At 36.7% G+C, this 288,358-nt stretch overlaps 1 protein-coding gene and 1 non-coding gene across 2 annotated transcripts; one reads left to right on the forward strand and one right to left on the reverse strand.

Moving 5' to 3' along the window:
- Positions 1 to 106,270: 106,270 nt before the first annotated feature.
- CPS1 (carbamoyl-phosphate synthase 1) lies at positions 106,271 to 233,802 on the reverse strand. Its single transcript, XM_058300192.2, has 38 exons — positions 233,534 to 233,802; positions 215,953 to 216,062; positions 213,043 to 213,187; positions 211,721 to 211,810; positions 209,619 to 209,675; positions 207,055 to 207,147; positions 201,169 to 201,258; positions 199,348 to 199,476; positions 198,705 to 198,811; positions 197,702 to 197,840; positions 196,258 to 196,335; positions 194,371 to 194,469; positions 193,425 to 193,520; positions 181,816 to 182,005; positions 180,723 to 180,880; positions 179,068 to 179,196; positions 176,390 to 176,534; positions 174,673 to 174,883; positions 173,116 to 173,314; positions 169,530 to 169,706; positions 165,736 to 165,854; positions 142,741 to 142,882; positions 141,371 to 141,436; positions 140,850 to 140,913; positions 138,945 to 139,126; positions 134,312 to 134,506; positions 133,828 to 133,895; positions 132,066 to 132,141; positions 127,505 to 127,582; positions 124,935 to 125,042; positions 124,527 to 124,616; positions 122,956 to 123,126; positions 119,834 to 119,908; positions 117,076 to 117,174; positions 109,861 to 109,920; positions 109,048 to 109,160; positions 107,553 to 107,682; positions 106,271 to 106,836 (listed from the first exon to the last, which is right to left on the reverse strand). Exons 1-38 carry the CDS (start codon positions 233,657 to 233,659, stop codon positions 106,738 to 106,740), a joined length of 4,503 nt encoding a protein of 1,500 aa, XP_058156175.1. The 5' UTR covers positions 233,660 to 233,802; the 3' UTR covers positions 106,271 to 106,737.
- A 50,704-nt stretch (positions 233,803 to 284,506) lies between these two features.
- Positions 284,507 to 284,610, forward strand: LOC111766990 (small nucleolar RNA U13). Its single transcript, XR_002798901.1, has one exon. It is a non-coding gene; the product is annotated as a small nucleolar RNA U13 (small nucleolar RNA).
- The last annotated feature ends 3,748 nt before the right edge of the window (positions 284,611 to 288,358 follow it).

The following is a 288,358-nucleotide window of genomic DNA, read 5'->3' on the forward strand; positions in this document are numbered from 1 at the left end:
CTATTCAGAATATCCAACCACACTCCTACACACACATACCATAATATACTAATGTATGTGTCTGTGTGCATTGTTCTGAGAATTTTAAAGTCTGTCAGATTCTCAAAGGAGTCTATGACCCCGAAAGGGTTAATGACCACCATATCAATGTCTTTAAGGCAAGTGAGAAGTAGTACAGAACTGAAAAGAAAAAAAAAAATGAACAGTGGCCATCTATTTAGCTAGGTAAACCAAAAAGAGAACTCATTTCATGGAAACTTAGTATTATGTGTATAATGAGAGAGAGAGAAAAAAAAGCCTGAGGCAGAAGCTAAAATTCCTGGTATATATTAGTATTAATAATCATACAATTTTTAAAAATCTATTTTATAGGAGGGTGAGGATTTTTAGCAAGTAACGGAGAATCTTAAAGACATCTAGGGAGAATAAGTTGGATAGGATTGTTTCTGACTAATCAAAATGTCTTCAAATCAAAATTTGAAGAAAAGAAAGAAAAACTGTTTTACAACTCTATAAGCAGATACTAGGCATGGAAATATATGAGACATAGAAATATTGCACTGTGGTGATACCATGGCTATAAGTTGAATTATGTCCCCATAAAAACATATTTTGAAGTTCTAAGTGCCAGAGCCTCAGAATGTTACTTCATTTGGAAATAGTGTCAGTGCAGATACAGTTAGATAAATTAAGATAAGGTAAAGCTTGAATAGGATGAGCCCTTAACCCAATAAGACTGGTATTCTTATAAGAAGAAAAGAAGAGACACGGAGACAGATACACAGATGAGAAAGCCATGAGAAGAGGCAGGGATTGGAGTTATGTAGAAACAAATCATGTGTGATGTTTAAATTCAAGTGTCAAATTGGTCAGGTTATAGTGTCCAGTTGTCTGCCCAAGCAAGCACTGGCCTGATTGTTACTGTGAGGCTATTCATGGATTTAAATAATCAGTAAGTTGATTGCATCTATGGCTGATTGCATCTACAGCCAACTGCAGTGGTTGCTTTCAACAGTCAGAGACAGCTCATCCAATCAATTGAAGACTTTAAAAGGAGAATTGATTATTTCAGCAGTCAGAAAAGAGAATTTCCATCTCTACTTCAACTAGTCAGCTTCTCTTGGGGAATCCATCAAAAATCTTCATTAGAGTTCTCAGCTTGACCCCTGCCCTATGGAATTTTGGACTTGCCCATCCCCACAGTAGTTTTCAATGTACAAATCCTTAACACCACTGGTTAATTTTTTAAAAAAATTTTTTTTTCTTTATTAGAGACGTTGTGGGTTTACAGAACAATCATGCATAAAATACAGGATTCCCATAAACTACCCTGCCTCAAACCCCTTGCATTGATATGGAACATTTGCTACAAACAATGATAGCACATTTTTTATAATTGTATTATTAATTAAAGCCCATGTTTTAACTTAGGGTTTGCTCTTTGTGGAATGTAGCTCCATGGATTTTTTTTTAAAAGTTTTAATATGTTACCATATACAAATCTAACACTACTTTATATGTTCTTTTTTTTTTTTCTGAAACCAAAGCTGAATTTATTAATTTTTTAATTTAAGCAGTTTTATTGAGATATATTCATGTAACATATGATCTATCCAAAGTATATAATCAATGGCCTTTAGTTTAATCACAATGTTGTGCATTCATCAGCACAAAAATGTTTAAAACAATTTCATTACTCCAGAAAGAAAAACTCTGCACCCTTTCACAGTCCTTTCCCAGCCATACATAACCACTAATCTAATTTCATCTTTATAAATTGGTTTATATTAACATGTTATATAACTGGAATCATACAATATGTAGTACTTTATGCTTGATTTCTTACCCTTAGCATAATGGGATTTTTTGTTTGATATTATCTTGTATTAATAGTATTAACATACATTTGGTCTGTTTCAAAGATAAATGGTTTTATACATGCAATTTTATAATTTTACCCATATTCATATTTCACATGCAATTTTACTATACCTTACAGTCCCATGTTATATTTTTTAGCTTTCCTTTAAATAAAATACATGACCTTAGGCTTTGCTTTTAAACCACTGTCATACCCACATAATAGTACTGCTAGTTACAAACATTATGTTGAGCTTTTATCTTTTCTATTCATTTCCAAAGATTAACACATGTCCTTTTTACCAATTCTGCACAAGTTAACGCGCTGCTTTCCTTGGTTAAATTTATTCCTAGATATTCGATTCTTTTAGGTACTACTGTAAATGGAATTTTTTTTTCTTGATTTCCTCCTCAGCTTGCTCATGAATATGTATATATAGAAACAGTACTGATTTTTGTATGTTGATCTTGAACCCTGCCACTGTGCTGAACATATTTATTAGCTCTAATAGCTTTGTCATAGATTTTTTAAGACTTTCTGTAAACTGGATCATGTTATCTGAAAATAGTGAAAATTTTACCTATTCCTTTCAGATCTGGACGCTTTTTATTTCTTTTTCTTACCTTATTGCTCTGGCTAGAACTTCTAGCACAATGTTGAATAATAGTGGTGATAGTGAGCTTCCTTGTCTTGTTCCAAATCTTAGAAGGAAAGCTTTCAGTCTTTCACCATTGAGTATGTTAGCTGTGGGTTTTTCATATATGCCCTTTATCAAGTAGAGGAAGTTTCCTTTTATTCCCAGTTCTCTGTTTTCATGAAGAAAGGTGGCTAGATTTTGTCAAATGCCTTTTCTGCATCAATGGAGATGATCATATGTTTTTTTCCCTTCATTTTGTTAATACAGTGTATTACATTACTTGATTTTCTTAGATTGAACCACCCTTGCATACATTGGATAAATCCACTGGATTATGGTGCATAACTCTTTTAATGTGCTATTTGGATATGATTTGCAACTATTTTGTTGATGATTTTTGCATCTATATTCTTAAATGACACTGAAAATTTCTTATCTTATAGCATCTTTTTTTCTTTTTTTAATTTATTTTTATTGAAGTATATCATTCATACATGAACATGCATGAACAATGAGTATATAACAAATCTTACAGTATCTTTAGCTGACTTTGGTATTAGTATGATGTTGGTCTCATAGAATGAGTTAGGTTGTGCTACCTCCTCTCCAATTTTGGAAGAGTTTGAGAAGAATTGGTATTAATTCTTCTTGGAATTATTGGTTGAATTCATCTTTGAAGCCATCTGGTCCTGGGCTTTTCTTTGTGAGGAGGTTTTTTAGTTTTTGTTTTTAATATATTTTTTATTTTTTAAAAAAAGATATTTAGATTACATCAATGTTACATAAAAATACAAGGGATTCCCATATGCCCCACTCCCTATGCCTCTCACATTTTCCCACATTAACAAAATCCTTCATAGTGTGGTACATTCATTACAAGTGATAAAAACATTTTGGTGCATTACCACTAAGTATGGATTATAATTTACATTGTAGTTTATACTCTCTCACACACAATTTTTTAGATTATGGCAAGAAATGTAATGGTCTGTATCTGTCATTGTAATGTCATTCAGGACAATTCCCAAGTCCCAAAAATGCCCTGATATTTCACCTGTTTTTCCCTCTCCCTGCCCTCAGATCCTCCAGTGGCCACTGCCTCCACATCAATGATATAATTTCTTCCAATTATATAATCACAATAAGTCTACAGTAGAATACCAGTAAGTCTACTTTAGTCCATAGTTCATTCCCCAATCCTGAGGATTCTGGGATGGTGATGCCCACTCCACCTCTAATTGAGAGGGGGCTTTGATCACCTGGACCAGATGGATGGGACTCTCTTGCTTGCAGTTGAAGACTCTCTTTGTTCCTTGGGATGCTCATTGTCCATTGTTGTCTCCTCATTAGTTGTCCTGGGTGAGTTCAATGAACTGGAGAATAGGTGCTGCAACTCCATTGAGATTCAGGGCCCAGCTGGCACATAGACAGCCCAAAGACTTTAGTCTTTTGGACATACACCTATCAATCCTAGTAAAAATTGTAGGTCCAAATAAAAGGGTCAGAAGAGCCATGTTTCAGACATCATATGGGGGAGCATAAATTTCAAACTCTGACACTTAAGAAGCATAAGTTCCAAAGTAGGGCCCACTGGCAAGGCATCAAATTCCTGACCTATCTGCCCTGACAATGGTGTCTGGATATTTCCAGAGCCCTCACAAACCCCACTATTTGAGGTAGTATTTACTTTGGCAGTCAATGAGATCCTGCTGAAACAAGCATAAGCATAACCTCTCAAATGACCTCCCAACTCCCTTTAAAGTCTCTTAGCCTTGTAAACTCATTTGTCTTTACCCTTTAACCCTTTTGGTCAAGGTCTTTTTCTCGTTGCATTGCTAGTAGGTGCTTTGTAGGAATCCCTCAGTGCCAGGGAGGCTTGTCCACAATAGTTATGTCCCATGCTGGAGGGAAGGTAATGCATTTATATGCTGAGTTCAGCTTACAGAGAAGCTATGTTTGAGCAACAAGGAGGCTCTCAGGAGGCAATTCTTAGGCACTCTATAATACTAGGCTAAGTTTCAATTTCAAGAGCAAAGGTTCATAAGTACAGTCATCAATATTAAGGGCCTATCAATGAACCATCCTCCTTCACTAGTCATTGCCCCTGTACTCAGGGCATTCTTGTTGTTCCATTAGAAAATGTGGCAGAGCTCACCAAGATGGTAATTCAATATTCTTTTGGTTATTGTGTGAATCTCCACCCACTGTGACAATGTCCCATGAATATCTGAACACATTTATATGCCTTACATGTATGCCCAGGTGACCCTCCTCCCATGTGTCCCCTATCACTGACAACCTAAACAATGATCCTCCTCTGTCACAGTTGTAACATTTCTGTGATCCAAAATTTCTTCAAAAATGAAGCCAACAGAATAGCCAAAATAATTAATAAGAAAATGAAATAATGATAGTTTTAAAAATACAAAACAATTAAAAATTAAAAGTTGGAATAATAAATAATGAAAACAATATTTTTAAAAATTTTGACATTTCTTTCATAACTGTAAAATCTGTTGTCTTGTGTATATAGTGACATTTTCTTCTGTTAATTCCCCCAATGTCTTACTTTTCTCATTTTTGTCTTTAAAGAAATTTTGGGTTACAGAAAAGTCACATACAGAATTATACAGAGTTTCCCATATACCTAACATCCCCCCCTTTTCCCCTCTCCCCTATTAATAAGATTTTATATGTGGATGGTACATTTGTTACAGTTGATGTACAAATATTGAAACATAGCTACTAACCATAATCAATGATTTACATTATGGTTTACATTTTGGACCATACTGTATTACAAATTTTGATGAAATTTAACATTGGCCTCTATCATTGCAAAAGAATGTATAACACTTCCATTGTCCAAAAATAAACCATGTTTCATCTATTCTATTCCTCCCTCCCCTTCCCCTAGGAACCCACAGCAACCACCAGGTTTCACTCTTTGAAGAACAAGATTCACAGTTACTTGCAACAACATTAAGGGCTTGACATATTGCTCTGTCCTCCCCTATTAGACACTGCATATGCTCTTGAGAGACTCCCACCCTTCTATTTGAGAACATAGCAGGACTCCCCATGATGAGAGTCCAACATCTTCCAGCTCATAATGTGGGTCTCCACTCACTGATGCAACCCATTATGATAAGGTGAACACTCACATACTCCCTAGAAAACTGCCTCAGGTGTGTCCATCCCAAATGCCCCCCACATCCAACACCCTAAACCATAACTCTCCTCTGCCATGCTCCCAAAAGAACACTCCCAAAGTTTTAATCACATACCCATTAAACCTCCAGTGTTCACCTGCTCCCCTCCCAACCTTCCCCCCAGTTGCATGAACAATCCAACCCACCCTCCCACCCTTCCACCCTGACAAACCAGCACCGCCTCACCCCAAAGTATCATTGCACCACTGTCATGTTCCCCCACTGCACAACTACACATTTCCACTTTATCATAGATTTTGTCCATATGGGGATTGGCTCACAACCTTCTTCTCCTTTTCTAACTCTTTTTAACCTATCTTCCAGGCTCTAGCTCTGTGAATCTGCTCAATTTACCTAATTCATATCAGTGAGGTCATGTAATATTTGTCCTTCGGTGCCTGGCTTGCTTCAATCAACATAAGGTCTTCAAGATTCAATCATGTTTTCCCATGTGTTAATACTGCATTCCTTCTTAAATCTGAGTAATGTTCCCTTGTTTATATACCACAATTTGTTTCTCTATTCATCTGCTGATGGGCATTTGGGTTGATTCCAACTTTCGGCAATAGTGAATAATGCTGCTATGAATGCTGTTAGTGTGCATATATCTCTTTGTGTCCTGGCTTTCAATTCTTCTGGGTATATATGCAGCAATGGAATTCCTGGATCATATGGAAGTTCTATAGTTAGCTTTTTGAGGAACCACCAAACTGTGCTCCACAATGGCTGTACCATTCTACATTCCCAGCAGTAGTGGATAAGGGTTCCCTTTCATCCACAACCTCTCCGACACTTGTAATGACTACAAGTATTTTTAATAACTGCCAGTCTAATGGGTGTAAAATATTTCATTGTAGTTTTGATTTGCATTTCCCTAATAGCTAATGATGTCAAGCATCTTTTTATGTGCTTTTTAGCCATTTGTATTTCTTCTTTGGAGAAGTGTCTATTGAAATCACTTGCCCATTTTCTAAATGGGTTGTTTGTCTTTTCATTTTTAAGGTGCAGGATTTCTTTATATACGCTGGATATTAGGCCCCTGTCAGATATATGGTTACCAAATATTTTCTCCCATTAAAAAGGCTGCCTTTTTACTTTCTTCACAAACTCCTTTGAGGTGCGAAAGTTTTTAAATTTGAGAAGGTCACATTTATCTATTTTTCTCTCATTGCTTTTGCTTTGGATATATAGTTCATGAAATCATTTCCTAATACAAGATCTTGTAGATGCTTCCCTACATTGCCTTCCCAAGATATTTATGGTCTTGGCTCTTATAATAATATTTAGATCTTTGATCCATCTTGAGTTAGTTTTTGTATAATATGTGAGATGGTGTTCCTTTCTCATTCTTTTGGATATAGATATTCAGTTCTCCAAGCACCATTTGTTGAAGTGGCCATTCTCTCCCAGGTGAAGGGGCTTGGTGGCCTTGGCAAATATTAGTTGACTGTATATGCAGGGATCTATATCAGAACTTTCAATTCAGTTCAATTGGTCAGTATCTCTATCCTTGTGTCAATACCATACAGTTTTGACCACTATAGCTTTGTAGTATGTTTTTAAGTCAGGTAGTGTGATTCCTCCAATTTCATTTTTCACTTTTAGTAAGTCTTTGGCTATTCAGGGCCTCTTTCCCTTCCAAATAAATTTCTTAATTAGCTTTTCCAATTCAGTAAAAATGCTGTGGTGAATTTTATTAGGATTGCATTAAATCTGTAGATCAGTTTGGGTAGGATGGACATCTTAATGATGTTTAGTCTTCCTCTCCATTAACAGGGAATATTCCTCCAATTATTTGGATCTTCTTTGATTTCCTTTAACAATGTTGTGTAGTTTTCTGCATACAAGTCATTTACATCTTTAGTTAAATTCATTCCTAGGAATTTGATTCTTTTAGTTGCTATTGTAAATGGAATTTTTTTTTCTTGATTTCCTCCTCAGATTGCTCATTATTGGTGTACAGAAATGCTGCTGATTTTTGGACCTTAATCTTATAACCTGCCACTTTACTGAACTTTTTGATAAACTCTTGAAGCTTTGATGCAGATTTCTCAGGGTTTTCAAGGTATAGGATCATTATCATCTGCAAATAGTGAAATTTTTACCTCTTTCTTTCCAATTTGAATGCATTTTATATCTTTTTCTTGCCTAAGTGCTTGAGCAAGTACTTCTAACACAATGTTAAATAAGAGTGGTGACAGTGGGCATCTTTGTCTTGTTCCAGATCTTGGAGGGAAGGTTTTTAGGGTTTCACCATTGAATATGATGTTAGCTGTGGAATTTTCATATATACACTTTAACATGTTGAAGAAGTTTCCATCTATTCCTATCTTTTGAAGTGTTTTTATCAGAAAAGGGTGCTCTATTTTGTCTAATGCTTTTTCTGCATCTATGGAGATGACCAGGTGATTTTTTCTTTCAATCTGTTTATGTGGTTTTGATTGATTTTCTTATGTTGAACCATCCTTGCATACCAAGGATGAAACTCACTTTGTCATGGTGTATAATTCATTTGGTGTGTTGTTGAATATGATTAGCAAGCATTTTATTGAGGATTTTAGCATCTAGGTTCATTAGAGAGATTGGTCTATAGTTTCCCTTTCTCATGGCATCCTTGTTTGGCTTTGGTATTAGGGTGATGTTGGCATCATAGAATGATTTAGGCAATGTTTCCTCCACCTCTATTTTTTGGAAGAGTTTACACAGGATTGGAGTTAGTTCTTTCTGGAATATTTGGCACAATTTACCTGTAAAATCAATCTGGTCCTGGACTCTTATTAGTTCTTCAAGTATCTCATTACTTGTGATTGGTCTGTTCAGTTCATCAATTTCTTCTTTTGTCAATGTAGGCTGCTTGTGTGTTTCTAGGAATTTGTCGATTTCTCCTAAATGTTCCATTTTGTTGGCATACAATTTTTCAAAATATCTTCTTATGGTACTCTTTATTTCTGTGGGGGTCAGTGGTAATATCCCCTTCCTTGATTCTTAATTTATGCATTTGCATCATTTCTCTTTTTTTCTTTTTTAGTCTAGCTAAGGGCTTGTCAATTTTATTAATCTTTTTTGAAAAACCAGGTTTTGGTTTTATTTATTTTTCCTAGTGCTTTCTTATTTTAAATTTCATTTAGCTCTGATCTAGTCTTTGTTCTTTCTTTCTTTCTACATCTTTTGGGGTTAGTTTGTGGTTATTTTTCTAATTCCTCCAGGTGTGCAGTAGGTCTTTCATTTGAGCTCTTTCTTCCTTTTTTATGTAAGTATTTATGGCTATGAATGTCCCTCTCTGTCTTACTTTTGCTGCATCCCATAGATTTTGATAAATTTTGTTGTCACTTTCATTCATTTCAAGGTAGTTGCTGATTTCTTTTGTCATTTTCTCCTTGACCCACTGTTTGTCTAAGAGTGTGTTGTTTAATTTCCATATCTTTGTGCCTAATCTGGTTCTCTGCCCCTTACTGATTTCCAGCTTCATTCCATTGTGGCCAGAGAAATTACTATGTATAATTTCAATCTTTCTGAGTTCATTGAGAGTTGTTCTGTGACCTATCATGTGGTCTATCCTGGAGAATGATCCCTGTACACTAGAGAAGAATGTATACCCTATTATATTTGAGTGTAAAGTTCTGTATATTTCTATTAGGTCCAGATCCTCTAATGTATTATTCAAAGTCTTTGTTTACTGATTGTCTGTCAACATGTTCTGTCTAATGGTGATGGTGATGTATTACAGTTCCCCACTGTAATTGTAGCAGCATCTATTTTTCCACTTAGTTTTGCCAGTGTTTGCCTCATGTATTTTGAGGTGACCTGGTTAGGTGCATAAACATTTATGATTGTTCTTTCTTCTTGATAGATTATCCCTTTTATTAATATATAATGGACTTCTTTGTCTCTTACAATAGTTTTGCATTGAAAGTCTATCTTGTCTAATATTATTACAGCTACCCCAGCCCTTTTTTGGTTATAGTTTGCTTTTAAAATTGTTTTCCAACCATTCACTTTCAGCCTCTTTGCATCCCTGGGTCAAAGTCTTGTAGACTGCATATAAATAGGTCATATGTCCTTATTCATTTTGCCAATCCGTGTCTCTTGACTGGGGAGTTTAATCTATTAACATTCAATGTTATTACTGTCAAGGAATTACTTGACAGTATAACCCAGTGGATCACTTCTATAAGAAAAGCCAGTAATCAAACCAGGGGCCATGTATATGCAAGGCAGGAATTATTCCACTGAGCTAACCTGTCTCTCTAGGCTAATTAGCCTTTCAGAAGATTATCTGCCCCCTTTCCCTCAGGCAGGTTAGATTCCTTGCAGTTTGCTAGAGCCCTGCTGATTAGGTGCCTGTCTGTCCCTGCCTCCTCTCTGATCTACTTCCTTTCTTTACCTGGGCATCTGGGTATGACAGCCTACCTGAGAAGATCCCCCTTTCCTCTCCATGTCAATTTGGGGTCCTTTCCAATATCTAAGGGGGCTCAGCTGGCCAAATTCACTACAAAGAAACCACTCCCTACCCTCCCAGACACTTCTTCCTCCCAAGGAATCTGTCCACACACTATTCCAAGCTGGGAGCCAGCAGCTCAGCTTATGCTATTTGTCCTGAGCATGGGGGATATGTGCCCCTTTCAGCCACAGGGGCAAGCAACTGACAATTTTCTCTTGGTTTCTTTACCTTTTCAGCACCCTCTTAGATGACTCAGAACACATTCTCATTCTATATATATCCAAAGCAGTTGGCAGGAAGACATCTGCTCTCCTCTCAGATGTAATTCTCCAAGAGTTGTAGCCTTGCTTAATATCACAGGAGTGGGGGAGGGGAGACCTTCCCTGCAACCAGGAGCCAGGAGGTTTAATAACTCATGCTTAATTGGTTTGGCTTTTTTGTCTCTCTGTTCCTTACTCTCCAGGATGTTGTGAAGTAGTGTCCTGGTCTGCTGTACTCCAAAGCAGGTCCCCAAGACAGCCTTTGGCTCTTTCTCCATTTTTTCAGTGAGAGCTGCACATTATCTGCCTGACCCAATGGCCATGTTCCCACAATTCCATGTTGGGAGATTTTTGATGGCTGACTCAATCTCTTTACTTGTAATTGGTCTGTTAAGGTCTTCTATTTCTTCTAGATTTCATGGGTTTCTAGGAATTTTCCCATTTAATCTAGGCTGTTAAATTTGTCATACAGTTGTTCATGGTATTCTCTTATGAACTCTTTTATTTCTGTTGGGTCAGTAGTAATGTGTCCCATCCGTCCCCTCCCCCACCCCCCGAGTTTTGATTTTATTCATTTGTGAATTCTCTCTCTTTTTTTCTGTCTGGCTAAGGGCTTGTCAATTTTATTGATCTTTTCATAGAAAAAACTTTTGACTCTGTTAATTCTATTTTTTAATTCTCAATTTCATTTATTTCTGCTCTAATCTTTTTTATTTCTTTCCTCCTGCTTGCTTTGGGATTAGTTTGCTGGTCTTTTTCTAGTTTCTCCAACTGTACAGTTAGGTCTTTGATTTTAGGACTTTCTTCTTTTTTAAGTAAGCACTTAAAGCTCTAAAATTTCACCTCAGGACTGCCTTATCTGCATCCCACGTGTTTTGATACCTTGTGTTCTCAAGAAATTTGTGCAATTTTCCAGTCCTCTGCCTGTTGTTGATTTCCAGCTTTATTCCATTATGATCAAAGAAGATGCTTTGTATAATTTCAATCTTTTTAAATTCATTGAGACTTGTTTTGTGACCCAACATGTGATAAATCCTAGTGAATGATTCACTTGCACTTGAGAAGGATGTATATCCTGCTGTTTGGAGGTGCAGTGTTCTTTATGTGTCTGTTATGTCTAGCTCATTTATCACATTATTCACGTTCTCTGTTTCCTTACTGATCTTCAGCATAGGAGTTCCATTTATGGATAAGAGTGGTGTATTGAAGTCTCCAACTATTATTGTAAAAGTATCTATTTCTCCCTTCAGTTTTGTCAGTGTTTGACTCATGTATTTTGGGGACCATGATTAGGTTCATAAATATTTATGATTTTTATTTCTTCTTAATGGATTGCCTCATACCAGTGCTAATTTGATTTTGAGCTTTAAATTTTCTGGTTTTGTTTTGTTTTTTTAGACAATGCCTGGCTTGCCCTCCAACTCCCTTAACCTGAGTCACTGCCTTGGATTTCTGCATAATCTTAGATCCTGTGCCACTGGCCTGTCTTATCTCTTCTTTCTGCCTCAAGTACTTCCAGGGACTGTGGAACTTCTCTGAACCAAAAATTTTGTGACTTTTCTCCATCACATCTCCTTCTATTGCCCACAGCTGGAAACTACTTTTGCTTCTAGCCTGGCACAACTGCATATTTCCACTGAAAAATTGTCCACTCTCATAGTTATCTTTCTGATGCTTGATGCATGGACTAGGGCCAGTTTATATCACCAGACAAGTTGTGCAAGATAGGACATTCATGTCACAGTCTTCATAGATTTGTAATTTATTACAAAAATTTTATGGCAGAAGGTAGTAAACTGTCTAGAGGTGAGAGAGTCTTTTTCTAATTCATGCAAACTCATCATTTGGGCTGAATGTGAGTCTCTCTACTATTATAGACGCTTTCCAATAGATTTAACTGAATACAAAGAATAGTAACTAACTCTAGTTGTTTAGCAAAATTAAAAAATAAATATAATATTAGGAGGTTGGGGGATGACAGGATGGAATGCAGAATTTGACAAATGTATGGTACAATCTCATAGAGCAGAATGAGAGAAAATGTTGTTGACCTGAGTAAGTGTGGAAATTAGTGGAGTCTAAGAATAAAGGCAAAATAAACTATACATAAGAGCTGTATTCTAGTTCATAAAGTTTTTTCTCCAAGGGGTATGGATTAACAATGTTATATACATGTTCACCAGAATAAAGATATTAAGTGGATGGCAGTTGGTGCATATCAAGTTTTTTACTGTACAAGTAGAAGGTTACAAAAAAGCTGAAGGAAGAGGTTGGAATGATACATGTGGCAATGGATTACAGTTGGAGATAGCAGTAAGAATTCATGTATAGTTTAATATAGATAGAAATGCCACAAATAGAAATATTTATAGATATACATGTATTGTATATACACAGGTTAATGTACACACAATACTTCCTTGCTGTATCCAGGGAGACAGCCTAGAAGCAAAGCCATCCCAGCAGTAATCAGCACAAGTAGCACCCAGATCTTGGATTTTACTACTATTCTCTGGTAAAAGGAACCTTGGAGAGATAACTAATTCTAAGGCTGGGGCAGGAAATGTACAAGATGAGCCTTAAGCATCTTTGGTGTGCTAAATGCCCCCCAAAAAAGAAAGAAAAAATAAATCCAAGTCAAAAGGACACAGGAGCCAACTGAAAGTGCTCCCGTTAGCCAATGCTAGAACTATTTGACAATTTGGATTATAACTCCAAGTCTAAAATAAATATCTGAACCCAAACTGATATAAAGGAATGATTAAATAAGCAATATGTAATTAATAAATTAAACATAAACAGATAAATAATTGAGGGAAAAGAGACAAATCTTCCACTCATAAGAATTCTAAATAATGTATATAGATAATCCTCCCTTGAGGAGGTAGAGAAAAACTCCCCCTCTAAGTGTAGTCTGTGTATAGTGACTTCCTTCTGAAAAGTACTGTAAAGAAAGGCAGGGGGAAAAGAGTACATTTACAATGGAGATATCTGACAAACACTACCTCAGCTAGGTGATCAAGGTCAAAATCAATAGTGATAAATCATGTTGATAGCATATATTCTAGATATGATGTGATGAAAATGGTATTCTACTCTGTAGTCTTCCTCCCAAATACCCATAACCCCAGTCTAAAGATGGGACAAACATCAGACAAATTCCAGTTGAGAGACATTAAACAAAAACCTGACATGTGCTTCCAAAAACTGTTGAGGTCATCAAAAACAAGGAAGTCTGCAAATAACACAGCTAAGAGCCAACTAAGATGACATGACAACTAAATGGAATGTGGTATCCTGGATGGGACCCTGGAACAGAAAAAGGACATTATGTAAAACCTAAGGAAATGTGAAAAACTATGGACTTAATTAATATTAACGTATCATTGTTGATTGGCTTAACAAATGCTAAAATGAGATGCAAAGAATAGGGGAAACTGGGCACAGGATATTTAGGAACTCTGTGCTATGCATTTCAATTTTTCTATAAACCTAAAAGTGTTCTAAAATAAAATTTATTTTAAAAAATTAACACATTCCTGTGGATACAGGGATATTCCATTAAGGACAAAGAAAGTAATTGAGCAAGCATAAAATATAGCTCGAGAGAGCTTAGAAGAGGAGTTCTTCTTAAGCCTTCACCTAGTTTACTGCCAGTAACATGATTCAACTATCAATAATTCCCAGCTCTCTTTCTTTCTCTTGTCAAAATTACTAACTCCCAAGAGGGAAAATTTGATCAGCTTGGTGTATGTCAGATGTCAATTGTTAATAGACACAAGTAGCTATAGATCAGAGTTTAGTGGTGAAATGGTACTCCTATGTTCTGTGTGTTGTAAACTGATTGCAAAAATGGGGAATATGTGGTTCCAGCTGCCCAACAGTACCTTAAAGGAGGCCTAAAAGGAGAATATACAAAAAGAACTGGACTGATACCAGGCACTCAGACTGAGGATAAATGAATTCAGTGACCATTTCAATTCAGTCTTACCTTTCTGGTTAAAGTATCACCTAGAGTTCAGGTTAAGCAGCTGTAACAAAGGCCAAAAATCAAATGACTTGTTAAAATGAAAGTTTATCATTATACAGCATTGTCTTACTTTACCAGGCTGCTATCACAAATACTACACAGAGGATTGGTTTAAACAAAAGGAATTTATTGACTCATGGTTTTGAGGCTAGAAGTCCAAAATATTGATATTGGCAAGGCTAGCGTCCCTCCAGTCAACTGGCATTCTTGAGCTGACTTGCTGGCAATCCTTGGAATTCCTTGATTTTCCTGTTACGTGGCAATGTTTTCTCTTTTCTCTTCTGGGTTCACACTGATTCCCTATTTCTAGTTTCTCCTTGTGGCTTCTTATTTATAAAACTAGCAGTTACCTAGATTAAGGTCATCTTTATTCAGTTAGGTCACACCTTAACTAAAAATAGCATCTTTAAGGTGTTCTATTTACAATGGGTTCACATACACAGGAATTCAGATTAAGATTAAGAACATGTCTAAATTGGGGTACATTAACAATCAAAGACAAGTCTTGTGCCTGCCTCTCCCCTTCTTGACCTGATATTTAGCTCTAAATTCATGGTAATTCATTTTGTCATCACCATTTTCCATCTAATGGGGACGTCTTAGAGACAGGAGAGGACAAAATGCTTTCTTATTAAAAAATAAAATGGCAAAAATAATAGCAAAGAGTAAGCTGTACACATCTCTTCCATTCACTCCCTATCCCATCACACTTCTGCCAAAACATTCATTCTACTTGTCTTTGCCTAAATGCAAAGAAGGCAAGGAAGTGTAGCTTCTAGCCAATGGTCACGTACCAGATAAAATTTGCAGAATTCTTCGGGGGCTTGTTAGTTAGCTTTGCCATGACTAATAATCCTTACCCTTTTGATCCCCACAAAATGTTTTCTATGTTGTTTAATATACCTTGCTAATATCTCATAATCCTCTGCCACCTGTGTTTAAATGTATCTGGTAACTGGAAATCTTACAGTTCCCTTTTATCCTATAATTTTATATTGGCTTTGTGATTATTCTATTGCTATATAATTAGAGTTACAATAATTTAATGTAACCCTGATTTAAGCTACGTGCCACAGCTTTGGAGTTCCTCCAGAGCCTTCATATTATATTCCACAGTTATGGAATAGCTGTGTTGTTTGGGTGGGATTTGTGACACCATCCACCTTGCTATAGTTATTAGTTCAGAGGTATGCACATATAATAAATTGATCTAATTGTAGTGAATCTTGGGAATTAATTTAATGGTTTGGCATAAAGGAGTTCTCTTTCGGCACCTGGATATGAGCCAGGAGCTGCATTGCCCTAGGAGTTGATGACAAAACCATCACTCTAGCATGGGTTAAACTAATCTGAAAATAAAACTGACACTCAGAGGATGGCACAGCTGGGAGAAAACCCTGATGACAACAGAAACATCTGCATGAAACCTATGCTAGTTATGTAACTTCTGGATATAGGAGCCAATGCATTACATTATCATTTAAACCAGTCTAAGCTGGATTTCTATTACTAATAAAATAATTTAGACTAGATTAATAATTTTTGCATTTATATTATCAATTGTTTCTTGATATTAGAAAGGATATATTTCCCTGAGCAGCATTCTGGCAGAGACATATTGATCAAGATGGGCTGTCAAGTCCTGGTGGGCTGGGCTTCCCCTGAAGGGACTACAAGGGAGAAATAAGAGCCTGGAAAAGACTCCCAAAGACAAACAACTCTAAATTGAAGATAAGGTGTTCATTTGCTGACTTGCTTTTTTGACTTCTTGCATCTACTGTGTCAAAAATCTTATAGCTTATAATGGGATTGCTGCTGTAGGGTGATGAGAGATAGCTAAACCAGGAAAATATTATTATGAATAATTTATATAGAATGGGGAGACATGTGGGCTATATACATATGTGAACATTTATTCCTTTGATTTATGCTTAAAACATGCTTCTACCTACTACCATGGTGCCAACCTATATCCCAAAGTCAGTAGATCCTTCTAACATTTTGCAAGCCAAACAACCCTGGAAGTTCCAGGGAGGGTATGCTCGCTGTTGAAAGTATGGAGAGAGGGTAAAATTAATCGACTTGCAAGTTAATCAGTGTTAGTCAACTCAGAGGTTAAAAAACAAAACAAAAATACAAACAAAAGTACTAAAGCTCAGGTCAGAGAATCAAAAAAAGAAGAAAAAGAAAAAACAAGTCAATATTTCTGGCCAAACTTCACTAAATCACATCTTATTTCAGGGAAGATGGGAGTAAGGTTAACACCCAGGAACGCTTAATTCTTACTCTCTTTAATAAGACTGCTTGCCTCCAAGATGATAGAGACCAGTTTTATGTTTTCCTTTACCACCCCTCTCAACTTTAATGGCAGTGCTGGACTTACACATTCCTCATACAAAAATCACCTGTTGACGAATGGGTTTTAGATTAGAAAATCCAAAATTGAAAATGTCTTATGTATTAATGAACACTGAATGGCTTATTTTACCTTTGTTTTTCCCCACTATTCAATCATTTGTGGGCTATAGTAGAGATGCATCAATAGAAAAGCAGTGCTTGTAATTATAAAAGGGACGTGAATGAGAAAAATTAAAAACAAAAGCACTAATTCAGTTAATTAGGTTAGGTAGAGTAGACTCAATATCTTGCTTCATTTACTGAGTCACTTGAGTCTGAGGAAATGGTAACTCATTAAAAACTTCTCATTACATATCTATCATGCTAAAAAATATTATTCTCTCTATATCATGATTAAAGCAGAAAGGAATAAAAAAGTCTGAGCTAGAACTGATAGTGAAATGCCATACAAAAGTTTATGGAAATTAAGACACCAAGTATCACTTACAAACCAGTATAAAAAATTTGGCATGATTCATTCTCTCTTTCTTTAGCATGTGGAAAATTTATATTTGGCCTTAGAAAAGAAGTATGGTAAAAAGAGATTAAAATATGGCTTTCTCAGGCTAGATTTATAAGTTCACCACACAGGTTCTCCTCCAGAGTTTGGTCAAGGTCAAACATAGCTCTACAGTCCAAACATTTCCATAACGATTGTTTGGGTACAAGACACAAAACCCACTCTGGCTAATTTAAGAAAAAGGTGGAAATTATTAAAAGGATATCAGAAAGCTCCCAAAATCAAAGGAAAAGCTAGAAAACCAGACTAAAAAACACGCCATGATACTGAAGTGTCTATGTAGCAGGAAGTTCATAGACTCTTCTCAAAGAATAAGCTGCAAATTATTTTGGCTTTATGTCACTCAATTCAACATTCAAATTCCAGGGCGACAATTATGAATCTAGTTAGAGGAGTGGGGACACCTTTAGTAACAATCATGCAACATTGTATATAATGAGAAGAAAAGTAAATCGCCCCTCCAAAAAAACTGGGGGTTCTATTACTAAAAACTACGTGCCAGGCAGTAAAAAAATAGCAAACATCCCCTGAAACCACCAGAAGTGAATCAAGTTTTAGGTGATAAGAACAAAGTTAACTTAACCACCACTTTTAAGTTTCAAGTCTCTTTTTTGCTCTCCTTGTTGAATATAAAGGCAGTTGAACTATTTATCAGAGCAAAGAAAGAAAGATCTTTGTAACTTTATTTGTAGATAAGTAATGATTGTACTAGAACTTAACATTAATAAGAGGGTTAGCAATAGTTGAAACTACTTTGGAAAGATAGTGACTAATTTAAGAACTGGGAAGATCTTAAAATACCATTTTAACTCTAAATTTCTTATCATTAATGGACCCAAGTTTCATTTTCAGACCTTTCCTGTATAGATGAATACAGGTTATATGGTCAATGTTTAGATTTTGTAATATAGAGACGACAAGATCCAATGTGGGAATGTAAAAAGAAAACCTATTAATGCTACAATATAAATCATTGGGGAGGGGAAAGGCTTTCTAGCTTTCTTCAGGCCTTAACTGGAACCTTTTTTTTCTTTATTTTTAAAGGAGTTTTAGATTACATAAATGTTATATTGAAAACATAGGGGATTCCCATATACCTCCATCCTCTCCCCCTCCCCCACTTTCCCCCACTAATATCTTTCCTAAGTGTGGTACATTTGTGACAATTGATGAACACACATTGCAGCATTATTAATAAACATGGTCTTTTGTTTATATTATGGTTTATACTTTGCAGTGCACAATTTTATAGGTTTTGACAAAATGTATAATGGCCTGTATCCATCATTGCAATATCACGCAGAACAATTCCAGTGTCCCAAGAATGCCCCATGTTACACTTATTCTTCCCTCTCCCTTCCCTCAGAAACTATGGTAACCACTGTCTTCACAACACTGTTACAAGTTCTCCTATTACAAGAATAATAAGTCTACTTTAATCCATAGTTGCAGTCCTCCCTTACGTTTGTTCATTACTCAATCTTGAGAATTTGGATATGATGATGCCCAATTTTCTTCTGAATGAGAAGGGGTTTAGAGCCTATGGGACAGACGGATGGCACTTTCTTGCTTGAAGTTTTAGATGCTCTGTTTTTTGGGATGAGTGCTGGAGTCTCTGTTACTCACAGAAAAACCTAATTCTAACTATACAACTACTGTACAACTACTCAGTCCACTATAGCCCCTGGCCACATGACCCAGACTTGGATCATTATTACTAGTCCCTTCCCTACAGTGGTGGTTGACCTGTAATGAGAACATTCTCTCAGTTGGACAAGTAAGAGGCTTTCTCTGGGATTTTATTTATATAAGCCTTGAGAGAGAAATTTTTTACTTCTTCTGGTTTGCTAATCTGTGATATACATATAGCATTGCTTGCAGCCTCTTAACTTGTCCTACCACATGAAGATAATTTCTGCAGTAAGAGATAAAGAGGAAAAGACATGCATAGAAACAAAGGAAGAAAAATGGGTAGAAGATATAGAAAAATAACTCATATTATGTGAGTCTGGTACCAATTCTACACATAGGCCTAGCAGTTCTTTGAGGCACCCATTGGGGGATAGGTTGGAGTGCATTAAGATATTTTGAATTGAGTTTCTGTCCCTTAACCACTTAAGAGATATCACTAACAAATCTTTCACATAAAATGGTTATTCTCAACAACCAGTCATTTCAAGCTCCCTACATACTTCTAATCCTCCTAGTCTAGGTAGCAGCCCTTACTAAGTTATTGTGGGAAAAATAAAGAAGACATCATATAGGACCTCCTTCAATTTTTTGGACCATCTAATATCATGTGGTAAAGTCTATCTCTATCCAAAATTATCCTTTCCTGTTCAGTACAATCACAGGGGGGAAGTTACCCAATTTTATATTCACCCTCTTCATATATTCATTCATTCATCTCTTTAATAAATATACATTAAGCACCTATGACTCTGTACCAGACCCTGGGTTTGACTCTAGAGAGATAAGAAGGATTAAAAAGCAAGGCCTAATAGAGAATATTGGCATAGAAATGAACAATTAATAAATATTCTGTTAAGTGAAATGATAAAAATATGCACAGGGCCTTTGGGGGAGTGAAGAAGACAGCTTTCTAACTAAGCGTGCAAAGGAGGGGAGAAAGAATGAGAGAGGAGTAGTGTCTGGGAAGACCTAAAGGAATATAGATATTTTGAAGGTAGACATTAGTAGAAGTCAGGCAAATAGGGAAAAGAAATGTTCCAAGCAGAAAAATCCACTATGATAGAGGTCACAGAGGCAAAGAACAGCACCCATGCACAGTGAACTATACAGTCCTGAGTTGACAAGAAAGTAAACTCAAAGACAATCATGAGATGAAGTCATTTATAGTTGTTATAATGAGTACAACTGAAGGTCTACCATGTAAAAATGGAATCAGAGGGTGAGATGATTTTGAGCAAAAAAGTACATAATCAAATTGTATTTAAAAGATCTCTGTGGCTGGTCTGTGAAGGAAGGCTAGATTGGGATAAGGTCTAAAACAAGGTGTGATGGTTAAATTCATGTGTCAACTTGACCAGGTTACAGTGTCCAGTTGTTTAGTCAAGCAAGCACTGGCCTGATTGTTACTGTGAGGATATTTCTGGACAAATCATCAGTAAGTTGATTGCATGTATGGCTGGTTACATCCACAATCACCTGAGGAAATAGCCTTCAACAATGAGAGAAGTCTCATATAATCAGTTGATGACTTTTAAAGGAGTAGTGATGACTTCAGTAGTCAGAAAAAAGAATTTCCATCTTTACTTCGGACAGCCAGCTTCTGCTGGCAAATTCATTAAAACTTTCATCAGAGTTCCCAGCTTGCAGCCTGCCTATGGAATTTGGATTTGCCTTTCCCTACAGTAGTATGAGACAATTCTTACAAAATTCTCATTAGATAGATAGATGATAGATAAATTAATAGAAAGACACATAGATACCCTGTTAGTTTCCCTATCCAACTCTGACTAATACACAGGGAAATCAGTTAGGAAACTGTTTCAGGAATCCAGGGGGAAGACAATGTGGCTTAGACAAGAATGGAAGTGGTGAGAAATATTTTGAAGGTAGAACTGACAGGATTTGTTAATGGATTAGAGGTATGAAGGAGAGAAAATTACAATGGCTGTACATTTTTGGCTGGAGCAACTGGGAAACTAGAAAGATAATTTATTCGGATGGAAAACACTAGAAGAGAAACAGTTTCTAGGGTAAAACAAAGACATTGGTTATGAACATGTTATGCTAGAGAAAATAATTAGGCATTTAAAAATAGTTACACTATAGGCAGTTTAATATGGAAGTTTGAAAGTATGCAGAATAGTCAGGACTAAAAATGTAAATTTAACAAGTAAATAGTATTTCAACATTTAAGACTGAGACAATTCACCCAGGGATTGAGTATAGATGGAAAAGTGGTCTGAGGACAGAGTGGTAAAAAATTCCAATATTCAGCTGTTGGAAAGGATGTGCCACCAAAGGAGACAGAGAGGAAAGAGAACTTATTTCCAGGAATAGAGAGTAATCAACTCCTGCTGAGCATTTTATTTGCAAATTTAGGGTTGAATATTTTCCCCAACAATTCGCTTCCATCATTATTCTGTATCACCCTGGCCTTAGCCAGGGTGTTCTCTTCTCCTATGCAGTTCTGACACCCAATAACAGGCTCTCTCCTATCAGCCAGGAAAGTAGCCCTTTTACTCTTAGTATTTCTTTGCAAAGATATGCTTTCTTTGCAAAGATATGCTTTGCAAAGATATGCTTACCATATCTTTGCAAAGATCTGCATTTAATGTGTATCGGGGGCAACAGTTTAATAGTACAAGAGATAGCAGATGCAAAGAAAAACAGACTTGAGAAGCAATTACCTTGGACATGAAATTAGAACTTGTTTAAATCAGATGAAAACTTTGCAATCCTTTATGTTTTTGTAATTTTCTTGCCTGTAAAACTTAATGTGGCAGCATCACATACAGCTTAGGGATTACCCCAATTTGGGAGCTTCAGTTCTTTCAATTGAAAGTAATTCTGATTAATGGTATTAATATTATAATATTGCATAAAGAAAGCTATCAAATATTCATTTTACAATTTTATAACTCTGATTTTCATTACATGAAATGACAATAAAATTTGTCTAGTACAGAACTGGCAGTTTTGCAAACAAATTCTAAGATTGACCTAAAGTGTTGGTGGTTATATTTTGGAAGTAGAGGCCAGATCTTTATGTCAGTTAAAGAAGTGGTTCTCAAAGCATACTTCCCAGATCAGCAGCAGCAGGATCACCTGGGAAATTGTTAGAACTACAAATTCTTTGGCCCCAACCCAGACCTACTGAATCAGACACTCTAAGTGGGGAGAGAGCAGAAATTGGCATTCTAACAAAGTTTCTAGGTGGTTCTGATATACAATTAAGTTTGAGCAGCACAGGCTTAAAGGATGTGAAAGGGGAGGAGCAAGGGGAAAAAAAGAGGAAGATAAGTAAGAACAGGGTAGGAAGAGAGAGAGAAGGAAAAGAAGAGATAGTGGGAGCAAGAGAATGGTTAATGAGGGGACAAGGGAGAGGGTAAATGAGGAAGCGATAGAAGAAGGAAGAGAAGGATGGCAAAGAGTAGAAGAAAGAGATTCACAGGTGTCTTTTGATGGTAACAAGCAATTAGAAGTCTACCAATTAGAAGTAGGCAATAAATACATCACAGTATTGTTATAAGAATTAATTGAGAAAATTAAACACTTATCCAAGTGCCTTGGCACCTAATATGATAAGATTTGTGTAAAATTATTGACCAGAAAATAGCTTAATATTAAATTAGCTCAACACAGTCATTTTAATAATCCTCATTTTCCTCCTTATTAATTATTCAAATTTATTTCCTTCAAGGCAAACACCTTCTCTGAGTTCCAGTCTCTAATTTAATTCACCTCTTGGATTACTTTAATTCTACTTTCATTTTATACCTCTCACTATAATTGCTTGAAACCTCCTTCACTGTCTATATTTTATCTCCTATAGTTGACTTACAAATAATAGAAAAGGTGAAAAGGGCACCAGTTGAAGAATGCTGAGGCTTACAGTATAATGTTTCAGATCTGCCAGTGTAACATGATCTTAGAAAGAATAATAGATTAGATTGATATTTGTTCAAACCAAGGCAGGGACACTTCAAGTTGAAAAGAGATAGCCTTAGAGAAGCCTAAAGTTCTTTAGTATCAGTTGACTTCCTTGTGGAGACTTGAAGATTTCCTGGAGTTTTATTACTAACAGAAGACAATCAACAGGTCAACTAATTCCAAAGACTCAATCCTTCTTAGTTGTTTAATAAAAAACCATAAAATCCACCTGAGTAGGAAATTTAGATATTAAAAAAACAACTAATTAAACTTAATTGAGTCACTCTGGACAGACTGATTACCCTCTTTGATTGGTCTCCAGAGAATATGATCTTAGATTTACCAAGAGAAACTTGTCAAAAGAAAGCCTGAAGGCAGGACAGGTGCTATATTTCTATCTGAATGGAGATGTAATTTTTAGCAAGAAATAAGAAACAGAGGTTAAAAAAGGAAAGACCATACTGCAGTATACCACAATCAACCACAAACACTTCATTCCAGATTCATCTACTTTCTCACAGAGTAGAACAAAGGGAATTATTTTGATCATTCAGTTAATAGGTTTTTTTAATAGAAGGCCCTGGATTTCTTTCAGTTGAATTAGCCAAATACATTTTATCTGTTTTCTTTGCAAGTTCTTTCTCGCTTGTGATCCAAAAGATAACCTGAGGAAAACTATGTGGAAAAATCAAACACATGGGAGAGAGTCAAGTTTGGCTGAGGGATTTGAATCACAATTTGCCAAGAATAATAACATTGATTACTAGTATTTGAGGGCAATCAGCTTCTCCCACCAAAATTCATAATTATGGTTATCATTTACTCTGGAACTATTTATTTTGAATATGGTTGGAGTTCATCTCATTACTTAATACTGGTTTTAATTGCATCAAGATAAAAAAGGTTTTGCACATTGTAGGGAGAGCTATAGCCTAATAGTAAAACAGCCTAAGCATCCTGGCTACTTCTTGGCCAGGATAACTGTGTTCAGCTTCCGGGGAATGGGCCTGTTCCTGACCAGCACACATGCCAGCCAATCAGTATCTGTAACATGACAGGTATGCCACTGGAAGAACCAATCATGTATTCTGACAGTGAAGACAAAAAACCAGCTCCCATGTAAACAAAAGAGTAGAGAGAGAACAAAGGAAAGGGGAAGGGGCATGGAATAAACTCAATTTGCATAAACTTCCCTCTGCTCCGTGTATCTTCCTCTTTGCCAATGGCCCTGACTCCTCACCTCCCCCACTCTGGCTGAGAAGTTCAGACCTGACATTTGGTGTAGTCTGCAGGATCCTCCGAGTGCGGGGAAGTGGATCTTCACCCCCGGTGGACCCGGTACTGCATGATGGGGGCAGGTTGTGCCTCCCTTCAGGTCTTTGGTATCTGACAGTGGCGATTTTCTGGCAATGGGCCCCTCTGGAGAGCTGGGATTTGGTTCATCCCACTCCGGAGTCTACTGCAAAGGTGCTGGAATCTTTGGGAGCCGCATTAACCCTTTCCCAGAAGGAATGAGCTGGGTAAGTGTCCTGGTTGTTCCTGACTATGTGGCAGCAACAGCACAAAGAAATTTTGGTGGCGAAAGTCCACGTTTGGAAACTTAAAGGCGGCAGGAGGAACTGGAGGCCTGCCTGAGTGCACAGGAGAAGGAGACAGCTCTCGGGGAGGCTGATGGTACTGTGAATACGCTTGATAAGCCCTGGGCAGGGTCCCCACACCACCCCCAGGACTCTGTCAGATGATAAGGCACAATGCTGGGGAGCTCCCTGAGACTGTTAGTAAATGGGCCACTTACATGGACCTGGTTCAGATTGTGCCTGAGAGGGGAATGTACCAGATGATGTTCCAGGCAAATTATATGGGCCCAGACTGTGAACTCTTTTCCACTCGTATGGAGGACATGATTCTGGCTATAGCTCCACCACATACTTTTGATTCCTTAGCAGCTCTTTTAACCTCATATGTGGATTGTAACATCCACAGCCTTAACACAATTAGACAATGTGGAGATGTGAAAGCAAGACTGCAGAATGAGGCTGATACATCCAAAGGTCCCTTCCCCTTCCAGAGCAGCATGAGGCGGGGGCTGTATGAGGGAGCAAAGGACCAGCCCAACGCCAGCCCCGGGGGAGCAAGTCCCTGAAGCCACTGTAAGTGTCTCAACAGCAAATGTGGATAGACCTCATTGCTGCCAATGTGAATCCAGATAAGATAAATCAGGAACCTAATGAAGTGCTACTAGCTCTCTGGAAGGAGCTGATGCTAGAACAGTAGTACACAAAGTTGGGGGTGGGGAACCCCACTAATGGGGCATTTTCAGGACGTTTTATGGGCAGAACCAGAGGACAATGTCTATGAAAATTGACAAATGGGTCAAGGAACCCGATCAGGGAGGTCAGAGGATCGAATGCTGCACTTCCTCATTCCCTCTGATAAAGGAAATAAGTTTTTATTCACAGCAGTGGGTACCAATACAGGTTTAGTTTTTGCCCTTCCATTCCAAATAGCCAACCAAGAGAGTATCATTGTGGCACTGAATATTTTAAGTACCTGTATGGGCATCCCCTTGAAGTGTGGAGTGACAGAGGCACACATTTCACAGGTTTCAAAGTGCAAACTTGGGCAAAAAATGAAGACATTGATTGGCATTTGCATATTTCATAAGAACCACAGGCTGGAGGCCTGATTGAACAATATAATTGTTTATTAAAGAAAAAATTTCTCATGACTTCTCCAAGGAGCCGACCTTGCAGGGGTGGGCTACCCGCCTGCCACAAGCAATACGCATGGGTGCACATGTGTTCTCATACATGTTCAGTGTTGTGTACATATACCTAATAATCAAAAATTTGTGAATTCAGCCTTGCAAGAAACAGACTGTGAGGTCCTAAATTTTTAAAACATGGCAGATGACCCTGTAAAAGTACGATGGGAACATCTAGGATCCACTTGGAAATGGGTTGTGTTAACCAGTATTGGTTTTGTAACTTCCTTAGTTATTTTTTTGTTGTTGTGCCTTATATTGTTGCTGTGGCCTTTGGGCCCAGGGTGCAGCCCTGTGGCAGGGAGCCCTTAAGATGCCGGCCATTTAAGGGGTGGAATGTAGAGCGAGCTAGAGCCTGATAGTAAAATGGCCGAAGCATCCCCGCTGCTTCTTGGCCATGTCTAGGAAATAATGTTACAGCATAACTGCAACCAGCTTCTGGGGGATGGGCCAGCACACATGCCAGCTAATCAGTATTCGTAATATAATAGTTATGCCACTGTAAGAACCAACCATGTATTCCAATAGTAGTGACCTAAAAGCAACTGCCATGTAAGCAGACGTGCAGAAAGAGAACAAAGGAAAGGGAAAAGAGCATGGAATAAACTCAATATACATAAACTTCCATGGTACCACATATCATTTTCTTCACCAACCACCCTGGCTCCCAACTCTGGCTGAGGAGCTTGGACCTGTCACATATACAAATAAATTTAGTGAATTCATTCATATGTATATGTGAAATATATATTACATTTCATAAGTATATTCATATGTATATTTATAATACATATACACATAAGAATTTAGAAAAACTTTAAGAATTAATTGAATTTACTTTAAATATATATCTATGTTCCTCAAAGTGGTCTTTGGAACACCTGCATTAGATTCTTGAGTTTAAAACACAAATTTCTAAGCCCCAACCCAAGCTACTAAATCAGAATCTCCAGTCTGTCTGGGCAAACTGCATTTTAAAAAATGCTTTCCAGGTGACTCTTAATCAACATAAAACCTGGGAAATTAACTTCTGATATTTTGCTAAGTACAAAGGAGTTACAAGTTTAAATACAAGCTTCACTATCCCATGTGACATTGGACATGGGATGACATTGGTCATTATATTTTTGTACCTTATTTTCTTGTTTCTAAAGTGAGGATATTATGAGTCTCTACCCCAAAACATTGCTGCAGAAATTAATACTTGGAAAGTGTTTAGTACAATATCTGGCTAAATAAATTTTGGCCCCAGGTGTTGTGTTTATTAATAGTAATATTACCTAGATAAAAATACTAAGGCAGTAAAAAAAAGTGTTGTCTCAATGAAATCCATGTGGTGACCCTTTTGTATTACATGTTTTCTATTACTGAAACATGCTGAACAATCTTCATTAAAAGTTAATTCGTATTTATGTTTCCATTTATATAAGATGTAAATATAAATAATTATATAGATGGAATTAGATTAATGGTTAGGTAGGGCTGGAGAAAGAGGGATTAACAGGTGACTGCTAAGAGATTTGGGTTTTTTCTTTTGGGAGCAATAAAAATGTTCTCAAAGTGATTGTGGTGATAAATGCACAATTCTGTGATTATACTAAAACTCATTGATTGTCTAGGTTGGATGGATTGTATAGTGTGTGAAAATATCTCAATAAAACTGCTTTTATAAAACCATAAATTAAAAAGTAATTGGTATAGTTCCTTGCACCCTTTTTACCTTATTGTCTTTTAAATTGTAATACTAATACAAAGTTAGCAGTCATTCTCTTGAATGAGTGAATGAATGAATACATAAATAAATAGGCAAGGAAATCTTCCTTGGCCTAGGGACAACACAAGAGACTCTGTGACCAGGATGCCCACACACATGACTATATGGTAGAAGGAAGTAGGCTGTAGATCCTATGATCACCTAATTAGCCAATAATACAGGCTGATAGTCCAGAAAGAAAAAGAAACTCTCAGATCCTAGGCAAAACTGTGAAAAATATATTAAATTAGCTATATATATGTGTGTGTGTATAAATAACATAAATTATGTTTCTCAGTATTCTGACACATTTCATCAAGACAAGAAATTTAACAAAAAGGAAGATGATGCAAAGATCACATTCAAATTATTTCTGTCAACCACAATTGTTATGCTGTTCCTATAAATCCACATGCATTCTCTCCATTAATTTAATTTAAAAAAAACTGTGAAAGGAATATATAATGTTCTAGGGACATTTAATCTGAGACATGAACAATAAGCAGGATCAATAAAGTAAAGGGAAAGGGAGCGTATTAGTGGTGTAGAGAGCAGCATGTATGAAAAACTTGAAGCAAGAATGAATGAGATATTTGAAGGAGAGTATTGATTGATGTCCAGGAAGGTCGAAGCATCTAAATCAAGGACTGGAAAGGTGATTAGGGGCTCATCCTAAAAGCAACAGAAATCCAACAAAGGGATTAAGCAAATGAGTCATGTGAGCAGATTTTCCATTTGCAAGGACCTCACAAATTAGTGGCAGGGACAGATATATTAGAAGGTTGACTAGAATTAGGGGATAGCAGGCTCTGCTCAACATATTCTTCTGAGCATTAGACCTGGTTTTCTTATTTTACCCTTGACAAACCAATAAACCACAAATACAATAAGTACAATAAATGCTTTGCAACTACTACTAACCTATAGCTCCAAGCACAAGCTCTTATCTTGGTCTCAAGATGTACATCACTTGTTCCTTTCTTGGTTTATTGTCTGCACCTGTGTAATAACAACACCCCAAGCACCCATTAGAGACAATTTTATTGGTAATTTCTGCTTACGTAGGAAGACCACCATCAATCAGCGAAATCAAAGCCAACCCAGCCTCTGTTCTGACATACACTTGCAATGCACTCAGTACCAGAACCATGTAGAAAGACAGATAAAACATTTTTTTAAAAATCAGTTCAGAACCTCTGTGGTGCATTGACAAGTCAGGGGCTGCCTTACTTTTTAGTTGGAGTCACTGCTGACTGTGGAATGAAATTCATTGTGATCTTAAGAAATGTCTTAGCCTAACCCGTAAACAACAACAAAAACCACTTTTCATTAAGTGAATAGCTGGGAATTTGAAAGTAGGTATGTGAGTAAGCTACTAAACAAGTTTTGTTCCCCTTGATCTGCTAATGAAGTTCTTAAAAAGTTGCAAATTCTACCCTTTTGTTTCCTTGCTGCTCCTGTTCTCCACTGTGTCATGAATGCATATGTCTCCTGAAGTTTCCCCTTTGCTAACCAAGCCCTATTTCTTCACATCTCCCCTGTTTCCAAGTTCCTCTTCTACTTTTTAAAGGTTGAGTTTAGAGCACAAAGATTTCAAGGATATACCTGACTGCTTGGATGAAGAAGCCACAGAATGTAAAGTAGAAATAGAAAATAAATAATTTATATTGCAATTTGATGTTGTGGTTTCATCAGAGCCTACAGAACAAATACATAAGGACTGGGCACTTCTCTGATAAAAGAGATTCTTCATCATGTAGTTTTGGCTAAGATGTTCAGCAGGCTCTTGTCCTTGAGCTGAGTTTTCAACAAGTAACCCAGCACTGACAATTTTGAAATTAAATAAGAACTTTGAATATTGACGTATATTAAAGAGCCTTGTAAAATTTTCATAGTATAGAAAGGTATGGTGGACACACCGTAAAGTTACCCCCCCCACCCCCAGTGAGTATGATCTCTTCCTCTTGAGTGTGGATGGAATCTGTGAGTACTTCTAAGCAATAGAATATGGCAAAGGTGATGAGATGTTCTTCCCTTGATTATGTTACATCATACAAGACTCTGACTCAGAAATCTGGAAAGACACATTCTCCTGATGGCCTTAAAGCAGAGGTTCTTAACCTTTTTTGTTCCACACACCCCTTTGCCGGTCCAGTGAAAACCACAGACCCTTTACTAATTCTGCACTATACTGTATATCATTTAATAAATATATCACACCCACACCAACATGGCCCCACAAGAATAATGATTTTTAAATTTTCCCTCAACTTCACGGATCCCTTGTGAAGAACCCCAGCCTTAAAGTAAGGTGTCATATCGTGAGAGGATCTATGAGGAAACTCTCCTAGCAAGGACATACGGGAGGCTTCCAATAGCTAAGAACCACCACCACAGACAGCTGCAATAAAACAGGAACAGGGGGACCATGGTTCTACAGCTTGCAGGAGGCGAATTCTGACAACCTGAAGCATCTTGGAAGGTGGGCCTTCCCAATTCAAGCTTCTAATGAGAAGGCAGCTTGCCTGGCACCTAGAGTGCAGCCTTGTGAGACTCTGATCAGAGATCTCAGCTAAGCTGTGAACAACTTTTTCAGTTTGCTAAAAACTACCAAAAGCAACATACCTGAAATGGGCTGACTTTTACAGTGGAGATTTATTAGGTTGTAAACTTACAGTTCTGGGGCCGGCAAACATGTCTAAATCAAGGCATCATCAGGTGGTGCTTTTCTCCCCGAAGACCAGTGATCCTGGACTCATATGGCAAAGTACATGGTGGCATTTGCTAGTCTCCCTTCTCTTCCGGGTTTTGTTGCTTCCAGCTTCTGGCTTCCTTATTCCTGGGTGCCATTGATTTCAGTGCCTAGCTCCCATGGTTTCTCTCTCTGCTCCTGCGGCTTTCTCTCTATGCTCTGTGTGTTTCTGTGTCGCTTTCCATATTTATCCTGTTCATAAAGGACTCCACTAAAAAGGTTTAAGATCCGTGGTGGATCACATCCTACTGAAGCAAACTTATCAAAAGAAGGTCCCACCAAGATAGGTTTACACCCACAGGAATGGATTAGCCATAAGGACATGATTTTCTGAGGTCCATAAAAGCCTCAAACTATCATAACTCCTGATCCATAGAAATATTGACATAAATATTTGGATTTTTTTTTCCTTTTCTTTCAATACTTTAATATCTTCTTGCAAACAGATTGCTGTTATAGTGTGACCTAGAACTGATTTGGAGCCTTTTAAAGGTGAACTGATCTTGGTCTTTTATAATTTTTAGAATGTTCTTAACAAAATCAACATATATAATGAATATATTTTTTTTCAAGAGGGCATGTACAGACACTTTTGGAATAGCAACTAGAGGAGATTTGACAATGCTCTCACTAGTGAGGAAACCATAACTGGTGAAAATGTTTTTTTTTTTCACATCCAACCTGTAACAGTTTGGCATTATTTATGAATTCCAAAAATAGTTATTGAATTATGTTTGTAAACTGGTCTGTCAGAGGTATCACTTTTATTTGATTAAATTGTGATTAAGACTTTGACTGGGCCACATGAGTAGAGAAAAGACATGGCAAAGGACAGAGTTGGGAGTTTTAAGCTATAGCCTGAGAAGTGAACACATTGAGAAGAACACAGAGGAATCGAGACAGCTCTTTAGACATGATAGAAATCATGGGAGAGAGACAGAGCCATTCGCCTGATAATCTATAGCTGGCCTTGTGGAGAGAGCACAGCATCTGAGCCCCAGGAAGAGAGGAACCCAAGAAGCCTGAACCCTCACAGACATCTTGCTCCAACACATGCCAATAGACTTTGGTGAGGGAAGTAATTTATGCTTGATGGCCTGGTAACTATAAGCTTCTATCCCAAATAAATGCCCTTTATAAATAACCAACCAATTTCTGGTATTTTGCAACAGCACCCTTTTGATTGACTAATACACAACCATTTAAAGCCTTTAGATATTTTCCTAAGGGCATGCCACTAGAAAAACATTTTTGCAAGAAAATCTACTAAATTTTGATAAAAACAGTGAGAGTCTATGGCATTTTGAGTCATTACCTAATCTCCACCCCCAGTTAAGTGTGACTGAATCTCAATCCCAAGAAGGTGCAGCTGAGAACACAGGTATTCCTGTCTCCATCTCCCAGTCTAGGGTACAGTATCGCCCTTGTAGGGCAGGCTGTTACCATTTCTCATATCTCCAGCTTTGTGTTGCAGAAGTTCTACTTCAGGCAAGAGCAGCAAAGAGGTCTGGAACTCCCTACTTTCACCTAACTGTCAATCAAAGGGTAAGTCTCTCCCCAGGTACAATAGGTCAAAAATACTGGACCCTTATGCCCTCTCCCCAGTTCACTTGTAGGCTGAGGTTTCATCTGGGAAAAGCAAGCCAAGAAGACATGCTACTGTCTCATACCATAACTGCTCATAAAGAGGGAGTGTCACTTCTAGAGAAGCAGGTCACTGTTCTTAACCCAAGAGCAGCAGAACAGAGGTTTTGATGATAAGCAATTAAGAGTAGGCTAGTAATTCCATGAGAAAAACAAGTTAAATCATAGACCAGATATGAGTTTAACAGAGAGAGAAGGGAAAGAGACAGCTAAGAGCCTCCTAGGGTCAGAAGGGACCTCAAAGTCTGTCTTCAAAGACTATCCCTGCAAAGAGATCAAATTTAATTGTATAAAGTGTGGCAAAATTTATGTACCAGGACTTTGTTGAAAACAATAGGGCAATTGGCCAGAAATTAGTGGAGGACTCACAGCTGGTGTGATATCATCAGAGGCAGACAGTTAACACAGATATCAGGAAAAAAGACAGTTAAGAAAGACTTGATCAAACCACTATCATCCCAGGGTGACTATGTGTCTGTACAAGGCTGTGTCCTCTGAAAAGTAACATCAGAGGCTGCTTTCTGTGGGGAAAATACATGTCACTGAAATAGTCTAACCAAATCACTAAATAAATAATCAAGCAATTATCAACACCAGAAATCACAAAGAGTGGAGATAAATGAAATCAAGAACCAAAACAAAAGAGAGTCAACAAAGCTGAAAAATGGTTCTTCGAAAAGACAAAATTAAATCAACAAACTCTGAACATGACTAACAAAAAAAAGACAGAACTCAAATAACCAAAATCATAAATGAAAGGGGGACACTACTATGTATACCAAAGAAATAAAATGGATTATAAAAAGATACTGTGAACAACTATGTGCCAACAAATTAGATAACCTACCTAAATGGACAAATTCCTAGAAACACAAGCTACCTACACTGACTCAAGAAGTAACATACCAATAAAAAGTAAAGAATTGAGTCAGTAATGGAAAACTTCCCCAAAAAGAAAAGCCCAGGAACAGATGGATTAACTGCTGAATTTTACTAAACATTCCAAGAAAAATTAATATCAGTCTTACTCAAACTCTACCAAAAAAATGCATTGCAGGCAGTGTTACTCAGACTCTTCCAAAAAAATGGATTCTAATGCATTCTTTCAGGCCAGCTTCGTCCTAATACCAATGCCAGATAAAGATAGCACAGGAAAATAAAATTAGAGGCCAATATCCCTTGTGAGTACAAATGAAACATTTCTCAATGAAATACTAGAAAACTAAATTCAACAGCACATTGAAAGAACTATATACCATGATCAAATGTGATGGTTCAATGTAAGAAAATCAACTAATGTAATACAACATATTAATAGAAAGTAGGGAAAAAATCAAATGTCTTCTCAATTGATGCAGAAAATGCATTTTTAAAAATCCAGCACTCCTTTTTGAAAATTACACTTACAAAACTAAGAACAGAAGGGAACTTCCTCAACATGATAAAAGATACATATGAAAAACCCACAGCTACATCATACTGAATGGTGAAATACTGAAACTTTCCCTCTAAGACCATGCTACAGTTGGAAATTATTTTTTATGAATCCCAAGAAGAGAAAGATTATGTTTTTAAACTAATCTATTCCTGTGGTCTGATACCCTTCGATGGCATTAAATTTGGTTGGGGATTCTTTGATTAGATAACTTGATAAGATCTTTTAGGACTTTTGATTGGCGTACATCAGTAAGGCATGACTCAGGTTGAGTTTCTGCCCTTTTGCTGGATCTGATAAAAACATAGACACAGAGACAGACACACAAAGACACAGAAAAAGTAAGTCACAGTTTTTTCCCTGCCATCTGAGAGATGACTAGAGGATCGCTTAAGCACAAAGCCCACAAGAGGCTGGCCCATGGGGCAACTCAAGGAGAGAGAAGTCCCTGAGAGGCTCAAGGAGCTGAGGCCCAGGCAGAGATGAGCTATATTCCTAATAGCTTGCAGCAGTTGATAGTGGAGGACCAGAAAGAGATAAGCCCTATACCTCGTTGCCCTTGACTGAGCTCAAACCGTGGCAGAGATTGGCAGCCATCTTGCTTCAACACATGGCAGCTGACTTTGGTGAGAAAGCACCTCTTACAGTGCTTTGATTTGGTCTTTTCATGGCCTTGGAACTGTAAGCTTTTACCCCAAATAAATTCCCTTTGTAAAAGCTAATCCATTTCTGGCAGCCTTTTGGCAAACTAAAACAGACCAGGAATAAGACAAGGATGCCTACTGCCACTTCTGTTTTACAAAATTGTACAGGAAGTTCTAGCCAGAGCAATTAGGTAAGAACAAGAAATAAAAAGCATCCAAACTGGAAAGGAAAAAAATAAAACTTTCCTTCTTGTAGCTGACATGATTCTAGATATAAAAAATCCTGAAAATTTCACAACAAAGTTGTTAGATCTAATAAACAAATTCAGCAAATTGACATGGTACAAGAATCAACACACAAATTTCAGTAGTGTTATTATACACTGGTATTGAACATTCTGAAGAAGAAATCAAGAAAAAAATTCAGTTTATAATAACAAATAAAAGTATAAAATACATAAAAAAATTTAACCATGGAAGCAAAGTATTCATACATGGCAAACCTACAAAGCATTGTCAAAGAAATAAAAGAAGACTTAAAAGTATGGAAGGAGGAGAGGGGGCAAGATGGCGGCTGAGTGAACATCCCTGTTAGGGTCTTCTGCAGGGAATCGGCTGGGCGGCGTTGGAGACTCTTTGGGACCGGATTGTTTCGGGATTTTTGCTGGTCCGGAGGTGTCTGGACATCGATTTGGAGGGAAGTTTTTTTTTTTTTTTTTCGGTTTTCTCTTTCCCTCTTGTCCCTCATCTTCCACTTATTTTATTTTAATTCAAGTATACAATAGGTGCTACAGGGAACACCTCACATTTGCTGGGTTTTCCCATCCTCCACTGCCTCATTTCTGTGTGAACTGATTTAGGCTACCTACACTATCCCCCTTCCCCTGCATCTTGATATCCACTATCATCTACTGTCTCTCCTATATTCCACCCCCCACCTCCTGTTCTTTGATCCACAAAGTGTCTAACTCTTAATTTCTAATACCTTTGTTCTGTTTTCTGTCTGTTATCCATTCTTGAAACTCCTACCTTTCTTTTCTTTTTCCCTCTCTCATGAAAACAATAGCTTTGTAGTTCATACCATATTCCTCCCATATTCAGTCATCTACTTCATAAAAGGTACTCTACCTACAGCTATAACTCTATACAATCTACATGAATCTAACCTCCATCCTCCCAGATCTCATATTCTTGCTTTGTTAACATACATCACCAATACTACTTTACACTTTTCCCTTGCTTACACAATTGCCTTTCCCCAACACTAATACTTTCCTCTAAAGTGAACTTAACCAACAACAAGTAACTAGAATAAGAAGAAAAAAGTGACAAAGAGAAGATATAACACCTATGCAAAAATAACAATTAATTAACTTCCAAGAGCAGACAAAGAAGCTAAGGAACTGATTAAATTCGTCAAAATAAAGAGATGACCAGAAAGCAACAAAAATCTACAAACCAAACCAATAATCAGGAAAACATGGCTGAATCCAATCAACAAACCAATAATCACGAAGGGGAGCAAAACTTGGCACAAGCAATGAAAGATCTCAGAACATTTATCACCGACAAATTTGATGCAGTAATGAAAGAGGTTAACAACATGAAGACATCACTTGGAGGGGAAATTGCAGACATACGCAAAAACATAACAGATATGATGGGAATGAACACCACAGTTCAAGAAATCAAAAATACACTTGCAGCAAATATCAGCAGACTAGAAGAGACAGAGCAGAGAATTAGTGATGTGGAAGACAGTACATCAGAAATCAAACAGATAGTAGAAGGGGTCAATAAGAAGATAGAAAAAATCCAATTAGGATTTAGGGACCTGAATGACAATGCAAAACGCTCAAACATACGTATTATAGGCATTCCAGAAGGTGAAGAGAAGGGAAAGGGGTCAGAAGGAGTGTTGCAGGAAATAATGGCTGAAAACTTCCCAAATCTACTGAAAGAGACAGATGTACATATCCAAGAAGCACAGCGCACTCCACAAGTCATAAACCCCAACAGGCCCACCCCAAGACATATACTTGTCAAATTATCCAATGCTCAAGACAAAGAGAAAATTCTAAAAGCAGCAAGAGAAAAGAAAACCATCACATACAAGGGAAGCTCAATTAGATTAAGTGCTGATTTCTCTTCTGAAACCATGGAGGCAAGAAGACAGTGGTATGATATAGTCAAGGTACTAAAGGAAAAAAATTTCCAACCAAGAATACTCTATCCAGCTAAACTAGCATTCAAACATGATGGAGAGTTCAAAATATTCGCAGACAAACAGAAACTGAAAGAGTATACCAACAAGAAACCTCCCCTTCAAGAAATTCTAAAGGGAGTTCTGCAGGAAGAAAGGAAAAAACAGGAAAGGCAAAGTTGGAGGAGAGTATAAGACCAACAACAACAACAAAAAAGACAAAAAAAATATACAAACAAAATATGACAAACACAAATCCAATCAAAATATGGCTAACACAAATAATTCCTTGATAGTAATAACACTGAATGTCAATGGATTAAACTCACCTATCAAAAGATTCAGACTGGGACATTGGATAAGGAAATATGACCCATCCATATGCTGTCTACAAGAGACACATCTTAGACCCAGAGATGCATGGAGATTGAAAGTGAATGGCTGGAAAACAATCATACAAGCTAACAATAACCAAAAAAAGGCAGGAGTAGCTATATTAATATCAGACAAAATAGACTTTAAATGTGAAACAATTGTGAGAGACAAAGAAGGATACTACATTTTAGTCAAAGGGAAAATCTGTCAAGAAGATCGAACAATCATAAATATCTATGCCCCTAACAAGGGTGCCTCTAAATACGTCAGGCAAACGCTGGAAAAACTAAGTGAAAGAATAGATGCATCGACAATTATAGTGGGGGATTTTAATACACCACTATCAACTCTGGACAGAACATCTCAAAAGAGAATCACCAAAGAAAAAAACATCTGAATAGTATATTAGAGGAGCTCGACCTAATAGACATATATAGATCGCTACACCCAAACACAGCAGGATATACATTTTTCTCAAGCGCACATGGATCATTCTCCAAGATAGATCATATGCTAGGCCACAAAGAAAGGCTGAACGAATTCAGAAAGATTGAAATCATACAAAACATTATCTCTGACCACAGTGGAGTCAAGCTGGAGATTTGCAAGGGACAGAAGCCCAGATTTCACACCACGATTTGGAAATTAAACAGCACACTCTTAGAAAAACAGTGGGTCAAAGAGGAAATCTCAAAAGAAATCAATGACTACCTTGAAACAAATGATAATGATAACACAACATACCAAAATTTATGGGATGCAGCAAAAGCAGTACTGAGAGGGAAGTTTATAGCCATAAATTCATATATCAAAAAAGAAGAAAGAGCAAAAATTGAAGAACTAACTGCACATTTGAAGGAATTAGAAAAACAACAACAAAGTGACCCAACAGGAAGAAGAAGGAAGGAAATAACAAAGATAAGAGCAGAACTAAATGAAATAGAAAATAAGAAAGCACTTGAACAGATAAACAAGACCAAGAGCTGGTTTTTTGAGAAGATTAACAAAATTGACAAACCTTTAGCAACACTAACAAAGAAAAAAAGAGAGAAGGTGCAAATACACAAAATAAGAAATGAGAAAGGCGATATCACCACTGACCCCACAGAAATAAAGACTATCATAAGAGGATATTTTGAAAAACTATATTCCAACAAAAATGACAATCTAGAGGAAATGGACAAATTCCTAGAAACACATAAGCAGCTCATATTGACAAAAGAAGAAATTGATGATCTTAACAAACCAATCACAAGCAGAGAGATAGAATCAGTTATTAAAAATCTCCCAACTAAGAAGAGCCCAGGGCCAGATGGCTTCACAGGTGAATTCTACAAAACATTCCGGAAAGAACTGACACCAATCCTGCTGAAACTATTCCAAAACATCGAAACAGAAAGAACATTACCCAACTCCTTCTATGATGCCAACATTACCCTAGTACCAAAGCCAAACAAAGACATCACAAGAAAGGAAAATTACAGACCAATTTCTCTAATGAACCTAGACGCAAAAATACTTAACAAAATACTTGCTAATCGTATTCAACAACACATTAAACGTATTATACACCACGACCAAGTGGGATTCATCCCAGGTATGCAAGGATGGTTGAACATAAGAAAATCAATCAACGTAATACACCATATAAACAGATTGAAGGAAAAAAATCACATGATTATATCTATTGATGCAGAAAAAGCATTTGACAAAATACAGCACCCTTTCCTGATAAAAACACTCCAAAAGATTGGAATACAAGGGAATTTTTTGAACATGATAAAGAGTATATATGAAAAACCTAAAGCCAATATTGTTTACAATGGAGAAATCCTAGACTCCTTCCCTCTAAACTCAGGAACAAGACAAGGATGCCCACTGTCTCCGCTCCTATTTAACATTGTCTTAGAAGTACTTGCTCAAGCACGGAGGCAAGAACCAGAAATAAAAGGCATTCAAATTGGAAAGGAAGAAGTCAAAATTTCATTATTTGCAGATGACATGATCCTATACATAGAAAACCCTGAGAGATCTACAACGAAGATTCTAGAACTCATAAATGAGTTTAGTAAAGTCACAGGTTATAAGATCAATGCGCAAAAAACAGTAGCATTTCTGTACACCAATAATGAGCAAGATCAGGAGGAAATCAAGAAACAAATACCATTCACAATAGTAAATAAAAAAATCAAATACTTAGGAATAAATTTAACTAAAGAGGTAAAGAACTTATACACCGAGAACTATATAAGATTGTTCAAGGAAATCAAAGAAGACCTAAATAAATGGAAGACTATTCCTTGTTCATGGATAGGAAGACTGAACATTATTAAGATGTCTATCCTACCAAAACTGATCTACACATTCAATGCAATCCCAATAAAAATCAACGCAGCCTTCTTTAAGGAACTAGAAAAACTAACTATGAAATTTATTTGGAAAGTAAAGAGACCCCGAATAGCCAAAGACATACTGAAAAAGAAAAACGAAATTGGAGGAATCACACTACCTGACTTCAAAACATACTATAAAGCTGCGGTGGTGAAAACAGCATGGTATTGGCATAAGGAGAGACACATAGACCAATGGAATCGAATTGAAAACTCTGATATAGAAGCTCACATATACAACCACATAATATTCGATAAAGCCACCAAACCCTCTCAACTGGGAGAGAGTGGCCTATTCAACAAATGGTGTCTGGAGAACTGGATAGCCATATGTAGAAGAATGAAAGAGGATTACCATCTCACACCTTATACAAAGATCAACTCAAGATGGATCAAAGACCTAAATATAAGAGCCAAGACCATAAAAACCTTAGAAAGCAGTGTAGGGAAACATCTACAGGACCTTGTAATAGGAAATGGATTTATGAATATCTCACCAAAAGCACGAGCAGCAAAAGAACTAATAGATAAATGGGACTTCCTCAAAATTAAAGCCTTCTGCACCTCAAAGGAGTTTGTCAAGAAAGTAAAAAGGGAGCCCACACAGTGGGAGAAAATATTTGGCAATCATATATCTGATAAGAAACTTATAACTTGCATATATAAAGAACTCCTATATCTTGAAAATAAAAAGATAAACAACCCATTTAAAAAATGGGAAAAAGACTTAAACAGACACTTCTCCGAAGAAGAAATACAAATGGCAAGAAAGCACATGAAAAAATGTTGCAAATCTCTAGCTATCAGGGAAATGCAAATCAAAACTACAATGAGATACCATCTTACACCCATAAGATTGGCAGCTATGAAAAAAACAGAAGAATACAAGTGCTGGAGAGGATGTGAAGGAAGGGGAACACTCATCCACTGCTGGTGGGAATGCAGAAGGATCCAACCATTCTGGAGGACAGTATGGCGGTTTCTCAAAAAACTAGCCATAGATTTGCCATATGACCCAGCAATACCACTGCTGGGTATATACCCAGCAGAACTGAAAACAAGGACACAAACCGATATATGTACACCAATGTTCATAGCAGCATTGCTCACTATTGCCAAAAGTTGGAATCAACCCAAATGCCCATCAACAGATGAGTGGATCAATAAAATGTGGTATATACACACAATGGAATACTACTCGGCTGTAAGAACAAACACACTACAAACACATGTGATAACATGGATGAATCTTGAGAACCTTATGTTGAGTGAAGCAACCCAGACATTGAAGGACAAATACTACATGACCTCAATGATATGAAATAAACAAGCTGCCCTAGATAGCAAGAGACTGAACAATAGGCTTACAGGAAATCGGAGGATGGAGGAAGGATATGAGCCGATGTCTGCAAGGTTGGAATTTAAGACGAGATGGTGGTAAGTATGAACACAAAGAAGAGATAAAAGGGGGGGCAAGGGGTTGCCTTTGGTTGGGGCTTTGCGGGTTTGAGGGTGGCTGGGGAGGGACGGATGGGTAACGTTGCCCAAAAGTGGGGGGAGGGAGGGGTAGCATACGAACACAGGAGAGGGTCAGGTGTTGGTGGAGAGTAAAATGCCGAGAAAATCATATCAAAATATAATAAAGAGGGTTACCTGTTTAGAATGCTCGGAGGGGAGGGTCTGATGCAGGACGAGCTCCTGGGGAATGTCTAAATGCTCATTCTGCCAGAGTGGGTGACACCATGGGGTAGAAACCCAAGTAGTGAGAGTGGGGGTGGACCCACATCCTGGGGAGGACTAATGCCATCAAATAGAGGGAACTGTATCCCTCGAGAGAAAGGGTGGCTCCCAGGGCATTGGGGCAGTTGAGCAAGTTAGGCACTGAACACTATTCCATCTATCTCTGGAAGTGGCTCCTCAGGAAACGGAGGTTGGCTGTCACTGTGGGCACCAAGGTGGAAGGGAAAATGGACGTTAAATGTGTGGAACCAAAGTAAATGGGGGGTAAGAGAGGAGTTTCTTGAGAGTACACAAGGATGGATATAAAACATGTAATATTACACCATAACATATAGGAGATGACAGACTGATAATGTAAACCATAATGTAAAACATAGGATAACTAAAAATGTAAAGAACTGTGTATCCTAAAGTATGCACCATAATGTAAGCACAGATGTTACCTTGTTAGAAAGCTAATGTCTCAGACTCTGTACATCACTTTAAGTAAATATGATATGAATAGGGCGTAAGAGTATCACTGTGGAAGGGAAAAGGTTTTCTGGTGGATGTGTGGGAGTGCTGTATATTATATATATACATTGCTGTGGTCTAGGACTCCTGTGAAGAAAAGCTGAATAATTAGGGGGGAAAAAAAAAAAAAAGATAGGATGTGGAATTTTTTCAAGTCAACATTCTTTATCTAAGTTCTTTATCTAACTTTATCCAAGTTCTTTATCTATCCTTTAAACCCATCACTATATGCCATTCCCTAGTAAGGGACCATGACATTATATTGGGCTTCAAATTTCGGGGAGTTCTGGATCACAGAGTGTTTCAACAATGGCAATGGAGGGATACTGGTATGGGATACCAATGACAGGTGATATATGGCTGACAGGGAGCTGTACAGAACATATGTCCAGGGTGCATGGTAATGTTTGGATATACTCATAGTGGCAACAATTAAAAACCACAGCAGGGGGGTACTGGGTTCCTGGCCAGTGGTGCTCTGTTGTGGTCCCTAGGGGAGCAGCAACAGTATCCCAGGTACAGTGGCGGGGACCGGGAGGGAGTGGGGGTTCAACAGTGAGCCCCTGATGCTAATGACTATGCTTGTGAGCTGATAAACCTAAAATAAGAACAAGGCCTAGAGCAACATTGTGCCTGGGAATTTCCTCCTGTCAGCCTTCATGTTACTCAAATGTGGCCAGTCTCGAAGCCAAACTCAGCATGTAAATGCAATGCCTTCCCCCCAGTGTGGGACATGACACCCGGGGATGAGCCTCCCTGGCAACGAGGGACCACTATCAACTACCAACTGATGATGCAACTGGAAAATGACCTTATACGGAAGGTTCAATGCGGATCAGCAGAATATCCATGTCTACATAAAATACCATGACTTTAAAATGCTGTTTGACCTAAAGTAAGGGGGAAATGTAAAGGAGAAATGAGTTTATATGGCTACGAGTTCCTAAAAAAGAGTCTGGAGGCTGGCAGAAGGATTGCCCTCATGCACAACTGAGCAGAGTCAGAGAGACAGATAAAGCAGATACAACCCCCAGATATTGGTTCCTTTGAGGGCTAAAGAGACCCATGGGAGTTATGGTCATGGCCGATGGGGTTAACTACCAGGGCAGATGGCCCCTCTTTGGAAATGGTGTTTATGTGTGATGAATCTGGACTCAGATGGGATCTCCCTTCATAAGACTTTCATGCTAATGTGCTGGAGGTGCAGTTAATGTTGGGGTTTAAGATATATTTAGGGGATTTGAATCTCTGGACTGACAATGTGATAGCCAGGTCCTGAGCCTCAACAGACTCCAGCACCTACAATCTGATCTATTGGACTTACCACACTCAGCTAAGATGGAGTTGAAGAAGGACAACCACCACACCATGGAGCCTAGAGTGATTACAACTGAAAATGGGAGGATTGCATCCAGCATCCATGTGGAATCTGAGCCTCCTCTTGACATAGAGGTGCAATGGACACAACCAATCCAATGTCCACATAGAAGAGGTGGCATTGGATTGGGAAAAGTGGACATGGTGGACGATGGGTATGGGGAAAGGCAGGAAGAGATGAGAGGTGGAGGCGTCTTTGGGACATGGAGCTGCCCTGGATGGTGCTTCAGAGGTAATCACCGGACATTGTAAATCCTCACAGGGCCCACTGGATGGAATGGAGGAGAGTATGGGCCATGATGTGAACCATTGTCTATGAGGTGCAGAGGTGCCCAAAGATGTACTTACCAAATCCAATGGATATGTCATGATGATGGGAACGAGTGTTGTTGGGGAGGGGAGAGGGGGGATGGGGGGGTGGGGTTGAATGGGACCTCACATATATATTTTTAATGTAATATTATTACAAAGTCAATTAAAAAAAAAGTATGGAAGGACATTTGTGTACATGAATTGGAAGAGTAAATATTGTTAAGATGTCAATTCTACCCAAAACAATTTACAGATTCAACACAGTCTGAACCAAAATTCCAACAGCCTCCTTTGCAGAACTAGAAAAGCCAGACATGAAATTTACATGAAAGGATAAAGGGCCTAGAATAACCCAAACCATCTTGAAAAAGAAGAATCAAATCAGCATGGTATTATCACAAGAAGAGATGGACAGAACAATGGAATTGAATTGAGAACTGAGAAATACATCCTCACATCTATGGCCAATTTATTCTTTACAAGGTTCTTGAGTCCACTCATTGGGGGAAAGACTAAGCTCTTCAACAAATGGGTGCTGAGAAAACTGGATATACATATTCCAAAGAATAATGGTAAAACCCTACCTCTCATCATATGCAAAATCTATCTCAAAACGGATCAAGGACCTTAAAATAAGTACAAAAACTATAACACTCCTTGAAAAAAAAACATAGTAAAGCATCTTCAGGACCTTGTGGGCAACAAAAGCATGAGCAAGAAAAGAAAGGAAAAAAAAATAGATAAGTGGGACTTCATCAAAATGTAAAACTTTTCTCAATCAACGACTTAATTCATCATGAAAGTAAAAAGACAACCAATTCGATGGCAGAAAATATTTGGAAAATACTTATCCAACAAGGATTTACTCTCTAGAATATATAAAGAAACCTTGCAACTTAACATCAAAATGAAATACAACAAAATTTTTAAATGGACAAAAGACTTAATTATTAATTTCTTCAAAGAAGATATGAAAATAATCAATAAGCACATATGAAAATATCCTCAACATCATTTCTATTAGAGAAATGCAAATTAAAACCATAATGAGATCTTTCACACCCACTAAAATGACTACTATTTAGAAAATAGAAAATTAAATTTGTTGGAGAGAATGGGAATAAATAGGAATACTTTATCATTGTTAGTGGGAATGAAAAATTGTGCAGCTGCTGTGGAAAACAATTTTACAGTTCCTCAGAAAGTAAAGAATTACAATGTGACCAAGCAATCTCACTTATACATATATACCCAAAATAATTGAAAATAGGGACTCAAACAAATATTTGGACACCAGTGTTCATAGTGGCATTATGTACAATTGCCAAAAATGGAAACAACCCAACTGTTCATGAACCAATGAATTAATAAAGAAAATGTGGTACACACATACAATGGAATACTATTCAGCCATAAAAAAGATTTAAAATTCTGATATATGTGACAGCATGGCTGAACCCTAAAGAAAATATGTTGAATCAATTATGCTATATGCAAAAGAACTGGTATGAAATAATTATAATGAGTAAATTCGTAGTCATAAACTAGAATACAAGTTGCCAGGGGCCAGTGTGGGAGTACGAAATGGGGAGTTAAGGCTTAAATGGTACAGAGTTTCTGCTTAGGGTGATGGAAAAGTTGTGAAGGATGTTGGTGATGGTTGTACAACATGTAATGTAATTTACATGACTGAATTATATATTTGATTATATATTGGTTAAAAGGGGAGATTTTAGGTTACTAGAATACAACTTTTTTAAAAAAGCAAAATATAGAATTGCATAAAAATTAAAAGAATTTGTTTGTAAGGAAAAATAATAGGCAGTGGCCCAGATTCTGCAAATGCATCCCTAACTGGAATAAATAGTGCATTTCATCTATTAGGGTATTATATAAAATTTTTGTTTTCTGCAGAATTTTTAGAGCCTCCCTTACTTGTAAGGTGGAGAGAGAGGTGAGTTTTTAATTACTTGGCCTCTTCATAAATATTTCAATAATACAGTATATGTTATTATAAATGAGCACATAGCCAGCAACTAAGAGGTTGAATATTGCTCAGTAATATGGAGTTTAACCCAAAAGATTCTGAGGAAATTAGTAAATAAGACCCATATTGTCCTATTCTGTCCCAAATCAATGATTTGCTTAATTCATCACTACTGGTTCTATTCAGCCATACAAAATTTCTTTACACTGTGATTCTAGTTTAGGAAAGTCAGTTTTGCCTTTAAAGTTAGCCTTATTCACCATTCAAGCACACTGGACAAGCAATTATAGACTCAGGTACAATATCTGTGCTTTGTAACTAGGGAGGGTTTGATCATTTACATTTTTAAAAAAGATCAGAATATTTATTTTGGTATTGAAACAAATTTTTATTAAAGTAAGAAAACATAAATAATATTAATCAATAAAACAATTATTTCATAAAAGATTTATTTATGAAATAAAGAGCTAGGTATATTTTTTAATAATTATTTTAAAGGTAAAAAAGAGCTAAGAATGTTTTCCTTTAAAACACATTATGGGGGTTCTGTGAAGATGGCATCAGAGTAGGCAGGCAGGACTCAACTCTATCACAAAAAATGGCCAAAAGCTGTCTGAGGGACCTGCTTTGGGGGTCAGCAGACCAGGATGGTGCTATGCAATTCCCAGGAAGATGAGGGACAGAGAGACAAAGAACCCAAAACAACGAATGTGAGTTACTAAACCGCCACAGCAGCCAAGAAACGCTCCCATCCCCCACTCTTAAGACATTAAGCAAGGATAAAACCCCTGGCTCACAGCAGCTGACCGAGAAAGGAACAGACATCTTTCTCCCTATTGGCTGTTATGAGGGAAGAAGGAGGGTGAGTTGGAAACTTCAGTGAATTCAGTCATCAGAGCCTACTTGGAATCTTGACTCAGGCCAGACCAGAAACACTGGCAAGTGGAGAGTGAAAGAAACACCTCTATGGGAAAGTTCACCAATGAATGTCATCTGCTGGCTAGCCAGGAAATTCCAAGGAGAAAAATGGCTTTTAAGTCTCTTTACCCCATGCCTGGGGAAAAAAATCTGTGTCCCGTTAGTGAATCCCTGGCCTGATTTTGATAACTTAAACTGGGCAATTTTAAAGACCTAGAATAAGTTGAACCAAAAATCAAATAAGAGCTGTGAAAAAAAAAAAACAAAAAACCCTAGGTAAGAGAGAGAAATTGACTGCCAGAGTAACATCACCAGCATATTCAGATGCCTAGATACGAAAAAAAAATTACAAGTCATACTAGGAAACTGGAAAAGATTTAAGGATTTAAGACAGCTATCAATGATAATCACACAAATCTCTTAAATCAATTTAAAGAACTGAAGGAAAATATGACAGAAGACATAAAGGATATTAAGGGGACACTGGGTGAGAATAAAAAACAATTAGAAAGCCTACAAAGAAAAGTAACCGAGCTTATGGGAATGAAAGACATGAGGGATGAGACTAAAAATACGTTCAATGCACATAACAATGGATTTGATTTGCTTGAAGACAGAATTAGTGATTTTAAAAACAGAACATCCAAACTGGAAAAGAAAGGAGAACGGAAAGAGAAAAGAATGGAAAAAATGAAACAGGGTCTCAGGGAATTGAATGACAACATGAAATGTGCAAACATAAGCATTATTGGTTTCCCAGAAGGATAAGAGAATGGAAAGGGGGCAAAAAGAATACTTCAGGAAATAAGGACCAAAAACTTCCCAACCCTTCTGAAAGACATAAAAGTCAATATTCAAGAAGGCTAACACACCCCAAACAGCAAAAATCTGAATAGACCTACTCTGAAACACTTACTATTCAGAATGATAAATATCAGAATAAAGAGACGATACTGAAATCAGCAAGAGAAAGGCAAAGCATCACATACAAAGGAACCTCAATAAGATTAAGTGCCAGCCTTTCATCAGAAATCATGGAAGCCAAAATAATGTAATTTGATATATTTAAAGAAAAAAAGAAAAAAGAGAAAAAAAAAAAAAACAAGAAATCTGTGTCTGACAAAACTGTCCTTCCAAATGAAGGTGAGTTTAAAATCTTCACAGACAAACCAAAACTGGGAGAGTATGCTACCAAACACAAGAATTACTAGAGTTACTAAAAGAGTATTGCAGCCTGAAGAGTGTAGAAAAGAACTAAAATTACTAGAAAGAGTAAATTAAAGGGTAAACAGACAAGATAATGGTAAGATATGACAATGAAAAGCCAAAGGACATAATGGGTGAAATAAGTAATGCCATAGCAGTAATAACATTGAATGTTAATGGCTTGAACTCGGCAATCAAAAGACATAGACTGATAAAAGGCATAAAAAAGTACAAGCCATCTGTATGCTATTTATGAGAGACTCACTTCAGATGTAAGGACACAATCAGTTTGAAAGTAAAATGTTGGAAAAAGATATTCCATGCAAATAGTAACCAAAAAAGGGCTGGTGTAATGATACTAATATCGGACAAATTAGATTTTAAATGCCAAACTCTTAAAGGGATGAAGAAGGTCATTATATATTAATAAAAGGGACAATTTATCAAGAAGAAATAACTGTAATAAATATTTATTCACCTAAACTGGGTGCCCCAAGGTAAATGAGGCACACACTGGCAAAACTAAAAGGAGAAATAGATTTCTCTACAATAATAGTTGGAAACTTCAGTACACCACTGTCAGTATTGTGTAGAGCATCTGGACAGACTATAAATAAAGAAATGCAAAGCTTGAATAATATGATTAATGAACTAGACCAAACAGACATTTATAGAGCATTACTCCCCAAAACAGCAGGATATACATTCTTTACAAGCACTCATGGATCCTTCTCCACGATAGACCATATGTTGTGTTACCAGACAGGATTCAATAAATTAAAAAGATTGAAATTATACACAACACTTTCTCTGATGATAATGGAATGAATCTGGAAATCAATAGTAGATGGGAAAAAAAAGGAAAATTCACAAATATATGAAGATTAAACAACACACTCTTAAATAATCTGGAGGTCAAAGAAGAAATTGCAAGAGAATTCAGTAAATACCTTGAGACTAATGAAAATGAGAACACAACATATCAAAACCTATGGGAAGGGAAGTGAATGTGGCTCAAGCAATTAAGCTCTTGCCTACCCTATGGGAGGTCCTAGATTCAGTTCCCTATGCCTCCCAGAGAAGATGAACAGGACAGCAAGCTGGTACAACAGACATGTGCAGCAAGCTGATGCAACAAGATGATACAACAAGGATACACAAAAAAGAAAGACAACGAGAGATGCAACAAAGCAGGGAGCTGAGATGGCTGAAGGGATTAAGTACCTCTCTCCTACATAGAAGGTCCCAGATTTGGTTCCCAGTGCCTCCTAAAGAAAATATGAGCAAACACAGAGAACACACAGCAAACAGACACAGAAAGCAGACAGCGAGTACAAAAACAATGGGGGGGGTAATAAAATAAATCTTAAAAAGAAAATACCTATGGGAAACCACAATGATATTACTGAGAGGGAAATTTATAGCCCTCAATGCTTATATTAAAAAAGAAGAGCTAAAACTGAAGCTCTAACTGCACAACTAGAGGAACTAGAAAAAGAACAGCAAACAAATCCCAAACCAGTTGGAAGGAAAAAATAGTAAAGGTCATAGCAGAAAAAATGAAACTAAGAAAAAAAAAAAAAAACAATAGGGAGAATCAACATAACCAACAGTAGTTTCTTTGAGAAGATAAACATAACGAACAAACCTTTAGCTAGACTGACAAAGGAAAAAAACAGATAAATACAATCATAAATGGGAGAGGGACTATTACTGATGACTTTGAAGAAATAAGCAGGATTATAAGAGGATACTATGAACAACTGTAAGCCAAAGAACTAGACCATGTAAATGAGAAGGACAAATTCCTAGAAATACACAAACTACACTGGCCCTACAAGAAATAGAAGACCTCAACAAACCAATTACAAATAGAGATTGAAACAGCCATCACAAACCTCCCAAAGATGAAAAACCCAGGGACAAGATGGCTTCACAAGTGAATTCTACCAGTCCTTCAAAAACGATCTAATATCAATCTTGCTCAGGCTCTTCCAAAAGTTTGAACACTACCAAACTCATTCTATGAAGCAAACATCATCCTAATACCAAAAGCAGATGAAGATACTACAAAAAAGAAAATTACAGACCAATATCTCTAATGAATATAGATGCAAAAATACTCAACAAAATATTTGCAAATAGAATCCAGAAATACATTAAAAGAATTATACTCCACAATCAAGTTGGTTTTATGCCAGGTATGCAAGGGTGAGTCAACACAAGAACATCAATTAGTATATTAAACCACAGTAATAAATTGAAGGGGAAAAATCACATGATCCTCTTGATTGATGCAGAAAAGGCATGTGACAAAATAAGCATCATTTCATGATAAAACACTCCAAAAGATAGGAGTAGAAGAAAGTTTTTGCAATACAGTAAAGCGTGTATATGAAAAACCTGCAGCTAGTACTGTACTCGATGAAAGACTGAAAAGCTTTCCCTCTGAGATCAGGAAAAAGACAAGTATGCCCACTGTCATCACTTTGATTCATTAAGGTGCTAGAAATTCTAGCTAGAGCAATTAGGTTAGATAGAGAAATAAAAGGCACCCAAATACAAAAGGAAGAAGTAAAACTTTCACCATTCTCTGATGATACAATCTTATATCTAGAAAATCCTATAAAATCCACAATCAAGCTACTAGAACTAATAGACAGTTCAGCAATGTGGCAGAATACAAGATTAATAAGTGAAAATCAATAGCATTTCTATACACTACTGATGAGTAATCTGAGAAGGGAATCTGAAAAAAATTCCACTTATAATAGCATCTAAAAGAATCAAATATTTAGGAATAAACTTAACCAGGGACATAAAGGAACTGTATTCAGAAAACTACAAAACATTACTAAAAGAAAACAAAGAAGACTTAAATAAATGGGCAGACATTTGTGTTCATGGACTGGAAGATTAAATATCATTAGAAGTCAATTCTACCCAAACTGATTTACAGATTCAATATAATCCCAATAAAAATCCGAACAGCCTTTTTTGCAGAAAAGGAAAAGCCAATAATCAAATTTATTTGAAAGGGTAAGGGGCTCCAAATAGCCAAAAATGTCTTTAAAAAGAAGTTGGAAGACTCTCACTTCCTGACCTTAAAACATATTTCTCAGCTACAGTGGCAAAAAAAAAAAAAAAACTAAACAGTAAGGTACTGGCAAAAAAGACAGATTGACTGACGAATGGAACTGAATCAAGAACTCAGAGATAGACCCTTGCATCTACAGTCAAGTGATTTTTGACAAGACTGTCTACCCTCCCAGCTCAGCCAGTCTATTCAGCAAATGATGCTGGGAGAAGACCCTATTTCACACCTTATACAAAAATTAACTAAAAATGTGTCAAGGACCTAAATATAAAAGTGACAACCATAAAACTCCTAGAAGAAAATGTGGGAAAACATCTTCAAGATGTTGTGGCGGGTAGTAGTTTCTTAAAACTTACACCCAAAGCCTGAAAAACAAAGAAAAAATAGATAAACGGGAGCTCCCCAAAATTCAACACTTTTGCATTTCAAAAGACCTTGTCAAAGGCTAAAAAGGCAGCTAACTCAATGGGACAAAATATATGGAAATCACATATTCTATAAGGCTTTAATATCCTTATATAAAGAGATCTTACAACTCAACAATAAAAAGACAAATTACCCAATTAAAAAATATGCAAAAGACTTGAATAGACAATTGTCCAAAGATGAAACACATATGGTGGGGGATAAAAACACACAAAAAAAGTTCAACATCACTAATGATTAGGGAAATGAAATCAAAACTACAATGAGCTATCATTTCGCACTTATTAGAATGGCCACTATTAAAAAAATCAGAAAACTACAAATGTTGGAGAGGATGTGGAGAGATGGAACACTTATTCACTGTTGGTGGGAATGTAGAATCTTACGGCCACTGTGGAGGTTTGTTTCGCAATTCCTAAGGAAGTTGACTATAGTCTTGCCTTGTGATCTGGCAATACCACTACTAGGTATATACCCAGAAGAACTGAGAGCAGTGACAAGAATAGATGTCTGCATGCCAATTTTCATAGTGGTATTATTCACAATGCCAAAAGATGGAAACAACTCAGGTGAACATCAGCTGATGAATGGATAAATTGTGGTGCATACACACAATAGAATATTATGCACTTGTAAGAAGAAATGAAGTCGTGAAGCATAAGACAACATGGATGAACCTGGAGGACATTATGTTGAGTGAAGCAAGCCAAATAAATACTGTATCATTGCACTATTATGAATTAAATATATTGTGTAAACTCATGAAGTTATTAATTAGAATATAGATCACCAGAAAATAGAATGAGTTTAGAGAAAGGAAAATTGAGGGTTAATCTGTACAGAACTGGTAAAAAGGTTGTAAGTCTTTGGAAATGAATGGAAGCAGTGAGAGCACATAATGGTGTTTGTGACTAGCAGAGCTCTTATATGAGTATGACAGTGGTTGAAAGGGAAATCTAAGGCCATGTATATTACCAGAAAGGAAGCTAAAAAAAAATAACATGCAACTGTATAACTGTGAAACCTTATATGGTAATATTACATATGTAAAACTGTCTTTACAAAATATAAATAGAAATAAACTAGAGAGCTGGGAACAGTATGGCAGGGGAAGCATAGAAAGATTGAGAAATGTTGAGGTTTTTTGTTTGTTTGTTTTTTGTTTTTAATTATTTTCATTATTGAAATAAAGAAAATTCTCTAGTAATGATTGAAGTGATGAATGCACAACCATATGATTATACCAAATACCACTGAATGTACACTTTGGATGAATTTATGCTTTATTAATATGTATCAATAAAATTGATTTATTAAAAAAACACATTATAAATCTCAATTTAGGGAAACGGACTTGGCCCAGTGGTTAGGGCGTCCGTCTACCACACGGGAGGTCCACGGTTCAAACCCCGGGCCTCCTTGACGCATGTGGAGCTGGCCCATGCGCAGTGCTGATGCGCGCAAGGAGTGCCGTGCCACGCAGGGGTGTCCCCCGCGTAGGGGAGCCCCTCACGCAAGGAGTGTGCCCCCTAAGGAGAGCTGCCCAGCGCGAAAGAAAGTGCAGCCTGCGCAGGAATGGCGCAGCCCACACTTCCCGTGCCGCTGATGACAACAGAAGTGGACAAAGAAATAAGACGCAGCAAATAGACACTGAGAACAGACAACCGGGGGGGGGGGGGGGAATTAAATAAATACATAAATCTTAAAAAAAAAAAAATCTCAATTTGTGGTTAAAGAACCTCTTTTCCAGAAGTATACTCTCATTCATCTGTAAATCCTTAGCATCGGAGGGTCCAAGAATCTGTTAATTTCTGTCTGTCACAGCCACAAACTGTCTTTCAGAGGGCCCACATGAATTAAGAAAAATAAAATAGCTTGCTTTTGTAATCCACTTCTGTTTAGAACATCTATATTCTTTCCTGCCTGTAGTAGTAGGGTAAGAGAACCTATGTCTTACCTCACATCTTATGGTTAGTCAATTACCCAGTGAGCCTGCTTTCACAGGTAGCTATGCTGAATTTGCTTTTTCCTTTACTTTTTTTACATCTTTTTCCCAGCAGTTATTTGGCTCTTTAGCCGGAGCAATATATAACAGAATTGATGTATATCTGCTTACATTTTGAAAATAACATAAAGTAGCCCCCATAAAAGTTGTAGAAATTTTTCTGAACCACTAATATTTCCTAAATAGATCATATATTGTGAGAACAATTCAAACAAGACTTTTAAAAAGAAATAGTGCTTGTCAGATATAGCAAACTGATCCTAACTGAGCATTAGTAAGATATCTGTATTGAGCCAACCACATTGAAATCAGGGATCAGGCCCTCTTTTAACTGGTGGCAACAGCAATAAATTTATAGCAAGAATGGATCATTAAATTCTGCTAATTAGTGGGGCATTTTACTCTTTTATCAAATTTGAAGTAAAATTGATAAATCCCTTAACTTTGAGATAAGTGACATCAATTTACTTTCCATGTCTCAATAGCAATCTTTCTATGTTCTTTATATAGTTATTCCAAGATTATAGATAAAGCAACCACTATATATTTACTTGGTTCCAAAGTTGTGTTAAGTTACTATGCTGGACTTTATGGAGGACACAGGGATAGATAAAATCTCTTTTGTGTGACCAAGTTACTTAAATATGAGTTAGATAATTGGGAACTAAGTAAAAAAAATATTTTTAAAAGGATATAAAATAGAATGAGTGCATCAAATGAATGGTTTACATCTCTTTTAAGCAATAGTCATTATATTTTTCTTGAGACTATCACACACTGGGTTTATTACTCACAGGGATCTCATTAGCTGCCCAAAATCTTCAGTATACTTAGTGGTAGAAATAAGAATATTCCTATTTCCTTCTAAAATGAAAACTACAAAACAGCCTTACTTGTAGTAACAAACGGTTTTCTCATTTTGATTTGGCATTTTGAAAGACTGATTATAACATTTACCCTATGCATATATAGTTTCGGGAACGCTTCATGCTCTTGAACTCCTCACATTTTTGCATGTGTTGCTTCCTCTTCCCAAAATGTTCTGTTTTCTCCCTTTTTTCCTATCCAATTTATAGTGTGCCTTCAAGACTCAGGTCAAGTATACTTTTTTAGGCCCACTCTATCTGATTTAGATGCCCCCCTCTGATCTCCAGAGCACCTGGTTCATTCTCCTTAGCACTGTTTTTCACAGAAGGGATAGGTGCTCTCTTATTTACTGTTGTACCCTCACCAATTGGTTCACTGTCTAATACATAGAAGATATAGCTAATTGATGAGCAAAAGGGGATATTAAGGTTCATGGAGAAGAAATCATTGAACCAAAATTTAATTGAGAAAATTGGACCATCAGTTATAGCAGCTGCCTGTCTGGAAAATTAGGAAGAAGAAATAAACTTGTCTTGTTGGAGTGTCCTAAGTGCAGAGAAATGAACTGGATGACCTCCTGGGTTTTCTACTCACTTTTGGAGTCTGTAAAGTTCTTGAAGAATAATACATATCTCTATGAGTTTGAGGAAGCCCTTTCAAATGGATTTATTATTCTTTGTTTAAATAATGCATGACTTACTCTTCCAGCTGAATATCAATAGGAAAAACAAATCTGATCTCAGGTTTCCTAACATCTTCAATTTAGACTTGCATTCAAATAAACTGAGATTAAAAGACCTTAGATAAAATATTACTCGCACTCTGTTAACTGTCACCTGTATGGTCTGTCTTTATCAAGTTTATTTGGACTTTCTAAATCCCCTTATAGAGATTCTAAATTACCCTTGGCATGTTTAGTGAAAACATTAGAATCTACAGAGAAAATTTGTTGCATATATAACCATTTTTTTCCCTTTCAGATATTTTTTCTTCATTTTATGACTTCTTTTTTTCACAAATCAACCTGCCAGGAATTTGTTCAGCTGAAATTTTTTATTAGTGCCATTTTATATTTCAATGTGTGGATTATAATTTAGTTACAGTGACTCATCCACTGCTGGTGGGAATGCAGAAGGATCCAACCATTCTGGAGAACAGTATGGCGGTTTCTCAAAAAACTAGCCATAGATTTGCCATATGACCCAGCAATACCACTGCTGGGAATATACCCAGCAGAACTGAAAACAAGAACACAAACCAATATATGTACACCAATGTTCATAGCAGCATTGTTCACTATTGCCAAAAGTTGGAATCAACCCAAATGCCCATCAACAGACGAGTGGATCAATAAAATGTGGTATATACACACAATGGAATACTACTCGGCTGTAAGAACAAACACACTACAAACACATGTGATAACATGGATGAATCTTGAGAACCTTATGTTGAGTGAAGCAACCCAGACATTGAAGGACAAATACTACATGACCTCAATGATATGAAATAAACAAGCTGCCCTAGATAGCAAGAGACTGAACGATAGGCTTGCAGGAAATCGGAGGGTGGAGGAAGGATATGAGCCGATGTCTGCAGGGGTGGAATTTAAGACGAGATGGTGGTAAGTATGAACACAAAGAAGAGATAAAAGGGGGGCAAGGGGTTGCCTTTGCTTGGGGCTTTGCGGGTTTGAGGGTGGCTGGGGAGGGACGGATGGGTAACGTTGCCCAAAAGTGGGGGGAGGGAGGGGTAGCATACGAACCAGGAGAGGGTCAGGTGTTGGTGGAGAGTAAAATGCCGAGAAAATCATATCAAAATATAATAAAGAGGGTTACCTGTTTAGAATGCTCGGAGGGGAGGGTCTGATGCAGGACGGGCTCCTGGGGAATGTCTAAATGCTCATTCTGCCAGAGTGGGTGACACCATGGGGTAGAAACCCAAGTAGTGAGAGTGGGGGTGGACCCACATCCTGGGGAGGACTAATGCCATCCAATAGAGGGAACTATATCCCTCGAGAGAAAGGGTGGCTCCCAGGGCATTGGGGCAGTTGAGCAAGTTAGGCACTGAACACTATTCCATCTATCTCTGGAAGTGGCTCCTCAGGAAACGGAGGTTGGCTATCACTGAGGGCACCAAGGTGGAAGGGAAAATGGACGTTAAATGTGTGGAACCAAAGTAAATGGGGGGTAAGAGAGGAGTTTCTTGAGAGTACACAAAGATGGATATAAAACATGTAATATTACACCATAACATATAGGAGATGACAGACTGATAATGTAAACCATAATGTAAAACATAGGATAACTAAAAATGTAAAGAACTGTGTATCCTAAAGTATGCACCATAATGTAAGCACAGATGTCACCTTGTTAGAAAGCTAATGTCTCAGACTCTGTACATCACTTTAAGTAAATATGATATGAATAGGGTGTAAGAGTATCACTGTGGAAGGGAAAAAGTTTTCTGGTGGATGTGTGGGAGTGCTGTATATTATATATATACATTGCTGTGGTCTAGGACTCCTGTGAAGAAAAGCTGAATAATTGGGGGGGGGGGGGGGAAAAGAAAAAAATAGGATGTGGAATTTTTTCAAGTCAACATTCTTTATCTAAGTTCTTTATCTAACTTTATCCAAGTTCTTTATCTATCCTTTAAACTCATCGTTATATGCCATTCCCTAGTAAGGGACCATGACATTATATTGGGCTTCAAATTTCGGGGAGTTCTGGATCACAGAGTGTTTCAACAATGGCAATAGAGGGATACTGGTATGGGATACCAATGACAGGTGATATATGACTGACAGGGAGCTGTACAGAACATATGTCCAGGGTGCATGGTAATGTTTGGATATACTCATAGTGGCAACAATTAAAAACCACAGTAGGGGGGGTACTGGGTTCCTGGCCAGTGGTGCTCTGTCGTGGTCCCTAGGGGAGCAGCGACAGTCTCCCAGGTACAGTGGTGGGGACCGGGAGGGAGTGAGGGTTCAACAGTGAGCCCCAGATGCTAATGACTATGCTTGTGAGCTGATAAACCCAAAATAAGAACAAGGCCTAGAGCAACTTTGTGCCTGGGAATTTCCTTCTGTCAGCCTTCATGTTACTCAAATGTGGCCAGTCTCGAAGCCAAACTCAGCATGTAAATGCAATGCCTTCCCCCCAGTGCGGGACATGACACCCGGGGATGAGCCTCCCTGGCAAAGAGGGACCACTATCAACTACCAACTGATGATGCAACTGGAAAATGACCTTATACGGAAGGTTCAATGCGGATCAGCAGAATATCCATATCTACATAAAATACCATGACTTTAAAATGCTGTTTGACCTAAAGTAAGGGGGAAATGGAAAGGAGAAATGAGTTTATATGGCTACGAGTTTCTAAAAAAGAGTCTGGAGGCTGGCAGAAGGTTTGCCCTCATGCACAACTGAGCAGAGTCAGAGAGACAGATAAAGCAGATACAACCCCCAGATATTGGTTCCTTTGAGGGCTAAAGAGACCCATGGGAGTTATGGTCATGGCCGATGGGGTTAACTACCAGGGCAGATGGCCCCTCTTTGGAAATGGTGTTTATGTGTGATGAATCTGGACTCAGATGGGATCTCCCTTCATAAGACTTTCATGCTAATGTGCTGGAGGTGCAGTTAATGTTGGGGTTTAAGATATATTTAGGGGATTTGAATCTCTGGACTGACAATGTGATAGCCAGATCCTGAGCCTCAACAGACTCCAGCACCTACAATCTGATTTATTGGACTTACCACACTCAGCTAAGATGGAGTTGAAGAAGGACAACCACCACACCATGGAGCCTAGAGTGATTACAACTGAAAATGGGAGGATTGCATCCAGCATCCAGGTGGAATCTGAGCCTCCTCTTGACATAGACGTGCAATGGACACAACCAATCCAATGTCCACATAGAAGAGGTGGCATTGGATTGGGAAAAGTGGACATAATGGACAAAGGGTGTGGGGAAAGGCAGGAAGAGATGAGAGGTGGAGGCGTCTTCGGGACGTGGAGCCGCCCTGGATGGTGCTTCAGAGGTAATCACCGGACGTTGTAAATCCTCACAGGGCCCACTTGATGGAATAGAGGAGAGTATGGGCCATGATGTGAACCAATGTATATGAGGTGCAGAGGTGCCCAGAGATGTACTTACCGAGTCCAGTGGATGTGTCATGATGATGGGAACGAGTGTTGTTGGGGGGGGGGGGAGAGGGGGGGTGGGGGGGTGGGGTTGAATGGGACCTCACGTATATATTTTTAATGTAATATTATTACAAAGTCAATAAAAAATAAAAAAATTATAAAAAAAAAAAAATTTAGTTACAGTGGTTCTAGTAAAAATGTTGATTTGTCAAAATATTTTAGTCTTAGGTGAAAGTGACCCACACATGTCTTTCACAGAAAGAATTCTTTCACAAAAACTTCTACAATATCTTTCTTTCTTAGTAATTACTAATTTTTTTTCCAACTGAAAAAAACTTATCTACATACTAACCGTTTTACTTGTTTTACAATTTTTCTTGGCCCAGAGCACACAAAGGTAGACTTTTCTTCTTTCTATAGCAAATAATTATCAGAAACCAGTAAAGCCAGAAATTTATGTCTAATTTGTTAGTTGTTCTGAGTGCATCCATTGAACTGCAGAGTAGGTGTTACAACTCTGCTGAAGCTAGCTTTCAATAAAATTGATATCTTCAGAGACAAGAAAACTTCTTACTGAACAATTAATTGAATTTTCCCCATTGAAAAATGTATGTCTCTACTGGTGATGGGTATGTGTAGGAAGGTTCCAACAAATTGATCATACTCAGGAAGCAAAATATACAAAGTTGCAACACAACTCACTGTAAAGGTTATAATCTTCTTGACGTAACTATCTATTGCTTTATGTTTCAAAGTGTTAATATTACTTTATAGAAAATACTTTCTATTTCCTTAAATATGAGGAGCCCAGTTGTTAGAGTTTGCTAAAGGCTGCTGGAACAATGTACTAGAAGTATGTTGCCTTATATAATGGGAATTTATAGGTTAAAAGTTTACAGTTCTGAGGCCATGAAAATGTCCAAATCAAAGCATCATCAAAAGATACTGTCTCACCAACTTGCAGCTGTGGGCCATCAGGTACATGTCAGGGCACAATGTCATTCTGTTCAGCTCTCCCCTCTTTTCTGGGCCCGTGACTTTTCTCTCACCCAGGCTCCTCAACTTCTGGAAGCCTCTCTGTCTCTGCTGCTTTTTTTTTTTTTTTTTTCCTGTGTTTGTTGCTTTTGGTCCTCAGTGTCTAAAGGCTACAATAAGAGGATTATAGAACTGTTATGACTCTAATAATTGAAGTGATTGTTTCATTGATGGGGAGACGGTGGCCATGGGAGTTGCTGAGGGCAGGGAGAGGGAAGAAGAGGTATGAAATGAGGCATTTGCAGGACTCGGAGTTGTCCTGAATGATACTGCAGGGACAGATGCAGGACATTGTATATCCTGCCATAACCCAGTGGATGAACTGGGGGAGAGTATAAACTGCAATGTAGATTATGGTCCATGCGGTGTGGCAGTGCTCCAGGGTGTGTTCATCAAATGCAATGAATGTAATGAATGTGCCTTACTGATGAAAGGGGATGCTGATATGGGAGAAGTAGGGTGTGGGGGGTGGGGGGGGTGAGGTATATGGAAACCTCTTATGTTTTTTAATGTAACTTTTTATGTGATCGATTTATCTCTTTAAAAAAACAATATTAAAATATAAATAAATTTTTTAAAAAAGAAAAAAAAAATAGACCCTTGGTTCCCATAATCCAATTAAAGGCTCTTAACCGAAGCGATCTAATCAAAAATAATCCAATCAAAAACCCCTTAATAGAATCTAATCAAAAGATCCCATCTACAATGGGTTTACAGGCACAAGAATGGATTCACTTAATTTTTTTTAAAGGTTTATTTTTTATTTATTTCTCTCCCCTTCTCCCCCCACTGCCCCCCCCGGCCCAATTTTCTGCTCTGTGTCCATTTGCTGTGTGTTCTTCTGTGACTGCTTCTATCCTTATCAGCAGCACCGGGAATCTGTGTTTCTTTTTGTTGCATCATCTTGTTGTGCCAGCTCTCTGCGTGTGCAGCACCATTCCTGGGCAGGCTGCACTTTCTTTTGTGCTGGGCGGCTCTCCTCACAGGACGCACTCCTTGCACATGGGGCTCCCCAGCGCGAGGACACCCCTGCATGGCACGGCACTCCTTGTGGGCATCAGCACTGCTCTTTGGGCCAACTCCACATGGGTCAAAGAGGTCAGGGGTTTGAACCACAGACCTCCCATGTGGTAGGCAGATGCCCTCTCCATTGGGCCAAGTCTGCTTCCCAGAATGGATTCACTTTAAAAAGAAGATTTTCTGGGGCCCACAAAAGACTCAAACCAGCACAACAATGCTCAAGCATGAAGGGTAGCAAAAATAAGCTGATTGTTGTAGAACTTCCTTGGTAAATGGTCTCACCTTCATATAATTGCTCATGCCAGAAATTTGGGAGGGAATTATGTACATCTTCCTACTTCACTCACCATGTCCAATCAATCAAGTCCTTTTAAACTGCTAAATATTTAGGGGATTCATGTATTTTCCTCCATTTTTACAACTACCACCTAAATCCAAGCCATCATCATCTATCACCTAGAATACTGCAATAGCCTCTCAACAGGCATTTTCATGTTCAGTCCTGTGTTACTCCAAACTATTGTCATACTACAGCCTCAGTGAAAACAGTACTAATACAATAAGAAACAAAAACTCAAGGTCTACCTTTAATGACATAATAGACATCTATAAACCAAAACATGAGGAAAGCTGCCAAATACAGTGAGGTATGATTAGGATAAACAAGAATACAAGAATGCAGCAAGAATAAGTCTGTGGTTATTTTTCTCAAAGTATAATGTGATTTGCTAAAATACCTCACTATTCTAAAATAGATGGAAAACCTGAAATTTAAACCAGCATTCCTTGAGAGCTAGATATTTTGTTTCCTCCTGCAGTTCTACATTGCACACATTCCAATTTGTTCTCTGCCATAGTTAGTGGGGTAACTGAATTATTGGCACCATTTTATGAAAACTCAATGGTTTCTATTGAGGTAGGTTGGAGGAATAATGGCTATCAAAAGTTCAAGTGCAAATAAATCTCTGCCAGTCACAACATTGACCTGTACTTCCTAACATAGACATTTTGCAAAGAGCTGGTTTAAATGTGATTACTCACCTCAATCAATAATATACTATAATAAAAAAAGGATATATCCCAGAATCATTTAAAAATACATTAAGAAGAAAAGAACAGAAAAAAAAAAATGGCAGACACCAGAAAACAATAACTAGAAAAAATGATTTCACCAAGCAGATGAAAATATTAGTGAAACATATTGCCATGAATTCAAAATAGCTAAGTAAATTAAATAGGTCAAAGAAGGACTATGAGAACCCAGAAAAAAATATAGAATGAATCAGTGGTAGGGGATGAAATACAGAGCTCAGAAAAGAAGAAAGAAAAACTCACAAAAATGAAATCCATCAAAGAAATAACAAAAATGAGATGACTGCTAAAAATTCCAAAATGGGTTTTAAAGAAGAAATTTGGAGAAAGCAATTAAAATGAAGTGGAAATGATAGATAAAAAGGAATAATAGAAATAAGAGTTGGGAAGAGAAGGAGAGAGAAGCATTTAATATAAATTTACTCGAATTTCATATCAAAAGTATAATATATATTATTTAAACTTAATAAATCAAATAAGGCATATATGTTTATTTAAAGGAGATGAACAATCAAGTATCAAAGAAAAGTATGTAATCAACAGAAATAATTTGGTAGAGAGAAGGTGTAAAGTTAGGAAATATATATTAACTTCATTAGTGTTCATTCTGAAGAGTCAATGGATAAAAACTAAAGAAGTAGAGAACAAAGTATCTATGCCTATATTTGCTACACATATATCTCTATCTCTGTATAGATAAATGTACATATATAGATTAAATAGATATATTAATAACAAAACTAGAAAATGAGAAAAAAGAAAACCAACCAACTAGAAATTTAAAACTTTCTGATAACTCTTGGGTTAAAAATGAAATCAAAGCCCAAATGGGAGAACACTTATTAGATAACTAATGCAATGGAATAAGATATATCATGTATGAAGGTATATAACAGAATATTATAAAACAGAATTGTACCTTCCAAATTTGAATAAGAAACCCAATTTAAAATAAACAAAGCAAAAATAAGAACAAGTCATATAGTAATATAACAAATGAAAAACACAATAAAGCTGAAAGTGTAACATACAATAAAAGACAAAACCAAGACCAAAAACATTTATCATATCGATACATTTAAATGGGCAACATCCACATATTAAAATAACAGATTCCAGTTTTCAGTCCCAATATGCAAACCACCACTCCAAAAATCTGGTGAGAAAGGCAAATCCAGAAAGTCATGGGCAAGATATATAATAACCTGGAGTAGAATCCACTGGAGTAAAACTGGTAAGAATACTTAAATGGTAAAATTCACAAATTACTGGAGAGTGAAAGGGAGTTTGAGAAAGAAACTCCTGGGACTGCAATCTTAAGGTTGGACCCAAGCTTTCATCAGTTTTCTCTCAGAAATCCCACTAGGTTCTCTAAGTGAAGAACCAAGAAAAAATAGCCCTCCTTTCTCTGGGGGCAGGGGAGGGGTGGGCAAGAGGAAAATAACCATTTAAAAATTCTTCATAACAAAGGCCTACTCTCCATGGGAAAAGAATTTATCAGAGCCTTATCTTACATGGGGGGAGGGGAAGGGGAGAAAGGCATTTAGCCAATTCCAGTCTCCTTAAGCCTTCTAATTTAACCTAAGTGGGAGGTAAAAATCTAACAAATAACCTAGCCCAGGAAAACAGTCCCTCTAAAAGAATGAGATTTAATCAAAATATTGTAGAACTTTCCCCAACCCCATACCTTATGAGCATATCAACATATTCCCAGTGTAATAATGATTTAGAATTGAAAGAACAGCAAGGACAGATTCTATTTAAGTAGAAGTCCAAAGAAAACTCCCTGTTAGGAGCCTTGTAGGTGGCTACTAAGGCAAAACAAGTGGCAAAGACCTCTATGTGCTGCTTAGAAGAAGAGTTAAAGTTAGAAAGGGATATGCACCTATCACAGGTGTAAATGAAAGATTCCTTAACCAATAGCCTGCACCAAGTTGATGATCAGTCAAAAACCCTGGCTTCAAAAACACTGCCTGAACTCCAGGTCCAAAAGATATTAACCACCCCTGGGTGGGACCCTAAGGCATGGGGGCCTATGGACTCCTCAGATGAGAAGAAAGGGGAATGGGAAGTGGGAGAATTTGAGGAGCCCCAAAGTGTGCACCCTATAATAAAACAGAAGTGGAAGGCATTACAAGACCAACCCCTGGGTTCTAACACTTCCAACCCCTTAAGCAAAAGTTACATTATAATGATGAAGACTATATCGCTGCTGAGTTGGGCTGATTTGGGGCAAAGCTACAGGTAAGGGTCGAGAGAGTCCCTGCCCAATTGGCTCCTAAGATTATGGGACACTGGAGCAGAAGGAATTGTACTATCTGGGGTGCAAATGAATAAATTGGTATCCATTACCATTCACCCTTCTCTATGCCACCATTTTTTACTGCCTCTAGCAAAAAAAAAAAAATTGCTATTGGTATGGCTGGTTAACGGGTACAAGGCTGGATGGCCCAATGAAGGGGATATACCCCATGCCACCCCTCACTGGCAATTCATGGAAGAATCACAGAATGTTTTACCGAGATTGGGAATGAAACATGCCAGTGTTGGCTATAGATGGCTTTGGTTGAACATCAATTTATGCTAAGCAGCAAAATTTAGTTTTACAAATTGGATGATTACCTCCCCAAAGGTATACAGTGTATGCTTCTCCTATACACGAATATATTTTAGGAATTGACAGTCTCCAGAATGTCATATTACAGACTACTATAGGAGAATTGTACCTCTGCTTAGTAATAAAGGTGGTGCTAAGGGGGCAAGCTAAATTGTTCCTACTGAAGATGCTCTCACCCCAATGAACTGTGGTGACCAAGAAGCACAAATTCCCGAGGGGAGCACCAGGAAGTTACTGCTACAATTAAGGAATTAGAAAGGGTAGGGATAATGATAAATACCCATAGGCCCTTCAATAGTTCTGTATGGCCAGTATGAAAGCCTGATGGTACTTGGCACATGACAGTAGACAATACTACACCACCACTCTATGCTGTGGTCCCAAGCATTGCTGGTTTATTACAAGAAATTTGTACTCAATTATGTCATTATCACTTTGTTTTAGCTCTTGCTAATGCTTTCTTTAGTATCCCCTTAGACAAGTCAAGCCAGCTTGCATTTGCCTTCACTTGGGAAGGGCAACAATGGACTTTTACAGTGTTTCCCCAAGGCTATATGCCTAGCCCCACCATCTGTCATGGTGGGGTTTTTGGCAAAGGCAACAGTCTAAGAGAGTAAACCTTGGGTTTTGGTCACAATTATGGAAAGGGGCTGAATTACAACAAAGCCCCTTAGAGAAGCAGCTATGTGCAGCACACAATGCCTTGCTGCAAGTTGAAGGTTTTATTTGGTCATTCCGAAGACTGCCATCCTTATCCAGGGGTGGATCACAGATACTGAGAAAAATCCTTGCTCTGGCAGTGTGCAATTAATTAAGTACCTTAACAAAGTGGAAAGTTTACCTGCTGCCATGCAGGGTCTTCAACATTAGCCCTTTAAGTACTGAAATGCATGAGATACTAGGCCCAGGGTCTTACCTGGAAGATTCTTCAACCCAAATTACAACCCTAAAATGGCCATTGAAGTGCCCATGAGAAGACATAGGAAAAGTTCCAGAGAATGCATGGTACACAGACAGTTCAGTTGGTGGAGATTCCTACATGGTTTGTTGTGGCTGTGCTACCCAGCATTTCTGACACTAGTTGGTGGGAAATGGATACCATGCAAAGCAGTCAATGGGCTAAATAACCATGTGGACTTATAGTACATGAGCCCAAGAATGCATTCACAATCTGTATTGATAGTTGGGCAATATACAAAGGCCTGACCACCTGTATGGCAACTTGGAAAGAAGAGCAATGGACTGTCATGGGCTGCCCTCTATGGGGGAGACTTCTCTGGAAGGATATCTGGCATGCCTGCCAGCAGCATCAAGTAACTGTCTATCACATCCCTGCCCAATCCTCTAACATCCTTCTCAGGAATGTTGAGGCAGATAGCCTTGTAAAGGTCCAGAGCTATACCACTGAGACCCAAGAAAAGTCAGAATGGCTCCACACAAAAAAAGCAGATATTGTGGTTACCAGACCCTATGGCACTTAGCCCAGCAGTTCCAACTGCCTGTCATTCACCAGCAGCTCATGGTCATCCACCCATGAGTGTCCATTTTACTTACTCTGGCAACAGTGGCAATTACCTCACCAGATGGGACATATTGGCTGAGCATAGACTGCAGTAACATGATGGCAAGTGAATTACATCAGTCCCTTCCTGCTCTCTGAAGGGACAAGTTACACTTTCACTGCTGCAGAGACTGCCACAGGATTCCTGTTGGTCTTCTCAGTAGGAAATGTCAATAAGTGGGCCACTATTTGCTGCTTAGAAAAAGTAAGTGCCCTATACGAGGTTCCAGCCCAAATCGACAGTGATAGAGGAACTCCATTTACTAACTACCTCAAGCAGTCTTGGGTGATGGAATAAGATATTGCTTGGACTTTCCATTTACCCCGTAACTTCACCTGTGTAGGCCTTATAGAGAGGATTAATGACCATTTAAAGGAACAAATAAAAGGCAATAAGTGATCTTTACAACAATGGACTAAGAAGTTGTATCCAGCCTTGACCCATTTAAATTCAGTACCTGAGCTGCAAACTCTGCTCCAGTTGAAATGCTAACAGCAGTACCATTGCAGGCTTTGAGAATACAAGTCAAAAGGCCAGCCTTTTAACTACAGCCCAAAAGGAGAAGTAATAATAATCTGTTGTTGCCTATGCCTCAAACTAAACAAACTGGGGAAAATGAGGTCTTTTGGCCATGGTACTGGCCTATGCAGACTTGCTGGTTGAGAATCTTAGGCCCATGGGAAATAGAAGTCACTCAAAACTTTGTGATAAGACCATAGTTTATGCAAAAAATGACAGTAAAAAATCTTTATTAATAATTTAAAGTCTCCTATTCTCTCTGGGGCCCTATGTGTGTCTATGTAACTCTCCTTATGCCAAAACTAGGGAAGCCAGGGAAGTGTTGAATTCCTCTAGGTTCTTGGCTATGTTGCATAAAAGAATTTAAGAACATGCCAGTTTAGTTAGATCAGTAAAAAGAATTTATGGAGAGAAGGGGGGAAAAGAGCTTGCTGGGAAATGGGAGAGAAGGATGGAAATACGCACCAATATTTGATGTGGGCTCCTCTAGGCAGAGAGAGCATTTTGGCTTGTACAGTTACCTTTATTAAGCTATTAGTTACTCCTCCCCTTGCTAATGCTAAGGGGAGGGCCCAAGCTGTTATTGGTTACCCCACCAATGGTGGGAGCCACTTATGAAGCCTTTTGTGTGGGGTTATTTGGGATCAATGGGGAGGCCTGTTTGGAATTATCTGGGGCCTCCCTTGGCCCCAGATAATTGGGACCTCAAGGTCAAGGTCTTGGCAGGGTTCTGTGTCCATGTTGTCTGTTGGTCATTTTGCCTGTTGGCCACATTGTGGTTCATCTTCTCATTTCCCTGTGCTAACCTGCCTTGCTAGTTTTTGATGTCACCATAGAAAACTGAGAATTTGGAAGGAGAAAATGCATGGTATTGGAAGCATCCTCATAAGACTCTCCTACCTGGTACTTTGTCATCTACTAATGGAAATGTTGCTTGTATACTATTAATCCAACATGATCTGCCCTTTATTATTCTCCATAAACATCTTTCTGTTTGCTCATAGTGCCATAGCCAATACCTTTCTACAAAGGGCTTTTGTCAGTAACCCATGCCCACAATCAAACCCAATGTTGGATTTGCACAGATTTACCATAGGTGCTACTGGCCTCCTTTGACCATAATTCTTGCAAATTGGACAGTGTGGAATATCTTGCTGGCATTGCAGACTATAACTGAACAAGTTTGGAAAAAGACCTTCTCATTTGAAGACTGAAATCCAACTCCTATCTTTCAATGAGACTTGTAGTTATATTTTTTTCTTTTATAAGGGAAGAGGTGAATAGGCCCAAGTCTTTGTTAGGATATGCTATATATAATGGTTTAGGATGATTAATAGCTAAGACTGTCACCCTAGATTGCCTTGCCTTTGTGTACACAGAATGACAAGAGAGAATCTGTGATGTGGGATAGCATCCCCTGAGTTTTTTAATTTTACTATCAAACTAGAAAATAATAGTCTCTTCCAATGGAAGACCTCTTACCACTCATTTGCTGGGGCCTAATCATTCCCTAAAGGATGGCTATGGACTTGCAAGTGGAGCAGGTGACCATGTCTGCCCTATAATTGGAGCTGGCATGTGGTGACAGCTATAAGTCCTTGCCACCCTATATGACTCATTACCCCATACTTCCAGTCATTGGGAAATGGTCAAGGCTAGATATAGAGTAAAGTGCACCCCCTGGTGGTTCTACCCATTGGCCATTTTGTACCAGGTAGTCCTGCAATCATCACTGAAAAACACCTAACTACTTTAGCCAATCACATTGCTCAAGCCCTCAATGACTCAAAAGGAGTAATTTTCTCACTAAACAAAGGAAACTATAAAACTATAAAAGATAGTTTTACAAAATAGGATGGCTTTAGATATTCTTATTGTAACACAAGGTAGGAACTGTGCCCTCATTAAGGTTCAATGTTGTGTATATATTCCTGATCAGTCCTAAAATATTTCACAAGCTCTAAATCATATGCAAGAGCACATACAGCACATTGATAAATTAGCTCTTCAACCCCTATCTGATTGGTTTAGTTCCTTTTCTTGGCCCTTGCAGCATGTTTTTATAGGTCTACTAGCTTTTGGTGGGAGACTCCTATTATTCTGTTGTCTTTTATACTGTTGCTGTGGAATGTGGATGCAATGGTTGTCCTATGGTCAATAAAGATTGCTGCATGGGGGTGGATTGTGAGGACCCAGGGCTCAGGCTCCCCCTAAGCCCACAGCATGTAGCTGCCTATATGACCTGGACCTAAGTTAAAGGTTAACAACCCTCCCTGGAGGGGAAAGGCTGTATAGATGATATTGTAAATCATAATCTTCTCAGAGTGGTAAGACTTCATTCCTGCATTTATAGTAATAATATCACCAGACTTCATATGCACATCACAGGACTCTAGAAAAAAGTCTGTTCTCAAATTCTATGGAATGGTTTTTTTCTGAAACTCTTATACCACCCCTCATTTTCCCATCTCTTTGTGGAGCTATCTTCATTCTCCACTGTCTCAACTACAGACTCTCTCCTGTCCGTAAGTCCAAGTAAAGCATATGTCTGACTCAGTGCCAAGTGCATTCTTTGCCCTCAAGGCCGTCCCAATCTGTCCCTTCAGGAGTTGGGTTGGAACACCTCCAAAAATTCAGACCTAGACATAGCATAGTCAAACTATAGAAAATAAAAGACAGAGACAAGATTTTGAAGGATGCCAGACAAAAAAACAAAACAACAACCCCTTAACAATATAGGAACGAGGATAAGAATTAGAACAAACATCTCATCAAAAATGATGCAAGCAATGATTAAATATTTAAGGGTTAAAAAAATCCACCAAACTAGAATCAATACCAGCAAAATTATCCTTCAAAGGTGAAGTAGAAATAAAGACTTTCTCAGAAAAACAAAAAAAAAACTGTGCTATACATTGCAAGTAGAGTTTCCCTTTAAGAAATGTTAAAAGAAGTTGGTCACTGAGAAGGAAAATGATGTGGTCATACAGGTCAAAAATGTGGAATTGCACATATGCATGCACACACGCAAACCCAAAGGAAGAGCTTCAGAAAAAGAATAAATGTAAGTAAAATAAAATATTATATTTATTTTATTCTTGAACTAAAAGATAACTTTCTGTTTAAAGTAGTAATAGTAATAACGTATTAGGTAATTATAAATTTACTAATGACAGCAATGTCATAAGGAATGTGAAGGAAGAATTGAGAATACACTGTTGTGAGATATCTGAACTATATGTGAAGTAGTATATTATTATTTGAAGTTGGATATAGAATAGTTAAAAATGTATATTTCAAACTCTAGAGCAACAACTAAAAATGTACAAAATGAGTATAATCAATTTGCTAAGAGAGGAGAAAAAAATTCAATCATATAAAATTATCATTTAAAACCAGGCCAGGAAGACAAAGAGAGGAAAAAAATAAATGAAGTACAAATTCAACAAATAGAAATCAGTTACAACCTGGAGCAGTTAATTCTGTTGCTAAGATTTCCACTACAGATGCAAGAAAAAAAGGTTCTCATGCTTTCAGTATGTCTGATTGTGACCGTCAATATTGAATGAGGGAATACAGGACAAAAGAAAAAGAAAACAGTTAAACAGAAATATAAACATGGCATAGTTAAATAACTAATATATAATTATTCTAAATTTTCATAAATAATCTAAATACATCAATTTAAAGAGAGATTGACAGAGTGGATATAAAAACAAGATTCTACTATATATTATCTAGAAGAAACCCACTTTACATATAAAGAATCAGATTGGTTAAAAATAAAGTGATAGAGGAAAACATACCGTGCTAACACTAATTAAAAGAAGCTGGAGTCACTATATTAATTTCAGACAGAATGGATTTAAGAAAAAGAAAAATTATCAGGGATAAAAGGAGCACTATATAATGAAAAGAGATTAATTTCCCCCAAAAGACAAAACCTAAAACATGTGCATACCTAACAACAGAACATCAAAATATATAAATGGTTCTTTTGTCTTTTGTTGCACTTATATGAAGAATTACATTGATTGATTTTCAAATATTAAACCTTGTATTCATAAAAAATATATATATTTAAGGCAAATACTGATAGACTTGAAAGGAAAAATGACAAAATCCACTATTATAGTTGGGGAATTCAACACCTCTCAATCAGTAATTGAAAAATCAAGCAGGCAGAAATTCAGTAAGGATATAGTTGAACTGAGCAGCACTAATAAGCAACTTGATTTAATTTACATTTATACAATATTCAACAACAGCATAAAACACATTCTCAGGATCACAAGGAGCATTCACCAAGACAAACCACATCATGGACCATAAAACTCAGCTTAATAAGCTTAAAAAAATAAAAATTGTACAAAGTTTGTAGTCAGACCACAAGGTAATTAAACTAGAAATCAGTAACAGAGAGCTGGTAAATCCCAAAAGATTTTGAAATTAACAACACACTTCTAAATCACACATGAGTCAAAAATTCTCAAGAGAAATTTAAAAGTATGTTGAATGAAAATGAAAATGAAAATTATCAAAATTTTGGACTGCAGTGAAAGTAATGCATAGAGGGATATTTGTATCATTAAATGCATATGTCAGATAAGAAGAAAAATGTAAAATCAATAACCTAAGCTTCCATTTTAGGAAACTAAAGGAAGAAGAGCAATTTAAGCCTAATGAAGAAGAAGAAAAATAATAAAAATTAAAACAGAAATCAATGAAATTGAAAACAGAAAATTAATGGAGAAAGTTAATTAAACAATTTTATTGAAAAGTTCAGCAAAATTGGAACTGGGGATAGGGTAAGGGAAAGGAGCAGTGAACTCTGGAGATTTGCAGGTCTGTGGTTACAACTACAATGTTGGGAATGTTCTTTTGGAAATATGGCAAGGGAGGGTTACTGGTTTCGGTTATTAGATGTGTGGGGGTTGGGTACATGGGATGGGGTGCACTTGGGGCAGGCTTCAATGGAATATATAAGTGTTCATTTAGTCATAGCGTGTTATATCAGTGGGTGGAGACCCACACGATAATCAAGAAAATATCAAACTCTCATCCTGGGGCGTCCTGCTATGCTCTCAATTAGAGGGACAAGAATACCTCAAGAACATAGGCCTAATAAAAGAAAAAAGACCAAAATGTGAAGCCTTCAATATTATTGCAAGTAACTATGAATCTTATTCTTCAAAAATTGAAACTTAGTGGTTATCAAAGGTTCCGAGGGGAGAGGGAGGGAAAAATAGAATAGATGGAATATAGGGCATTTTTAGGGCATTAGAATTGTTCAGCATGATCTTGCAGTAAAGGACACAGGCCAATTCAAATTTTGTTAAACCTATAAAAGTGTATGGTGCAAAATGTAAACCATAATGTAAACCATTGACCATGGTTAGTAGTAATGCTCCACTATTTGCACATCAATTGTAACAAATGTACCATCCACATGTAAAATGTTTTTAATAAGGGGGAGGGGGAAAGGGAGAGGATATTGGGTGGATGGTAATCACCTATATTCTGTATGTAACTTTTCTGTATCCTAAAGCTTCTTTGAAGATAAGATGAAAAAATAAGACACTGGGAGAATATATGGAAGAAAAATGCTACTGTACATACAAGACAACAGCTTTTATAGTAATGAAAGACACAATGGCTAAAAAACTTTTTTATTTTAATTTTTAAAAATTTTGTATTAGTGGTTATTTTTTAAATTATTATTACATTTTCTTATAATTTTATTTAGTTATTTTATTGTTTTCATTTTTGGAGAGGTTTTGGACCACAGAAGGGTCACAGCATTAGCAGAATAGAAACACTGGTGCGGGGTGTAAGTGATGGGGGGATGCATGGGAAGTGGTTCACCTGAGGCATGCCTCTAAGGCATATAAACATGCTCAAATGTTCATGGTATACTGTCTCGGTGGGTGGAAATCCACACAATAACCAAAAGAATATTGAGCTCCCATCTGGGAGTTCTACTATACTCTCTAATAGGACAACAAGTATCTACTGAGTGCAAGGGCAGGGGGAGGTGTGTGGAGCAGGCAAATGGGAATCCCCTATATTTTTTATGTGACATTTGTATAATCTAAGTATCTTTTAAAAAATAAAAATGAAAAAATATTTTAAAAATGAAAAATGAACTAATCTCTAAGGAAATCCAAAGACAATGGGAAACCAAAACAATGTCACCAGTGGATATTTTAGTCTCTGATACCTACAGCTACAGCAAACATTAAATACAGCCTATACTCCTACCTAGATAAAGATATAATTTCACATTTAAGACCTATTTACCTCAGTTCATTTATTCAATACATCATGTCTGGTGTTCCACAAAAAAAAAAAAAAAAAAAAATTACAAGTCATGCTAAAAGGCAAAAGACAGTCTGAAGAGATAAGGCAAGCCTGGGAACGAGATTCAGATATGGCAGGAGTTTTCTAATTATCAGACCAGGTATTTAAAATAACTATGATTAACATGCAAGGGGCTCTAATAGAAAAAAAAAATGGACAACGGGCACATTTAGATGGGGAAAACAAGCAGAAAGATGGAAACTCTAAGAAAGAATCAAAGGGATATGCTGGAAATCAAAAGCACTGTAAAAAATGAATAATTCTGATGGTCTCTTCAGTCAAATGGACACTGCTGAGGAAAGAATCAATGAGTTTGAAGACATGTAAAGGCACTCTTAAAACCTGGAATGCAAAAGGAAAATTAATTAAAAAGAGCACAGAATATCCAAGAACTGTGGGACAATTACAAAACTTTCAACATACGTGCAATGAAAGTTGCAGAAGGATAAGAACGTGAGAAACAGATGAAATATTTGAAATAATAATAGTTGAGAGTTTTCTAAAATTAATGACACACATCAAACTACAGATTCAAGAAATTCAGGGAACAGCAAGCAGGATAAATACAAAAAAAAAAAAAAAATTACCTAGGCATATCACATTCAAAATTCAGAAAAACCAAAGCCACATGGAAAACCTTGAAAGAAGCTAGAGGGAAAAAAGCCAACTTATTTGTAGAAGAACAAAAATAAAGATTATATCTGACTTCTCTTAAAAAATCATGCAAACAGAGAGAATGGAATGAAATATGTTAACTGTGGAGGGAAAAAAACTACCCAGAATTCTGTCTCCATCAAAACTATCCTTCAAAAACAGAAGAAAAGAACTAAGAATAAGAACAAAATTCAAAGAAATTGAAAATAAGAAACCAATAAGAGAAAATCCATGAAACCAAAAGCTGGTTCTTTGAAAGATCAGTAAAGTTAACAAACCTCTAGTCAGGCTAACCAAGAAAAAAAGAGATAAGTCACAAATTACTAATATGTAATCTCGATACTAATAAACATAAGAGAGAGTGCTGAGACCAGCTCAGCAATAGGTTTGCACAAAGGGAAGGTGATGCAGAACTGAAGAAATAAAAGGACAGAAAAAAATACACAAGAGAGAAAATAAAGATGGGACCAGGGGACTCACAACTTCTGAAACTGAGAGCCTCAGCCCTAGTTTCCACATCGTATTTATTTAGGAACTGACAAGTAGCTGTTTGCTATTTACTATAATAAGGGAAAGGTGCAATATTTACAATAATAAGGTCATACAAAATTCAAATGCCTCCTCATGGAAACATTTTTTCATGCTGACCAGACAGTGTTCCATCTAGTCAAGGTCTGGTGTTTCTAAGCCCGCACTTTTTGTCTGCATTATGGAAACATTTCAGCTTCAAACCATGTTCCTTACTGTTTTCCCACAACAAAAGGGGTCACCATCACTGTCTTTTGGACATTAAAAGGATAATAATAGAATATTACAAGCAACTCTAAATCTGCAAATATCTTAACTATGGTGAAATGGACCAATTCCTTAAAGACAATAAGTACTAAAACTCACAGAAGAAGAAATGTATAACCTAAATAGACCTATATTTGTTTTTAAAAATGAATCAATTACTATCCTTCCCAAAATGGAGAGCATTAGACCCAAATGGCTTCACCAGTGAATTCTACCAAACATTTAAAAAAGAAATTATGCCAATTCTCTACAGTCTGTTCCAGACAATAGAAGCAGAGGGAACAATTTCTAACTCATTCTATAAGAACAGCATTACCCTAAGGCCAAAAGCATACAAAGACATTACTAGGAAGGAAAGTTACAGACCAATATCTTTCGTGAACATAGATACAAAAATCCTCAACAAAATATTAGCAAATCATATTCATCATTGAATAAAAAGTGGTATTAGTTCCAGGTATGAAAGGTTTATTCAAAATTAGAACCTAAAAATGCTTTAAAACCTGAAGTCTACTAAAAAGAAACATGAAACTATTAAATAATACTATAAAACATGGTCTTGTGTAAGTAATAATCTCACATAGATAAAATCTTAAAGTGTACACAAAACCCTTATCCTGTGTGAATTTGACAACTTGAAAATAGAGTGCACCTTCTTGATAGATAAATAAATAAAATAAGAAACCTACTATAGAAAAACTTTAAAGTAAAAAAAGAACAACAACAACAAAAAACCAACATAGGAAAAATAGAGACACACATAATGGACAAAGGTCTAATTTCTTCCATGTAGTAAAAGCTCCTACAAGTTGATTTTATAAAGTGAACAGAGCATGCATAAGGGTCACAACTGTGGCAGGGGAGGATCCCTGGTGTAGGGTACCAGTTATGGGGGATGTGTGGAGTGGGGTGCACCTGAGGCATGCTTCTATGGTGTCTGAATATGCTCAAGTGGTCATTGGGCATTCTCTCGGTGGGTAGAGACTCACAAAATAACCAAAGGAATATTGAATTCCCATCCTAGGAAGTCCTGCTACATTCTCTAATAGAGCAACAAGAATCTCCAGAGTACATGGGCAGTACCTAGGAAGTAGAACAGACCAATCCACCAGGTGCTTGATATTGATGGTTGTATTTATGAAAATTTTCTTGTTTAATTGAAACTTAGCCTAGTATTATATATTGCCTAAAATTACCTCCTGAAAGCCTCCTTGTTGCTCACACGTGGCCTCTCTCTAAGCCAAACTCAGCATATAAACACAGTCCCTTTCCAGTGTGGGACATGACTCCCAGGGATGAGCCTCCCTGGAAGAGGAATTATTACCAAGCACCAACTAGCAATGCATTTGGAAAAAGATCTTGACCAAAAGGGGGAAATATTAAATACAAAGGAGCTTTTTTGGCTAAGAGATTTCAAAGTGAGTCAGGAGGTCATTCCAGAGGTTACACTTATGCACATCTCAGCAGGATCTCATTGACTGCTTCAAATATCAGGGCTCCTAAGGGCTCCAGAGATATTTAGACACTATATGCAGACAGACAATTTCCAGAATTCAGTACCCTGTCAATGGGTCTTACTTTGGAGTATATGCTCCTAAGTGTAATAGAGTTAAACTCATTTACAATTTCCCTTTACATGGCTCTTGTGCCCCTTTTATTTCAACTTATAGTATAGCACTACACTCATTAAATCTTTGGTCTCTTCATATGCTAGTTGAGCCCTAAATCTCAACAGCGTTGCAACACCTGCTCTCCAATTCATTGGACTCACCCAAGACAAATAACAAAAGGATGATGATGGACAATTCCCACCCCAAAAAACAGAGAGTAATACAACTGCAATCAGGACAGTTCCATCCATCTGCCCCATGGGATCTAAGCCTCTTCTCAATCAGAAACAAGTGGGCATCACTATCCCAAAATCCTCAAGATTGAGGAATGAACAAACATAGGGGGGAATGCAACTATGGACTAAAATAGATTTATTATTATTCTAGCAATGGAAGAACTTGTTATCATTTATATAAAGGCAGTGGCCGCCAGAGATTCTGAGAGAAGGAGAGGGAAGAATAGATGTAATATGGGGCATTTGGGAACATTGGAATTGTCCTGCATGACATTGCAATGATGCATATAGGAGATTATACATCTTGTCAAAATCTTTAAAAGTGTGTAGTGTAAAGTGTAAACTGTAATGTAGACTATACACCATGCTTAGTAGCAAGCTTCAATTTGTGTTCATCAATTGTAACAAATGTACCATATTAATGAAAGATGTTAATGGAAGAAAGTGTGGGAGGGAGAGGGAGGTATATGGAATCCCCTGTAATTTTTATGTAATATTTATAAAATCTAAAGCTTCTTTTATATATATAACCTACCATAGAAAAACTCTAAAGTGAAACAATAACAAAAAAAATAGGAACAAGAGAGACACACTTAATGCACAAAGATCTAGTTTCTTCCATGTAGTAAAAGCTCCTACAAGCTGATTTTATAAAGTGAACAAAGTATGCAAAAATGTTTATCAAAAAGGAAAATATTCATATAACTTTCTATTAAGAGGTGAAGTCTTTTTACTTACCCCACATATCTGAGCTTGGCCATTTGTCTTACTTTGGTCAACGGAATGCTAGAAACATGATGTATGCAAGGGCTTTAAACACACTTACAAAGTGGGACCCTTGTTCTATTGTTACTTTGGAACCCAGCCACCAACCATCTCAAAAAACATGGGCTAGCCTGTAAACTGTTAGGAATTCAAAGCTCTGTCACTTCCATTTTCCCATCAATCTCCAGACATGTGAGTGAGCCATCCAAAAATAAACAGCCACCAACCAACTGCAGCCAAGTGAAGAAGCTAGGCAAGGACGGCAGAACCACCCAGAGGAGTTCATCTCAGTTGTCAACCCACAGAACTGTGAGCTAGTAAAGTATTATTGTTTTAAGTCACTAATTTGGGGGGTGGTTTGTTACATAGCAAAAGCTAATTGATATAAATGAAAAATCATTATAGCAGGAAATATGTTAATAACCATCAAAAATACAAATGCACATTCCCTTTGACCCAGTAATAGTTTTTTATGAGAGTATTTTATTGATACACTCACACATATGAAAAAAATGTATACACAAGAATAAAAAAAAAAAAGAATACTCATTGCCACAATATTTGTAATAGCAAAATATTGACAATAATCTATAAGTCCATCAATATTGGAATAAACAACTCTGCTGAGGCTCAGGGCCCAGCTGGCACATGAACAGCCCAGAGATTCAAGTCCCCTGAGTATGCACCATCCTTAGCACTAACCACAGGTTTAGTAAAAATGACATAAGAGGCATATATAGGAAGGTCACATCTGAGTCCAGCTCCATTACACTCAGGAGCACAAATTCCAAAGTAGGGCCCTCTGACATGGCACAGAACTCCAAATCCATCTGCCATGACCATATAATCTGTGGTTCTCCATAGCCTTGAGAAGTACCAGCACCTAGGGTTGTATCTACTTTGGCTCTCTCTAGGGTCCTGCTGAGGTGTGTATAAGCGTGATCCCTCTGATGACCTCCCAACTCTTTTTGGAAGACTCTTAGCCATATAAACTCATTTGTCTTTGCCATTTCCCCCTTTTATTCAAGGTCAAAAAGCAGTTTTTAACACTTGATCCAACATGTAGGCTGAGATATTCTACTGGTCTGAGTTGACCCTTTTATTCAAGGTTTCTTTCTAGTTGCATCACCAATTAGTGATTGGTAGTAATCCCTCAGTGCCAGGGAGGCTCATCCCCAGGAGTCATGTCCCACACTGGGGGGAAGGTAATGCATTTACATGCTGAGCCTCAGCAGAGTTGTGACACCTATTCTCTGGTTCATTGGACTTACCCAGGTCAGCTAACAGGGAGGTGAAGATGGTCAACCACCACACCAGGGAATTAAGAGTGGCAACAAATGTGAGCAGAGGAATTGCATCCATCATCCATGTGAAATCTAAACCCCCTCTTGATCTAGAGGTGGAAGTGGACATCACCATCCCAGTACCCACAGAATGGAGTAATAAAATATGGATTAGAGTGGACTTACTGATATTTTACTATAAAACTATTGTGACTAGTAACGGAAGAAATTGTAGCACTGAGATGGAGAAAGTGGCCATAGTAGTTGCTGAGGGCAGGGAGAGGGACTAAGAGATGTGATGTGGGGGCATTTTTGGGACCTTGAGTTTTCTTAAATGATATTGCAGGGTCAGATGCTGGACTTTATATATATCCTGCCATAACCCACTAAATGTACTGGGGAAGAGTGTGAACTACATGGTAAACTATTATCTATGTGGTGCAACAGTACTCCTAAATGTGTTCACCAAGTACAATGAGTGTGCCACAATGAAGTAGGTTATTCGTGTGGGAGAAGTGGGGTGGGGGGTGGGGGTATATGGGAACCTCTTATATTTTTTAATGTAACTTTGTGTGTGTGTAATGTATGTATCTTCAAAAAAAATACAATTTACAAAAATGATGGGGTGGGGGGTTAGGTGTGGGATATATGGAAACTCATGTTTTTTAGTGTAATGTTCTTTGTGATCTATCAACTTAAATTTAAAAAGTGTAAAAAATTTGAATAAACATAATTATTTTATGTTTAATGATATTTTATGAAGTTATTAAAAAATGGGGCAACTCATGATGCACAGATATAAAACACTCCTTAACTTATTCTTAAATGAAAAAAACAAGGAACAAGCCAGGATGTTATAATTGGTGTTTAAAAAGTATGTTGTGGAAAGCGGATATGGCTCAACTGATAGAGCATCCACCTACCATATGGAAGGGTCCAGGGTTTGATACCCAGAGCCTCCTGACCTGTGTGGTGAGCTGGCCCACACACAGAGCTGCTGAGCACAAGGAGTGCCGTGACACTCAGGGGCGCCCCCGCATGGGGGTACCCCATGAGCAAGGAGTGTGCCCCACGTGAAAAAAGTGCAGCCTGCCCAGGAGTGGCACCACACACACACACAGAGCTGATGCAGCAAGATGACACAATGACAAAGAGACGCAATCTCTCAGTGCCAACGAGGGTGCAAGCAGACACAGAAGCACACACAGCCAGTGGACACAGAGAGCAGACAACAGCAGGGGGAGGGAAGGGGACGGTGGTGGAAGGGGAGAGAAATAAAATAAAATAAATCTTAAAAAATATTAAAAGTATGTTTTATATGTGTAAGTATGTATGTATCTCTGGATATTTTTATATGAATGACTGCTCTGGAAAGGAGACGTGGCTAGCTGGGAGACAGTACTGAGAAACGGGAGAGTGATTTACCTTTTTATCAAATGCTCTTTTACATTTTGGATTTTTGAACCACAATTACTTAATCAAAAAGTGAATTAATTTTAAAATCATTCTTCGCTTGAAGCAACTTAATATCTTCCATTATGCTTGAGGTATAATCTAAAATTCTATGGTTGCCCTGTCTCATCTGTCCTTTGCCAGGCTTTCCAGTCTCAAAACAAGTCACATTCCCTCTTGTTCCCTCCACTTCAGTCACACTGGCCTTCACTAATATCTCTGAACATGCACTGCTCCTAACTGCCTCAGGACTTTTACATACGACTTTTTGTTCTGCTTGTTTTCTTCTTCTTCCCCTCCTAAACCCCATCAAACACCACCCCTTTTCCCTTTCTTAATCAATTCTACTCATCCTTTGGGGAGCAGCATCGATAACATGTTCCTTAACTCCTTAGAACAGGCTTTGCCTAGCCTCCTTAATGTGCATTTCTTCATATGTTTAAGCTTTTATAGTCCTTTTCACCATCATTAATTGGGTAATAATTTATTTAATATATGTTGGCCCAGGTGTACTGTAAGCTCCATAAGGACAGAAAAATATGTACCTACCTTTTCCATCATGGAAGCCCTAGCATACAAACCAATATTTGAAAGTAGTAGGTATTCAGATAAGAATATCTTGAACCATTAAATTAATGACTGCATAAACCTCTATAAGCCAGCCACTAATAAACCTGCTCTTGGGAAATCTACATAATTCTTCTGAGTCTGTTTTCCCTTCTCTAAAGCATAACTGTAATAGGCATCTTTTAGGCACCTTTTTGCCTGCTTTAAAATTATGTTACAATATGTCACTTCTTCAAGTCAGGCACAGACCAGAGCCTGAATTAGATCGTGGATATGTATCAATCTCTCAGAAACAAGGCTGAGACTTTACAGAACAAGCATAAAAGGCAGGCCAGGGATCATCCTAGATTATATCTTTGGGCCTACACAGTTAACACTTTTTGTACTGTCAATGGACCTGCTGGGGCTGTCAGCTTGAGCCCTCTGATTTGCTGAAAACCCTTAGCTAGACTGGAATAATTATCTAAACTTCCTCCCATGGCAGCCCTATCAAGAAGATCCAAGGACCTTTCTAAATCCAAATCTGGTTTTAGAAATCAGACTTCACCAGCTCAGCTAAATGGGAGCAGGAGTAGCCAGTATTCCCACTAACCCAGAGAAAAGACCAAAGGCGAGGGGCAGGGGAGATGAATGGCTCTACATGCTGATCATGTCTTACCGTCATCAACTAAGAGTGCCTCAATGGATAACTGATACTGTCACCTAATTACCGTCAGAAAGTATGACTTAATAACACCTATTTCAAAGCTTTAATAATCATTTTGGCAGAGCTCCAAAGCTTAATTGGCTTATAGTTAACAGCTTTATATCATAGGTCAATGCACTCAGTTACCTAGGGGTATTTTATAACCAGTTTATCTTGAAGGTGCACCAGGAGATGTCTTTGATTAATATTAGGCACTCTGTTGTTACCTTATTGATATTTTTATGGTTACCACAAACAATCAAGAACATATGCTCTGCCTTTTTTTTTTCCAGAACAAAATTAGTATGACCATGTTATATATTTCCCTAGCACAGAATTTTGGGAATTTAAATGCCCATTTTCCCTTGTGTTGGAATAAAACTGACACTACAATAATTTTTTGGACTCACATGACCTGTCAAATATTACACCTAAATTCAGATGGTAATCAGAGGTGAGAAACTGTCCTCACTTTAACTGACTTTCTGATTTTCAGGTTTTTTCCAGAAAAGATGTTTTCAAATTATCTCATGCCTTGTTATTTTTAAAGTTTTTGACAAGAAACAAAACTCCAAGAGGAGTGTAGTTAACAATTTTTCCAGATATTCCAAATGCTCTATGTGTTACCCATTGCCAGTAGAATAAAATCCACACATCTTCTATATTAGTCAGCCAAAGGGATGTTGATGCAAAATACCAGAAATTTGTTGGCATTTATAAAGGGTATTTATTTGGGTAGAAGCTTACAGTTACCAGGCCATAAAACATAGTTACTTTCCTCACCAAATTCTGTTGCCGCATGTTGGAATGAGATGGTGCCCATATCTGCAAGGGTCCTGCCTTCCTTTTCCTCGTAAGGCTCTGTGGTCCCAGCTTCTTCCAATATCAGCTGTAGGCTGGGATAAGTCTTGTCTCTCTCTCCTGGGGCTCGTTTCTCTCTGGGCTCAGTTATTGTGTTCTCTCCACAAGGTCACCTGTAGACTTATCAGGCTATCTTGCTTTTCAGGGGTCTTTGCTGTGTCTATGGAGTCATCTCTATTCATCTGTGTTCTCCTGCATGTTTATTTCTCAGGGCTCCAGCTCAAAATTCCAACCTCAGTTCTCTATGGTGTGATTTCTTTGTGAGTTCCTGCCCCTGTGGTCCAATCAAAGCCTTAACCATGATTTAAGCAAGAGTGAAACCTCTGAATTGAATGCAATCTAATGTATCACTAGCCCAGAGGAACAGACCAATTTACAATTATAATCAGTATTTCTTTTTGAAATTCATTAATAATAGCAAACCGCACCTTCCTAAAATTACCCAGCCCACTTCTAATCTTATTTCAACTTCTCTTTCTCTCATTCTCTAAACTGAACCAGCTTTTTTGTCCTCTCTCAAACTCACCAAGATTATTTCCTCCTTGGGAACTCTGCAGTTGCTGTTCTTTATGTCTGTAATGCCTTTCTTCCTAATATTGTCATGGTTGGTTCCTTCTCATCATTTAAATGCACCTCAAATGTCATCTTCTCAGAGGGCCCTTCCTCATTCTCCTGGTTACTCTCCACCACATAACCCAGTGGGATCATCTTCATGATGCTTTCACTGTTTGAAATGACTTCATAATTGTTAACTTGTGTATCACCTATTATCCAAGCAGCTTGTTAGCTCTGAGAATAGCATGTTCTCTGTCACTAGTCTATGTTTATTGCCTGGAACAGTGTCTGACAATAGCAAGTGTTTGATAAATGTTTTAAATACTTTAGCTGAATAAATAAATAAGCTAGATTATTGAAGTAGTGATCTACATTGAAGGAAAAACCACCATAAAATCTGGCTTCTGTGTTATGGAGGATTAAGTCCATTAAATCCCACAGCATTCATCTAAAGTATTTACAGAAGATATTGGGGGAGGCAGGTATTCAAATACAAGAACAATTTGTGCTTCTGACCCATAATCATGTGTCTCCTGTACCTAATCTTGTTTCTATCTCTGACTTCCAAGAAGGTTAAGGCCAAAGTTGAGTCTCACCTACAAAAGCCAAACAGAAATTTATGTTGCACATTTGGAGTCCTGAATTCATCCCTAGAGTCATTGCAGGGTATTTTTTTAATCTGTTTTCTCATTTATTTTATTTTATTCTTATCATATTGTACCATATGCATCTCGGGTCCTATCTGAGTTGCAGGAGGAAAAGAATAGCAAATACGTAAAATATGTATAACACTCAATAACTCTAGCCAACTGTTGGGGATTGAATCACCCCTCAAAAGACATGTTCAGCAATTAATCCATGTTCCTGCAGGTGTGAACCCATTTGTAAATAGAGTAGTTGAAGATGCTATTATTAGTGAAGGCATGGATTAATTTTTGAATAGGATTTTCAAAGATTATATTTAGACGGGACCAAAATGAATCAGGATGGGCCTTAATCCATATGACTGGAGTCCTCATAATAAAGGAAATTTGAATGCAGTCAGTAGAACATAGCAGAAGCCAGAAGTCAAAAGAATCCAGAAAATGAAGAAGACCTCCACATGACAGAGGCAAAGATGCAAGCCAAGAAACCCCAAGGATTGTGGCAAGCCAGCACCAGAATGCTACAGACTCCAGGGGAAAGCGTGGCCTGTCAATATCTTGATTTTGGACTTCCAGTCTCCAATACCAAACAATAAACTCCTTCACTTAAGCCAACCAGGGTGTGGCATTTGTCATGGAAGCCCTGGAAAACTGAGCAGCCTAACTCAGCATTCCTTCCTCTGCAAACCTTTTAAGTGCCCTTGCTCCTCAAAACTGAGGTGACACTTAAAGTCCATTGCTTATAATTCAGTTTAAGTTTCTCTCTCACAGTATATTCTAGTTATTTCATAATATACATCTCATAACAGTTTGAGTCCTTTGAAGACTTGAGCTGATTTATTTATATATGTTCAACACAACACCTAAAATACCTGTCACATAATATGTGTTCAATAGCCCTTTATTAAATTAGTGAATGAACAAATGATTTAATATGTCATGCAGTTCAATGGAACATAAACTGTTTTTAAAACCTATAGAAAAGGACAAAATCAGTTTGATCCTCCAAATATTCTGAAATTAGGAAATTTTTTAACAGTTTTCTTGCAAGAACAAAGAAAGCATTACAGATGTGCAATTATATAAATATTAAGAGGCAGTCTATTCCATGCTTTCAGGAAGCGGAATTTTATTTCCAGATTTGTCAACTATGCAATGGTTTTGTATTGATTCTAAAGTGCTTTTTGGATGAACTTTGAAAGCCATTTGCTGAGTGTGGGATTTTGCAGGCTTGGGGTTGTCAATAAATGTGTTTTGCTGTAATTAATAACTATATGTTCTTGCACCTGTGGGGAAGATGAAGCATCTTTCTAATTTCATGTTCAGCAATAAACATGAGCAACTGTCTGCATGATTCTTTTTTTGATTCTAGCTGCCAACAACCTGGAATGCTTTGAGTCCAGCTAACTCTACATTCCTTCATTAGCTGTTGTCCCCATTTATTTTTCTGCCTAAATGGGTAGAGAAGTCATTTGGTTTAGCTCATTCAGATCTGTTGAGAAAGATACCAGCAAATTAACACCTGTCACTTTTTAGTAAATCCTAAGAGGAACTGGCCTTTGTGGTGGATTTGCCTTGGCAGGAAAAATTATGCTCAAGGATTGTTGTAAATGCCTAGGTTCTGTGAAATTGACATCTCCTCCCTTAAAGTGAGGAATGAAACCAGTCTATTGTGGAAGTAATTAATCCGAATCACTTATAAGACAATAAAATTTAATTATGGGTTGTTAGAAACTAAAAGCCCACTAATTATTGCTTATAGGCTTTTTCTTGACTGTAGCTAGTGAGTCAAATTTGTTGAGGCAATTTTTCCAACAGTTATTTTTAAAAATCACTATATTTTTAGTTAAGTAGTTTTGGTAGAACTTTGCCTTATAGCATAGATTAAGTATCATAAATATCCGTTGACCTAAGTTTAGCTCCTTTTTTGGGAAAACAAAGAACTAAATTCTTGGATATGTCTTCATAAATTGGAATTCTTTGTGTCTGAGAGAACTTCTATCTTTATTATCTGTTCATAAAAAAATTTCCATCTTATCTCTGAGCATCTTATCTCTATGTTGATTTTAGGTAACTTTGTACTTGAGAGTGAAAACATGGTAAAATATTTTTAAAATCATTTTGAGGTCAACTGTTGTTTGAGAGTAAAGTATTCATTCTTTGAAAGTTACTAACAAGAACATCATGGAGCCAATGAATTAAGCTGCCCCCAGAAATGAATGGTTTATCCTTTTAAAAAGTAATTATAAGAATAAACATGCATTGAGTTTTTGCTATGTGCTGGGCAATTTTCTATAGCATTTTACATAGATGATCTTATTTACCTGAAGAAACTGAGGTGCAAGGCAGTTTAGATAACTTGCCCAAAGTCTTACAGCAAGTAAGTAATGGAGCTAGATTTTGAACCCAAGAAGTCTGCCTTTTTAATCATTAATTCCAGTATTCCAATCAACTAGAGGGTAAAATGAATGTGTTCACATACATATGAATTCATTTCTTTGAAGCCTATCCACTACTTAGCAATGCAAACACTGTTATCAATACAAAAAATCCCATGTGTATATGAATAATTTGTGCAAGTGTCTCTTCAGAAAAGCATATAAAATAATGGTTAGAACCAAGCAGATATAGTCTGTTACATGTTCTAGCTATGCAACTGCTTCATAACTTCCTGTCTATCTCTCTTCTAAATCTCATCAAAAGAGATCTCTCCAGCAATGATCCTTGTTTCACTTCTGACCCAGTCAAAATTACTATCACTATAGACCTTAACCCCCACTGACTTTAAAGTACCACTAGACTTCAACAGCAAAATATTATGTTGTGTTATGAGGAGCTAGTATACTGCCTTCAAATAAGAAGACAATGCTATTCACACATTACTGACGAGATTTGCCCTGTGAGGGGTGTTTATAGACGTGATGGTGCCTCTGAACAGGGAACTGCAGACTCTTGGAATGATGGAAGGTATTTTCAAGTTGTCTAGTGGGGGTTAGGGGAATGTGGTTAATTATATATGGCTGTAAATTTTTGCTACCCCCACCCTTGAATCTGAACCGAACTTAGTGATTTATTTGACCAATAGAATATAGTACAAGTAGTAATCTGGGACTTCCAAAGCTAGGTCATAAGAAGACTTGCAGTTTCCACTTAGGTATCTTGAAATGCTTACTCTGAAGGAAGCCAACTTCCAGGTAAGAAGTTCAAGTACCTGAGACTTCCATGTTGGAGACCCAAATGTGGGCACTCTGGTCAACTGTCTCAGCTGGTTTAAGGCTTCCAGTCATCCTTGCCAAGTCGCTATGAATGTGAATAAAATAGTCTTGGGCCTTCTAGACCAACCTAAATGCCACCTGAGTAACACAAAATGACCTCAACTAATTCAGCAAGAGTAGATGCATCATGTATTGAAGTTTGGTCTGAAGTTCTGACCCATATAACTGTGATATATAATAAAATGGTTATTTTGTAGCAATGTATAACCACAACAGAGTATGACTTAATACAAGAGAATCAAACTTGACATTCTGATCCTATCATCCCATAACTCAAACCAGACACTAAGAAGCCACTTCATATTTATAACCAGCTTTCAATGTCCAAATTGAGGCATCAGCAGAGATGCTTTCTCACCAAAGTCAACTACTGTTGATCCTAGCCTGTAGCTACATGGTGAAGCAAGATGGCTAATGATCTCCACCAAGGTTTCTGCCTTCCCCTCCAGAATCTACAGTCCCTTGGAGCTCAGTTGCAAGCAACCAGGCACAGAACTTGTCTCTTAGGGATTCTCTTCTTTTTTAAAAAAAATTTATTTATATATTTATTTCTCTCCCCTTCCCCCCACCCCAGTTGTCTGTTCTCTGTGTCTATTTGCTGCATCTTCTTTTTTGTCCGCTTCTGTTGTTGTCAGCGGCATGGGAATCTGTGTTTCTTTTTGTTGCATCATCTTGTTATGTCACCTCTCCGTGTGTGCCATTCTTGGGCCATTCTTGGGCAGGCTGCACTTTCTTTCGCACTGGGCTGCTCTCCCCATGGGACGTACTCCTTGCGCGTGGGGCTCTCCTACGCGGGGGACACCCCTGCGTGGCAGGGCACTCCTTGTGCACATCAGCACTGCACATGGGCCAGCTCCACACGCGTCAAGGAGGCCTGGGGTTTGAACCGTGGACCTCTTATGTGGTAGACGGGTGCCCTAACCACTGGGCCAAGTCCGCTTCCCAGGGCTTCTCTTCTTGCAGCACAACTGTGGCAAAAATTTTTCTCTCAAATGGCTAAACCAAACATTCCCTTTGTTTACCATGTCTGTCTGTATAAATCCATTTATATTAGACCCAGCAAGGGAACAGGGACTCAACCTGAGACATGCCTCACTGATGTAGCCCAATCCAAATCCCTAAAGCAATCTTATCAAGAAATCTAATCAAAGGCTCCTCAACTAAATTTAATGCAGCCAAAAGGCATCACACCCAGAGGAACAGATTCGTTTATAGCAAAAATGTTAGAGGAAAGATATAAGATGAGAACTGAATTGTTGGTCACAGAGAAACCAGAAATGGATTCCAGAAAATCCACGCCTCTGGAAATCAAGTCCCTGGATAATAATGCCCCATTTGAGCTCACTAACCTTGTTACTTGTAAGTCAGGATTGAAAATGCAGTTATCCAGGAAAGAGTTGTGGAAAGTCTTTCTCTCTGATGGCTTAGACCCTGCTTTCTGTGTTCTAAACCAACAAGGTTTTTGTGAGATCTGTATGAACAAAAGCACTGTTAACCTGAACTAAAAGGGACATGGAAGGGAGAGATGGAAGGGAAAATGGCTGTAAGAGGAAAACTACCAAAGCTGAGGTCTGGAATTAAGACATTTCCATGGGCCAAGAGAGGGACTACACTCAGATGTTTGGAGAGTATGAGTTTGCCCCAGCGTTTACAATGTTACTGTTAATGTAGATCATATTTTGCATTAGTTGTATTTTTCCCATATAACATCCTATTATAAATACCTTATAATAGTGACATACATTTGTTCTAGTTTATGGAAGTATATTCTTATATTTGTACAATTAACCACAGACATCATCCACAAAAGGGCTTCTTATGTCATGAAGTTCCACGTTTTATCCTTTAGCTTTCCTTTTAATGACACATACAACCCAAAACCCTAAACTTCCCCTTTCGAGCACAATCACATCTGTAATTCAGTGCTGTTAGTTACACTCACAATAATGTACTACTATCACTTCTATCCATTTCCAAACATTTACAATCAATGTTATTAAAAATTCTGCACAGGGAATTGAATGTGGCTCAAGCAATTGGGCTCCTGTCCACCACATGGGAGGTCCCAGGTCCAGTTCCTGTTGCCTCCTGGAGAAGAAAAGCAAGACTCTGAGCTGGCATGATGGGCTGGCACAACAGGGTGGTGTGGTGAGCTGGTGTAGCAGGATGATGCAGCAAGATGATTCAACAAAATGAAGCAACAAGATGATGCATCAAGATGATGCACAAAGAGGAAAGTCAAAGAGACAGAACAAAGCAGGGAATGGAGATGGCTCAAACAATTGAGAGCCTCTCTCTTCTACATGGGAGGTCCTGGGTTAGATTCCCAGTGCTTCCTAAAGAGAAGATGAGCAGGCACAGAGAACACACAGAAAGAGAGTGAGCATAAGCAATGGAGGAGGGGGCAGGATAAATAAATAAAATAAATCTTAAAGAAAATTCTGCACAAATTCAGCATCAGGTGAAGCCATATAATATTTATAATATTTGTCTTTTGTGTCTGGCTTATTTCACTCCATATACGAGATCCTGCATTTTTTGAGTGAGCCTGTTACTTGCAATCCATAATGTATTTTCTGGAACTTTGAAAAAGATGATTCTTCCAGGTCTTTTTTAATTGTTCAAATCTTCTTTCAGAGCCCTGAAATATCTCAGTTCATCATCTTGATTGGGGCAGGGTATCAAAGTTATTTTAAATTGGGCTAATTTGACATTGCAGAATATTAAATCTTTCCATCTTAATCTAAACAGTAATACAGTTCAAATATGCATTTTCTTATATTAGAACCAAGAGTAATAACAATTTGTGATTGTGTCTTCCAAGAAATCTTTTTTATTTATGGAGCTGTAAGAATTTAACATTGCAACCATTTCTTTTTTTTTTCTTAGGTACCTGGAGACAGGTACCTTGTATGTGGGAAGCTGGCACTTAACTACTGAGTCATATCAGCTTCCCTGACTTGGTTTTATTATTTGCTTTCCTTGTTCATTTTTGGTTTTCTTGGAGGCGCCAGAAACCAAACCAAGGACCTCCCATGTGGGAGGCAAGTGCTCAACTACTTGAGCCACATCTGCTCCCACAACTACTCCATTTCTACATTGTTAAGGTTTTACATTGCTACTACCCCACTATTAGCACTTCCCTTTATAAGGTTCATTTTATCCCAGAATATAATGGATATTCAACAAGATGTATTCTTTTTTTTTAAACATTGGTTTTTTTTTTCTTCCCTTTCCCTCCCCACCCTGCTCTTTTTGCTCTCTCTGTCCATTTGCTGTGTGATCTTCTGTATCTATTTCTCTTTTTTGCCTTCTCTTCTTGTCTTTCTCCTCTAGGATTCATTGGGATTCTATCTTGGAGACCTCTGATGTGGAGAGAGGTTCCCTGTCAATTGTGCTACCTCAGTTCCTGATCTCTGCTGTGCTTCACTTTGACTTTCTCCTTCGTCTCTCTTTTGTTGCATCATCATTTTGTTGCATGACTTACTTGCACGGGCACTGGCTCACCACGTGGGCCCTCAGCTTGCTGCATGGACATTTGGTTCGCCATGTGGGCACTGGCTTACCACATGGACACTGGCTCACCACATGGGCACTGGCTCACCATATGGGCACTCATGTGGGCACTTAACTCACCCCATGGACACTCAGCTTGCTGTTCAGGCCCTCAGCTCACCATGTGGGCCCTTAGCTTACCTTGTAGGCACTGGCTTGCTGTGCAGGCACACATTCTCTTTTTTCACCAGGAGGCCCCAGGGATCCAACCTGGACCCTCCTATGTGGTAGGTGGAGGCTTTATCACTTGAGCCACATCCACTTCCCAAGACATGTTCTTACTGATAATCTTTAAAACTAGCCATCTCCATTTGAATGTTCCATAACAATAACAACAACAGTAACAATGGCAATCACTTACCATAGATAGTATTTACACTGTACACTGCTTGAAATGTCTGTTTCCTCAATCTAACCTTTATAACAATTCTATAAGAGAAGTATTACTATAATTATTCCCACTTTACACAGAAAATTGAGGTATAGAAAATTTAGATTATTACTATTATTATTCTCACATTACATAGAAAATTGAGGTATAGAAAATTTAGATAACCTCCTTGAATTAGTTTACCAAAGGGTTGCTGAGGCCAAGTACCAGAAATCTATTGTGTTTTATAAGGGTTTTTACTTGGTGTAAAAGCTTACAGTTACAAGGCCATTGAAAGTTGAACTCAAGGTACCATAAGAGGTACCTTCTTACCAAAAGTTAGTGACTACATTTTGAAGCAAAATAGCAGATGATCTCTGCTGGGTTTTAGCCTTCCTTACTAGGCTTCCTCTTCCTCTTGAGACTCCATGGACCTAGTTTCTTAATGACCTCAGCTGTAGGATATCAGGCAAATGGCTCATCTCTCCCCAGAGCCCCAGGATCAAAAATGACAGAGCTCGCTCTCTCCCTGTGTGCATCTTCTTGAGTGAGTGTCCATTTATATTGGCCCACCAAGGGGGCAGGGACTCAACTGAAGTCATACCTTATTCATGTGGCCCAATTAGAAGCCCTAAATTGATTTATCAAGTAAACTTAATCAGAAGTGTCTCATTGTATTTAATGCAATCAAAGTGTATCACACCCAGAGGAATAAATTAGTTTACAAACATAATCTTTCTATTTTTGGGATTCACAAAAATAATCTCAAACTGTCACACTCCATCCTCTGAATCACAAAAAGACATTATAATATATTTTTTAAAAATCCTTTCAGGAGCAACATTAAGTACAAAATCATATCATAATCAATTTGTCTTTGGGCAAAGTCCCCTCTGGCTGTAGACCTGTGAAACTTAGAAAACAAATTATCCCTTCCAATACACAAATGAGGCTCAGACATAAGTTAAACAGTTGCATTACCACAAGGAGGATTTGGGATGGAAATATGCGTCATGGGTTCCCAACAGTTCAGAAAACCTACAGGGCATACTCCATTAGATTGAGTCTGAGAGTCATTCTAAAGATGATGGTTTATTCTTCTCAGGTCCTCATGGGGCTTGCCCAATGGCCATTTTCTTGGTTTCACCCACATCAATCATCTGGATGGTGACTGAGCTCCAGACCTCACCTTCCAAGAACACTGGGGTGATGGCCACACTTTCCCCAATCTCTGGGGTACAGCCTCAACCCTTAGTAGAGTGAGATGGTATAACATTCTCCTTAATCACTGGCATACAGGCCCAACCTATTCATAACAGTGAGGAAGTGACCTGGCCTTCCCTAATCTATGGGGAACAGGCCTAACCCCATCAGAATGGTGGGGTGGCAACCTCACTCTCCCCAACCTATGTGGAACAGGCCTACCCCCTTCAGAGAAGTGGTGTGGCAACCTAGCTCTCCCTAAACATGGGAGAAAGAATTCTACCTTTACTGTAGCCTGGGGCAGCCAAATTCTTCCTGAACAGTGGGCTGGAACATCTACCCTCTTCAAATGTTAGGACAAACTCACCCTGTCCATACACGTGGGCATGGTCCTTCTCTTGGCCCACAGAGATGTCTTAATTCCAGATCTCAACTTTGATGGTTTTCCTCTTACGACCTCTTTGATGGTTTTTCCTCTTTCCTCCTGTCTCTCCCTTCCATTGTCCCTTTTAGTTCAGGCTGTCTGTAGTTTCATTTATACAGATCTCTCAAAATGCTTGCTGGTTTAGCACGCAGGAAGCAGGATCCAGAACCATCAGACAATAAGACTTTCCACAAGTCTTTCCTGGATAACTACATTTTCGGTCCTGACTTACAGATAACAAGTTTAGTTAATTTCTCAAATGTTGCACTTTCATCTGGGGGGGAGTGAGGGCTTCATTTCCAGAGGCTTGGAATTTCCTGAATCAATCTCTGATTTCTTTGTGTCCAACAATTCAGTTCTCAGCTTATATCCTCTCACATTTTGCTATAAACCACAAGGAGAACCCAGACTGCATTCTCTAAGTTTACTTTGGAAAACTCTTAATCTAAATGTCCAACCTAGCCTTTTTCAAATTCTGCCTTCCATATAACATCAGGAGTCAGTCTTGCTATGTTCTCTGCAACTTTAAAACACAAATCAGCTTTCCTTCAGTTTCCAATAATAGTTTCATCATTTCCTTCTAAGGCATTATCAGAAATAACTTTAGGCTCCATGTCCTACCAATAGTCTCTACAAAGCAATATTGGCTTTTCTATCATGCATCTCAGAATTCCTCCAAAAAATACCCCTTACCCATCCTTACTCATTTATAAAACTGTTCCAGCATTTTTGGTAATTGCAACAGACTGTACCCTACTTCCCAGTACCAAATTCTGTATTAGTCTGGGGTGCTGATGTGAAGTACCAGAAATCTGTTGGCTTTTATGAAGGCTATTTATCTGGGGTAAAAGCTTACAGTTACAAGGCTATAGAAAGTCCAACTCAAGGTACCATAAGAGGTACTTTCTCACCAAAAGTCAGCTTCCACATTTTGAAGCAAAATAGCTGGTGATCTCTGTCAGATGTCAGTCTTCCCCACTGGGTTTTCTCTTCATCTTGAGGCTCCATGGTCCCAGCTTCTTCCTGATCTCAGCTGTAGGCTATCAGGCAAATGGTTCATCTCTCCCTGGGGCCCCAGGATCAAAAATGACCAAGCTCACTCTTCCTGTGTGCATCTTCTTGAGTGAATGTCCATTTATATTGGCCCACTAAGGGGATGGGGACTCAACCTGAATCATGCCTTACTGATGTGACCCAATCAGAAGCCCTAAGTTGATTTTATCAAGTAAATTTAATCAGATGTATCTCATTGAATTTAATACAATCAAAGTGTATCACACCCAGAGGAATAGATTCATTTATAAACATATTCTTTCTATTTTGGGGATTCACAAAAATAATCTCAAACTCTCACATTCCCCAAGATCTGACAGCTACTATGTCAGAGCATGGATTTAAACCCAGAACACTGGCTCCAGCATATGACTTTTAACCAATAACTATACTATTCTAATGTGGCTATCAAGGGCACCTGAAACTCATGGACCTATATTAGAATTTATCAGCTTAGGGAAGCGGACTTGGCCCAGTGGTTAGGGCGTCTGTCTACCACATGGGAGGATCACAGTTCAAACCCCCGGCCTCCTTGACCTGCCCATGCACAGTGCTGATGAACGCAAGGAGTGCGGCGCCACACAGGTGTGTCCCCCGCATAGGGAAGCCCGACGCGCAAGGAGTGCGCCCCATAAGCAGAGCAGCCCAGCGTGAAAGAAAGTGCAGCCTGCCTAAGAATGGCACCACACACAAGGATAGCTGACACAACAATATGGCAACAAAAAGAGACACAGATTCCTGTGCCGCTGACAACAACAGAAGCGGACAAAGAAGAAGATGCAGCAAATAGACTCAGAGAAGAGACAACCGGGGCGGGGGGTGGGAAGGGGAGAGAAATAAATAAATAAATAAATCTTTAAAAAAAAAAAAGAATTTATCAGCTTCAATCATAAACCTGCTTTAGAGACAAAAAAAATTACCAGGATCTGTAGACTATTTACCCAGGTTAGAACATGGAGCACTGATTTTGAGTCCTCTCCTCTCATCCACAGCACACTATGACACTTCTTCCTACCAAACACATCCTTCCTCACATTGTTTTCTTTCTTACTCTAGCCCAGATGATCTATATATCTCTCTCCTAAGAGGTATTAATAACCTCCTAATTCATCTCCCTGCCTCCAATCTTGGTCTATTAAATCGATTCTCCATACTTTAGTAAAGTGAGTGGATTAGTTTCCAAAGGGCTGCCTAAGCAAAGTACCAGTGATCTGTTGGCTTTTGTAACAGGGATTTATTTGGAGAAAAAGCTTACAGTTCCAAGGCTGTGAAAAGTCCAATTCAAGGCTTTCTCCCCAAAATCAGATTCCACATGTTGAAACAAGATGGTGGGAGATCTCTGCCTGGTCCCTGCCTTCCCATCCTGGTTTTCTCCCTCAACCTCAACTGCTCTGGTCTCTTCCCAATTTCAGCACCACACTGGCACTGGGCTTTTCACTTTCTGGGACACTTATATCAGTGTCAGCTAGTCACTCTTTACCCAAGTTCAGCTGTTAGCTCTCAGAAAAATGTATCATCTCTCCCTGGGGCCACAGCTGTTTGAGCCTTTCCTTTCTGTCACATGGCAGGATCAAAAATGGCAAAGCTTGCTTTCTTCCCATCTGTTTGCCATGTGAGTCCATTGATATCAGATCCATAAAGGGGCAGGGACTCAACCTGAGTTACACCTTACTGACACAGGCAAATCAAAAGCCCTAAAGCAATCTTAACAGGTAATTTAATGAAAGTCCTCTTAACTGAATTAAAAGCAATCAAAGGATAGCACACCCAGTGAAATAGAACAGTTTAAAAACATAATCTTTCTATTTGGGGATTCAGAAAATAATCTCAAACTGCCACCCCACCCTCTGAATCCCAGAAAGACATTACAGTATTCAAAAAAAAATCAAATCGTTTCAGTAGCAATGCTAAGTACAAAATCACATCAAAATCGGTTACAAGAATATAGTTTTCCTTAAGGTAAAGTTCCCTTCTGGCTGTAGACCTGTGAAACTTAGAAAACTTGTTATCTGCTTTCAATACATAAAGGAATGACATACATAGGATAAACATTTGCATTACTGTAAGGAGAATTTCAGAGGAAACGTGTCACCAGTCCCCAGCTGTTACGAAAACCTGCAGGGTATACTCCATTAGATTTCAAAGTCTGAGAATCACCCTTAAAATGACAGTTACTTCTTATCAGGGATTTATGGGGGCCCACCCTTTCCATGGGCTTACCTAAGGCCATACCTTTGGTTCCGCCCTTTTCAAGGATCTGAGTGGTAACCAAGCTTTAGACCTCACCCTCCAAGAAATTTGGGGTGATGGCCACACTTTCCCCAGTCTCAACCCCCTTAACACAGTGAGGTGGTGGCAACATTTTCCTTACTCTCTGGCATATAGGCCCAACCCCCTTAGAGCAATGAGATGGTCACCTGGCCTACCCTAATCTATGGGGACTAGGCCCATCCCACTCAGAGCACTGCAAGTCAGATAGTAAGTCAGAATTTGAAAATGAAGAGCCTGGACATTTAGTTGAGGAAACCATCACCCAACCTCTGTCCTGCCCTGAGGAGTGTGCCATCCACCCCCCACCTGAAGAGATTAATCCTGTCTCACCAGATAAAATTACAAGGTAATGTCCTGAGGTAACTCTTGCAAGACACTTCTAATTCTTCTCCTTACCCACCCCTACAACTCCTCTTCTCTTCCAGATCTATAACTAGACTAAAGTCATAACAAGACACAAAAGGTAAAGTACAAAGTATGACCCATGAGGAAATACACTATACTGTAAAAGAATACATGAGCTTTCCAATGTATATAGACAGAAATCAGAAGAATGCATGTGGGGATGAATATTAAGGGAATGGGATAATGGTGGAAGGAATATAAAGTTGGATCAGGCTGAGTTTATTGATATAAGCCCACTAAGGAGACATTCTGGATTCAGTGTTGTAGCTCAAGGAGTTAGAAAGGGCTCTAACAGTGTGTTTGGGTGACTGGCTGAAACATGGACTAAGAGATGGCCTACAATGCCTGAGGTTGAGATGACTGATATACCCTGGTATACTGTGGATGAGGGGATCCAAAGGCTTAGAGAGATTGGAATGCTAGAATGGATTTACCATTTAAGACCTGCCCACCTATTCCATGAATGTCCAGCAGACATACCTTTCACCAGGACTGTCAGGTATAAATTTGTGAGCTCTTCCCAGAAGATCTCTGTGGTTGCTTTTTCTGGTGGTCAGATATTATTGTAGGAACTGCTGACATGGAATTAGAATCATTAAACACTATGGGGATGATTGGATCCCAAGGTAGCAGAAGCCAAGTAGCAGCATTTAATCACCAAAGACAAGGTGGGCATGGCTACCACAATGAAAGGCAGACTCAAAGCAGCAATCAAGAGTCTGAGTTACATAGACCAATAGTGCTGGCTAACAGATCATGGAGTATCTAGATAAAATAAATGGATAGCCTACTGAATTCCTACTTGATCTGTATAAGGAGAAGCATCCTAGGTGGAGTAAACAAAACCCTAACTTAAATTACAGAAACAGAGTCATGGTCCCTTAATCTATTCCCAGGCTTGAGATAGTTTATGACCCAGAGCCTCTTGAATCAAGGGAAGGCCAGGTCCCCTTGGGGGAAGGATCCTGTTATGTTGCCAAAAATTTATACCATTAATCTTCCTTCCAGCTTTTCCCAAAGAAACCTGTGGCCTTTTACCAGTGTAACCATGCATGGGGAAAAAGGAAATGATCAGACATTTTGAGGATTATTAGATAATGACTCAGAAGTGACATTAATTCCAGGAGATCCAAAACATTACTGTGGTCCACCAATCAGAGTAGGATCTTATGGAGTTCAGGTGATTGATGGGGACTTAGCTCAGGTCTATCTCACAGTTGGTCCAGTGGGACCTAGACCCACTCTGTCCTTATTTCCCCAATTCCAGAATGCATAATTGGAATAGACATACTCGGAAACTGGCAGAATCCCCACATCAGATCCCTGACTTGTGGAATGAGGGCTATTATGTTAGGAAAGGCCAAGTGGAAGATACTAGAACTGCCCTGCCTAGCATAATAATAAATGAAAAACAATTCTGGACTCCTGGAGTTATTGCAGAGATCAGAGCCACCATCAAGGATTTGAAGGAAGCAGGGATGGTGATTCCCACTACATCCCCATTCAACTCTCCTAATTGGCCTGTGCAGAAAACAGATGGACCTTGGAAGATGACAATAGATTATTATAAACTTAACCAGGTGGTAACTCCAAACATGGCAGCTGTTACAAATGTGGTATCATTGCTTGAGGAAATCAACACATCCCCTGGTACCTGGTATGCAGCTAATGAACTGGCAAATACTTTTTTCTCAATTTCCATTAGTAAGGGCCCCCCATAGTTTGCTTTCAGATGGCAAGGCCAGCAATATAACTTTACTGTCCTACCTCAGGACTGTATCAACTCTCCAGCCCTGTGTTATAATATTGTCCACAGGGACCTTGATCATCTCTCCCTTCCACAAGACATCACACTGGTCCATTATATTGGTGATATCATGCTGATTGGACCAAGTAAGCAAGAATTAGAAATTACTCTAGACTTATTGGTGAGGCATTTGTGTGAAAGAAGATGGGAGAGAGAAGGCAAATCTAAAAAAAAGACAGGGGCCTTCCACCTCGGTGAAATTTCTAGTAGTATGGGGCATGTCAAGATATCCCTTCTAAAGTGAAGGATAAGCTGTTGCATCTGGCCTCTCCTACGACAAAAATGAGGCACAGCACAATGCTTTGTCTTTGGATTCTAGGGACAACACATTCCTCATTTGGGTGTGTGACTCCAGCCCATTTATCAAGTGACCATAAAAGCTGCTAGTTTTCTGTTGGGACCAGAACAAGGAGAGAGTGTGCAACAGGTCGAGGCTGCTGTGCAAGCTGCTCTCCCACTTGGGCCATATAAGCCAGCACAAATCCAATGGTGCTAGAAGTATCAGTGGCGAATAGAGGTGTCATCTGGAGACTTTGGTGGGCCCCCACAGGAGAATCATGAAGCAGACACTTAGCACTTTGGAGCATAGCCTTGCCATCCTTTGCAGAAAACTACTCTCCTTTGAGAAACAGCATTTGGCCACTACTGAGCCTTAGTAGAGATTGAAGCCTTAGCCATAGGCCACCAAGTTACCATGAGACCTGAATTGTCTATCATGAGCTGTGTATTGTCTGACCAACCAAACCATGAGTTGGGTACACACAGCAGCACTCTTGCATAAAGTGGAAGTGGTATATACGAGATAGGGCTTTAGCTAGTCCTGAAGGCACAGGTAAGTTACATGAGGAGGTAGCCCAAATGTCCATGGTCAACACCCCTGCCATGCTACCTTCTCTTTCCAAGCCCAGACCTATGGCCTTTTGTGGAGCTCCTTACAATCAGTCGACTGAAGAAGAGAAAACTTGGCCTGATTTACAGACAGTTCTGCACGATGTAGTAGGTATCACCCGAAAGTAGATTGCTGCGGCACTGCAACCCCTTTCTGGGTTGTTCCTGAAGGACAGTGGTAAGGGGAAATACTCCTAGTGGTCAGAACTTTGAGCAGTGCAACTTGTTCTTCATTATGCTCAGAAAGAGAAATGGCCAGACATGCGTTTGTACATTTATTCATGTACTGTTGCCGATGGTTTGGCTGGATGGTCAGGGACTTGGAAGGAACATGATTGGAAAATTGGTTACAAAGAGGTCTGAGTAAGAGGTATGCATATAGAGCTTTCTAAGTTGGCAAAAAGTTAAAATATTTGTGTCCCACATGAATGCCCACCAGAGGGTGACTTCAGCTGAGGAAGGCTTTACTAATCAGGTGGATAAGATGACTTGCACTCAGCCTTTTGCCCCAGCCTCAGAGCCCTCATGTATATTGTTTCCACTGCCTAGAACACGCTCACACTTTTTTTCACCTGGAAAATTCTTAATTATCCCTTTGGATTCAGCTTAAATTTTATCTCCTCATGGAGGCTATTCTAATATATTTCCCATCATGTGTTAATATAGCCCCCTAAACTTCCTTTACTATAACATTAATCCAGCTTTGTTATAATAGTTTTTTACTTCTCTGCATTTCCTAATAGACTGTAAGAATAATAAGTCCAAAATTCTTCTATTTTATTTTATATAGGCACTCAATAAATATTTGTGAAATAAATGGATAAAGTTTAACACAGGACTGTGGAAAAGTGGTATAAAGATACTATATACATGAACCAAATGCTCCTCAAGTAAATTGTCTATCTTCTGCTAAAAATAGGCTTATTAGCATGAATATATTCTATACCAAATATTTTATAATAGAAATTAGAATGAGGTAGAAGGAACAGTAAGTGGTCATGAACAAACTACAATGGAGAAAGAATAAATAATATGTTCAAGTGTTTATAGGACATTGTCTCGGTTGGTGGAGATCCACACAATAACCAAAAGAATATTGAATTCCCATCCTGGGGAGTTCAGCTACATTCTCTAATAGGACAGCAAGAATCCCTGAGTGCTAGGTCAATATCTAGTGAAGGAAGACAGACCATTATGCTTGTGCTTGACATTGATGATTGTACGTACAAACCTTTTCTTGTGAAATTTAAACTTAACCTAGTATTAAAGGCTGCTTAAGAGTTACCTCCTGATCTCAGACACAGCCAAAGTAGATACAACCCCAGGTAGTGGTGCTCCTGAGGGCTATGGAGACACCTAGGTCTTATGGTCATGGCAGATGGCTCTGGAGTTCAGTGTCTTGTCAATAGGTCTTACTTTGGAATTTGTGCTCCTGAGTGTGATGAGGTTGGACTCAGATGTGGCTTCTCTACACATGCTTCTTCTGTCCCTTTTATTGAATCTGTGGTTGACACTGGGGTTGGTGTATGTCCAGGAAACTTGAATCTCTGGGCTGTCCATGTCCTAGCTGGGCTCTAAGCCTCAGTAGTGTTGCAGCACCTACTCTTCAGTTCACTGGACTTACCCAGGTCACCTGACAAGGAGATGAGGATGGGTAACCACCACACTAAGGAACCGAGAGAGTCTACAGGTGTGGGCATGAGAGTCCCATCCACCAGCTGTGTGGGATCTAAGTCCCCCTCTCAATTGAGAGTTAGTGTGGGCATTGCCACCCCAGGGTCCTCAGGATGGAGGAATAAAATATGGATTAGAGTGGACATACTGGTATTCTACTATAGAATTATTGTGACTCTAGCAATGGAAGAAATTATATCACTGATGGCCACAGGAGTTGCCGAAGGCAGGGAAAGGTAAAAGGAGGTGTGATATGGGGGCATTTTCAGGGCTTGGAGTTGTCCTGAATTATATTGCAGGGACAAATGCAGGGCATTCTATATCCTGCCATAACCCATTGAGTGAACTGGGAGAGAGTGTAAACTACAATGTAAACTATAATCCATGCTGTATAGCAGTGCTCCAAAGTGTATTCATCAAATGCAATGAATGTACCACATCAATGAAAAGAGTTGTTGATGTAGGAAAAGTGGGTGGTGTGGGGAGTAGGGTATATGGGAGCCTCCTCTATATGTTTTTCCAAATTCTACTCAATTTATTCATTTTTTTAAAAAATATTACATTCAAAAAATATGAGGTCCCCATTCACCCCCACCGTCCCCACACCACCACTCCCCCCACAGTAACACTCTCCCCATCATCATGACATTTTGTGTGATCTATGTATCTTTTAAAAATAAATTAAAAATACATTTCAAAAAAAGAGTTCCCTCCTGAAAGCCTCCTTGTTGTTCGAATGTGGCCTCTCTCTAAACCAAGCTCAGTATATAAACACACTACCTTCCCCCACCCCCAACCCCAGCATGGGACATGACTTCCAGGGATGAGCCTCCATGTCACCAAGGAATTATTGCCAAGCACCAACTAGTAATGCATCTAGAAAAAAACCTTGACCAAAAGGGGGAAATGGTAAATATAAATGACTTTTTATGGCTAAGAAATTTCAAAGTGAGTCAGGAGTTCCTTCCAGAGATTATGCATATGAATTTCAGCAGGATCTCATTGATTACCACAGTAAACAGTACCTCAAATAGCAGGACTCCTGATGCCTCTGGAGATATCAAGAAACTATAAGCAGGGCAGACAGCTCAGAAATTTGGCACCCTGTCAGTAGGCCTTACTTTAGAATTTATGCTGTCCAGTTTAACAGTCTCATTTATAGGTTCTCTATGCATGACTCTTCTGCCCCTTTTATTTGAATCCATAATTAGCACTATACCTGATAAATACATGTTCCAGAGATGTAACTCTTTGGTCCATCCATGTGCCAGTTGAGCCCTGAATTTCAGTAAATTTGCAACACCTACACACCTACACTCCAGTTCATTGGAGTCACTCAGGACTACTAACAAAGAGATGATGATGGACAATGCCCATCCCAAGGAATAGAGAGTGTCTGCAACTGTAAGCAAGATAGTTCCATCTGTCTGCCCCATGGGATCTAAGCCCCCTCTCAATTAGAAGCACAGTGGGCATCACCATCCCAAAATCATCAAGACTGGGGAATCAATAATGGACTAAAGTAGAATTATTATTATTCTACTATAGATTCATTATTATTCTAGGAATGGAAGAATTCTTATCACTAATGTAAAAGCAGTGGCCACCAGAGGTTCTGAGGGATGGGAGAGAGAAGGATAGGTATAACATGGGAGCATTTTTGGGACATTGGACTTGTCCTGCATGACATTGCAGTGATGGATACAGGCTATTGTATACTTTATCATAACTTACAAGATTGTGAGGGACAAAGTATAAACTATAATGTAAACTGTAGTCCATGTTTAGCAGCTATACTTCAACAAGGGTTCACCAATTGTAACAAATGTACCACACTAATGAAGAATGTTGTTAATCTTGAAAAGTGAGGGAGGGAGTGGGAGTGGGGCTTATGGAAATCTCTTACATTTTTTTATGTAACATTTATATAATCTAAATCTATTTTTAAAATAGAACATATTAATTATAAAGAAAAGATTGACGATAACCCATGTTTATCTAGAATAGTATTGAGGGAAAATAGACTGAAAATTTGAAAAAAGATTTGCTTATCAGTGTTTCTTTTATAAGAGCACACAAGCTACTCAGGCCTCCTGAACAGATAAGGTTTGAGACTGAAGGCCTAATGTCAACCATGGTTCAAGGTACCAGTAGCCAAGAAAAGTGATAAGACCCTGTAACTAAGAAAAGGGAGAGGAAAAATCATTCTGATCAACTTCTCATCAAAATCATTTTTCAGATCAAATTTTATGGATTCAGTTTTGAACATTTACTATAATTTAGGTTCTGGGAATACAGGCATCAATAAGATAAGCCCCTTTCTTCCATAAGTCTTTATAAGTACCCAAGGCTCATGATCAGCTCTTAGCTCTATGTTTCAGGTTGCCAAGAAGGCAGGCTGAGATGATCCAGAATTATTTTTTGTGGAGTTACATTAATGGATCAGAGAAAAAGATCATTAATTAAAATGCATCCCATCACATTGACAAGAGAAATGAATACAATGAATACAGTAACCAAATAGCCTTTATGTTTCACATATTTTGAAGAATACTAGCTTGAAATCAGCCTTCCATAGAGATTAGTGTAGCAAAATCCAAATAGAGTAAACCAGGGACCATTCCCACATGTGTCAGTGTTCAAAGCATCATCTGTTTCCATGCAGAAGTCCCTGCATCATCGTAGATCCACAGATTTTTAACAGAAATAGGTACTAGTGTTAGTGAGTTACATATGAATCAGGCAGGTCTTTGCATAGCACTCCAAGACAAGTATTAGATTGGCACGAGGAAGATTTTTCATGATTGGAAAGTCAATTAAGTGTTGCCTTAACTTACTCTGATTCAATGTATAAAGTGTGAGTCTAATAAATATCAACTGCTTATGCCTTATGGCTTTAAATACCTCTACAAAGTCCTACTCACTCATGTTTATTTTTTAATAATATGAATGATCTTAAAATGTAAATCAAATCAAGTCACCTGCTAGGAAACCTTCAATGGCTTCCCCCATTGTTTCTAGAAGAAAGTATGAAGTCTTAACCAAGGTATCTCAGGTCCTTCATCCATCTTATTGCATGCCAATCACCTCTCTGTCTCCTTCTCCCCCATCACTCACATTTTAACAGCAATAACACCATTACACCCTGCATCTCCCAATATATTTTAATTATGAATGGAAAAGAAAGTGTATCATACATGGTGAGTGATATGATATTATGTCCTTAATTTAATTAATAAACATAAAAAAGATCCATATGTACACCCTCTTGAAAGAAAAAACTAAAATAAATGTTACAGTCTAATTAAATTATTCTACATAAATTGCATTTGCAATATTCTATGTGGAAATGTGTAAAGAGCTATGGAAAACACTTAGCAGGATATTTCTGTTGTACTGAAGACTCAAAGAACTGCCATATTTCGACCTTTGGGGTTTTGCCTAAGCAGGTAGAAGAGAAACACCTGAAAAGATTACTGAATAATCATTACGAACTGAGTTTTTGAATGTCTTTTACTAATAAATTAAAATATATTATTCAAGTTATTGTTCTCTTTTAATATCAAGATTTTGAGTTTGTCTGATTCTATACTCTTTTTATTTGTATCTCACATGTGTTCATTGTGCCTGACCAATAGTACCAAGCTATGTGTAGAAAATTGTCATTCAGAGACACAAGCATCTTTGGCTTTTTCAGAAGCTATTGGTGTCATTCTATTTTATAAACAAAAGCTTCTCTCTGTGGTTTGGGTATTTCTTCCAGGGAACATTTTAAGGAAATAATAAACTAGGCTGATAGTTTAAAGAGAGAGAAAGTGGATCTTTACTACTACCAGAATAGTCTGCCTTTTTGTTTTGGTCAACACCAATAGTATTTTCTGTGGACATAAGTTCTTTAAAACCTGAAAGTTTTAAATATTTAAACATGATCTTGGAGCAACAAGAAGCATGCATAAATGGCACTAATTCTGACTTACTGAGATTTTTTTTCCATCCCTGCATTGATCCCAACAGCTGTATGTACTTAAACTCTCTTTCTGGAGCCCTTGTGCCCTATATTATGCACAAGAGAAGAAGTAAGGACAATTATTACCATTTTTTAAAGAACCCAGGGAACCACTTAGGGGAAGGATAGAAATTCTTCCTCCTGCCACAATGCCTTCACACTCATCGATTGCAATGGCTTCTCATTAAATAATACAGTAAGACTCAATAGAAAATGTTGAGTTTTATATATAATAACAAAAGGAAAAGAAACAGTGAAAGAAAGAATAGTGAGAAATAAAGTTAAGCTAATCTTTTTCAAGCTAAGGGTGTCTCAAATGATATGTAATGAAAGGTCTTTGTGTGTTTGATTGGGTGTGTATGAGCATTTATGGCACCTGTGCCTGCAGGGGGTTGCACCAGCAGCCAAATGGTAACACTGGTGTGTAATTACAGAGCACTTAACTGCATTCAGCCATGGTTTGTTTCTCTGATAATTTCCACTTTCATTGTTCAAGAGGCTGTGGACACTGTAGAAGCTGAGGTTCAAGTACCTGCAGCTGTTGAGATAAATGAATGTTGTAGCTGCTTTTTAAAAGTTTCCAATAGGAATGCTGTTAAGAGGAAAGTTTGACAGAAGTATAGTTAAAATAGTCTATGTACCTTTCCAAAATCATAAAATCCTAAATCAATACATGGTTCATTCTTTATTCCTCTGCTTCATTTCTCAAGCTGGCTGAGCTCCTTCCCTCCCCGCCCAGTAGGACTGGTCCTTCTTCCATGCTATTAAATTCTCAGTATGGAATAGGCTACTTTGATTTTCTATTTGACTTCACAGACATACAACCTATGCTGTCTGCACTTGCGATATATAATAGTTTAAGACATTTAAAAATGTGTTAACTTGTTTATATAAAAGAATAAAAGTGTTCCAAAAGGATAGAATCTCTCCATATCTAAACACAAATTTATTTCCATTTTCTTACATTTCTCTTCTCCAACCAAAGCTTTTGCATTCATTACTTATTTGTGTTTAAATCTTTCTAAATTTTGGTACAATAGAAAACAGAAGGGTACAGACAATAAAAATTAATGATTCAATTTCAGCACCATGGAGAGTGTGTATCTCGTTTTCTGCTTTTCCAAAGGCCCTTCGTTTCATCAACAAAAGCATAGGAATTATTTAGAAACAAGTTTGCTTAACTAATTATTATTACATGTGTAATTTTACTGTATTTTGAAAATAGCTTGTTCAAATTAATAGAATTTTGGAATCCTTATTACATTCTCACATTACAAAAAAAATGACCAATTATTTCTTCAAATTTTTGTTAGTTTCAGCAAGCATTTATGTTTATTTCGAACTATGGGTTGGATTTATAAATTGGTTACTAGTAACCTGTTCACTTTTAGTCAATATGTATCATTTCTTTACCCCGTGCATATGTGTATATGTAGAGATAGATAATCTGATCTACCAGATTATAGATAGATGATAGATGATATGATAGATATAGATGATAGACAGATAATAGAAATAGAGTGAGCATTAATAAAGCAAATTAGGTAAAATATTGACAATAGGTTAATCTTGGTAGAGTGTACTATTCTTATTTTTGCAAATTTTTAAATCAAATTTATCTCCACATAAAAAATTTTAAAACCTCCATCTGGTTTAAATGTACAAATAAGAGAATCCAGATTCACTGTCTGACCCTAGCCCTTTCTCTCCACAAATACCATGAGCTCTACTTATAATGCCATCAAATTAATGCCCTACCCTCTGATCTACCTGGAGATCTACCATGCATTGTTCAAGACAACACAAAAGACCATCTCTCCAGGAATTCCCTTTCCTGATCTTTGCAGGCAAGTTAAGTACTTTCTCTATTGTGAGAAATGATTTTATAATGTCTGCCTTTCTTAGAGTGAAAACTATAAAAAATGAGACTGCATTCTTTTGTGACTTTGGGCACATTACTTCATTTCTTCTTCCTGCCACATTATTTTCACTCTCACCAATTGCCACAGTATAATACTGAGATAACAGTAATTACTCATGAGGTTGTTTTGAGGATTAGAAGGGTTAATTCATGTAAAACTACTTAGAACTGCCTGAGGAATAGTAGGTTCTCCATAGTATGAGTTATTATAATATTGGTGTTGATGGTGATGGTGATAAGTAGGATAGTTAAAAAAAAAATAGTATAGAAATAGGACTGATTGTGATACGTCCAACACCAAACATAGCAGAAACTCATTAGATATTTGCATATTAACGAATGAGTTGTCAGGGACGACACTATTTATATTTCTGCAGGGAAAACCTAATGAAGCCCTCAACAACAATGGTAATAGAGACAAATGGAAGAGATGAATTAAGACTTGCACGTAGATCCATACAGAGTGATAATCAATTGACTTGGGTGGAAGGGGGTAAGAGGAGAGGAATAAAAACTATTACAGTGTTATGATATTATGGCCTTCACAAAGCTACACTTCAGGCAGTTTTTCTGGGATAGTGCCCATTGGCATTATCTCCACCAGACAATACAGAACAGCCCCTGATTGGGTTCAGTTACTTTGCTATGCATTTGCAATGTATTTGTTTAAAAGTTTACCTTATTAAATGTTTGTGGCAATCTTTATTCAGTGTGTAATTGTAGCAATATACTTCTATACTCTGAAAGGATCCAGGTCAAAGGTGGTACATAATTGTATAACCACATAATAAATGTTATAATGATATTTATGTGCAATGGGTGACAAAGAAAATATTAATATTGAAACAGCTAATTTTTTATTATTTATGATTTTTAACATTAATTTCCTCATATCCTACATAGGTTGGTCTAGAAAAAACAATCGATGTGATCTTGGCCCAAAGCCATGTTTCATCATAGAAGTGAATTCATTTATGTACATCAAGGTGAAAAACAAACGCAAGAATAGAACTGTGTTGTCATTTAATAATATTTTATTTAACAGTTCACAATTAAAGCACTTGCAATAACACAAAAAGTTTAAAAGCAACAAAAGACTGCTGTACAGGAAGGATTTTTCTTGTTTGTAGAAGGGATAGAAACTTTATGCTTAAAGTGTAAGAAATTCATATTATAGTGCAGGGTTTAGTATATAAACAAAATCTATAATCTGAAGCGAATGAACATAACTTCTAAATTATTCCAAAGTTGGAGGGAAGGGAGAGTGGCATGAATCTGAAGTCTTCACTTGGTCTAGGTTAAAAACCAAGGAGCAACATAAAAAGCAAACAAGCAAACAAAAATCTCAGTGGCTGTATGTCTACCATTTGCTGTCATACTCCAAAAAGTCAAAACCCTGCACACCAGTGTCCTTTAAAGAAATACATACCTTAAAGACCTCTGTCACACTCCTCAAATTCAGTTCCTTGGGAAAGGATAATGATATTTCTGGATCCACCGAATGGGTGAGAATGATTACCAAAAAGAAGCAATACCCAAATATCATGATAGGACTCTGTGTTTCATTTTATGAAAGTTTTGTTGGTATCCTGACTTTTTTAATGTCTTGAGTGTGACAGATGCTCTTTTTTTTTTTTTTTTTAGAGAAAATGACAGCTGTGTCCTGAAAGCATATATAGAGAAAGTTTAGAAGACAGAATAGCCACTTTTTCTACCTTGGTCATTAGTATAAAGCACCATAAAATGCTAGCTGCAAATATAGGTGTCAGTAAGCTTTGTCCACCAAAAAACATGGATGAATTCTCATGAAAAACAAATCACTTAGGAAGGACTCTCTAAGTGAGGTTTTAAAAAGTGACTAATGACAATTTACTTGTGAAAGATACCACATATTAAGAGTAACAGAGTAAATGGGGATAATGTTTGTAATCAATATTCATCTCTGGGAAACAAAGTTGAGAATCAGTTCTTTTAGGTAAAACATGACTCAGGTTGATTTAAGAATGGAGGCTGAGGGGACTCCTTCTCTATGCCACCTTCCCAGCACTGCTTTGCCTGTAGTGGAAAAGACTCTTGGAGTCCACATTGCGAGATTTCTGCACAGCTTCAGCAAAAAGTTTGGTCACCTGAAAATAAAATGGTAGGAACCTGAATAAGACACATGACATGCAAGTGAATGCTTAATGAAGCAGGAATAAAAAATCACAGATTCTGTTCCCAATTTTTAAAGAGACAGGGAATGAAAGGCATGAAAAATTATTTAATGAGGACTTTCTCCTATATCTCAGACCTCACCAGAATGAGCTTATTTCAACCCCAAAAAAGGGGACTAAGACTGACTCTGGGAAAAAATCGATAGGATGTTAGTCAGTCTCAAAGAACAGTTCTCCCTGTGATAAATTTGGTAGGCTATGTCCAAGTGAAACTGAATGTATCTCATGCAATAATTTTCTGTGAATTGCACCAGTGCTCGTCCTGCATCTGGACCTTCAATTATTAACCTCTTGCTTGTATGTGTAGCTTTCATTTAGAAATAATGGAATAAAAATTTGGGTCTCCATTCCATACAACACCGTTACTTTTTATTTAAAAGATAATTGCATGGAAAATGAAATGGCCATGGCTATCATTGGCTTGTGATTATCTCAATTACTTGATCACTACCCCATTTAAGCTATGACCTACCATGTTAGCACCATTATTCTGGTTTTTATTTTAAAATCCCTCTCTATTTTGACCGTTAAGAGAAGTAGAAAGAGAGGTGCACATATATTGAAGAATATTCCTAAAGGAGGCACAGAAATAAAACCTCATGCAGCCTGCACCTGAGGAAAAGATATACCTGGAAGTTGGTGAGGAGAGCAATTCCACTGTCAACAGCTGTCCTCCGAATCACATAATTATCATGGACAAACTTAGTATTGCTATTGGGGAGGTTAATCACTAGGTCAATGCTCCCATCTCTAATCAACCTGGAAAAATAAGCAAAGTAAATAAAAACATTCAGGTGACTATGTATATTGTATCATTAGCTTTAAAAACACTAATATAAATCACTCTTAGTCAAATCTATGTCACAATGAATTGTCACCTGACACTGGACTGACTGCCTCCTCTATTCCTAAATAGATATTCAAATAATACTCAGTTGAGGATTATAATTTATTATGCTCTCGAAAGCATTCTGGTAAAGGTTTGACAGATAGAATGGAAAAGTTTGTTTTCTCTTTAAAATGTGTTCTATCCATAATAATAATTGGTTATTTAATAGATATTTCCGTATTTGACAAGAAGGCGATTCCTCCAGCATTAAAGTTCATCCCACCCCTACCCTGCATCCCCACATTAACATTACTTCATTGCTTAGTTCCCAGTGCCTCTCAGCAGGGGGTATGAGAATGCAGGTCACCTGATTAAGCATTAAATAGCTTTGCATTCGGTTGCTGTGCTGCTACACAACTAGGGGATGCTTAAATATCAAATAGCATGAAGGAAGTGCTAACCATTGTCTTACGAAGTCTCAAGCCAGCAGGTTATAGCATCCTTGGAAAATGGCTAAGTTCTGAAAACAATGCTATTATTTTATTAATTTCATGCTGATTTACAAATTGACTTCTTAAAGAGTAGTGTATAGAGTTTGATATGACTTAACCCCTTCATAAGCTGTAATATCCTGGAGCAACCAAGAATTCTCTCCTATTTGCACTGCACACATGCCACATAGTTCTGTAAGTGTTGATGCAGTTGTTTCCTTGAAGGATCACACATTGGACTGAAACAATATGGGTCTTTCAAAATTTTATGTTGAAGTGACCTAAGGCATAATAGCCAGTCTTATTAAAGAATGGCAAATCAGGTAAAACAGGGCTGACATCACAATGCTTCCCATAGTGCTCCTTCATGTAGCAAAGGCACAATAAATTGACTGATTTATTTGTGTACAATATCAGTGAAATATAGCTGGTAATCTTTTACTTGATAGACACATACACACACAATCTAAGTTTGACACAAAATATGAAGTGTTGCGTCACACTCTCCATGCCCTCTTTCAGATCCTGGTGTATATCAAGGAAAGTATCCTTACAAGGAAACAGTTTGAGAGGTGTACATATCACCTGGTACACATATGGCATGGTGCGTTCTAGAAGAATGGCAAAGGGTACGGGAATGAAATTTTAGTATCATCCTCAAATGTATTCATTTTAATTGCTTGACTAAGAGGACTTTTAAAAGTCTTGCAGTAGAGGAAGGTAGAGTATTTGTATCATACTAGTTCCCAAAATTAAGCCTCTACCCATTTCATTTTCTTAGAAAACAATCTGCCCAATTCTTACTTTCTGATGGAAGAGAGGCTGGGGTTCTGTCCTTCCTGGGATGGCCATGCCACTGGGGTGGCAGGGACATTGTTGGCATTGAGCCAATCTGAGGTGGCTTCTGTGGCAAAGAGCTGCATTTGAAATGGAAAAATTGGTTACTATGAGTCTCACAGGAAAGGCTTTCAGGAGCAGGGAAGCCTAATGGGGCAAAGAAGAAACTGGTGAGTACAAGAAGCAATACTGTGCCATAGGTAGAGACTTGGACTCAAAATCCAGAGGCACGGACATGGGCACTTTAAATATTTTCCAAATATTTGCAGTGACAAAAAACCTAAGAACCTCAATGGTAACTGCCTTTGTAGAGAAGAAAAATGCAGAATTATTCATGCCCAAAAAGTCATTTTTATCAACTCAACAAAGCCTCATGGCCACAGGTCCGCCCCAAGCCTTGGGAATAATTTTGTTTTACTGAACTAGGCTTCCTGTGCAGGTATTCACAACAAAGAAATGTTACCTGTGACTGTAACAGCTGGAAACTACAACTCATATGGAAGCAGGAAAAGAAAAATACATGGAAATGCACTGGAACTTCATCCCAATTCTGCTTAAATGAAATTTTTTAAGTTTTCAGCTGACGACTTCTATTGAGTTTGTGCTAATTTTTGTTAAAGTTTAAAACAGTCTATTTTACTCCATTTAGGTTTTGAACCTACCACATTGGTTATACCTTTCAGATTGAAATCACATATTTTGAGCTATTACTTTCCCTAAGATTCTTCAATATTCTATTTTGTGGACAGAAATCAAGTTGAAAAAAATTAATATACATACCTTGAAACCTTCATTGTGTAATTGTTCAGCCACACCAAGGAATTTTGGGCGGAATGATTGCTAAAAATAAATTTAATAGAATTTACTTTCTAGTTATGCATGATTTTTATGTAGTCATATGCAATATGATATTCCTCATCCCATCATAAAAGCCAATGACATATTGCCAGGCACTTTATATTTAAAGGTGACAAGTTCTAGCCTTCTATAGTGAGTATGCATTCTTAGGTTATTTCCAGTATAAATATCAATCCACATTGCCTTACCCTCTGCTTAGAGCATTTTACTTTTCACCCTACCCCCAAATTTCTTCACTCCCTTTTTAGTATACTTCATATCTGTCTGCAGGTTCCGACTCACTCCAGGTTCAGCACAGATCCTTTAGCTGGTCAAGGAGAATTTAAAGACAGTTTAGGAGCTCCACACGGAGTCACCCTAGCTGGCTTCTCTGCCAATTCTACCTTCTCTATTTGCTAAGTTCCAATTTGGTACTGCCCTTCCGTAACTAGTCCCCTGTCCTAGCAGCACCTTCACTAAGTCAGTCTTCTGGAAATCAATTTTGCATTCATTATATGATGAGAAAGGGCCATGGATAACAGAATGGGCTCTAGAGTCAGTAGCTTCATTTCAAATCCTGACTCCACCATTCACGGTTGTGGGCGCTTGGAAAAGCTCATGCCATTGAGCACTGATTCCTTCATTTTTAGAACAGCAAGGGGGATAATAGTAGTATCTACCTCTTGGGCTTGCAACATTATTAAATTGTGTGACCTTGAGCTTAACCTGTGATGAATGTCCTCATCAGTTAAAGTGGGAATAATAAAGGTACCTGCATCATAGGACCCTTGTAAGTATTCAATGAGCTAATTTATGAGTAAGCACTATATGTGTTAGTACAGTACCTTGGCATAGTTACTAGCCCATAATAGTTCAAAAATATTAATTATTATTATAATTAAAATAATTTCAGAGACTAGATTCCTGCCTGTGTGCCCAAGTTTCCAAGCCTGGAGTCCTCTGCTGGCTGTCACACTTATATTAACCAACTTCATGCTCATAGATACGCATTTCACTTCTGGATAGGCTTCACTGATGTTCCATCTTGCTGTTCAGATATTTTCTTACAGCCCATTGCTGTGACCTTTCTAGGGCCAGCTGAATTCATCTGGCCTATGGGTCCTGCTTTCTCTGCACTCCTAACAATTGTCTTCTGGGTTCCCCAGTTCCGAGCATACCTTCATACCAAGATCCATTATTTACAAGACAGTAGTTAGGATAAAGGGGTGAAAAACAAGCCCTCCTATCAAGGACTAAACCCCTGATTTTGACTTTATTAATATGAGTAACTGAGCTAAACTGGGCAAAATCAAATACGTTGAAAACATACCATTCATTTTTAAATGGGAACATTTTGGCTGGTTATTCTTGTAAAAATTTTGTAAAGAGATGACAATCTTGTTATTTTGGTAAATGTTTTATAATCTTTTGTTTAGAAACCATATTAGCAGTAGCTGAAAAACATCATGGATATGATGTTATTTCAGAATTAAAAACTAAGAATTGTGATAAAACCTATCAAAACCCTTGCATAATTTTTATAATATTCAGTACATAAAACTTTCTCATATTTACTTGCAGAGTCTTTCTGAAAATAGATCTAAATCCTAGGAAAAGACCCCTAAGTCTATGTTCAAATATAAAAATTATTTCAGATTCTGGCCCTCTCAATCCAGAACTGCAGTTTTATTAGAGGGAACTATTGGCAACTAGAAAAGATAAATGCAACTGGATGTAACTCAACCAAGGAAGGGGTTATTCATGACACTGTCCTTGTACATGAATTGTAACCTCACCCAGATAGTAGTTTGTTCCCTTCCTTCTTAGGCTGAAACAGGAAGAAATGAACTGAGATGCAAAGAGCTAATGATTAGACATATAAAAATAAAATTAAATGTATTTTAAAACTTGGAAAGTAATTTACAGTGAAAATAAGAGAATTTAATAAGGTTATGGCAGTCTCTTTATGAATAGATCAGGCAGAAGAATATACAATAATTTGGTCAAGCTTGATTCTTCTTGGAAAGCAATGAGCTGAATTGGATGGCATATTAGGTTTTCTTCATGTTTTAAGATTCTTTGTAAATAGCAAATATATATGAAATATTCAAAATGCACTTCAGAATTTTGCTAAATCCTCCCTACTATGGAACATTACATTGTGACCTGCTGGTAACACAGCGCAGGCATAGGTAAAGTACCAAATCACCTTAGAATGCTCAAGATAAAGAGCCTATCCAACAAACATATATTGACTAAGTGATACATTATCATGTACTGAACTAATTATTCTCAGTCTCTTAAATCTTCCTCTAGCAAAAAGTCACTGAAAACATATGGCCATATGGTAATACAACGTTTAACCACTTTTCTCAAATAATGTTTCATAAGTACAGTGGTTCACGAGAGTGGTTCCTAGAGCAGCAGCATCACTTGGGAAGCTGTTAAAAATGTGAAATTTGGGGTCCTACCCAAGATCTACTGCATCATGAACTGTGGGAATGGGACCTAGGAATCCGTGTTTTAACCAATCCTCTAGGTGATTGTGATGTACATTCAAGTTTAAGAATAGGAAGTAAAAGGAGATAGGAGGACAACTCTTCACTCATTTTGTAATTTGAGGTCAAGATGCATTGACCTTGGCCAAAGTCACAGTGAAAAATGTTAAGTGGGAGAACTGGAATGTAAGTTTTTTTCTTTGTCATTTTAAAGTAAAATAAGTCAGCAAGTCCCCTAAGACCTGCAGACACCAGTCAGAACCTCATTATGGAGCTGTTTCAGTGCTGTCCCCCAAGTGGAAAAGATAAATATCCGACATGACAGTATTGGCAGTTCTCAGCCAGGGAACCACTCTGCCTTCTGGTCTGGGGTGTTGGCTTTCATAGCCACATTATAAACTTCTATCAAACATGTATTGAACACTTGTGACACATAAAACAGCCTCTCTACAAAAAGAAATTACAGCTGTCAGCTTGCATCTGAGTAGGCCCAGATTTAAAAGCTGATTGAAAATACCTGTGTAAGAAGCCATTCGTTACTAAAGGTGAAAAGTACAAGCTGATTTATTTTCTAGGAAATGTTTATAAGGAAGCAAGTCCTTTAAAAAAGGAATGTATTTTCCCTTCAGTTGTTGTTTTCACATTAATACACCTTCTGGCTACACAAAAGAAAGCCAAGTTAATAACTGTGCAATGTTTATGGATGCTTCTGGGATGTCTGGACTGACAACTCTATGGTTGTTCCTAATGATTCTGTACTGAACAGAAAAGGTTATTCATGTCACTGGGAGTTGTCTTTTTCAACTAAAATGCTTGCTTTGTGTTTCTGAGTAATGCTGAAGTACAGATGTCAGGATGGTGCTTTCCACTCCACAAGCATCACTGAATAGCCCAATCAGAGGGGGATACAGTGAGAGCTCTTGATCTACTCTAGAGCAAATCATTTATTGTTAAAGACTGTTCCAGAAAACTTAAAAACAAGGCAGATTTCCTACTCATAGCAACTAAAAATAAATCCTGATGGAATGAAACGTCACTGGAAATATTGCAGGAAAATCAAAGTTGATTTTGTTGCTATATAATTCTGCCTTATGTTTTTCTTATATCAGAATCTATGTCTTGGTATATGGAAGCATCTAGGTAGAGACAATACATTAATAATTAGGTTGACAAAGATCCTTCTGCAAAATCTAAATCATGATTTTTTTTCTATGTCCCAGTTACACAAGGTTGATGTCATGAATATGACAGGGTAATGTGGACCATAGGATTTAACTTTGGGAGGGCAGAAACAGAGGGTCCGTTTGTGTAAAGGGGTGGGGTGGAGAAGAGAAGAGAAATAAAAGTGAGGAAGACTGCTATCCATACAAAAGACACACAACCCCACACAAGTATCTATTTACTAAATATTGAGAAGTGGCTAATACTTGCTGGTAATAATTGCTTATTTAAGACATGTATTAAACTACTGACAAAAAGAAAAATTGTTGCCTGACTTAGAGTCACATTTACCCCTACTCTACATTTCTCTTTTCCCCCAATTATTTTCTCTTGCAACCAGTTGGGCAATATTAATGAATCAAGGTAGCATCTTTAAATTATTAGCAGGCAGCTGGATCAAAGTAGAGAGATGAAGAGAAAATTCAACCCCATTACCTCAAATAAATGGGAAAGATACTGACCATCCTCCCCATTTATACACAGAAGACCAATAAAGCAAATTAACTCCAACAGCAAAGGCTACCAAGGCTTTTCTGTGAGTGAAGTCTACATAACACCATACTAAATGAATATTTTAAGAAATCAAAATGCAATTGTGAACCTTCTCTCTTAGAAATTTATCATATAAATTAGATACCCTCTATGGTTGTTTGAAGCTCTATGTACCCAGAAAAACATGTACTTAAATTTAATTCATTTCTGTGGGTTAGAACCCATTGTAAATAGGACATTTTGATGAAGTTATTTCAGTCTAGGTGCAGCTCACCACAATCAGGATGGATATTAATTCTATTACTGGAGTCCTTTATAAGCAGAATGAAATCCAGGCAGAGAGAGAAAGCCACAGAGGGAGCAGCCAGAAGCTAAACATCAATGGAACCCAGGAGAGAAGGGAGAGGCCAGGAGATGTCACTGTGTTCCTTGCCTTGTGACAAGCTGAGGACCAAGCATCACGGGCAGGTAGTTCCAGAATGCCAGTCTTTGGGGAGGAAGTATCAACTTGATGGCACCATGATTTGGGCTTTCTTTTGGTTTCAAAATTATGAGCAAATAAATTACCATTGTTTAATCTGATCCATTATATGGTATTTGCTTTGGCAACCCAGGAAACGAAAAGACCCTCCATTGCTTTTAGTGGCCCCAATATTCATTTATATATAAGCAGTATTATTTTATGTATTTGGTCAATTATGACTTTATATATTCAAATGATTTTATGTGAATTCTTCCTTCCAAGTGGGATGATATTAAATAAAATGATAAAAAGTTTAATGTGTCCTAAAATATGAAACCCCTATTACTTTGTCTATAATTGCTATCAGACTTAGGTAAGAAGTTGAAATTAGAGTTGGTACCATTCTAGCTAAGAAGATGTCCCAGAGTATATTCTGCTGTATTTGTCCATTTGATGAGTAAGACTAAGCAGTTTTTGAAAAAATCGCTATGAATGAAAGTCCTCCATAAAGTAATCAAGAGACCATTAACTGTTGGTGATGACAAACATATAAAGTAGGTCAGAAATGATGCGGTCTCTCTCTGGAGACATAGAGTACTGCTGATCAATTTTGTCACAACTGCAAATATTTTAATAAATATACTTTTAGTACATAGAAATGAATTGAATATTTCTCTAAATATACTCTTTAAGCTGTCTAAAGTATACACTTCTTAAAAACCCCTAACATTGTACAGTCATGCACAGGAGACGTTTCTTTTCAATAACTCATGTAGTTGTTCAAAAAATAAAGCATGTAAAGATAGAACCTCAATGGGAAGTCCCTCATTACTCTTTAGAGTTTAAGAAAACATCACCCTTTTTCTTCTTACAAAGCAAAATTCTGTTCACTGGTGCCAAAATCCCACAAATACTTCACAGAGTTCAAATTACTTTTTGCTTCACATTCCCTGCAGCACTGGAGCCAAACAAGGCCCAATTTTATACATCACTGCCTTCTTAAACTGGTATTTTAAAATGTTAGCACTATTATGATTAGTTGTGAAGATGGGGACTAAGGGCATGGTCTCCTCTGAATGCCCCCAGGTCTCACATTAAACTTTAAGTCATAACTAGAAGTTGGGCAAATACTCTTATACTTGGGACTTAATAATACTTAAAACCCATTTATAACGTGATGAGGCTCTCATATGGTATGATTTGTCTCTAAACTGCCATTAAGCTTTGCAATTGCAAGTCATCTTGTTAGCCTTTGCTCTATCTGTTCACCATCGCCCTTCTGGCACCTTTATGAAGCAAAATCCCAAGCTACTCTCTGCAGAAACTTCTCCAAAGACACTAACCCATCCAGTCTCCAGAGTCAAATTTGCTGATGATATTAAAGACATTCTATTGAGACAGTGTCTATAACAATCACCCACTGGCTTGAGAATACCTGGTACTCTTCTAATTATATTTTTATTGATTTTTATGTAACAATGCAGGATTTGAGCTTATTAAAAGCACAGCAGGGGTTTTATGTAAGACCATTCATTGTTTTTATAGGACCTAGGAATTACTAATCTCAAATGAAGGTGAATGACCATTTGGGAAGCAACTAGGATTTTTTCAGAAAAATTATAAATAGAACAGTTAGTACACTCTTGCAGTAAATATTCCAAATAGTAACAGAAGTTTTCTGGCTACCATTCGCCCTAGATTTAAATTTGATTTGCAATAATAAGCTAATAATGCCCTTTTCATTTTATAAAGATATCCTTTTATAATTATCTCACCCTGGTTTGACCTGGAAGGCTTACCAAAGAATAAAATTTCAAGAACCTCCATGGAATACTGTGGTGGCTTTCTTAGATTAATAAGTCACTGTCCTTCAGTAATTTTATATTAGTTATGGATTGCTGGGTTGAGAAAATTTCTCAAATAATGCCTAGGTCTTCTTCAACTTTGAATCCTCAGCATTTAGCAGAGAGTGAAATTTCAAAGAATAAATGTATGGATGGAAACAAGGAGCAGAGATCAGGAGGGGACAGGTACGACTTCTGTTTGAGACATATTGGGTTTGAGATATAATGTGGGACCTATCCAGCAGATTGCTGGAAATAAGATATAGCTTAGGATGAAACCTTAAAGGAGATAAATATAGATAGTGGATCCTGAAGACATGCAGGGAAAATTGAGAAAGATGGGAAAATAAAAGACATAGCCAAGGAATAGAAGAGATTCCTTTTAAGGTACATTGAAACCTTCACAGAACAAATGCCCCTTCACTAGGGTCTTTCTGTCTTTCTTTTGGAATAATTATACTGGCTGCTGCAATGGAAGAAAGCAAGAATCAGGGAAGAAACAGAAAACAAATGTCTGTTCTTACAGAAGTTATTTTTTTCCTTGGTAGAACTTAAAGCAAATCCTGCCTCTTCTGTACCGGAATTAATGTCTCTTCCTCCTGCTACTGACAGCATACACGCACAGGCACACACCACTTACCTGGATGCCAATCAGGATGCCTTTCTGGGGTAACTTAAAGCCTGTGGAAAGCATTGCCTTCAAGAAGGCTGTATGAATGCCTTCACCAAAGCAAGCCACCTGTTTAGAAATAAATGAAAAGATAAAATAAAAGAAAGCAAATAATAGTCAACCACCCTTACAAGAAAAACAAATACAAGCGGAAAGCACTTAACCCATAGATTCCTTTCCCAGGTTTCATCAGTGATGCCCAAAGACCACACAATCTGAATCCAGGGATTAAAAGACTGGCCAAGGCAGATGAATCTTATGTTTTTAATTAAGCATGGCCAGGGCAGATGTATCTTATGTTTTTAATTAAGCATAATGAATGAATAAGCGATTCTTTCTCTGTCCAACAATGCTCCATGGAGCAACATAACTGGATTCTACTGTGAGTTATTTGGATACAAATCACAGCTTCTGGCCCATAATGTGGTGAGTTACCAAATGTTAATATGACTTAATGTTTAAATAACATTATGTGTGCTATATGCTATGCAGCAGTGCATGAATACACAAGTCAGTAGCCAGAATGCATAATTGCTGATCAATGGGTTAGGAGTCATTTCATATAGCTTATGGGAAACACTTCTGAGAAATTCAATAACTCCATGAAAATCTCAAAGGATTTTTTTATCGTTATCATCAAAAGAACCAAATACCCTACTACTAGTCTTGAATACCATAGCCATATGTAAAAAAAAAAAAAAAAATCCAAACTAACATATAATGTTAGGATAAACAAAAGCTTCAGCTAGAGGAATTGTGCTACAATATAACTACAAGTCAAATGCTCACCATAACTATAGAACAAGTAGTATATTTGAACATGATGGGAGTAGATTATGCCACATACATTATCATTTGGCACAGGTACAGAACTGCTATTATTGTAAATAACACTGATGGTTATATTCATTTTTTAAGCAAATGAGCCCCTTGGGGTGAAAGGAAAATTCTCATGGCTATGACCTTTAGTCAACTGCCAGCACATGCTGCTTTTCACTCCACAGTGAGCATTTTAATCAGTAAGTACTGGCCAACTAACTTAACTAATGTCACCTTACATTAATGGGACCCAAATTCTACTGCGAGAAATTGGGCAATCCCATTATAAATACAGATAGAAAAATATATGAGGTTTCACAAGTTTTCTGTGGAAAACACAGAAATTGGTCAGATATTCCAGTAAAGATGAGAACTAATATCACTACTAGGAAAGTAAATCTACCTTGACTTAGATCAAGAGCAAGAAGTTGATGCAACCTCATAACAATCCATTTGGACACTAAATATGTGTCTTTGAAGCATACTTGAGATTTCGCTAACCTAGAATTATTATTCTAATTTCAATTAAGACACAAACTTTGTAACAACCCACTTTATGACCTTGGGGAATATGACTTTCTAACAACAGAAGAATTATCTCTGTATTTTGGAAACGTATATAATAAAGGGGGAGCTGAATTTTGAATTATTTCATATTTCCCTATTTCAAAACCCCAAAAATGTATGTCTAGAGGCAGAAAAGACAGGAGCACTTAAAACAGATTTGCCAGCCTAGAGAAAGAGCATGATGGAAAATAAACCTCTCTCTCTGAGCTCTAGACCTAGTGAAGGCAGCCCTGCTACTACAGTGAACATGGGATCAAGACAAACCTGAAAAGCATCTCTTAGACTGGAAATGTGATGTTGTGCTTTAATTTTAAAGTTAGGTTTTCCCTCCTATAAAATTAAAAGGAGCAGCAAAGGGCCTAAGAGAAGGCAATCATCAGTCCAGATTCAAACAGGCTAATCATTTATTTTTCACTGCCTGCCTTCCTTTCGTGCTTGGCTTCTCATCACAGCTCTTGCTTGTAACCAAGCAACCACATAGAACATCACATATTTGTTGCAATTAAATGTTTTCCCTTTTCAGGTTTTCCTTAATACCAAGAGGGAACATTGGTGTCTCTCAGTTTGATGTCACCATTCTGATGTGCACTGATGGGAATCTGAAGGTTGTTTCTAGTAAGTCTGTGGAGGGCTAGATGATTCATAAAATGTCCTGACATTGACATGCAGAGAACTTTCCAGAATCTGACAGTTCTCTACAAGAAACACATTTTATATTCCTAAAGAAATCTTCAGCTGACCAAGTTCCAACACAAGTGAAGAGGGACATCCAGTGGCCAGTCCCATTATAGTTTTTAGACATCCCCAAGAGATTACAGTTATTTTGAAACTGGTTTTGGGATTTTGTACATACCTGAAGATTCCACAACATTTAGGACCATGATCTCCTAATGCTGTTAATCTACATATTGCTAATAAAATTCCGGTGACCTAGTCTCATGGTAGGAAAGGGTAGGTGGGGGAAGGCAGTGAATACAAGTGGGGCTGATAGTGGAGCAGCTTAAGCACCTTAAAATAAGATTCAGGAGATATTTATTTAGATGCCTAGGGAAATATTTCAAGTATATTCTCATATGTAATGTGGAATGGAATTAGTAACACAGCTATTATATTCACATGTTGAAATATAAACAGGAAGATAGATACTGGTCCAAAAAAAGTAAGACCATTTTTTTTCTTCAGTTCAAAATTCTCAAAGCCTTTGAGACTCTCTCTGATAGCAAAAGAGGTCTGTGTTCACTTTACTACTTACTATCTTACTTATTCTATTCTATGCAGATCATGAAACAATATATTTCAAAGTAGATGTAATGAAAGAGTTCATGGCTCATTATCTAGTTACCTCTCCAGTGGAAGCCATCTCACAGCGCAGAATGGGGTCAGCATCCCTCAGTCGGGGCCAGGAAAACATCGGAGCCTGTCGGAAATAGTGGGAAGGAAAAATATGTGAGAAAGTGACACAGGAATAAGAGTGGAAACAAATACTTAGTGAATCACCTCTCACAGAATTCATTTAACTTGTGGTAGACATGTAAAAAAAAAAATCTCTTTGGTCCAAGCATCTGACTTGAAAAATTGCTTTAAAACTCTTCCAAGAATCTCTTGAGCTCTTGGCCAAAAACTTGGGTTAAAAAATCACAAATTATTTCTGTAAATAGGACCCCTGTGACCAATCCAGGTCAGTGTTTCTAATCTGGACTAAACATTCTCTTATTGGAGTGATTTCAAACAAAGTCTACGGGGCTTTGGTCCCCCAAACACAGAGTTCAAACATATTTTCTTGGTAGGCTTTTGAAACAGTGCTCTTCTTATTCTTATCTTTTGAACTTGCAACAAGCCACCTTGCCAGAAATGGCTGTCTGTAAACTGACTTCTGAGACATTAAACTGTTGTTGACACCTCTTAAAAAGCTTTGGAAAACATTCTGCTTAGAAATACTTTTGCCAAGAACTTTCATATGAACTGGAACATATGAGTGCTTCCTTTTCTTTTTTTTTTTTTTTTTTTTTTTTGGTGCAGTTCACAAAGAACCACACTCTTATTTTTTGTGTATATCCATTTATCTAGTCTAGACTATTCCTGATTGATTCTGAAACCCCTCTATGTTATCATGGGAATTCCAGCTTAGGGTTATTTCACTGGGTCATCTTAGTCAAGTTATTGTATATTCCTCACCCTTGCTTCCCTATATGTTGATGTCTACCCATTCTTCCATAGGATTGCTTAGGAATAAGTAATTTAAAATAAATTCGAGGTCCATATTCAATGATAACTATGAAAGAAGTAAACTGGGAGATACAGTACATTTTGAAAAATGCATAGCTTTCCACCTCTATTGTTTTAGTTGAAAACCATTTCACACATATGTGTGTATGACTATATAAGGATAAATAAAAATCATATATTCCTACATCTATGAATTAAGAAACATGAATTTATAAATTCACATGTAGACTCCCAAGTGGAAAAATATTTTTCAGGACTTAACAACTTGTGTATCTCAAACAAAAAATTTCCATGTATATTCTTCCTGAAAGCTTCACCAACTTATGTCCATGTCACAGTCTCCAAGAATAATGTGTCACCCTTTCCCAACATGGTGACACACCTTCTCAATGCATTATGAAATCCAATGCATCCTAAATTATGATTACTGAATTACTGAAGATGTAAAAATATTTTTTGATTTATAGCTTCCACATAACCTCCACCGTAAAAAGTCAGGTTATCAGCTGAAATACAATTATATTTGAGGCCCCTGGTACATATAGAAATGGAAACCTTTTGAAGGTTTCCAAGACACACGTTATACTAATATATCACACAATATACATTAATTTTATTGTGTGCTTCATCTAAGAATTTCAAATATATTTAATAATGTCTCATTAATTCTCATTCCCACCCAGTGAAGTAAAGGCCATAATTATTTTCTATGCACAGGCATACTGAGGCAGTGAGAGGAACATACCAGCTTTATTGTCAAGATGGGAACATATAACACAGTGAGCCCTGAGGTGAATGATGGACTGTGGTTAACAGTACAAACATGAGAACATTCTTTCATGAACTATCACAAATATACAATGCTAATACATGGTGTTAATAATAGGGTGGTATAGACTATATTGATAGCAGTAATAAGATCGCAATGCTATTTCATCATTTATAACAAATGTGTCACAACAATGTAAGGTGCTGGTGGTAGGGTGATGTATGGAAGGCCTGTATGGTATTCATAACTGTTTTATTAACTTGTAATTTAACAAATAAAAAAATTTTTAAGACAGTATTTTAAAATAATATAAATTATTGAATGAACCTTAAATTTTCCTGGTCACTCTTCATAAAGGTGTAATCAGATTCACACCACCACTGCGAAACACAACTTTTCTTTCAATTTTTTCAAGTGAAAAAGTTGTGCTACTAAACGATATAGGAATTAAGCAAAGGTGGCCAGGCCGATTAAGCTAACACCACAGACTGATGACTTATATGAGAGTCAAACATTTGGCAAAGTTTAAATGCTGTGATTCAAACCTCATCCTAATGAAGTGTAGCTAGGATTTCTGTTTACCAACAGGTACTATCATGTGATAACTGCATAAACGTAACTTATTAGATCCTCAGCTAACCAGTTTTAAAGTTATGCAATTCTACATGATTTTTCACCCCCCTGAGATGGTTCCCTCATCTGTTTGCTTGTTGTTTTTTTGCTTGTTGTTTGCACTTGTTGTTTGCTAGTCGTTTTTTGCTCATTGTCTGCTCATTGTCTGTTTATTTTTTCCTTAGAAGGCACTGGGAACCAAACCTGGGACCTCTCATGTGAGAGGTGGGTGCGCAACTGCTTGAACCACAGCTGCTCCCTGCTCATTTGTTTTGGCTTCTTGTCTGCTTGTTGTTTGTTGGTCTCTTTTATGAGGCATCAGGAACTGAACCCAGAACCTCCCATGTGGGAGGAAGGCACTCAACTTCTTGTGCCACATCCATTCCCCTCTACATGATTTTTTTTTTTTTAATTTTAGGGCATGGATGTGGCTCAAGCAGTTGGGCATAGGCTCCCCACATAGGAAGTCCCCATGCCTCCTAAAGAAAACAGACAAACAAACAGACAGACTATGAACAAAAAACCATGAGCGGACAACCAGCACAAACAATGAGCAAAAACAATAAGCAAACAGATGAGGGAGCCATCTTGGAGGAGTGAAATTTTAAGTGCATAACAGTTAACATTTTGGGCCCGAAGGGATACTTTGTTAATAGCTTATATTATACTTATTTCAAATTTATATCATTCGAATTTCCTGTAGTGCAACCTTGAGTCATTGAAAGGAAACATCATAATCCCTAATCCAGCTTTCTGGTTAGAAGTTTCATGAAGTTTCAGGATTATTTCTGATGACAAATTTTTCCTCTAATTTCCTTGGTAGTCACAAAATGACTCATTGATTTTTGAAATGTTACCTTGATTGCAACATAGTCAGCAGGAATTATGGGATGATCCAATGTTGGAAGAGGTTTCTCATCAATGCTCTCTCCGATCATCACTTTGGTGGCCACATCAATGAAATCTACCCCAAGAGTCTTGGAAACAAAGGGGAAGGATCGAGAAGCTCTCAGGTTGCACTCAATCACCTGGAGAGATGATAAAATTTAAAAAGAGAAAGAGATGATGATAGTCAATGACAATACTATTAAAATTCTCTCTGCCACTTAGTGTCCAGCTATTGCCAACTGGGGACCAGCTCTTTTTAGGCTCATCTTTTACCTTTTCTTCCCACTGCCTGGACTTTTTCTAACTGGTATCCTCTCATCCAGTACTTCTGAACACTGCCTTTCTTTCATTCCTCCCCCCTCCAAATTCCATCTCAACACACAGGTTTATTTTTATGCAGAGTTCAGATATTTCTACACCTCTACTGAAAATTCTTCATTGCATTGCCAGTGGCCATCAAATTAAAGCCTAGCCCTAACAGGCCTCTGCCCTCTTGCCTCAATCTATCTAGTTTTATTTTATTCCACTTTCCAGGCCCCCATCTTCCTTTGCAGGGTTACCTTCTACTATTTTCCTAGAAAAAAAATGATTTCACTGAACTGAACTATTCACTGTCTTCTAAGACATGCTAAGTTTTCTTCCTCTTATTGATGATGTCCTATCTATGTGTAATATCTTCTCTACCTTCCTGTACTTGTCAAAATTACAACCAAATTTTAAGGTCCAGTTCCCAATGGGAAAACCTGCCTTGAGGTCTAATGATCCACCCCAAACCAGCATTTAACACTCACACACATGCTCATGCACTCATACACACACACAGACTAGCAAATATACTGTCTCTGTTCTATGACTCCCTTCTGACAGCTGTTATATTCTAATAATTATGTTATAGTCATCTACACACTCATCTTATTCCCTGCCCTTACTAATTCACAAGATCTTTGAGAGAGGGACTATATATATATGTGTGTATGTATATATATATATATATATATATATATATATATATATATATATATTTTTTTTTTTTAGGCCACCACATGTCTTTACATAGCAGGTGCTGAATCAGTATTGGTTACTGATTTGTTAAATTAAATTGACCAAATTAAATAGGATTAACCTATTTCATTTAATATGATGTTTATATAAATGGTCTCCAAAATGACTCCAAAATGGGAAAGGAGTAAATCAAAACTTCAGTGCACATAATTTATGACTTCTCTACATGTTCATATTAATTTATGGTATCCACTGTATCCATCTATACTATACTATAGATGGTACACAGTGATCTTCCTCCAGTGTATCAGTATGCTTTACAAAGCTGTGACTGCCACAACAGGGGCACAAAGAGTCTGTGCCTTCAAACATGGCAGGTATTATATGTTATGTAGCATCTCACACTCAGACATCAGCAGCTGCAGGGGTCTCAGTTACCCTGTGCCTAGTGTACACAGAGGAGGAGAGTATCAGAAGAACACAAAGCAACATGACATAACACAGCAGGTGTCTTCTCAAACACCTTGGCAGTTCTTACCAGGACATCATTTCCTTTCACAAGAAACTGGACGTTGAATGGGCCAGAGATGGCAAAAGCTTTTGCAATCTTTCGGGTAGCATCTTTCACCTAGAGCAAAAGGACAATGATACAGTGTTAAAGAGCATGCCTTAGTTTTCTTTTAAAAGACAGAGAAACTTAGATTTTTAATTTTTTAAAATCTCCTTCTACATTGACCTACATCTCTTTAAAATATTTTCTCCAGCCACTACTAGACTTCCATTAAGAAAACAATACTATGTACTAAATATTCACAACAGTTGAGTTTAATGACGTTTCCCCTTATCATTAAATTTAATCTGAGGCATGTCCTACATCACTACCTAGTTTTAATAAAATAGATTTTTGTTTCATATTTTACTTTCACTTTTACTTGTAAATGATAACCTTTTCAATGGCTCCTTGGCTGATGGTCTGTGTGGGCAGCATCAGAGTAGCATCTCCCGAGTGGACACCTGCATCTTCCACGTGTTCAGAGATGGCATGAGAGATAACCTGACCAAAAGAAGATTTTACAAAGATTCATGAGGCACCTATTTCAATGATGCTACTGCCTGTCCCACTCCTTTGATTCTGACATCTGCCCCAAACATTAACCAGATTCTTTGCTGAGTCTCTGATGAGAAAAGTAGAAAGAGCTGCGTATAGATTTGTCAAGCCTCGCTGTACAGCAGCTGATTGCCTCTAAGGGCAACTGATAGTGGCTGATAGCTTGCCTCCCTCTTCCACTGATTAGCATGGGAATGAATAATCAGAAAAGAAGAAAACTTAACCAACTCTGATTGATCTGGAAGAACAGGCCAGGAAGCTAAAGCATTTGTGGAGGGGGGAGGCAATAGGGATATCTTTACCTTTTCCTCCAGGTTAAGTTTTTGATATTGGAAAAGAGGATAGGAGAGGCCAATGTCTAGCTAGGTAAATGGCACGAGTTAGGTGGACTGGAAAGAAGACCTGAGGATCTGATCAAGAGATCATTAAATTGAAATTTGAGAGGAGAGAAACAGAACAGAAATATTCTTTTCCTCATTTACAGTTAAGGGAACTAAGGCAATCTAAGACCAACTAACCCAAGTTTGTGTGACTAGCATGTTGCTGAGTCAGGAGTTTGAAACTTCATCTGTCAGATTCCAAAGTCTGTGTTCTCAAGCTCTATAACTAATATGTCAACAAAATGCATTATTTTTGGGAAATGCATGAAGCCAGGAGTGGAAGAGAATGATGGCTTTAAAATATTTAAATTCCACAGAAGACATGCTTGTTAGATTTATGGATGACTTAAAGCAGAGTGACATGTGACAGTCCTCCTACTGTCACTTTTCAACCCTGTGACCTGGGTGGGATACTTTACCTACTTAGCCTTTGTTTCCAGTAAGAGGAGAATGACAATAGTACCTACCTCATAGAAAGTTTACAAGAATAAAAAAGAGCACATATAAAATGTCTGGCCTGATACTTAATACATAGTAAGAGCTCAATCATTTTAGTATACTGTTTAGAAAATGGGAGGCAATATGTCCACTGAGCTCTGAAGCCGTCATAATGTACCTGAGGCAATATATCCATTTTTGAGTGTGACCACACAGAAATCGTGATAACTTGGAGCATTCCCAAAAGAAGGAGCCCAGGTGAGAATCAATGGTCAATGTCTGAGAAAAGATTAGGGCAAGAGCATATCTTGTCAACCTGAAGCCAGATCTGACTAGCGGACCAGCTTTCCTTTGGCCACACAATATTTGGAAAAAATATTTGAATATCTGTAGCCTAATCTGACATTCTCCAGTTACTCATAAGTATGATCACACTCCTCTTACTTTAGATCTCAGTCTTCAGATACTTAAAATGTTGTAAAAGGAGAGGGGTTAAATTTATGCTCTGTGACTCTAGAACCCAGGAGGTCAGGGTATGAGAGTTTCAGGAACCCAGACTAAGGAATATCTGAGATGGAAAAAGAAAAAGAAAATAAAAAATACATGCCAATGCATAATCTTTCAAATTTTTGTGCTCTGTATCACCTAAAAATTTTAAACAGAAAACAGATGATCACATTCCTGAGATGCTGCAAAGAAAATTCCTGTACTGGGAGAGGGAGGGAAGGATTGGAATAAATGATTTCTAAGGACACTTCAACTAAAGAGTATATGACTCTACAGTAAGAAGACACCATAATTTAAAAAAGAAAAAAAAAAAAACACTTCAAGCTGCTAATCTGGCAGGCCAAATTTTTTTTTTTAAGATTTCACATTTTAGTAGTGCTTTGAAGTACTTTGCAAAGTAGAAAATGAAGGCTGTTTTGTTTTCCCTTAAAGCAGATGAAATAATGTGGACTCCCTAAAACATAATTTTCTATGGTTCAAGATAAATCACAAATGCCTTAGAAACACAACTAGCAAACTAAAGCAAAGCATTCTTAACATTTTCCTTTCTCCCTGAAGTTGGAGGCATTCATTGTATTAGCAATACAAAATGTGATATGGTAAGTCAATTTTATCTTATTATCCTTATCCACTCTACTCTGGTTTTGCCTTTATTAACCCAATAAAAAGGGGGTAGGTGGGAAAACAAGATAGAAGAAAAACCAGGGATTCAATTAGGAACTTCAGAAAGAAAAGTATTGATGTTTTTATAATATCCATTGAAACATAAAAGGAAAACCATGGACAAAAGAAAATGAGAGAGAAAATCTATTCAAAAAGAATGATGAGTACAGGATGATAATTAATTTTGAATATCATCAAAGAGAAATTCTAGCAGTATGAAACACAGGAAATGTGATACCCATGACATATCAACTGAATTATCAGTGAATTTGATTTTTTTTTTACTTAGATGCTTCTCCATTATAATTAGAAACCTATTTTATAGACTCATGAATTCTAACCTGTGTTATTTTTTCTAATTGCTAAGGAAAAAAAATGATGGAAAGGCAGGGATGGGGAAGATAGAGACAAAGCACTTACCCTTCCATCTTTGCCAACAGCATCCATTTCTACTTCCCGGGCCCCCTCAATAAATTTTGTCAGCACCACTGGGTGTTCCTGTCACCAAGGAAAGAGAAGCAGGAATATTTAGCTAAAATTATGTGTTATGTAAGTTGTGTACTTCAAGTAAATTCTGGGGAAATACTTGTAAGATTCTTAATGTTAAATATCATAAACTCATTAGTCAATCTGTTCTGTAAGAACAAGGTCATTTTCTCCTTACATGGAGGCAGAGAGGGTTTCTCCAACTCTGATTGTTCAGTAAACTAAACATGAATTCTCAAATCAAAAAAAAAAAAGTCTTCTAGGCTATTAGAAAAAAGAAGTTAAGGAGGGAGTAGAATTTGGATTCCATCTATCTTCCAGAATTACCGAAATCTGTCTACTTTATAACTATATTATTATGATTATTGGTTCAGGATCTTTCTTCTTACCTTCACCATTTCAGAGCACTATAACGTCTTTTAAAAGGTTTATATATGAGATTTGTGAAAGAGCTTAGAAAGAGTATAGCATTTTGTTTCCACTAGGCCAAAAGTGAAATCTTTTACTTGGAATTTATATGCCTTATACCAGTTCTAGAGAATATGACGTTTGCAACTGTATAAGCAAGTGTTGTACTTTGCTAATGTTATAACATCCCCCCTTTCTCTGCTCTTTAAGGCTCCTTATCATTTTTGAACTGCTTTCCATACTTGTTTCTTTATGACTGGGTTGTAATGCCCTCTACAACCTGACCACCACTTCCTTTTTCCGGATTAAATGAAGAAGTTGACTGAAATTCTCCAGGCTTCACATATCTCTTCTCCTTTATACTGTAGGCGCCAACAACCTGGACCACTTGCTGTTTTCTTGCCAGGCCCTGCATTTACCAGTCTATATGACTCTCTTCACTAGGTATCTTTCACTTTTACTCTGCAGGGTCACCTTAACTCATCCTTCAAGGTCTAGTTCAAATGATACTTATCCCTGAAGCCTTCTTTGAACATTTATCTTTTTCTCAACACACAGCCTTTTGGGCCACTATCATGGAGGTCAGCATATGTCTATATGTTATATTTAACATATCTCTTTTAATAGAACATATTAAGTGGAATTCAACTTTGTGGAAGTCAAAATATACAATGTTTTATGATATTAATAAGGTTCTCCTTAAAATTTATTAATCAATGAGGCAAATGTATATACTTCCTTCTCTTCAAAAGCTTCCTGGATAAATTAAAAATTAAAAATAATTTTTCTAAAAACCTGCATGGTTACAGTACAAATTAGAGTAATTAGAAATACCCTCAAAGAAATCTTTTAAATGTTATTTTACAGTTAAACTTATTTTGTAAAAGAATGAAAGTTTTAAGTAAAAAAAAATGCCCACTGGACAAACAACTATGCAACTGTTTATTAGCCAAAAAAGAATTATCACCAACTCTGTTCCATCTCTTTTGAACATTGATGTTGCCCAGGACAGACCTGTAGCCAATGAGTTTTTTGTTGTTGTTGTTTTCCTGTGTTATGAGGATAACAGCATAACTTCAAAAAGAGGTTAAGTTTGCCAACTGTCTTATTAGTTTCCATAGCCAAGACAGAGATGGGGATTCCTGGTTTTGGTGATTTAGAGGAGGACAGAGCAGTGTGAAAAAGCTAGCAAGGCTGTGGTCTCAGATGGAGAGCTGCTTTAGCCTGATCCCATGGGGAGCTCGTGTGGATCATGAATTGCAACAGAATTAGACACACCTTGAGGCAAATGGTCAGTCGTTGGCTTGTGTTTTGAGCTTAGTAGTGAGGTGAGGGGTCTTGCCTCCTGATTAACGATACTCCTCTTTGGCTAAGGACCTTATCCAGAAGTGCTGCTATGAAGTGTTATCAACTATCCCAGCAATGGGGGGTGGTACAATCAACAGCCTTCACCATCGTGGCCAATTAAGTGACTTTATGAAATAGTCCTTACTATGGCAAGGAAAAAAATCTCTCAATAAATTTCAATCTTTTAACATTATACATTGTTTGCCCCAGCCTTCTTAAAATACCTTCTTTCTTTAGCATCCACAAATCACATTTTAATGCTTTCACTCCTAAATATTTGGGTTCCTCTTTCTCAGACTCCTTTAGGTTTCCTTATACTTTAATTTAGGCCTTAAATGCTGGCTTTCCTCTGGCTTCTGTCTTAGGTGTTCCTTTTCCTCTACACTCTCTCCCTCGGTGATTGTTTCTACTCTCAAGCTTCAAAAAATATGATTTTCTGTTGACTTCCAGATATGTATTTACATCTCTATTTCTAGTCATGATTTTTATCTTCAATTTCAGATCTATTTCATCTTTTTCCTTCAAAGCATCTTCACTTGAATTCTTCACAGGACCTGATATTCAAAAGGTCAACTAAATATATTATTTCCCCCTCCAAAACTTTCACTTTCTCCAGAGTCCCTTAGTCCAATAAATGGCACCACCATTCATCCCATTGCATACAGCAGAATCTCAGAAGCTATCCTTTATCCCATTTTATCCTCCACATCCATTCATTCCCTAATTCCCTTCAATTCACATCTTCAATATCTCTAGAATGCATGTATTTTTCTCATCTTCACTGTCATTACCCTCATCCAAGGCCCTGTCATCTCTATTCTGGGCTGCAGCAACAACCCTCTACCCTCTTCCTATGAATCCAGTCTTGCTCCATAACTCACTCTCTATAGTGCAGCAGAGTGATCTTTTCTAAAAGAGAGAATAAGATTAAAATCCAAGATCATTATAATGACTGACAAAGCCCTCCTTTAACTGGTCCCTGCCTACCTTCTCCACTTCACCATCATCAGAGTCAGCCCTCCCTATCATGTTTGGTGCCCCAGCCATAGAGAACTCTCCATCAATTCCTAGAAACTCTGTTCTCTTTCTCACCTTCAGGCCCTTACACACACTGTTCTTTCTTCCTACTCACAAGCATGAGGTAAGCCTTTCAACTGATTAACTCTGAGTCAACCATCAGAAATCAATTTAAAAGCCCCTTCTCCAGGGACTGGATCCCAAGACTTTTATATCCTCCCTCACTATCCTGTATTTTCTCTATTGCAATTCTCATCATACTTTATCGTTATTATTTGATGTCAGATACATCTACTGAAGAAAGAGCTCTGTAAGAACAGAGACTATATTGAATTCTTCATAAGTGTAAACCGTGGTATTGAGAACAGGTACATTATATAGCAGGTGCGAAATGTGGGTGAATATACACATGAATAATTATTGGGAGCTGGTTTTACTCTGGATTCATTGAATGGGTGTCCCAAATTGTGTTGTAGTTGAATGGAAGACTTGGTCAGAAAGTATACAATTAGATTATCTCTATTGTAAAACTTTCATCTTTTATAGACTCTACCCATATGCTAGAAAAGAAAACTTTAAAAAAAAAATTCTAATGAGTAGAGACCCTATGAATTATTCCAGGCAGAACAAGAAAGGAAACTTGCTCCATCTCTCATATAGCTCCAGCTGGGTCTAGCTGCTGGCCTTTCAAATGGGAGCACTGCAGGACGCCTGGCAGGGAATAAGATAGAGGAGAGGATTGTCAGTGTCTCATTCCAGAAGTGTTTTAATAAAAACTGGCCAATTGGAGAGATTCCCTCCTCAGTTAGCTGACTTTCAAAGAAAAGTATATTCACTTTTGAACCACTTGGTTTTCTTTTTTCATACTCTTTGCCTTTTCTCACTCTGTATCCTTATCCACTTTCTTCGCTGCCCAATCCTGCATGGCGAACAAAAACATACAGGAGGGGGATTGGACTTCATGTGTATGGAAAAAATCCATGCTCTTTATTCCTCTTCAAAATGACTCTAATTTCACTCTTCAGCTCTCTCCAAATTCCACTTGCCTAACATCAAACCTCTTCTCAATGAGTTGTTCTATTTCCTTTTTTTTTTTTTTTAACCCCACTGGCTTTTGAAAGCTGTTAAAAGGAAAACATTACTTTCATCCTTTCTAGCACAAGGTCTGCAGATCAATAACCCCACTGGGTAAATTTTAAATGGACCATGCTGAGGTAATACCAAAGGAGAAAATAAATGCTGGGGGCAGTGGAGGAAGGTGGTTGAATGACCACAAAATTATAAACATTTTTATTAACTCACAATTGGAATATACCAAAATGAAAATAAAAGGAATCAATAACTGAGCAAGGGGACTTATTATTAAAGTTGTATGATTGACTAAGGCAGATTCCCCAGGTGTGAGAATTAAAAGCTTTCACTGGCTAAGGATTAGCATTATTGAGAATCCCAGGGATAAATGGACTGGTATCTAACTCACAAGCAGAACAAGGATGTTCCTCCTGGAATCTCAAAATGTGTAAATCTCTGCTTAGGTCTTCCTTTTCTTCCAGTGATCCAAAGGGTCAAAATAAAATTAAATGCTTTTGCATTTTCTCATTCCCACATGTAAAAGACAAGTGGGTAGAAGAAGAAAAAAAAAACTGTCCCAACAGCATCATGTGGAAAGAAACAGACAGCCTACAATTTGAGGTAGCAAACCCAGGAGGAAATCAGACACTACCTGAGAGACTCTAGTGGCCTCCTCTAGGAATTTTTTCATCTCATCCTCAGAGAATACCACATTCATGGCAGATCCACTGGGAAAAGAGGAAACACAAAAATGAAAAAAGCAGGTCAATTTTTTTTGTCACTTCAGAAGTAAAACAAGCTAGACTTGATCAATTCTCAGAACAGTTCGAGACAACCTCTATTCCGTTTGGAGTTTCAAAAGAAGGTACCTTTTTTTCCTAAATTGACAATGCATTCTATTTAATCACAAGGACAATCAACCTAAATAAAACATCACCACAGTTGGGGATGGACATAAGGGATTAGACCTATAATGATGCTCAAAGGGAACCCTGGTGACTCTTGAGATTGTAGTTCCCCAAAGTTTGCCATTTCTGATTTACGGTTTTAACTCTCTACCAGTTCCAAGAATTCTTTAACCTTAACAAGATTCAACCCAGGACTTAGTTTCTGTAACCTTTTTTCTTCAGAATTCATTACCAACTGCTGGTCTTTACCCATTGGTATGATATCAAAGCAGATCATTCAACTGCCTCAACTTGGTCACAGAAGAATCTTTTTTTTTTCAGTAGCATTTGAAAATAAAATGTGAAATATCTGACAGAAGTATATTCAATTATGATCTTCCACCTAAGTCCTTGAGAAAAAAATGTTATCTGAAATCAACTTACTGTAAATTCTGACAATTTCAAAATGGGTTGGGAAGTGAGGAAAGGGGGAACAATAAGAGAAAAAGAGGATGGGAAGAAATAAGGGATAAAATATTACTTTTCACTTCATTTTTAAAAGTAGTATTTCCTTTGCCTTCTCAACTTTATTACTGAGTTTTGCATAAGGTACTCTCAACGGCTTCCTCTGTTTAAGCAAGGGAGGCAAGAGCAAGAATATTGATAATTTACAATATAGGAAGCTAGAACAAAGATAAAGATTGCAAAGAAGAGAATGAAGCTAAATAGTCAAATCTTCTTTCTATAATTCTCCCTTAAATGTATGTGTTGTTGAAATTAGCTTACATTAGAACCTCAAAGAAGTTGTATTATTACAGTGGGATTTATACAAAATGTCACTTAAATAAAAAGGAGCTTTCCACCTCATTTGAAATCTTTCATTATTTTAAAGGATTCCATCTCAAATTCCATTTACACTTACAAAATGTGCACAGCAAATTGTATTTCTCTTATTATCCCCTGTTCAGTGAAATAGTTCCTTATATGTGGTAACATCTGAAGAAAGTAAGTGATAATTCACAACTTCTCCTTTGAAGTTACAACTCAGTTTCAAAGTTTAATATAAAAGATCTTCACTGTTCATGTCCCCCACATTTATAATGCATCTATTTTAAAATCTGACCTCAGCTCAGAATTTCAAACAAGAGACATTATAAGAAGGTGCTGACAACTGTCAAAGATAAGCTGTCATTTCTGGGTATGAGAAAACAGATATTGGCAAGAGATATCCCAAATTGTTTTTCTTTAATTGTCCTTTTCTGTAATATAAAACCACCTCAGCCCTCAGTTTGGCAAGAACCCTTAGCCTCTTCATGTTGCCACTGCAGTTTCTTCACACTGCCACTCCCTGATGGAAAAGCATTACACTGAAAGACCTTTTGGGGTCCTCAATCTGGCTGTGATTATCTGGGGATTGTCAGGTGGATTTACAAATTACCGAACATCAAAGCCTAGTGCTATAGGCAAACATCATACATTTCTAAATCTCCAGATTTTTAAATACCATTTTGAAAACAAATATATTACCTCAAAACATAGGAAGGTCTCAACAGGCAAGGGTAGCCCACGGAACTTGCAAATTCCAGTGCCTCATTCTAATTAAGAGAAACAACAACAACAAAATGTGTGAATAGTTTAAAATATACAATAAAAATTCAGAATGATACCATTAGATCAAGTGATAACCCAACTCTCTATTTTCTCTTTCAAGATACCATCAAATATAAGTTGGAGTTCAAAATACATAAAATTCCTAGTTTCTAATTCTGTATATCAAATCTAGCATAAAAATAGTTTGAACTTCTTTTCATTGTCCAAATCTTAATGAGGATACTCCTATCAATTTATAACTGGCATTTTACTGCAATCATGGAAATACAGCAACTTTAAAGTGAATTCACTAAGCATGGTACATTCTAGCTGCCCTGTAGTTTCACATTCCCAGCAGTAAACATTCAGGTTAACTTTTCAAAGCAGAACATCAAAAACAGACACGTGCTTTTCTCCTTACCAAAGTATTGACAGCCTTCCATGGTGCCTGAGCCACATTCAGCTCATCTAAGACAGCCGAGAAGATGGAGCGATCCTCAGCCCTGTCAATCTGCAGAGGGCTTGTGCCCATGATCTTGACTCCGTTCTTGTACAGAGGAACTGCCAAGTTGTTTGGAATCTGGCCCCCGACTGATATGATGCAACCACCACATGCCTGGAAAATGCACCCACAATATCAACCACTGGTGTAACATCATGAATGGACAACTGTGCTAATATTGCTTCCATATCCTTTCCGATGATGTCTAACATGATTGTAATACTTTCATCTCTCCCATCAATGGATGATACTAATTTATGCCACAAAGAGATAAACAGACTTTGGTCTGGCTTTCCAGGCAGTCACATGCTAAAATACCTACACACAAATATTACTTGTCATTTTCATAGATGTGGCATTTAGAAAAGGAAAATCAAGCCAATTCATATTTTCACCATGCAGTCTACACTAGAATCAATTAACTTCTGGACTACTTTTGTAAGTTCCTAAATGGACAGATTTCTCCTTCCAGCAGTCTCTCCTGTCCCCTTCCACCCCAGCACTCCACATTCAGATTAATCATCCTACAAGACTCTGTCACCAAGTTACTCCTGTATTCAGAGTTCTCCAAAGGCCCACACTGGCTAAGGGATGAATTATAAGATCTTTATTTGAGATAATGACCCTTTAAGCAATTATGACTTTCTTGTCTTATCAGCAGTCATCACCCCTCTCAGTTCCAGGAAGATCTATCAATGTGCTCACTGTCCCCAGCTATGTACATTCCCACTGGCAAGCTTTCTGTACCCCATCCTTAACTTAGCCACCATCATTTCCCTTCCCTGCATTTTTCCCCCTTATCTAATGACCCCTGAACTAAGATCTAGTTTAAATCTCATCTCCCATTTTGGCACTCTGTCCACAGTTCTCTATTCTTTACTGCTTCCTCAACACTCATCTATAGTACCTCTTTGTACTGGTTCCTATTTGTTTCCTATTAACTTCTTAGCTGCTTTAGCCTTAATTTGGATGTTTGATTGATACAAAATTTCCTTACTCAAAACCAAATCTCTTATAAGCGATCAAAGCTTCAGGATTAAAAAAATAAATAAATAAGAAGTAGCCCACCAAAGAAACAAGGAAAATGTGGAGTTAAGGCCATCTCTGTATGATTCTCATTCATTCATTCAACCATTCATTCACTGACATTCTCAGTAGCAAATTAGATCTAATAAAAGGGAAACACAGTGTTGCAAATTGTATAAGTGAGGTAATCCTTTTCAACCCATACCTCTAAAATAATTTAAGAATGTATATTCTCTTATTTAAAAAACTGTCCTAAGCAAAATTGTGAACAAGGCAAAAATATCATCAATCAAAACTATAGCAAGGGAAGCAGATTTGGCTCAACTGATAGAGCATCCTCCTACCACATGGGAAGTCCATGGTTCAAACCCAGGGCCTCCTGACCTGTGTGGTAAGCTGGCCCATGCGCAGTGCTGATGCATGCAAGGAGTGCCACGCAGGGGTGTCCCCTGCATAGGAGAGCCCCACATGCAAGGAGTGCACCCCATATGGAGAGCCACCCCATGCAAAAAATGTGCAGCCTGCCCAGGAGTGCGACCACATACGTGGAGAGCTGACGCAGCAAGATGACGCAACAAAAAGAGACACAGATTCCCAGTACCACTGACAAGAATACAAGCAGACACAGAAGAACACACAGTGAATGGACACAGTGAGCAGACAAGTGGGGGAGGGGGAAAGGGGAGAGAAATAAATAAAAAATAAATCTTAAAAAAAAAAAAACTACAGCGAGGCATGACACCAACTTCTCACTTACTTGACCCTTTCCCACAAATACATGCATACATACATACATACATACTTCTTAAGGATAAGAATCCATGCAAATAATTACAAAACATAAATCAAAATCATAAATGACTAAGCTTAAAGAGTTACCTTTTCAAAGAGTAAAGGAATCTGCAGCCAAACGAATGCATTACTATGACATTTTAACTGTTATAAGATGTCAATATCAGGTTGATATTTGGACTACTGTCCAAAGTAAACCATGGACAGTAGTGTATAGTAATATATTAATAATCTTCCATCAGTGGTAAGAAAGGAAATATGCTAAGTGAAAGAACTAGGCAAAAAGTACTACATATTGCTTGACTCCCTCTATACAAAATAAAAATACAAATAAATTTGAGAGGTAGAACTAGATTAGCAGTTATGTATGGCAGGAGAAGGATAGAGAGATTGAGAGGTAACTACTAATGGATGGAGCTTTGTTTTTTCTTTTTTATTATTATTATTGGAGTAATGAAAACACTCTAATAACGACTGAAGGATGAATGTACAACTTTGTGATTAGACAAAAATACCATCAATTGTACACTTTGGATGGATTATATGGTTTATGAATATGTTTCAATAAAATTGACTTTAAAAATTAACAGGTGGGAAAGAGATTTCAGGACTCCTAGCACTCTCCTTCCCTCAACCTCTTGTCAATACTCTCACCAAAGCCACCTGCTATACTTCCAAAGCACATTACTTTTCTGAGATCACCCTTAGTGTTTTCTTGAGAGGTTCTTCTCTGATGTCATGAAAATAGTCTTGGTCCAGGAGATCTGGAATTCATCCATGTATTTATGTGTCCTTGGGAAAGCCAATTGCCTTTCTAAGTGATTCATACTTGTGCTTTGAATAAGTCTAGAAGTGCTTCGGATTTCCTGATATTTAATGCCTGAGTGCCTTCAGCATCACTAAGGCCACCCAAGATAGGATAAAGGCAGTCTCCTGTGGGTTGAGGCACACCTGTTATCAGAGACAATGGAGCAGAATCTGTGAAGCCTGCTGTGAGCAAATGCACAAATGCCTGTTTTCGACAGAGGAAATACAGACGCACATATATAGGTGTATGTGTAGATGATGTATAATATTTTCTGTGGGGTAGTCTAAAGAATACACCAAAGAAGTATTGTTCTTATGTTCTCCAACATGACACTTAAAATTATCTCATAATATAGAGCAATACTATACTTTAAATGTCAATTCACTTCAAAGAAGTGCCAACTTAATTTTTTCTTTCATACTGAATTCAATTCTAGTAAAAGAACTTCATTAATGTCCATGGGCAACTGCATCCAAAGGCAATCATTAGAAGTTTTTAAGTTTTCCTTAAGCCATTACATGGGGAAATATTAATTATGTATAAAACACCTGCAGCTGCTTGCCTGGAATAATTATTAATAGGTTAGAACAATTTTTTTCATTTTTTAAATAATATGTCATGGATCCCGGTACTTTCATTAGTATTTTGAAGGAAGAGAGCTGGTTTTACTGGACTTTATTTTGATGAGCCTGACATTTACAAGGTGCTCAAGAAATATTTGTAGCATACATTTGTTGTGATCCGTAACTGTCTATCTGAAATTAATACTAAAGAGAATCATTAGAAAAGCTACATCAGAGAATTTTTTAAAATGTGTATATTCTACCCAGTGGATCAATTTCATTATACTGAAAGATTAGAGAGTCAAGCCTATATAGAGAATTATGATTTATATGTATATCCTGAAATGTATCTATTTTTCCTTTACAATAATAAAATCATCACATTGTTCTAGCACAGAACTTTATATTTCACAATGTAATTTCAACCACAAATCTCATTTGACATTCATAATATTTATATGTATGACGTTACTATACTCATATCATTAATGTTTTTAAAAAACTGAAGCATGGAGAATTTAAGTAACTTGCCAAGTCAATGAGTTTTTCAGGTAAAACTAGAATTTAAGTCTTGTACCTCCAAGTAAGTATGTTGTCATTGTTGTTCTCAAAGTGACCATAAGGATGACTCTTTTGTGGTATGGAATTAATTGCAATGATATCAAAAGGCAACACAACTGGACATCACTCTGAAACTTTCCAGTAGCTATTTTTTTAATGGCAAGATGATTTCGCCTGTTCTGCAGATTTAGAGTAATATATGAAGATATGAATCCACTGTGATTATACCTCAATAACATCTGAGTTGGGGATGGAGGAGCAACTATAAGAGAAGGCTAGAAAGGAACCAAAATAATTCAGAATGGACTTATCCATCTTAAGTTGAAGAATAATGGCTTCATCTATCGGAACAAAGAATTAACTGGTCCTTTGGGGAAAATTAACTTCTCTCCACTGGGAACTGTTCATTCTTAACCAGGAACATCACATTAACTAAAATGAGTCTGTTTATTTTATGTTTAGACGACCAATTAAATCATTCAGTGAAAGATTTTTGAGGTGCCGTATTATGCTAGTTAATATGTATCTGGCACATGTTGCCAAGTAGTGTTTTCAGTATAGCTGGAATGCTTAGAAAGAAAAAGTGAATTTCATATGAAAAATAATCACACACTATGCCAGGGCATCAAAAATATGACTGAGCATGTGTTTTTAAGTTTCACTACAAAATTAGAAAATGAAGATACTGACAGCTCTTTCTCCTAAGGAGAATTACAACATAAAATCTACACACATAAATACACATATTTAAAGTATGCACTGCAAAAAGCAGAAAATATTTATTTTCTCTCTTTTTTTTTACCTCCTGATGGTAGATGTCTAAGATTCTCTCCAAAGACAACTCTTCAAAGTACAGTTTGTCACACTCATCGAAGTCTGTGCTCACAGTCTCAGGATTGCAATTCACCACTACCGTCTTCTTGCCAAGCTGCCGCAGAGTGCGGATACTGGAGACAGCACACCAATCAAATTCCACACTGCTGCCTGCAGAGACAATGAGATTCGGAAAAGGGGTAAGAGAAGCATGAAGTTACAACACAAAGAGTAGCAGAAATATATCACCTGTCAGTCCATGAAAAGGGAGCTAATACCCCTTCAATTTAATTTTTAAAGCTCTAAAATATAAATTTCAGACCCATAATGCACACTACATACATAGGAAGAAAAAGTGGGACTAATTAAACAATGAAATGTTGGATAGTTTTACATGCTAAATTCTACAAATAAATCAGTTATCTACATTTTTTAGCCATTCAGAACCTCAAAGTTAACAGGAAAGTTTTTAATGACAAAATAGCCCTCATTTATTGAAAAGGAACTCAAAGTATACACAGTGATCTAAGTACCCAAAAGCAGTCAAATAACAGTGATCAGAAAAACTGAGCTCTTCTTTCAGTCCTTCCACTTTGCTGTCTGAGGCCTAAACCAAATGATCCCAAAGAGAGCCTGAAGCTCTGACATAACCTGATTGATTAAAGTCCTGTCGCTTCCAAGCAGATCCTCATAAGCTTGGCAAGGCCATCCCATGCAGAGTGAGTGACCTTCTGGGAAGCAATTTGAAGCTCAGTAACTGCCTAAATGCCTAAAAATACCACCTCTACTGGGATGCCAGAATGACTGAAAGTCTTGGGAATTGTACTCATCTTTTGCATTAAGACATTGTCTCCTAAAAATTCTTGTCAAAATATGTTATCCAAATATAGCATGTTAATTTCCATCACCCAGTAAGTACACACGCGGCTTGGCTAGCCCTCCTTAGATACTAAAGTAATGCAGAATTACAATATAAATTAAGTAAAATTTGAAGAGGAAGAAAGAAACCTCCAGAGATGAGAAATGTAGGCAAGGATAAAGGTTTTCAGGGCATTTAGGCCTAAAATAACTAAGGTACTAGGTAGTAAAGATACAAACATTTGGGCCAACTTCAAGATTTTGAACAAGGGCTGGTACATTAGCATATCCTGAGAAACTTACAAGATTGTAAAAACTAAAATTAACTGTCTTTTAAGCAACAGAGAAAACCTACATACATATAAATCATATATTTAGCATATTCGTAGTAGAACACCTTGTAGAGACTAAATATTAAATATTCTGACTGGCTAATACCATTGTCCATTTAAATATATGCCTTGTAACTGTAATAGATCTTGATTCATTATTAAATATCTAAGTTTTAAGTGACTAGAGGCGAAATGTCCTTACGATTTCCAGTGCGTAAGTTTAAATTATATTTTATAATGCTTTGCATATGCACCAATGAGACAAGCTCTTTGCATTTGATGTAAACAAAAGTCATCCTGTTAGGTCAGAGATTGTATCTGCAAATGCAATTTATGGCTGATATATAAAGTCCGTGTGCAAATGTAGATATTTATGAAAACTGAGGTTAGATGAGATAAAGTCAAAGTCTAATTCATTTTCCAACCCCAGTTTCAATTCAATTCATGATGATAAAATGATAAAGGGGTGACATGATGAAATAGGAGGAGTTTGAACTTGTAGATGAGACCCAAGTATGAGTTCCACTTCTACTGCTTAAGACCTATGTTTTTTGGGGCTTTATCTGTCTGACCATCAATTCATAATTTGCAAAATCTTTATTATAATGGCACCTATTTTGTACAGTTCTTGAAAGGAAAGAATGACTGTGTGAAATGTACTAGATAACTGTAAAGCAATGTGTATATATCAATTATCACTTTACCAATATGATATGGACCACAGCCTAGCACCATCATTCCATGGTCATCAAATTTGATATCATGCTCCTAAGAAAAAAAAAAAAAAAAGATGTGGAAATTATTGCATGTTATTCTTTCTTCTAATAAAATTATTTGTCCAATTTATGAATATATCTTTCTCATTCTTCCTTTTGTTGACATGCATCCTCTTTTAGTCTCTGGGAATCCTTAGGTAGAACGCGTCACACAAACTCTACTTATTTGATGAAAGTAGATCTCATTCATATTTTTAATAAAATAATCATGGGAATAAACCACAATTGTATTTTAGTGTAACCACACTGTTCTTGTCATCTTTTCCCTTGTTTGACTTCACCTTAGACAGTTCTTTAAGAACTGAGTATAGAAAAACCTCAGCACATCTGACCCACAGGTATTACCAATATCATTAGATAAACAAAGAAAAAAATAATAAATATTTGCCAAAGTGGGCCATATTTGTAAATGTAGATCTTTCTGCATATGGCTGTTTGACCATTCTTACCTGACCATTGTAGGTAACATAGAGGTAGTTTGTTACTGATGGGTATTCTGCAGCCAGTGTATCAATCTGCAAGAGAAAATAAACAAATACATTGGGATTTTACTCCCTTCCTCTATTGTATTTTTTCAAGACTGGTTGTGGATTTTTGTGATTGCACTCATATTACTTTAATTCCTATTACTGCCAAATATAAAGATAGGAAAAGGACATGTGCAACCCCACTGCTTTCTAATTCTAAAAATGGGAGAGGGGAAAACAAAACAATGATATGATCTAGTTATCACCTGAACAATAAATGGCCACATTCCAAGGCATCACTGGAGAACCACAATAGTACCTCTCATAAGCATTGCAGATTGGTCACATAGTCAACTGGTGACCAGGAAGATTCACCTAGCTAGTCTAAAGCAGCAGCATATAAATTTGGAGCAAAATGACCTGGATGTAAGAGCATCTTTGGTTTGCAAATGAATACGCAGGATGTAATCTGCGTATGGCACTGAGCAATGGAATGACACAAATACTGTAAGGTATAGACAGAGGGGGGTGACAGGGGAGGGTTTCAATGGACATATTTGGGGAAAGTAAATCAATTCAGCTCTCAAGGGCCAGGAGCTCAGCTGAGTGAGCAAGAACGTGAGGCTGACAGGGCAAGCATAGCACAAGTCAGGTGAGAAGAAAAAAAGATAATTGCTGAGAAGGAAATATTTAGCATCAAGTCTGGGACCTAAGGGTGTGTCCCCTGAGCATATAGAGAAAAGTCAATGATTTTAAAGGGTAAAAGCCAGCTGGTGGTACTTTAAGGCAAGGCATCCCTTACACTAATAGCAAAAAAATTTTTTAAATTACCACAGTATACCTTTGAAAGTTCTAGTGTGATTGTCATGAATACTAGATGAGCTCATTATGTCCAGTCCTATCACAATGAATACTAAATGAACCATAATGATGGGGCACTTAAAATAAAGTATTACCCTGTAAAAAGTTAGTACCAAGGAAGGTAACTATTCTTTACAAGAGGGTCAGCCACAACACCAGGATATTTCAAGTCTTTCTATTATACTAAGGACTTCTCTTATGACAGGTAATTAGACACAGGTCAAAAAGCAGAGGAAAGGTCATTTTGAATTTTTTCCACTTAGGCCAAGAAAATCAGGTACCCACTCTACTCTCTACCTCCCAGTGAGCTACTTCATCCTCTCTGTTAAGCATAAATCAATCCTGTGCTGAATAAAATTGGTGACATCATGAACATCAGTTGGACGAGTAAAGTCACTTTCTAATTCTATCCATCTTTTCATTGACAATGGATTTCGAGCTGGTGCTACATTTACTCGTGGAAACTTGGGAAGAAAGAGAAACTCCTTTACCTGTTTAACCCAAGGGTGGATGTTTTTCTTCAGCCTCAGCTCCCTTGTCTGGGCCTCAGTCAGCCTGAGGCATTTTGAAATATGCTTGTCTGAGAACCCAATCTCCTTAGCCTTTCTCAGGGTTTCTTCTGTAATGGACTCACTAGGAAATAATAAAAAGTGACATTCAAGGTTAAACCAAACACAATAAGAAGAACGAATGGCCCAAATTCAAAAACACAAAAGTCTCACTATTTTCCATATTCAAACTTGTTTAGGTATCCTTATCTTTAGAAAATACACAAATAACCAACCAAATTCTCTCACCTCTATGAAGTCTATTTTTGATAATGTTAAACTTCTCAAACTGTGGTTGGTTGATTTCACACCCTGCACACTCCTTCCCTTTTTATTTTCTGAAGAAAGTCTTCAGCATGTACCATTCTAATGACTGTACCCTTTCAAAAACAAGCAAGGACTTCCTTCTTACTAAACTCATGAGCCTTTTCTAGAACACATTTAGCTCATTTATCAGGATATCCCCAAAGCTTAGCACATCATCTGGCCCACAGACAACACTGAATAAATACTTATTAAATGATGAAACCATAACTCTCCAGTGCCCTCTTTTTAATAGAAAAGAACAAGCAGTTATTGACATCAGCTTGTAACTGGAATTCAAAATGTACGCAAAAATAATTTGTAAAGAGCAAAGGTACAGGAAAACAAAATACTGCTTACTGTAAAAGCATCTTTAACCAAACATTTGGGTCAGCTATGTCAAACACTTGTCAATACAGTACAATTCAACTATAACTGTTTGATAGCCAACATAATGAAACTAAAATATGAGTGAATTGTCAGAAGGTCTAACTTACACTAAATAAAACACTTTCATTGAAGCCTGTTAATAGAATGTAAACAAATTAAATTAACAGCATTTTGTTTATCCTAATCTTCAATCTTCTTTATTTAATTAATTTAAATTTTGAGTTTGGAAAAGAGAGAATTGACAGGTGTAGCTATTGCTCTGGCTTTCTGATATCAGCATTACTTTGGATTTTTTTCAACTACAGCTCTTCCTGGTCAAGTCACTTTTTCTATTACACCTAAATTCTCTTCTGTCTCTCAAATCAATGTGTTAATTCTCCTAGTAAATTACATTTCTTCTTTTCTATTGCCATTTGGAATTTGTACTCTCCAAGTGTTCTACTAACTCCCTCTCAGAGCAACACATTGCCTTGTCAGATTCCTGAATACAAACTGATCATCAGTTGTTACTAATTACTTGCTAGGTATGTCAAGCACATCCTCAAGAACTGTGCTGCCCATCCAATACAGTAGCCACTAGCCAAACACAGCTATTTAATTTGAAATGTTAAATATTTTTAAAATAAAAACTTAGATCCACAGTTAAACCAGCCGTATTTCAAATGCTCAACAGTGGCACAAGGTTATGCTACTGTATTGGATAGTGCAGATTATAGAATAGTTCTATCTTTTAGGAAATTTCTACTGGGCAATGCTGCACCAGAAGATACAAAACAATATTTGAGACAAGGCATACACATGGAATGATAGAGAATAGAGAATGATTAAAGAAGTTCATGGAGGATAAAGTTTGTGGCAGAAATGAGAGCAACATGAGGTCAGAGAAGAGAAGTAACAGTGTGAGTGGTCATAGCTGAGAAATAGTATGGCAGCGGAGGGACATATGTATAAAGTTCAGCTGTATATAAATGAAGGAGTTTTAGGATGTGCTCTAGGCAAGGGAAAGTGCATTTGTAATAATTTGAGTATTCAAATAATGGGTATGGTATGTATAGGAAATATGTTGAGGATTTGTAGTTGGAAAGAGTTAATAGTTAACTGTGGATGGTAGGGGCAGGGCAACATACATTGTCATTCTTTCATAAGCACTTTAACATTTACCAATCATGCACTGTGTGTCAGGCCCTGTGCTAGCTACATTAATAGTGGAGAGACACAAGACTGAATACCCACATTCAAGGAGGTCAGAGTTGAAAGAAGGCAAATAAATAGCCATTGAGGTATCTGTACTGCAAGAGGTGCTATCAGAGAAATGTACTTAGGACTTAAGGCAGTGGCTTAGAGGAGAGATCCACAGCTCCCACAAGTAAGAAAAGATTTTGTGCACGAGGTAACTGTTGAGTTTATGGAGGACTTTGAAACACCCAAATTTGTGGTTATCTTTAATTTTTGAAAAAATATATTTTATCTTTGAGAAAGAAGGTAGAGGTAGATCTTGTTACTGTTCTTTTTGCTATTCATTTTGGAGATGTATATTCCTGTTTTCTTTGCCAAGAGTATTGTCCTAAATCAATTACTCATTTTCCTCTGTGCAAGTGAACATTCAGCCTCAAAATAGAAGTGCTCAACAAACAAGATATTTTTCTAAATTAGAATTTTGGATGATGTTCTTTTTAAATAAAAATTTCTAATCATGGATCTTGTGGAATATTTCAAATCATATTAATGTTTACATGTTTGAGGGCAGGCTAAAATTTTTCTCTGTGATTTATAATTTTATTAAAACATAACTTTGTAACTTGAGTTGAATGGAAAAATACAATACATATAATATTGAGCAAATTCTTACCCATAGAAAAATTCTACTTGCTAGAACATTTCCTCATCATCATGTGAGCATGATAAACAAAACAAGAAGCTAAGAATAAGTAAAGTTTCAATAAGACACTCCTTTATTAGTACAAAACCACCTGAGGCAAAGTCCATACCATATTACTGTATGGACAATCACATTAACTTAAAATGAGTAAAATCTAAGTCTGAATAATAGCAGTTGAGGCACATTTAAGAAGCCATGCATCCAAAGAATCATCATGTTTATACTTAGGAGTAGACCAGTAGCACCATAAATGCAAGTGTTTCAAGTCCAAAACTAAGTGGAACTCATACTTTTATCTTTAAATATTTCAGTTAGGATTTTCCTTTTTTGTTGCCTTGAATGGTTTGTTTTTATTCCTTCTCAGATGCAATACCAGACAATTCTTTAAAGATTGCCAGGTTGCATTAAATGAAAATTATAAATTATGATTTTACATAAACAAAAAAGGAACCATTTATAATCCTAGCATTTCTATTAAGAATGCAATAAATTCGAATTTGTCTTGCCCACATTCAGCCATGGAGTGTTTTCTACTGCTGGAATATGCACAATTCTTCTTTTTCACCAAAAAGAGTCTAATGGAGTACATATAGATATATCTAGGAAATATATGAAGTCTCTCTCCTCCAACCTCCAAATTAAATTGCAATCATACCAAAAGAGAGAGAGAGAGAGAAAGAAAGAGAGAAAGAAAGAGAGAGAGAAAGAAAGAGAGAGAGAAAGAAAGAGAGAGAGAAAGAAAGAGAGAAAGAAAGAAAGAGAGAAAGAAAGAAAGAAAGAGAAAGAAAGAAAGAAAGAAAGAAAGAAAGAAAGAAAGAGAAAGAAAGAAAGAAGAAAGAAAGAAAGAAAGAAAGAAAGAAAGAAAGAAAGAAAGAAAGAAAGAAAGAAAGAAAGAAAGAAAGAAAGAAAGAAAGAAAGAAAGAAAGAAAGAAAGGGAAGGGAGGAAGGGAAGGGAAGGGAAGGGAAGGGAAGGGAAGGGAAGGGAAGGGAAGGGAAGGGAAGGGAAGGGAAGGGAAGGGAAGGGAAGGGAAGGACGAAGGGAAGGGAAGGGAAGGGAAGGGAAGGGAAGGGAAGGGAAGGGAAGGGAAGGGAAGGGAAGGGAAGGGAAGGGAAGGGAAGGGAAGGGAAGGGAAGGGAAGGGAAGGGAAGGAAGGAAGGAAGGAAGGAAGGAAGGAAGGAAGGAAGGCTGGTTGATATCATTGTCCTTGTGCATAAAAAGTGAAGTTAATTAACTTTATTATCAGCTCCAGCAGCAAAAGAATAGCCATCTGCCACTACAACTATCTCAATCATTATGGCTCCCTCATAGTATCTCCCATTTCAGAGCGTTTTCATTATTTAAAAGAGATGCCTGAGAAGAACAACAGTAGCACAAAATAATGCATGATGAATGACAGGATTTCAGAGTGAGGGTGAAGACTCTTTTTACATGGGCATCTCCCCAAATCATAGCAGCTGAGTTTTGAAAGAGACACTCCAAGCTAGACCTGCAGAGTCCATGCTTTAAGCTCACAAGCTGATTTGCAGAACATTTTCCTGGTGATCCAAAATCCTCTTTAAGGTCTGCCAGTGTTCAAATAGATCAATAACATGTTAAGATATTTTCTAATGTCTTGAAAATGTAGGGCATAATCAATTGGCATAGCATCTGAATGAATACATGTCCATAATCATCCATCTGAACTTGAATGCAAATATTGGGCAGGGGTGTTCATAGAAAGGTCAAAATATGACATTTCTTCTATATTATTTCATTCATTCATGGCTTCTCTGGTTATTAATTTCCAATTTTTAGACACGTTCATGAAACAATGCAAAACACTTAACAATTCTCCTCTTTGGAAAAAATGAGACATCGATGCTAACCCAGGACATCAATTAGCAAAGACACTGACAAGTTAGGTCCCTTCACACATTCAGTGTTACCTGATTCTCCCGGGTCCTCCTAAATACAGGACAGGCAGCAGGCTGCCTCTCTCTCTATTTCCTTCTCTCTCTCTTTCTCTCCTCTGCTTCTGCATTAACACAAAGCTAGCTAGTATGTCATTACATACAGAAGAAGAAAATTGACTTTATTCCCAACTTGTTCTGATACAAATTTTTATTTTGTATTCCATTATAATAAAATAAAAGAAGAGACAGTTTAAAGACACGATTCATTAGTTTTGGGCCAGTGATTCAGATAAGGTTAAACCTCTTCAGAGTCAAATACAAGATGAGTAATCTTAAGTGAGCATAAAGCTCATTTAACAATGTGGAGATTCAGATACATGCTTCTCATCTTTACCTGCTCATATTGGGCTGCCCTCCATTTTCTCTACTAAAAAGAACATCCATCATTGTGAGTTTTTCAAAAATAAAGCTAGGTAAAAGCTTATCTTAGAAACATGGATATAATATTTCTACTTTTCTAAAGGAAAATGAAAGTCTTAATTTGGAACAAATACAAAACAGAATAATTATTAAAGAAATATAAATGCTGGATTTGTAATTCAGAACTTCTTTTTGAAGACTCAATAGAGAATGCTCCATTTATAGTATATTGTAAATCAACGAAGCACTATACCAAGCTAGAAATGTGGTCAGGTGAATGTAGCGTACTGCACTAAAGCTCACAATTTTAAAATATGTGTAATAAGTTAGTCTTCTGTTATTTGATATGTACTTATGTGTACTCACATGACTCTACTCCTTTGAACATGGCCACATTAAATACATAATTCATGGCTATACCCTCTAAAATATGCTATATATACAACTTTTCTTTCCCTTACCAGCTTTTCTTTGCTTTCAAATTTCAAGGGCAAACTTCTAAGGTTACACTTTCATCTTTCCGTAACAGAAACTAAACCACAAAACAAAGAAATGCACCACATGGTTGTGATACTGGCTTTTTCATAAGCTCCAGTTTCCTTCTACTTAGCAGCCCAAAATGGCAGTTTGAAATTGTAGAGGAGAAAAAATACCTTTAAACCAGACAATCACACTTTTACACATTCTGCCATAATCTTTTAATGGTTAGACAGCATTGCTCCGAAGTCTCTCACATCTCGGGTTCTCTAGTTTATAAACAATACAAGCCTTTCTCCTCATTCTCTCTTTTTCTCTTTCTCTCTCTCTTCGACTTCCAATGCAGATTTTGTTGTTGTTTAAAATTCTACCCTGTCATCTCTGCAACTTCCTCCACTCACACTTAGTCTTCAATAATAAATGATAAAAGGAAATGGAATAAATGTTCCTTAATGAGGAAATTTTCACCTGGCACAGAGGAGCTGGAGAAATCTATTAGCGAACTGGAGGAATGCCTGCAGCATTGCAATTACCAGGGGAGCCAGCATACTTCACAGTCTCTCTTCCACTTGACTGGCTTTTATCTGATCCACCAACTCACAAGTAATACTAACAAATTTCCCTCCAAATTGCACACGCTCTAATGTGAAAATGAGCACTCCACTTGGCCTACAATTATGGGATGGGCTTGCAATTTTATTATTATCCTCTTTTTTAAAAAAAAGAAAAATGAAAAAGAAAAAAGCCCCCAAAAGGCAGAAGCTGAGAAAAACATTAGGCCTGATACTCAATAACGACACCTGCTTTAATTAAAAGAAATAAAAAAGAATGAGTAAGACACATGTTCCCTGCCTTGCAGCCCCTTCCAGCCTCTCTCTGAGTTTTGTTCTGCTTCACTGATTATTTTTGGCATTTCACAGGTTCAAGACCATGCTGCAATCACAATAATGCAATCAGGGCAAGAGTTGTCATCTCATCTTTTCTTTCAAGGAGACAGGTTATTACCTTTTTTCTCAAGAGCAATAAAAATTTTTTTTTTCAAAAATAGTGGTAGTGTTTAGAAGGGCAAAGGATAAAATTCCAAGCGATTGGGTAACTACTACTATTTTCTCTTAATGGTTAAGAGAACCAGGGTTTGTTTCTGGTACAGCAATTAGATGTTTGGAGGAATTAAAGAAAACCTGAATCTTCATCTCTCATGTACAGTACAAACAATATCTAGATCCCTCCAGTATTCATGTGAAAGAACGGCATCATGAAAATTATTTTATAGGATTTAGAACGATTTAGCATTTTCACAACAATGTGTGATACTGCAGGTGCTAGTTTTCATGGGATGATATGCTTAAATCTTCTATGGTCTGCCTTAAAGGCAATTAACAGATTAATGATCAAAAAACAAAGAAATGATAAACTGATAGGGTAGGTATTTTTAAACAGGCAATTTTTAATTCCCTGAATTCTATGTTTACTTTTCACCAATTATCAATCTTTAATGACTCTAACAATCCAGAAATACTGTAATATTTTCAATCTGGTATGGCCATTCATATAGTATTGAACATAATTTTCTAAAAATACCAAGTAATAATAATGGGGAAAATAACATAACATGGGTCAATGAATTTTTGAGCCTTTAATAATTACATTTTTTCAGTCATTCTTAATTAAAAATGCACTCTCCCTTCTTCTGCCCTTGCTTTGGTAAAATTGAAAGGTAAGTGGAAACCAGCTAAGAAAGTGGAAACCACTAACCAAATAGTAAGTCATGTTTTCTAGAATATGTGAAAAGCTTCTCTTCCATTTAAAAAGCATGCTCCTACTAATCAAATAGCTTTTACTTGATCAGATTGAACTAAAGGTCAAAGTTCATACTCTTATTATTCTTATTATTAAGAAATATTAAAGCTCTTATTTCTAATTAGTAAATTTATTTCTAATTTTAAACCCATCTAATGCATACTTTCCCCTAGAAATAAAGATGTTGAATTTAGTAACCAAATCCTAGCTCTTTTCCATGAACATAAGTCTATTTCATCCAGAATTTAAAGGAAATACTTTATAATGCCTCAGCAGAAAACTGAGAAAGAATGCACATTCTTTGATATTTTACATTCTATTATTTCACAAATAAGTTTATTTAAAAGTCTTATATTTTAAAATTTTTCTATTATCTTTGTGTTAAAGCAAATCATGTTTTCACAGTGTTCCAAACAACAAATACATAATTTTCAACAATAATTTTCTTCGACTTCTAAAAACTATTACTTAGGACCTTATTAAAACAAAATACTTACCTGAAGCCCATCTACTGATAACTGCTACATAATTTTTTTTTTTTGCTAAATGTAACATATAAAGAATAATATTTACACCAACAACACCCAGAGTGTCTTTTTTTCCTCTTTATTTTTAAAGATGCTTTAGGTCACAGAAAAGTCACATAGAAAATATAGGGAATTCCCATAGACCTACCCCCTCCCCTCTTACATTTTCCCCTACTAATAACATTTTACATGAATATGGTACATTTGTTACAATTAATGAACAAATACTGAAGTACTGCTATTAACTATGGGCAATGGTTTACATTATGGTTTACATTTTGTACTGTACACTTTTATAAGTTTTGACAAAATGTATAATGGCCTGTACACATCATTACAGGGTCATGCAGAACAATTCTAATGCCCTAAAAATGCCCTAGGTTCCACCTATTCTTCCCGCCCCCTCCCCTGGGAAGCTATGGTAACCACTAAGTTTCAATTCTTGAAGAATAAGGTTCATAGTTACGTGCATTAGTGTTAAGAGCTTCATGTACTAGTCTGTTTTCTTTTATTAGGCACTGCCTATGTTTTCAAGAGATTCTTGACCCTCTATCTGAGAATATAGAGGATGGGAGTTTAATCTTTTCTTATTTATTATGTGGGTCTCCACCCACTGAGATAACACCCTATGACCAGATGAACACATTCATATTCAATAGAAGCCAACTGTCAGGTGCACCCCTTCCCACATATGTACAGGCCACATATCCTCCTACCACCAATGCCCTGCACAGTAATGGAGACCCACACAATACTGAATCCCCATGCTGGGGAGTCCTGCTATATCCTCTAATAGAGTGGCAGGAATCTCTAGAGTACATGGGCAGTTCCTAGTGGAGGAGGACAAACCAATATGCCTATGCTATGCCCTTAATATGAACCTTGCTCTTGTGAAACTGAAACTTAGCCTAGTAGTACATATTGCTTAAGAGTTACCTCCTGAAAGCCTACTTGTTGCTCAAATGTGGCCTCTCTCTAAGTCAAACTGAGCATATAAACTCACTACCTTCCTCATGGTTTGGGACATGACTCCTGGGGATGAGACTCCCTGGCACTGAGAGACTATTACCAAGCGCCAATTAGCTATGCATTTGGAAAAAGACCTTGACCAAAAGGGGGAAATATTAAATACAAATGAGTTTTTAAGCTAAGAGATTTCAAAGTGAGTCAGGAGGTCATTCCAGAGGTTATGGTTATGCACATCTCTGGAGGATCTCACTGAGTGCCACAGTAAACAGTGCCTCAAGCAGGGGTGCTCCTGAGGGCTCTAGAGACACCTAGACACTATAGGCAGGGCAGACAACCCTAGAAAATCAGCACTCCATCAGGGGGCCTTACCTTGGAATATATGATAACGTATCCCCCCAATGTATTGGAGTTAGACTCATTTATAATTTTCTGATATATGATTCTTAAGCCCCCTTTACATGAATTTATAATTAGCACTATACCATTAAATATAATCCCAGAGATTTAAATCTTCTTCTGTTCATCTGCTGGTTGAGCCCTGAATCTCAACAGAGTTTCAGCCAACAGCTACTCTTCAATTTATCGGACTCACCCAGGACAACTAACAAAAGAATGTTGATGGACAATGCCCATCCCAAAAAACAGAGTATCTACAGCTTCAATAAAGACAGTTCCATCTATCTACCCCCTGGGATCTAAGCTCCCTCTCAACTGGAAGCAGAGTGGGTATCACCATCTCAAAATCCTTAAGATTGAGAAATGAACAAACATGAGGGAAGACTGTAACTATGGACTAAAGTAGACTTTATTATTATTCTAGTAATGGAAGAACTTGTAACATTGATATAAAAACAGTGGTCACAGGGAGTGGCTGTGGCTCAATCAGTTGGGCTCCTGTCTACCATATGGGAGGCCCTGGATTCCTGTCCTGGGGCCTCCTTGTGAAGGCAGGCTCGCCCGCCCGTTATGGAGAGCTGCCGGCCAGCAAGCGCCACAGAGTGCCCCTGCCCACAAGTGCTGTAGAGAGCTGACTCAGTAAGGTGATACAACAAAAAGGGGAGACAAGCAAAAATGCAGAAGAATGTGCAGCGAATGAACACAGAAAGCAGACAGCAAGCAAAAGCCACAAAGGGGAGGGAGGGTGATAAAATAAAATAAAATAAAATAATAAATAAAGACAGACACAGAAAGTAGACAGCAAGCAAAAAGCCACAAGGCAGGGGTGAGGTGGGATAAAAAATAAACATTAAAAACAAAACAAAAAAGTGGTCACCAGAGGTTCTGAGGGGAGGGAGAGAAAAGAATAAGTGTAACATGGGACATTTTGGGGACATTGGAATTGTTCTGCATGATATTGCAATGACAGATACAGATCATTATACATTTTGTCAAAACCTATAAAATTGTGCAGTGCAAAGGAGAAACTAAATGTCAACTATAGACCATGGTGCTTCCATGTGTGTTCATCAATTGTAACAAATTTACCACACTAATGAAAGCTGTTGTTAATGCGGACAAGTGTGTGTGGGAGGGGGGGTTGGGATACATGGGAATCCCTTTTATTTTCAATGTGACATTTTTGTAATCTAAAGCTTCTCTTAAAATAAAAATATAAAAAATAATATTAACTCAATTTTTCAAAATGTAAGTTTTTCTATAAAGCTGAAAAATGAGGTAATTTCTCAGAGGATGTGGATAAAATCTAGAATTAAATTCCTAGAGACATGTCACCTTAGATCATTTTGCTACAAGGATTGCTACCTACATGAAAATCAAATTTCTTAATTACCCGGGGTTTTTCTGAAAAAGATATAGAAATGTACATTAATATACATGATAGCAATAATTTTCATATACTTGACAATAATGACTATATACTAAAAGGACAAATTAAGTAGCTCACCCTTCAAGAAGCCCAGAGAAAAGGATGGACAATTATATCAGTTCAGAAGCTAAAGAGTAAGGAGTGGGATAGGGGTAGGAAGTATTAGGTATAATATCAATCTTGCCATGTTGATATCGGTGTGATGATCATTCCACTATTTTATATTTACATAGGCAAAAAATGCCGCAATGCCTCTTTCAAGCTCAGGCAAAGCTCAATAACCAAAACCTAGAGTCAGAATCCAAGTACCCTGGAAAAACATGTCAATGGGATGAAATGATAAATGTGTACTGTGTTTGGCACTGTCAAGCTGGTAAGAAGTGTTTCCTAAGGGCAAATACCAGAGGAGAAAGGAAGGAGAGAAGCAAGAACATCAGAAGAGCGAAGAAGAGGAAGCTGAAGAGAAAGAGCAGGAGGAATGAATCAAAATGTGGGTGGACTATGGGAGAGTGAGGGCTGTGATGTGGACCATTGACCATGTGGTGCAGCGGTGCTCAGAGGTGTATTCACCAAATGCAATGAATGTCTCATGATGATGGAGGAGGTTGTTGTTATATGGGGAGGAGTAGGGTGGGAGGGGTGGGGGGTATATGGGGACCTCATATTTTTTTAATGTATTAAAAAAATAAAGAAAGAAAAAAATATATTTTTAAAAAATGAAATCGGGGGAAGCGGATGTGGCTCAAGTGATAAGGCCTCCACCTTCCATGTGGGAGGACCTGGGTTCGATCCCTGGAGCCTTCTGGTGAAGAAGAGAAAGCGTGCCTGCGCAGTGAGCCAGTGCCCACGTGGTGAGCCGAGTGGCCGTGGAAGTGATTCATACAGCAAGATGATGACACAACAAAAGAGAGATGAAGGGAAGAGTCAAGGTGAAACACAGCAGAGACCAGGAACTGAGGTGGCACAATAGACAGGGAACCTCTGCCACAGCAGAGGTCCCCAGTATCAAATCCTGGTAAATCCTAGAGAAGAAAGACAAGACGACAAAAAGAGAAATAGATACAGAAGATCACACAGTGAATGGACACAGACAGCAAAAAAAGCAGGGTGGAGGAAGGGGAGGGGAAGAAAAAAACCTTTAAAAAAATGAAATTGGCAAGTCACCAACCACCAACCACCTTGTCTCTTCTCAGGTTCTTCCCTCATCTCTGTGGTATACCTGTACCCACAACTGCAAATCAAAATTGATCTTCTGGAAAGAATGTACTCTCAGGCATTGACACCAAGATCGGGAGGTAGGACCACTGTCTTATTCTCGTCAATATAGACAGGGCACACTTTCTAAATGCCTTATGCCCCCATGTGAGAATGAATTAGCAGGTAAAAAAAAATTCTAAGGGTCAGCAACTGATTATCTAGCTCAGGTAGCCTATTTTATTCTAATTTAATTTCAATTCTATATTCAGGACTCAAGTTTTACTCATTCCTGCAATGACATGGAGATAAGGCGTTTTTCATTTAAAGAAAATGGATACCTGTATACGCACACAGTCTTTTATTGTAAATACAGCTAAATTTAAAAAGAAAACCCTTATCCTAGTTCTCGATACCCTTGAAAATTCTATTCACATCGTTTAAAGGTGACTTGCCAGGGCTTTCTCCCTGGCAGGCTCTCGTGTTTTCCCCACGAGAGTTCTAGAAAAGGGCACATTCCTTACGGTGCCTCCACTGTAAGTGGGGTCAACAGCTCAGTCAGGGGAACACACAGCTCACAACTTGACAGCTAAGGAGGAACTGATGTCCAGCTGTCTGATTTAAAAGTCATCTCTCTAAAAAGAAGCTTTTGAAAAACGGATACTGACTAGAACTGAAGGCAAAAGCCCTGGGCTGGATTCTCTGCTTTCCTGTGACTAGTGTGACATAAAGTATGACACACACCTCAGTGTGACTCAGTTTCTTCATCCATAAAAATAGAATAATGATATTTTCTACCTGGATTATAATGGAAATGCACTTTAAGGCCACCAGAGAAATAGATACCTGTTTTACACATACTGCTTTTTTTTTTTTTAACTTAGCCTTCTTGCTGGTTAGTTAAATTACATCTTTCACTACAACTGCAAATATTTATGAATATTTCTCATGCAAACTTTTCAGAAAATATATAGTTTTTTCTAAAACTAAATAAATTTTTATCAAAAGTGTACAAATTCTGGCTATTCTCAGTAGACAATAGAGATGTCATATTGCCCATCCAAGTGTTAAAATAGTTACAGTGTATATAATCTGTAACAACACAAAACAATTAGAAATATTCTTTTTTTATTATAAAACAGTATATTCTGACCTTTCTCAGATAATTAGTAGATATATAGCCACTTAACTAAAAAATTAAAATCTCAAGAAGATGATTTATATCTTCCAACACAGAAACAGTTTAAATGGTGGACTGTGTATTTTCCAATTAACAGTTTTATGGGTTCCTTTCAGTAACCAAGAACATGTCTTCCCTCTCCTTTGCCATGACTTTGAAATTCTGATTATTGCTTCCTATTAGGAATATCTCTTTATTTAATTGATACATTATATTCAAATATTATTGAATATTTACTCTATGCAATGCCAATTCAGAAAATATATGGTAAATAAAGAATTGGAAGACACTTGTATCTGTTTCAGAATTGACACAATACCTTAGAAGGGTAAACTTAATTCTCACACAAATCCACAAAAGCTCTAAAAGACCTATAATAAAAATCTATTAAGACATGATGGAAATTGGTATTTGCCCTAATGGAATTTATAATTTAATTGAAGAGTGATTACATACTTATAATAATTACAGAACAATGTAACTGTGAAACTGTGAAGTGAAACTGTGTGACTCCAGCTTACATACAATAAGCAAATAGGCAGGTTACATCCACATTATTTCCGTTTCTTAGACTGCCTTAATTCCTTTTGGATAAGATTCTCACATTTATAAAACAGTATAAATATGACAAAATAAGATCAAGCACAATTTGTCACTTCTTAATATAATTCATAAATTTATCTACTTCCTCTTTTTTCACTGTACCTTTGGACCTTAGAGGTTAGCTTCCACTGCTACCTCTCTATCATCAAACTATCATCAAACTCTATCTCTGTTCTCCCTAAACCATGCACTGTTCAAAGTGTAGGGATACCTACCTCCTAGAAACTCATATTGAAACTAATGTAACTAATATGACTTAGAATATGTAAAGGTCTTAGAGCTTTTGTTTTTAACACCCTTTGAACTTCCATGGTTTCGTATTTCTACTTCTCATTTGACCCTTAAAGCATCCTGTCCCAGGTGTAGCTATCTATGTATATTTCATCTCCAAAAAATAGATTGCAAAGCCATTGAAGGCACTTTAATAACTAACAATTATTCATCAACAAATGGCATGGGACCTAACACAATGCCTTGCACATAGTAGGTAATAAATATTCAGTGACTGAAGAGATGAACAAATTCCACTTGGTCTAATGACAGTCCATAATAAAAAGTAAATGCATAATTCTTCATGTGTACAGAGATACTGATGTATGGATAATCTATTAATTCTTGACTCTTAATGGATACATAAAAACAAAGCCTGTGTATATGTTATTTTAAATCTACTTATGATTTTTGAAACTATCAAATATATTAGAATTAATATACAGAAAACATAAAACATTCATTTTACGAATGGTCTGAAAATCACACTGTAAACCTTTATAGTAAAATATTCGTCTTGCACATGCCAGAATCATGAATTTTCTCTCACATTTTTAAAACTCTATAACTATTTATCAAAACTATGAAAACACCATTTAAATAACAAATTAAATGAGAGTTTTCAGAATATTAAGGATTTGATGCAAAATTTTACATTATTTCAAATTCAATAAATCATTAGTTAAAAAATAACGGAGTCATGTCAAATCTACGGCATACTTTAAATAGCCTTTCATCACATGGAACATTAAGGCAAATTAAAAAATCAAATGTATTTTTGGCATTAGTCCACAGAGGCATGGAAATTCCCAAAGCAATACTGCCCTTTTACAGAGAAAAGAAATGATCTTTTTCATATAAGCCTTAATTTCTAGTACTCTTGAAGAGGTTTATAAAATAATTTGAGGTATGAAGACTAAAACCATTGAATGGTAAGATATAGTAACTTGTAAAATTGCTTTCCTCTAGAGTTCATCCACACATAATATATTATATATCTCTTTAGCTGCATGGCTGCCTGGTAAAAATAAGAGTTTATTTTTGTTTTTTAATTAGAGTGAAATTGAGACTCAAAAATTTAGTGTAAATTGGTAATGTCGTCAGAGGGCATAAGACCATTTTCTGTAGATCAAATCAATTGGTTCCTCTACAGTGCCCTACTATCTCCATTCTCCTCCTACATACAAAGTAATGAATGGAATGACAAATACATGTCATAGTAAAGTATCATAAATATTATATCTTTTCATATTATAATATAAACATTTCTGTTCTTAAATTACTACATGTAATATTTTAAGACTGAATTTATTAGTTTTTTCTACCAAAAAGTATAAATTAGCATCAGAAAAAAGTCTTGACCCTTCCCTTTCTTATAAAGTCTAACAATTTTTAGATGACACATTTCTCAGAAATTTCAATCAAATATAAGCACAAAGTGTTCTGTTCTAGTTTTGCCATGCCTCATGAGCAAGCTAAATAAAAAGTCGATAGAAAAAAACATGTGTCAGAGAGAACATTTAGAGGGAATATTCCAACTAAAGTGACACCTGCATTTCTACATCTGTCAGAAGTTTGTAGCTGCAGGGAAATACCCAACTTTACTGAGCTCAGTTTAGCACTGAACGCCCAGGTGGAACTCACCAGCCTTGCCCTAGATGGTTTCCCTAAGCAGGAGGCACACCTATGATTTCAGCACTCACCAATAGACATAGTTTATTACATTGAACGTTCAGAAGGAAATCAGGCCCTTCAAAAGCACATTTAACTTTTTTTTTCACTACATGGACTATAGCAACAAGTGGCAGTAAAGGGGGAAGAGAATATTAATATTCTTGGAATTAGGATCATAAAAAACTACAAAAGCCAATAGAATATTTGGGAAAAAAATTTCTGGATAATGTGTAAATGAATTCATAGTAAATTATGTTACATCAACAAATAAAGAAATAGATCCAAATCCTAATTTCTTATATTTACATGCTATAAACTATATCACAAGGATTAAATCTTCTTTTGAACTTCTAAAATGGATGAAAACAGGTTCTTTTTAAACAGTCCTCTACAATGTTGCTAACATAAATAGCAGCACTATGAATAAAAACCAGGAAGCAAAATGGACAATTCCAGGAAAATTGCTCAAATTGGATGAAATGCAAAAGAACAAGCAATCATCACAAATGGTGGAAAGCTTTCCATTTGGTAATTTAACATGGTAAAACACAAGCCGAGGCTGACTGATTTCTTTATCACTTGAAGGAAGGATTTTTAACTTAATTCAGCTTAGTTTCAGCCAGTAAAAGAGCAGAATTATACAAATTAGTCAAGTATTATAAAATCCTTCAGCTGGATATGTCAGATGGATATAGCAAAAGAACTTCAAAACCAAAATAAGGAAATCAAAAAACTTGAGTTATGGACAGAGGATAAGCAGATGCAAAGTTGGCAATCAGTACTCTCACATTTTTTTTTCACCTGATCATATTTCTTTTAGTCCCCCAGTATCATGTCTGTTTTTTAATCTAAAATTGCTAAGCCAAATTGATAGTGTGTATAAAAGTATTTAGGGTATATTGCCCTGAAATAGTTCCTGCCTACAAACAAGTCCTGTTAGAGTTAATTCCCTTCCTTATTTATAGCAAAAAGAGTTCAGTGTGGATTCTCATACCTGTGCTTGTCTATTATATATAGACATATATATATATATATGTTGAAATAGTTGAAATCTTGATCATACATGTTATTTGTAGAAGAATAGCAAGATAGGACTATTGCCTCCTTGACTTCCACTGCTATCCTGAAACATAGTCTTATTTCCGCCAGATGTTATATAAATAAATTTTCCATACCCCTAAAAAGATTACTATAGAGAGAGACACACACACACAAAGAGAGAGAGAGACAGAGAAAGAGAAACAGAAAGACAGAGAGACAGAGAGCATAAAGGATATATATATATATATACTATTGGGGTTCATTAATGCTGGGCTTTTGAGTACTGTCCAGATTTACATTTCAACTCCATTCTGCATATGATATAAAGGAAGTCACTAAATCTTTCAGTGTTTCTGTTTAATATCTATAAAATCAGGATAATAATAGTACCTATTTCCTAGGGTTGTGATGAGGATTAAATTATATCATGTGCTCAGAACAGTGCCTCATATGTAGTCAATAAATTTGGTGAAGATAATCTCAGATTTGGAAGGCACTCAGAATTACTGAATTAAAGCAAAATTTAAATCTTTATGTTAATGGCATTCTGAATCCATTCTTTTGTTACTTTAAGGGAATCGGCTATATGTGAAGAGCTTAACTGATAAAAACATTGGACCTATTTGTCTATTTGATTTATATACTTGCACTCCCATCTTCTGGGCCAGAATTTTTTGCAGAAATAAAATTGAATTTGTCCATGTATCAATGAAGGAATGTACTATGAGTAAGTTTTTTCAGTATTTAATTAAATCAAATGAAGTACACATCTCATTGGCTTAATGAACATGCATGAAAATGCTGTACAAGGGGGACCATAATGTGTGAAAGAGTCAGTGTTGACAGGATGAATGAGTTTGGGGAAATCACACATACTAAAATCTGGTTAGCTAAGTAGTTATGGCCTACGGATAGAGCTTGTGCAAATTTTGCAGTTCCACTAAAAATTCTGACAGATTTAACTTCTCTCAAACTTCTTGCACGGCAATCTGGTCACCTTAAATTAATAGATCTGGGGTGGCCTCCAACCACCTAAGCATATACATAATAGACATTGGAATCCTACATGATACAACTCACCTTGCATTTGAATAAAGAGAAACTTTTCAGAACCTAAAGAAATCTACTATAAAATATGTTATCATCCTAGATCGATTAATGCCCTACACCAGCTGAAAAATTGGGGGAACTGCCCAGAAAGGTCAACTTCCCTAACATGCCCCGGGGCAGCAGTAAACAATTTAAGAAGAAAAGGAGAAAGCCGGTGAACTCAAGTGAGGAAGAGAGGTTTTTGCTGAAGCTGTCTGAATAATGGTTACCATTATGTTGGTAAGAATGGTTATTGCTCCACAAGTATTGTGAGGACTGTCATTGCTAGGTGCAGGTAGTGAAGAGTCTGCAAACTGAGTTCTGATGGGAGCAAGCAGTCAGATCCAGAAGGCTGAGTTAATTATTCTAACATTTGTCTCCCTTGTCTTACCACCCTCCAGAAGGCTGGGATTTCGTGGTTCATCCTGAGCATTATACATATTTATGTCTCCCCTTCAAGGAATGAGGTTTCTTAACATAATTTCCACTTTCTCATAGGCATGAAAAACTCATCGTTTACTGTCATAATTCCTTATTACAATCATTTTTCCCCACCCTAATCTGTGGACACTCACATATGCTAAAAATGTGTGTATATTCCATTTGGGAGTCAAATTCTGGATTTCATTTCAGATGACTACATATAAATGTAACTCATAGACTGGTCATGAATTTGAGTGTTCTTCTACTAGTGAATATATTTCTCGGATTTTAGAATAATTTACCATGATTAACAACTGTAGAAGGCAAAATTTTTGTTCATTAGCATAATGGTATGCTATTGATCTTTTGATAAGAATAGCATTTCTGTCACTAGCTATCACTGCTTCCTTTTATTAAAAAAAGTAGTCTAGTATTAAATGAGTAGCAATGCATCAGAAAAAATTAAGAAATGATAAACTGCAAAATTTATAAGCAAATGTAAAATGTGGCTCTGAAAATGAGTCTTTATATGCTTTTTTCTGCTATCATGAAATATCCCTTATAACAAGTGGCACGTCAATTTCAGGGGAAAGAGAGCAAACTTTCTTGGGCACCCACCATACACCAAGTATCCTGTATACTTGTTCATTTAAGACTCACAACAAAACAATAAAGTGTGCATTAGCAAGAAAGCTTAGAGACTAAAGAGTGAAGCAGCTAACATGCCCATTGAAAACTAGTGGCGTACATTCTGCAGGGTTTCAGAATTGTTTGGGAACTAGGACCCCTGTTTTCCTTCCAATTTTTTCCTTATGGAATGGAAATGTTTATCCTATGCTTGTCTCTCCTTTGTACATTAGAAGCAGATAACTTAGTCTCTAAATTTTACAGGTCCACAGATTGAGGAGAATTGTGCCCCAAAACAGACCACACCTATAATCAAATTTGATGAAACTTTGTACTTAGTATTCTTAATGAAATGACTTAAGGCTTTGGGGATATTGTGAAGGAAGGAATGTATTTGCATATGGAAGCAACAAGTCCTTTTGGGGTCCAGAAGGTGGAATGTGGTGGTATGGAGTTGTAAGTACCCCAGAAAGGCATGTTCTTAAATTTAATCCTGTGGCTTTAGACCCTTTTGAGGAGGCTACTTCAGTTCAGGTCTGACCCACCTCATTAAGGATGGGTCTTAATCTTCTTACTAGAATCCAGAATGAATAGAAAGAGAGAATGAGAGACACAGAAAGAGAGAGAGAAACCCATGGAAGCAAGCAGCTGAAAACAACAAAACCTAGAAGAAAAGGAAGAGACCAGCAGACACAGCCATGTGCCTTGCCATGTGGAAGAGGAGTCAAGGCATGTTGGTAGCCAGTCTTTAGAAAGAAAGCATTGCCTTGATGATACTTTGATTTGGACATTTTTCTCAGCCTCTAAACTGTAAGCTAATAAATTCCCATTGTTAAGCCAATCCATTTCATAGTATCTGCTTTCAGCAGCCTTGGAAACTAAAACACCCATAATTCCCCAATGGGTAAGACACGATTCTACCTGGCCCCATAGACTGTGTTCCTTCCAATGCACAAAAAAGTGAAACCTGAACCGCATCTAACATTCCATACCTTATTCTCTCTTTAAGTTTCTCTTCTTGTTCCTATTTCTCCCAGGGGCCTATATGAAAAATACACAGGGACTAGGACACTTTGGCAGCAGAGATATGTTAAGGCTGGAGAATTTGGGGGTCTTCTCAAATCAGAGCAAATGAATAGCTATCTCTTGAGCCTGCATCTACAGCCAACATTTCCAACACTGGAGCAAGTGGGATCTTAAAACAAAGTGAACCACAAATAAATGCACTTGAAAAAGAACCACTGATCTTAATCTTTCTCCAAACAGCAACACATAATTCAGCTATATAATACCAACTGCTAATAGAGAGCAACTTTTACTGTTGTAGCAGTTTACATAGATAACTTCATAAATAAGCTGAGAAAAAGCAGACTTCATGGTCCTGACTCCCAGAGAGACAATAAAAAGAGAGCAGGGAAACTCATGTTCTATGCACTTCTACTCCATCAGCTGTGATATTCTTTTGACTTGAGAGTCCTGTCTACTAGAGAATGACTGAGATAGGTAGTTTCAGTAGCCATCTATTATTTTTCTATTTATCTGACACCTCTATAGAACAATCATTATTGACTTGCTACATATCCATCTACGACACTCCAAAAAGAAATAAATAAAAAAACAAAGTATCACTCAGATATTAAAATGAGTTCAAGATTCAAGTGTACTAACAAGACGGGTTATCCAGTAAGAATTTCATTCTGGGTTTACTTTAGATTTTGCTCTATTGTATGTGCATTAACCTCCCTGGATCAAAACAAATTTACATGGAAATTTAATTGGAAGTATAATTTTTTAGAATCTGTTACTTTACCAGAATTATAGTTGGTGCTGGGGTTTAATATATACCCAGGGGATCTGAATCTCTGGACTGACCATATGATAGCCAGGCCCTGAGCCTCAACAGACTTCAGCTCCTACACTCTGGTTTATTGGACTTACCCCACTCAGCTAACATTGAGCTGAAGAATGTCAACCTCCACATCATGGAGCCAAGAGTGCCTACAACTGAAAGCAGGAGGATTGCATCCAGTATCCATGTGGAATCTAAGCCCCCTCTTGATATAGATATGGAGTGGACACAACCAATCCAAGGTCCACAGGACGGAGGATAGAATGTGGGTTAGAGTGGACTTACTGATATTCTATTCATGAACTATTGTGATTAGTAATAGAAGAAAGTGTGGCATTAGTGTGGAGAAAGTGGCCATGGTGGCTGCTGGGTGTGGGGAAGGGGAGGAAGAGATGAGATGTGGAGGCATTTTCAGGACTTGGAGTTGTCCTGGGTGGTGCTGCAGGGACAATTACCAGACATTGTATGTCCTTCCATGGCCCATTGGATGGAATGTGGAAGAGTGTGGGCTATGATGTGGACCATTGTCCATGAGGTGCAACGATGCTCAGAGATGTACTCACCAAATGCAATGAATGTCTCATGATGATGGAGGAGAATGTTGCTATGGGGGGAGGAGTGGAGTGAGGGAGGTGGGGGATATATGGGGACCTCATATTTTCGGAATGTAATATTTAAAAAATGAATAAAGACCAAAAAAAAGTATACTTTTTTAGAATCTTTAAAAATATCACATGCTTTGTATAAAGCATTCTTTTAATGTAGATGACTATAAATAATGGAAAATATCTCTATTTACCAATATGCTTATACCAGAAAATGGAGATGTAAAATGTCAAATTATCAGCAAATGCATGCAACATAAGGTAGAAGTCAGAAAGATCCTATAAGTAATCTATAACAGTGAGTTGTTTTATTCCTCCAAGGACCCTTTTTACTATCAATATACATGTATTTCTACTTAGAATCTCAACTTGCCTTCTGGTTGTAAAAAACCTATTAAATTAAAACATCAAATTTATCTAAAACCCAGAATATATATCGAGTAGATATTTAAATCATAATAACTTCTGCTATTTTTCACCCTAGGTCTCTTCCACTACTACATTTGACATACTGTAAGTTTCTAGCACCCTCATGTGGTTTAATTGGAAACATTCAAAATCAGTTGCCTGAAACTGAAAACAATGGAACAGACTATAATTCAACATTGAAGTTTTGCTGGGCATCATAAGCCAAGGAAGGAAACCTCAGGTCAGCACAATTCTAAGATGAATGTATAGACTCAATCCCTAGCTTACAGCTATCTACTTTTCGTTTATGTGAACACTAGAAAGAATGACTCTTGAACAACTATGGTTAATTTCATCCTTGGCAGACAGGAATTCCCTATGCTTAAATCAAGCATTTGACTTAGACAATTATTAAATAATTTAAAAGAACATAATTTTGCTCAAAAAGAAAATCAGGTGTTTTTATTTCTCAGTTTATGTACATCTTGATTAGGCAATACAGCATTCCTATTCTATATTGCCAAACAATCAAGAAGCCCAGGTTTTAAGATCTTTTCATTGTCCTCCAAAACATTTTAAGTGATTTTTTTTTATTTCCTCAAATCATTTGAGAACAATTCATGCAAATGAAATTATATCCCTTTCTCAACAGATCTCTAGGCTTGTAAGAAAAACATCTTTCCAATGGTAATGTATTTCAGAGCCCTCTTTGAGGGAAGAAGCTAAAGAGGAGTACATTGTCTTCCTCAAATTAGTAATAAATGTTCCTGCTATCAAAGATACCTGTTCAAACCCTATCTGTGATTTCACAAACCTGAGATGCCCCCAAAAAAGGGTCTTCCCATGAAAAATTAAAAAGTAGATTTTAAAGAACAGATATTAATAGAATATTCTGAACATGAATAGAAATTTTAAAAGGAATTGCACATGAAGGAAATAAAAATGTAAATGAGTCAGAGGTAAAGAGTCTATTAAGAGAAACTTATGTGTGGCTTATTTGTATGCTGAACTGGAAGACCCTATGTTAAAAATATCAGTAGAATGCAAGGGGAATGTACTTGCTCATCAGTATATGGCAATGGGTAACTTGATATGAAAAAAGAAAAACAGGCATCAGAACTTAGAGAAAAATTCATAGAAAACAGGGCTATTATTCATTTAATTATTGGTCGATAAAATTTTGGGAATCAAATAATGCATGTATTCATAAATGTACACATATCTTTATAAATTTAAAAGATATTTCTAATAAAATCATCATGTTTAATGGCAAGAGTGGGGGGTAGAAGATGGTTAAAAGTATTAATAAATTCTTTTCACAGAATAAACATCTAAAAACTACCATGTGTCTTTTGATTATGGTTACTGTTTTCCAACCTTGGCACTATTTACTTCAGTGAAGCAGAGTGTTGACCAAATGCTTATTGGTGATAGGAAGGCACTAGAAAATGCACAGAAGATACTGGAGTCAATCAGAGCAATATTGTCTTACCTGCTGAGCCCTTTCAGTGTCTGTTCCATGATTAAAATATCACGCATCTTATATAAAAACCACTTGTCAATAGCTGTGAGCTTCACAATATCATCAAGGGACATGTTGTCCTCCATAGCCTGCCAAAAGGAAAAGAGATACTTTCTTTGACAAACACTTTACAAATGTATTGTTTGGCTGAAAGCAGTTATATCCCCCTCCATATTGTTTAAACAGCCTAAGACTATAGATAAATAATAAAAATGAAATTAAAAGGAATGAAATTTCTTCCAATAAATGGAAAGATTTTGGTAACTATACCACAAGTGGATACAGAGAAGGTGCACTGAGTTAGTCAGAGAGGTGTGTGCTCAGAAAAGTAGCCCTAAAAGGCCCTGTCTACCTGGTCTACATCTAACTATTTTACCAATTTTATCCTAAATTTAATATGTCTTTGTAAAATTAAATAGAATCTCTTAAAACTGTAGTTTTAATTAAGCCAGATTAGTATGAAAATTTAGAATCAATATAATGATCATTTAGCTTACATTGTAGATAATATAATTATCCTTCAGTAAATAGCATATTTTTATCCACTCATTTCACATTTCACAAACATACAACAGTCAGTGGGAATTTACAGATCAAATCTGGCTTGATGTTATTTCTCTAAAATATTTCCTCAAAGAGAATTTTAAACAATAAATAATTTGTAACTGATCCTATGATTTTTGTGCTAAGGCATAGCACTTTACAAAATTCCAATACATTCCAAAGCAATGTAGTAAAACCTTCTATTCCAATAGGTAGCTCAGCCTTTTCCTCAAGCTTACTTTAACAATTTCTCAAAGATAAAATTATATCTATGGGTGATTAAGCTGAGTAACAATGTAACTAAAGGAAGAGATAAACACTCAAAACCAAATTTACATCTTCAAAAGATGTCTATATTCATATTCTTTAACATTTAAAAAAAAAGATTTATACCCAGTAAAAAATAACAATTAAACACTATTCCAAAACAGCATATTTTAGAATGGTACATTTTATTTTTAATTCTGATTAAGTAATTTATGTAACTAGAAACTTTATTCTTATATTTCAACATAGGGAGTTTTTCTCAAGCTCACTTTTCAGGATTCCCATTTTATTTTTAAATTTAGATACTAATATATACTATGTATGTGCATATATGTCCATTCTTGAGTTTCTTGATTTATTTTTATAATCAGGGAAACCATAAAAATAAGTGTTGAGGTACAACATAATTCTGTTGACCAGAATAAAATGATATCCCACAGAGGTATCGAAGCTATATTCATTTCCTAATGAACAAAAGAAACTACTCTGGCTTCTTTTGTTTAATTCTCCCTGTAATTATAGTCAGGCTCCTAAGGACTTAATATTCTGTTCTATTTTCCAAGTGATTAAAGACCCAATTAGATGTCGGTCATCATCGCTGTGAGCTGGATAGAACCTTGAGTTAGTGATAGTTTTGACAGAACAAGTGATGTTTTCACACAATCACACACAGTAATCACCCTCCGACTGAGGCGGGCATAGAATCCCACAGTCATTTTACAAGGAGGAAAGGCAACTACTGTCAAATCCACAGTTTTTAATGGAAAGTAAGGTCCTGCCCAAGTCTTAGGACTTCTTCAAGCACTGCACCTTTGCCATGTCGCATCGCTGTAATGAAGTTCATAATAACCCAAACAAGTTTGGGTTTACTTTAGCATCCCCCAAATCAAAAATAGGGTCATTCCATTCTCCCCCAAATCAAAAGGGGTGATGATCTAGTCATTCTGAAATGATACCACAAAAATCAGACCTCAGAGCAAGTTGAATTTTTCTAAGAATCATGAGAGTGAGGGAAGCTTTATAAACTGCCTTCATTTTTTACTCCTTCAACCCTCCACAGTCCTTACATTCTTTGTCAAAATCACCAAGTTCCTGGTTGCTGTGGAAATGAACAGTAATGATGACCTCTATTAGAAATCAGTCCCTTCTCCTGGCACTCTGGCAGACAATAATTTATGTCTCAGTCCCTGCACTTCTTGCTTTTACTTGGGGTACTCCATGAAAGAAAGAACCTCACACATTCCCCCTGAATTCTCCTCCTTTATAAGACTGTTAGAAAAGAATGAGAGATTTGCTCGAGTTTTAACTGCCTGGCTGGGAACCTAGAAATGCTCCTCTTTTTAAGTCTGCTCAAAATGACAGAAACATGATTGCTAGACCTAAGGAAAAAAAAATCATTTACTGACCATTGCCTAGAAAAAGAAATACACAATTGTGTGAGTATATGTATATACACACAATTATATAAATGTATATATCTACTATATATATATTTATATATTATAAACCTTGTGTACTTTCACATCTCATTTTAAAATATGGATGAATGATGTGTATTGCTTTTTAAATAAAAACCTGAAAATAGGAGCCATAAACAAAGAAGCTAACATGACTTTCTCAAATAACCGCTTATTACTGCCACGCACACCTCATGAAACATGTTAATTCTCTATTACTTTGAAATTCAACATCTAGAAAAGTCCATCAAGAGACACTAGCATCTCTCAGAATTCCAATGGGACATAAATGATTTGCATTTGGAAACCCTAAGGCTGAAGGGCCTGTACATTACAGGCAAAGAAGGCAATATCTCTTCTCTTTTCCCTCTTGCCAGGATTCTCCAATACATGGACGGGAAAGTTACAGTGAGTTCAAAATCACTAATGGCATTTTTCTGCTGCTACGAAGGTAAATTACAAAGATGGATCCTATCTTTAAAGATGAAACTCTTTTCATCACCTCATCCCACATACCCACACGCACACAAAAAATGGTCCGCGGGGCTTTGTAGCCCCAATGAGGTTAGATACTGTTAAAGGATTAACGCCTGTGCTTTCTTAAATGTCAAAAGCCATTCAGGGATTTCTGGCCAGACAGATCCCAGCTGCCCAAATCACCTTTTATAAAATCAGATGAGCTGAAACTTCAAAACTCTAAGCACAGTAAACATGAAAGGAGATTAATATGGCATTTAATTTACATAAAAAGGAACTAGTGGGTGGAAGTGAGAAATTTAGGGCTTTTTTGTTCTAAAAGTAAGACCAATAAAATAATTATATGAAAAAGTCTGTAATCATGGAGTTCTTTATAGTCTTTTGTTGTTGTTGTTGTTGTTGTTGTTTAAAACAGAGAAAGACGCAAATAAATAAAGCTTGTTCTAGGATCTTAGGTAGCAAATCTTAAATGATGCTATTTTTTTTGCATCTCTTTTTCTAAAACACAGTGTAACTCATTTCAGGGAGCAAGTAATGAGAGTGATAGGAAGCCAAGACAAGTATAATCAAATCTACTTAGCAGAATTGATACTACATTTACTAAAGAAGAAGGGAATTTTATCTATGTGATTATCCTTTAAAACTGCAATGTGTCTTTAAGCCAGGCTAAAAGTCAAATAAAGAAAGATAATGTTTCATTAAGAATAGAATTATCTGATAAAATCCATAGATGGATTTTTTTAAGTGTACAATCAATTGTATTTGGTATAATTGTGCATTCATCAATTCCATCAGGTTTAGAGCATTTTCATTATTCCAGAAAAAGCAAAAGCAAAAACCAACAAACCAAAGAAAACTTATTACCTCTCATAGATGGATTTTAATACTATTAAACAGAATTGGAATATTTCCCCAAAAAATCCTAGAATTAAAGACCATTTTGTGATTCAGTTTTGCTCAAGTCCAGGCTGACTATATTTTGGAACAAGTAGTATTTCTAGGCCCATTGTCATATATTACCTTAGCAATGGCATAGATGCGGGTGCTGGAGGGTTCAGCCAACTCTTTCCTAAGATCGAGATTGGATGGCCAATCTTTGTTCATTGGTAGACGGGGAGTGAAACCATCCACAGATGGGTGGCACATCCGTAAAGCCTTCTGGAAACTCTCCTCAAAGGTGCGACCAATTGCCATGACCTGTAACACACATTTGAGATCTCATATTTTAAGAAAGAGCTTTTTAAATTTTTAAAAGAGCAGAAAGTGGAAGTTTCTTTAGGAAAGACATAAAAACGAAAATTAAACACTAATAAGATTTCTACTCAAATATTAGGTCGCCGCCCCCTCCATGGCTTTGGTATAATAAGAGTAATTAATGTTAGGCATTAGGTCATTCTTTTATCACTTAGGGAATTCAGCTATATTTGTTGAGATGGATGAGGGAAATTATCTGGATCATAGCATTAAACTATGAATGTGTGGCCATAGCATATAGAAACCCATTTAATAAGACCTGGTATTTATGCAGATGTCCTTCATAACAGAAAGGAAATGAAGAGAAAGCAGACATATATTAACATAAAAACAGATCTATTTCTTAGTGGTATTAGGATCCAAGTCAAGTTGGCTTTCTTTATAGCTGAACATTAATATTAATAGAACCTTGAGAATCGTAACAAATATTGGCAGATTCAGATTTTGAATGTAGGTAGAAACTAAATTACTCATGGCAAATTTCTTGTGTCTTCTCACAAATTTTAGAGCTGATTTTACATCAATCAACTAGAAAAACCATGTGATGATTTAGTTGGCACAAAGTACAAGTCAGAACTAAAATTCGGATTGACCTTGCAGCCTGGTCAGGTCTCTTCATTGGATAAACACTCACTTTGAATATTTTCATGAAATAATAGATTTCTCTAAAATTTTGATCTCCAATTTAAAATAACAGTCATAACACTGCCTTCAGTCAACTTCCATGATTCCTCAGATAGACAGACCTGAAGTCCCATTAATGTCAGTTTAGGAAATCTTCATGTCAATTGTGTGACATGATACATATTCAAAGATCACTAAACCCAAAAAGGTAACCTTTTCACACTGATCCAAATTTAATTAGAAATAAGGAAAGATTCACAAGCACAGGAATAAACAAAATGTTAATCCAAATCGGATATGAATTTCTGAGGCATAGTGGTATTTTTAAAAGTTAGGCAACATGTTTATAGATTTCTAGCCTAGGCAAGGGAAGAGACTACCAGAAATAAGATATTTTATGGTGCCATACAATTAATAAAATGTTTATTGCATATATAATAAAATTTGTGCATATAATGTATTTAAAAGTTGGCCCTAAAGGAATTGAGTCTATAAGTAAATCACCATAAATTATTATTTTAAGCACACTACACACACTAGTAGAGGGGGTCCATTCAATAAAAGAGAAATAAACACATAAAGGAATATAAAATTTTGTGTTTGCTCAAAATTTTTGCTTTTCAATACTGCATATTATTTAAATTCACAAAAAATACAAATTTCACCATTTTTCAGAATTCCTATCATTACCTTCCCTGAACCTACTCTATTATAGTCTCATAGTACCTGTGTCTAAATAGTGTGTTATAACTTTTAGCACAGTTTAGTTTATATTGCACTTGATTCTGCTTACATATTCTGAATCTACCAACTGCAGATAATATTACGTTTATCTATATCTTTTTCACTGTTTTTTTCCACAGTATCTTAGATGCACAAAAATCAGAAAGTGTTTGCTAACCTGAGTTGAACTAAATATAAGGTGTTAAATATTCACTGATTTAAAAATCCTTCAGCTAATAAGCCCCAAATGAAACTATTACAAAATTTTACCATATTCTTTGGCCTAAAAATTTTCTGTGAACCTTATGAAAAGGGACACTTCCATAAATTGTAACCACACTAAACAACAGTTGCTTATATGACTGAAAAACTATCAACACAGCTTTTTAGTGATAAATGAGTTCTAATTGTATTATGCACTAAAAAGCATGATAGAGTGATTAAGGTTAAATAAACTATGAAGGAAGAAAAATACTACTTGATATTTTAAACTAGTAAGACATTATAATTTCAAAGGTCAAGATTTTCCTTAACTGTCATTACTTTAAAATCCTTCATTAATATCTTGGAAATGAGGGAAACGAATGTAGTAATACTCTTTTCCTTTATGTATAAATATGATGGACTGTCAGTAATTCTTTTCTTTTTGGTGATGGATTTAAGTTGTATTTCCTGTGATTAGTAGCATGCACTCCTGAAATGGTTGACCTGAGTGTAGACTATTATCTGTGACATATGTCAAATGGAGGCCAGTGTGGAGATTGAACCCATAAATACCTTTTGCTCTGTGCTCTAACTAGCTTAGATACTTAGACATAAACTAAGAGCTTAATATTGGTCATCAAGAAGAGAAAGCTGAGACAGAGAGTAAGATGAAAGAGAACTAAGTAAGTAGATAATAGATAGATAATAGGTTGAGAGATAAATGATAGAGATATATAGATGGTCAAGAAAGAGGTAGTGAGAGATTTGGGTATATTCATACTGCTGATATTTAAAATCTGTATTCCTAAACCACATTTATTAATATTAATATAATAATAATAATATTTAATTCCATTTATTGGGGGTGTACTATGAACATACCTAAAGATATTACTATTTATGTGTATTAATCCTAAACCTTTATAAATCCATCACAGCTGGTATTATCATCTCCATTTTTCAGATGGGGAATCTGAGGCTCAGTAACTTCCCTAGGAGTTTCCAGCTAGGGGAGGCAAGGCCAAGTGTAAAACCCAAATCCATCCTGTTCCAAATCTCATGCTATCTCCATCATGCCAACTCAAGAAACCCTTTAATGGGGGAAGGAAAGGAAATGAATCTCAGAGGCAAGAATCTAAATTTCTTTCTTTCCTCCCTCACAGAAGAACTCTGCATCTTTGAAGTTGGAATGATCAAAAGCTAATTTTAATTTCAAATAATATGAAATGAAACATTGTGAAAAATCTTCTAAAGGTAATAAGCACTTAGAACTTTTCAGTATAATGAAAGGGGGATTAATATTCTATTGTGCTCTTTTCAATTTACAATTTTAAAAGAGAAGGTCCCTGAGAGATCTTCTAGACCAGTGCTTTTCTTTTATAGATTTGAGAGTGAGGTCTAAGGAAGTTAAAGCCATACCTTGTCTGAAGGAACTAAAATTGAATTCTTAACCACAATTCAGTAGTCTTTTCAATAAACTGTGTTGTATTTTATATTAACTTACTTTTTTTATTTGGTTATAACTCATTATGACTCAGTTATACTATATGAGCATGTATCTCCATATATGTATATAATATATCCACATATATGGCCTCCCCTTTTGAATAGAAGCTCTTAGAATCCAGTAAAATGGCCATGTAGCATATGCCATAAACACTAGGATGGTAATGAAATGTGAATATTTATTCTCTAATGAAGCATCTGGCAACCAGGCAAACTTACAATGATTAATAGCATTAGAATTTGACAAAATAAACTGAGAATGAGGACTAAAAAGAGAAGTAAACCAAAGTCTCACCTCTCCTACACTTTTCATAGAGCTACCAATTTTGCTAGAGGTTCCATGAAAACGGTCAAGATCCCAGCGAGGAATTTTGGTAACCATATAATCCAAGCTGGGTTCAAAGCAGGCAGATGTCTTCCCTGATACAACGTTCTTGATTTCTGGAAGTGGGATTCCTAGTGCAATCTTTGCAGCAATGAATGCTAATGGATATCTGTAAAAGAGGACACAAACTTCTTTTTAATTTTGTCTTTGAGCAAGAAGTATTGAAAACAACTCAAAATAGAAATTGGTCTTTCATAGAAATTCTGGTATTATTCTAACTTCAGGGCATATGATACACCTGATTCCCTGTCCTGTAAGAATATTTAATACCCATTTATACAACAACATGAGTCAGGACAAAAAGTATGGAGGTATAGGTCACAGAAGCATTTACTCTCTATGCCTACTATATATTGTTGCAACACCCAGCCTTCACCTCCTCAACACCAAATCACTATCTGCCTCTATATAAGAGGTGTTCACTAATGCTTAATAACCAATCTGCAAAATCTGCAAAATATTCTTCTGAAAAAATATATCCATGTCTGTGCCTAGGAAGACAGAGGTACTATGAGGCAAGCTACAGTCAGAAATCATAGACACTACAAGTTTGGTTTCTTACTATGTCTCCAAATTATCTGACTTTGAGCTCCTTACAAAACTAGCACTCTGAGAACTTGACTATCCTCCTTGGGGAATGTCATTTTGGTACTGGGAGTTGAGAAATAATTCACTGAACTATAGAAGTACATATGAGTTCCTTTAGCCCAGCTCCCCCTGTCTTACAGATGAGGAAACTAATTGAAGCAATTAGTGATTTGCCCAAAGTCACACAGTCAGTTGAAGAACCAGAATAAGAACTAAGGTCTCCACCACTCCATGCAGCACTTTGCAGCTATATAAAATATCTATGGAGGCAAATATTTTGTTAATTTAAAGCCATGTAATTTAAAGGTCAGGTGCTAAATATGGTAAAAGAAACAAAAGTTCTTAATGTTCTCTATATGCTTGCTAGCAGTTGCTAAAAGGGACAGCAAATTTATTTATTTGGTTACAACATTTGCCTGTGGAAAATATTATGTTTTTTAGTCTTACAGAGTTATAAAATAAGAATAAAGTATATTGAAGGCTTGGCTCCAGTGAACTATTTGTCTATAGTTCGCTATAGGGCTACATGCCTGAAGAAGCCAGTTGAGAACTAAAATTAAGGATTAATTTGCACTTTTTAACAACATCTGCAAAGTGCAATTAAGAAGCAAATTTTTTGCAACCTTCTTTGATCGCCCACATTTTGATTAGTTTATGATTAGCTAGCAAACAAAGCCAGCTAGCAATACCATTTGCCTCAGTCTGGCAGCAAGCTCATTAATAACCATGTCCTTAGGGCCCCACAAATGATTTTTGGAGCCGGCATACAAAAATGGGAAATACAGTTTGTAAATACAGCACAGATTTCCACTAGCTGTCAATTTTCCATTTCTATCTGTGAGAAATTTGTAAACCTAAAATTAATCATTCGGATTTTACCCGGTGGCTTTTGAGGCCAGGGCAGAGCTTCGGGACAATCTGGCATTCACTTCAATGATGCAGTATTCCATTGAGGTAGGGTGTAGGGCAAACTGAATGTTGCATTCCCCCACAATGCCCAAGTGACGAACAACATTGATTGAAGAACGCCTCAACATCTGAAACTCGGCATTGGAGAGTGTCTGAGCAGGGGCCACGACCACTGAATCACCTGGGCAGAAAAATAGCACTTGTTATTTGGTGGTGGAGCCCAATAACCAGCTTCAGTGACTTCACAATCTACTTGCTTGATACAAGGCAGACACAGAACACCGTGAGGGTTTGCTGGGAAAAGCATTATCTTAGGGCAACACGTGTGAGGCGCATCGGGTATTATTAGTCCTGATTCTTGTTTTGCATTTATTATCCTTAACATGGCTTACTGAAATCTCTCTAGCTTTCTAGATTCATGTAGTTACCAAGGCTTCAGTCATCTACTTTACTGGATTGGCACGAACCTCTTCAATTTCCCTTCTCTTCATCTGAAATTACCTTTCTCTTTTGAGTTCTTTGGTCTGTGGAATGGTATCGCCCCGTTGCCTAGTCAGGCTGATCCACCTCTTCTGTGGATCTCACTGCTTCCCATTTCCTCACCCCATCCCAATCAGAGTCTCTTACATCTTCAAATTCTGCCCCCTCTGCCCACAAAACAAACTCAAAGCTCTATTGGCACAAGAAGCCCCTCCTTTAACACTGCTAAACAATCATACAAACCTTCTCTCTCATTCTTTATATGACTAAACTTCTTGAAAATTTGCCACTTCTGGATAATCCCATTTTACCATATAATCACTTCAAATCTGGCTCACAACCAACTTTGCATTGAACTGCCTTCTTGGACTTCCACAAAAGTCAAGTGAAATTCTCATTCTTGACCTTTTGTCACATTTGATGCAGCCAAAATCAAAGCTACTTCATAAAATATTTTCTTGTATTGATTTACTAGGCACTTTTTACCCTGGTTTTCTTCCTTTCTATCAGTCCCTTCTTTTTTTTCAACACTAATGCTTTATCTTTCTCCCACTCTGTAAATCTAAATGTTATCTGAAGTTCAGCCTTTGACCCTATTCTCTTCCCTTTCTCCACCTATGGCTTTCCATACTTCAATTATTTTTGTTGTACCAATGACTTCCAATATTTTGTACCAATTTCTTTCTGTCCCTTATTTCTTGAATCCCAGTTCAACATTCTCAACTGTCTTCTTGAGAGTTCTACTCATACCTCAAATTTAGCATTTCTAAAGCCTAAGTCATCATCTATGCCCTTTCCTGCTAACTAAATTCCATTCCTGCAGCATCTATTCTATTATGTGTGCTATTTTCTCACTCACTTGGTGACTAACACCTCAGTCTGTTTTAAGCCTTCCTCAGTCTTACTCCTTACTTCTCATTACCAAGCCTTAAAGATTTTGCCTCCATTATGTCACTTATATTTCACCACTTTCCTCAAATAAAATCTGGAAAATAATACTCGCATTACTTCATAGGATTTTTGGGAAATTAAATATTTATGAGAGAATTTTCAATACTGTAAAATACTATATTTGTGTAAAAAGTTATCACTAGTCTGCCAACTAAAAACAGCAATTTGAAGAAAAGAACTTTATAAAGACTGCTATGGGCCATCAAAGACATGAGCTAAAGGCATTTGCTACCATTCTTGAGGATTCTTTGCCTACCTGTATGAACGCCCATGGCATCAACATTTTCCATGTTACAGACAGTGACACAATTGTCATCAGCATCTCGGACCACTTCATACTCAATTTCTTTCCAACCTATCACTGACCTCTCCACCAGAATCTGATTGGTCATTGCAAAGGCCTGGAAATTAGGGACAAATAATATTAAAGGGTAAGGAAGGACACTGTTTGAAATGCAGATATTTGGCAAAATGCCCCAGCCTATATCCTGGTCAGCACTGAAGTCTCAGGCTCAGTCTCAATCATCCTCTACACTCCAGAAGGCACAATGTGTCAGAAAATCAGCAGGGTGCTAGGAATAGCATCCTGCATGAATATGCTTGATTTACATTATTGAGGCTTGCCATTCAAAGTGCTGATATGACATTAAATCAAACTAATTTAGGAAAAAGAGAAAATAATTGAGCAATCAAGCAGAGGGAAATGAAATTATTTCAGCAGCTAGGCTTCTGTAAAACGAGAAAATGTGATAAGTGTGAATACATGTAGAAAAATAAGTCTAAAGATTCTGGCTTTCTCTAAAATAGTGGAGGGTACTTTGTACAGTGACACACACAATAAAAGTTAGTTGATGTTGATGAGGAGAAGAAAGAAGATGATGATGGTTGTAAACAGTTAGCCAAGATGGCATAGGAAACTTAGGAATTACAAGAAACATATGCAACTATTATTATAGTTAATCACTGCCTAAGTGCTTAAATACTCTGAGTCATATATCATGTATGCCTGATTAGGCAGCTATGAATTAGTATAATTATCATTCCATATTTACTGAGTACCCATGGTGGGTAGAATACTGAAACCAAGATATGATGGAGGCAGTCTTTAACCTTAGGAGAGTTAGTGGCTGAAAATTCAAGACATAGATGTCTCTTTGTCTCATAATATATTTGATTTGGGATGCCAGTAAAAGGAAGGCAAAGCTACTACTCAAAGTCGTTTGAATTTTTCCAAATGATTAGCAGGCAGTATAATAAAATAATGACTCACTGTAAGTTTTTCTACAATGTGTCTCAACAAAATTTTTTTAGCCTCAGTCATCACTTCAGACCAGGAGGCACAGCAGATGCAGCTGAAAATGCAACATATTTGTCCCCACAGCTATCCCTCATGAGGTTTTCAAAGTGGTGAGGAAACTCTGTAGGCAGTGTTAACAATTTAATAGTGATTAATTTGTCATTAGGATTGCCAGCTAAAAGAAATCTGGGAAGCAAAGGGTGTGAATTTTGGAGAGTTCTTTGTATTCTAAGGGTGTAGAAGGGATGTATGGGTAGAAGGACAATTGAAATCATCTTTACATGTTTCCTTGGCTTTTTACTTCTTTTATTTTAGTGGAATATAAATAATCGAATGTTGTCACATTCTGATATTGTCTTTATTGTAAAGTGAACTTTTTCAGATTAAAAATTTGGTATTCAGAGTAGATTTTTATGTAGTGAAAAATATAATAATATTTTGAATAAACTATAGTATACATTGGCATTATTGGCAGTAATAATAAGCTTGCTAATATTTAAAACATTTAGAACATCTAATATGCTAGAAGAAATAAATGTATATACCTCTATAAGCATGTTTTTACTTTAAACATATTTGATTCGGAAGTCCAAAATAGAATCAAGAAATATTTATAATAGATATTTCCCCCTTTTTTTTTTTTTTTTGCAGATTTAGAAAAACTAAATCCAACTTGCTGACAGGTAAACCTATTATTGTTATTTAAATATGTTTAATTGTATTTATCTATTACAAAACTCCTGTCTATAATTCAAAGGCCTCATTTTGTTTCACTCCAAAAATAAATAATGATGAAGCTATTAGCTGTGCTTGAGCTAATTATTAAGCACTTGCCAAAGTACTAGCCCTGTCAATAATTCTGTCAGAGTCACTTCCATGCCTGCAAGTACAGGGCCTTCCAGGTTGCATATGTACTCACTCATTCAGCAAGGATCACTAGGTAAAGTTCTAGGCTGTGGAAGCAGAGTGTAGAAAAGTTATTTGCCCTTTTGGAGCACATTGCTTGTCTTGGTCTCGAATTTATTGTTTCGAGCAAATGTTACTTTTCACAAGATTTTCCCTCTTAATATTTAAGAATAAAAATGTTTAGTAAAGTGTCAAAGTCAATTGATAGAAAATATGAACACTCAAATCTCACTTTTGTTTATATGTGTGCATGGCAGTTGGCAGAAAGTTTGTCCATTGATGTTACTGAGAAGTTTATACCACATATATTGTAGACACCTAAGTTTTGGATAAAGCTAAACTACTCATTGTATTTTGTTCCACTTGCTGGATACTGATGAGGTCACATTCTTTCAAAAAATAATGGAAAAATGGAACATTTTAGCCTTTTTTAAAAAACCACTGAAAATTTTTAGCGTAATGGGTGTCTTGAAACAGATTTTGAGGCAGAGTAAAATGCTATTGGATTAAATGCATATCACTGAAATCGATAGAGATGGAGTTCTATGGAGAATGACCATGAGTCATTCTGTAGTACATTTCCCTCTTAATAGCTTTACCTCTTTGACCACACATTTAACAAATAGAGCAAAGGTAACAATTTCACTTCTGTATAACTTTCTCTAATTGACACTGTATATCAAATCTAACCAAACATGGTTGGTAAGAACGTTGTCCTTGGAAACATATACCTTCGTGCTGAGGTCCATCAAGGTCTCCTTATCAGGGCAGATGCCTGAGCCTAACCCACCCAGTGCATAAGCAGAACGAATCATCACTGGGTAGCCAATGGTGTCAGCTGCCTTTAGCGCATCCTCAATCTGTCAACAAGAACAAGGATCCAAAGTTTTAAAAGCTGACCACCCTCACAGAAAAGACTACACCAGAGGGCCTGGCATTTGCTGTAAATTAAGTTAGTTGTGGAAAGTGAGTACAGAAAAGTTCTATTATTCCCTTATATCCTTCTAAAAAATGTTTTCTAAATTTTAATTAAAACTCTAGGATAGTGGTGAGTTTCTGTTGTTTGTTTTTAATACGTAGGAAAGACTTTTTCACATTTTGTAGTAAATTTTTTCAGTAAATTTTAACTTGTTATCCAAAAATAAAACCACAGTTAAATCAGAAATAACCATCATTAATTCAAGAATGGGAGCCATATTGAATTTTAAATTTCCGTTTAAAAGTCTCCATCACTTAAATGAAACAAAGTTCTCTAATGCTGAAGCTAACTTGTATTATCACAATAAGCCATTAAGAACAGCATATAGAAAGAGATTTTTCATTTTTCAAGTTCAGTTAGAGAGTAGTCCCAGAAGCTTGGATTTTTTTTTAACTTACAGAATACAACATATGGTGGCTATATTTTTCCGTCATGGAATATTATTACACTACCAATGGGAATGTAATTACACCTTTCCCATATGGCTGTTTCTCATCCTGAGGAAGCAAGGACATAATTAAACCTGGCAATGAAAGAATAAATATATGGCGGGAGCTTCCCAAAGTGTTCAGCAGTGCTATCCCGGGATTATTCCTGTTTGACAGTTTTGTAACACATAATGTACTTGATAGCATTCTTTCCTGAAACAAACATAGCCCATTTTAATAGCCTCAGCAGTATTCACCTTATCTCTCAGGATTTGCCTATTTCTATAATGGGAAAGCTGCAGTAAAAACTACCTCCAGCACCCCCACTCCATGGACTAAATGCCTGAATGAGGGCAAAAAACAGATGTACAGCAAATTGACTTTATCCTGGCACCTAATAACAGCAAATTGATAAGCGTAAGGATAGTATGGAAAATGAGTAATGGGAAAAGCATAACATTTTGTTCACTTTAAATATATAAGCCCTACTTTTCTCAGTCATGAGTCTTATTGGTTGGCTCCACTGGCTTCTTTTCTAGATAATTCTACCCTAAAATGTTCATTCCATTTTAAAACGAATTAAAGGCCAGTCATTTACCATTTGCAGAGCTTTGACACATACAAGTTACGTAATTGATCTAAGGCAGAAGATAAAAAGCTCTTGGCATTGCAACTTGGTATGATTTTTATTTTCAATTCCAGAGATTTGAGATCTAGTGTCACTTAAACCATTCATAATCACTTCATCTCTGGGCTTACATTTCTCTTTTCATAAAATAAAATATTAATAACTATCAATAAATTTCCAGCTGTGAATGCTACAGTTAATACATAATGTTTCCATTGTATTTATACATTTCTGAAAGAAAATGTATGCAAGTATAAGAATTTTTAAAATTATTATTAGGCTTGACAAATCATTCTCCCCATAAACCAAGACAAATTCTGGTCTTGTTTCTCCAGAACAAAGATTTCATACCGATTCCACTGCAAAGCTTGGAGCAATCTTTTCATTAATTTCAGTAAGTTTGTCTGAGAACAGCTGCCTATCTTCTGTGGCCATGATGGATTCAACAGAGGTTCCCAGGACTTTCACACCATACTCCTTAAGCACACCTCTCTTGAAGAGCTCCACTCCTACAGAAGAGCAAAATACAAACAGTTTTAAAGTCTCAAATTTTTGTGTCTTCTTTAGCATATACTTGAATACACCATTTTTATCCTTACAATTAAATCCATGAAGTCAGCAAAGTCTACAATAGACTTGCACTTAAGGAAATTTTTTTGAAATAAAAATAGGCCATTGATGCCACTATGATTTGTATTTCTACCTTCTGCAGTCATTTTTATTCTTCTGCTTAATAAAAATCTTAGGATTATTCTGAACCTTAAGATTCTAATAATATTCCCTTTCCTTCGAATGTCCATTCCTCTAATGAGATTCTATTATTTAAGTAACCCAGAGATACAGGGAGCTATCTGGGTTAAGAAGCATCAAAATTGTTTGCATTTCCACTGACCTGCTGTACAATTTTGACTAAGTCTTTTATATTTGATGTGCAAATTACACACCAATGGCTTACCTCAACTAGCTAAAGAGATTCTCATTATAGTCTAGTTCCAAAGGTTTGAAGAATGATAAATAAAACAGAGCAATAGAATAAACAGATGCATAAAGGAATGATAGAGATACTATGTTATCATGAAAATATATGTGGAAGATAGAGCATTTAATAAATGCTAAATCTTATATTGCATTCATAAGAGTTCTCAGGACTTTTGCGGTAGCAGAGAAAAGCAAGAGCCTGAGGTAGAGGATGGACATCTGAGATCCTTCTTGGTCAATCTGGGCATTGAAGCTAAACACTTATTTTGTCCTTCAGCTATTGTGTGAAACTAAACCAGTAATACTCATCATATGCCATTTTCAGCTGGCGGTTGGCTAACTGCTTCCTCACACAAAGGAAAGGTTTTTGTACACATGGAGCACAATTTCATAGTGTCTTTAAACAAAAAAATATTACGCATAGGTGCATGGATCAAAACTCTGCGATTAAACTTCAAAAACTCACCACAGTTCAGAGCTGTCTGGCCACCCATGCCTAGAATTAACCCATCTGGCCGTTCTGCCTTGATGACCTCTGTGACAAACTGAGGGGTAATAGGAAGGAAGTAGACTGTGTCTGCTTGCTTTAAGCCCACCTCATTGGTCTGGACTGAAGCAATATTTGGGTTCATCAGGACAGTTTTGACATTTTCTTCCTGAAAGAAACAGAATCAAGGCTCAGAATAGGGTCTTAAAAAAGTGAATAACCACATTCAAATGAAGGGTTATTAGGTAACAATGCCTTTAGCTTATTCTGTGGGCTGCAGAGCTTGGTAATAGGACTAGTGAATGGAAATTAAAGGAACAGCAAACATTTGGGCAAAGAAAGGAAGAAATTGCATGAAAGTAAAATTACCCAAAAGAACAGCCTGTCTCCTGGGGCTCAACATAAATTCCTTGCCATTAGAGAATTTTATTAAAATTTCACAAATACTACTTACTTTTATAGCTTGATCTACCTTAGAAGAAACAAATATTCCTAAAAATTTAAAAGTGGGTGAGACAGAAAATGGAATTAGGGACAACCGATAAGGTGCTTCCCTTTCTATTGTTTGTCAGAGAGCAAGATAGAGTATATATTTAAAACACAGGATAAAATTTTCCCTTATTGCTGCAAGTACTGAGAATCTATTGCTGGTTTCCATTTACCTAGGTTTTCTTGCCTGCTGTAGTGATTTAATGAAGAGCATTACAACTCTTAATATACACCAAAAAGGAGAGAGGGGGCAAGATGGCGGCTGAGTGAACATCCCTGTTAGAGTCTCCTGCAGGGAATCGGCTGGGCGGCGTTGGAGACTCTTTGGGACCGGATTGTTTCGGGATTTTTGCTGGTCCGGAGGTGTCTGGACATCGATTTGGAGGGAAGTTTGTTTTTTTTTTTTTTTTTTCGGTTTTCTCTTTCCCTCTTGTCCCTCATCTTCCACTTATTTTTACTTTAATTCAAGTATACAATAGGTGCTACAGGGAACACCTCACATTTGCTGGGTTTTCCCATCCTCCACTGCCTCATTTCTGTGTGAACTGATTTAGGCTACCTACACTATCCCCCTTCCCCTGCATCTTGATACCCACTATCATCTACTGTCTCTCCTATATTCCACCCCCCACCTCCCGTTCTTTGATCCACAAAGTGTCTAACTCTTAATTTCTAATACCTTTGTTCTGTTTTCTGTCTATTATCCACTCTTGAAACTATTACCTTTCTTTTCTTTTTCCCTCTCTCATGAAAACAATAGCTGTGTAGTTCATACCATATTCCTCCCAAATTCAGTCATCAACTTCATAAAAGGTACTCTACCTACAGCTATAACTCTATACAATCTACATGAATCTAACCTCCATCCTTCCAGATCTCATATTCCTGCTTTATTAACATACATCACCAATACAACTTTACACTTTTCCCTTGCTTACACAATTGCCTTTCCCCAACACTAATACTTTCCTCTAAAGTGAACTTAACCAACAACAAGTAACTAGAATAAGAAGAAAAAAGTGACAAAGAGAAGATATAACACCTGTGCAAAAATAACAACTAATTAACCTCCAAGAGCAGACAAACAAGCTAAGGAACTGATTAAATTCGTCAAAATAAAGAGATGACCAGAAAGCAACAAAAATCTACGAACCAAACCAATAATCAGGAAAACATGGCTGAATCCAATCAACAAACCAATAATCACGAAGGGGAGCAAAACTTGGCACAAGCAATGAAAGATCTCAGAACATTTATCACCGACAAATTTGATGCAGTAATGAAAGAGGTTAACAACATGAAGACATCACTTGGAGGGGAAATTGCAGACATACGCAAAAACATAACAGATATGATGGGAATGAACACCACAGTTCAAGAAATCAAAAATACACTTGCAGCAAATATCAGCAGACTAGAAGAGACAGAGCAGAGAATTAGTGATGTGGAAGACAGTACATCAGAAATCAAACAGATAGTAGAAGGGGTCAATAAGAAGATAGAAAAAATCCAATTAGGATTTAGGGACCTGAATGACAATGCAAAACGCTCAAACATACGTATTATAGGCATTCCAGAAGGTGAAGAGAAGGGAAAGGGGTCAGAAGGAGTGTTGCAGGAAATAATGGCTGAAAACTTCCCAAATCTACTGAAAGAGACAGATGTACATATCCAAGAAGCACAGCGCACTCCACAAGTCATAAACCCCAACAGGCCCACCCCAAGACATATACTTGTCAAATTGTCCAATGCTCAAGACAAAGAGAAAATCCTAAAAGCAGCAAGAGAAAAGAAAACCATCACATACAAGGGAAGCTCAATTAGATTAAGTGCTGATTTCTCTTCTGAAACCATGGAGGCAAGAAGACAGTGGTATGATATAGTCAAGGTACTAAAGGAAAAAAATTTCCAACCAAGAATACTCTATCCAGCTAAACTAGCATTCAAACATGATGGAGAGTTCAAAATATTCGCAGACAAACAGAAACTGAAAGAGTATACCAACAAGAAACCTCCCCTTCAAGAAATTCTAAAGGGAGTTCTGCAGGAAGAAAGGAAAAAACAGGAAAGGCAAAGTTGGAGGAGAGTATAAGACCAAAAACAACAACAAAAAAGACAAAAAAAAATATACAAACAAAATATGACAAACACAAATCCAATCAAAATATGGCTAACACAAATAATTCCTTGATAGTAATAACACTGAATGTCAATGGATTAAACTCACCTATCAAAAGATTCAGACTGGGACACTGGATAAGGAAATATGACCCATCCATATGCTGTCTACAAGAGACACATCTTAGACCCAGAGACGCATGGAGATTGAAAGTGAAAGGCTGGAAAACAATCATACAAGCTAACAATAACCAAAAAAAGGCAGGAGTAGCTATATTAATATCAGACAAAATAGACTTTAAATGTGAAACAATTGTGAGAGACAAAGAAGGATACTACATTTTAGTCAAAGGGAAAATATGTCAAGAAGATCGAACAATCATAAATATCTATGCCCCTAACAAGGGTGCCTCTAAATACGTCAGGCAAACGCTGGAAAAACTAAGTGAAAGAATAGATACATCTACAATTATAGTGGGGGATTTTAATACACCACTATCAACTCTGGACAGAACATCTCAAAAGAGAATCACCAAAGAAACAAAACATCTGAATAGTATATTAGAGGAGCTCGATCTAATAGACATATATAGATCGCTACACCCAAACACAGCAGGATATACATTTTTCTCAAGCGCACATGGATCATTCTCCAAGATAGATCATATGCTAGGCCACAAAGAAAGGCTGAACGAATTCAGAAAGATTGAAATCATACAAAACATTATCTCTGACCACAGTGGAGTCAAGCTGGAGATTTGCAAGGGAAAGAAGCCCAGATTTCACACCACGATTTGGAAATTAAACAACACACTCTTAGAAAAACAGTGGGTCAAAGAGGAAATCTCAAAAGAAATCAATGACTACCTTGAAACAAATGATAATGATAACACAACATACCAAAATTTATGGGATGCAGCAAAAGCAGTACTGAGAGGGAAGTTTATAGCCATAAATTCATATATCAAAAAAGAAGAAAGAGCAAAAATTGAAGAACTGCACATTTGAAGGAATTAGAAAAACAACAACAAAGTAACCCAACAGGAAGAAGAAGGAAGGAAATAACAAAGATAAGAGCAGAACTAAATGAAATAGAAAATAAGAAAGCACTTGAACAGATAAACAAGACCAAGAGCTGGTTTTTTGAGAAGATTAACAAAATTGACAAACCTTTAGCAACACTAACAAAGAAAAAAAGAGAGAAGATGCAAATACACAAAATAAGAAATGAGAAAGGCGATATCACCACTGACCCCACAGAAATAAAGACTATCATAAGAGGATATTTTGAAAAACTATATTCAAACAAAAATGACAATCTAGAGGAAATGGACAAATTCCTAGAAACACATAAACAGCCCATATTGACAAAAGAAGAAATTGATGATCTTAACAAACCAATCACAAGCAGAGAGATAGAATCAGTTATTAAAAATCTCCCAACTAAGAAGAGCCCAGGGCCAGATGGCTTCACAGGTGAATTCTATAAAACATTCCGGAAAGAACTGACACCAATCCTGCTGAAACTATTCCAAACCATCGAAACAGAAAGAACATTACCCAACTCCTTCTATGATGCCAACATTACCCTAGTACCAAAGCCAAACAAAGACATCACAAGAAAGGAAAATTACAGACCAATTTCTCTAATGAACCTAGACGCAAAAATACTTAACAAAATACTTGCTAATCGTATTCAACAACACATTAAACGAATTATACACCACGACCAAGTGGGATTCATCCCAGGTATGCAAGGATGGTTCAACATAAGAAAATCAATCAACGTAATACACCATATAAACAGATTGAAGGAAAAAAATCACATGATTATATCTATTGATGCAGAAAAAGCATTTGACAAAATACAGCATCCTTTCTTGATAAAAACACTCCAAATGATTGGAATACAAGGAAATTTTTTGAACATGATAAAGAGTATATATGAAAAACCTAAAGCCAATATTGTTTACAATGGAGAAATCCTAGACTCCTTCCCTCTAAACTCAGGAACAAGACAAGGATGCCCACTGTCGCCGCTCCTATTTAACATTGTCTTAGAAGTACTTGCTCGAGCACTGAGGCAAGAACCAGAAATAAAAGGCATTCAAATTGGAAAGGAAGAAATCAAAATTTCATTATTTGCAGATGACATGATCCTATACATAGAAAACCCTGAGAGATCTACAACGAAGATTCTAGAACTCATAAATGAGTTTAGTAAAGTCACAGGTTATAAGATCAATGCGCAAAAATCAGTAGCATTTCTGTACACCAATAATGAGCAAGATCAGGAGGAAATCAAGAAACAAATACCATTCACAATAGTAAATAAAAAAATCAAATACTTAGGAATAAATTTAACTAAAGAGGTAAAGAACTTATACACTGAGAACTATACAAGATTGTTCAAGGAAATCAAAGAAGACCTAAATAAATGGAAGACTATTCCTTGTTCATGGATAGGAAGACTGAACATTATTAAGATGTCTATCCTACCAAAATTGATCTACACATTCAATGCAATCCCAATAAAAATCAATGCAGCCTTCTTTAAGGAACTAGAAAAACTAACTATGAAATTTATTTGGAAAGGAAAGAGACCCCGAATAGCCAAAGACATACTGAAAAAGAAAAACGAAATTGGAGGAATCACACTACCTGACTTCAAAACATACTATAAAGCTACGGTGGTGAAAACAGCATGGTATTGGCATAAGGAGAGACATATAGACCAATGGAATCGAATTGAAAGCTCTGATATAGAACCTCACATATACAACCACATAATATTCGATAAAGCCACCAAACCCTCTCAACTGGGAGAGAGTGGCCTATTCAACAAATGGTGTCTGGAGAACTGGATAGCCATATGTAGAAGAATGAAAGAGGATTACCATCTCACACCTTATACAAAGATCAACTCAAGATGGATCAAAGACCTAAATATAAGAGCCAAGACCATAAAAACCTTAGAAAGCAGTGTAGGGAAACATCTACAGGACCTTGTAATAGGTAATGGATTTATGAATATCTCACCAAAAGCACGAGCAGCAAAAGAACTAATAGATAAATGGAACTTCCTCAAAATTAAAGCCTTCTGCACCTCAAAGGAGTTTGTCAAGAAAGTAAAAAGGGAGCCCACACAGTGGGAGAAAATATTTGGCAATCATATATCTGATAAGAAACTTATAACTTGCATATATAAAGAACTCCTACATCTTGAAAATAAAAAGATAAACAATCCATTTAAAAAATGGGAAAAAGACTTAAACAGACACTTCTCCGAAGAAGAAATACAAATGGCAAGAAAGCACATGAAAAAATGTTCCAAATCTCTAGCTATCAGGGAAATGCAAATCAAAACCACAATGAGATACCATCTTACACCCATAAGATCGGCAGCTATGAAAAAAACAGAAGAATACAAGTGCTGGAGAGGATGTGAAGGAAGGGGAACACTCATCCACTGCTGGTGGGAATGCAGAAGGATCCAACCATTCTGGAGAACAGTATGGCGGTTTCTCAAAAAACTAGCCATAGATTTGCCATATGACCCAGCAATACCACTGCTGGGAATATACCCAGCAGAACTGAAAACAAGAACACAAACCAATATATGTACACCAATGTTCATAGCAGCATTGTTCACTATTGCCAAAAGTTGGAATCAACCCAAATGCCCATCAACAGACGAGTGGATCAATAAAATGTGGTATATACACACAATGGAATACTACTCGGCTGTAAGAACAAACACACTACAAACACATGTGATAACATGGATGAATCTTGAGAACCTTATGTTGAGTGAAGCAACCCAGACATTAAAGGACAAATACTACATGACCTCAATGATATGAAATAAACAAGCTGCCCTAGATAGCAAGAGACTGAACGATAGGCTTGCAGGAAATCGGAGGGTGGAGGAAGGATATGAGCCGATGTCTGCAGGGGTGGAATTTAAGACGAGATGGTGGTAAGTATGAACACAAAGAAGAGATAAAAGGGGGGCAAGGGGTTGCCTTTGCTTGGGGCTTTGCGGGTTTGAGGGTGGCTGGGGAGGGACGGGTGGGTAACGTTGCCCAAAAGTGGGGGGAGGGAGGGGTAGCATACGAACCAGGAGAGGGTCAGGTGTTGGTGGAGAGTAAAATGCCGAGAAAATCATATCAAAATATAATAAAGAGGGTTACCTGTTTAGAATGCTCGGAGGGGAGGGTCTGATGCAGGACGGACTCCTGGGGAATGTCTAAATGCTCATTCTGCCAGAGTGGGTGACACCATGGGGTAGAAACCCAAGTAGTGAGAGTGGGGGTGGACCCACATCCTGGGGAGGACTAATGCCATCCAATAGAGGGAACTGTATCCCTCGAGAGAAAGGGTGGCTCCCAGGGCATTGGGGCAGTTGAGCAAGTTAGGCCCTGAACACTATTCCATCTATCTCTGGAAGTGGCTCCTCAGGAAACGGAGGTTGGCTATCACTGAGGGCACCAAGGTGGAAGGGAAAATGGACGTTAAATGTGTGGAACCAAAGTAAATGGGGGGTAAGAGAGGAGTTTCTTGAGAGTACACAAGGATGGATATAAAACATGTAATATTACACCATAACATATAGGAGATGACAGACTGATAATGTAAACCATAATGTAAAACATAGGATAACTAAAAATGTAAAGAACTGTGTATCCTAAAGTATGCACCATAATGTAAACACAGATGTCACCTTGTTAGAAAGCTAATGTCTCAGACTCTGTACATCACTTTAAGTAAATATGATATGAATAGGGCGTAAGAGTATCACTGTGGAAGGGAAAAGGTTTTCTGGTGGATGTGTGGGAGTGCTGTATATTATATATATACATTGCTGTGGTCTAGGACTCCTGTGAAGAAAAGCTGAATAATTAGGGGGGGGGGGGGGGGGGAAGAAAAAAATAGGATGTGGAATTTTTTCAAGTCAACATTCTTTATCTAAGTTCTTTATCTAACTTTATCCAAGTTCTTTATCTATCCTTTAAACTCATCGCTATATGCCATTCCCTAGTAAGGGACCATGACATTATATTGGGCTTCAAATTTCGGGGAGTTCTGGATCACAGAGTGTTTCAACAATGGCAATGGAGGGATACTGGTATGGAATACCAATGACAGGTGACATATGACTGACAGGGAGCTGTACAGAACATATGTCCAGGGTGCATGGTAATGTTTGGATATACTCATAGTGGCAACAATTAAAAACCACAGTAGGGGGGGTACTGGGTTCCTGGCCAGTGGTGCTCTGTCGTGGTCCCTAGGGGAGCAGCGACAGTCTCCCAGGTACAGTGGTGGGGACCGGGAGGGAGTGAGGGTTCAACAGTGAGCCCCTGATACTAATGACTATGCTTATGAGCTGATAAACCCAAAATAATAACAAGGCCTAGAGCAACTTTGTGCCTGGGAATTTCCTTCTGTCAGCCTTCATGTTACTCAAATGTGGCCAGTCTCGAAGCCAAACTCAGCATGTAAATGCAATGCCTTCCCCCCAGCGTGGGACATGACACCCGGGGATGAGCCTCCCTGGCAACGAGGGACCACTATCAACTACCAACTGATGATGCAACTGGAAAATGACCTTATACGGAAGGTTCAATGCGGATCAGCAGAATATCCATGTCTACATAAAATACCATGACTTTAAAATGCTGTTTGACCTAAAGTAAGGGGGAAATGGAAAGGAGAAATGAGTTTATATGGCTACGAGTTTCTAAAAAAGAGTCTGGAGGCTGGCAGAAGGTTTGCCCTCATGCACAACTGAGCAGAGTCAGAGAGACAGATAAAGCAGATACAACCCCCAGATATTAGTTCCTTTGAGGGCTAAAGAGACCCATGGGAGTTATGGTCATGGCCGATGGGGTTAACTACCAGGGCAGATGGCCCCTCTTTGGAAATGGTGTTTATGTGTGATGAATCTGGACTCAGATGGGATCTCCCTTCATAAGACTTTCAAGCTAATGTGCTGGAGGTGCAGTTAATGTTGGGGTTTAAGATATATTTAGGGGATTTGAATCTCTGGACTGACAATGTGATAGCCAGATCCTGAGCCTCAACAGACTCCAGCACCTACAATCTGATTTATTGGACTTACCACACTCAGCTAAGATGGAGGTGAAGAAGGACAACCACCACACCATGGAGCCTAGAGTGATTACAACTGAAAATGGGAGGATTGCATCCAGCATCCAGGTGGAATCTGAGCCTCCTCTTGACATAAAGGTGCAATGGACACAACCAATCCAGTGTCCACATAGAAGAGGTGGCATTGGATTGGGAAAAGTGGACATAATGGACAAAGGGTATGGGGAAAGGCAGGAAGAGATGAGAGGTGGAGGCGTCTTCGGGACATGGAGCTGCCCTGGATGGTGCTTCAGAGGTAATCACCGGACATTGTAAATCCTCACAGGGCCTACATGATGGAATAGAGGAGAGTATGGGCCATGATGTGAACCAATGTATATGAGGTGCAGAGGTGCCCAAAGATGTACTTACCAAATCCAATGGATGTGTCATGATGATGGGAACGAGTGTTATTGGGGGGGGGGGAGAGGGGGGGTGGGGGGGTGGGGTTGAATGGGACCTCACATATATATTTTTAATGTAATATTATTACAAAGTCAATAAAAAATAAAAAAATTAAAAAAAAAAAATATACACCAAAAAAAAAAAAAAGAAAGAAAATGACCATATGGCAAGAAATTTATACATACACACACACATACACAGAGAAAGGTGCATAGCCCCATCTGATTCCTGGCATCTGAAGAGACCTTCAAAATAATCCTTCATGTAAGATGCTAAGGATAATAGTTGCAAAAGTCAAGATGAGGGTGACACTAAACAAAATATAATTATAAAACATGAAATATGACCAGATGCTTATTATTTCACAGATTAGCATGTCAGTTTTAAAGTCTTCTAAAAGTAAACAAAATAGTCAGATGAAAGAATAGAAATCATCCCTGAAAGCCCAGTATTATCCTTGAAGGACATGAATGAAAAAAATTAATATATTTTAATACTACTTTATATTCAGTGTTTTCAATCTTGAAATGTGTTTTTGTATTGATTTATTTGATTTTTATAACAAAACTTTCAGTAAGATTTTCACCTTTCAGATGAAGAAATTGAGGTTCAAATAGGTTAAATGACTTGCCAAATGTCATATAACTGACAAGTGATAAAATTGGGGCTCTCATCCAAGTCGTATGACTCAAGTCCTTGAGAGATTTTGAAGGATTATTTAAAATAAGAGTATTAATAGTATGAAAATATAGAAAAGATGCATAGAGATAGACAGATACATTTTAAATATGGGTTGGAATTTAACAATGAGTTCAAAACATCACATCAAAAAAAGTCCTAGAAGTTTTCACTCCTAAAGAAAAGTACCAACAAACTTAGGTACATCTCTAAGTATTTTCCAGTATGTGCTATACGATGAATATAGTCACCTTTATAAATTGAATTATACAGGAATAGGTCCCATTGATGCATATGATGTGTGCATTAACTTTAAAGCATAAATAATTTCAGAACATTTTAATAAATTTCATAACATTTTTTCAAGTAACAGTTCTGTTTACAGTACATGCACCACATATTTTTTAACCTTTCATGTTCATAAATTCATCTCTATTAGCTTTCTAATTAATCATAATATGCTATTTAATAATGTTAATTTATTCAGTTAAAATGTTTAACTTCAACCAATGAATATAAAACACCCAAAAAATACAAACTATGAAAATTCTAATTCTTTATAAAACCATCCAATAGGGTAAAAAATTGTGTTAATAAATGTATTCTAATCCCTGAAGATGCTTAGATTGTCAATCTAAACCATTTGGACAAACACTAATTTATCTATCTAAAGACAAAGTGAGTCACAATACAATGAAGTAAAGTGTCATTTTGAAAAATGAACAGAAAACCATTTGTGCATGTGTGTGCATACCCACACGAATGGAGAAACGTATTCAAACAAAAGCAAATGAGAAGAAGAATGTAACTGAGGGCTAGGTTCTACCTCTTTTCAACAGACATGTCAGATGAAACTGTTTGAATACAGATTGCTGAAGAAAGAAAAAGATATGGCCAACCATTTTCTGAGTTTTCTGTCTAGTTTCCTGCTGCCTTCCCGACGCTGCTCTCTCCTAGGCAGTCTGGTAAAAGGTTTTACCAGAGCAAGGACGTGGGGAACTCACATTGCCTCGGGATGGCCTGATTAGTACCAAGGTGAAGACAATCCAAAGAAATAAGGACACCAAAGAAAGGCCAAGTTAACACTGCAGCTGAAATATACAATGGAATTTTTCCTAAGGTTTATTTTCATATGATAAGGACTAGGAGACCTCTAGATAGTTTGAAGAAATAGGACATCTTTCCTAACGAGGGTTCAAATCCTCTCTTCCAACAAGCAGTCCTGGTGTCAAAGTCACCAATGGGGGAACAGAGTCTTCTAGTGACAGGAAATAATTTCTAAAGCTTGAACAAAATGCCTTGCTGCCCTTGCTTCCCAAACTGGAGCTTCTCATTTCAGTCCAAGAGATGCCCAAAGCAGTAAAATGTCTGAACTACTTTGGAACACCAAGGATGTTTCAAATTCCCTTTCACACAAAAGGTCAATATGTTTTAAAAGCTCACTGCTTCAAAAGAAATTAGCAGCATCTCTATGTGTGGCTTTATATTTTTCAATATAAACAGGCTATAACTTAGTTAATTTTGGAGACCAATCTAACCTCCTGAATTTGCAGGTGCGCACATTTAAGAATATTAAAAATCTTGCCTGTGATCAACCTTCCCTTAATATAAAATGTATAAGTAATAGTCAAGAAAAATAATTGTGACAAGTTTAAAAAGAGGTAATGTGATAAATCTAAATTATAGGTACTAATTAGACTCATTAAAGGGAGTACATTAATTATTGCTAAACCATATTCTCTCACCTTCATGGCTTTCACAGCTTGAGATCCTGAGTAATCAAATTCACCTGCTTGACCAATGGACAACCCTCCTGATCCTAGGATAAGGACTTTGGAAACCTACAAGCAATAAGAAGAATGCATTGTTTTTATTTTTAAGATGGTGCAAATTAGAAAAGTGGGGAAAAATTAATAGTCTAAATTTATGGGCTGATTTAAAATATAATGCTTTAAAATATAGATAATACTTAGGGGAAAAGAATAAGAATGAAAACACTTCTCATTTCAATGCAATTTCCAGATCTTAAATGTTTTAATGAAAACATTTTCCATGAGGTCTGTATTTTATTTATATATATATAAATACCTAAAATGCATATTTATGTATATATTTATACAATACACATACATCCTTCTAAAATTTTATATAATATGGTATGTGTGTTTTAACTATGAAGGTAATGGGTAGAACCTTACACATTAACATACATAGTCAAACAAATCAGGATTCAAGTCTTATGTGACATTAAGACTTACTATTTGTTTTTTAGAAGTAAAATAATAAATCCAGTTCATGATGCTGAATAATTCTTCTAGTTGAAACAGAAAAGAATTCTATCATCTATAATGATTCTGTAGTCTGAACTATATTTTAAGCATATATAAGGGTATAGCTTATTGGATAAGGGGAAAGGGATCAAATTCTAAACTAAATTAAATTATGTTCTTTATTGAATTACTGTGTGGCAATGATTCTAGAACAGATAAAAGTTAAAAGACACGATTTTAAATCAAAATATGGATGTTCCAATGAACACCCTCAAGAGCAAATTGAATAATCAGATACTAAAGTGACAGGTGATTACAATATTGACATTGGTATGGTTTACATCATTCACTTACAATTAATCATCATGTGATAAGGAAAATTCAAAATACAGGAATCAAAATCAAGTCCACATATACTGACCTCAACTCGAGAGGCAACTAGTGCCGGCTTTGGTAGAACTGATGTAATGGTGGTGCCTTTTCCTTTCTTTATCAGTGAGAAAAAGGAATCAAACAGATACTAGAAAAAAAAATAATCAACTAGTTAGAAGCTTCAAAGTCTATAAGGTTGCCAGATAAAATGCAAGATGCTCAGATAAATTTGAAATTCATATAAACCACAAATAATTTTTATTATAAGTATTCCCATGCAAAATTACTTTGTTTTTGTGAAATCTGGCAAAATTATCTGCTGCTATAAGAATTAGATCAGATAAACACTTCTAACGATTCACTTCAAGTCCTACAAAATGAAAGATTTCAGCAGACAATGAACATTTCAGATAATGCCTTCTGAGCATGTTAAGAAGTTTCTAAATCCTTAATCGTGTATCATTTTCTTCTTCTAAATCAAGTTCTAGTTATATAAAAAATTGATGTTATGCCACTCATGTATCCTGAATTAAGAAAGAACTTGATTTTTTCAAATTTATTTGAGCTCTAAAAGAAATCTAGATTACTATTAAACTTTACCAATGACTTTCCTTGGTTTTTTTTTTTCCCTAGGCATGATAAATTTCAATAAAGGATACTCATTTTGCACTTATTTGGCAGGACAGAAAAAAAGATTAAATGATAGTGGATATTATTACATATCCTAATTGCAATACCCCTAATCTGAAGTACTAACATAGGCTAACAATTTAAATTTTAAATTAAAAGAAATACTTAGCATACATTAGATCAGGGGTTCTTAGCAAAGGGTTCATAAGCTTGAATCAAAGTTCAAAAAAACATTATTTTTGTGGGAACATGTTGGTGCGGGTGTGATATATTTATTAAATAATGCACAGTACAGTGTGGACTTAGTAAGGGGACCATGTTTTTCACCTGGCTGGCAAAAGGTCCATGGAACAAAAAAAGGTTAACACCCCTGCATTAGATAATATATGTATCTAAATTGTACCAGCTTCATTGTGGGTAGATAATATTACAATGACATTGTCTATTAAGAAGCAATATTTCCTAATAACATTAAAACATGAACAAAATACAAATGACTGAAAAAACAATTCAGAGATGGTCACAGAGTTTTCGTAGGGAAATCCTTTTCCTATTGATTTTCTCGATGCCTTTTCTAAGAATAAGCAGCTGTTGACAAGGAAGAATTGTCAGCACTACCACAAAGAAGCCCCAGGGTGTCTGAGAGGAAGAGTCATCAGGCATCCCAGACTTTTCTGGGTGTCATCAGGAATTCTTTTTGGAATGATGTGATTGAACATCGAAGCAATAGTTCATGCAGAAAAAAAAAAGGTTAAAATGTTTAAATGAAAAACACATCTCCTCTAAGCATTCCTTATGATTCCTTTCTTACTCCATCTGACTCATATGTATGTGCACGCGTGTGCTCTCGTCCCCAAGTTCCTGCCCCTTCTTTCTCCTGCTGATATTTATTCTTCTTAGTGGCTACACAACCAGTTGCCATAGGGATTTTTGTGAAGTCACAGATGGGGGATTAAAATCTCATTTCCGTTATGAGAAGGAGAGTAAGCAAGAGGGAATTCATTTGCATAGCACAACAATTATAAATTTCAAAACTAAATATATTAGAATGATAATGGACTTTAAAAATGGCAATACATCGGGTTTCTTTCCCACTTCAAATTTTTGAAAAGATAAAAAAGTCCTCTATGATATTCATGGGGAAATTTTAATGCAAAATACACATTACCAAACCATATTTCTTGAGAATGTTCTATATCAGGATCATCTGACATGATCGTTTCGATTTCTCTAAGTATCACAGAAATCTATCTCTGATAACAACAACAAAAAAAAGCATAAAGCAGGCCTCCTCTTTCTGACATACCTCAGTGTCTGTGGGCCCTGGGCTGACCTCTGGGTGGAACTGCACAGCGAAGAAGGGTTTGCTCTCATGCATAATCCCCTGAAGGAATAAGAAACAGAAAGAATTCCTTCTGTAACAATGAATGTCAAGTGTGGCTATGTATTATTCAGTGGATGATAAAGTTCAAATTAAAAACTGAGTTAAATGCTTAAGAACATTCTGGAAACTAACAGTGCTGTCAAATAATATGATTGGAGATCTTCAGGTCTAATATATGGTCATCTGATCATCCTGATATAAAAGGAAATAAGCCAACGATGGCACTGCAGAATGTGGTATGCTTAAAAATATGGGTGAGATTTCTTCTCCATCTTTTGGGTCCCTCTGCTCTCTATTCAGAATAAGTTCAAAGGGAGTAGATGTGGCTCGAGCACTGGAGCCATTGCCTCCCTCATGGGAGGTTCCAGGTTCGGGTCCTGGTGCCTCCTGAAAAAACAAAAATGAATAACAAGGGGAGCAGATGTGGCTCAAGTGAAAGAGCTTCCGCCTACCATATGGGAGGACCTGGGTTCGATCTCTGGGGCCTCCCGGTGAAAAAGAAGAAGAGGAAGTGTGCCCACATAGCAAGCTCGTGCCCACGCGAGTGCCCATGTGGTGAGCCAGTGCCCACGCAAGTGCCTGCATGGTGAGCCAGTGCCCCCACAAGTGAGTCATGCAGCAAGATGATGACACATCAAAAGAGAGACAAGGGGAGAATCAAGGTGAAGCACAGCAGAAACCAGGAACTGAGGTGGTGCAATTGACAGGGAACCTCTTTCCAAATCAGGTTGAATCCCAGGGAATCCCAGAGGAGAGAAAATGAGAAGAAAAGACAACACAGACAGCAAAAACAGCAAGGTGGGGGGATGGGGAGGGGAAGGGGATAAAATAAATAAACAAATCTTTTTAAAAAATTAATACGCAAACCAAATGCAAAAACCAACTCAGGAAGGCCAATGTAGCTCAGTGGTTGAGTGCCAGCTTCCCACATTTGAGAGTCAATCCCCAGCCCCTGATAACTCAAAAAATTAAAGAAAGGAATAAGCTCAAAATCCTCATATAATCTCTCACTCCTAAATTAAGTGTCCAAGGGTCTTTTCAAGGATTACTCCAGCCCTGAGTGAGTTCCAGAGATCTGCCTACATGGAACCTACCTTGAGTGCCCACACAGATCTGGACCACCTGTCCACTAACAATGAATGGGTAAGACAGCCATTGATTAACAACTCAAATAGTGTTTCCTAATGAGCCAAATGATGAGAGAAATGACTTTTCAAACAGCAGAGAGCTGTGGGAAATGACCTATAAAATACCCTTCCCCACACACAAATATCCCACATAAACTAGGGAAAGGTATGTGTATAGCAGAGAATTTAAAGCCCTACATTTCTCATACCCAAACAAATAAGTTTACTAAGAGTGTTACCTCATTTGTTTGATCGTTGACATTCACAAAAAGTGGTTTCCAGCCAGCTGGGAGAGTATTGTCCAGCACATAGCCATGATTTTGAGCAGTAATGAAAGCCTGTCTATTTGTGATATTCAAAACAGGCTGATTCTGCCCTCTGGAGAGTAAAGGAGAGAAAGAAATAGGGAAAAAGGGAAAAGGGAAGAAAAGAATATAAATGCATTAATTGTAAAATAGTGAGCAAGAAAAGACTATTAAAATTTGAAAGTTTCAATTGCTTAGTGAAAATCATTCTGTAGGAAAAGTCACAGGTTGTTAATCCCAATAATTTTAGCATCAAAAATCAATTCAGGGAGATTTGTTGTGTGTTAAATATAGGGACTATTAAGCTTCTATTATCGATTTTAGAAAAGGGGGAATTGCACTAATAACAAAATGCTAAAAGAGTTATTTACTAGCTTAAAAGAAACAGACAAATGAGCAACCTATTTTAAGGGAGTCATAGTAATTTCAAAACCAGAGGATAGTTCTTTGGAGATAATAAAGAGGTGATTGCTAAGACCTGAATAATTCTGAATTATGCTTTACGTGGAGAGTAAGCTGTGGGGAAAGCTCAGTGTTGAATAAATTAGCATCGTTTGAGGTTAAAAAAAAAAGTGAAACTGAGAGGCTCTAAAGATTTCTCGGTTCTTAAGTCAGATTCTTAAAATGTTATCAATGCTCTGAAATCAAGCTTAAAATCAGAACAATTTCCTTTATAATATCATTCGATTGAATATTATAACCTCAATTTATACTGAGTAGGAAAAGAACTTTAAACTATAGCAGAGTTATTGATAACAGGAGACGGCTTTTCAAAAATGCAGTAAAAGTGGTATCAGGTAGTCATACAACTATAAAGCATGTAATAGCTAGTGATTGTGAAAAAAAAAGCATGCAACTTCTCTCAGTATATATGTTTATTCACTAATAGTATTTCAGAGCTAGTTTGACCTATATACAAAAGGCATAACTGTCTTACCTGTTGGCCATGGACATTTTGTAGGATTTGGCACCAGCAGCCAAACCTGTTATTACATTTCCTGTGCTGATTCCAAACAATGGCTCCTTTCGATCACTCTCCAAGACCTAAATCAGGAGGAAATGTCAATAAACCAGTGAAACTGTTCCAAAACCTGCAATCTCTGAAGGAATACCACTAAAACATCCTTCTTTTTTTCTTACTCAACATGGTTAAAAGAATAGCAACAGAATAAAAATTTGGCATATGCATAACAGCATGACTGATGAATTCATAGCATTAAAATTCAATAAAATATACTTAACTTTCAGACTAAACTAATTATAATTTATTATTTCTTTAGAAACTGGAAGAGCTAATAGGTCCCAGGGTCATGATTAGGAACATCAGTTGTCATTTTACAGTCGTAAATAAAGCAACTTTGGCAATTAGACTCCAGCCTTAACTCAAGGACACAATCTCAAAATCCCTTTGCCTGAAGAAGGTCTATTTTTTCTCTGGTATTCTCTCCTTGTTGGTTCCACTATTGAATATCTGTGGTGACATTGCCTCAGAGGTCACAAAGATGAGTGCTGGAACATATCTGCGTCCATGGTTCCCTCCACTCCACCCACAGACACACACCACCCCAGGCTCACTTTACCTTCTTGACATTCTGAATTAGTGGTTGTGCAAGAGCTGGATCTCCAGGTCCTCCGGCAATTAAAAGCCCATCATATTCCATCTTGGTAAAATCATGATTCCAGGGAACTACATGCACTTCAGCTCCCCGCTGGAAAAGAAACACAAAAATAACCAATTTAATAATATTTTTCTTGCCCAAAGTGTAATTTTGCTGGACCTTCCCTTGTCTAACCACTTTCAAAAGGAAAGGAAAAAATACTATATAACAAATAAATAATGTTGACCAAAAACATTTTAATTTCATAGGATATAAATAAAAACAATGGTTAATAGAAAAAGGAGAAGAAACTCCATTAAACTTCCAATCCTGAAAAAATAGATAAATGTGTCTACTTCACTTGAGGAGAGGTTTCAGTGCCTACAGACTTTCTAACTACACCTGTAGGAATAGAGATTCTCTTCACTAGCTATGGGAGAAAGAGTTGACAAAGGAAGAGATATCTATCTTTTTTGCAAAACTTAAATTAGCTCACCACTCACCTTTTTTATCTTTTGTGTCTAGTCAATACTACTTCTCTACATTTTAATCAGCCACTTTTCTAGGGTTCTTACATTTTCTATAGTATTGATATTCTGGTAGGAAAATATGAACTCTTCTATAGAAAAGTGGATAGGAAGATGTCTTTAAGAGTTTTCCTAGAAACATTGCCTGAGATAAGACTTAGAGAGAAAAAAAGTTTATTTGAAAGGTGTTTCTAGGAAATATCAATAGGATAAAGGAGAGTGACACCAGGAGACTGTCTACAAAGTATACATTATTAAGCAGTTACCACTATAGACCACTGGAGCTGAAACCTTGGGGAACCATAAGGGCCAGTGTAGAATTACTCACTTTAAAGATAGCTTACTCACAGAACAAAGAAGCTGGGCTATTTATGGACTGACTCTCTCTAGGCATTGGTTCAGGGCTGCTCCCAAGGACCACTAATTCTTGGCATTTCCTGCCTACCAGTGTGCTACAACCAACCAAAAAAAGCCCTCAGGCAGCAATGTAGATATTTGCGGTTGGAAGTTAAGACAGCATGCATGAAATGGTACCCCCAGGGGTGTAGATAGATCCACAGCATCCACAACAGAAGGGCCCATGCCAATTTATGTTAATAAAATTGACATGAATTTGGGTATTGCTGATATTCTCTAACAGCAGGAAGATGAATTGAAGAATTCCCCCACTTTGATGTAATGCAAATCTGAATATGTGTGTGGATGTGTATACAATTGAGAAAGACAGAAAGAAAGAAGCAAAGAGAGAAAGATTGCAAAGTGGGAGGAGAAATCCCAACAGAACAAGATTTTTAAAACATTGTTATGGTGGTAAAACTCTACTTAGGGTTTTTAAGGTTTAATTTTAATAGATTTAAAAGAGTCAGTATAAAGCACTTGTATAAGTGCATGCTCTGTCAGGATATGAGCCCTGCAAATATGTGATACATAATAAATGCAGCCCGATAGAAGAACTATCAGACTAGCTTACACTTTTTGGTCACCTCTAGACCTGAAAGAAAGTGAATATGACAAATCTCAGAATGTTAGTGACAAGTAAAAAGAATAGGCATCATTTTCTTCCTTTAGTGGCCCTTGAAGTATTTTTTAAGCACGATAGTCCACATCTCTAATTTTAACAAGGATAAATGTATTTTTTTAATCAAAGGCAAAAGGGAAAGAGAAGATACCCTGACATTCTGAGATGCACAAGATTTCTGTGAAACAGAGGAAATCGGCTTAATGCTAATGATCAATATTACAGGCGCTAATCCTTGAAACGGAACAAATTACTTACCTTTACCAGGAGGCGGATTACGTTGTTTTTTATCCCACAGTCTACAGCCACCACTTTCGTGGGGTTTCCTTTGCCGTACACCTTGACATCCTGTCATTGTAAAAACCAAGGCATGAGAGGCAAGTTGGAGCTATGAGCAATACGCCAGAATCCTAAACACATCTGAGGATGCTTTGCACTTAGATTGGCAACAGATTGATTGTTAACTACTAGGGCGTGACTGGCAGTTAATTTGTGAGAAAGCATGGCAAGTGCCACAGACTGTATCTTTTTTATGAGAAAAAAGTAATTTGCTGTTCTATATGTACTGTTGATTACAGTAATAACAATGATCCCTATGAAATTGGCTGTTTCCATAGCTAACAACCACCTTTCCTATGTTTTGCCTCATTAACAATCAGCAGCAATGGAATTTTCATGTATTGTTGCCTGGTTCAGCAACAGATGTGGTAATCAGACAGATGTGGTAACAGATACTTCATGATCTAAATATCTTTTGATCCTCAATTTGCAATAAAGATCAAATGGGGTAGAGCTGAATTACTGAGCATTGGGCTTAAGCAGTGGGTCCTAAAGGATGAAATCTGTGTGGGAGTCACAGGAATTAGACACTATTGTAGATCACTGGTCTCTTTAGGTTACCATGCAATCATTTGAATTTAAATGGTAGATTTTGTAAGAGGATCTCAAACACCTAACAATTATTATCTACATCTTTAAGCCCTGCTTGAAGGCAAATCCATTTTCACAGGCATTTACCCAAGAAACAGTTCCCCAAAGTCATAAAAAGATTTTCTAACAGAAATATATAGAGAAAGAGAAAGTCTAGTGGGCTGGGCACTCACACAGGTTCCTGTTTTGAGAGTAGGATAGCTATTCTGAAGTTAGAATGATGTCATAGTCTGTCAAAGATTTTAGATGAAAGTTACAATCTGGATATCTGAAAGTGTGTTTTATTTCAACTGAAATGTTTACCTTTTTAAAGTCTATATTATGTGAAATCATAATTATTTGACTACACTTGAGGAAAAAATGTGAAAAGGGTTTGCCATATATTTTTTCTCCTACTGGCAATTCTGGAGGAAAAATTCATTAGTCCTCCCATGATTTGGGAGGGACTATTGCTGAATTGATCCATGAATATTGTTGTAATATCTCTTATCAAATAATTTGAAAAATCTATACAGAGACTTAATCAAATAGCCTTAGGATTCTGCTATAAAATATAGTAATGTCACCATCTAGTTGTGGCTATATCAAATTGCAATTACAAGGCAATGGATTATCACTTTTTCCAAACGATATAGCCAATTAAAAGTTACAGAAAAGACGTAACCTCCTTATAGACATACACACACTACCACAGCTATAATGAAATTTCTAATTGTGTTGGCATTAAGAAACAGAGCTGACTTTCACCATTACAATCTCTCCCTTGATTTGATATAGATAAAAAAGACCCATATGCTTTTTTGTGCTGATATTTACACAAATACATCATTTATCATCCATTAAACAAGTCAGAAGTTAAGCAAGATCTCACAGACACTTGAATATATAAATTTTTAGTAGGATGCTCAAAGATATAGTATGCAATGTTTTTCCATCTATTTTGACTATTTCTTAAAGGTGAATCTCTCCAAGCCAATGTTGCTCTCATTTTGAAAATGCTAGACAAGATCTATAAGGTAAGTTCTGAATTCTAAAGTTATATAATTCTAAAAAAGAAAGAGACAATAGCCTTCTGTCATATGTGTCTCAAATTAAGTCACTTGACAGGGAGGAAAATAATCCTATATCATTTGAGTGGACACATTTTAATTAAAAACCAGAAATAGATATTGTCTATCACATGATCAAATTTCAAAGACAGAAATAATTACATCTCTAACTTTAAAATTCCCTTTACCAACCCACATTTCATATGCTTTAGCATGAACGAGTGCACGCCTGTGCCCAACACGGACATCAAGGCTTAGTACCAATTCCCAGGGACCCAAAGTCCTCATGCCCTGCTTCCATGTGATGGGAGCCAAAAATACCAGGATGACGTCTTTTCCAATACCAATGTGTGCTTTCTTTTGAGTCTGGCCTGCTACTAATCAGGCTGCTTTACTCTTTTAATAGCACTCTTCTAAAAAAAGATGCCCTGGTACAAAAAAGCTCTCCCACCTGAAACTCTTCTTGTTGAGATATTCTCCATACTCATTCTGGTAAGTGTTAGATGGCAATATGAATCAATTCACAGAAGAACAGCTATTAGTAAGGGGGAAGCCTCCTAAAGCCCCTCAGTAAGGCTTTAGAGAGCCTCACTGACATAGCACCTTACTGTGATGGAAGGCGCTGTCACAGTAAGGAGTGGAATACTCAATACAACCAGAGCCAAGTTTCTAGTACGTTCACCCGCTACCTCATCATACATTACGTTGCTTCTGACGAGAAAACCTTGAATCCACACTTTGACAATGCAAAAAGTAAATGCAGCACAACAATTTTAAACTTACTTGAATATCATTACATAACAGAATGACTGTGGTTATTACTAACAATTATTGTTATCACGCTGAAAGGCAGTATGTGATAGTGACTAAGAAGTGGACATTGGAGCCAGCCTTCCCAACTGTAAATTTTAGAAGTTGTTCACCCAAGAAAATTATTTAGTCTCTTTATATCTCAGTTTTCTCTTTGATAAATCAGAGATACTAATAATGTCTATTTCATAAGATAGCTTTGAGGATTGAATAGGTTAATTGGGGTAAAAGTTTAGAATAACATCTAATACATAATAAATACTCAATACATCTAATCTATTATTTTTATTAATATAACTGATAATAGTTATTGGTGATAATTATGATTTTTAAATTTAGTACAGGAGATATAACCATCAGAAACATCAATTAGAATATTCAGGATTTGAAGGGGATTAAAGAATTTGTAACTTTTTTCCACCAACTCTGACTGCTGGCTTTGTCCATTCCTTTTTCCATTTATCCAGTATTTATTGAGCATGTACCATGTGACATGCCCTATCATAAGTTCTGGGGATGCAGATAAGTACACCATGACCTCTCCTCTAAGAGAGCCAACCATAGACTAATGAGAGAGATAATCCTTCCAAGGAGTTAAATACAATTTGAACCTATTATCATAATGTTATTTAAAAATAACAGAATACAAAGGTGAGGTAATTTGGGGAAGGCTTATAGAGAAACAAAGAGCTGACTCTTGAAGATGACTTCTTGATGGCAAGAGGGAAGGGAGAGAGAGGCATCCCAGGCTGAGGAAAAATGTGTGAACATATTCTGACAACTTGGGCAAGCTATATTTATTTTTAAGTAGACGTATTTGCTAAGCCTCAGGTTCCTCAGCTATGAAATGGAATTTTTACGAGAATTAACTGAGTGTTCTAAAAAGGTTAGCTATTAGTATTTTCCCCTAAGACCAGAGCTGCCACTTTGAATGGATCATGAAAATCATGATAGTTTATCTTAGGCAAGAAAGTGAATATGTATGTCTGTTATATATACAATAACATTTTGTGGTGAATAAGTATATTTAATACTAAATTCGTTGTCCATAAGTGCTTTTTCTAATCCTTTCTCTTCGAGGACATCCATCACCTTTGTAAAAATGACATTTACTTTCTACTTGTATAGAGTTCCTCTGAGAGACTTATTGGTTTGCCAACTGGTGATAGAAGAGAAGCTTGCAGCCATCTCTCCTAAAATGAAAATAATACCCGAGCTGGAGACAGTCACTAGCAACAACTTCAAATAAGTTACAACAGGCCCAAATTCTCCACATCTAAGGCACTACGGTAGTCAAATACAGAGCCTAGGAAAAGAAAACTCTCTTTTATCTACATTTTACATAGTAAAAAAAAATGTTAGAAATCCACCCTTTAAATTTCAAAATGCACCAAGAAACTTTTCTTAAAAAAAATAATTCCTTACCTATATCTCTTCAGCATCTCAGATGCCCATAGAAATAATCACTGTGTTCACCCAAACTAGTTGAAATCTCTAAGGAAATAGGATAATCTTTTACCTATTATATCCATCTCCTCCTCCCATTTCTCCAACCAACCTACCTCAGTGTCGCTCTTCCCACTGTTAGTGCTTAGTACAGGCTCTCATGAGTTCTATCCTCATTAGAGGCAAAAATCCTCTAGTTACTTCGTCTTTCATCCAGTTATATTTTTCTCAAAAATGAAGGGGAATGAGTTCCCAATCATTTCCAGTATTGTTGATTGGCCAATTATATCAAATCCTCTAGATCTAGTCCTGGTACATCTCTCTGGATTTATCTTTGTGAACCCCTTGGTTCAGTCATACCAAACTCCTCTTAACTCTTCAAGCATACCTTGCTTCCTATGTCAGTCATTTACACATATGCTGTTCCTTTGGCTGAAATACAGTTCTCTAGTTTTCCAATTACTAAACTACTACTTGTCCTTTAAGTCCCAGAACAAGACCATAACTCTTGTGGCAGTTTAAAATTCATTTATGAATTCCAAAAAGAGAAAGGTTATGTTTATGAATTAATCCATAAAAGGATGTAGGAGGCGCTTTTAATTGGACCACATCAGTGAGGTGTGATTAAGAGTGAGTCTCCACCCTCTTGCTTATAAAAATGGAGACACAGGAAAAGGAAGCTGCCATGTTTGATCTTGCCATGTGAGAGAAAGGACTCCAGTTTCCCCCACAGCTGAGCTGCAAGGAGAGAAGTCCTGAAGAGGCTTCAAGAGTTGAGGCCCAGGAATAGATGAGCTGTATTCCTGATAGCCTACAGCTGAATTTGGGAAGACAGCGGAGCAGCCGAGAATGACAAATGAGGGCCAGAAAGAGACAAGCCCTATGCCTGATTGCCCTAAGCTGAACCCTGAGAGATGATAGATTCTGGAGGGGAAGGCAGACACCTCGGTAGAGACTGGCAGCCATCTTGCTTCACCAAGTGGCAGCTGACTTTGGTGAGAAAGCACCTTCAATGGTGCCTCTGTTTGGACATTTCACAGCCTTGGAACTGTAAGCTTTTCTCTCTAAATAAAATTCCCATTAAAAAAGCCAACCCATTTCTGGTACTTTGCATCAGCAGTCTTTAGCAAACTAAAAAACCTCTTCAGTGTCACCTTTCCTGGTCCACCTCTCGAATTCTGACCCTGTCTGTTCCATGCCTGCCCTTGTGGCATCCTGTGCACACTCCAAAGACCACATTTATCATAGGATTCAGCACTTGGTGACAGACTTGTTTGTCAGTCCCACCAGGCTCTACATTCCCCAAGGGCAGAGACTATAGCCCAAAGATGCACCAATGGACATTTTCTAAATATATTTTTCTTATATATATTTACACAAAACATATTTCACTTTGGAGTGACACTGTCACCATTACGAACAGTAATTTTTTGAAATGAGCTCTAATATAATAAATCTTCAGTATGTGTAAGAATACTTTTCTCTGCACAAAATGATCCCAGATTCTGATTACTGTGTCTGATTTCCATAAAATTTCAGTCTCTTGGCTCTCTAGCAGGCTATTAGCTCCGACTCCTGATCATCACTATGCTCACCTCTGGCAATCTAATGCCCCCTTTACTTGATGTCGATAAAAGTCTTTAGTTGGGATACTAGAAAAAGAAAAAAAAGGAAAAAAGCTAGATCAGGGCATGAAGGTTTAACTGCAAGTAGAAGTTACTAGTTTTGAATGCATTGATTTTGCAATACATATTTTAGCTGCAATGAGACCTTTTTCTTTTTTATTTCAATTCTGGTGCTTCTGGAAGGTGACCTCTGCCTAAATAAAGATTTTGATATTTCAAGAAAGGCAGATCTAAAGGGGATAAAATAAAAATGAAAAAGAAAGAAAGAAAGAAAATCTCCTCACCTTGGTTGAAACCTCTGCAATCAGATTTTGCTTATTTGGATCCACAAAATTCACAGGCTGACCTTCAAATTCAATCTTCCCAAGCATGGTACCCTATTAAGGTAAAAAAAAAAAATTAGACTAAGGGAGCAACGATAAAGGTGCTGACAGAATAAACTCACAGGGACTTAAACAGCTGCTCAAAGATTTAGATGTCTTTATAACTACTCATAATCATCAGCAGATTTTTGTCTTAAAATGGAAGATGAAGTAATTTGCACAGTACATTTTTGGAAACACTATGGGAAATACAATCATTTTTTTTCGACTGAGACAGTTGCCTAGAGTAAGCAAAGTCAAAAGGCATCAGAAGGTAGGTCTCCAGATTTTAGGTACCTATTTTTTATTGACTATGGCCTAAAGATATTTCGTGGGCAAGGTGCACACAGCAATCCATTGAGAAGAAAAAAAAAAGACTATAAATTTAAAGAAATCGAAAAGAATGTGAACTTAGCATGTTGTGATAGTAAAATTAATTCATTAAAAAGTGTAAACTACTACATAAGTCATAAAATTTGAGATGTGGCAGTGAAAATTGTCATTGCTGTAACATGTTAATGTCCAAGTCCTCCTAAGGGCCCAAACTTTAAGGAATGTTTTACTGTTTGTGAACTTTTCACAAATTGACCTTGCCAGCTTAAACACACTAAATGGTTTTTTTGAATTAGCTGTGTCTCAAGATTTACTTATTTGTTAGTAAGTCTATTTTGATCTATTTAAGAAAATCACATGCTATATTTAGTAATGAAGGCTTTATTGAAGGAAAAGTTAAAATAATTCACTGATTTCCCTTTCTCCTAGACAATTATTGCATTGAAGGAAATTGAAAGAAGCCTTTATTTTCTTTTTAACTTGTTCCTTTGGGGAAAAGTAACTTGGGATGCAGTGAGTGGGGGTAGAAAGTTCCAGAATGCTATTCAGACATGATGGCTATTTGAGTGCTATTATTAAAACCACCTTTCTCTTCCACACTAAACTATTAGATTCCATGGTACTCTTAGTTTTAGAATCCAAAGCACAGAAGCTCTGTGACTGTATTTATAATAGAGTCCCTAGTTTTGAAAATTGGTCCCCAGAGCTCATACTCTTTTTATTAAAGGATGCTGACAGTACAGTCTTACTTTTTCAACTTACACTTAACAGAAGTGAAAGCTACTATATACATTTTTTATTTGAACCAGAATCACTCACAATTAAATATAATGACAGTGGTACTCTTTTGTCTATGCTAATCTGTTCAGCCAATTATTGAAAACATAACTGCCTCCGATAAAAAGGGGGCCATCTTAAACTGACATATCATATGAAAGACACGTATAGTTTTCCCAAATCACTAGGCTTAACTACTTTCCCTTTAGCCCACCAAATTTGCAGTCTGAATGGAATTTCCCATTTTTACTACCTTCGCATCAAGGAAACGCCATCATTGTTTATTGTTCTCCTCACACGAAGGCTAAGATAAACAATAATGGAAAAATTATTGTATAGATAATCTCACCCTCTGCTATTCACAGGAAAATCATGGGAGTGGAAATAAAAGCAGAGGTGGTGTAAGAAAGATTTCACATAATCTCACTGTTTTCTTCCTGGTCATAGGTATCTGGCCATTCCCTATTTTCAAACTGTTCTTTCTGTTTCCAGAGATCCTGCATCAATGTAAATTCTAACGAGGACTCTACAACAGATTTTCTTGAAGAATGGTTCACATAGTGTACTTCCAAATCATATAATTTAGTCTTCTTTATTTTTTATATAATATAATACCATGAGAAAACGTTGAGTGCATTTGAGGAATTTAACATTAGAAACATAAAGGTTTCTTTCTCATTTGGGATACAAGGGCTTCAAGTTTGGGGGGAAAAACAACATCCTATAATGAAATAAGCAAGCAGAAAGTGATGGGATATTTTCAGAGGGGAGTTGAGATGCTGCAGCAATCAGTTTTGAAAGCAAAAATCTCTCTTTATATCACCTTGGTCATTGGTCATTGGTACAGCCTCAAGAAAGACTGTAATTGAGGAACTCACTCAGTGCTCACAAAATATAGCTCACTAATTTCACAGATAACTCCTCCAAGAGAACTAAGCAAATAATGACACCAATTTTGTACACTTTCTGGTTTGCATTATTCAGCATGTAGATCTTCAATTTAGACAAATTGTTATGCACTTAATCAACCTTCCTATTTGTTTCATTAGAGTTAGTCCTGTCACATGAACTGACTTAATAAATGCCTTGACCATATATATTCTAATTCCCTGGGTCTGAGCTTGTTAGAATAGTGAACACATTGTGGGCACTCAATAAACTCCTATAGGGTGAACTAATTTCAAGTCCATCCAGTAATGAACATACCAATCAAGTATTCAGTCTTGAAAATTACATTGGAGATAGTAAAACAAAATGACAGGGACCCCAATAGCAAGAAATGACCAGATTCTTTCCTTTATATATTAATGGATCCCTCAGGTACTGAGAAAAAATTTACAAAGAAATACAGATTTGGATAAATATGATGATCATACCTTGTCCCGAATTATTTTAGTCAGCATTCTTGTATCCACTCCATAAATTGCAGGAACCTATGAGAAAAAAAAAATTGTAGTGACAGTGAAATTGGAGGAAATTAGATTCAGCATATTGTTTTCAAGTTACAAACTTAGTCTCATCTATCTTCTTGAGCAGTAAATAATTTCCCCACTCCTTCTTTTCTCTAACCTGGAGTGACTGTATTTCAGAAGACAGTAAATTGCTGCTCCTGTTGGGCTGGGGACTCTTTCTACTCAGACCCTTACTCAGAATAAAAAATTTAGAAATTCTTTAACATCTATCTTCTGCCACAATTTTGTTGCTATTAACCCAGGATGTTAAATAAGCAATATCATAATATAATATAATGTTACATAGTATTATATGATAATACATATTATATAATGTTATAAACACATATATTTGAAATGAAATCTATGAACTTTATAAGCAATGATGTATTAATCATAAGCAAAACTATGTTTTGAGCCAAGTGTTACTGGCATATAGCCAGTACTCAGAAAATTTTCCTGAAATGTCTTGACAGATAGCCAAGCTGTATTAAATTTGCCCATCTTACTGGTCAGTCAGGTGATCCCACCATTTGTTTTATTTCTTTGACTAGGTTGGGTAAAGACTGATGTGATATAGTGAAAGAGCAATGAGTTAGGAACCAGAAAACCAAGTTCTAATTTCTGTTCAGCCCCTAATTATGCGAGTGATGTTTGAGCAAGATGTTTGTCCTTGCCTTTAAATAGATCCTTTTCAACTCTATGATCATGGAAGAATATTTGAAGCACATTTTAAAAGAAATCTAACAAAAGATTATCAATAAAGGAAACATGGGTAAGGCTTATAAAAATCTATGGTCTTCATCAAAATATTTCTACCAACTATAGTTTGTAACAAATGTTTCACAACAATGCAAAGAGTTAATGGAGGGGTGATGTATGACACTCCTGCGTGATTTTATGTATGTTTATTTTGTAAGTTCACAATCTTTACTATACACTTATTGTTTATGTGTATTCATGTATGAATGATATACTTCAATAAAAGATAAAAAATTTTTTATAAAAATCTATTTGGTCTGATGATCTAGAGCAGCTGTAGTATCAATTCCACTAAATAACACAAAGGAAACATTAAAAAGAAAAAATAGGAGTGTTCCAAACGACCATTCCAGAAATCAGCTCAGGAGATGATATAAATGTCTTTTTCTCTTTTTAAATTTTAGAAAGAATGAGAGCTAGAAATCCAAGATAAATATTTTTTTTTTTTTACTTGGTAGGAAGAAACAGAAATTAGGTGCAATGGATACATAGGTGCTCAGTGGAGAGGCAGAAATTTCTTAGAATAATATTTCAGTTACAGGCTCAGCAGCAATTCAACAAATACATTAACATTTGAGGTGAAATGAAATATAGCATGGCAGTTAACATCAAGTACTTCTCCCATTCAAACCAGGAGAAATCTTATATTTGATGAGAAAATAATACTTACAATAAGAAATGTAAAAGGTTTTTAAATCTTTTAATGAATTATTTCAAGTTAATTTATAGCTCATTGTTTGTCATGGAATCACAATGTTTGACCACAAATAAACTTAGTATAATTTGCTATACTCAAGAACTAAAGATAAAGAAAATATGGTATAAAATGATTACATGAACTGCACAAAGTCACAAGCTTGTTAACAGTAGAGCTGGTACTGGAAGCCATGAAGCAAGTTACATAAACAGATCCCAGGTAAAGTGAAGGAGGGCTTAAGTTTCCTAAGAGAACAGCTTCATAATTCTAAAATTTTCTCTACCTCCTTTCCTAGATGAGAAATATTACCAAGTAGGTAAGAGTGCCACCTAGTGGTTAACGTGAGAACAGACTTTCCTGAACACAGAAGAGGATGAGTCCTTACAGTTAAGCCTATAGAAAGAGTATCTCTCTCTCTGAAAGAGACAGAGATGCAAATGAAAAATAATAAAAATAAGACATCTGTATTCAGCAACTATGATTCAAAAGCTGCACAATCTAACTCATCTTCTTGATCCTATATTCACCATCCCAATTTTCCACCAATCTGTCCTTAGGTGATTCTCACCTTCTCTTCCTGTAGCCACTGCCCTAGACTCTTGGAAGCCAGCCAGTGGTTGTAGTCGTTACTGTAATTCAGCACCAGCAAACCTGCAACCTACAAAGACAGGCAATCATTTTAAATTTAATATTTTGATCACAAAATACTATCCAACTCTTGTGACATTTTAGGAGTCAATTTGCATCTTTTTAAGAAGTTTCATTATGTTCACTGACATGAGGCTTAAAATTTTTGGAAACTTGGAGGGAAAAAAGGTGATCAGCTACTTAATCTTATAATGTAAAATTGCACCCTTAATTATCATGTTATCATGTGCAGAAGCAGGCTTACTTGGCTTGCCAGTTCCCAGACTAACCTAGGTTCCCTTTCTTGGCACCCCATACTTTCTCTTCATGGAATTTGTCAATAATATAATTTAAATTATTTGTTTAATGCACTTTAAAGAAAAAATAATAATTTTTAATCTATACATATAAAAGACAGAGCAATTTGGAAAAATTTGGGTAAATACCGAGACTTAGGTAAATGATCAGTCCAAGTTGTTCAAAAATAGATGGATGGGAACAAAAGAAAAAAGAAAGTGGTGAATTTGGAGTGTAAATTTTCAAAATTGTTTATATGGACAGCATTATTAAGTTATTACCAAGGTTTATTAATATCTCGGCTAGGAAAAGTTTATGTTTTCTTTTAGACCTTCATATAATCTATAAAGGCAAAAAATTGATAGCGAGTTGGTCATCAAACACCTTTTAAAAGGTGATTTATCACCAAATTCTTACAGCATAGTTGTTATTTCATTTTTTCCAGATTAAGCCAAATTTCATCGAAGGTAATAGGAACAAATGTAAAGTGCACTGAGAAATGAAGCTCAAAATATTTTCAAGTTAAAGATTATTTTCATATAGCTAGGAATGATGTTGAAAACACAACTAATGACCTGTACCACAATATCAAGGAAGCAACTTTTCCCACCCTAGATTTTGATAGTAGCACAACAGTGTGAACATAATTAACAGCACTGAATTATAAATTTGAATGTGGTTAAAAGGGCAAATTTTAGGTTGTATACATATTATAAGACTAAAGATCGAAAAAATGCATGGGATGGTACAACACAAACAATGAACCCTAATGTAAACTATGGACTATAATTAATTTACAATTATAAAAATATGCTATCACCAAATGTAACAAATGCATCACACTAATTCAGGGTTCCCTGTATTTTATGCAAGCTTTTTCTGTAAACATACAACTTTTCTAATTTAAAGAAATCAATCAACAATATCCTCCCCAAATTGAGACTAAGTTGTCATCACTGTTACTACCTTAATGCCATCAGACTCCAAATATTTGCTAAGTCCCAGTTCATCCAGTGCAGTAGTGTCAGGGACTCCACCATTCCCAATTATAGGGTTGGCCATTGTGAGAATCTGTCCCTTGTAGGCAGGGTCAGTGAGAGCCTCAGTGTACCTGGGTAAAGATGCCAAAAAATTATCAACAACAAATTTATCTACATACAAAACTACAGTCTACATGCAGGCTTTGAATTATTGGACCTTTCCAATTCAGAGAACATGAGGTTAAAATCCTATGAGTCTGTTTCCAGGTTTTAGCAAAGTAAGAACACTTTATGATAGCCTATGGAAATTTACCTCATGCTGTAACTGATATGAAAAGATATGAATGTATTTGGGCAATTTCACACAAAAATTTTATTTCCTCAAAAATGTCCTTCATAGAGTTGTAATTTTTAAATATCGCCCTGATGACAGCATTCAGATAGCTTGAAGCTTTCCCTCAGTCTCCTAATCATGAGTGAATCCAAACTTATGTTTCTGTTGAGAGTTGCCATTTTCACCAAAATATTATTTATCAAAAATCAGAAAGGTGGTTTTTTTTTAATATCCTTTAGGATTCTAAAGAATATCCTGATAGTGGTGATGGTGGTTGCAAGAGTGTATGCATTCATCAGAATTCATTGAACATTTAGAATGGTTGAGTTAAATGATACAAAATAAACCTCAATAAAGTTGATTTTTTTAAATCTTTTAGTTTTATAGAGTAACATGTAGGTTTGGGAGTTATTAACAACTTAGAAAAATATTCATCACCTGAAGCATGACCTGAAACATTTCTGATTTCTAGAATGAATCTGCATAGTGATTTTAAAGTAACTAGAGAACTAGAGAAGAATACAGAAGGCCTTTATTGTTTAGAAAAATATTTAGTATATAAATTTAAGAAACATTCCCAGAAATACCAGGAGCCATCTGCATCTATTCCATACATTGGAATACATTTCAATTGAGTTTTTATTTCCTCTTACGTTTTCACATTCTGCAGAATGAATTAAACCAAATCTTTCTTGTGGGTTACTGCTGACAGTGAATTTAGGTGCTGAGGAGGACAGAATCGACAACCTTGAAACCAATAAAGTTCAGCTCAGGCAGTAGTCGACGTAAATTCTTCAACCCTACCCAGACTAGCTTCTATAAGAAATAATTTTGTCGATAGAATACTTAGTCTTTCAGCTCAGCTCTCCCTAATGTAACTAAAGTGCTATAGTATTTATCCACAGTCTCCACTAGCTGATTTCTCAGTTGACTCTCATCTGTCAGTAAGTGATCATTTTTAACCATCTTAAAACCAATATAAATGCACTTCTTGAAGATGAAAAACAAAATGACCCCCTTAATTATCAACCACCTTGCTGAGTGAGCCACACAAAGAATGAAAGCTGCATTTCTCAATGGAAAATAGGGTCGATGGGCTAATCTAATAAATGAATGCCTTTTTCTACATCAAAAAATACCTTTAATTAATTTAACTTTACTTCTCTTTCTTCTTTATCTTCATAAAAGAACTGATCATTCCTTTTCAACATATGCTTATAATAATCTCTCCAGTAAATGAATAAATACAGCTTGTCCTAGAGAACTGCAGTGTTGAAAGCAAATTAATCCATCAGGTCCTGCTTGACTTTTGTGATGTGACAAGATTTATTACCCATAATCTATCACAGGGAAGAAAACTCTAGTGCCCTCCATCATTCTGATCTATATTAAACAGTTGTTTGTTGGCAGGTATATTAACACAGCTAGTAATTAGTGCTGTCGAAAAGCTTAAATAATTGCCTGGTGAAGCAAAACTTTGCAAACAGATTTCATACGCTGTAATTTAATGTTCTCCCCAGTGAACTATTTTTAAAAAAACATCTAATATTCTTCATTTCACACAGAGAACCAAGAGTTTAGAGAAGTTTGTACATTAATAATATGAGAGGTTTTGTCAATCAATATCTACAGCACCAACCCTCCTGTCTTTACAAGGCTAACCTGAATTCCCTAAAGAACTGATCAAATATTTTATAGACAGGGTAATATGTAGAATACCTAGTGGAACCCCTTGAAACACTTAATCTAGTCATTTTTTAAAGACTCATGTTACTTTACAACCCCGGCTATAAAATATTATCCATTCCAGCTCCTTCACTTTTTAAATGGGGAAGCCAGGACTCAGAGAGGCTGAATGATACATACTCAGGTATCATTAGAATGGAGACCAGAACTACAGCCTCCATGTTCCCAGAGGAACAAACATTTGTTGACTAGGTAAGACCAGCTACAAAATTTCTTTAGCAACTCTTGTCTTAATTGTTCTACATATGTTAACAGATCATCATTACTAATTTGGTCACAGTGATAAATATTGAAAACCATAAGATCTATGCACCTGCTTTCCCATTGATTATGTTGATATTAATTTTATCTGTTATTTCCCCTCTCTTATTAGAGTGCAAAATTATGTAAATAGCCAAGAATTTTTATGTCCTCATGGTATTTCAAACCAGATGGGCAAATTTGACTCAACTTATTAATGGAATGGCACTGCTCGAATTTTTACCTTAATTTGCTATATACCTCCTCTTGCAGAAGCCATTTGGCAATTGCTCCTAACTTATGTCCTCTCAATGTAAGTTTCTAGAATTGTGTTCTTTTTTTTTTTTATCAGGGAACCACTAGGCTGCTGATGTTCTCTTTTACTGATGGCAGCAGTGGGTCCGTGCCAATGTCTCCTTTCAGGGATGACTGCATGAGACTATGCGCAAAGCACAGTGCACTTGTAGGCTGGTAAAGAGTCTTACTACATTGGGGTGATTTCAACTGGCCTAATTCCATCCAGTTATTCTTCTACAGGGAAGAAGCAGAAAGCCTTGGAATAGAAGCATTACTCACCCTCCCAGGCCAGTATTGAAAACCACTTCACCAGCAACCGAGGATGGATGGCCAAAGGAGTAACCTTTCATCTTAGTTCCATCTTCCAGGACAATGTGTGCTGTCTGTGCCTATAGAAACAGTTTCATGAATCTTAACTGAATACACAATATGAAGCATTGCTAGTTGACAAAAGAATTTCAAAGATACAAATCACAAGCTTATTAAATAATGTGCAATATATTTGGTGAAACCATAATACCCAGATTTAGGTTGCTTTCCTGTTACATGTCACTTTCTTCGAATGAATAGCTTTTGTCCCTGGCAGGATTTTTATTTGTTTTGCTTGAGAAAGGAACTGAAGCATATCAATACATTGTCTAGTCTAAGTCTATCTGTAGAGTTATTGACAAGCCAGAAATACTTCAGTTCAGCTGAAAATGCTATATGTCTAGCTTTTCCCCCCTTAATATTCCTTAGCTTTGCTCAAACATAGCTTGAAGGGAAGTTCATGAGTTTGCAGAAACATTGTGAATTGTACCGTACAACTCATCATCACTCTGGGGTTTAGAGCTAGAAGGAATCTTCAAGATTATCTATCAAGCTGTGTTCCACAGAGCTGTTATGTTTGATGGCACTGTCCCAAGGGCTGCTCCCTCCACACTAGCTTTATAGTCATGGGAAAGCTGAAATTTTATCACTCTATTAATACTGATACAAAAGCAAGCACTGTGTAACACTTTAAAAGCTTTTTATTATAGTTAATTATTTCCACGTCTGGTTCCTGCTTTAGAATAGAGGCATTCTAAGTTCGATTACTTTGCCATATTAATCTTTGAACAGTTTCTATAAAAGTCTTAGCTGAGAAGGGGGAAAGTTACAGGAATTTACTTAAGAAGCAGGCACTTTGTACGCTTCATAAGTACTCTAAATTCCATAGAGAAAATAATTTAGAGCTAATTCTCAATTTTCATAAAATTTCAGAGACAAAGGAATGGCTAAATCACACCTTTGGGTGCAAAGTCTAGACTCCCTACAAACTCCATAAAGCAAATTATTTACTTTCTTCTATTAATTAATTGTAAGGAAACTAAAGAGAGAGGAGATATGGAGAGAAAACCAATAGACACACATATCTATTGGAACTTAAATGGAACATAATTTTTAAAAATAAACTTTAAATGAAAATATTTATGAAGTAATTAAAAGTTAAATAATAAATTCATATTTGATTATATTAAGTGTAACTTTTATCCCTAATGATGGTATTTTGGTTGTATTTGTGAGAGTTCTTATTTTTTAAGATTGTTGTTAGGAACCATTTTAAACCCATCTTGAAAAGTGGAATTACATATACATGTGTGTATGTATTTATGTGTGTATAGGTCAAGACAGATATATGTTGTTGTATCAACCCCCAATAACTTATCACATGGTTGTCAATACAAATCCTTAAAAAATGTAGGATATAATTATTCAGTGATACATAGTTATTTTTCTTTTCTCTTGTTACCAAATTAGAACAAATAATCTGAAATTAGTGTAGGGGAAGATTTGGAATTGCATATAAGGATAGATTTCATGATGTCACCTAAATTGATAGATAGAATATTAAAACCAGGTTTTAATTGTTCAGGTTTCAATTGTTTTCTATCAGTTTATCTATCTTACTCTATATCCCGGAGGTCATCAAGATAAACTGTTATGTGGTATTTATTCCATTAAAGATGGATTAATTATCCAAATAGTTCACCATTACTTGGATATCTCCATTGATGAGAAATCACTATTACCCTAAAGCAGCCCAGGTTATTCTTGGACATTTCCGTTAGAAAGACTTTCCTTCATCTCTTTACCTTCAATGCATCCATAGATCCCAGCTAATTCGTCCCTCTGTAACTACCAGTTCTCTGGATGTTTGGAAGAGGACTATTGTGTTTCTACTATCGTTTCTTCTTCAGGCCATGAGAACTTCTACTCTAAAAATCTACATGCAATAGACAGAAACTAATTCTACAAGGTTAAATGCAGTCATTGAGATAGAAACATAGAAAATTCTTGGCTTGCCTTACATTACGTCTCTAGGATTGGAACTATGGTGTATAATGCTTTTATATTCTGACCACCCCACCACCATTTCTAATATACATGTGCACATATGCACACACACATGCGTGCACACACACACACAAAAACCTTGGTACAGAGCAGGTACTCAAAAAATGATTTCTAGATACCTGTTTTTATGCTCCCCTAGTTTAAAATGGCATTTAGCCTTTCCATTCATATAAATTTCCCTGTAGAAATAAGTGAGATATCACTTTTAGGCCCAAAGCACCCAAGTTCCTTCTCACTTAAGATTTATTTATTTATTTATTTCTCTCCCCTTCTCCCCCCCACCCCAGTTGTCTGTTCTCTGTGTCTATTTCCTGCATGTTCTTTGTTCGCTTCTGTTGTTCTCAGCGGCATGGGAATCTGTGTTTCTTTTTGTTACGTCATCTTGTTGTGTCAGCTCTCTATGCGGTGCCATTCCTGGGCAGGCTGCACTTTCTTTCGCGCTGGGCGGCTCTCCTTACGGAGCGCACTCCTTGCGTGGGGGGACACCCCTGCGTGGCAGGGCACTCCTTGTGCGCATCAGCACTGCACGTGGGCCAGCTCCACACGGGTCAAGGAGGCCCGGGGTTTGGACCGAGGACCTCTCATGTGGTAGACAGACGCCCTAACCACTGGGCCAAGTCCACTTCCCCTTTAATTTTTTTATTCTTTCGAAGTGTCTTGATTTTAGAATGACTGCTCTCAACAATAGTGTTTCAATTATCTTTAAATGAATACACCAGGTTCCTAAATCATGCTTATGTGTGCATGTACACACTGACTGATATTACACACAAACCTACCTTAATATTTCCTATAAAAATCAATAAGATATGTTTAAGATACCCTTCCAGACAAGCAAATTTATTTTTTTAACAGGAGGTACACCACGTGGACTTCACGTTTATCATTCTGAGAAAGATTGAACAAAGTGCTTTATTGCACATTGAGTGTGCATGTGTGTGTGTGTTTCATGGGCAGGGTAACCAAAGAACTTGCTCCTTTACTTGGCTTATCAAATTATCTTTAAGACAAAGTTTTTTTTTTGTTTTTTTTAACAATTTTTTTTATTGATTTTGTAAAAATATTACATTAAAAAAATATGAGGTCCCATTCGACCCCACCACCCCCACCGCACCCCTCCCCCCCCCCCCCCCCAGCAACACTCACTCCCATCATCATGACACATCCATTGCATTTGGTAAGTACATCTCTGGGCACCTCTGCACCTCCTGGTCAGTGGTCCACATCATGGCCCATACTCTCCCCCATTCCATCCAGTGGGCCCTGTGAGGATTTACAATGTCCGGTGATTGCCCCTGAAGCACCATCCAGGGCAACTCCAAGTCCCAAAGGCGCCTCCACATCTCATCTCTTCCTGCCATCCCCATACCCATCAGCCACCATGTCCACTTTTCCCACTCCATTGCCACCTTTTCTCTGAGGTCCTTGGATTGGTTGTGTCCGTTGCACCTCTATGTCAAGAGGAGGCTCAGATTCCACATGGTTACTGGATGCAATCCTCCTGCTTTCAGTTGTAGGCACTCTAGGCTCCATGATGTGGTGGTTGCCCTTCTTCAACTCCATCTTAGCTGAGTGAGGTGAGTCCAATAATTCAGATTGTAGGAGCTGGAGTCTGTTGAGGCTCAGGGCCTGGCTATCATATTGTCAGTAAAAAGATTCAATCCCCTAAATATATCTTAAACCCCAATACCAACTACAATTCCAGTAAAGTAGCATGATAGTCTTATGAAAAGAGATCCCCTCTGGGTCCAGTTTCATCATGCAGAAACACCAGCTCCATAGAAGGGCCATCTGACATGGCAGTGAACCCTATCTGCCATGACCGTAGAACCCGTGGGTCCCTTTAGCCCTCAAAGGAACCAATACCTGGGGATTGTATCTACTTTATCTGTCTCTTAGACTCTGCTCAGTTGTGCATAAGGGAAATCCTTCTGACAGCCTCCAGACTCTTTTTTTTTTAGAGACTCATAGCCATATAAGCTCATTTCTCCTTACTATTTCCCCCTTACATTAGATCAAACAGCATTTTAAAGTCATATTATTCTATGTAGACAGGGATATTCTACTGATCCGCATCGAACCTTCAATTCAAGGTCATTTTCCAGTTGCATTATCAGTTGTTAGTTGATAGTGATCCCTCGGTGCCAGGGAGGCTCATCCCCGGGTGTCATGTCCCATGCTGGGGGGAAGGCATTGCATTTAGATGCTGAGTTAGGCTTCGAGACTGTAAGGCAAAGTTTTATCTATAGCCTTAGAACCAGTATTTGAGATTTCAAGCTTGAGATTTTATTTTAAATAGTTATTGTTTGTCTTCTTAGCCATTAAATTACAAATCTTTTAGATTTACACAGAGAAAAAGAAATCAAACTAATTCAATAACAGAATTATCAAGGCAAAACTTCCCTGGCAGAGGTCGACTTAAAATACAAGTCCTGAATGCTCCTTCTTGTAACTAAAAAATCATCTTTGTATGTCACTTCATCTAATAACCTGATGTTCTTTTTCTACATTTTAATTTGTCAGTTTTGTCTATGTATCATTCATCAAGAGGTAGACGGTTTTAGGAAGTAAAAGTAATAATGTTAGGTGTATTTCAAAATATTATCACACACTATTCAGATGTTGATGGTTCTCAATCAGGGTGTGTTTGTTGGAAAAATTCCATACATAACTTTGACAAGTCTCACTATTTGAAACTCCTTGGTCTAAATAATGAAAACACACTGTCAAAAATTTTCTACTGGAAGTACTATTTTCTGTTCTTGAGGAAGTCATGTGTAAGCTACATGCTTTCATGAAATGGAAAAAAGGAAGGAAGCATGTTTTTAAATAATATGTAGCTTTGATAGAACCTAAAATACCTAAAAATAGTTGGAAAACTTGGATTTGGAGTGAAATTTCAACTGTTTCCTATATGCCAGTTTATCTATCCTACTTTATCCCATACCTACCCAAATATCATCTTTGTTTCTGTTTTCCTTCTGCCTTTCTCTATTCCCTTTTCATCTAAGAATTTCAATTTGTCCTATCTCTTTTAGACACCATGTAATTATTTTAAATAGAAGTAAAAATTAACATAGGTAAGTCCCAATTATTGTTAGCCTATTCCTACAATTCTATTTGGTATTTTTATTCCTCTTTCCATAGGACTAGCTTTGTACTTTGCTCTCCGTCTTTGAAAGATATACTTGAGAAGCATTTACTGTTGCCTGAAATAGTCTCTGAGCTTGTGTTCAATATGTCTTTTTGTTCCTTTAATTACATTTTTTGTTCTTTTTGGCAGCTTTTATAGATCTTCCAATCCTCTTTCCCCTACACATTATATTGTTACAAGGCTTCTGTTTATTGTCTATACTACCCTTTATATTCCTCTTAACTACATTGGCCTCCAATGAATTTAAAATGATGAGGGCAATTGACTTATCTATGAATTGATGGAGGAGCTCTGAACAAAGAGCCATTATTTGGAATACCCTCTTCTAGCTAACAGTTCCCCAAATGCTATTTCATTTCTATGAGCCCAAAGAAATCACCTTGTTATCATCGTAAGATATTTTAGTAGCCTCAGTTACAGGAGAAAGAGGCCCATAGACAAGGAAATAGATTATAACATTAAGTTACAATTTAAGTACCTACAGCCAGAGTACTTTGGTAGTTGGAGAGCTGAAAGCACAAAGGAAGGCTAATAAAGAGAAGTGGGCACACTTTGTAGAATGTCCGGAAAAGTACCAAAGGATTATTATATAAAAGTGAGTTCTACGAAATACAGGATCTGTATCATGAAAAATGGGCTTTATGTGCTTAATAAAAATATATGTGCTAGTAGGGCAGTTAGACAGTCAAGTCACAAACATCTTTAGGCTCATACCATGTGCCAAGCACCTCTCTAGACTCTGAAGATACATGGATAAATGTCCTAGTCCCTCTGTTCAGTAGATATGTGTGTATTATGTAAAAGAGAGGAAACTTGAAGAAGAGCATCATTGAAGCATCCTAGAGATACAAAGAAAAATCAGACACCATCCTTTCCTTTGGGGCCTTGCTCTTTAATAAAAGGGATTGCTGGGTTTTTTTCCAATTGTACTTTAACAAACTTAAAATTTAAAATGATCCAAGTCAAATTTTGAACTTAAAGCCCAAAATTTAAAGATTTCTTCAAGTCTTTGCTCAGTGTTGTCTTCTTGGCAAGGCTACCTTGATGCCTCCCCCAATTTAAAATTGAATATGCCCCCCAGGACTTCCCCCACCTCCTAGTCTGCTCTTCTTCAGGGCACTTATTGCCTTCTAATGTGCTATACGATATCTTCTTTTTTATCTACCTTATCCCACCAGAAAATGAACATCATGTAGGCAGAGAATTGAACCTTTTATTCGCTGAGGTGTCCCCAGTGCCTAGAAGAGTGCCTGGCACAGAGTAGAAAATTATATGTATTCTTTATTGGATGAATAAATGAATATATTGAGTGTCATCTGAAGAAAGTAACATATACAAAAGAAATATATATTCAGTTTGTAGATTTCCCTAGCTATGCATTTAAAAATAAAGCAAGTAACTGAATTGCCTTTTCATTATGTTATGTTTAACTAGTAGGGGCTTTCCATAATACCTTAGGGTCTTATATAAGGAAGGAATATGAGTGGGTGAGAATTGGCAAAGGAGGGAAAGCTTACTCCAAAATATGCATAGCGAGTATGAAGTATGTGAGAGTTCAAATACATATTGTGTAGAATTAAGACGATTATTATGATAATTAAAATAGATAGATAAATAGATGATGTAAGAAATGTGACAAAATGTTAAATGTTGGTAAATCTGGGTTTCTGGATAGGGGATACACTGGAATTCTCTACACTGGTATAGTGTTATTTTTGCAAGTCCTATAAGTTTGAATTTATTTCAAAATTAAAAGTTTAAACAAAGATCAGTCATGTAATTTACTAGATATTTCACATGAAAGAGAACTCAGATGCCTGAATTATATAGCAAACTATCTCATACCCTATTTCGATTTGCAAATATAGACAAAGAATGAAACAGTTCTCCTTAATCCATGTATTATAAAACATAGAGGTCTGGGAAGACAACACTATATTCTTCTATTCAGTTTTTTAATGACTTCCATAAATGAATCTTGTAGGAAAATCTTTGTACATATCGCACATTATTCTGACAAATTTTTGCAATAGCAAATTTAACTAAAAGGCCTAAGTTGAATTTAAAAAGATCAAAAATTATTTAGAACCTGAAAACTATTTACTTCTTAATCACCAAAATCAGTTGAATAAGTATGCTTTATTTTTTCACCTTGCAGAATTTGAAATTTAAGTATAAGTTGCTGCTCTCTACCTCTTAGTCAGTGATTACAAAGAAGTACTAGCAAACAATAAATTCTAAGGTTCATCCAATCTGACTTCTTCATGGTAGAATTGAGAAGGATTGTAGTTTGGTTTGTTCTCACTAGGTTTGGAGAACAATTACTATCCTATCAGGATCTGATTACTTATAAGAGTATTTTTGCAGATGAGTACAGAATCATTCATCATTCAATGAATCTTCATTCATTTTCTTGACCTCGGATAAATAGTCTCAAGTATTTTAATATTTCCTTATAGCTCTTCATTTTATTTTTTCATCCTCTGGATCTTTTACTAATATTCCATAACTTTTTTTAGTAAAACTTTCACGTAAATTAAATTCCATGTGTTACAGGGTCCATTTAGTGGCCTGATTTTAATTGAAGATTCATTTTCATTTTGTTATGATTCTTTATCACTAATTAAATGCATATGAAATTTCAAGAATTTTCTTCCATTCTTAAGATTCATAGCAATAAAAAAGGTTTAACTTTCAATTCATTAACTGTTTTAGATGTAAGTGCCTCAAGTCAAAGGACTAGTTAGATTTTGTTATCTTTTATTCATATTGGTTCAACCAAACTGACAATAAAATGCTGAAATATAACAAAGTATGGGTTGTATCTTTATTAGTCTTAACCTTATCAGTTAAGATATATCTAAAATGCTTTTATTAATCAAATATTGTTATCAATGCTTTTTTCTTCACTCAATATTATTTATCAACCAAAATATGCATAGTTCAGTAATGGCAAAGTGGGAAGGAACTTTACCAAAGCCCAGCAGAACATGAAGCTTCTATCAGGAAACCTCATTTCAATAAGGTCAAACATATTGGGTCTGGCAAACGTTTAGATTGCAGATTTCAAAAGGCAGAAATAATTATCCAGTTGGGAAAAATGATATATATTACACTATTCCCAAAATAACTATTTTGCAAATTGGCTTACATGTGCATTATCTAACTTGCAAACCAGTTCAGAGAAACATTTCAGGTAAGAGCAGAGCCTAATTTTCCACCACACCAGTAAAGGAACTTTATAAGTATGGAGTGGGCCAACCTCTGGAAAAAAGCTGTGCATAGAGTAGATGCTCAAGGGAAAGAAATGAATACCTAGACGGTGGCCAATCATTCCCACTACCCTAACCCCATTCAATCCAATCCATGTGTAGCACTATCTGTTAGGAACACTGTCCAATGTACTCTGTGGAAGGGAAGAAAAGACAGTATAAGTAAGCTCAGGATGGAGAGAGCACAGTTTTGACATTCCATCCGCTTTTCTTCATTTGGCTTTTACCTTTCTCTCCCATCCCCTGCCTAGTGAAATGTGAATCTTTCTGGGGTTTTTTTTGTTTGTTTGTTTCTTTGTTGTCTGTTTTGTTTTGTTTTTGATTTTACAATCTTGCACAAATGTTAGATATTAAAAATCAGTTCTGCAGGTGACTTTGGAGACCTTGATAAAGGGGGAAAAGGCTTTGCAGAGCCCCTAGGCATAATGACCCAGGTATGCCCAAGTTATTATCCTAGTTCAACCGCTCTCTTCACTCCACCTGCCCAAGTTCTACCTCTTGCTACAAACCCAAACTTGGTCACCTTTGTGTATTAACCAAACAAGTGGAGAAGAGCTTCTTCCTTCCAACGTTAAGGTTAAACAAAACTTGGCACTTTTAATTTATTGCCCTATATTCAATTATATGACTAATTTCTCCAGTTAGATCATAAGCTACACCAGACAGCATCAAGGATAGAGGTCCCACCTACTCTGTCCAACATGGTATCACCAGGACATAACACAGTGTCTAGCACATGATAGGTGATTGGAGAAACCATTTTTTATCTTCCAGAGTTCATATCTTGGTCCATGAAGTTAACTTTCAAGGACATTGGAAAGGTCAAACCCTTCTGCACAAGAGAGAAGTAACATGGGTGTTTGATGATTTTGGAAAGAGGAACTGAGCCACACTGGCTTATCTCTCCTATTCTCAATTGTAAGGGAGCTGAATTTGTGTGTGGAGGTGGGGATTCTGAGAATTTGGTTGCAAATCTAGTCCCTGTTCTCCAAACAGTTTTAACAGTAGTAAAGCTGAGGTATAGCTCTCTAATCGACACGTAAATCTTATTTCTCAAATCGATTATAAAATCAGAGGTTGGGGAGAAGATGTGATTATCACCCCTAAAATGCTACCAGTAGTAGATACTTAGGAAATACTGGTTGAATGAGTGAAGGAATGAATGCTTCAGGAGGCAAAGATGCTATATAATTCTACTTATGTTTCTCTGGGACATAACAGTCAGGCTCACAAATCCCTCTCCTGCTTTACAAAACGTACAAACAAGCTACCACCACACAAAAAGACCAAAGTCTGTAGCCAATATGGATATCAAGGAAATATTTTAAAGCTAGTTTATACTCATAGTTTTACTTCTTTTAGCCTGGAGCATTAAAACATTGTGACTCTGGAGGACAGATTATAAAATAAGTAGTCAAAAATTTTGTTGCCTTCTTACTTTGTATGATTCTGACAAAAAGATTGAAATTAATAGTCTCCATGGCCTAGGAATACTAAATGTTACTTTTATCAACAAAATTATATGAGGAAAATCTGTAAGATTGCAGGTTTTCCACACACATTAATATCTACAGAAAGCAGGGATTAAATAAATTAAAACAGAATTTTTCTATGTAAATGTAGCTACTCCATTTTTTAACCTTTTATTTTATAATTTTAATACTCCTTTCTCTAAATTAAATTGAATTGAATTACATCAATATGATCTCCATTATTATATTACTTTAAAATGGGCATTTTAAACAGACTTTAAACTACTGGACCATCTTCGGATGTGGTCTTTCTAATATTTGTAAAGCTTGGGGATGAGTTCACAAATGTTAAGTAATCATTGATTAAAATACATTTTTATGAGGGGTTTTATAGACAAATGGAAATTCCAATAATTTCTCAATGGTTGTTTATTGGTTTGTCTCTTATGGACATTGCTATTATTATTTTGTCATATAAAATATTTTTTCTCTGATGACATTACAAAAATGTGACTCTGCAAGCTGATGTGATATTTTCTCTCAAACATCTCATCTCTTCAGGGTTTTTCATTTTTCCTGAAAATTAAAATTCATTATAAACCTACATTTATGTGCCTATTTTCATCCCTAGTAAGATAATTGACTTGCATTATGAGACCACAAATAAATGGCCAGAACTTTATACTCTAATACTCTTCCTGAGACCAAGTTAAAGAGTAAATGTTTCAAAGAATTTCCTAGGGTAAGAACAATAACAACAACTACTAATGGGAGTCATACAGCTAAATTCCCCTTCATAAAGCTTTGAAAATGTGTCGCTGGTGCTATGCTAAGATGATTTAGAGGGCTTAGTCTTAGAAACAAAGAAGTCAAAATTTGAACGTAATTTATAATTTAACCTATAAAAGCCTTTGAAATTGCTGAGTATTTTGCTATTATTTTAGGCTTTTCCTTTGCATTCAATATCACGTTCTTAAAAATCATCAGGTCATTGTTTATCTATCGTTCCCCACCTCAGCATCATTTGGTGTTTTGAGGATATTGATATTTTACTTTGAACCAGTTTTGTTTTGTTTTGATCCTTTACTTCAAGACACTGGAAACAAGTCAAAAGGAGACTTCTTGTAATCTAAAATTGCTTGTGGTGAACATGTACCACATTTGACTTTTGCATACTTAGAACCTACAGGACTATATGAGAAATTGTTACAAATACATGACAATACTTTTGTTCAAGTGGAAGAAATATGTCACTCTAAGCAAGAACTGTCCAAAAATATCCTACTTGTAGAATTACTAAAGTCATATTAAACATGAATCTTTAGTGATATTTAGATTTAAGCATCCTGTTCTCAAAACATCAATTAAGAGGAAAATCTAATTTGTGTTGAATTTAGGTAAAGTGTAGTCTATAAATGGGGCCTTGAGTAAGCAATAAAATTACAGAAGAGACACAAGGCACACTGAAACCAGGTTCAACAATGACTGGCTTCAGATATGTAGGGACAGTAACAAAATGCCAAATTTAAAAATATCTGCCTAATATTTAGGGACTCATTAAATTCTAATTAAATTTGCTACATGGATATTTCATTCTGTGTGTTAGTTGTAGCACTTACAAATCTATGAAATGGGAAGAGCAGCATTATTTTCTATCCCAGGCATGTTAACCTGTTAAAGGTTCTGAATGTAAAGCTTCAAGACAATTTAGCAGAAAGTTTCATAAAAGATTTGAATATAAGAAATTATTGCTACAATAATCTCCTTAAGCTAGTAGTGGAAATGAAATTTACTCACTCCGGGAATTTGTCTGTATTGCTATTGAATCATTTATCTATATAAATTATTTACTTATCAGAAAAAAATAGAGGCCCCATATGTTTATTTCCATCTTCCCCAAGGCCTAAAGCTATGTAATGTATTTGATTTCCCACCTACCTGATATTTCTTAGTTATCAGTTCAATTCAGTACTTGACCTCATAAGAAATAAAATAAATCTGAGACAAGCTTTGAAAAACAGGAAACTTAAAGCCAGAATTTATTTTAGGTAATGATTACATAGATAATATGGTTTTAAAAAGTTAAAATCTTGGAGTGTTTTTTATTAATAAATAAACAAAATCTTGTTTTTCATTCTTGGAGCTATTCTATTAAAATATGGAAAATCAAAAATTCAGAATTACAGCACAATATGTGATGTATTTAGAACATTTAATGAGACATCCTTGTAGTTACAATGTCTGATACTTCAAGATTTCAAAGGACTGTAATAACAGTAATCAATTAAGACTTACAACATCCTAAGTTAATATTAAGTCATCTACCTTTGTTTAAACATTAGCCCATGATGGGGGGAAAAATCACAAGGTTGCTTTACATGAATATTTCTAAGTTCTGGACATTGATAAATAAAAGAATTGGATTCATGAGTATCTTTATTCAAGCTATATTTTTCATTATAAATAAAATACAACATTTAAGAAAAATTCCATTACAAAATATATTCAAGGGGAGATTTATTAACAAGCACTTAATGAGCATCTGCTGCATATGGCAAATTTTTCTGAGTCTTGGAGGGAGTTACAATCTTTAAGCTAATTTTTACTTTATGGTGATAAATTAGTAAGGCCTTATATTTAGTTCTAGATCTTAGGAAAAAATCATTTAATGAAAACTTTAATGATCTAGCAATCCTATCCATTCATTTGTAAAATGTTCCACTAGCCAATAACCTCTCTAAGATCTATATATGACATTTAATCACTGAAATAAAAAAAAAAAAGAAAATAGCCTTGAGTGTATTTTCACAAGTTGAATGAACATTTTAAACCAGATGAAGAAAATCAGCTGTAAGCTAGAGATCACTGAGGCCCAGGACTTCTGAGCCATACTTGAGACTGGCCCATGCAGCTTTTCTCAATCCTCAGTCAATTTAAAGATCCTAGGAAATACTAGTTACATCAAAAGCAGTCTGTCTCACATAGCAAACTCCTCCTGAAACCTTAAGGAGAGTTCTGGCATGACTGTTATTTTCAAACATTGCTAAGGATACATTGAAAACTCTCTCCTACACACCCTCTTGGTATGAGTCTGAAATACGAAGAAAAGTCTTAACAGAAATATGACGGCAGAAAATGGACTCCATTTCCACAACAGTGGGACCTAACAAGCCATCAGAAAAACAGCTAAAAATGGGCCAGTTAGGCCTCGAGATGCCATCAGAGGGAGAAGGACACATGAAGCCAAGACCAAAGCCAATTCTGAGGCACTTTCCTAGGCAGAATTCTTAGCTTCTGATCTTGGATTAGGGTGAAGTGAGTGAGGCAACTAGGGTACAAAATTTAAGGAAGCACACCACAACCCTGAGAGTGAGTGCCTTCTTAGAATTTGATTTCTAGTTATCTTACCCCCTCACCCAACTTCAGGCCCTGTTTGAACTTTAGCTTATTCAAGTATTTTATGTCAAGAAGCTCAAAATCTCAAGGTATTTTTGATAACAAGCAAATGAGTCAGTACTTTAGAAAGGGGAGGATATGAAAAGTAGAGCACATAAAAATATTCAAAAGAGATGCTACCTCTCAATTAGAGAAATACTGTCTACCAGACATATGTCAAGCTGCCAATCATCCAAATTAATTCAATGATGGCTTATTTGGTATTGGAGCATAATTTATCATTTGGAAAATCTGGGTTATCGTGAATGAAACCAAACCTTAAAACACATCCATATGTAATAAAAGTTTAAGGTGATAGTTATTCCTAAAGATATGTGATAACCCTATTTCTATTCCTACCTCTAATATGTACACATAGGCCCCACTATAGTAATGAATCCTATTTCCTGTGTATTTAAAGCTACTACAATATGCCTAATGATTCTAATTGCAAGAGTTTTTGTACATGCCAATTTCTAATCAAATGACAATAGCTCCTCAAGATTCAGTGAATTAGATGCTTCAATGTTGGAATCAGAATATAAAATCTTCAAAAATGAAAACCTTTCAAAGAGAATAATGACTCCTGGGGCTCACTAGTGTCTGAAGTACCAAAAAAAGGACTCATAGACTGTTAGGTTCCTGGCATAATTGTAACACAGGTTACCATTTTTAAAAATGAACACATTAATGTTAAAGCAGTACTTATGAACCCATTCCTGTTCACAGGGAACTTAACCTTTTCCATTTAATACCTTTGATTTCTGAATTCACTTGGAAGTAAAAATAAAATTATTTAGTGTTGGTGACTTTCCAAGGCTTGTGAACTAAGAATTCTTAAATCTGTATGTTTCTTGAAGTCACAGACATCCTCTTAGTATCCATTTATTTCCATTTATCATTCTCCCTATATATTCCTATGGTAGAGATTCAATATATATTTGTTGAATCTTATTGATGAATTTTTAAAAATGAGTGCATTGATAAAATAGGTTATTGGGCATACATCCTGACTTCTGCACTTGAATTCACCATAGTGAAAAATATTATTTATTTCATGGTCCTTGAGTCTAACTCATTATAAAAAGTGTCTTCCTAGATATGGGCTTAATAATAAAGCAAAGGTGAAAACATTATAAATATTTGAGAATTCTAATCAGATATTTCATCTGTAGGTTGTGAAAACATGAGGAAACTCTAATCTAAGACCTTACTAGTTTTCTACTAAAACATAAAGAAAAGAAATTTTTTAAAGCATCCAGTTTGTGTTTTTAAAGTGTTTTATTGGTTTCTAAGCATCAATAATATATGATGACTTGAGTAAATCAAGAATCATTTTCTCATTCCAAATCACAATGCTGAGGCTCAGAGTGGATACATGGCTTAGCAAAGGCCAGAGCCTTGTAAAACAAGGGTTGGAATCTAGATCTTTTTATTCCCAAGCCAGAAGATTTTCCTTAGCACATTAACAATTGACTCAATGTAATAGTGAGCACTATTTTCAATAACAACAGAAAAAGATTACAGTCACTAAACCTTTCATATTTTACTAGGTTTGATCATTTATACCCTGGATGTCAACTTTCTTTAAAATACTTAGCACAATGAACTCCCTTTCTCCTTCCTCTTATAAGTGAAAAGCAGTGAGTCTATTTGCAAGGTACAGTCTATAAATACTAGCCACAAAGAAATGCACAAGGAAGGGCCACACAAAAGTACGGGTGCATCACCCATGGCGTTAAGCCTACCCTCTCTGTCTGTCGCCAAGAGAAGAGGAAGAGTGACCTCCAAAGACTGAAAAAACAAACTGATTTACAGGACAGTGTTTATAGATCTGATCACAGGGTATCTTTCACAATCCATTCACTATTTCTAACTACTAACTAGAATGTTAATAACCTTTAGTGACTGTTCTCACTGCCCCTCACTGACCAGTATGTAACTATGTCCTGATGATTTTAACTATGATATCCACCAAAAAGAGTAAATTTAGATGTCTCTTTCTAAGAGAGCTAAGTTTTTTAAATGAATGCAGGAAGAAAACTAGGTAGAGAACTGCTTCAAAGTAAGTGAATAATGACATAAGTTCCCTTGGACTGCTGTATAGAATTTTAATTCACTACATTTAAGTTCCAGAGCTTCTATTTTTCATGACAGGCATGCCTCCAAATCTCTGGCCAGTAATGATTGAGTGTGAATAATGGCTTTTATGCCCTGCAATGATGGCTCATTCCTCCTACAAATTTGTCATTCTTTGCTGTGAACTGTGGCAGACCCTTAAAGCAGAACTGCCAGTGTGAGCTGAAAGAACTTCTTTTAACGTAGCCCATCCACATAATTAGACTGTTCAGTTGTGGTGGTTATAGTTGTCGTTATTATTGTGGTATAGAGCTTGAAGACCTAGCTTGTAATCTCAGTCACATCTTAAACATTAACCCAGTTTCTCAGTTTCTGGTATCTAATGGAGATACACCTAACCCATCTACTTCACAAGACTTTAATAAGAAGAAAGACATATTCCAAGTGACACAATTCTGAAGTCTTAGAAAACACATATAGACCAAAATAATATTATTTCCATGATTATTTATTCTCTCTGAGGTGACGTATTAGAACCCCTGAAATATTACTAACATTAACCATAATACAAGTATTCAACATCATAGTTTATACCTAGCCACTGTATCATTAATAATAATTTAGAAAATATCTCCCTTTGAGCTCTCTTGTTTAAAATCAAACTGAACCCAAGAAAATGGTTGTTCCTGAGGTTCTTAATTTGAAATGGTCATTTTAAACCTTCCTGTAGAAAGAGTCATCTCAGTGTGAAAGCCTGAAATTATTAAACATGCCAGTAATGCTACAATGTGTATTCTCTCCTATTTCCTGGGACCTTGGGCTAGTGCTCTCTCCCTCTTGCTGATCTTCTCTCTCTCTTGGGTTTTCCCTCTTGTTCTCTCTCTTTGTTCCTCTCCATCTCTCTTCATTCCCCCTTTCTCTTCCTTCCCTTTTACTCCCCATTCCTTTCCCACTCCTATCAGAATTCTATCAGATTGTATAAAGACTCTATGGGCATTGCTCAACTCTGAAGATGTCACCCAGGACTAAAATCCTGTGAACCCTGACCTGAGCAACCTAAGCAGAAGAAGCTGTGGAAGCATCTGCAGGATATTCTGTCTACCCAGTGAGTATACAAAGTATAAGCAGAACACTCAAACTTATTTTTATATTATTTTTTATTATTTATTATTTATATTATATTATTTTTATATTAATAGATAAAAATTGTTGTTATTGTTCAGTAGCTCTTAGTACTGAAGAAGCAGTATATTTAAAATTATTCTGTTGACTTAAATTTTATAATTGTCAAAGATGCTCATAATTGGCAAAGTTTCCATACAGTAATTTCAGATTTCTCTGGTAATAACATCTACTTAAGTTATAGGAAGGCTCAGAGGTTCCTACTAGAATTTCATAATTCAATGGTGGAGATATTTAATGTTCTATTCCTAGGCCTGCCCCTCAGTTATAGATACACTTGGAGGGGCTCAAATATCAGCTGTTATTTGCCTTTATGTTTTCATTTGTAAAGTGAAATAATTAAGTTGGACTTCTGAAAGACAGACCATGAGGAGAGAAGGGAAAAGTAAAGTAGTGTCTCCAATATGACCTGGAAATATCAAAATAATTCAGATATTTGCATTCCAATTTTTTTTTCAAAATCTTTTCATTTCAAAAGAGAAAATTTTCCTCTAAACCAACATAGAGCAGGCACTTAACATATAAGACACTGTGATATGGCTCACGCAAGTATAGGCAACTCCATTTTTTAACCCAATGTCTGGGCACTGAGAGGCACCTGATAGCCTGTTCTCTAAACAGTGCACACAGTACACATACATTTTACATGTTCACAGGAATTGTGAACTTCTTTATGTTGGATGAAAATTGCTGCAATTTTAAGTCAGAGCAGATAAAATTGAGCATTTGCTCAATCAGTAGAATCTATAGTAAACCAAGTATTAATAAGGCAGCACTTCAGGGTCACATTCAAATCTGTATTTGCTTTGTGATAAGTGACACCTTTACTATACCTGCCAAACTATACTCCCAAATAATTTTATCAAAAATAATGAATATGGAAATATTACCTTGACAGAAAGGAGCCTGATGCCAGGTCTTGAAATTTTCCATTGACCATGCGCAGTCGCATTGGTAAAGCCAAAACCAGCCTTCAGTGTCTTCACCACTTTGCAAGCTGTCAAAATCCTCGTCATCTTGAAAATGTTGATTTGTGACTAAAATTGAATAAAATTACATATGTTTTATGAGGGTTTTTTTTGTTATAAGATCTTTTAATTAATGTGACAGAAAGTTGGGGGTGGGGGAGGAGGTACAGTCAGATGTTTAAGGCTGACAGCACAGGGGTCTTTGAATTTCCATTCATTCTGTCATTAAATGTCCCCAACCATGGCTCCTCCTTCTCTTTAACCCCTCCTCCTGAGGTAATGTCCTGCAAAGTTCCATGGACATGTAATACAAATTGCAACACTATCAAATATTACCTTCTCCTGCTGAAGTAATGTTAGTGTTGTAGAAAACCAGTCATGCATCAAAGGAACTGCTTATGCAGCTGATTAGAATGACCTAGACACAGTGGACAATCTTAGGCATATCACTTACCCTAAAGAGTAGCAACTTTCTTATAATGCTAAAGATCAAAGTATTTTACTTGCTTTGGATGTGATACCTAAATTTTCTCAAAAGAAATTTGGGGTCCACAAAGAAACCTGAAGCCTTGCCAAGACACTGGAAACCACACATAGTACAACAGGAGATTAAAATAAAATTTTCTCCACAAATATACAGTAAACCTATTTACATTATTTTTCTGGGTTAGTAATGCAATATATTACATTTTTACTATTGATTGCTTTGTCTTGTCCAAATTATAAAGCAATCAGTAATATCAGTTAAAACACAACTGGAGCAAAGGAGCCTATTGTGTCCCTCTTAAGTTTCTTAAATTTATAATAGAAACAATGGCAAACACTGACTTTAATAGCACTTTTCCTAAGTCAAGTTTTCTTTGGTTATTAAAATGTTACATATAAAATTTTCAAAATCTGAGCATTCGAGTTTTAATCTGAGTTGAAACTAATTCCCTTAACCCTTCAATTCAACATCTTTAACTAGGTGGATAAAGAATCTCATTGATGGGTAGAAGCTATCACTTAAGTCATGAGTCTATGTACAGCACTGAGTATTACCCATATCATCCTTTGACGTCCTTGCAAAGGATGCCAAAAGATAAAGTCTCCTTTCAAGGGCTGCCCATAACAGGAAAGAAGATAAAATGACATAAGATTGTAAATTTCCCTGACATAGACCAAAAAGTTGGATGGGGTGTGGAAGGGAAAAGGGAACTTTTTAAATAGGAACAAAGTTTAAACTGAATCTCATATTTGTCTATAGACATTTTCTGAAATCCAACTACTGCATGTCTCATGGCAATAGAAAGCTGAAAAAAAGAGTCTCAATCTAGCATAGAAGAATAATTAAGAAAATAAGCAATGACACAGTAGTACATCCAAATACAATGGTAAAATGAATAAATAAACAAGTTAAAATAAATAAGGAAAGCTAAATTCCACCACCTTTCTCTGTGCCATAAAATTTAAGTATGTGATTTCATTAAATCATGTTATCTTGAAGGACACTTAAGAGTTCACCAGGTAGATGGTAGGAAAACTATAATGCAGGAGGAACAATATGCACAACAACACAGAGTATAAAATAATATAGTGTGAGATTATAGTATAACTATATACTAATATATAGTACAAATATTATAGTATTTTATATATTTAAAGAAACAGAGAAAGCTTAGAATGCAGGGTACAGGGTGGGAGAGTAAGCAGGAATCAAATCATGGAAGACCTTGTGTGCCTTAAAAAATGTTGGCCTTAATCCATGAACAGTATTCATGGTATCCATGGAAGGGTTTTGAGCAAGAAATAAAGGTGAAAATTGATTTAAAGAAAGATCATGGAAAATGAATTGGAGGAGGATGAAACTGGAAGGAGGGAAATCTCCAACTTAGATAACTGAGGACTTAGAAGCAGTGTTTACTGGCTAATGACCTTGGTCCAATTCTAGCTTAGACCTTTGTTTCAACCTTTGTTTACTTGAGTGTGTATGTATATATGTGTGTGTGTAGCATAGAGTTAGGGTTGTATTTCTCTAATTAGAAAACATGGCATATGCTCATTATGGAAAATTTTCAAAATGCAAAATAAGTTAAATCATAGTCCCATTAACCAAAGGCACCCATGAAATGAACATCGTAGTATATTCCTCTCTTCATTCTTTGTATTTTTTTTAAATATGATGGTTGGAGTACTGAGAAGTCCAGCACCTGAACAAGCAAAAGACTTTCTAACCATTTACAGAAGTTACCCAAAGAACACGATAAAAGTGCACATGGTTTTCCAGACTAGGATCAACATCTTGAGTTCCATTACTCAAAGGCGTAAAGAGAAGTCTGGGTGTGATCGTTGAAATGGGCTTTCATTTTTGTCATTAAATTGTCCTGTATACATACTATGTCCCATGTTTCTTGTCATTAGAGTAAGAGGGGAAGGGGCAGAAAATTTGGTTAAACATTCTTAATTAGAGACTTAGGAAATTCGTCCTTTGGGAGTCCACAATCATCTTGGAGAATGTAAAAGCTTATATAAAGTGGTGGGGAGTTTCAGAGATTTGAGTGCCCAAGATAGGCTGAAATCTCCAACCAAAGTGAAAAAAATATATTGCATTAGCAAGGGAGTTTGCACTAGGATTGATCAAAGGGGAGAGATGATAAGATATGATTGGTAGAAAACATTAAAGCCAGATGTGATAAATGTATTGGAAATGTCACACTTTTTTGAGAGGTATTTTTTTTTTCCAAAACATTTTCAAGAAAGTGCTTTTTGGTTTGGAATGATTTTTTTCTCTAAAAGTGTATATACAGGGTTCTCCCCTTACATAAACTGTCTGCACACAACTGAGCAAAGCAACAGGAGTGCATGCTTGCCAGGGGGAATCTGTGAATCAGGAAACATAATTTGTATGAACCAGTTCATTAAGGGTCCTCTAATCCTGTAAGTCATGCACTAATTAAAACAAAATATTTTACATGAGTTAGTTCTTCTTTTCCAATAAGGTACATTTATCATAGCTATCACTATTTACAGAACTGTGCTATTTTCTCTGTACAATCCTATGTAGAGAATTTAAAACTAAATATCCTAATTTTAATAGAGTGAGAAACATTCTAGTACTTTTTAATTTAATGCTGGGGAAGTATTTTATTTCCTCTATCAATTGGAAAGGTTTTAAATAGAGAGAGATAGATGTAGAAATGATAAATGACAGAAAGATAGATAGATAGATAGATAGATAGACAGATAAAAATATTCTTAAATGATAGCATTATTTAGCACTTCCTAAGAGAAATCAAAGCATTTGGCCTTCCAAATCTCTCAGAGCACTTAATTTGATAAATTTGTCATTGGGATCTCTGGTATTGAAAAATGGTAATAGATCAAGCACAGAGTGGAATTTATTTTCCTTGGATATTTAAAGAATTTGGAAAATAGAAAAAAAGAGGTAAAGAAAAAAATCTACCAACAGCCCATACTTCCAACATGACCTCTGCTAATATTTTAGTGTATTTTCTTCCAGCATTTATTTCCATATGCAGGTCATAGTTTTGAAAACTATGATCAATTTGCATTATGCTTCTGTCAGGTAACATTATACTGAAAGTATATCCAATGTTATTACCTCTTCTTTGAAAACCTTAATTGGAATGTCTGCAAAATAGCCCATTTGTTTTTGTTGTTGCTGCTACAATGCATACCAATATTACTAATTTTGATAAATACTGCCAAATTTCCTTCCCAAGAAAATTTACCTACCTACATACCAATTGTAGTATATGAGTTGCAATGTATAGATCCTCACCAATATTGAGTATAAGCTTTTATTTTATTTACTTATTTAAGAGTAGAAAATTGTATTTTGCTTTCAATTACATTTTAAATTACTAGTGAGGTTGAACACATTCATATTTTTAATTAGCTCTAGTTCTTTTGTCAGCTGATGTTTACATACTTTTGGCTGTTAATTCATTCATATTAATGTTGAAGAAACCCTCTTCAAAGGAAGAGAAAGCAACTCTGACCAGTAGTCTACATATGTACTAATATCAAGTATCTCTTCTTTTGGAAAGTCCAACGATGTAAATACGGGAAAGCCTGCTATCAATTGGGAAAAATGAGGAGAATCAAGGCCTCAGGTTTTAGAATGAAGAGAAGATAGATAGTGGTATTAGTGGGTAATTCCTTCTTAAAAGGTACAGAACTGCCAACTGCCTTCTAGAAGAGTGCTTTGCTATATAATGAAGCAGAAACAACTCTAAGAAAGTGATGTATCTATGAAAATGTCTTAATATGGCAAGTATGCAAGAGTTGCTTCTGGAAAAACTGAGTGAATGAGTGAATGGATTCCTGTTTACTGAATTTCTGATCAGTAATGCTTATTTAAGCAGGAACAAATAAAATATGTCAGATGGGCATGAAAAGAAATAAAGATGTTTAGGAATAGGATAAGAGCTTCATCAATTAAGAATTCTACCAAAAGTATTTTAAAGTGACAAATTTAAAGCAAAAAACAAAGGATGACTGGAGAACAAATAAATTCAGAGGAAAGGACATACAACAACACCCCAAAGAAAGTTTCTGTGTTTGAGAAGGTATTCATAAAAATAGAATATAAAAAGTAGAAGTGGTTATTATAGTTCAATTCTGTTTTTACTAGCCTAAGTAAAATAACAAGGGACACTCTCACAAGTAAGGATATGGACAAAGAAGACTTCTCTTTGAAAGAAGGTGGTATGGATATGTATCCACATGAAAGGCATATATTTTCTCCTATCACAGATCTAGGAAAGCTAGAAGAAAGGTTACTCAAAAAAGTTTGGCTGAGGAGAAGAATTAAAGTTGTTTGACACCTAACCAATACGTCACATATCAATGACAATAGACAGAAATTTGGTTGTTGGATGATGGAGCTCTTAAATAATCAGATGTCTTTGGAAATCCAATCAAGTAAGACATCCATTAAGATTCAACTGGCATTTTGAGGGGTAGAAAGTAAGGAACCAATTATAATGAATGTGCTTATCAAGATAACATTTTATAACATAAAGGTTGAAGTGATACAAAGGACAGTGAAAAATGCAGCTGGAAAGAGACCTTGTAAAAATGCCTTCACATATTTAAATCCAAGGCACATGTGATTTATATCCTAGGCTAATAAAAATAGTTATCATTTATAAGACCCCAATCGAAAACACCTTAAAGAGAAGAGGTTTCTTCTCTTTATAAATATAGGACAAACAGTCTGTATTTATAAAGAATAAATCTTGTCATACTAGTTTCTGCCTTAAAAAATGTATTGCCACTAGACCAAGTAGAAATGTTGAATGTAATCTATTTAGTTCAGAATATTGAGTATATATTCTAGACCAATATTAGATGCATACACATTTTCTAGAGAGTATGAATGAATGAATTACTGCAAATGTAAGAGGATGTAGTGAATCAGCCAATGAATTAACTAAGCTTGTTATGCTTTTGTGGGATGAGGGGAATAGAGGGGACAAAAAGTTGATTCAGAATTCACTGTGACCTTTGCAAATGGAAGACACAGTCAAACACAAACAGAACAAAGTACAAGCAAAGTAAGCTCAAGTATAAATTAATCCACAAAGAGGAAGAAAAACAAGCTGCAATTACAAGTTTTAGAGCATAGATTATTTGCAAACAGTTCAAAAACATATGTATCCATCATAAAGTATAGCAAGCTATCCTGTAGCCAGTCATGGTAACCTGTAATAGAGTATATAAAGAACTTGATAGACAATAGAGTGCAATATTTAGATAGATAATCAATATTTCAAATTCTGTACTTAATGTTGGCCTAAGCATTTTCTTAAAAGATTTGGCCTAAACATGCATAGAACGTAATTTCACAAGATAGAATGACTAAATCATTAGCCATTGTTCATTCTAAACAGTAAATTATTTCTAAGGAAGAATAAAAATGTTTAATTCAACGTTAACCTTTTTTGCACAGTGATCATCGTTGCAACAAAACCATCTTCTAATGTACGAAACAGAGCAAACAGCTCAGAAGGGCTTGTTTTCTTGACTTTGGCTGAGGGTAAACACAAATGATTGTGCAAGGCTCTGAAGAGCAACCCTGGCCATGCAGAGATGTTATCTATGGTAGTGAAGGTAGTGTGCCAGGACAGCATTGGACTCTCTTAAAATTAAACACATTTGTGGATCACAGGGAAGCAAGTTGTGCAATGTGTCTTGAAGTTACTGACCTCGTGAAGTAAGGGGCATGGGGAATGACGTGGGGCCATTTTTTTTTTTAAGTAAAAACAGGTCACCTACGCACATTTCTATTCTGCCGCCTTTTATAGGACACTTGTTATTTCTCCCATGGCCTCCTAGTCTCAGGAAAATTTGGTCCAGAAAGTAGTATTCTGCCCGCCTGGCAATAAGGCCACTGCTTTCACAAACATTACATTCTATCTTACTATATTTTTATCGAAAATCCCCAAGAATGGGACACACAGCTATTTCTTACTCCAGATATATAGATTTCTGAGTTGAGTCATTATAAGGCAGGAATGCCTTTTTTATCATACAGAGCCAAAAATTTTTTGGAGAAAAATTAATGCTTTCAAGGGAAAAAGAAGAAGAGGAAAGAGATGCAGAAGTAGAGAAAGAAGAGGAAAGAGAAACAATGCATCGTTTTGAGCCCTCAACTCTGCGAATTGCTAATTACACAAAGGAACCTGCTTGGATTTCAGCTACTAGCACACCTCTGGGTGTTGAAGAATTAAATTTTTTTTTCTGATATTGTTTATTTGTTACCATTTATTTGTAATTTGACCCCATGAAGATCACATTCAGTTGAAAGAAAGAAGAAATGTGTAATACTGTTGCTAATTATACCTGGATTATTGAATTGGTTATTTCGCGAAAACATTCTTGAAATCTTTCTGAACATGAAAAATTCTTGAAATTATTCTGAAATAAATATCAGAAAGTTGAAAATTAGAGCAAGCTTTCAAAATCTTATTTTTAAAAGTAAATTGGTTAGGACTAGAAGTTGAGGTGGTCAAATAGCGATGGTAAAAATTCTAGGAAAAGAGCAATTATGAGTGTTGTAAAAATTTTAAAAATGAAAGAAATAGGAATAATGGGAAAAGTATGAGTACCATGATAGTTATTCTGGATGTTATGCTAATGTGTAACTTGGAAAAAAGAAAGGTTTGTCAGATGGAATATTTGTATTTAAATTAGCAAATTATTAAAGATCCTGACCCAAAAAGCCACTCATCAAGTAAATATGAATCTTATTTTCAAAAATTGAAACTTACTGATTATCATAGATTCCAAGGGGAGGGGAGTGGAGAATAAAACAGATAGAACATAGGGCATCAGAATTGTTCAGCATGATCTTGCAATAACAGATATAGACCACTTCAAATTTTGTCAAAACCTATAAATGTGTACGATGCAAAATGTAAACCATTATGTAAACCATTGACCATGGCTAATAGCAATGCATCAGTATTCCTATACCAATTGTAGCAATTATACCATCCATATGTAAAATGCTATTAATAAGGGAGAGGGGGAAAAGGGGAAGACGTTGGATATATGGGAATCACCTGTATTCTCTATGTGGCCTTTCTGTATCCTAAAGCTCCTTTGAAGACAAAATGAAAAAAATAAGATGCTGGGGGAATATATGGACGAAAATGTCACTGTACATGCAGGAAAACAGATCTTATGGTAATGAAATATGCAATGGCTAAATTTTTATTTTTTTATTATTTCAAATTGTTTTAATTTTTTATACTTTACTGGGGTTTTTTTTTCATTATTATTTCATTTTCTTATTAAATTTATTTGGTTATTTTGTTGGCTTCATTTTTGGAGAGGTTTTGGATCACAGAAGGGTCACAGCAATGGTGGGTGAGAATTATTGTTATGGGGAGTCAGTGATGTGGGAAAACATGGGAATGGGTTTACCTGGGTCTTGCTTCTAGGACATATGAATATGTTTAAGGGTTCATGGGGCACTATCTTGATGGTGTGGAGATACACACAAAGACTGAAAGAGTATTGAATTCCCATCCTGGAGATTTCTGCTATATTCTTCAATAGGACATCAAGAATCCCCTGAGTGCAAGGGCAATGTCTAGTGAAGGAAGACAGATCATTATGCCAGGCCCTTGACATAGATCAAATTCTTGTGAAATTGAAACTTAACCAAGTGTTATATATATATATATTTTTTAAAGATTTATTTATTTATTTAATTTCCCCCCCTCCCCTGGTTGTCTGTTCTTGGTGTCTATTGCTGCGTCTTGTTTCTTTGTCCGCTTCTGTTGTCGTCAGCGGCACGGGAAGTGTGGGCGGCGCCATTCCTGGGCAGGCTGCACTTTCTTTTCCCGCTGGGCAGCTTTCCTCACAGGCGCACTCCTTGCGCGTGGGGCTCCCCCACGCGGGGGACACCCTTGCGTGGCACGGCACTCTTTGCGCGCATCAGCGCTGCGCATGACCAGCTCCACACGGGTCAAGGAGGCCCGGGGTTTGAACCACGGACCTCCCATATGGTAGACGGACGCCCTAACCACTGGGCCAAAGTCCGTTTCCCCCAAGTGTTATATACTACCTAAGAGATAGCTCCTGAAAGCCTCCTTGTTGCTCAAAAGTGGTCTTTCTTTAAGCCAAACTCAGCATATGAATGCACTACCTCTCCCCACACTGCACCCCAGCATGCGACATAACTCCTGGGGATAAGCCTCCCTGGAACTGAGGAATTATTACCAAGCACCAACTAGCAATGCATCTGGAAAATGACGTTGACCAAAAGGGGAAAATGTTAAATACAAATGACTTGTTATGGCTAAGAGATTTCAAAGTGAGTCAGGAGGTCATTCCAGAGGTTACACTTAAGCAATTCTCAGCAGAATCTCATTGATTGCTACAGTAAACAGTGCCTCAAATAGCAGGACTCCTGAGGGTTCTAGAGATATCCAGAAACTATAGATAAGGCAGATAGCTCAGTAATATGGCACCTTGTCAGTGGGCCTTACTTTGGAATTTATGTTTCCCAGTGTAACAGAGTTAGAACCATTTATAGATTCTCTACACATGGCTCTTCTGCCTCTTTTATTTGAACCCATAATTAGCACTATACCTGATAAATAGATGTTCCAGAGACTTAATCTTTGGTCCATCCATGTGCCAGTTGAGCCCTGAATCTCAGCAGTTTGCAACAGCTACTCTTCATTCAATGTACTCACCCAGGACAACTAACAAGGAGATGATCATGGCCAATGTCCATCCCAAGGAACAGAGAGTGTCTGCAACTGCAAGCAACATAACTCCATCCATCTACCCCATTGGATCTAAGGCCCCTCTCAATTAGAGACAGAATGGGCATCACCATCCCCAAATCCTCAAGATTGGGGAATGAAAAATGGACTAAATTAGAATTATTATTATTCTAGCAATGAAAGAACTCTTATCACTGATGTAAAGGCAGTGGCTACCAAGGGTTCTGTGGGATGGGACAGGGAAGAATAGAGAATAGGTGTAATTTGGGAGCATTTTTAGAACATTGGATTTGTCCTGCATGACATTGTAGTGATGGATACAGTCCTTTGTATATTTTGCCAAAATAACAAAATTGTGCAGGACAAAGTATAAATTATAATGCAGACTGTATAATGTAGTCCATGGTTAGTAGCAGTGCTTCAATCTGGGTTCATCAATTGCAACAAATGTACCACACTAATGAAGGATGTTGTTAATGTGGGAAAGTGGTAGGGGGAGGGAGTGGGGCCGATGGGAATCCCTTATATATTTTATGTAACATTTATGTATTCTAAAGCCTCTTTAAAAATAGAAAATTAATTAGAAAAGTGAATAAATAAATAAGATTATTCATACTAAAAAAAAAGCCATTTGTCCATAAATGCCTGGTTTTTTGCATTATTTAGCAATATTCATGAATACTTGGTTAATTAATCAAAGTTTCCTTGTTATAACCCATATAAATTCAAAGCAAAGATAGATGTAGGAATTTCAGACACCTAGGTTGTGATATGTGAATATGAGGACCCAGTTATAAAGTATTTCCACTCCAAACACAACTTGAGGATTCTCCCTATGACACCCCCCCCCATCATATGATAAGACTCAAGGACTGAGAACCTTATGAAAGTTACCAATACCTTCCACTGAGTATCTTTTCATAGTATAATTTGATTTGCATACAAATCAGGGAACTTCTAATGATGTCCTGTGCTGGATCTCTCTGTGAACACTGTAAGAAAAGATTTGCTGTCTACTGGACTCTTCCATTTTTACTTCCACTTTTAATATTAGGGTAAGAAAAATGGGAAATTTCTTTATTAGGAAGGTATCCCAATAAATATTGTGATCATACTTAAACTTTACATACATCTTCTCTGTACCATACATATTCTTCTGATTGAAACCATTGAATAGTCATGCTTTTCTTACTATGTGCAAAGCAAAAAAAAAAAAAAAAAAAGTATCTATAGTTTTCCAAAGCTTTAAGTTATTTTATGCTTTATCTATATTGTGTGATACTAAATTAGTCCCTTTGCACTAACAGTGTTACACTAACAAACTGGAAGCAATGGCAACTGTTTCCTCTCAAAGACTAGAACCACTAATAAATGCTTAAATTTCCTCTTTCAATATTTATTGAGTGCCTTTTATATGCTATGCACTGCGCTAAATCCAGAGAATATAAGTGAGACTTAAATATAATCTTACCCCGAAACACCCTTGAAAAGTCTTTCAAGATTATTCTTTAAAACATTCACAACATGTATTTTCTACTCAAGATTGAACAATAAGACTAACAAAAAACTAAAGACCTAAGAAGCTCAAGACCCTAGAAACCCCAGCATAACAGGCAAAATCAATATTCCTTTTCATCAGCTGTTCCAGGATGAAATGTGATCACCTACCAATGTCCTTTATAAAATAAAAATCTCCAAGGGAGTTGTCCCAGGTCCTAAGAGCCACTTCTCAGATTCAACAACTTCTCAGAATAAAGAATCATACTTTCTAACCAGCCAATTCTTGCTAAAGGTCTCCTGACAAATACCAAACTTACTAACTAGAATAAATACCAACTGCATGTGTGACTATAAAAACAAGGTATAAGTCACAAAATTGCACATTAATTTCTCTAATAAAATCAAATACTTTCTGAAAATACTTAAAAGATGGAATAATGCATGATTAAGTGCATTTTAATGAATTCAAACTAATATTAAATGTTTAAGTACATAAGTGCAAAGTATAAAAATAGCACATTTTGAAATAAAACCCAAAACACCTCGAAAGACATGAAATTATAAATCTATAGCTACCATTACCCGCAACAGCAATACCAAAATACAGTGATTAAAGTGCAAAGAGGAAAGAAAAGGCTCATACCAAAGTTATATTAAAGTTACAAGGACTTAAAATTCAGGATTAATAAAATTTCTCAAGAGCTCCTCATCAGAATCCAATGAATTACTCAGCTCACCACTGTTCCTTCTTTTCCAAATCTTGAATTCGAGTAGTTAAGAAAAGATGAGCCACATCAAAGTCAAAGCAAATACACTTTTGACTGTTAAAGCTGATACACAGGGTGCCTGGAAACAGGATTGCCATGTCCAGTCCCAAGTTAGCAAAGTCCTTTTTGAGGAGATTAATCTTTTTCTTCAGGCTTGCTAAACTTGTGCTATGTCTGGGAAAATAACCACTCCACTACCTTGATACAACTCTGTGTTTCTTCCAGACTTAAGATAAGACACTTTCTTATCTCCTCCAAAGAAAAGACATGGCTTCAAAGTCCAGGAGACAGATTGTATTCTAATACCAATAGGATTAGAGGCCTGGTCATATCACCTGACTTAGAATTAGTATGGGGGGGAGGGGGAGGAATACACTTGATGTTTCAATTAAATAAGAAAGATTCCAAATTAACTAATTTCCTCAATAAATGCATGCCCTAAATATCTTAATAATTTCCAAAATTAAATATGACAATCATTCTTTTACACATTATGCAATGGCACAACAGTTTGAATTAACCAGCAGATTTAAACTCTAAATTTTATTTGCAATTTTATTTCAGTCCTGACAAAATTTTTACTTCAAGAGCTAGCTATGTACTCAAACTAGTTTGAGGAAAAATCTGATTCAATCCACTTGAAAATAATTGATGACTTTAAAATATTTTAAGTAATATTCATAGGTATGAAACATATATATAAGATTTTAGTAAAATTCTATGTTAAAATGTTTCCTGGGAAGAACCCAAAGCATCGTAGGCATGTTGAAATTTTAGCAATCAGCAGAATTAGAATTTTTACATTAATTATATTCTTCAAATGAGGATGAAAAACATAGCTGTGTGTTTGTACAAGTCAACTAGTAAACCCCAGGACTGAAGTCTGATGTGAATTCATTCAGTCATTGTGACTGAGTTATTTAACCTTTGTGTGCATCATTTCCTCATAAGGAAAGTGAGAAAAATTAATGACCATGAAAAAAGATTTCTTTAGCCTAAAGATGTATTTCATCAAACATGCTATGTGCAGAGAAAGAATATATCCTGTAACACATTTCAGAAGGAATTTACCAGTACAAAAAGCCTAATGTGGATTTATTCCCAATATAGTCTCCTTAACTTCTAGGAAATGTGCCACATGCTCAACTAGTCAGAAAGTGGAAGCAAATACAATACTTGCCACTATCATAATTTCATTTTATCCTTAGCCAAGTCAATTAACCTTCCAAGATCCCTGTTTCTATGAAAACTGGGCAAATCAATGCTTTATAAATGACAGGGATGTGTAAGAGTTAATGAGAGAACATCCATCAAATTCTATAATCTCAGGAGAGAGGAAGCACCAAAGGAACACTAATTGATTACACATCAAATGGCCCTATGTGGATAGTCTTAGTAGAAATGCTAAGAAATATCTGGGAAATATGTGTTTCCTGACACCCTGATTTACTCACTAATATGTTTATTCATTCAACTAATTGAATACTGTCTACTATGTACCAGATACTTCTTTAGGCAATAGGGAAAATAACTGACATGTTTCCAAACCTCATGATAGTTCCTAGGAGATGTCCAACAATATGTATTGGCAAGTGAGTTATCAATCCTACAATATATAATTACAAATTATATTAAAATATAAAATTACAAACAGCATGAAAAAAGTAGGGTTTTTTTTGCCAGAAAATAATAGTGGGGAACAAAATTTCTATTGGGTGGTTAAAGGCAGTCTCTCTGAGAAAGTGATACTTAAGCTGAGATGTGAATGATCAGTACTAATTAAAGAGATAAAGTGGGATGAAAAGTTTTCCAGCCAAAAGGAACATCATGCATGAAGTCTTCAATTTGGAAATTTAAGTTACTTTCTAGGACCTGACTGGTAGGATGGGGAGTTTGTTGAGCAAGGGGAAAGAACCAACAGGAGAGGTCAGACCCTAGATCCTGCTGGGCTTGGCAGGACATGTTAAGAAATTGACTTGTCATTCATTGTACAGAAAGAAGCCACTGAATTATTTTAACATGGAAAGTAAAATTATGTATGTTATTTTAAAAAGATTAACCTGATTGCTGCATAAAGAATGCCTTATATGCAAGGTGAGTCTGCCCTGGTTGATGAAACGTCACCTTGCTCCCTGGCAGGGAACATAAAACGCTCAACTGTTTCATCCCAAGAGAGAACAACTCTGCTATCTGGCTTACACTCCAGAGTCCCTCCCTTGCTTGGCTCTGCACTTCCCTATCCCATTCATTCTCTTCCTTACAGGTTTTTCCTGAAAAGTTCTCCCTCAGTAGACCATTTGCACCCAAATCTCTGTCTCAGGGTCTGCTTTTATAAAGCAAATCTAACACACCTTCTATTGCAGTAACCCAGATGTGAGATAGAGGGATCTGAACTCATGTGAAGGGTGGAGATGGAGAAAAGCCGATGCTATTTCAGTCTACCTTAATGGTAGGATGATCACATCTGGTCACAAATAGGATGGGTAGAACAAGGGGAAGGGAGATATCAAGAACAAGACCTGGGTATTCAAAAATATGTGTCAATTTCACATTCCTCTATCTTTAAAAATCATCTATGCCTTATAAATGCACCATGTCAAAGCTGTCAGATGGCAAATGTGCCCATTCTCACAATTATCCCTAAAATAAGCGTATGTTAAATGGTTTAAAAAGTTATCACAGGGGGGAAGTGGATGTGACTCAACCGATTGGGCTCCCGTCTACCATATGGGAGATGCTGGGTGCCTTTCCAGGGCCTCCGTGTGAGGCAAGCTGGCCCACGCCCACGGAGAGTTGATGGCCTGAGCCCGCAGAGAGCTGGCACAGCAAGATGACGCAACAAAGGGAGACAAGCAGACACAGAAGAAAGCACAGCGAATGGACATAGAGAGCAGACAGCAAGCAAACAGGAAGGGGGGCAAGGAATAAATAAAATAAATCTTTTTTTAAAAAGTTATCACAGGAATAAAATATGGATTAGAGTACTATTCTACTACGGAATTATTGTGACTCTAGCAATGGAAAAAACTGTATCACTGATGTTGAGACAGTGGCCCCAGGACTTGCTGAGGGCAAGGAGAGGGAAGAGGTGTGATATAGGGGCATTTTCGTGACTTGAAGTTGTCCTGAATGATATTACAGGGACAGATGCAGGACATTATATATCCTGCCATAACCCACTGAATGGACTGGGAGAAAGTTTAAGCTACAATGTAAACTATAATCCATGCTGTGTAGCAGTGCTCCAAAATGTATTCGTCAAATGCAATTAATGTGCCACACTGGTGAAAAAGGTTTTTGATGTGGGAGGAGGGCTGGGGGGAGAGGAGTGGAGTATATGGGAACCTCTTATATTTTTTAATGTAACATTTTGTGTGATCTATGTATCTTTAAAAAAGAAGATAACGATTTTTTTAAAGTTATCACATGATATAAGAGAATAACTTTGCCAGCTGTCTAGAGTTCTTTTTATTCCTTTTTTTCTTATTTTTTTCTTTAAAAAGCAATAAAGACATGATGTCTGTCAATAATTATACTAAGGCTGAACGTACTACCTGAAATATGTGCATATTATATTTAGTTATAATCTTTTCTAATTCAGAACGAGTATGAGGTGTTGTGATCTCGTAGGGTACGAAGAAAGTTCAAAGAAATTCATAAAAAGTAATGTGTAAGTCCTGTCTTCCTAAATGAAGCAAAACAGTGGTTGGAAGCATCATTTCATAAAATGGAGAAGGAAAAGATGGAGGAGCAGGTGTGGGAGAAAAAGAAAATGGTTTTAGACATTTAGGCGTTAATCACCTGTGAGACTTCCAAATGGAGATATAAAGTAAGTCTCTAGAGAATCTGTGATCTTTAGTAAGGTCAATAAAGGTCAAGACTGAGATATAAATTAAGAAGTGGTTGAAATAAATACCATATTTATAGCCATGTGGATTAATGCCATCTCCAAGGGAAAGAATATAAAGGAAAGAGAAGAGAAAGCCAACATTTAAAGGTTGGGTAGAAAGAAAGAGCCAGCAAAGGATGAGAAGAAAATCAGGAGGTGGTGGCTCCCCCAAACCCAAAAGAAAAAAAGTTTTGAGACTGTAAATTGAATACTCTGTTAGGTATAGCAAAATGAGATCAGAAAAGTGTCCACTGGATTTGGCAATACTAAAATTTGGAGTCCTCGGCAAAAGCCTTGTTAGTTAACTAATGGAGGGAGAAGTTACACTGAAGTGGATCAAAGAATAAATGGGAGGAGAAAAGCAGAGGAAAATAATAGAAGCCAGATGAGAATGTGAAGCAAGGAAGGTCTTATTTGTTGTTTTTTAAAATGGAAAATGGCCAGGGCATATTTGTATGCCAGTGTGACTGCCTGAAAGGGAGCAATAAATTTTCATGAGACCAAGAGTATAACCAAAAACTGAAGACTTTGAAAAGTAGATGCCAGATAGGGTCTAGAGAAAGTGGAGAGGAGTTGCTTGTTGATAAGAGAGAGGACATTTTCACTTCTGTAACAGGAGCACAGAAGAAGATACGTGGCATATTTCTCCTGAAAAAAAAAAGTTTTCTATAATGAAGTAGGATGCATAGTTTTCAACCAAGGACATAAGTAAAAGGCTTAAAATAATTCCCGGAGAGAGGGGAACCAGCGCTCCTTAGAGAACCATAGTAGGAGAGGCAGTACCATTGGATTCCCATTTGAGAATGGCAATCATGAATTTATAGTGAAACCAGAATGTCTGCATGTGTGACTTTCTCCAGCCATGCTCAATTACAAGGGGGCAGGCATAGAGGGGGGGGGGGGGATTATTCACTAAAGGTTTGATTTTACCAGGCCATTTAAAGAGAAATAGAGGTGCAGAGATTTATTCCTGCAAAGGAATGATCATAACAGCAGACCTTAACTCTAAGCCATGTAAAGAAGGATTTACAACTTCAAAGACCTGTTACAGCGGGGAAACTTGAGTATATGAGGTTGAAGAATAAGAGATGGAGCAGGTAGGAAAAGAGATGCTTGAATTTTGGAGGTGGTACAGTTTCTGGCAAAGAGAGGTTTTGGTGTAGCAATGAGAATTGGTGACTGAAGTCAAAGTTAATGCATAGGGGTGAGATGGTTTATCAAAGTTACTTTGGCATTATACCTTTTGGTTCATGCTACTCCAGTACTAAGTAGCCAACCAGCATCTATCAAAAACATGAATTTTCCTTGCAAAACTGAAGAACCATCATTACATTATAAAACAAACTGGATGAGTAAATTGTACGAAATGAAACACGGTAGTTCCCTTTGGGGACACTTACAAATTCACATCACAGAAATATTCGTTTAAATGAAGTTCTAAGAACTTTCCTTGTTTTTCAGGGGTTAATGGTACTAATGTGGCCTTGGACTTCTCTAAGTCAGCACAACTGATCAATCAGCATTGCACTGATTGCTTAATTTCTCCTCTGCAGAAGAGGAGGGAAAAGCCCTTGCAAAATGTGTTTGTTCTGTTTGTTATTCTGGACAAAGCCGATAACGAGTTGCAGCTGCTGTACAGCGCGTACTGCTCACTGAGGCCATTGCTTTAACTTATAGATAGAAGCAGAACAGCCAGAGATGTGCCTCGGGCTGCAACTGGTTCTGTAAATAGGACAGCACTCTCCAGCTACAGCATATGCGTTCCATTATCCAACAATTTGTTCTGTGAGAACAGTTTGGCCAGGCGAGAGACTCAAAGAAAGAGATTTTTAAATATCACGACTCAGCTCTAAGAGTTCTTCAGTTTTCTGACCTGAGGAATTCGTTCTTTCAGTCTCAAAAGAAGAAAAAAGATGCTTGTAATAGTAGGTCTTGCAGACTCTTAAGATGTGTGTCCTCTTGGACCGTGGGCCTCTGTGGTGAGAGCCTTGGGGCTAGGCCTCAGGCCTCACAATCCCTGGTGAAGCTAACTCTCCTCTGCTCCCCAGGCTTCACCCACCTGAACATCTGAGTTGTATTCCTCCTTTCCTGTGTAAGTAATGATTGTGAATCAAAATGGTGTGAGGTCAGCTATTTGCCCTGGACCATTAAATAGGGGGTTAAACTGAGATAACTGAAAAAACAGCATCCCTAGTCCATTATTTATAATATAAAATCCTATTTTATCTTACATTATGAACTAGGACATGAGAAAAATGATAGTAGCCAATATTATAATGTTTAAATCAAAAGAGAGCTGCATTTCTAGGATAGAATGACAATGTTATTTTTCAGAGATGTAATAGGTACCTTCACTGTTTTAGGGGTCAGTGGCTGACCTAGCCAATAACTCCAAATGAAGAGGCAAAATGCAGTATATGGAAGGTCTAGTTTAAATGTATAGGAGAGTTTGGTGATGCTGAAGTCTAACTCTTAATTTTTTAACACTTTCTAAATACTTCAATGCAATGTATAACATATCAAATGAACTTAACTATTTCAGTACTTTCTAAAGAATGACAAAATTTTAAACTTCTTATGCCTTGAAATTGTTCCCAAATTAGCCACTCACTCTCTGTGTGACCCTGAGCAAGTTGTTTTAAATCTTTAAACCTCAGTGCTTTCATATAGAAAATGGAAATAATAATAGCTGCTATTAAGGGTTGTTGAGAGAATTTAAATGGAATAAGTTATTTAAAATATCTGGCCCTGAGGAGAAAAGACCGCTCTCAGTCCTTATAGTGGGAGTGTAAATTGGTCCAGTCACTTTATAGCTCAATTTGGCATTATATGGTAAAAAGTAAAATGTGCATACCTGATGGCATTTACATTTCTCAGTATGCCTTCCAGAAATACAAAAACATATGCAAAAAGATGATAGAGAGATGGATGAGAGATAGATAGACAGGTAGATATTCATGGCAACAGAAATGAATCAGTGAGCATAATATTTTTAATGTATTGATGATTTTTCTCTTTTGAAATTCCTTTTGCTGACCTTTTCCACTATTAAAAGAAATAAAACAAAATAGAGTTTCCATGGTTAAGAGATTTAAAATGGAGTTAGGAGGTCATACTGGAGGTTACTCTGAAGCAGGGCTCCAGCAGATACCACAAACTGCCACAGTATACTCTAAGGACGTCCAGACATGATAAACTAGCCATGTGATAAAGAACTTAGTTAACTATCTAACCTGAAGGACAATTAGAGTATCCCAAATATCGAACAACCACAAACAACTTGTGTAATCTTCTTTTCCTTTAATAACCCTTGTCTGAAATTGCCAAGACCAGGCAAGATATGAGTTGCTATCTGAATTTGTTCTAAGATGCCAAATAAATGCCTTTATTGTCTTGCACCTTAGTTTGTTATTTCTAGATTGATACCACACACACTTTCATTTGCTTAGCAGTAGTTTAGGATTATTAGAGTAGGAAGAGAAAGAAAAAGTTAATATTCATTTTCTGACATACCAATGGGATCTTATAGCAAGACAAGCCCTAAAAAATAAGATTAGTCCAGAGAGGAAGGATTTTTTTTTTTTAATCTTTAAACTCCTGTTAACTTATCAGGCCCTAGAGACTATACTACACTTGGATAATATTTCTCTCATATTACAAAGAAGCCAGTCCTGCTTGCTCTCTTTGCTGGGTATTAGAAGAAGAGCTGACACACTCTGCCTAAAGCCCACCACTTCTAGGATGAAGGGAAATACAAGGAAACGAGGTCAGGGGCCAGGGTCCTTTTTCTGCTTCCTTGCCCCTACACCCCCATCCAGCATCCACTCTTCAAGGAAGTAAAGAAGTAATTAAATGACCCAGCAGTGGATACATGAGACTGAGAGAGAATTCATGGCTTCCCAGGGCTTCTTTTTAGGATACTAGAGATACAGAATCGCCATGTCCTTGGTGAGGCACCGCAGAGATTTGGAAAGTACCAGCATAAGAAGATGATAGGGGTTAAGATGAATAGTCCACTTTATGCAGATCATTTCAGACAGGAGACAAATGGCCTGTGGTCAACTCAGAGAACAGACCAGCTCAGCCTCTCTGCCTCAGATATCAATGAGGATCTGAAGGAGACTACATCAGTCCCACAACCATTCCTTCTCCACCACCAATTCATGTAAGCCAAATACCCACAGACCATCTAGAAGTGGAATAGGGTAAGCAGATGAAACTTGGAAAAATTGAGCAACTATCCAAGTAAACCAAGCAAGGACAGAGTTGCCTAAAAGGAGTGTTTGACTTGTCCCATGGACTCAAGACAAAGTTTACTAAATTGGGGCCAAAGTTTAGTTTTCAGTAGGTGAAATAGATCAAATGAATTAAAGAAAAATAAACAAGCTACGTTTTCTTCATACCTCTGAGTCTTCTGTGGGTAATTCCAAACCTTGTTTCAAAATAATCAATAAAGCTATGACAAAGTAAACCACAGTTTACCCACACTGGCATTGGTATCCTGGGTTCGATTCCTGGTACCTCCTAAAAATAAAAACAAACAAATGAAGAGAAAAAAACAACTCTCATTGGAGAGAAGATGTAGCTCAATGGTTGAGCACCTGCTTCCCATGTATGAGGTCCTGGGTTCAATCTCCAGTACCTCCTTAAAAAAAAAAATTAGGGTAGCTCTCTATGTATTAAAAATAAAAACAAGCACTGGCAGAGCACTTACTGCATGCCAGACTCTGTTCTAAGCATCTTACATGTGTTAACTTATTTCATCCTCCAAAATTCCTGTGAGGCAGGTTTGTTGTTAGTCCTGTTTAATGTCTGAGGAAACTAAGACACAGAAGTTGTCTTCTCAAGGTTCCCTTTTTAATTAGTGATGACTCCTAGGGGAAAGGGTTCTAAGGCATATTGGGGAGTGAGAAAAGCAATTTGCAGAACAATATTCACAGTATAACATTAATAAAACACACACACACAAACAAACCCAAAATAATTTTAGTCTGTAACTGTCTAGAAAAAGGTCTGAAAAGATATTATCAGATTTGAAATAATATTCCCCTCTTAAAATTAAGGAATTTTAATAGGAAAGAGTACTGTCAAAGAATATTTTACTCTTACCTGTAATGTATTTTTTTCACATTGAGAATAAAATAAAGCGAGGTTCTACTTAATGTTGTAAAAATTGATAAAATACTTGATGCTAAAAATGAGAGTCTAAGAGTATGATATATTTTATTTTCTACTTTACCTGTAATATGCTTATATTATAGAATTTGCTTCAGAAGAAAATGCATATGTCTTGCATAATGTTAAAAGTTATGTTGCATTCTGTTTGCCCTACCATCCCCACTATATGTCAATAGACCAATTTTTAATCATGCAATAGGAATTAAATATAGATCAATAGCATTCTCTCAAGAATAGTAACACCAAAAAATGGCTACTTTATACAAAGAATTTCTACTAAAAAATAAAAGAATGGGAATAAAATTATTGAAATAATATATATCTTTTCTTGAATGCATGAAGAGATCCAGTTTAAACATACTGCATTAGTTTAGTTACTGAAAAATTCTGTTTTCCTGGTTTCTTTCAAAGACCAATTGAACCTCCAATCTGGGCTTTACTGCATAGACTGTAACACACAGAAGTAAAACACTTCAAATGGGTCATCATTATTATGGACATATACACCTAAAAAAAATAAGGAACACAGGCATTATAATAATAGGAACATAGTCCCTTTAAAGTTTATAATGCCCTTTAAACATTGAATAACATATTGGGGCACAATAGAAATTCTGAAAATTGTACCTTATTAATTTTGAAGATAAGTTCACTCTACAACTCTGCACTCTCTATTTATACTTCAAATCCAGCCATAAGGTAACAAAAATGGTTCCTATAGACAAGATAATTAACTATGCTGCCCTCCCCAAGGTCAGGAGGGTCAAAATACCCATATTCCATGGGAAGAGAATTCACTGCTCATTACCTGAGAAATACAGTTAAATAAGAGTTCAACATTTTAAGTTTTAACCCTGTATCTGGTCTTTATGTAACATTATATGTAACCTATAGTTCTAATATAGCATATTCTTCTCCTTTGGCCTGAAAAGATTGGTAGTACTGGGGAGAGTGGAAGAAGAAATGGCACATGCTTTGTAGGATCACAGACTGCTTTAGCTTCTTTGTAAAGCCAAAATAAACACAAAACATCACCAATTAACACTTAATGATTAACGATGAATCGTATCATCACTGATGCTAAAAGAATCCTTGCTATTTTATAATCTTTACGTAAAATGGCAGGGAAAAAAGGTAACTTACTAACAATCGATTATATAAGACGTCCACCTTGGAATCAGGGAACTAATTTGATTAAGACCACAAATGAACAATTGAATAGTGCTGCTCTAAAATCTAGAGAAAGTGGTGGTATGTCAGGATGCCATATTTCAGGGGGCTGTTTTGACAGGTTTTATTTATGTTGCTTGTGTGTGGCAGTAATATCACTGGAGGAAGTTGGCAGTTTCATGCTAGACTGAACTCTCCATCCTGTACATAAAATCTTTACTCGCCCCATAACTATCTTCGCAATCAAATGAATTAGGTAATTGTCTGTCATTCCTTCCAGCAAACATAGTAAATGCAAAAGAAACAGAAAGTATTCATATGGAAAGAATTTTACCAATAATAATTGCTTCTGTTTTTCTTATCACTAGCCCTTCTCCCCACTCATTGGTTTGAAAATTAACCCCTTTGCAATGTACTGAACCTGAACTTGGTGGTGATTTGAGGAAACAGAAATCCAAAACTGGTAATTTATCTTTAGATAATATATGATTTGCTTCTGAAGCTTATCATCATTTCAAAGTACAAGAGTTTAAGGAATTCCTATTAAAATCCATCTGGTATCAGTAAGGAATGGAATGGTAAACTTCATATCTTTCAGGGTTTCTGGTATATCACAGACTTTCAACTGCTAATATTACTACCATTTAAAACAAACAGAGAAATTACTTATTAATACTATGTAGCATTTTCCTCTTCATGTTTGTCTTGTATTATGTAATTTTAGTAAGAAGTAATCTAAAAATTGTTCTTTCTTCCTTACTATCCCTTTTTAAAGGATATAAGATCTATCTGGAAATTTAAATTCTTTTCTACAAAGTATTTTTTTGATAAAAATTTTACTGAAATGTATCATTCATACATGAACAGAAACAGTAAGTGTGTAGTAAAATTTGTGAACTTACAAAACAAACATGCATATCATCATACAAGGCTCCCATACATCTCCCCACCACCAACAACTTACATTGTTGTGAAACATTTGTTACAAACTATGAAAGAGCATCATCAAAATATTACTAACTAGAGCCCCTATCTTACATTTGGTGTATTTTTCCCACAACCCATCCAGTTATTAACACCTTATATTAGCATTATATATTTGTTTTTGTTCAGGAAAACACATCCTCATATTTCTCCTGTTAACCACAGTCCATTATCCACCACTGGATTCTGTGTTATACAGTCCCACGTTTTGTACATTCCATGCAAAGTGTACATTCCATGCTCAGTGGCTCTCACTTTCAACACAGAGTTGTGCTTTCATCACCTCAGTCAATTTTAGAACGTTTTCATTACTCCAAAATGAAAAATCCCACACCCCTTGATAGCCCTCTATTGTTGTCCCTTAGTATTGAAATAATATCTTCTTGCCATTGCTGAAAAATATTAAAGTATAACTGCTAACTATCATTCGTAAGTTATATTAGTTGTAATTTTCCCATGTATCACCATAAACTTAGCACTTTGTAAAAGAAGGGCATTCTTATATTTATACTATTAACCACAATTTTCATTCATCCAGCACTGAAATCGCTATCTTATACATTCCCTAGATTATTTCCTAGCTTTCTTTCCCTTGGCAGTTAGTCCACAGACTATGCCTCTCAGCCACAATCACATTTATAAATCAGCAAAGTTAGTTATACTCACTATGTGTTACCATCAACTCTATTCATTTCTCTACTTTTACAATTAACCTTAATGATATACATACATTAAGCTAGTTCCCATTCTCAATCCACATTCTATTTCCTAGTAACCTATATTCTAGAGTTTACTTCCATGAGTTTACTTATCGTATTTAGTTCATATTAGACCACACCGTATTTGTCCCTTTGTGTCTGGCTTATTTCATTCAATATAATATCCTCTAGCTTCATCCATGTTGTCATCTGCCTCCTGATTTCATTTCTTCTTACAGCTGAATAGTATTCCATTGTGTGTATGTACCACATTTTGTTTGGCCATTCATAGTTGATGGATACTTGGCCTGGTTCCATATTTTAGCAATTGTGAATAATGCTGCTATGAGCATCAGTGTACATACGTCAGATCACATCTTTGCTTTCAGTTCTTCTGAATATATTCCTATGAATGGGATTGTTGAATCATACAGTAGATCTACATTCAGCTCCTTGCGGTACTACCAAACTGTCTTCAACAGAGGCTGCACCATTCTACATTCCACAACAGTGAAGGAGTGTCTCCTCTTTCTCCACATCCTGCCCAGCACTTGCAGTTTTCTGTTTTTTTTAAAAACGGCCATTCTATAAGATATGAAATGGTATCTTATTTAGTTTTTATCTGTATTTCCCTAATAGCTAGTGAGGGTGAGCATTTTTTCATGTGCTTTTTGGCCATTTGTATTTCCTTTTTGGAAATTTCCTTTTTGCCCATTTTTAAATTGGGTTGCTTGTCTTCTACAAACTGTTTTTACAATTGATACCCACAGTTTGCAATATTTTTTGAAGATCCATTGGCTCACTGGAGATTGTGAATCCGCTGGACTTGTAGGTAAAGAAGTCTTACCAAGTGAGATACCTAAGAACTATTTAAATAGAATGTATTTAAAATAAACTGTTCAGGGAAGCGGCTGTGGCTCAAGCAATTGAGTTCATTTGATCCCCAGGACCTCCTGGGGAAAAATAAAAAGGAAGAAAAAAGGTATACCAGACCTGCAGCTCCTGGGCGCCATGCAGTACAGCAAAGCAATGCACCAAAAAGACCATGATGCAACCAGATAGGAAAAAAACTATTCAGAAAAAACTTTGATTAATAAATAGATAATTTAATTTCTTTCAAAATTAAAAATTGCATGCAGTATTTTTAATTTGTAAATTGTATTCATAGAGAATTCTCTTGTAGTAACTTGATCTCCATGTAGTGTATTCAAGATAAATTTAATTTAACTTACATGTGATAAATCTGAAGTAGATTCACAGAAAATGACAGTATAACATGAACTTTAGAAATTTTGGATAAGAATTACCTGAGTTTGAGTCCCAGATTTGTCTGATATTAGCTGGGCAAACCTGGACATATTCTCGCCAAATTTGTCTTCTCATCCAAAAGATGAAGACCATAGTAACACTTTATACATAGTGATGGCTTACTCTAGATGAGCCATCAGGTGCAAGAATCTGATTTGGGGGAGCAGGAGTTAAGCTGTAGTTTCATAGAACTCTACTCAATAATTAGGAAGTATTACCTAAGAACAGAGAAGGAAGAAAGGAAAAGAGGCTTAGCTTTGTTTTTTTTTTAAGTGTGTTTAGTAAAAAGTAAACGTGTTGCAGCTGGGATAATATTTTTGAAATAATAGCTGAGGTATTTTCTTCCACAGGAGTCTCTTGTGTTTCCTACCCCAGCCACTGAATCAAATAGCATTTCTTATTAATACTTCCAAGAGAAAATGAGTACAGCTGAGAAGCTAAAAGTCATTCCTCAACTTTGATTTTTCAAATACAGCTTCTTAAAAACTAGTAACTGGGACAACAGTCTGGAAAGCAATGTTTTCATTTGTAGGCACCAGGTATTATTGCAAGAAAATGGATTTGTGAATTCCAATGAGCCAGAGTTTAAATGTCTCAGCATAGTATGTATAGTATAAAACTTAGAGTAGGGATGAATACATGTGATTTTTCCAACACCAAAAAAAAGATAAAAGCCTTTCCTGTCATAGAAAGGGGGAGGAAGGGATGGAAGAGGTGAGGTAGATGAGAAACTTATAGAGATTGGTCATACTATAGCACATTGACAAGGATGGATGACTAACCTGCTCCCTACCCAACCACCCATCTCACCACAGCTAAAACTCCAGTAGAGAAGAGCAAAGAAACACCTAGACCAAAGTGCTAAAGCTTCATTTCTCAAAGCATAGCCAGGGATGACTGCATGTACTTAGAAAAATTCTTCACCTATCATAGCACCAAGGCAACATGGCATGAGGGCCACCACATGGCTAAGGAAGATTCTAGACAGATGGGCCAGAGGAGAGCCTCCTAGAGTCTGCAGAGTTCATTTTCTGCACAGAAAGCATCCATGAGTTCTTGAGCATCCCCTAAGGAAAAATAGGGAAGTACTCAGAGGGTCTATGACCTGAAAAGAGCTGGGGTCAGGACATGGGTTGCAGAGTCTGAACCTCTAGACCATTGGCCTACCCACATCCATGTCTATCAGGCTCAAGAGCTAGAAGAGACCTGCTCTACCTCAGTGGAAGTCATCAAGGTCCAGAGAAGCCTCAAGAAATAAGACACTCCTCTCCCAATGCCTAGATGACCCAGCAACTTATCTCAAAGAAGAACTCAAGGAGAGAACTCTGAATTGGACTGAATAAACTGAAAGAGGTGACTTAATTTGAAGTGGCAAGAATAAATGTTCTCAGCCAGCTGAGCAAACAGGAGCTTGAGAGTTAAGTCAGGTACAGTAATTGAAAAATAAAGTTTCATTTCTTTACACCTGAGTTATGACTGTAAATTTTAAACCAACTACAATGTCTTATCAATTATATATTTCCATGTAAGTTGGATCCATTGAAACCTCTTGGAAACTTACTGCATATTCTTTCCAAGATACTTTCAAGTTAACAAAAATATGTAATCGATGTTGCACACTGAAGTCAATAGCTGCCACAATGGAGCAATTCTAGATATTTACAAATCTGGTCCATAACAATATATTTTAATGTGTTTTATAGTTATTACAAGAGCAGACTGTCATTTGTCATTCCAGACTGAGCTTGCATTAAACAGAAGAAAGATGAAGTGATTATAAATGGTCCCTCCTTCTTCAAAGGTGCCCTTCATCCCTTTCCCAGCAGAACTGAAAATAACACCTGAAGGGAGCAGAGTATCCATTAATCACTTCAGGGCTGGCTGTGTGCCGGAGCAACATGTGTATCCATGGGCAGTCCCTCCACAGGCCATCCTTTTCCATTGAAACATTGCATAGTTTCCTACAGGATACCCTGACAGTTCTTCTTAGCAGCTATGTGAACCACAGCAGCAGAGTGCTAACTCATCAGAACACATGGTAAGAACATCCAACATGGCTCTATAACTCAAATTACACTTAGACTAATCAAGCAGCAGCCAACAAAGGGCAGTTAAGGTCACTGGCCTAATACAAGTTCACTGATTATACCAGTCAGAGAGTTCTCGCAGTTGGTTCTCCTATTCTCCAATGACTTTCCTTTGAAGAGGAACAAAACTGTGGGAACAGGTTCAACTCTGAAATGAACCTGTTCCCACAGTTTTGATTAATGATCATCTGATTGATTCTCCTTGGTCAGCTCCTGTCTGATACATGATCCTCAGATTCCTTCCAGAAATAAGATTTGAAGATCATCCAAGACACTCATAAATTGCAGAGCTCGGAAACATTCAAAGAATAGACACCTTTCCAGAAAACTTGAATATTTTTTTGCTTTAGAGAGCCACATATAGCCTGTTATCACTGCTTCTAGCCTTCAAATCTAGATTACACAGCTCTGGTTGATATATATATATCTTAGGAATCATGTTTCTTTGTGAAGATTATAACTAAGAATACAGATAAAGGATCTTGACTGCCTGGTTGAGGTCCTGGTTCCCCCACTAACTAAATGTATGAATTTAGCAAAATTATTTACTTTCTCTGTGCCTCACTGATCCAGTCTGCATGATTGTAATAATTACATTACCTCTCTCATAGGGTTGTAGTGGAGATTAGATTAGTAAATTACACATAGTGTGCTTATGAAAGGGACTAGCATATAATAAGTATCATAAAAGTATTAGCTACTATTTGTTGTTGCTGTTGTTAATGTTGTTTTTGCAATCTTAAGACCCTCTACTTCTTAAAAACCTATTTAACCTAGAGACCAGTTCAACCACAAAGAGTGTGATCTTTAAGACTGAGTACTGTGTCCTACCAAAAAAAAATATATATATATATACACACATATACATATACATATACATATATATATATATATACACACACACACATATATCTTCCAATTTAGAATGCAGGTCAGTCCTGTGCTTAACTTTTTATTAGCACTACATTCACCAATAAACACGTATTTTATTTAGAAATAGATATCTCCTAAACCAAAGTTTTAAGTAAATCATTTTAAATTAAACCTAAGCAATTTAATTTATTAGAATAATTCAGAATTCTGAGCATCAAAATATCTATCACTAAATGAAAATCTAAAGCATTTGGCTTTCTTTCTTTACCTAGCAAAATTCCATTTAAAAACCAGGCACAGTTACTAGTTGTTGTTTGTGCATCCTATCTAGTCACCACCCAAGTTCTAACAGTAAGCAGTGAAGAAAGATAGAAAAGCCTACATAAACTTCAATTTTATGTGTGACTAATTCAAAACAAGAGAACAATTCAGAACTTAAGACTGTTAACTATAAAGTCAGTCATTTAGCATTTTATCAAGCTGTCTCTCCATTCTTCAAAATAATTTTTAATCTAATACTTTCCAAGTAACACATTCCCCTTCCAAATCACTCCATGGTCAAAGTCTAATTAACCTCTCTTCAAATTTGGCAATGTACAGACCTTGTTACTGCTTTTTAAAGTTTTGAAGTTGTCTTATAACCCTCCAAAATTAATTAAAATCTCTCTGAAATGCCTCAAAGTTCTTTGTGATCTAGTCCTGACTCATGAAATGTTTAAACTTTTACCTCAAGGGCCCTAAATGAAAACCATCAGGCAGAAATATAGTGTTAATCGGAGACCTAACTAAATGAGCATACCAATGAACAGTGGGATTTTCAGAGTTAACCAAACTCTGTGTGCTTGGAAGAGAGAGTCTTGTGAACCAGTCAGAAAACCTTGTTCTCCTCACTGACCCAGGGATCTTAAGCTGCTTACTCACTGTGGGAGAGTACATTCTTCCAACAATTAAAAAGGGAAAGTCAAACATGGACCTGCCACATCACAAGAACAGTTCAGTCCAGAATGAAAGCCATATAATAGATAAAGGAACAGAAAAGTAGTATTAAAACTATCTCTCTGGGCTAAAATCTTAACATTAAGGACACCCTACAATGTAGCTAATGTTTCACCTGATATAAAGGCCAAATTAGAATATTGTTCCCAAATCCTTTTTAGTGGTTGATTGTGAACAATTTAAGCAAGCCATCTGTTCAAAGAGCATTCTGCTCTGAACTCCTCCCCACAAATGACCTTTCTACTCTACAAACCAGATACCAGAAATGTGCTCATCTTTTTTGTCTTTTCTCATTCATTGGGCCAAGTAAAACAGGCCAAGTGAAACAGGCATAACCTTCCTGAATGTGAACAAATACTTGAATGCAAAGCTTCCAGTTGGATTGCCTCATTAAAATGTTCCCAAATGATTACTTTTATTGTTCACTTTTTTTGATAGGCATGGAATGATAAGTACCAAAGAAATAAAAATTCTAAAATAACTAGTAAATCACTTGACAATTGAGGGGCCATTGCAAAATGTTAAATAGAAACCACAGGAGCTAATGGCTGGCAGAAAAGTACTATTCAAAATTACAAACTGAACAGAGAATTATCTGTTCTGCAAAATTTCATACTTTTTTCCCCGTTTTTGCACACTGAAATTCAATCCCCAGGGCTTTTAGCCCCAAGGCCATAATCATTCAACTTGCACAAAAATTGCTCCTTCTGTAGTCAGTTTTCATGGATAAGAAACCAGAAAATTTAGGCTATGTCCTGGAGAGTTTTCAAGTTCTGTAGGCTTATTCAACTAGTAGCCATGGCAAGAGATTTTAGAACAATATTGCCAGTTATTTTTCAAAATACTTATGTAAGACATAAGAATAAAAAAACATCGTTATTTCTCTTGATCATTTTCCTGATGTCAGCTAACGCAGCTGATCTCTAATCTTATTGCTCATAACAACCATGAGGCATGCACACTAAAAATGCAAATTCTTGGGCCTTGCACTAAACCCATTGAATCTTGAATTTCTACAACTGTATCTTTGGCTCTGCATTATTAAAAAGCACCCCAGTTGATTCTGAAATACATGATTTTCAGCTACCTACCCACGAAAAGCAGACTGTGAATGGAAGTTGGGTTAGAAACAAATAGAAAGGCAGTACTTGCGATGCAGCACAAAGATTCTGGAATTTGGTTTAACTACTGGCTTTATTCATACCACTCATACCTACCATGCTGGTTGAGCTACATAATCCTTAAACTCAGTTTCCTCACCTGAAGAATGGAAGACTGAGAAAAGCATCCATCTTTCAATATTGATTTAAGGATAGGTAATGATATATGGAAATGTCTTACCACAGTACTGTAAACAGTCAATAAATGATCATTACTATAATTGAATATCCATCATAGTACACTTAAGAAATAATCCTTGCTTCAGGAACTATGATATTTTTATCTCTATGTCTTCCATAAACAACCATCTCAGAAATGGGAAAGAGTAGTGGTTAAAAATTCAGGTTCTGGGGTTAAACCATCTGAATTTACACATTAATGCCAACACTTACTTGTCTTGATTTCTTCTTCTGTACTTATCTCATATGAAGTGGTTAGCAGAGTTCCACTTAATGCTCAGTAGGTCTGCTATAATTATAATATAAAAGGAGCATTTTATGGAAAAGAATTAATAATTCTACTCTAGAGTAGAAAGAAGAAGAAAACTGCAAACCATTTTATTAAGAATCAGTGAAATTTTGGGAAAGAAATTATTGGTATTTTCTACAAATAAGATTCTAGATCAGAACAGTCAGATGTATTTGAAGAGTCCAATAACTCTACCAATGAAAAATTGTATTTCACTTAATAATATAACAACCCATTTTGTACAGAGATTCATAATTTTGCTCATCTTTTAACTGAATCAGTTCATGTCTTTATTCAGGTCACTAAATCGCCTCCAGGGTCAACCTTCCTACCATGGAAATAATTATAAAATGGTGACTCTTATCAAGATATTATAGAATTATATTTTTGATAAAGTATTCAAAGGCTACAAGGTGAAGAAAATTAGTTGTTTATAATGACTAAAATTCACTATAGGAAACTTGAAATTCATAAGAAGATTCGGCTGTTGACAATATCTGAAAATGTTTTTGACTGAAAACATCGAGCATTATATTGTGCGTATATCTCAATTTGAAATAGAATAGAATTCTATTCTATTGCATGGAGCAATGAGTGAACAATAAAATGGGGATAGAATAGATATTGTTAAGATGAAGTCATGGTCCATTGACTGGCCCTTGATATTGATGACTATGCTCATGAGCCTTTTGCTCTTGAAATTGCAACTTAGTCTAATATTGTAGGGTACCTAAGAATTGCCTCCTGAGAGCCTCCTTTTTGCTCAATATGGCCTCTCTCTAAGCCAAATTCAGCATATAAATGCATTACCTTCCCCCCAGCATGGGACGTGACTCCTGGGGATGAGCCTCCCCGGCACAGAGAGATTACTACCAGGCACCGGCTGGTGATGCAACTGGAAAAAGACCTTGAATAAAAGGGGGAAATGGTAAAGAAAAATGAGTTTATATGGCTAAGAGACTTCAAAATGAGTTGGGAGGTCATCAGAGAGGTAATGCTTATGCAGGTCTCAGCAGGATCTCATGAACAGCCAATGTACATACTGCCCCAAATAGTGGGGCTCCTGAGGGCAATGGAGATACCCAGGTCCTATGGTCATGGCAGATAACTCCAGAGTTTGGTGCCTTGCCAGTTAGCCCAACTTTGGAGTTTGTGCTCCTGAGTGTGACAGAGTTGGACTCAGATTTGATTTCTCTATACATGCCTCTTCTCTCCCTTTTATTGTACCTATAGTTAGCACTGGAGTTGGGTTAGGTGTATGTCCAAGAGACTTGAATATCTGGGCTGCCCATGCACCAGCTGGGCCCTGACCTCAGCGGAGTTGCAACACCTACTCTCTCATTCATTGAACTCACCCAGGACAACTAACAAGGAGGTGAGGATGGACAACTACCGCACCAAGGAATCAAGAGAGTCTACAGCTGCATGTACAAGAGTCCCATCCATCAGCCATATGGGACCAAAGACCCCTCTCAATTAGAGGTAGAGTGGGCATCACCATCCCAGAATCCTCAGGATTGGGAAATAAAATATGGACTAGAGTGGACTTACCAGTGTTCTACTATAGACTTATTGTGATTCTAGCAATGGAAGAAATTATGTTACTGATGTGGAAACAGCAGTCTTGGGAGTTGCTGAAGGCAGGGAGAGGGAAAAAGAGGTGTAATATATGGGGGCATTTTTGGTACTTGGAATTGTCCTCAATAACATTGCAAAGACAGATACAGGACTTTATACATCCTGCCATAACTTACAGAATTCGGTGGGAGAGAGTGTAAACTACAATGTAAACTATAATGCATGCTGTGTGGCAATGTTCCAAAATGTGTTCATCAATTGGAATGAACGTACCACACTAATGAAAGAAGTTGTTAATGTGGGAGAAAATGGGAGGTGTGGGCAGTGGGGCATATGGAAATCCCTTATATTTTTTTATGTAATATTTTATATAATCTAGGTATCTTTTAAAAATAAATAATAAATATATTTAAAGTCAGAAAAAAAGATGAAGCCAAATAAAATCTATATTTTATCCATCCCCATTCACCTCTACAATACTGTCACTTATTATCAGGGTACCCAAGCTAGTTTCTGTTCCTAATATGAAAACATCTGTCTCTCACTGCTGGAGGAAGTATTGCTTAAGCAGTAGAGAGTAAGCAAAAATATTGAAAAATGCAATCTTCCCAGATTTTTTTATCATATCAGAATCAAAGGAAAACTTAGCCCAAATTTTCCTTTCATTGGTCTAGTGCTAGGGTGTAAGTATCTCATAGTGCAAATGCTAGGATTTAAGCATCTGTAATGGCAATAAACTCAACGATAGAGAGAAAAATGAAAATATTCTTTCCAAATCATACAAACCTGACTGGAGATAACAAATGGTATAGATGGATGCTCTGATTATTAAAAGTATTTAGAATGAGAGGTGGTGTCTAAATTAGGTCTCTAGGTTCAGCATAGTTTCTGTCTTTCCTGAGATTTTTGGTTCATCTTTCTTTGAACTACCTTGGTATATTTCCAATAAATTTCCTCTCCCGCCTTCATTCACACCCTTTAATTTACTGCCTTTTCATGCTTGCTACCAGAAGAATCTTAACCAGCACAGAGGAAAATAAGATTCACAACTAAACTAAGTAAATCAACACATAAGAAGAAGAAATAGACTGTTTTCTAGATAAATATTTTCCTAAAGCTTAATTAGTGCTACTGACACAAATAAAGAAATCATGTATAATAAATGGAAGCCAGTGTTGAAATATTTTTTAAAGAGAGAGCTAAAGTAGTACCATGGACATCAGAGACGGTGAATTGGTCACTAAAAAGGTTCTGTTTTTCTGCTGTGGGATAAAAATGTTTTATTGGGTCACAGGGCAATTTAGATAAAATATGCTTCAAGATTATCAGTTTCCTTTTGCTCTAATTATATGCCTACTAAGCAGTCTACTGAGCACAACTTCAAGTTGCCTCCTACTTCAGCAAAGAGAAACAGGTGGTTTGGATTGAGGGTGTAAGCAATTTAAAGGGACAGCCCCTATATCAAATTATATAACAATATTCCCACACATTTTGTCATTTGCAAGTCTCTTAACAAGAGTCTAATAATTTCTGAGAGTATAATAAAGTCTAATTTATGTCCTAAACGTCTTAAGAATATACCCTTAACTATCACGAATTCAAAAGGAAAGTATCAGTGCTTTCTTGCCACTGACTCTCATCCCTATTCCTGCATCAGATTTCAGCATCTGTATGACTGCCCCCCAACACAAACTCCTTTACATTTATTCATTAATTTTTGAGTCTTTCTTATCTTTCAAGAAACTATACGAGGTAATGAAGAAAGAATGGGAAGAAATGATGCATGACACTTCTGTTCAAAATCTTAACCTACTAGGAAAATAATTAAACTGGAAATTACCTTTGGGAACCAATAGACTAGGTACTCTCTACAGTCTCTTATAAATCTAAAGATTTCTATGATTATTTTTCAGCTTGTGCATAAAGTTCCTTATTATGGGAGTTCTGCAATTACCTAAATCTGTATTTATTTGCCAAGAGCAACGTCCTTGGTATATTTTTATGTAAAAAAAAAAAATAAGTTGCAGAGAAATGTTTATGGCTTATGCCATTTTTAGGAAAATGAACAATAACTCTGCATTTTTTGTTTAGGATTTTATAAGCATGGAGAGAAATATTTTGAAAAAAACCTACCTAAATATTATCAATAGTTTTCTAAGGGGAAGGAAGAAGGTCAGAAAAAATAAGGAAGGGGAAAAAAAATGGCTGTAGAGTAACCAAAGGCCATAGAATGACTGAAAATATAGACTGGTTTAGTTTTAAGCAAAAATATAAAATGTATGTCCCATTTGTACTATTTCTTTAAACCTATTAAAAAGAAAATGATAGAGATTTTCATCTTTACCATCCAGAAGGTATCATGGACAAATGAATATTTTGATGGATTAGGTGACAAAATTGTAATAATTTGTGCCTTGGGTATCTTTTCACTTCAATATTGTATGTAGAGTAAAGTAATATTTAAACTTTTTGTGATTTTAAATATAAGCTCTTTTACCAAGCTTTAAAGGCTCTCTTTAATTCAACTTCATCCTCTCTCTTCGGCCAATTTCCCATTATTCCCCAAATGCACTCCCAAGCACTTTTTGTCAGTAGCCTTCAGCTTTATGGCTTTTGTGATGGATGTTAGGTTGTATGAGGTCAAGGTGGGAGAGGGAGGATGGGAAGGAAAGAAAGAATTTTTGAACTCTGCTCTGCAGCCCACACTCTGCTAGATGCTTCACATTTGTAAATCCATTTAATTTTTATAATAATATTCAAATAAAGGTATTGTCATCTCCCTTTTACAGAAAAGGAGACTGGATAAAGTAACATTTTCGAGTTCACACTATCAAATGCAGAGCTTGACTTTTCACACAGAACAACCTAATTATAAAACCCATCATTTCCCCACTATGCTTTATCTTCTGCCTATTTTTCCAGGCTCATCTCCCATGAGTCTCCCAAATGGACCTTCACTCCAGTCATACCAGCCATATAAGACTTGCATTCTTTCTTACAGATCATTTCCCTTCCTCTCATCCAGTGTCTCTCTGTTTTTCTCTCCCCATTTTACTTTGCTTGGAACACACTATTCCATCTGTACAGTAAGCAAACTCCAGTTTGCTTCCTAAGGCTCTGTCCAGGTTATCTTCTTCTGGAAACCATGCATTGAATGGCATCTCTAAACAGACCCACACGCTCTTCTATATATTTAAGCCACCTCTCAATCTGAAGCAGGCATCACCATCCCCAAATCCTCAAGATTGAGGAATGAACAAACATAAGGGGAAAATAAAACCATGAGCCAAAATAGACATTATTATTGTAGTAATGGAAGAAATTGTAACATTGATAAAATAACATTGATATAAAGATAGTGATTACCAGAAGTTCTGAGAGGAGGAGGAGGAAAGAACAGAAGGAAAGAAAATATAGGACAATTTTAGGACATTGGAATTGTTCTGCACAATTTTGCAATGATGGATACAAGTCATTATACAGTTTGACAAAACCTAGAAAATTGTACAGTGAAAAGTGTAAACCATAATATAAACTATAGACCATGGTTGGTAGCAATGCCTCAATATTTGTTCATTTGCAATAAATGTACCACAATCATGCAAGATGTTTATAGGGGAAATGTGAGAGGACTAGATGGTGAAGCAGGAGAATCCCCTATATTTTCAATGTAACTTTTCTGTAATCCAAAAGTTCTTTTAAAACAAAATTTTTAAAAACTTGTCTGTGCCCCCCATTGTATCTGTTTAAATATCTCTATTATGGCACTTACTACTGTCATAATTATTTAATTATTTATCCATCAATCCGCCTCCCCCTCCCTGTGAATCACTGTTGGGCAGACACTGCAGTAAGTTCTTCATATTTCCAGAGCCTCATAGAGGACGTGGAACAGAGTAGAAACTTAATTAATGCAAATTAAATGAATGAATAAATAATTGTTCCCTCAAGTTTAGTACACTAATTCAAATCCAGTGCCATTTAGAAAAGACAGGTGAATGAGCAAGACAGAACCAACATGATAGTTTGCCCTCTCTTCTTAGAAGATAGTATATACTCTCAGATAAATTAACTGTCTAAGGGAGGTTTAGCATGAGAATAATTAGCTGAGGAGTACAAAATTTTGGTGGAATCATCTATAACTATAAATACAAAGTTTTACATGGTGTATCTATGAATGCTGAATCTAACTCAGGTATGTCCAGACCTACCAAAAATTTCCTTGTCCTTGGTGTGGCACAGAAATTGGGACATTGGATGTGGACAAATGACTACTCTGCAGAGAATGAGGACCCCCAATAAAAACTTGGAGTTAATTTTCTGCCAGACCAAGGATAGTTAATGAGAGTTAAATTAAAATTAACAGAGAGAAAGAAATAATATACTTATTACATTACCAAATTTCACATAAGTTAGTACTACTGGGTTCAAACAACATAATTTATGCTCAATAACTTAAACAAAGAAACATTAAAGGAGGTTTTGCACATACAGAACAGTCATATGTTCTCTGAAGAGCAGAGGACCATATGACATATGGTACACCAAAACTTCTAGGAATAGGCAAAGAATAATGACTGACTACTGCAGAATGCAGACTTTGCTTACTTCACAATTGTGTGTATGGCTGGCCCTTGGCCGGAGGTACCCTCCACTAAACACACATTTGTTTTTCACAATGGGGCCCTTGACTCTGGTAAAGAACAAAGGGTCAACATCATTGGTCAGGGTTACCAACAAGCACTCAACTCTTCAACACACCCACTGTAAGAAGTAATGCCAAGCATTGTGTGAGAGCATTCTCTCCTGAAATTTATATTGACACAACAGCCAGCTCACCCTTTTAGGACCTTCCAAGGGAACAGAATCCCATTTACTCTGTCCTAAAATAAAGACTGGTAGTTTAAGGTAGAAAAGAAGGGATCTTAAGATGATTTTTCTAAATTAACAGATTTAGGAAAGGTCTAGAGACTCTATAATATCTAATCCATTCTTATTTTATAGACGACAAAGAAAAGCTCAGACCTGAAGAGTGAGTTGTCCAATGCTGCACAGCTACTTAATCCTAGTTCCAGGATTTGAACTGCCTTCCATCTTCTAATTCAGTTCTCTTCTTATTTCACCAGAATTTTCTCTGGAAGTCCTTGGTAGCTTTAAGTTGCTTTAAAAAAGAAGTAATAAACTACCTTAATTGCAGATAAAATGGCATTTTTCACATGATTTAATTATACCTACCTGTCTTTCAAGGCTCTTTTTCTCAATTCAAATGATGCAAAAATAAATAGAGAAATTTTATCTTCCCATATGAATGCTTTTTGATAAAATCAGAGTTTTATCAAAAAGACTTGGTCTTTTTGAGTTTTCACCAGTATGATCTTTCATTCTAAATATCTAAGATTGTGATGTGGTCCATTGGTCCCAAAACAGCATCAAATGTCCATTATAGATATCATATGTTGCAACATTATATGTTTACTATATCTAGAGGTTTTTAACTCAAAACAACTTCAACCATCCAGATAAGAAAGTTCCTTATTAGCTGAGCAATAGCACCCTCTGGTTGAAAGTAGCAAAGGCAAACAACAAAACCATAATGGTTTGAATAGTTTATTGTGATTTTGGAGTATCTTGCTCCTATTTTGGAGTCAATATCTCTGTAATGGAAATATAACACTTCTGTTCTTTTTCTGTAATTATTATATCAGTCAGGGTTCATTTTTGCAAACAAAAAATATCCAGTCTGGCTAGTTTAAGTAGAAAAAAATTATTAAAATTATTAGATTCTTAGCTACAACATGAAAACATAATCTATGAAAGGAAAAAAATGATGAATTAGATCTCATAAACAGTAAAAATATTTATGTTTCAAAAGACATCAAGAAAATGAAAAGATAAAAGCAAATTGGGAGAAAATATTTGTAAATCATATTTCTGAAAAATGAAATGTATCCATGAACTTGCAAAGATGGATACAGACCATGTCAAACTTCATCCAAATCTATGAAAGCGTATGGTCCAATGTAAACTGTACTGCAAAACAGAGACCATGGTTATTAGCAATGTTTCAATATTTGTACATCAATTGTAGCAAATGTACCATCCACATGTAAAATGTTATTAATAAGGGAAAGAGGAAAAGGGGGAGGATGTTGGGAAATGAGAAATACCTATATTCTGTACACGACTTTTCTCTAAACTAAAGCTTCTTTGAAGATGAAATGAAAAAAACAAGACACTGGGGGAATAAATGAAAGAAAATGTCACCGTACATACAAGACAACAGATCTTATAGTAATGAAAGACATAATGTCAAAATTTTGTATTTTATTTATTTACTTTATTCTTTCAAATTCTCTTTTAAATTTTTATATTTTATTTATTTCTAACTATCATTATTATATCATTTTCCTATAATTGTATTCAGTTATTTTGTTGGTTTCAATTTTGAAGAAGTTTTGGATCATAGAAGAGTTACAACTGTGGTAAGTGAGGATCATTGGTGCAGAATGTCAGAGATGGAAGAACTGAAGCAGAGCCCAATGGACTCCTTGAGTTGAGGAGATGAATCTAAGAGTCTGGGGAGACCAAAATAGCTAGAGTTCTCAAAACAGAGTAATAGAGAGCAACAACTTCAGAGATCTACAGAGGGTCCCCCTTGAGTATTGAGTAAAGTGCTCATCAGAATTTGCTGATGTTGTGAGGAAATTACCCAAGGTCAGGAAAAGAACAACCTCAAAAGATTAGAGGAAACAGCCAGGCTAAAAAATATTTGCAATTGATGGGGCATTGGATAGAGTCAGAGGGTCTTGTAGTAAGATAGGAGAATAATTAGTCCCAGACAGAACACAGCTCTGATTCCACCTAACAAATCACAAAACAAAATTCAAAAGGATCAAACTGTTACCAAGTAACTTAACTGTGTCCCAGAGCAAAGCTCGGATATATTTATAGTAATTCACCAAGGTAAAGTTCATATCTGGCATCAAATCAAAAATTGCAAGCCATGTAAAGAATCAGGAAAATATGATCTATAATAAGGAGTAAAATTGTTTAATCAAAATTGACCCAGAAATGACATAGATGTTACAATTAGCAGTGAAATTAAAGCACTTATTTTAACTCTTTCATATGTTCAAAAATTAAGGAGAGACATGCATGATATAAAAAAAGAAATATTGAACTTCAGGAGACTAAAACTATAATGTTGAAATTAAAATGGGATTTAACAAAAAATTAGACATTGCAGAAGAAAAGATAAGTGAACCTGAAGAAAGCCATAGAATCTTTCCACATGGAAAGAAGACAGAATTCTAAGAACATGAACAAACCATTAATAAGTTGTGGAACAACTTCAAGTGGCCTAATATATATAAATAATATGAGTTCTCAAATAAGAAGAGCAAGGGGAATGGAAAATATTTGGAAAAGATGGCTGAAATTTTCTAAAGTAAATGAAAACTAAAAACTCTTAAATCAAATATTTCAATGAACCTCAAATACAAAGAACATGAAGAAAATTATGCCAAGGAACATCATAATCAAATTATCCCAAACCAGTAATAAAAGAAAATCTCAGGATGGATGTTGTCCTTAATGTTGTGAATATGGGAAAGCATGGGAATTGAGGGGGGCACATATGGGAATTACCTATATTTTTTATGTGACATTTATGTAATCTAAATCTTCTTTAAAAATTAAAAAAATAATTTAGGGAAATGTAAATTAGAACTACAGTAAGACACCACTACATACCTATGGGATAGTGGCTAAAATAAAAAAGACTGTTGGTGAGCTTTTGGAAGAACCAGAACACATACATATTTTCTAGGACTGCAAAATCTTATAACCACTTGGGAATACAATTTAGCAGTTTAAAAGTTTAACATACACTTACCTTATGTTCCAGCCAGTCTTGCTTGGTAGCTATCCAGGAGAAATGAAAGAATATGCCCATACAAAAACTTGCACACTAATATTCATAGCAGCTTTATTTGTAATAGCCAGAAACTATAAACAGCCCCCAAACCAGATGCTCGTACAGATTCTGGCCTAATTTGCAGTATATCCATTCAATTCAGCAATGAAAAAAAATGAACCATGAACCATTGTTACATATAACCTCAATGAATCTCAGAATAATTATATTTGATGCAAGAAGTTAAACAAAAAATAACAGATACTATATAATTCCATTTATTAAAAATTCTGGAAAGGCAAACTAATCCATAATGACAGGAACAGATCACTGCCTCGGGATAGGAAGGATGGGTAGGAAGGTGGGATTTCAAAAGGGTATAAGGAAACTTTGGGGAATGGTGAACAAACTCTATCTTAATTGTGATGATAATTTCACAGGTATATATATACATCAACATATAAACTATCCACTTTATGTGCACTTTCTTGTGTACGAATTATACATCAATAAAGCTGTTAAATATATGCGTATTTGATATATATCAAAGTTACATATCAAAATTAAGTCAAAACCAATGTCAAAGCATATGTTACTATCCTAGACAGTTCAAGAATAAATCAGAAATTTGACAGAAAGAAAGGAAGAGAGGGAAGAAGGAAAGAAAAGAGGGAGGAAGGAAGTAAAGGAAAAGGGTGACAATTTGTAGTTTTCAGAACAGTGCTAAGGATATAAAAATAAGCATATGAGTAAACTACCAGGAACATGACACAGACCTGGGCTGGTGAAGAAACTACTGCTGCCTATGAGCATTGTATGCTTGAACTCATCTCTGCTAATACCACCACAACCACCAGAACCAATGCCACTATTACATCTGGAACTTTTCCATAAATTACTGCCCCTCCCTAAACCCAAATGCCCCTGCCAACACTTGCATGAGCAAAACAAAAACTCCACTAATGCATCATGCTGTCTACTTTTGAATTTAAGACTTATTGGGGTTTATTGGATTAGTGAGACCTAGATCACAAGCCCACATCCTAGATGAACACAAGCCTTGGGAATTCTAGTACAGAACCTATGTAGCACACGAAATACTCACGATGTAATAGTTTGTCCATATATAGAAAGACCATTCAGAAGATAACAGGCAGTTACAACATAACGAATGTCTACTATGATTGTTTTTCAGAATTATACCCAAGTCAATCTACTAACATTTCCTTAAACAACACTTTCTAGGAAAGGAAAGTATAAAATTCAATACTTAGAATTTTAGATATAATACTTTTCTTAATTTAATGCTGATAAATGATGCATACAAGGAAATAAGATTACACAGTTTTACTGAAAGAATTGTATCATAAGAATATGAAATATACTATAATAGGAATATCTTGGATGCACATAGTCTTTATCATTTCGAGAGGTTTCATATACCTTATTTGTAATTTCTGAAAACAGTAAGTCACATCTTAGGCAAAATGCAATCAGGTCTCCAGAAATTGAATTAAAGTATTAAATAGCAACTCTTTCTAATGAGGCAGAATTAATTATTAATATTGCAGGAAAGTTGGGGTAAGTATATGTGGCAGTTTGAAATTCATTTAAGAATCCCAAAAAGAGAAAGACTTTGTTTGTGAAGTAAATCCAATCCTGTAGGGGTGAGACCCTTTAAATTGCACTACATCAGTAAGGCATAACTCAGGTTGAGTCTGAACACTCTTGCTGGGTCTGATATAAATGGAGACACACAGGAAAAGAGAGTTCTGCCGTATTAGATCTGGTCATGTTAGAAAGAGGACCATAGGAAAGCAAAGGCACCCAGGAGAAGGCAGAGACCTTGGCAGAGATCCAGCCATCTTGACTTGCCACATGGCTGGACAACACAATCAGTAGTAGTTTACTTTGGCGAGAAAGTACCTCTGATGGCATCTTGATTTGGATATTTCATGATCTCAGAACTGTAAACTTTTATCCTTTTACACCTTTATAAAAGCCAACCCAATTCTTGTACTTAGAATTGGCAGCCTTTAGCAAACTAAAACAGTGTACAAAGCACAAGGGACAACTTGAAACAGCATGATGAATACATTTATTTTCTACAAAGCTGATCAAAAATCTCAATCAAAAATGTATTCTGAGGGATTGTAGGAAGATGGCATCAGGTTAGGTAGGCAAGGTTCAGCTCTCTCACAAAAACAATGGAGAAAGAGCCAAAAACTGTCCTAGGGACCTGCTTTTGGGGTAAGCAGACCAGGACAGTGCTTCACAACTCCCAGGGTGAGGGACAGAGAGAGGAAGAACCCAAAACAACAAACTGTGAGTTACCAAACCCCTGGCTGCTGGGAGGCCCTCCCCTCCCACATCCCAAGACATTAAGTGGGGGTAAAACCCCTAGCTCATTGCAACTGACTGAGAGAGAAGCAGAAGTCTCAATCTCTGTCAACAGTTACAGGGGAAAGCAGAGGGGAAGTCTGGGAGCTTTTCTTCAGTGAATTTGGCCAGTGGAGCCCACTTTGAAAATGGTTCTGACTAGACCAAAATAAAGGAAAATAGAGAGTGGTACACCTCCGTGGAAAGGTGCACCAATGAGCACCATCTGCTGGTCAATCTAGAAATTGCATGGACCAAAAACTGCAACTGTGTCTCTTTGGTCTCTAACTTATGCAACAAAAATCTGTGTTCCATAAGTGAGTCCCTGGCATGATTTTGATAACATAAGCTGGTCAATTTTAAAGTCATAGTACAAGTTGAACTAAATATCAAAGAGCTTTGAAAAAAATAGAATAGGCAAGAGAGAGAAATTGGCCATCAAAGTAAATTCACCAACATATTCAGATGCCTAGATCTCAGCCAAAAATTACAAATCATGCAAGGAAACAGGAAGAGATGGCCCAGCCAAAGGAACAAGTCAAATATCCTGAAGAGTTACAGGATTTAAGACAATTTATCAATGGTAATCACACAACTCTCCTAAATAAATTTAAAGAACTGAAAGAAAATATGACTAAAGAGATAAAGGATATTAAGAAGACACTGGGGGAAGCGGATTTTGGGCAATGGATAGAACATCTGCCTACCACATGGAAGGTCCAAGGTTCAAAACCAGGACCTCCTGACCCATGTGATAAGCTGGCCCACATGCAGTGCTGATGAATGCAAGGAGTGCCATGCCATGCAGGGGTGTCCCCCACATAGGGGTGCCCCATATGCAAGGAGTGTGTCCCATAAGGAGAGTCGCCTAGTGTGAAAAAAGTGCAGTCTGCCCAAGAATGGCACCACAAACAGAGAGCTGATGCAGCAAGATGACACAACAAAAAGAGACACAGATTCTGCATGCCTCTGACAAGAATACAAGCAGACACAGAAGAACACACAGTGAATGGACACAGAGAGCAGACAACTGGAGGGGGAGGGAATGGGAGAGAAATAAATAAAAAATAAATCTTAAAAAAAAAAGACACTGGGTGAACATAAAGAACAATCTGAAAGTCCGCAAAGAAGAGTAACAGACCTTATAGTAATGAAAGATATAATGGATGAGATTAAAAATACATTAGAGGCACATAAGAGCAGATTTGAATTGATCAAAGAAAGAATTAGTGATTTTGAAGACAGAACATCTGAACTGGAAAAGACAGGGCTACAGAAAGAGCAAAGAATGGAAAAAGTAGAACAGGGTGTCAGGGAATTGAATGACAACATGAAAGGCAAAAAATTATGTATTATCAGTGTCCCAGGAGAAGAGAATGGAAAAGGGGCAGAAAGAATATTTGAGGAATAATCACTGAAAATTTCCCTACCTTTATGAAAGACATAAAATCAATATCTGAGAAAGACAACACACCCTAAACAGAATAAAACCTGAGACAACTACTATTCAGAATGACAAATATCATAGATAGATTTTGAAAGCAGCAAGAGAAAAAAGCAAAGCATCGGTACAAGAGAACCTCAATAAGATTATGTGCCAATTTCTCATCAGAAATTATGGAGGCAAGAAGTGATATGATGTATTTAAAGTCCTGAGGGAGAAAACTGCCAGCCAAGAGTTCTGTATTCAGCAAAGTTGCCCTCAAAAAATGAAGGGGAGTTCAAAGTCTTCACAGACAAACAAAACTGATAGAGTCTATTACCAAAAGACCAGAATTACAACAGATGCTAAAGGGAGTGCTGCAGCCTAAATGGAAAAAGCAAGGGTGAGATACTTGGAGAAGAGAGCAGAAATGAAGATTTATTAATAAGGAAAATTAAAGGGTAAAAAGACAATATGACAACAGAAAGCCAAAGGTCAAAATGGATGAAGAAAGTAATGCCTTTACAGTAATAACATTAAATATTAATGGCTTGAATTCCCCAATCAAAAGGCATAGACTGATAGAATGGATTTTTTAAATGTGAGCCATCTATCTATATGTTGTCTAAAAAGAGTTATTTCAGAGGAAAAGTCATAATTGGGTTGAAAGTAAAAGGTTGGAAATAGTAACCAAAAAAGAGCTGGAGTAGCAATAATAATATCAGACAAAATAGATTTTAAATACAAAACTGTTTTAAGGGATGAAGAAGGTTATTATATATTAATAAAAAGGACAATTCAGCAAGAAGAAATAACTACACTAAATATTTATACATCTAACTTCAGTGCCCCAAGATACATGAGGCACACAATGGCAAAGTTGGAAGAAGAAATAGATGTCTCTACAACAGTAGTTAGAGACTTCAATACACCACTCTCAGTATTTGATAGAACATCTGGACAGAGGATAAATAAAGAAACAGAAAATTTGAATAACATGATAAATGAACTAGATGTAACAGACATTTATAGAGCATTGCACCCCCAAACAGCAAGATATACATTCTTTTCAAGTGCTGATGGATCATTCTCCTAAATTGACCATATGTTGTGTCACAAGAAAAGTCTCAATAAATTTAAAGAGACTGAAATTATACAAAACACTTTCTCTGATCATAACAGAATGAAGCTGGAAATCAATAATGGGTGGAAAAGGGAAAATTCATAAATATATGGAGATTAACCAATACACTTAAATAATCAGTGGGTCAAAGAAGAAATTGCAAGAGAATCCAGCAAATATCTTTTTTTTTTAAGATTTATTTATTTATTTCTCTCCCCTCCCCCCCACCCCCCCACCCCCGTTGTCTGTTCTCTGTGTCTATTTGCTGTGTCTTCTTCTTCGTCCGCTTCTGTTGTTGTCATCAGCATGGGAATCTGTGTTTCTTTTTGGTGCGTCATCTTGTTGTGTCAGCTCTCTGTGTGTGTGGCACCATTCTTGGGCAGGCTGCACTTTCTTTCGTGCTGGGCGGCTCCCCTTACGGGGTGCACTCCTTGCGCGTTGGGCTCCCCTACGTGGGAGACACCCCTGCATGGCACAGCACTCCTTGTGTGCATCAGCACTGCGCATGAGCCAGCTCCACACGGGTCAAGGAGTCCCAGGGTTTGAACCGCGAACCTCCCATGTGGTAGGCGGATGCCCTAACCACTGGGCTAAGTCCACTTCCCTCAGCAAATATCTTAAGATGAGTGAAAATGAGAACTTAACATATCAAAACCTAAGGGATACCACAAAAACAGTGCAGAGGGGGAAATTTATAGCCCTTAGTGCTTGCATTAAAAAGAAGAAAAAGCTAAAATTGAAGACCTAACTGCACACATCAAAAGATATAGACTGATAGATTAGGGGGAAGTGTATGTGGCTCAAGCAATTAGGCTCCCATCTACCATATAGGAGATCCAGTGTTTGATGCCCAGGGCCTCCTGGTGAAGGCAATCTGGACCATATGGCAAGCTGGCCCATGTGGAGTGCTGGCACAGCAATATAACAAAACAAAAAGAGACACAGAGGAGGGACAATAAGAGATGCAGCAGATCAGGGAGCTGAGGTGGCACAAGAGAATGATCGCCTCTCCCACTCTGGAAGGTCCCAGGATTGGTTCCCAGAGCTGCCTAATGAGAATACAAGCAGACACAGAAGATCACACAGGAATGGACACAGGGAATAGACAATGGAGGGAGGGGGGAGAAATAATTTTTAAAAAAAGATCTATTAGGGAAATGCAAATCAAAACTACAATGAGATATCATTTTACACCTATTAGACTGAATGCTATTAAAAATTCAGAAAACCATAAATGTTGGAGAGGATGTGGTGAGATAGGAATGCTTATTCACTGTTGGTGAGAATGTAGAATGGTACAGCCACTCTGAAGGACTGTTTGGTAGTTCCTAAGGAAGTTGATTATAGACTTGCCATGGTACCTGGCAATACCATTGCTGGGAATATATCCAGAAGAACTGAGACCAGTAACACAAATAGACATCTGCACACCAATGTTCATAGCAACATTATTCATGACAACCAAAAACTGGAAACAACCCACGTGTCCATTAACTGATGAATAGATAAACAAATTGTGGAGTATACACATAATGGAATATTATGCAGTGGTAAGAAGAAATGAAATTGTGAAACATATGACAACATGGATGAACCTGAAAGACATTATGTTGAGTGAAGCAAGCCAGACACAAAAGGACAAATACTGTATGATTGCACTATTATGAACTAAATATATTATACAAAATATAAATATATTATGTGAAATACGAATATGGGATAAAATTGCATATAAAAGACCATTTCTCTTTAAAGCTGAACAAATGTAGGTTAATACAACAAAATGTTAATATTAGATCAAAATAAAACATTATACTAAGTGAAGGATCAGACACAGAGTACTACATATTATATGTTTCCATTTATATCAAAAGTAAATAAAAGCTACTCTCCGGTTCATTGGACTTACCCATTTCAGCTAAAAGAGGTGAGGATGGTCAACCATCACACCAGGGAACTGAAAGAGTCTACAGTTGCAAGCAGGAGAATTCCATCCGTCAGCCATGTGGGATCTAAGCCTCCTCTAGATTTAGAGGTGAAGTGGACATTACCATTCAAGGGTCTTCAGGATGGAGGAATAAAATATGGATTAGAGTGGACTTACTGGTATTCTACTGTAGAATTATTGTGACTCTAGCAATGGAAGAAATTATATCATTGATGTGGAGACAGTGGCCACAGGAGTTGCTGAAGGCAGGGAGAGGGAAAAAGAGGTGTGATATGGGGGCATATTGGAGTTGTCCTCACTGATACTGCAGGACATTATATCCTGCCTTAACCCACTGAATGAACTGGGAAAGAGTATAAACTACAACAGAAACTATAATCCATGCTATATAGCAATGCTCCAAAATGTACTCATCAAATGCAATGCATGTACCACATTAATGAAAGAAGTTGTCGATGTTGGAGGACTGGGGGGTGTGGGGAGTGGGGTATATGGGAACCTTTTACATTTTTTAATGTAACATTTTGTGTGATCTATGTATCTTTAAAAAAAGAGATAATTTAAAAAGTAAATATCAGTCCATTTATAAAGACAAAATTAGATTAGTGGTTATGTAGGACTAGGAAAGGAATGCCAAGGAGCATGGAGTCTTTCTTTTTGGAGTAATGAAAATGTTCTAAAATTTTTGAGATAATGAGTATCCAATGTTGTGATTATACTAAAAGCCATTGATTATACACATTGGATAGATTATATGGTATATGAATATATTTCAACAAAACTACTTAAAAAACAAATAATTGTGCAAGAATAGCCAGAAATAGCAGCTATGTACAACAGGGGAAACAAGAGAATTGAGAAGTGAGGAATTTTCTTGTTTGTTTGCCTGTTTTTGCTTATTATTATTATTATTATTATTTATTATTGAAATAATGAAACTGCTCTAACAATGACTGAAGTGATGAATGCACAACTATGTGATTATACCAAATACCATTGATTGTACACATTGGATGAATTGTATGTTTTATTAACATGTATCAATAAAATTGATTTGTTAAAAAAAAGAATGTATTCTAATTTTGAAAGAACATTCCAGAAGAAAATCCTGACTGTAGTGGCGAGAAAAGGAAAAGAACTAAAGACGTTTTAAAAATTTTAGTTTGGAATTAACAGGAATAAAGAGCATGACAAGAGCCAATTTGGAAAGGAAACTAAATAATTTTAATTTGGAAAATGTTAGATTTAAAGGACCCATGGCATATCCACATGGAAAAGTCCAGCAATCAGAAATATTGGTCTGGAATTTGGGAGTCATAGAATAATTAGTTTCAGTTCTCAACCTTTCTTTTGTTTGTATCTTGTAATGATGAGAATTAGGACCAGAAAAATAGAAATAGGATGAGCTTAAACAAGATAGAAACTGACTACTCAGATACATTAAGTAGATAAGTAGGGCCAGTAAGGCACTCCACAAAATCAGAAACCCAGCTCCTTTTGTCTCACGATGAGTTTTGCTTCCTTCCCAAGGTTGTCTTATGGTCCAAAAGGGTGGCCAGAGCTTCAGCCATCAGGTCCATAACCCAGACAAAAGGAAAAAAAGAAATAAGGAGAAGGTCATGCCCCCTCCCTTTAGAGACACTTTAAGTTTCACATACCAATTTCTCCTTCATCTCATTAGCAAGAACTTAGTCAACAGCCACAACTATTTGTAAAAATGGTTGGAAAGTGTAGGCAGGCAAAGCAGGTAGGAACCCAGGTCAAAAACAAAAACCCAGCTTCTTTAGTGAAAAAAGAGGGAACAAATACTGGAGAATAATTAGCATTTAGCATAAACACCTAGGACAAACGACTCTAGTGGCACTATCCTTCCCAAGAAAATAAAGTAAAATCATCATAAGGATTGCTGTAAATTCAGTTTAATTTATAAAACAGCAAATCACAGTCTTTGCTGCCTTAACAGCGACTAGTGACAAATCACTTACAATTCATGCCACAATGAATTACAACCTATCAAAGGGTCAAGGTATCATGAGTATATAAAGTGACATCAATGGCAAACTATCACAGCTTAATTGTCTGAGGTCTACTGATAGCAATCACCCTACATGGGGGCAAATGAATAAATCACAGTCACATGGGTATCACCTATAACATTTTGTCTAAAACATAATCCGGATATGAAATTTTTCAAAGTTTGTAAAACTCTCACTTTGGGTGATCACTTGTTTGACCAGCTCAAACTACAGCATAGCCAGTCTGGATTTCAACAAATGAAATTATTTAAACATCCTTTAACCAACAACTATATACTGTTTTGTGTCATGGAGTCCTCTAGAAAAAACTCAAAATCCATATACTCCTAATAGAAATGAAAGAAAGAAAAGAAAATTGGAAGAAACATCAATGAGGAAGAAAAGAGGCTAAACTTTGTAAATGGAATAACTGCTATCATTTTTCTTTGCCATTACCTTGACAATGAAAGTTCGTGTGGGAGCTCCTGATTTATAGTCCTGTCAGGCAGTCACTGCTGAACAAAGCCACATTGATTTCTCAGGATCTAAGTTGGGGCAGTGTCAAGGCCACTAACAATTGCAATTCACACTTCTGTTGGTTGAATATCTAAGATTTGGATCTGACCTAGACCAAATTTATGAATGGGGTGCTTATGGCCTACCTGCCTTATCGCTGACAAAAAATAACCTTTGACTTTCTGTAAGTCATACACATGAGTGCAACCTGGACTCTTGACCCATCCCTGCGCTAGCTCTCGGGTTTTAAGAACTTAAGACTCTCTTTGAAGATTACGCACCAATAAAGGAGTAATCTTTGATACAGGTGAAACTTTAACCTCTGAGAACAGAATTATTTCAGCAAGAGGACCAAGTTAAAGGAATTAGATAGAAAAGTTCAGTATATTTACCCCTGGGTTCTGCTTAGGTTGGGCTTATTAATGAAGCGGGATTAAAATTCCCTGATGAAATATTCCCTCTTTCAAAAACATATAAAGCAAAAATGTAATAAAATAAAGTACAGAGAAAACAATAGAGTAAAACTTGGTGCCTGTGGACATACATTAATCTATGTCTATGTCTATGCATAAAGGTAAGAAATAGAAAGAAAGAAGGAAAGATACTAAAAAGAAATAAATCTGATTTTTTCATAAATGAAAAAAGAAAATTCTTTCATAAATGAAGAAAAAGAAAAGCCTGGCATCAAAGACATAGTAAAGGAAGGAATTAGAGAAATATTTAAACAAAGAAAATTGGTGTCTTAGCTGGAGAGCTAACGTCTATCTATGTGAAATATATGATTATATTTGAAATTATTGCAACCTATCTGATTATACTTAAATTATTGAAACACAGAAATAACCTTTATGAAAAAATGTCAGACCAAATTAATTTGAATCATAAAATTAAACAATTTATCCAAAAATTTTAAAATTCATAACTATGCATAAGTCCAGAACAAGAATGTATAAATTGGAGGGAAAAAATACAGCAACATAAATCAGCACACTGGTTTGTTTGTTTGTTTTTCTGCATACGTCTCAATATTGTACAGCTCTCAATATTGATGAGCAAATATTTAGAAAAATACATGTGAAAGAAAAATCACAGGAGCATATGGGCTGGGTAGTCCTAGCTTATGTCACATATAGGGAGATACAGAATAATGTACTAAATTATATCAAAGTAATAAATCAATAATACCATCTAAAAACAATTATTAAAGGGAAAAGCACAATGACACAATACAGACTGTGAAAGTATTCCAAACTCTTGGGATGGAAGCAACCAGAAAAAATTCCAAAAAAAGAAATATACCTATCAAGAAGAGCATAAATTTTTGAAAAATACATCCAATAAGATTCAAAAGCTGAAAATAAAAAGGAAGGAAGGAAAGAAGGAAAGGAGGGAGGGAAGAAAGGAAGGGACGGAGGGAGGGAGGAAGGCAGGAAGGTAGGAAATTAAATCCCATTTTCACCTGTTTAACTGAAATTGCCCAGAAGACAGAAAGGTCACTCAGATGAAAGGAAGGCAGTATGGTTCTCATTTGTAACATATGCTTTTCCTGAACCTATGGAGCTATAAGAATCTATTCTTTCTTTCATTTACTTACTCATTCGACAAAGAATAACTGAATGCTTCTTATGTGTCAGGTACTCTACTTGACTCTGGGAATAAAAGTCAAACCAGATCCTTCTGTGGTTTGTAAGCATAATGAATGGGTATTAACAGATTTGTGTGAGATGTGCCTCCCTCAAACCTTGTTAGGAGGTCAGCACATTACCTGTCTGGCATTAAAAAAAAATAGTTAAATCAGGTAAGATAATTTCTGCCAAGTAGAAAAGACAGATGAGCATTATAATACCGCATGATCAATATTGCCACAGTGAAATATACAGTGTGCTGTAGAAGCCTGGGTGAAGGCAGGGAGGCTGTTTAAGTAAGACCAAGGAATCAGGGAAGGCTTTCTGGAGGAGGTGACATGAGCTGAATTTTGAAGTAGAAGTTGGCAGAGAGAACACCATACATGAAGAAAGATGTGACATAGCAACCCATCTGGTAAACTGCACATAAAGGGTGGTGATGGGGATGTGAAGGTAGAGAGGTAGCCAGGATTCAGATTATCAAGGGCTTTGTACTCTAAAGCTCTATGGAACTGCTGAATATGTTTAAGCAGTGGAGTAACATGGTAAAATGCATTTTAGAAAAATCACTGAACCAAAGTAAAGAATGCATAGGAGAGCAGTCCAGAAGGAGACAGAAAGGCAATAAGACAGGGGATACGTGACAAGATGTTGAACTTAAACAAAGACCCTGGAAAAGGAGAAAAGAATATAGATTGAAGAGGTATTAGAAGAAGGAAGCTTTGGGCCTTGTAGATTGATTAGATGAGGCAGTGAGGGAAAGGGAGCAATGAAAGTTGGCACCATCCACATTGCGGGTTTGAGCAGTTAGGTAGCTGATTTTGATATTCACTGACATATGATGCACCAGAGGAGGAGGAGGGCTAAGGGAAAGATGGTAAGTTCAGTTCTGGTAATGTTCAATTTATGCTTCTTATGGTGCATCAGAGGCTTTCAGGAGGCAGTAGTTCAGTGAATTTGAAGCAGCATAAATCTTGGTGTAATGGGTCACACAGAATAAAATCTAGAGAAATTCTCTACATAGATAATTAATATAGAGATTTAAATAAATTTGTTGCAAATTATTGAAGCCACGGTATGTAAATGAGAAAATATACATGTATTATATATATGCCCAAAAGTGTAAAAGGTATCAGTCAGTTTTGCGATTACTTTTTCCTCATACGGAAGTCATACTGACTCTCCACCAGTGTGGCTGGGGTAAAAATTTCGCTATACTTTAGGTGCTCACCATTTTACCCTTATCCTGTGATGTTTGACCTTCAGTGCAATGTGAGCTTATTTCAGACCCTTTGCTTACAGAGTCATGAAAGTCTTTGACTCTGTGTTTCTCTTCATTAACTCCCACAGATGCCTGCACAGGGATACTGCTCTTTCTAACCTAAGCCTTCTGACTTTTGCATGCTTCTGTTGAAAGTATCCTTCTTTCCTGGCAAGGTGCCTTCTCTCTCTAGTAACTGCAGTCACTCCATGATAAGTTTTTTGTTTGTTTGTTTTTTAGATTTATTTTTTATTTATTTCTCTCCCCTCCCGCTCCCCCCAGTTGTCTACTCTCTGTGTCCATTCACTGTGTGTTCTTCTGTGACCATTTCTATGCTTATCAGTGGCACCAGGAATCTGTGTTTCTTTTTGTTGCATCATCTTGTTGTGTCAGCTCTCCATGTGTGCGGCGCCTTTCCTGGGCAAGCTGAACTTCCTTCGCGCTAGGCGGCTCTCCTTACGGGGAGCACTCCTTGTGCATGGGGCTCCCCTACTCGGGGGACACCCCTGTGTGGCACGTCACTCCTTGCGCGCATCAGCACTGCACATGAGCCAGGTCCACACAGGTCAAGGAGGCCCGAGGTTTGAACTACGGTCCTCCCATGTGGTAGACGGACACCCTATCTATTGGGCCAAGTCCGCTTCCCACTCCATGATAAGTTGAAGTAAGGGATTCTAAAGCCCTAATGATGAAATGGAGTCTCTTCCTTCTAAATTTCCTCTATGCAAAGCTATTATACTCTCCCGGAAGTCGCTACTTTAGAGAACAATTATTGCCAGATCTTCTCATGACAATATCAGATGAATTATACTAAGAACAAACTCTCCTAAACAGACAGTTTCCTCTGGACTTCTGCTGACCTGAAGGAGTCAGTGTATGGCTTAGCAGGAAAAAATCTCTTATATGCCATCTGTTAGCGTTTCATATTTACTGATTGCCTCCTATCCCTGCCTACTCTAGGTTAGATAGAGCTGAATGAGAAAAAAACAACAAGGATCATCCTCCCAACTGTTCACTTCCTAGAATTGTTTAGGGTTGGATAGACATTACTACACAATGCCAAACATTATTAAGAAGGAAGTTTCCTCCTCTTGATAGTCTCACCAATCAGAAATAGGTATACCAGAATGCATTTAGGGCCTCCAGAATGGGGAAGAACTGGATTTGGAAAACCTGCTAAATCTCATACTCAAGGAACTAGAGCCACATTAACAGGGAGTACACTCTTTCTTAATGACTATTGGGGAATCTATTTTTATTTCAGACATGACTCCTATATATAACCCTCTTGAACCAGAATGTAGGATTAAGAGAACATGGGCTCTGGTATCAGATTGCCTGGGCTCCAAGGTTGGCTCATCAGCTTATCAGCTGTGTGACCCTGAGTAACTTAACCCTATTTTACTCATTTTCCTTCTCTGTAGAAGGGGGATAATAATAGGACCTAGCTCATAGGGTCGATTTGAAGAATAATTGACATGAAATATGCCAAGTACTTAAAACAGTACCCAGCACACAGTAAGCACTCAGTAAAGTCTAGTTATTAGCCTAGGGAATGATGTTTTCTGTGGGGGGGCGGGAGGTTGGTGGAGGTTGGGGGGGGGGGTTTGCATTGTTTTGGGCAATTGTTTTTTTGGTTGTTTGTTTTTTTAATGAAGATTGGAAACTGATGCTCCCAGATGGAAACCAGAGAAGAGTAAACAGGGTTCCTCACAGATGGACACACACCATGCTTTGACCCATCAGCACATGTCACTCAGGAAAAGAACGCATAGTGGTATATGCTGTCATCAAGAGCATACCATCTCCCTAAGCTACGAGCAGCTGGACTGGAATGAAGCCAGGGAAGTAATGCAATCCCTCTGGGTGAAAAAAAAAAAAACAACAAAACACACAACGCATCTTCCTATTTTGACAGCCAAGCGAAAAAAAAGCGGCTTTAGAGATTGAAGCAGCAAGTGCACTTTTAGATCTTCCAACGCTAAGCAGCACAGAAGCACACCCTATTATTGTGCAATACCCCTATTTACGTGTACATCCAGAGCTTGGCCCTCACCCGAATTGTGCTGTAAAGAGGAGAGGATTTTGACTGTTTTTCCCTGATAGGGCATAAAATTCTTTCTTTGTTCCTGGACTTGGCTGGTGCTGCCGCAGCTGTTAGAACAAACATAGCATTGCAGAGTAAGTCCCTTGAATAAGAATTTTCCCATTGCAACCTGTATCTTTTCAGCCTTATAAAAAATGTTGTGTCAGAATCGTTTTTGGCTTTCTGAAATTGTTATCAACCCCAAAGTTAGCAAAATAAGATTTAGCTCACCATTGCTTCACTATAACCAGATTATAACAGTGGTTAGAAGACAGAACCAAGAAAAGGGGAGATGGTAAAGAAAAGAGAGGCCACCAAGAGAAAAAAAGAAAAACACAGAGAAAAGGAAAGGAGCACACACCTGTTGGAAATAAGAAGAAAAATGTGAGCTAATATGTATGCAGAGGCCCACTTTCTCTTTCCCTTCAGAGGATAGAATATTTATTTAATGAGTCTCTCTCTATCAACTTGTCGAGCAAAACAGCTGCACCTTCTGGGCCTCTAACTCAAGAAAAGGAACTAAAATATTATGTCCCACACAAATATTATGT

Source organism: Dasypus novemcinctus, chromosome 7 (genome assembly GCF_030445035.2).
Source record: "Dasypus novemcinctus isolate mDasNov1 chromosome 7, mDasNov1.1.hap2, whole genome shotgun sequence".
In the NCBI taxonomy this organism is placed as follows: Eukaryota; Metazoa; Chordata; class Mammalia; order Cingulata; family Dasypodidae; genus Dasypus; species Dasypus novemcinctus.

What these genes read in the sequence shown, in the direction of transcription:
- CPS1 (XM_058300192.2), bottom strand. Translation starts at nt 233,659, where the DNA reads ATGACGAGGATTTTGACAGCTTGCAAAGTGGTGAAGACACTGAAGGCT. An exon ending in AAGCTGTGAAAGCCATGAAG is followed by an intron (nt 182,006 to 193,424) that starts GTGAGAGAATAT and finishes TGTTTCTTTCAG; the next exon opens with GAAGAAAATGTCAAAACTGT. An exon ending in AGACCTTCCTATGTTTTGAG is followed by an intron (nt 132,142 to 133,827) that starts GTAATATATTTG and finishes CTCTTTTCCCAG; the next exon opens with TGGATCTGCCATGAATGTGG.